This window comes from Ranitomeya variabilis, chromosome 2 (genome assembly GCF_051348905.1).
Source record: "Ranitomeya variabilis isolate aRanVar5 chromosome 2, aRanVar5.hap1, whole genome shotgun sequence".
Taxonomy (NCBI): Eukaryota; Metazoa; Chordata; class Amphibia; order Anura; family Dendrobatidae; genus Ranitomeya; species Ranitomeya variabilis.
In genome coordinates this window covers 677,698,784-677,987,141 of record NC_135233.1, presented here as the reverse complement: position 1 = coordinate 677,987,141, position 288,358 = coordinate 677,698,784, and the positions used below count along the sequence as shown (strand labels likewise).

The 288,358-nt window shown below is 44.1% G+C and overlaps 1 protein-coding gene and 1 long non-coding RNA gene across 3 annotated transcripts; one reads left to right on the top strand and one right to left on the bottom strand.

Annotated features, from left to right (window-relative positions):
• Window positions 1–85,165: 85,165 nt before the first annotated feature.
• Window positions 85,166–209,895, bottom strand: LOC143809824 (uncharacterized). Its single transcript, XR_013222475.1, has 3 exons — window positions 209,658–209,895; window positions 85,369–85,469; window positions 85,166–85,251 (listed from the first exon to the last, which is right to left on the bottom strand). It is a non-coding gene; the product is annotated as an uncharacterized LOC143809824 (long non-coding RNA).
• A 4,996-nt stretch (window positions 209,896–214,891) lies between these two features.
• MYB (MYB proto-oncogene, transcription factor) lies at window positions 214,892–230,954 on the top strand. 2 transcript variants are annotated; one of them, XM_077289322.1, is made up of 16 exons: window positions 214,892–215,042; window positions 218,073–218,187; window positions 219,115–219,186; window positions 219,596–219,688; window positions 219,899–220,119; window positions 220,681–220,912; window positions 222,440–222,508; window positions 223,199–223,303; window positions 223,826–224,068; window positions 224,767–225,120; window positions 225,510–225,652; window positions 225,945–226,059; window positions 226,316–226,441; window positions 227,846–227,959; window positions 228,907–229,014; window positions 229,971–230,954. In XM_077289322.1, exons 1-16 carry the CDS (start codon window positions 215,020–215,022, stop codon window positions 230,079–230,081), a joined length of 2,244 nt encoding a protein of 747 aa, XP_077145437.1. In that variant the 5' UTR covers window positions 214,892–215,019; the 3' UTR covers window positions 230,082–230,954. The 2 variants fall into 2 exon arrangements, with proteins under 2 accessions (XP_077145437.1, XP_077145438.1); XM_077289323.1 differs by lacking the exon at window positions 224,767–225,120.
• The last annotated feature ends 57,404 nt before the right edge of the window (window positions 230,955–288,358 follow it).

Below are 288,358 nucleotides of genomic sequence, written 5' to 3'. Positions count from 1 at the left end.
CAGAAGACGGGAAGCGCTAAGTGTGCCTGGCCACGGGATAACATAACAGCGCAGGCTCCGGGACAGAATCAAACATCGCTGAGGAGCCAGTGCGCGTCGCCGGGGGGGGTAGGAATGACGGCTGTGCTGCGTCACATTACGAAGGAAAGTCCCACCTCCAGGACGGTTTTACGGTTGCAGGGGACACATTTTATAAGTGTTTAGTTCTGTGTTTGCAAGGAGCATGATGAAAAGAGCCACCTTTTCCTTTTGCATCTTTTGTGCTGCACAAGCTGGCTCTTTCAGCTACAAACGCCTTGGGGGGGGGGTTAAAGGTTCCCTTTCGACTTTCTCAGGCTTCGGCCTACATTGTGTTCCTCTGCTTTTCCACCTGTCCCTGGGCTCCAACACCGCCAGTTGCCGTCCAGAAGTGCTGTACGCACAGTCAACAGTCCCTCCTCTGTTATTGGGGTTCAGTAACGTCAGCTGTTCCCCTGCTGTGTGTGTGGCAATCCCTCCAACCTCCTCCAACCTCCTCCTCCTCCACCTGTCCCTGGGCTCCAACACCGCCAGTTGCCGTCCAGAAGTGCTGTACGCACAGACAACAGTCCCTCCTCTGTTATTGGGGTTCAGTAACGTCAGCTGTTCCCCTGCTGTGTGTGTGGCAATCCCTCCTACCTCCTCCAACCTCCTCCTCCTCCACCTGTCCCTGGGCTCCAACACCGCCAGTTGCCGTCCAGAAGTGCTGTACGCACAGTCAACAGTCCCTCCTCTGTTATTGGGGTTCAGTAACGTCAGCTGTTCCCCTGCTGTGTGTGTGGCAATCCCTCCTACCTCCTCCAACCTCCTCCAACCTCCTCCTCCTCCACCTGTCCCTGGGCTCCAACACCGCCAGTTGCCGTCCAGAAGTGCTGTACGCACAGTCAACAGTCCCTCCTCTGTTATTGGGGTTCAGTAACGTCAGCTGTTCCCCTGCTGTGTGTGTGGCAATCCCTCCAACCTCCTCCAACCTCCTCCTCCTCCACCTGTCCCTGGGCTCCAACACCGCCAGTTGCCGTCCAGAAGTGCTGTACGCACAGTCAACAGTCCCTCCTCTGTTATTGGGGTTCAGTAACGTCAGCTGTTCCCCTGCTGTGTGTGTGGCAATCCCTCCTACCTCCTCCAACCTCCTCCAACCTCCTCCTCCTCCACCTGTCCCTGGGCTCCAACACCGCCAGTTGCCGTCCAGAAGTGCTGTACGCACAGTCAACAGTCCCTCCTCTGTTATTGGGGTTCAGTAACGTCAGCTGTTCCCCTGCTGTGTGTGTGGCAATCCCTCCAACCTCCTCCAACCTCCTCCTCCTCCACCTGTCCCTGGGCTCCAACACCGCCAGTTGCCGTCCAGAAGTGCTGTACGCACAGTCAACAGTCCCTCCTCTGTTATTGGGGTTCAGTAACGTCAGCTGTTCCCCTGCTGTGTGTGTGGCAATCCCTCCTACCTCCTCCAACCTCCTCCAACCTCCTCCTCCTCCACCTGTCCCTGGGCTCCAACACCGCCAGTTGCCGTCCAGAAGTGCTGTACGCACAGTCAACAGTCCCTCCTCTGTTATTGGGGTTCAGTAACGTCAGCTGTTCCCCTGCTGTGTGTGTGGCAATCCCTCCAACCTCCTCCTCCTCCACCTGTCCCTGGGCTCCAACACCGCCAGTTGCCGTCCAGAAGTGCTGTACGCACAGTCAACAGTCCCTCCTCTGTTATTGGGGTTCAGTAACGTCAGCTGTTCCCCTGCTGTGTGTGTGGCAATCCCTCCAACCTCCTCCAACCTCCTCCTCCTCCACCTGTCCCTGGGCTCCAACACCGCCAGTTGCCGTCCAGAAGTGCTGTACGCACAGTCAACAGTCCCTCCTCTGTTATTGGGGTTCAGTAACGTCAGCTGTTCCCCTGCTGTGTGTGTGGCAATCCCTCCAACCTCCTCCAACCTCCTCCTCCTCCACCTGTCCCTGGGCTCCAACACCGCCAGTTGCCGTCCAGAAGTGCTGTACGCACAGTCAACAGTCCCTCCTCTGTTATTGGGGTTCAGTAACGTCAGCTGTTCCCCTGCTGTGTGTGTGGCAATCCCTCCTACCTCCTCCTACCTCCTCCTCCTCCACCTGTCCCTGGGCTCCAACACCGCCAGTTGCCGTCCAGAAGTGCTGTACGCACAGAGCCAAACACCTCGCAAATGTGTTAGTGGGGTTCAGCACCGCCAGCTGTTCCCCTGCTGTGTATACGGCAACGTGTACTGCGACCGCCACGCAGGCACAACAAGTTAAATTTAAGGGAACCTGTCCCCCCCCCCCCCCCAGGCGTTTGTTACTGAAGGAGCCACCTTGTGCAGCAGTAATGATGCAAAGGGAAAAAGTGCCTCTTTTCGTGGTGCTCCTTGCAGATGCTGAACCTAACACTTATGAAATGTGTCCCCTCACAGCGTTCAACCGTCCGGTAGGTGGAACTTTCCTTTGTCATGTGACGCAGCACAGCCGTCATTTTTACCCCCTTGGCGCCGTGCGCCGTCTCCTCAGCATTGTTTGAATCTGTCCCGGAGCCTGCGCTGTTAGGTTACCCCTTGGCCATGCACACATTTTGCGCTGCCTGTCTTCTGACATCATTTGCTGTCAGGCTGGCTGCGCCTGTGTGTGTGCGCTGTCCAAGATTCAGCCTCGCAGTGTCGTGTAATGTAATCCCACCGCGGGCCTGGGATCCGTGGCCATGCGCAGTGCATATCCTCGCCTCTCACTCCCCTCCCTACGGCTTCTAAAGACTGTTCGGTGTCAGCTGATCCCTAATAGCATGCCACGGCCGTGACACCGCACAGTCTGAAGAAGCCGTAGGGAGGGGAGTGAGAGGTGAGGATATGCACTGCGCATGGCCACGGATCCCAGGCCCGCGGTGGGATTACATTACACGACACCGCGAGGCTGAATCTCGGACAGCGCACCCACACAGGCGCAGCCAGCCTGACAGCAAATGATGTCAGAAGACGGGCAGCGCGAAATGTGTGCATGGCCAAGGGGTAACCTAACAGCGCAGGCTCCGGGACAGATTCAAACAACGCTGAGGAGGCGGCGCACGGCGCCAAGGGGGTAAAAATGACGGCTGTGCTGCGTCACATGACAAAGGAAAGTTCCACCTACCGGACGGTTGAACGCTGTGAGGGGACACATTTCATAAGTGTTAGGTTCAGCATCTGCAAGGACCATAATTAAAAGAGCTAAGTTTACCTTTTCCAGCATTAGTGGTGTACACGATGGCTCTTCCAGCTACAAACGCCTGGGGGGGGGGGGTTAAAGGTTTCCTTTCAACTTGCTCCAGTGCAGGCTTCGGCCTACACTCCGCTCCCCCTGCTCCTCCTGCTGACCCTGGGCTCTAACACCGCCAGTTGGGGCCCAGATGTGCTAGCTGCACAGAGAAAAACACCAGCCAATGTGTCAGTGGGGTTCAGCACCGCCAGCTGTTCCCCTGCTGTGCAGCCGGCAACGTGTCCTGCAACTGCCACGCAGGCACAACAGACCCAAAAGCTGCCGCCAGTGCAGGCTTCGGCCTACACTCTGCTCCATCTCCTCCTCCTGCTGACCCCGGGCTCCAACACCGCCAGTTGGGGCCCGGTACTGCTAGCTGCACAGAGAAAAACACCAGCCAATGTGTCAGTGGGGTTCAGCACCGCCAGCTGTTCCCCTGCTGTGCAGCCGGCATCGTGTCCTGCAAAAGCCACGCAGACACAAGAACTGAAATTGAAGGGAACCTGTCCCCCCTCCCCCAGGCGTTTGTACGTTTTAAAGGCCACCTTGTACAGCGGTAATGCTGCATGTGTGCAAGGTGGCTCATAAACGTATTCTCCTCGCACATGTGGAACTGAAAACACGTCTAAAATGTGTCCTCTGTGTGACCATTTAACCGTCCCGGTGGTGTGACTTTCCTTTGTAATGACACGCTGCAACCCCCTTGGTAGCGCTGCCCGTCTTCTGGCATCATTGTTTGGCTGCCTGCGCCTCTGCGGCCGCCCTGACCCACACAACGCCCCTCGTTGTCTTATTTATTGGGACTGCGAGGGTGTGATTGACGGGCATGATCAGTGCATCAGTTCGCCTGTCCCTCATCTCCTTCCGCCTTCTGCGGACTGTGCGGCTTCATGGCCGTGGCATGCGATAAGGGATCAGATGACGCCGCACAGTCTGAAGCGGGTGTAAGGACCCGAGTGTCAGAGGCGAAGATATGTGCTGCGCCAGGCCCTGAATCCCAGCCCCGCAGTGTTTTAACAATGTTAAGACACTGCGGGGCTGGGATTCATGGTCATCGCGAACCGCACCGGCCGACATTAAATGATGCCAGAACATGGGCAGCGCTAACAGCGCTAGGCCAGGGGATCACACGACAGCGCAGACTCCTGTACAGCAAATAACAACGCTCAGGAGGCTGCACCCAGCACCAAGGTGGGATTCTTGACATCTGTGCTGCGTCTCATTACAAAGGGAACTCGCGCCTCCAACACAGTTTGACTGTTTAAAGGGCTAAATGTTATACGTGTTTCATTCAGCGTGTGCAAGGAGCGAAATTAAAAGAGCAACCTTTGACTTGTGCAGCACTACTGCTGCATAAGCTGTGGCTCTTCTACTTTGTAACCCCTGAGGGGGGGGTTAAAGGTTACCTTTGAAATTGGTTCAATTAGGCTTCGGCCTACACTCTGCTCCCCCTGCAGAGCCCTGGGCTCCAACACCGCCAGTTGGGGCCCGGTACTGCTAGCTGCACAGAGAAAAACACCAGCCAATGTGTCAGTGGGGTTCAGCACCGCCAGCTGTTCCCCTGCTGTGCAGCCGGCAACGTGTCCTGCAACTGCCACGCAGGCACAACAGACCCAAAAGCTGCCGCCAGTGCAGGCTTCGGCCTACACTCTGCTCCATCTCCTCCTCCTGCTGACCCCGGGCTCCAACACCGCCAGTTGGGGCCCGGTACTGCTAGCTGCACAGAGAAAAACACCAGCCAATGTGTCAGTGGGGTTCAGCACCGCCAGCTGTTCCCCTGCTGTGCAGCCGGCATCGTGTCCTGCAAAAGCCACGCAGACACAAGAACTGAAATTGAAGGGAACCTGTCCCCCCTCCCCCAGGCGTTTGTATGTTTTAAAGGCCACCTTGTACAGCGGTAATGCTGCATGTGTGCAAGGTGGCTCATAAACGTATTCTCCTCGCACATGTGGAACTGAAAACACGTCTAAAATGTGTCCTCTGTGTGACCATTTAACCGTCCCGGTGGTGTGACTTTCCTTTGTAATGACACGCTGCAACCCCCTTGGTAGCGCTGCCCGTCTTCTGGCATCATTGTTTGGCTGCCTGCGCCTCTGCGGCCGCCCTGACCCACACAACGCCCCTCGTTGTCTTATTTATTGGGACTGCGAGGGTGTGATTGACGGGCATGATCAGTGCATCAGTTCGCCTGTCCCTCATCTCCTTCCGCCTTCTGCGGACTGTGCGGCTTCATGGCCGTGGCATGCGATAAGGGATCAGATGACGCCGCACAGTCTGAAGCGGGTGTAAGGACCCGAGTGTCAGAGGCGAACATATGTGCTGCGCCAGGCCCTGAATCCCAGCCCCGCAGTGTTTTAACAATGTTAAGACACTGCGGGGCTGGGATTCATGGTCATCGTGAACCGCACCGGCCGACATTAAATGATGCCAGAACATGGGCAGCGCTAACAGCGCTAGGCCAGGGGATCACACGACAGCGCAGACTCCTGTACAGCAAATAACAACGCTCAGGAGGCTGCACCCAGCACCAAGGTGGTATTCTTGACATCTGTGCTGCGTCTCATTACAAAGGGAACTCGCGCCTCCAACACAGTTTGACTGTTTAAAGGGCTAAATGTTATACGTGTTTCATTCAGCGTGTGCAAGGAGCGAAATTAAAAGAGCAACCTTTGACTTGTGCAGCACTACTGCTGCATAAGCTGTGGCTCTTCTACTTTGTAACCCCTGAGGGGGGGTTAAAGGTTACCTTTGAAATTGGTTCAATTAGGCTTCGGCCTACACTCTGCTCCCCCTGCAGAGCCCTGGGCTCCAACACCGCCAGTTGGGGCCCGGTACTGCTAGCTGCACAGAGAAAAACACCAGCCAATGTATCAGTGGGGTTCAGCACCGCCAGCTGTTCCCCTGCTGTGCAGCCGGCAACGTGTCCTGCAACTGCCATGCAGGCACAACAGACCCAAAAGCTGCCGCCAGTGCAGGCTTCGGCCTACACTCTGCTCCATCTCCTCCTCCTGCTGACCCCGGGCTCCAACACCGCCAGTTGGGGCCCGGTACTGCTAGCTGCACAGAGAAAAACACCAGCCAATGTGTCAGTGGGGTTCAGCACCGCCAGCTGTTCCCCTGCTGTGCAGCCGGCATCGTGTCCTGCAAAAGCCACGCAGACACTTGCTCTTGTACCTTCTGCTCCCCATCCTGGTTCCAGTACCGTCAGCTGGTTCTGGGCAGAGCCTTTGGCTTAGGTGCCTCCCTCTGGGTATCCGAGTTCCACCAACGTCAGGTGGTCCTTGGTAGTGCTTTCAGGCACGGGTACCTCCTGCTTAGTAACCGGGTTACAGTAACGTCAGCTGGTCCTCGGTAGTTCCATTGGCTCTTGGACCTTCGGCTACCCATCCGGGTTCCAGCACCGTCAGCTGGTTCTCGGCAGTGTCTTTTGCTCTTGTACCTTCTGCTCCCCATCCTGGTTCCAGTACCGTCAGCTGGTTCCGGGCAGAGCCTTTGGCTTAGGTGCCTCCCTCTGGGTATCCGAGTTCCACCAACGTCAGGTGGTCCTTGGTAGTGCTTTCAGGCACGGGTACCTCCTGCTTAGTAACCGGGTTCCAGTAACGTCAGCTGGTCCTCGGTAGTTCCATTGGCTCTTGGACCTTCGGGTAGCCAACCGAGTTCCAGTTCCATCAGCTGGTTCTCGGCATTTTCTCAGCCTTCTTGTACCTTCTGCTACATTTCCAAGTTCAAGAGACTAAACACGATGACCCGGAAGACCACCCCTAAGATGACGACGACACCAGAGACGACAACCACTGTGATGACGACGACCCTGGAGACGATGACCCCGAAGACCACCCCGATGACGACGACCCCGGAGACGACGACCCTGAAGACCACCCCGATGACGACGACCCCGGAGACGACGACCCTGGAGACGACGACGACCTGGAAGACCGAGAAGCAGAAGAACAAGAGGCTGCAGAACAAAGAGCAGAAGAACATTAAGCATAACACTAAATATCAGAGCAAAAAATATTATCTAAATTATAAGCAGAAGAAGAGTAAGCAGTGTATGGGGGTGAGTCCGTTCCTCCTCGTGGTGCCCCTGGATAAAGCCTGATGCTGCAGGCCAAACTGAACGCGGACAAATGTAACTGTTTTGTGACAGGCAGAACGGAAGGTGTAATCTTCAAACTTTTATAGATAACAACTACGGGAATGCCTGTCACAAATAAGAATATGATGAAGAAGTAGAATATGATGAAGATAATAGTAAAATAAAAAGAATATGAACAATGTAACCAAAAAAATAATAGGTAGAAGATGAAGAAGATGAATAAGGTGAAGAAGTTGATGTCAAAGAAGCTGATGATGAGGATAATGAAGAAGAAAGTGTGGGAGAAGTAAAAAAGAAGGTGAAGGGCGTGGAAGTAGTGAAACATCAATATCTGACAAAATAAAAAAAAATTAACATAGTCTAAATCTTTCTACCGCCGAACGTCATAAAAAAAAAACAAAAACCTGCTATTCTATTACATTGGGCTAAACCTCTGTGCCTTTAATGTCTCCGCCACGTCCCCCAATACATCCTACATTATTCTTAGTTGTTTTCCTTCATGTAGAATGAACCTACAAGTTTATAAAGGGTTTATTTTAATTCCGATATTTTCGTCCCATTGACTTGCATTGGGATCGGGTATCGGTATCGGATTGGATCCGATATTTTGACGGTATCGGCCGATACTTTCCGATACCGATACTTTCCGATATCGGAAAGTATCGCTCAACACTAGTAATAACCCCTCTCTGCCTTCTCTATGAGGGGTTCTGCTGTCTCTAACAGCCAGCTCCCTACTTCTACAGTTGCAAGTAGGATACTCTGAGTTGACTTTCTAGATAGTCGGTGCAGGGTGAAGTGCGTGGACCGCCCAGATGTTGAAACCATGCATTAATTGTTTGCTTGTGGTTTGAATTGGTGCTATGCAATATTACATTTCACCAGTAAACACACCTTTACAGTAAAATAGCTGTTTGGGATCACTATAGCCCTAAGATGGTGTAGAAAAGGGCAATATTTTTAGATGCCAGAGGAGGCATAAAGCATCAGTGCCCAGCAGCTTGCAGGCAACCACAACCACAACTGTATATAGTAGAGATCGTACAGGTAGACAGTAATAATGAACATCCACTAATACACCTAACGTACAAGATTGTAGTTTTTATAATTAGTGATGCTTCATGTTTTTAAGTAGGCATTATGGCAAAATCATTTATATTTAGTAGTGGCTACAGTATATCTTAACCAGGTTGGTTTGAGAAGTTCATCTATTATAAAATAAAATCTACATTATAGTGATCTATAATGTTTTTGTAATATTTAAAGAAGAGCTTTTCTGCATTAGTCTGGTGTATGTATGTATATATATATATATATATATATATATATATATATATATATATATGTATATATATATATATATATATATATATATATACAGTATATATATTATACTTTTTATCAAACATTTTGTATTGTGCAATTCTTGTTATGATCCCATATCTCCCTCCTGCTTCTTTATTATTTTTGTGGCGTACCAGTTCATTGATAGTAGGCCACACCTTAATTATACTTGTTACACTTTATGTTCTTGTCGTCTTGCAGCCTCACCACTCGCTAATTCTACGCCCTGATATCCATGGGGTTTTGACTGCAAGAAAATGATAAAGATTTTGTTTTTGTTTATCACTTTTATGACTTGCATACATTTAAGAATTTAAAATATAATTTCATGTCCTTGCATTGGGGCACTGTTTTATGCAGGACAATGAGTGGCAGGAACATTGAAATGGGGATTTGAAATGTTGATGGCAGACTGAGATAGCTAAGACATGTATGTTTATTCACACTGCCTGAGAGAGCCAGGTCAAGTCTCCAGGAATGAGGTGCCCTATCAATCTTATCATGTTGAGTTTTCCCAAACCCCAGCCTATGCATGGTATTGCCATTGCTATAGCACAGGCGATAGGACAATCGCAGCTTCAAGTCCTCTAAGGGGACTATAAACCGATTTCACGACATACGCCATATATGTCCTGCATGGCGATCACTCTGGAAAGGAAAGATGATGTCCCATCCTGGCACAAAGTAAAAAAATTTTAAAAAGTTTTAAAAAATTCAAAAAATATATTAAAAAACACAAAATAAAGTGCAAAGAAATGAAAAAATATGAATTCTATAAATAAATACATTTAAAAAAAAGCACAAAAATTGAGCTCGACTAAAGTTGGTACACATGCAGCACATAAACGCATGTTCACATTGGCCACAAAACATATAAAACCTACAAGAGAAAAAATGAGCAAAAACCCAGCTGTAAATAAGTAAAAAGCAAACAGTGCATCTAAATAACACAGATTTTAGTAATACTGTTTTTGATTAAACATAGCATAAAAGCAGTAGCATAGCTACTGGGGGGGGGCAGAGGGGGCCATCGCCCCAGGCCGGGTGCTCGGAGGGGGCCCACACGGGGCTACGCTACTGCAACTGTATCGGCGCGCTGCATGCGCCAATACAGTTACCTTCTGCGGCAGAGCATGGAGAATTGATCTCCCTGCTCTGCCGCCCACTATGGGGCCCCTGAGGAAGCCGTCACCGCACTGATGAGGGAAGGAGCGCTGCGCTGCACTCCTTCTCCCATCATCCCCGTCAGCGTCTGGCGTCACCGACGCTGACAGTGGGTGCGATGACGTCACCACTCGGCGCCCGATGTCAGAAGATGAGCGAGAGGTCAAAGCACCGCTGGAACAAGGAGGAAGAGAGGTGAGTATTTATTTATTTTTTTATGGGGGCTGCCTTATACTTCAGGATCTGCCTATAAGGGTGCTGCCTTAAACTTCAGGATCTGCCTATGGGGGGCTGCCTTATACTTCAGTATCTGCCTATATAGGGGCTGCCTTATACTTCAGGATCTGCCTAAAGGGGGGCTTCCTTATACTTCAGGATCTGCCTATAGGGGGGCTGCCTTATACTTCAGAATCTGCCTATGGGGGGCTGCCTTATACTTCAGGATCTGCCTATAGAGGTGCTGCCTTATACTTCAGGATCTGCCTATAGGGGGCTCCTTATATTATTATTATTATTATTATTCAAGATCTGCCTATAGGGGGGCTGCCTTATACTTCAGGATCTGCCTATAGGGGGCTGCCTTATACTTCAGGATCTGCCTATAGGGAGGCTGCCTTATACTTCAGAATCTGCCTATAGGGGGCTGCCTTATACTTCAGGATCTGCCTATAGGGGGGCTGCCTTATACTTCAGGATCTGCCTATAGGGGGGCTGCCGTATACTTCAGGATCTGCCTATAGGGACGCTGTTATATACTTCATGATCTGTCTATGGGGGGCTGCCTTATACTTCAGGATCTGCCTATATGGGTGCTGCCTTATACTTCAGAATCTGCCTATGGGGGTACTGCCTTTTCCTACAGGGTCTGCCTATGGGGTACTGCCTTTTTACTAGAGTCTGCCTATGGGCTGCTGCCTTATACTACAGGGTCTGCCTATGGGGTGCTGCCTTATACTACAGGGTCTTCCTATGGGGGTGCTGTCTGTTGCTATAGAGTCTGCCTATGGGTGCTGCCTTATACTACAGGGACTGCCTATGGGGTGCTGTCTTATACTACAGGGTTTACCTATGGGATGCTGTCTTATACTACAGGGTCTGCCTATGGGGGTGCTGTCTTGTGCTATAGAGTCTGCCTATGGGTGCTGCCTTGTGCTATAGAGTAGGCCTATGGGGAGTGCGTTATACTATATGGAGTCCTATGGGGAGTGCATTATACTATATGGAGGCTTATGGGGAGCGCATTATACTATATGGAGACCTATGAGGAGTGCATTATACTATATTTAGGGTGATCTGGTACATTATACTATATGGAAGCCATCTAGTGGGCCATCATACAGTGTGGAGATTACAGTGAAGGGGCCATCTTACAGTGTTGGAGCCATCAAACAGTTTGGGGCTACTAAGGGGTCAGTATACTGTGTGGATGGTACTATAGAGTGAGGGGGCATTATACTGTATAGGGGAGCTGTACAGGGAGGCAGACTCGGGACATTATTAAATGTAAAGTGGGCACTTCTTATTATAGGGGATCTCAGGTTACTGTGACTATCAAATTTGTAAATTCCCCAAACTTGGAATTTATTTCCTCATTTTCCGGTACATGATTTGGTAAAATCAATGGTGCAATTCAAAAGTACAACTCATCCCACAAAAAACAAGCCCTCTTACTTCTATGTGGATGGAGAAATAAAAAAGGACCCTCAAACATATTTTTTCCCATCCTGAGGTATAAAATCTTATCAGGAATAGATAACACAAATTGTCGTTCTCAATTTTTTGCATCCAAATGTATTTTAATGGCCAAAACTGCATTGTGTTTCAGAAATCTAGAAATCTAAGTTTCCATGAAGTTCTACCAAAGTGCTTACTACATGTAATAAGTGAAAATCCTTAGTTAATTTTAAAATGGTGTATGATTTTGTTTCCAGCTACTTACTGTAAACATTAAGAAATTTCATGTACACCACTTGTAGTCATCTGCATAAGTAGGCCAATTGACAGAACATTTCCACATTTAGTAAAGAAAAAGGATTCATAATGAAACCAAATAGAATTCTCTTTCTCATGCAATTGCCCTAGTTTTGCAATTGGGAACCTAAGTCTTAGCCAGCCAGATCTGTGAAAATATATACTGTATATACAGTATATTCTGTATATACACTGTATCTATATATACAGTTAGGTCCATATATATTTGGACAGAGAACATTTTTCTAATTTTGATTATAGACATTACCACAATGAATTTTAAACAAAACAATTCAGATGCAGTTGAAATTCAGACTTTCAGCCTTCTTTTGAGGGTATCCACATTAAAATTGGATGAAGGGTTTAGAAGTTTCAGCTCCTTAACATGTGCCACCCTGTTTTTTAAGGGACCAAAAGTAATTGGACAGATTCAATAATTTTAAATAAAATATTCATTTTTAGTACTTGGTTGAAAACTCTTTGTTGGCAATGGCTGCCTGAAGTCTTGAACTCATGGACATCACCAGACGCTGTGTTTCCTCCTTTTTGATGCTCTGCCAGGCCTTCACTACGGTGGTTTTCAGTTGCTGTTTGTTTGTGGGCCTTTCTGTCTGAAGTTTAGTCTTTAACAAGTGAAATGCATGCTCAATTGGGTTGAGATCAGGTGACTGACTTGGCCATTCAAGAATATTCTACTTCTTTGCTTTAATAAACTCCTGGGTTTCTTTGGCTTTATGTTTTGGGTCATTGTCCATCAAAGGGTTTTCAACCAAGTACTAAAAATGAATATTTTATTTAAAATTATTGAATCTGTCCAATTACTTAAAATTAATTGTGGTAATGTCTATAACCAAAATTAGAAAAGTGTTGTCTCTGTCCAAATATATATGGACCTAACTGTATGTACATATCAATCTATATATATAATTGTCTAAGGGGTACTTCTGTCTTTCTGTCGACAACTTCCGTCACGGAAATCCCGCGTCGCTGATTGGTCGCGCCAGCTGCCTGTCATGGCTGCCGTGACCAATCAGCGACGGCCACAGTCCGATTAGTCCCTCCCTACTCCCCTGCAGTCAGTGCCCGGTGCCCGCTCCATACTCCCCGCAGTCACTGCTCACACAGGGTTAATGCCAGCGGTAATGGACCGCGTTATGACGTGGGTAACTCACTCCGTTACCGCCGCTATTAACCCTGTGTGACCAAGTTTTTACTATTGATGCTGCCTATGCGGCGTCAATAGTAAAAACATCTAATGTTAAAAATAATAAAAAAAAATAAAAAATCATTATATACTCACCTTCTGCCGCCTTTCCCGCTCCTAGCGACGCTCAGGTGCCAAGGATGGTATGCCAGATGGACCTTCCATGACGTCACGGTCATGTGACCGCGACGTCATCACAGGCCCTGCGCGCCTGTGCCAGAAGGACCTGCCGTGATGTCACGGTCATGTGACCGCGACGTAATCGCAGGCCCTGCATGCCTGCGCGAGAAGGACCTGCTGTGAAGTCACGGTCATGTGACCGCGACGTCATCACACCCTGGGACTTGAAGCTGCCACCTACACCGAACACAGGCGACAGAACTACGAGGGGCCCCTCGGAAGGTGAGTATATGTTTATTTTTTAACCTGTGACATACATGGCTGGGCAATATACTACATAGCTGGGCAATATACTACGTGGCTCTGTGCTGTATACTACATGGCTGGGCAATATACTATGCGGCTCTGTGCTGTATACTACGTAACTGGGCAATATACTACGTGGCTCTGTGCTGTATACTACGTGGCTGGGCAATATACTATGTGGCTCTGTGCTGTATACTACGTCGCTGTGCAATATACTACGTGGCTCTGTGCTGTATACTACCTCGCTGTGCAATATACTACGTGGCTCTGTGCTATATACTACGTAACTGGGCAATATACTACGTCACTGAGCAATATACTACGTAACTGGGCAATATACTACGTGTCCTGTGCAATATACTACGTGGCCTGTGCAATATACAACGTCACTGGGCAATATACTACGTAACTGGGCATTATACTACGTAACTGGGCAATATACTACGTGGCTGGGCAATATACTATGTGGGCTGTGCAATATACTACGTGGACATGCATATCCTAGAATACCCGATGCGTTAGAATTGGGCCACCATCTAGTATATTTATAATTGTCTAAGGGTCTGTTTGTCTGTAACAGAAATCCTGCATCGCTAATTGGCCGCGCCCGTCCGGCCTCGAGCAATCAGCATTCATAAATAAACTACATACATATACTAGAACGAGAATAACATGAAGGACAGTCTGTGAGGGAGAGAATAACATGGAGAGCAGTCTGTGAGAGAGAGAATAACATAGAGGACAGTCTGTGAGGGAGAGAATAACATGGAGGACAGTCTGTGAGGGAGAGAATAACATGGAGGACAGTGTGTGAGGGAGAGAATAACATGGAGGACAGTCTGTGAGGAGGAGAATAACATGGAGGACAGTGTGTGTTTGAGAGAATAACATAGAGGACAGTCTGTGAGGGAGAGAATAACATGGAGGACAGTCTGTGAGGGAGAGAATAACATGGAGGACAGTGTATGAGGGATAGAATAACATGGAGGACAGTCTGTGAGGGAGAGAATAACATGGAGGACAGTGTGTGAGGGAGAGAATAACATGGAGGATAGTCTGTGAGGGAGAGAATAACATGAAGGACAGTCTGTGAGGGAGAGAATAACATGGAGGACAGTCTGTGAGGGAGAGAATAACATGGAGGACAGTGTGTGAGGGAGAGAATAACATGGAGGACAGTCTGTGAGGGAGAGAATAACATGGAGGACAGTGTGTAAGGGAGAGAATAAAAAGTTTATCATATGGTAAAATAAATGGTGTCTTTGAAAACTATAAGGCATCTTGTAGAAAACAAGCTGTCATACAGTGATAGATGGCTAATAAAGATTTGACTCTTAAAATAAAGACAGGAGAAAAACAATGGCAGTGTGTCAAATAGGTTAAACATAAATGTAAGCACCAATGTTTTTATGAATACTAGATGGTGGCCCAATTCTAACGCATCGGGTATCTACTATATAATCGTCTAATTCTGTCTGTCTGTAACTAAAATCCCGCATCGCTGATTGGTCTCGCCAGCTGCCCGCGACCAATCAGCAACAGGCGCAGTCCGGCCGCAAATTGGCACGGGATTTGAACCACGCTTCGATGATTGGTCGCGCCTGACCGGCCATGACCAATCAGCGACAGGCGCAGTCTGGCCGCGAATTGGCCCGGGATTTGAACCACGCTTCGCTGATTGGTCATGCCCAGCCGGCCGCGACCAATCAGCGATATTGGCTCAGGTTATAAACCCCGCTGCACTGATCGGCCGGCCGCGACCAATCAGTGATATTTGTGCGTGATTTAAACACCACTTCACTGATAATGTATATATTTTACCCGGAAAATCCTGTGTATTCATTGCATTATTCTTAAATCTTCATAAATAAACTACATACATATTCTAGAATAACCTATGCGTTAGAATCGGGCCACCATCTAGTATATATATAAATACATTTATATATATAATAATAGATCAAGATACAATATGTGTAGCTCAAGATTCAAGATACAATAAGAACTTTTATACTGTATATATATATATATATATATATATATATATATATATATATGTACAGTTTACAAACTTTCATTGCTATATGAATATTTTGCTGCCATATTTTAGTTTTGAGAAACAAGTGTAATGCATTAGTCTTTTTCTTCCTTCATAGTAAAACCATAAAACATCTGATGTGTGAAATCACCATCTTTTCTCAACTTCCAAAATCATAATGTGAAATATTAGATTTACCTATATATATATACTGTATGTAAAACAGTTCTTTTTGTATCTTGATCTACCCCTCCTGATCACAAGTTACAAGAGTAAATGGTGAAATTCATAAGTCGCCCGAACATGTAAAAGGTTATCCACATACCATATGGTGAATATGTACAAAGAGCTTTACATAAATATACCCCCAGAGGCCCCCCTTCCAGACACATTCATTAGATGTGTTTTCTGTCTTTAAGCTGTTGGTTTTAAGCAGCTGTCAATAAAGTAAGCCGTCCAACACATGTAATAGCTATAGATAAGCCAATAATATGTTGGGATAGAACATGAAAGACAAATACTGTTGAGTAATAATAAATATTTTACAAAGGTAATACAAATGTGTTTTATATCTCTTTGTGATGTAGAAATGTCCATTGTTTACTGTTATTTATTGTTATTTTCCTATTCTTGACTTTAAGAGGCTGCTGTCTTAACTCTACCAAATTAATGATGCCTAGTTTATAGCAAATTATAACTGTCAATTATAACGGTTAGTAAGGGCAAGAGTTCATAAGGCGAAGCACTTGTAAGAGGCCAGGGATAAGTCAGCTTAAGATCTGTTATCAGTTATGGAGTCCTATGATTGTCAGATAAGCAATTGAGTCATTAGAGACAGCTTCCCCTGGTACTCCAGTTCAACACACATGTAATGAATATGAGGCACCGCAGACCCTTTTATCTAAAATACTATCTGATCCATTTGTGCTTGCTAATTTTTGTGTTAGACCAATGGAATAAATCTGTCATGCCGACTTCGGACTCTGTTCACACTGGGGAGTCTGTTGGTGTCGGCGGTGGTTTGTTCACTGATGTTCAGTTTGGCCGGAGTTAACTTTTTGATTAGTGGCTGAGTGGCTGAGGCTGTTAGGAACACCTTTTCCATTTTAGTATGGTTCAGAACATTCCTGGATGCCGACTATAACATTTGTGTGTCTCTTGCATACCGCTCCTGTGTTGGAGTAGCTGTTGATACTCAAGTCTTTATTTAGGAATTTGGTGAAGCATACTTTGTTGTTTGTTCATTTCCCTATTGGTATTGTTTTCCCCTCACACTCATTGTGTCATCCTGATAGTTTGCTTTGTGGTGCAGTTTACTTTATTCCCTGTTATTCTTTATCTGTGGTTTCCATTACTGTTCACCTCCTGGGGTGTGGGTTGGAGGTTTAGCTCAGGGCTGGACAGGAGATAGGGACAGGTTGGTGACTCGGGCCTCCCTACCATGAAGGGCACCCCTGAGTTAAGGAAAGAGAGGGCTCCCCCTAGTCTGAGGGGCAGTTCAGGGGTCCTGGTTCCTCATCTCCTGTTTTCCCATTGCTTCCCGTGACAAAATCAGTTTCATCAGAACAGGGCCGGACTGGGACTAAAATTCAGCCCTGGCATTTGAAGTTACACAGGCCCACTTGTCACATGGTGACTGTATAATATCTTTGTACACTTGTAGGCAGGGCCGGTTCTAGGCAAAGTGGGGCCTTAGGCAAAGTTTAAAATGGGGCTAAATGCTAACATATTGCACATCACACAAAAGCATTTCGGTTGTATTTACATGCGCTGATCTCAGGCCGCTAAATGAGTTTGATCGACAATACTGAAGTTGTTCAACGCTTGTTTCCCGGCCTCTTTCCAACAGTTGAGGAATAATGACGGGGCAGAACGATCACTAATTGATCACTAACAGATCACCAAACAGTATCATGTTATCAGCAGCACATCAACAGTTTACTTCGGCGATGTGCTGCTGAGAACAATGATTTTTGTTCCAGCAAAAACAATCTGAATATGCAGCATTTTTCTTGTTTAATAAAATGCACCCCATAGTCCTCCATATATTATAATGTGCACCACAGTCCTCCATATATTATAATACACTCCTCAGTCCTCCATATAGTATAATACACTCCTCATAGTCCTCTGTGATGGTGTGATATGCTATGTGGGTATCATTTTTGTGTATATTTATATTTTACTGATTATCATGGTGTTACTGTATCTTGTAGGATGAGTTGTTATTTGCCATCTGATATTCTCCCCACAGTTCTGTATTGTTATTTCTCCACAGGGTCAGTGAATAATGTTGTTTGCTAATATGCTAATGACATGTTTGTACATAGCTTGTTGAAACAATGAGCCCCAGAGACCTTCCCCCTCCTGGCCTGTGAATGAGGGGGGAGATTTGTAAATATCAGGGAGGTGAGACACAGAGATCAGTCTTGTGTGGAACCTGGATGTGAAGAGCATATCAGAGAGAAAGAAGGGAATATGGACTGTTATCCTCTGTGCTGGATTGTTGGATGTTTATTCTCTAACTGAACTGCATTCGTGTTCTGGAATATTTAATCCTTTGTGTGATGGATCGTATATATGGACCTTTCGTGTTTTGCCTAAATAAAGGTCTTGGAACTGTTCACTATTCTCTTGCTCTGTTGATTGTGTGATACCGGAGAAGGAACCCGTGACATCCTCCTATATTAAAATACACTGCTCAGTCCTCCATATAGTATAATACACTCCTCATAGTGCTCCATATAGTATAATGCACCGCCATAGTCATCCATGTAGTACAATTCACTTCCCATAGAATAATGCACCCCATAGTTCTTCATATCGTATAACGTATTCCCCATAGTCCTCAATACAGTATAATTCAGCCCACATATAGTATAATGCAGCCACCACCCTACAGAATATAATGCAGCCACCCCAGAGTATAATGCAGCCAACCCAGAGTATAATGCAGCCACCCCATAGAATATAATGTAGCCCCGAATAGAATATAATACAGCCCACCTCCCCACAGAATATAATGCAGCCCCATCAAAGAGTATGATGCAATCATCCCTCATACAATCTAATACAGCTCCCCATAGAATATAATACAGCCACCTCCCCATAATATATAATGCAGCCCCCATAGAATATAATGCAGCCCCCCATAGTATATAACACAGCCTCCCCCATAGAATATAATGCAGCCCCCCATAGCATATAACACAGCCTCCCCATAGAATATAATATACCCCCACAATAGTATATAACACAACCACATAGTATATAACACAACCTCCCCCATAGAATATAATATACCCCTCATAGTATATCACACAGCCTCCCCCATGGAATATAATATACCCCCACAATAGTATATAACACAACCACATAGTATATAACACAGCCTCCCCCATAGAATATAATATACCCCCATAGTATATAGCAAAGCCCGCATAGTATATAGCACAACCCACATAGTATATAGCAAAGCCCGCATAGTATATAGCACAACCTGCATATTATATAGCAAAGCCCGCATAGTGTATAGCACAACCCACATAGTATATAGCACAACCCACATAGTATATAGCACAACCCACATAGTATATAGCACAACCCGCATAGCATATAGCACAACCCGCATAGCATATAGCACAACCCGCATAGCAAATAACAAAGCAAATAACAAAGCCCACGTAGTAGTATACAGCACAGCCCACACAGTAGTATACAGCACAGCCCATGTAGCAGTATACAGCACAGCCCACGTAGCAGTATACAGCACAGCCCACACAGTAGTATACAGCACAGCCCATGTAGCAGTATACAGCACAGCCCACGTAGCAGTATACAGCACAGCCCACATAGTAGTATACAGCACAGCCCACACAGTAGTATATAGCACAGCCCACACAGTAGTATGCAGCACAGCCCACATAGTAGTATATAGAACAGCTCACATAGTAGTATATAGCACAGCCCACATAGTAGTATATAGCACTGCCCATACAGTAGTATACAGCACATCCCACACAGTAGTATACACAACTGCCCACACTGTAGTATAGAGCACAGCCTACACAGTAGTATACAACACAGCCCACATAGTAGTATACAGCACAGCCCACATAGTAGTATATAGCATAGCCCACATAGTAGTATATAGCACAGCCCACATAGTAGTATATAGCACAGCCCACAAAGTAGTATATAGCACAGCCCACATAGTATATAGCACAGCCCACATAGTAGTATATAGCACAGCCCACACAGTAGTATACAGCAAAGCCCACACAGTAGTATATAGCACAGCCCACATAGTAGTATACAGCACAGCCCACATAGTAGTATATAGCACAGCTCACATAGTTGTATATAGCACAGCCCGCATCTCTCCTCCCCCTGAGAATGGCCCCACAGTCCAGTATAAAAAAAAACACTCCTCACCTCTCCTCGTGCCCGCGTTGCTCCCTGCTCTTGTCTCGGCGGTTGCCGCTGCACTGCCTGGGACCCAGTGAGTGCGCGTGCACCCGCAGTGTCAGAGGCAGAGCGGGGAATGATGGGAGAGGGAGCGTCAGCAGACACTCTCTCCTCCATCATTGCATTCAACTGTACTGGCGTCATAGACGCCGGTATAGTTGAATGCGGCGGCGGCACTGGTGGGGGGGGCGCAGCGGCCCACTACTGCCACTGGCCCTTCTGGCATTTGCCAGAACTGCCCGATGGCCAGTCTGGCCCTGCATCAGAACACTAAAACACTCACATTTCAGAGCCTGCTACCTGCGCATTAGAAGCTGACATGAAGCTTCCTGCCAAGAAGGTTCAGAAACATAATAGTTATGAGCAAATGTGCTCGGAAAAGGTGTTATCCAGACCAGCTTTCCCCCTGTGCTCAGGCTATGTGCACACGTTCAGGATGTTTTGCGTTTTTTTCGCCCGTTTTCCGTGGAAAAAACGCTAAAAAAGCATACATAAGCATACCATCATTTTTAATGCATTCCACAATTTTTGTGCACATGCTGCATTTTTTCCTCAAAAAAAACGCATCGCAGTAAAAAACGCAGAATGTTCATTAATTTTGCGCATTTTTTGCGTTTTTGCTGTTATTTATTGCATTGCGAAGCTCAGGAAAAAAAACGCAAAAAATCTGCAAAAAAAAACGCATGCGGATTTCCTGCAGAAAAAGTCCAGTTTTTTCAGGAACACACACTGCACACTTTCCTGAACATGTGCACATAGCCCTAACGAGTGTTTTCAGCGTGCTTCAAAAATATGCTCGAGTCCCCGTGATTGCATGTCTCGTGGCTGTTAAACAGCAGCAACACATGCAGGGATTGCCTAACAAACAGGTAATCTATGCATGTGTTGCAGCTGTCGCACAGATGCGAGACATGCAGGCACGTGGACTCAAACATATTATTCGAGCAACTCCTTATCCGAGCACGTCCGCTCATCACTAATAAATAACAAAGTTCGAGCTCTAACGCTTTAATGGCTTCTCTTTATTTGAGGCAGAAAGTTGGGGTTGTTTTGTGGCATGTGTCTGGCTTTTTACAAATTCTTTAGTTTTTTTTCACTCTGGTCATTCCACGATCTATCAGTAGGTGGCTTACTTGGATATTCCATAGAAGAGCACGAAAACCTATTGCAGCTGAGCTTGGCTCCTGTTATTGAATACAACTCAGCTCCAACTATTGAATATCACTCCATTTTACAGAGACACAGGACCACATCCTTGTGATTGTGGGGGTCTCAAAAATCAACCCCTCAGTGATCATACATTTATCACATTATCAGTAGACTGCATAGAAAACCAAGCATTAAATGGATACTTGTCAGGCCATTCATGCTGCCCAAACTGTGGGCAGCAAGAATCGTAGCCGGGCTGCACCATTGCAGGCAGGCGAAGGAGAGCCTTGTCTATCATCTACAGCTGCTCTGGGAAGAGGTGGCAAGGGAAGAGCCAGACTCTTCTCTGACTACATCAAAGTATATGAAGTTTGTACAAAGAGAGAGTTTTTAAAACTGTACAATTACTATCACAAATGATTTAAAAGCTGGGCACTGCCAAATTGTGCAGTTCTGCCAGCCAATATGTTACCTTGTAACAACAGTCAGCTAATATGCCACTCACACAAATTGCAATTGCTATGCCAATGTAATGTGGTGCGGGTCGGTAGCCATGGGCAAGGTACTCATTTCTTACGCCCTGGCACGTTACATTAAAGTGAGGGTCCTGGTTGGGTTTATGGACTTGTGCTGTTAGAAGAGACATACCAAAAAGGAAATCATCTTAGATTAACAACTACCGTATTTATTGGTTATGTAAGCAGGTTGTGGGATGCAGAGCAAGAGCAAGGGTTAACAGATTAACAATTTAATATTTGGTATAATGAAGAGGCTCCTCGCAGGGAGATAATAGTTAAATTGAAAGAGAAAGTTATACTGTAACAACAGTCCAGTAATAAAACTTATCATGTCCTTTGGTTCTTCAGCCGCATATTGTCAGCTCTTTCGGAACTCCTAAGGTGAACCCACAGAACCACGACAACCTCCCAAGGGCGAGCTGGCCTGGTGGACCACCTCCAATACAGGGAGCGTTAGGGGCAGGCCCGAGGGAGACTATTGCCGCAGAAGCTGATACCCGGGGACAGGAAGTAGGAGCGGAAAAGACGCAGAACTGGCTAAAACGGAGACACAGGACTGACTGGCAATGACCGAGACAAAGAATAGGCAGGGTATGGTGGACGCACAGGACAGACTGGATATGGCGGGAACACAGGACAGGCAGCGTATGGCGGAAACACAAGACAGGCAGGTTATGGCGGGAACACTGGACAGGCAGGGCACGGCGGAAACACAGGACAGGCAAGGCACGACGAACGCACAGGACAGAGCAAGGAACAGCGAACGCACAGGACAAAGCAAGGCACGGCAAATGCACAACACAGAGCAAGGCACAGAGGGACCTGGGTCAAATGAGGACAAATGACAATCAGGCATGGAGCAGAGGAAGGAGTTACCTTAAATAGGAGAGACGCAGAAGGACTTCCGGGTCAGCGTCCTCCAGGGTCAGAGAGAGGAGAAAGGGAGCGTCAGTAGAGCAAAGGAAGGAAATGCCCGTGCGCACTCCTCTTTCCAACTCCTTCCGCGCACGCGCACCCGATGGGAGTCAGGGGCCGGCGGCGAGACTGGAGGAGAAGAGACTGGAGGAGAAGAGACCGGAAGGCGCGCGCACACCGCAGGAGCACGCCGGGTCGGATAAGTATGCCGGCGAACAGGGGGTGGAGCGGCAAGAGCTGCGGCACTGAGTGGCGCAGTGACACATATGACCCCTTGGGGGTTGTAGTACTGGCAACGGCCACGTAGTGTCCTCAGATGGGGTCCCAAAACTAACAGACCAACTTCTAGTGGCAATGGGTGGTCTCCAGTTTTACCTGTTGAGCCCTTAGTCCATAAGCCTGTGCAGCTAAAGTAAAGAGAGTTGCAGAGATCCCGGTATCTAATGTGGGCTGATGCGCGCTGTCCAGTAGGGGGGACCACAACTTAATGTACTGTAACCGGCTGTAACTGTTACCCTCATCTGAGTGCACGGCGCTTCCCACTCTCAATGCCACGCTGAAGTGTCCAGGAGGTCTTGGCCGCAATGCGTTGCGGCGCTGCTGCTCTGGGTGCGGAGCATGCTGCTCACCCTCCTGCACTCTCCCCGACGGCAGGAAACTGTCTGCACCTTCGTGCGCTTTCTGCTCTGTATTCTGTCTAGACACGCCCCCTCTTCCCAGGTCATGGGGCCTGTCTGGTCGCCTATTCCTTCCCCCAGGTAACATGGGACGCAGCCCCGACAGTTCCGGACCCGGCTTGATACAGGTACGGTCTTTCTCTTTAAAGTTATGGAAGCAAAAAAGACAGCTTACGGCAATAAAAATGATTAAAAACTCAGAACTGGAATCTTCATAAACATGATCCTTGACCTGCTCATAATAGAGTGTAATAATTATAGGAGACTCTTTGCGTGGAACAAGACAACTACAGGACACAGTTTATAAGTGGTAAAGTCTACATTATCACACGGTGATTCAAACAGGTGCAGAGAGAAACTCAAGTCCACAACACTTGGTGCAAATATCAAATGCAGCTCAGCAGTCTATAGGAAGCTTCAGAGGAAAATGCAATCATGCAGAAAGTCTATGAAACACAATTATTCTTGAGGATACTTGACACGAATAAGTCCTTGCTTAGTCCAAAACACAGATAGATATGCTTATAAGGCAGTTCAAATAATATCTTACCTCAACCAGGGAGGTCTGGGTAATAGTCTCAGGTTCTTGCAGAGCAGAAACAGCTTACATGTCCAGCAAATGCAGATGGAAGCAAACACGAGCAGCAGATGAAGGAGGATTACTGGAACTGGTGTATGCAACAGGAACTCAGAGCAGAGTAGCAGGATAACCCCACAGGTTCCCAGGAACAGGTATATAGCCAGGGAGTCACCAGAGGTCAGGAGCTGGATGCAAGGCAGAATACTCTAGCACAGACTGAAGGCTGGGGTGGAGTTTTATAGCAGGAAGACACAGTGCACATGAGACCAAAGACGCCATCTTGGAAAAGGGCAGTAATGCACAAAAAGGTAATAAAAAATGTTCAGAGTCCTGACATAGAGCTAATGTCAAAGCCTCCCTCCAATACCAACTATAATAATATACCAAAAATATCAACTAAGTGACTATATAGATATATAATGCATGGTAGAGGAATATAAATATGAACAATATCAAATGTTGTATCCCTTGAACATAAGCGATAAACCAATTGGCATAAATGTGCAACAACATTTGTGCAACAAAAAAGGAAAACAATAATGAAAACAATAATGTGTAAATACACAGATCAATGTCAGATCCCGACCTGCCTAATAATCCAAAGGTGTAAAATGTATGGTCTAAAAATCACATTAGATATACAGTATATTACCAACACAATATAGAAAAGTGATGATCACAGACAGTCCTCGATGTTGGCTAAAAATCAAGGTCGTCCATGCAAAGTCCGGACAGGTAATGGAGGTGGGAAGAAAAGCCCCACGTGTATCACCACCAGAGTTGTGGCTTCCCCAAGGGTAATTCAGTTGTGTGATCTGTCCCAAATATACCGTATTTTCCGGCGTATAAGACGACTTTTTAACCCCTGAAAATCTTCTTAAAAGTCGGGGGTCGTCTTATACACCGGGTATCGCCTTGTACTCCGGGTGTATATGGTGGGTGGGGGGGGAGTGGTCCTGATGACGACGAGGGGGCGTCTCACAGGAAAGTGAGTATCCCCCATTACCTCATCATAGCGCTGCAGCGTGGGGTCTCTGTGCTGGGAGCGGCGGCTGCTGTGCTGTGGGGCGGCGGCTCCTCTTCTGCAGTGTGGGGCCTCTGGTGCTGTGGGGCGGCGGCGGCGGCGTATCTTCATGCAGTCGGGGCTCCTCCGGCATCTCCATAAAGCTCGGAGGCCCCGCTGGCAGTTCCATCGGTACAATGCGGTGGCCTCCGGGAAAATGGCCGCTGCACAGATTCAGATCTCGTCTCCCGAGATCTCGGGACGAGATCTGAATCTGAGCAGCGGCCATTTTCCCGGAGGCCACCGCATTGTACCGATGGAGCTGCCAGCGGGGCTTCCGGGCTTTACGGAGATGCCGGAGGAGCCCCGACTGCATGAAGATACGCCGCCGCCGCCGCCCCACAGCACCAGAGGCCCCACACTGCAGAAGAGGAGCCGCCGCCCCACAGCACAGCAGCCGCCGCTCCCAGCACAGAGACCCCACGCTGCAGCGCTACGATGAGGTAATGGGGGATACTCACTTTCCTGTGAGACGCCCCCTCGTCGTCATCAGGACCACTCCCCCCCAAAAGGCACATATTCACCGGCCCTATAAGACGACATAGGGTGTATAAGAAGACCCCCGACTTTTAAGAAGATTTTATATTTTAACTGGTAAAGTTGGGGGGTCGTCTTATACGCCCAGTCGTCTTATATGCCGGAAAATACGGTATATATATATATATATATATATATATATATATATATATATATATATATATATATACACACTGTATTCCAAATAATTATGCAAATCGGATTTAAGTGTCATAAATATTTAATTGTTTTGTTTTTCAAATAAACTCATGGATGGTTTTGTGTCTCAGTGCTCAATGGATCACTGAAATCAATCTTAAACATATGTGATAATTAGTTTTCCTGGTGATTCTAATTAAAGGAAAACTACTTAAAAATGATGTTCCACATTATTATGAAGGCCACAGTTTTCAAGTAACATGGGAAAGAAAAAGGATCTCTCTGCTGCCAAAAAGTATCAAATAGTGCAATGCCTTGGTCAAGGGATGAAAACATTAGATATTTCCCAAAAACTTAAGCGTGATCATCGTCCTGTTAAGAGATTTGTGGCTGAATCTGAGCACATGTGTTCGTGCTGATAAAGGCATAATAAGGAAGGTTTCTGCCAGGCAAGTTCATCGGATTAAGAGAGCAGCTACTAAAAAGCCATTACAAACCAGCAAACAGATATTTGAAGCTGCTGGTGCCTTGAACCTCAAGGTGTAGGATCCTTCAAAGGCTTGCTTTGGCTCATAAACCTACTATTGGGCCACCCCTAAACAGTGTGCACAAGCAGAAACGGTTGCAGTGGGCCCAGAAATACATGAAGGCTAATTTTCAAACAGTCTTGTTTACTGATGAGTGTCGAGCAACCCTGGATGGTCCAGATGGATGAATAGTGGATGGTTGGTGGATGGCCAACATTACCCAACAAGGCTGCGACGTCAGCAAGGAGGTGGAGGAGTCATGTTTTTGGACTGAATCAAAACTCATGGAAACAGCTGGTAGGGCCCTTTAAGTTTCCTGAAGGTGTGAAAATGAGCTCTGCAAAGAATATAGAGTTTCTGGCTGACAACCTTCTTCCATGGTATAAAAAGCAGAAATGTGCCTTCAGGAGCAAAATCATCTTCATGCATGACAATGCACCATCTCATGCTGCAAAGAATACCTCTGAGTCATTGGATGCTATGGGCATAAAAGGGCATAAAAGGAAATAAACTCATGGTATGGCCACCATCTTCCCTTGACTTTAACCCTATAGAGAACCTTTGGAGTATCATCAAGCACAAGATCTATGAGGGTGGGAGGCAGTTCACATCAAAACAGCAGCTCTGGGAGGCTATTCTGACTTCATGCAAAGAAATACAAGCAGAAACTCTCCCAAAACTCACAAGGTCAATGGATGCAAGAATTGTGAAGGTGATATCAAAGAAGGGTTCCTATGTTAACATGTAACTTGGCCTGTTAGGATGTTTTGGAGTTAAACAGCTTTTTGTTCAGTGAATGTGACCTCTCAATGCTGCAAATTCCACAAATGAGCATTTTCAGTTCTTTAAAACATATCAAATGTTTAGAAATTCTACTGTGCCTAATAATTTGGAACAGTGCATTTTGAGTTTTTATTCATTTTGGAGATTATACTGTTATTTATTAGACTGACTGTCATTTGCACCGACTATTTAGGAAAATCCGAGAAAAATGTAATTTGCATAATAATTTGGAACATGGTGTATACAGCTCTGGCAAAAATTAAGAGACCACCACATCAAATCCCTGTCATGGGCAGCCCAATCTCCAGACCTGAACCCCATTGAAAACCTCTGGAATGTAATCAAGAGAATGATGGATAGTCACAAGCCATCAAACAAAGAAGAACTGCTTAAATTTTTGCGCCAGAAGCAGTGTGAAAGTTGTGATTAAAAATCATGGTTATTCCACAAAATAATAGATACACACTACTACTAGAATAAAGAGTAGAAAAGACGATATAGCAAATTATTAAAATGTTATAAATTTATTGAAATATGATTAAAAACATGTAAAAAATACCAAACAAGCCATAAGAACCACACAAAAGAAGAACACACAAACAGAGACCTATGGACAATGCCAAATAAATATTTATAAGCCAGGTACGCTTTAGAAGATTAGTGACATAAATGATACTGCTTTAATGCACAGACAGATGTAATAAGCCTGACATAATAATTATATGTGCAAAAAAATGCTACAAAAAGTGCCGACTAGCAAATGCTAATAAAGTGTCCAGTGCATACTATAAATACATGAAACTGAATGCACCCGCCTGAATGACCAATGCTAATGCAAGCTATCAGATGTGGTGAATAGCAAAAAAGTAAATGATCTATGTGTGCATGAAAATACTGAACCCAAATAAATATATGTGCACAACAAAACAACGGCTAGCGCAGGACCGGGGTAAGCGCCGCCATTACCGCTCTGAGCGCGCACCTCGTGAATAAAAAGAGACTTCCCCTCACCATTACACTAGCGCCCCCCGAGGAAGCAGCATATGCGAAACGCGCGTCGGGGCTCCTCTTTCCGCGTACGGCCGCAGGGTGGGATTCTGTGTGTGCTTATACCATCTCTACTCAGTAAGTATAACATGGCTTAATTCATGCATGTTTGTGGGATTTTTCCTGGTATATATGCACACTTGTGCTGAGAATAATACGATTACATAGGGCTTTATCGCCACATTATATCTTGCATGAGGCACTTTATCTATACTTTGATTCATATGTACACTCATTATCCCCCTGTACCTGCTTATTATTAATGAGCAATTATTCTATTGCTATTGGATATTCGGTTGGTTGTGTTACCACTAATAGTTAATACTATTACAACTTACCTTCTGTATTTTGTTGTATATATTGTTATGGGATAAGTATATACCTACCCTTTTGCTCTTCAGCTGGATACACACGTACGCGGCACTAGTGTTGCCTTTCTATTGCATCGTTTTCTATTCTTACATTTATTCGTGTATTTTTGTATTGTCTTTATGGTTCTTAATAAAATTGTTATTTTTTAGCTTTGGTGTCCATTCTTCTTTTGGTTTACATGATATTTTAAGATGGCGGAGCATTTACTTTGAGTGCCCTCTCTATAGGTTTATAAATGATAAATGAACAACACTGATCATTTCATAAAAGATAACATGTTAAACGCTCTCCACATGATGAATGGTGAACCGTGATCAAATGAATCACACAATACATGTAACCAGCTGACAATTGTAAAGTGCTAAGTGCTTACTGCAGACGCATAATGCACAAAGTGTGCCAATACAAAGAAGGGGGATGATTCCCTACATCACAACTGCAAAGCCGCAGATCTGGTTGCTACGTGGAGAATGAGCACAAAAAACAGGAGAAATATGACCATACCTGACTGTGAATGGATATAAGCGGTCCCAAATTGTGCGTGTGCTCTCACCCCGACAGCGCCGTTTCGCTAATGCTTCCTCTATCCCCATAGTTTTAAGCGTTCCCTAAAAACGCATCTGTTCAGCCTGGCCTACCATCTCAACACATTAACCTATCTATCCCTGTGTGGCCCTGGAGCGCCCCCAGACGCAGGGCAGTGGGGTACTCGGTACCGGGCCTCTCTGTCTCGGTTCTGGGGATGTCACGGTGGCCCGACCCGGTCCGTGGCCCTGCTAAGGGGCGTCCAATTAAAGGTGTAGGTAGAAGTCTGTCAAGTGTTCATGATGCCACCTGTGGTATTCGATCAGGATGACCGATGCTGCTTAGGGGTCCGCTGGGGTGATGTTATGGCAGCTAGATGTATACCTTTCCACAGGTGAAGTATGTCCCCAGGGCTTCCCAGTGTATAGATGGTGGATGGTGTAAGGCGCAGTGAAGAACGAGGACACAAGGTTGCAGTCTCTTTATCTTTACTGAAGGCTTCAGCATCCACAGTCCAGAGCACCGGATCACAGGGCAGGCAGAGTCCGGCCGGTTTGGAGGCAAATCCAGAGTCCCCTTATCCAGGTGGAAATCAGTAGCCTTCCTCTAGTGCCTGGGTGTTGTAGTACCTTACTGCTGAGCCTCTCATAAGGTCCTCACAACTGTTGTAAATGTTCTAGATGTTATGTCTCTTTCTCTCTGTCCCCCAGATTGATAGGACAAACCCGTATGACTGGTGGCCTGAGGCTTTTTACAGGGACTCTAGCACACCCAGGCCCCCACAAGTTGCCACCATGCCTCCTGGATATTGGGCGGATCAGTAACTTGAAATTAGCTGTCCTGACGGTCTCTGGAGCAAGGCATAAATGACTGTTGCTCCCTTGGTGTTCCGGCCACCGGATCCTGCGCCTCAGAAGGAGGCAGCCTGTGCAGGGCAGAACTCCTTCTGGTTTCATCTTCTTTTGCTATGACTTCTCACGCTCTCGCGCTTTACAATACAGTTCTCTGTTTGTGTCTCTTTCTTAGGGGCTGCCGCACGTGGGGCAGGCGCAGCTCCGTGACCTTCTGTCTAGGCCTCTGACAGGATCCCACCCCTGTCAGGGGCCAACTCCCTGAGCGAAGCTCAGGCAGCAGCTAACTGGGAGAAGCCCAGCCAGCATCTGACTAACTTCCTTTCCAGACCACCAGTTTTACCTAATTGTGAGAAGTGCCCTAATAAATAGGAGCATAGCTCCCCCTGGTGGACTGGAGTATGAAGTGTGTTGTGTGTTGGTGTTACCTGGCAGTGAGATCTCCTTTATTGCCTCCAAACGTAACATCACTCCACCCTAGAGGGAAATGACATTACGGCAACGACCAGGACCCTGGGGCGCTGCATCAGCTGTTTTTAACAGCTGACATGTGCCCGCAATAGGCGCGAGAGGAATCGCGATCCGCATGTGCCAATTAAGTAGTTAAATGCCCATGTCAAACTCTGACAGCGGCATTTAAGTCCACTTCTGGACGCTGGTCCGGAAATACGCACAGCGATGACCCTGTCACGTGATCGGGGGTCATAGCTGCGTTGTCATCATAACCAGAGGTCTCCTCGAGACCTGTATGGTTGTTGATGGCAGATTACCTTGAGCGCCACCCTGTGGTCGACGCTCATAGCAAGCCTGTAATTCTGTTGCATAGAGGTGATCTGAGCATCACCTCTATGTAGCAGAGGCGATCGCGCTATGGCAGCTTCTAACCTCCTATGGAGGCTATTGAAGCATGCCAAAAGTAAAAAAAAAATAGTATTTAAAAACATAAAAAAATAAAAAAACATAAAAGTTCAAATCACCCCCCTTTTGCCCCAATCAAAATAAAAAAAAAAAAATTAAACCTACACATATTTGGTATCAGAATCGCCTGATCTATCAATAAAAAAAAGAATTAGCATGATCGCTAAACGGCGTAGCGATATAAAAATCAAGACGCCAGAATTGCATTTTTTTGGTTGCCACGACATTGCATTAAAATGCAATAATGGGCAATCAAAAGAATGTATCTGCACAAAAGTGATAACATTAAAAACATCAGCTCGTCCCGCAAAAAATAAACACTCACACAGCCATATTGACAGAAAAATAAAAAAGTTATGGCTCTGGAAAGGGGAGCGAAAAACGAAAAATCGAAAAAAGCTTCGGTCATGAAGGGGTTAAAAACCTTACATGATACATACTTTTGGAGCACATATTCGTATCCAGCATATCAAAATCTATAAGGTACAATAAAATTTTCTCAGGGGACAAGAACTTCCCTGAAATTTGTTGCGCAGTGTTATTATTGATGGTAATTTAGAATTCCAGGTAGTGAGAATCGTTGATTCCCGTAAGGTTCAACACTCTGTATAGTACCTGGTGCACTGGAAGGGGTATGGTCCTGAGGAGAGGATGTGGGTGCCAGCATCTGAGGTTAATGCTGGTAGGTTGATACAGTCCTTTCATTTGGTCCATCCAGATAAACACAGTCCTGAGGATCGGTGGCTCCTCGTAGAAGGGGAGTACTGTCAAGAGTGTGTCACGTCCTCCTGGGAGAACTGGGGTTAGGCAATTTTTATGTACTGTGAATTGCAGGTCTTCCATTTAACCTGTGTGTTTTGTTCTTCATATTAAATACTTTGTTTCCTTTGCTGCAGAAGAGGTATGCTGGTTAGAGACATGCAGCTCTATCTCACATCTGCTCCTGACCTGCTTGTTTTCTCTTGCTATAAAACCTGACAAGACATTCTCATCCCTGCTTGAAAGTTTTGCTTCCTGGCTTGCTGGAGTTAGTGTGCTGAAGTTGGTGTTCGTAGTAGCTGCTGGAGATTGGTGTCTGCTATTTTTGGATGTATGCTTTCTCCATTATCCTATTCCCATTTGGTTTGTACCTTCCTATGCTTCCCTTTATTCCTCTCTACCCTTGGTGAGTGTTTTTGTATGTAAGTTGCTTTTTTGTTATTTTGTTATCTCTGTTTGTCTTACATGTATATACACTAACATGTCTGTGCCAGGCCTCCTGGGGGAGGGGACAGCTTAGGACATTAACAGGAGCATAGTAAAGTCGGAGACTCGGGCCTCTCTACCTTTAAGAGTACCTCCAGAACAGGGATAGTTAGGGTCCCAGTTCCAGGGACAGTTTGAGGCCCCCCCTTCCTTACCAAAGACCGTCACAGTGGGACTTTATTATTAGAAAGGAAACCAACTTTTTGCAGACTTTTTTTAGTGGACTAAATTAACGTCTCCACTCGCTGGAGAAATAATAACTGGGTCAAATTAGCTTCCTCCAGATGATGAAGCGTTGGATTATCATCTGACCCACATAGATAGTTATTTAGAAGAATAGGAAGGCACATTCTGCCATGGGCATTGGATGTTCTGCCCATCTTCCAGGGTTAAAGAGAAAGGGACACCTCTCTTTTAACCATCTAGATGCTACTATTGCAAGTGATATTTAAAGGTTTAATTTATCCTTCAGCTAGGGTGTCTGCCGGCATTACATAAACACTGTTTAAATACATTGATAGGGTCCATAGATTATACATTATGGATGTATGTATTCTAGACACAGGAAAGATATATATCTTGGTACCGTGTTAGCCAGTAGATAGAAAAATATTTAGAATTGAGAGTCCTCAGTGGTTGATACCTTTTAATGGCTAACTGAAAAGATGGTAACAAATTGCAAGCTTTCGAGACTACACAGGTCTCTTCATCAGGCATAGACTACAGTCTATGCCTGATGAAGAGACCTGTGTAGTCTCGAAAGCTTGCAATTTGTTACCATCTTTCCAGTTAGCCATTAAAAGGTATCAACCACTGAGGACTCTCAATTCTAAATATTTTTGTATTCTAGACAGGCAGCTGGACAAGTCCAGAAACGAATGTATGTATTATCAAGGTTCCAGGCCTCGATGTTATGAAATCTGGATAGGAGGCTCCAGCACTGATGGTGTGCTGAAAGGTTTGTTATATGGAGCAGCATAGATCTTGGTTTCAGGGCCTAAAGAGGGCCTGCAGTTTATTACCTATTGTAACCTTTTAACTCATAGGGGGACGAGACACCATTGAGAAAACAGGGAAGTGTTTGCACCTTCCCAAAACTGAGACAGAACTTGCAACCAAATCCACGGAGACCCAAAGATGCTCCTGGTCCTTGTGCAGAAGAGAAAAATAAAGGAGGGTGTAGTCTCCAGCGTGGAAGTAGTCCTTGTGCAGGAGCAACCTGAGCTATGGGACACAAGAAACACAGTATATGTGGACAGGCTTAAAAGAGATGCCTTGTGGACCTACTGTATATCTGTTGGCAACTTTTTCTAAATTTTGATCACAGCACATTATCTGTAATGTGTCCAGCCCTCAATTATGTTGCTTCTTTTTTGTTTAATAATAAAAGCTTAGCAAACAGAAACACACATGCAACAACATGCAAAATATAAAACATAACACAGGCAACTCGACATGCATTAATTTTTTCGGCTGACTAAACGAACCGTGCCGATGTTTAGAAAATTTTCAAAGTCAATCTAATATATAATTGCCTAGAATACTACTTCCTGCAATTTGTGCCAACTTCCGTGGCTTTGTCCGGAGCTAATGGCAGAGCACAGGGGCCCCAGGCAGAACATGGGGCCCCAGGCAGAGCACAGGGGCCCCAGGCAGAGCACAGGGGCCCCAGGCAGCATATGGGGCCCCAGGCAGAGCACAGGGGCCCCAGGCAGAGCACAGGGGCCCCAGGCAGCATATGGGGCCCCAGGCAGAGCACAGGGGCCCCAGGCAGCATATGGGGCCCCAGGCAGAGCACAGTGGCCCCAGGCAGAGCACAGGGGCCCCAGGCAGAACATGGGGCCCCAGGCAGAGCACAGGGGCCCCAGGCAGAGCACAGGGGCCCCAGGCAGCATATGGGGCCCCAGGCAGAGCACAGGGGCCCCAGGCAGCATATGGGGCCCCAGGCAGAGCACAGTGGCCCCAGGCAGCATATGGGGCCCCAGGCAGAGCACATTGGCCCCAGGCAGAGCACAGGGGCCCCAGGCAGCATATGGGGCCCCAGGCAGAGCACAGTGGTCCCAGGCAGAGCACAGGGGCCCCAGGCAGCTTATGGGGCCCCAGGCAGAGCACAGTGGCCCCAGGCAGAACATGGGGCCCCAGGCAGAGCACAGTGGCCCCAGGCAGAGCACAGGGGCCCCAGGCAGAACATGGGGCCCCAGGCAGAGCACAGGGGCCCCAGGCAGCATATGGGGCCCCAGGCAGAGCACATTGGCCCCAGGCAGAGCACAGGGGCCCCAGGCAGCTTATGGGGCCCCAGGCAGAGCACAGTGGCCCCAGGCAGAACATGGGGCCCCAGGCAGAGCACAGTGGCCCCAGGCAGAGCACAGGGGCCCCAGGCAGAACATGGGGCCCCAGGCAGAGCACAGGGGCCCCAGGCAGCATATGAGGCCCCAGGCAGAGCACAGGGGCCCCAGGCAGCATATGGGGCCCCAGGCAGAGCACAGTGGCCCCAGGCAGAGCACAGGGGCCCCAGGCAGCATATGGGGCCCCAGGCAGAGCACAGTGGTCCCAGGCAGAGCACAGGGGCCCCAGGCAGCCTATGGGGCCCCAGGCAGAGCACAGTGGCCCCAGGCAGAACATGGGGCCCCAGGCAGAGCACAGGGGCCCCAGGCAGAGCACAGGGGCCCCAGGCAGCATATGGGGCCCCAGGCAGAGCACAGTGGTCCCAGGTAGAGCACAGGGGCCCCAGGCAGCCTATGGGGCCCCAGGCAGAGCACAGGGGCCCCAGGCAGCATATGGGGCCCCAGGCAGAGCACAGGGGCCCCAGGCAGCATATGGGGCCCCAGGCAGAGCACAGTGGCCCCAGGCAGAGCACAGGGGCCCCAGGCAGAACATGGGGCCCCAGGCTGAGCACAGGGGCCCCAGGCAGCATATGGGGCCCCAGGCAGAGCACAGGGGCCCCAGGCAGCATATGGGGCCCCAGGCAGAGCACAGCGATATTTTGGACCACTGTGCGGTGTTTCAGACCCCCTGTGTGATGTCTGGGGCCCTGTTCTTAAGTATATTAAAGATTAAAGTAACGTATATTAAAGTATATTATAGATCAAATTTGACACGTTTATGAGCACCATTGAGTGATATACTCAAGAATGACATAATTTTTCAACATTTTATGGTTTCAAACTGTAAACACTCAGAGTTTTTTTTACTTCAACCAGAAAACCTTAACGGTTCATAAAAAACTTGACTGTTCAGGATATGATAAAAGTCATAGTATTCTGAATCTTTAACTTATAAAGATACCTTTACATGGGGTGATTATTGGTTCCAGAGAGGCTTTTGGCCGATAACACAGGTCAACAAAAAAAAAAAATTTTCTGGCAGAGCACAGGGGCCCCAGGCAGCATATGGGGCCCCAGGCAGAGCACAGGGGCCCCAGGCAGCATATGGGGCCCCAGGCAGAGCACAGTGGCCCCAGGCAGAGCACAGGGGCCCCAGGCAGCATATGGGGCCCCAGGCAGAGCACAGTGGTCCCAGGCAGAGCACAGGGGCCCCAGGCAGCCTATGGGGCCCCAGGCAGAGCACAGTGGCCCCAGGCAGAACATGGGGCCCCAGGCAGAGCACAGGGGCCCCAGGCAGAGCACAGGGGCCCCAGGCAGCATATGGGGCCCCAGGCAGAGCACAGTGGTCCCAGGTAGAGCACAGGGGCCCCAGGCAGCCTATGGGGCCCCAGGCAGAGCACAGGGGCCCCAGGCAGAGCACAGGGGCCCCAGGCAGCATATGGGGCCCCAGGCAGAGCACAGTGGCCCCAGGCAGAGCACAGGGGCCCCAGGCAGAACATGGGGCCCCAGGCAGAGCACAGCGATATTTTGGACCACTGTGCGGTGTTTCAGACCCCCTGTGTGATGTCTGGGGCCCTGTTCTTAAGTATATTAAAGATTAAAGTAACGTATATTAAAGTATATTATAGATCAAATTTGACACGTTTATGAGCACCATTGAGTGATATACTCAAGAATGACATAATTTTTCAACATTTTATGGTTTCAAACTGTAAACACTCAGAGTTTTTTTTACTTCAACCAGAAAACCTTAACGGTTCATAAAAAACTTGACTGTTCAGGATATGATAAAAGTCATAGTATTCTGAATCTTTAACTTATAAAGATACCTTTACATGGGGTGATTATTGGTTCCAGAGAGGCTTTCGGCCGATAATCGTACACATGGCTGGTGACAGGACAATACAATATAAACGTTCAAAGGTAAACACTGATAACATTAAAATCTAATATATAATTGCCTAGAATACTACTTCCGGCAATTTGTGCCAACTTCCGTGGCTTTGTCCGGAGATAATGTCCGGAGATAAGTGACGTCACCAGCGTCCTACACCCGCTCAGGGTGGACAAAGATATATGCCTTCGTGGTGCGCGGCACTTTTCTGATTGGTTGCCGCCTGCCGCGAGCGACCAATCAGAAATATGCCGTACTGTCAAGAATTGTCAAGAGCTGGTGAGTGCAGCCATTTTTTGTTCTTTCTTACTATTATTTATTAATTGTATTATTCTTACATTTGAATAAATAAAGTATATATGGATTCTAGACTCCTGATTCTTTAGAATCGGGCTGCCATCTAGTTTAATAATATATGTTTATAATTTTATTGTTAATAGAGCACTCACGTATGGGTGCACTAAATGTTACCGCTGATTCCAAAACATATTCTTCAATGCCTTTTCTGATATTATATGTAAGTGGCTTAATGCTACTACACTGTGTTGTATGTCCCAAACTAACATACGGCAAATTATTGCTCTTCAAGGCCAAAATGTGCGAACAAGGCCAAAATACTTATGTTTATTCCCTAAAGGCAACATGTCTTAAAAACATTCTTCAAACTTCAAATCAAAAGTGTTTTCCATTTTTTCTCAAAACAGTGACTTATGTGACACGATGCTGGCGCAGCTGCAGTAACCAGTACAGGAGGGAGCGGTAGCAGTGTGGACAAAGCGGAGATGGTGCTACCAAGAAAAGCCCATATATTTATATTGATCACCTGAATTTCCGAGTGCCCATAATGGATCTACACCATGTGCAGAATTATTAGGCAAGTTGTATTTTAGAGGATTATTTTTATTATTGATCAACAACTATGTTCTCAATCAACCCAAAAGACTCATAAATATCAATGCTTAACCCCTTTCTGTCATTGGACGTACTATTCCGTCCATGTGGGGTGGGCCCCACTTCCCAAGGACGGAATAGTACGTCCAGCACGATCGGCCGCGCTCACGGGGGGAGCGTGGCCGATCGCGGCCGGTGTCAGCTGACTATCGCAGCTGACATCCGGCGCTATGTGCCAGGAGCGGTCACGGACCGCCCCCGGCACATTAACCCCTGGCACACCGCGATCAAACATGATCGCGGTGTGCCGGCGGTATAGGGAAGTATCGCGCAGGGAGGGGGCTCCCTGCCTGCTTCCCTGAGACCCCCGGAGCAACACGATGTGATCGCGTTGCTCCGAGGGTCTCCTACCTCCTTCCTCGCTGCAGGTCCCGGATCCAAGATGGCCGCGGCATCCGGGTCCTGCAGGGAAGGAGGTGGCTTACCGAGTGCCTGCTCAGTGCAGACGCTGGTAAGCCTGCAGCCCTGTCAGTGAGATCGGTGATATGACAGAGTGCTGTGCACACTGTCAAATCACCGATCTGTGATGTCCCCCCCGGGACAAAGTAAAAAAGTAAAAAAAAAAATGTCCACATGTGTAAAAAAAAAATAAAAAAAAAATTCCTAAATAAATAAATACATTAAAAAAATTATTCCCATAAATACATTTCTTTATCTAAATTAAAAAAAAATCAAACAATAAAAGTACACATATTTAGTATCGCCGCGTCCGTAACGACCCCACCTATAAAACTACATAACTAGTTAACCCCTTCAGTGAACACCGTAAAAAAAAAAAAAAAAAAAAAACGAGGCAAAAAACACTTTATTCTCATACCGCCAATCAAAAAGTGGAATAACACGCGATCAAAAAGACGGATATAAATAACCATGATACCGCTGAAAACGACATCTTGTCCCGCAAAAAACGAGGTGCCATACACCATCATCAGCGAAAAAATAAAAAAGTTATAGTCCTCAGAATAAAGCGATGCCAAAATAATTATTTTTTCTATAAAATAGCTTTTATCGTATAAAAGCGCCAAAACATAAAAAAATGATGTAAATGAGATATCGCTGTAATCGTACTGACCCGAAGAATAAAACTGCTTTATCCATTTTACCAAACGCGGAACGGTATAAACGCCTCCCCCAAAAGAAATTAATGAACAGCTGGTTTTTGGTCATTCTGCCTCACAAAAATCAGAATAAAAAGCGATCAAAAAATCTCCCATGCCCGAACATGTTACCAATAAAAACGTCAACTCGTCCCGCAAAAAACAAGACCTCACATGACTCTGTGGACTCAAATATGGAAAAATTATAGCTCTCAAAATGTGGTAACGCAAAAAAATATTTTTTGCAATAAAAAGCGTCTTTCAGTGTGTGACGGCTGCCAATCATAAAAATCCGCTAAATAACCCGCTATAAAAGTAAATCAAACCCCTCTTCATCACCCGCTTAGGCTACGTTCACATTTGCATTGTGCGCCGCAGCGTCGGCGACGCAACGCACAACGCAGGAACACCGCATGCACAACGCTGCGTTTTGCGACGCATGCGTCCTTTTTTTGCTTGATTTTGGACGCACAAAAAATGCAACTTGCTGCGTCCTCTGCGCCATGACGCGTGCGCCGCAGTGACGCATGCGTCGCAAAACGCAAGTGCAACGCATCTCCATGCGCCCCCATGTTAAATATAGGGGCGCATGACGCATGCGGCGACGCTGCGGCGCCCGACGCTGCGGCGCAGAACGCTAATGTGAACGTAGCCTTAGTTAGGGAAAAATTAAAAAAAATTAAAAAATGTATTTATTTCCATTTTCCCATTAGGGTTAGGGCTAGGGTTAGGGCTAGGGCTAGGCTTAGGGTTAGGGTTAGGGTTAGGGTTAGGGCTAGGGTTAGGGCTACATTTAGGGTTGGGGCTAAAGTTAGGGTTGGAGCTAAAGTTAGGGTTAGGGTTTGGATTACATTTACGGTTGGGAATAGGGTTGGGATTAGGGTTAGGGGTGTGTCTGGGTTAGAGGTGTGGTTAGGGTTACCGTTGGGATTAGGGTTAGGGGTGTGTGTGGATTAGGGTTTCAGTTATAATTGGGGGGTTTCCACTGTTTAGGCACATCAGGGGCTCTCCAAACGTGACATGGCGTCCCATTTCAATTCCAGCCAATTCTGCGTTGAAAAAGTAAAACAGTGCTCCTTCCCTTCCAAGCTCTCCCGTGCGCCCAAACAGGGGTTTACCCCAACATATGGGGTATCAGCGTACTCGGAACACATTGGAGAACAACTTTTGGGGTCCAATTTCTCCTGTTACCCTTGGGAAAATACAAAACTAGGGGCTAAAAAATAATTTTTGTGGAAAAAAAAAATATTTTTTATTTGCATGGCTCTGCGTTATAAACTGTAGTGAAACACTAGGGGGTTCAAAGCTCTCACAACACATATAGATGAGTTCCTTAGTGGGTCTACTTTCCAAAATGGTGTCACTTGTGGGGGGTTTCTACTGTTTAGGTACATTAGGGGCTCTGCAAACGCAATGTGACGCCTGCAGACCAATCCATCTAAGTCTGCATTCCAAATGGTGCTCCTTCCCTTCCGAGCCCTCCCATGCGCCCAAACGGTGGTTCCCCCCCACATATGGGGTATCAGCGTACTCAAGACAAATTGGACAACAACTTTGGGGGTCCAATTTCTCCTGTTACCATTGGGAAAATACAAAACTGGGGGCTAAAAAATAATTTTGGGGGGAAATTTTTTATTTTTTTATTTTCACGGCTCTGCGTTATAAACTGTAGTGAAACACTTGGGGGTTCAAAGTTCTCACAACACAACTAGATAAGTTCCTTGGGGGGTCTAGTCTCCAATATTGGGTCACTTGTGGGGGGTTTCTACTGTTTAGGTACATTAGGGGCTCTGCAAACACAATGTGACGCCTGCAGACCAATCCATCTAAGTCTGCATTGCAAATGATGCTCCTTCCCTTCCGAGCTCTGCCATGCGCTCAAACGGTGGTTCCCCCCCAGATATCAGGTATCAGCGTACTCAGGACAAATTGGACAACAATATATAGGGTCTAATTTCTCCTGTTACCCTTGGAAAAATACAAAACTGGGGGCTAAAAAATAATTTTTGTGGAAAAAAAAAAATTTTTTATTTGCATGGCTCTGCGTTATAAACTGTAGTGAAACACTTAGGGGTTCGAATCTCTCACAACACATCTAGATGAGTTCCTTAGGGGGTCTACTTTCCAAAATGGTGTCACTTGTGTTTTTTTTTTACTGTTTAGGTACATTAGGGGCTCTGCAAACGCAATGTGACGCCTGCAGACCATTCCATCTAAGTCTGCATTCCAAATGGCGCTCCATCCCTTCCGAGCCCTCCCATGCGCCCAAACGGTGGTTCCCCCCCACATATGGGGTATCAGCGTACTCAGGACAAATTGGACAACAACTTTTGGGGTCCAATTTCTCCTGTTACCCTCGGGAAAATACAAAACTGGGGGCTAAAATATAATTTTTGTGGGAAAAAATTTGTTTTATTTTTACGGCTCTGCATTATAAACTTCTGTGAAGCACTTGGTGGGTCAAAGTGCTCACCACACATCTAGATAAGTTCCTTAGGGGGTCTACTTTCCAAAATGGTGTCACTTGTGGGGGGTTTCAATGTTTAGGCACATCAGTGGCTCTCCAAACGCAACATGGCGTCCCATCTCAATTCCTGTCAATTTTGCAGTGAAAAGTCAAACGGCGCTCCATCCCTTCCGAGCTCTCCCATGCGCCCAAACAGTGGTTTACCCCCACATATGGGGTATCAGCGTACTCAGGACAAATTGGACAACAACTTTTGGGGTCCAATTTCTCCTGTTACCCTCGGGAAAATACAAAACTGGGGGCTAAAATATAATTTTTGTGGGAAAAAATTTGTTTTATTTTTACGGCTCTGCATTATAAACTTCTGTGAAGCACTTGGTGGGTCAAAGTGCTCACCACACATCTAGATAAGTTCCTTAGGGGGTCTACTTTCCAAAATGGTGTCACTTGTGGGGGGTTTCAATGTTTAGGCACATCAGTGGCTCTCCAAACGCAACATGGCGTCCCATCTCAATTCCTGTCAATTTTGCAGTGAAAAGTCAAACGGCGCTCCATCCCTTCCGAGCTCTCCCATGCGCCCAAACAGTGGTTTACCCCCACATATGGGGTATCAGCGTACTCAGGACAAATTGCACAACAACTTTTGTGGTCCAATTTCTTCTCTTACCCTTGGGAAAATAAAAAAATTGGGGGCGAAAAGATCATTTTTGTGAAAAAATATGATTTTTTATTTTTACGGTCCTGCATTATAAACTTCTGTGAAGCACTTGGTGGGTCAAAGTGCTCACCACACATCTAGATAAGTTCCTTAGGGGGTCTACTTTCCAAAATGGTGTCACTTGTGGGGGGTTTCAATGTTTAGGCACATCAGTGGCTCTCCAAACGCAACATGGCGTCCCATCTCAATTCCTGTCAATTTTGCAGTGAAAAGTCAAACGGCGCTCCTTCCCTTCCGAGCTCTCCCATGCGCCCAAACAGTGGTTTACCCCCACATATGAGGTATCAGCGTACTCAGGACAAATTGCACAACAACTTTTGTGGTCCAATTTCTTCTCTTACCCTTGGGAAAATAAAAAATTGGGGGCGAAAAGATCATTTTTGTGAAAAAATATGATTTTTTATTTTTACGGTCCTGCATTATAAACTTCTGTGAAGCACTTGGTGGGTCAAAGTGCTCACCACACATCTAGATAAGTTCCTTAGGGGGTCTACTTTCCAAAATGGTGTCACTTGTGGGGGGTTTCAATGTTTAGGCACATCAGTGGCTCTCCAAACGCAACATGGCGTCCCATCTCAATTCCAGTCAATTTTGCATTGAAAAGTCAAATGGCGCTCCTTCGCTTCCGAGCTCTGTCATGCGCCCAAACAGTGGTTTACCCCCACATATGGGGTATCGGTGTACTCAGGACAAATTGTATAACATCTTTTGGGGTCCATTTTCTCCTGTTACCCTTGGTAAAATAAAACAAATTGGAGCTGAATTAAATTTTGTGTGAAAAAAAGTTAAATATTCATTTTTATTTAAACATTCCAAAAATTCCTGTGAAACACCTGAAGGGTTAATAAACTTTTTGAATGTGGTTTTGAGCACCTTGAGGGGTGCAGTTTTTAGAATGGTGTCACACTTGGGTATTTTCTATCATATAGACCCCTCAAAATGACTTCAAATGAGATGTGGTCCCTAAAAAAAATGCCCTTAACCCTTATAACTCCCTAACAAAAAAAAATTTTGGTTCCAAAATGATGCTGATGTAAAGTAGACATGTGGGAAATGTTACTTATTAAGTATTTTGTGTGACATATCACCGTGATTTAATTGCATAAAAATTCAAATTTGGAAAATTGCGAAATTTTCAAAATTTTCACCAAATTTCCATTTTTTTTCACAAATAAACGCAGGTAATATCAAAGAAATTTTACCACTGTCATGAAGTACAATATGTCACGAGAAAACAGTGTCAGAATCACCAGGATCCGTTGAAGCGTTCCAGAGTTATAACCTCATAAAGGGACAGTGGTCAGAATTGTAAAAATTGGCCCGGTCCATAACGTGCAAACCACCCTTGGGGGTGAAGGGGTTAATATTTTTGGAAGTTGGAGGATATCTGCTTGTGCAGGTAACTGTTACTGTGCAGAATTATTAGGCAACTTAATAAAAACCAACTATATTCCCATCTCACTTGTTTATTTTCACCAGGTAAACCAATATAACTGCACAAAATATAGAAATAAACATTTCTGACAAGCAAAAACAAAATCCAAAAAAAATTAGTGACCAATATAGCCACCTTTCTTTATAATGACACTCAACAGCCTTCCATCCACAGATTCTGTCAGTTGCTTGACTGTTTACGATCAACATCGCATGCAGCAGCCACCACCACCTTCCAGACACTGTTCAGAGAGGTGGACTGTTTTCCCTCCCTGTAGATCTCACATTTTATGAGGGACCACAGGTTCTCTATGGGGTTCAGATCAGGTGAACAAGGGGGTCATTTTTTCTCTTCTTTGAGACCTTTACTGGCCAGCCACGCTGCGGAGTAGTTGAAGGCATGTGATGGAGCATTGTCCTGCATGAAAAGCATGTTTTTCTTGAACGATACCGACTTCTTCCTGTACCACTGCTTGAAGAAGTTGTCTTCCAGAAACTGGCAGTAGGTCTGGGAGTTGATCTTCACTCCATCCTCAACCCGAAAAGGTCCCACAAGTTCATCTTTGTTGATCCCAGCCCATACCAGTACCCCACCTCCACCTTGCTGGCGTCTGAGTCAGAGTGGAGCTCTCTGCCCTTTACTGATCCAGTCTCTGGCCCATCCATCTGGCCATCAAGAGTCACTCTCATTTCATCAGTCCATAAAACCTTTGAAACGTCAGTCTTAAGATATTTCTTGGCCCAGTCTTGACGTTTTAGCTTAAGTTTCTTGTTCAAAGGTGGTCGTTTTTCAGCCTTCCTTACCTTGGCCATGTCCCTGAGTATCGCACACCTTGTGCTATTTGATACTCCAGTAACGTTGCAGCTCTGAAATATGGCAAAACTGGTGGCAAATGGCATGTTGGTAGCTTCACGCTTGATTTTCCTCAATTCATGGGCAGTTATTTTGCGCCTTTTCTGCCCAACACGCTTCTTGCGACCCTGTTGGCTGTTTGCCATGAAAAGCTTGATTGTTCGGTGATCACGCTTCAAAAGTTTGGCAATTTCAAGACTGCTGCATCCCTCTGCAAGACATGTCACAATTTTGGACTTTTCAGAGCCTGTCAAATCTCTCTTCTGACCCACTTTGCCAAAGGAAAGGAAGTTGCCTAATAATTAAGCACACCTTATATACGGTGTTGATGTCATTAAACAACACCCCTCCTCATTACAGAGATGCAAATCACCTGATTTACTTAATTGGTAGTTGGCTCTCAAGCCTGAACAGCTTGGAGTAGGACAACATGTATAAAAAGTATCATGTGATCAAAAATACAACTTGCCTAATAATTCTGCATGCAGTGTACACCCATAAGTCACAACCGTTGTGCAGGTGTTCTTTTTTTATTAAAATAACATGGTCTAAGAGAAAAGACAGCTGTGCATCAAGTCAAGCAATGCTCCTCCTCCTGGACTTGGCAATCACACCAAATGACCCTCAGGATGTCTTTGAGCTTCTGGAAAGGATGCAGATGAGAAGATGAAACCTGCCACAACCAACAAGTTCCGTCGCCTCTCTGGCAGCACCACCACCACCACCTCCAGCAACATCAAAACATGGGCATCCTGCGGCCCACACCGACCATTATTAATTCATGGTACCATCACAAATTTGGCAATAAGACATACAGTGCTGGTGCAGTATCCACAACATCACTAGCATCTCCATGACCAATCATGTGGGTTAAGTGGGCATGGTCCTCTTGGCCAATCACAGCCTCCTCATACCAGCCCCCTTACAATGCTCACACTACTCACCTGAATCCGTGCACGAGTTTCCCCTCCCACACCAGATCCCCACCCTCATTGTCTAATTTATAGTTTGGTAATTTTGTGTTGGAGGTAAAAACAAACCTAATGTGCTGAGGCACAAGATACAAAATCCAGGGTGTATAGATGGTTGGCCCATATGAGAAAATTAGAGTTGTGTGTTTGTGATAGTTCCCACAGTGGTAAGTAAGGTCCTTGCCAAGTGGCATGGACCCTATGAAGTAAAGGCAGAAGGTGCCCAGTTCCCAGCTTTGGGCATAAGGGGAAGATATTAAGACAGGCAGCTAGACAAGTCCAGAACTTAGTGTATAAATCACTAAGGTGCGGGTCCTTGGTGTTATGAAACCTGGAAAGAAGGCTCCATCACTGATAAGAGTGCTGAGAGGTTTGTTAAATGGAGTAGCATGGGTCTATATTTCAGGAATGGCTGGTAAAAGATGGGTGGGACCGGTTATTCCCATCCTCCAATCCATCAGGTGCAGCTGGGTTAAAAGGGCAGCTGATCTGCTTAGGACTGTCTGGGTTTAGAGGTTTTTCACCTCTGGTGTTTAGATCTATGAGTGAGAGGTGAAAGACCCCTTGGACCTTGTTTCCTGGACAGGAGAAAGTAGACTGAGGCACGTTTAAATGTGCTTGTTTTTTTATTTGCTTTGCTTTGGAAGTATTATGGATTTTTGAATAAAGCTTCCTGTTTGAGACAAGAACTTTGGGCCTGTGTGAACGCTACTCAGCTGCCAGAAAGCGAGTGAATCTCTACAATATGTATATAAAATACTCTCCCTTATAGTAATATAAAGTTTAACAAGCTTTTTGGAGGATCTACATAACAGGAATAAGGATAAAGTCAGGTGTTTGCTTTACAATAGGACCTTGCACACTGTTAAATACATTGACATAACTAGAGTCCTGTTGGCCCTAGGGTGAAATTTAGGCTCTTCCACCACCAGCATGTTGCTCAGATGCATTGATAGAGTCTATGTTCACATTAGGTAAAAAAAATAATAAATAAATACATAATACATTATATAAATCTCACAAAAAAAACAGAAATAAGATACTTTTCTAAAAAGTGCTTTTAAATAAGACATGCAAATTACCTCTTCACAGAAAAAGAGGACATAAACTCTACAGCGCCACCTGTTGGAAGTAGCAATCCTACAAGTTACAATCAACTCTTTAACGAGTCTTGCAATATGACTTAGGATAAAAGCCAAATCAGTATCTCAATTCGCAGACACGGTGTTTCGGGCTGTGGGCCCTCGTCATTGCGTAGCATGAGAACTAATTTGGCTAGGTGAGAGGCTCATAGATCTTTTGCTTGATGATACTCCAAAGGTTCTCTATAGGGTTGAGGTCAGGGGAAGATGGTGGCCACACCATGAGTATATCTCCTTTTATGCCCATAGCAACCAATGATTCAGAGGTATTATTTACAGCATGAGATGGTGCATTGTGATGCATGAAGATGATTTTGCTCCTGAAGGCATGTTTCTGCTTTTTAAACCATGGAAGATAGAAACTCTATATACTTTGCAGAGGTCATTTTCACACCTTTGGGAACCTTAAAGGGCCCCACCAGCTGTTTCCCCATGATTCCGGCCAAAAACATGACTCCTCCACCTCCTTGCTGACGTCGCAGCCTTGTTGGGACATGGTAGCCATCCACCAACCATCCACTACTCCATCCATCTGGACCATCCAGGGTTGCTTGACACTCATCAGTAAACAAGACTGTTTGCCAATTAGTCTTCATGTATGTCTGAGCCCACTGCAACCGTTTCTGCTTGTGAACACTGTTTAGGGGTGGACGAATAGTAGGTTTATGTACCACAACAAGCCTTTGAAGGATCCTACACCTTGAGGTTCGAGGGACTCCAGAGGCACCAGCAGCTTCAAATAACTTTGCTGCTTTGTAATGGTATTTTGGCAGCTGCTCTCTTAATCCAATGAATATGTCTGGCAGAAACCTTCCTCATTATGCCTTTATCTGCATGAACTCTGTCTGTGCTCTGTTTCAGTCACAAATCTCTTCACAGTATGATGATCACTCTTAAGTTTTCGTGAAATATCTGTTTTCATACCTTGTCCAAGGCAATGTACTATTTAACGCTTTTCAGCAGAAGAGAGATCCTTCTTATTTACCATATTGCTTGAAACCTGTGGCCTGCTTAATAATGTGGAACATCATTTTTAAGTAGTTTTCCTTTAATTAGAATCACCTGGAAATCTAATTATCACATGTGTTTAAGATTGATTTCAGTGATCCATTGAGCCATGAGACACAATACCATCCACGAGGTTATATGAAAAACAAAACAATTAAATCTTTATAACACAAATCCAATTTGCATAATAATTTGGAACACAGTGTATAGTGCTGAGAGAGTTATTAGGCCTGTAAGGGGACCAGGGTGGTAGCTGTGGCAACAGGGGTTAGCGTTCCCTCACCCTGGCGCCTCACAGGTGAAATATAAAGTTCCTTCAGCTGCACATGCAGCATAACACTTACGGTTTCTGCCATTCTGGCTTTAGGGTTCCAAGTTCCAAGAATCACTGCAGAGTCACAGCCCACTGCAAACATTTAAACTTTACTGGAAACACAGGCACATAACACTTTAGCAGCACATTTCAAACAAGGTTTCATCTCCTGTCCTTTCCCTGGCTTCCAGGCGAACTTCAACTCTCCTGTGACCTCTCCTTCCTTTCTCTCAGTAATCCCAGCTGCATCTGTGGACAATTCTTGTCCCATCTGTGCTTTCTGCGTCACCAGCTCCTTCTAATCCCCTTATTCGACTACCACAGGAAAAGGTGCTGGAATCACTATCATAGCTGCTCCCGTCCTGGTCATAGACCCTGGATCTTTCCTAGAGATAGTACCACTAAGCTATTGCCCATCCACTCTGTCCCAAGGCCTAAGGACACTTCTCCATAGCAGCTCTATCTTCGCAGCCTAAGGCTGTCCTATAAGAAGCATGCTTTCTGCCCTTGGGCAAGATCCCCAGGCTCTGCCTATAATCAGGAAGTGTTTCTCCTATATCCCTGCTGTGCTGCTCTGCTCTGTCGCCCCTCCCAACTGCTTAACCCCTGTGCTGTCTATTCTAACCTATTCTATGCTATACCTTGCTCTAATGTGCCCCCTTAAGCTAACCCCACTATTATCCTATACTAACCTCTATCCTATCTTATCCCTAATCCTAGACATATTGAATACACCACATTACAATGCATGACACACATTAATGAACAATGGGGAACAGCACATTATATAAGCATCACAGTATATACATTACATGTGCATAGCAACCAAAGGAGGAGAGGCACGTGACGTACCAAGTCACCCCCTTACCGGCCATTCCAGGGCCGTGTTTTATGAGCAGTCATAGGAGATGAGTGGGAATGACTGCTCACATATCCCAACTCCAGGGGCGTTGTTTGGCAGATAAAATTGAGACTGAGTGTCTCATTCAGGGTCTGGATCTGGAGATGTGAGGATATCCTGTGTTGGTCTGTGCTGAGGCCTAAGAACCAGACACTATCTCCTGATCGGGGGAACCCGCTATATGTTGTATGGACTTTATACTTTCTGTTTTTACTTTGTGCCAGAAAAGGCTCTATTTTTGTTTTGCCATCAGGAGCGGTTTATGAGCTTTGAATAAACTTGCCTGGACATTGCAGCAATACCGCTCTCTTCCTGTGCCTACCTCAACCGCAGCCGTGTGAGTACCAACCTCTACAACAGAGATACTGATATCTCTGGTACTAGTTTTTCCGGTACCAGTAATATCAGGACATGTGAAAGAGCTCTAATAGTTCAAAAGTAACACACTTGTGTTGATGAACCTTTGCTCCTAAGTAACTTTCTGCTCAATTTTCAGTCCTGCGTAGTATAAATCAAAATATGCTCAAATATGAAACATTTACATTTCAGTTCACTACGAAATACATATTACATTATAATGAGGATATTAACCTGTTTTGCTATGTATGAAAGGTCATTGACATACATAGTTCTTTTCTGATGTCTTGATATAGTTGTCAGCACAGGTGCATTAGGGGAAGGTGTAAGACAGACAAGCTATAGTTACCACAGTCTACCTTTTAAGTAGTGTCAACAAAGCCACACAGTATAAATAGATTTTATATTACCAACAGGAAGCTAGTGCAAATAAAACATGATCCAGGTGTTTAAGATAATTCAAAAAGCTATTGGAAAGGAACCATAATTAATGTATTACTCAACATGCTTCAGGTATAATCCGAGGATTAGATGATTGGCTAATGCCTAAAATCAGAACTTATAAGCCCCACCTTCATTAGCTGGTCCCCATATCTCCTTTTACTCATTTCCATTTACCCCTTCTCCTTCATAGGCACATCTCATGCATAGCTTATTTTACATTATTTTACATGATTATTGTTGGCATCAAGACTGATAGTCATCAGCTATATTAACTTCTTTCCACCACGATCAATTTTCGGTTTTGAGTTTTCTTCTTCTAAGTGCCATCATTTTTTTATTTGTACATCCGACCTCATTGTTTTTTGAGTGACAAGTTGTATGTTTGAATGGCATCATTCATTTTACCATATAATGTACTGAAAAAAATGGAGAAGAATTCCAAGAGTGGTAAAATTAAAAAAAAAAACACACACAATTCATAGTTTTCTGGATTTTGTTTTTACAATGTTCATTGTAAGGTAAAAAAAATACTTGCCATCATAATTATTAGAGTCAGTATGAGTCAGAGATACCAAAATTGTCCATTTTTTTCTCATTATTTTAGACGTGAAAAAAAAAAGGAAACTTGTGAAAAAAATCGGGAAGGAGAGTGCTTGTGTTGACATTTTCCGCGACCTGTGATGTTTTCATTCTATGGAGCTGATTGAGGAATCTTTTTTAATGGGGAAAGCATACGTTTTTATTTTGATGGATTATATTTTGATGGATTGGACTTTTATAGATGCAGTGACACAAAATATATTTATTTTTAATACTTTTATTTTTAACCCTTTAACGTCCAATGACAGACAAAGACCTTCATTGGATGCCTACCCCCATTTGGTGCAGGCTCTGGTGATGAGCCCGCACCTTTTCCGGCACATGACAGCTGATCTGATCAGCTGACATGTGCCCCTAACAGCTGCGGGTAGAATCGCGATCCACCCGCGGCTGTTAACATGTTAAATGCCGCTGTCAAACTCTGACCGCGGCATTTAACATGCACGTGCAGGAAGCGTGTCATTACCTCCTCCCATCAGCGCCCGTGTCACATGACCGCGGGTCGCCGATGGGTCGGCATGACAAACAGAGGTCTCCTGGAGACCTCTATGGTTGTCAGTGCCGGATTGCTGTGAGTGCTGCCTGGTGGTTGGCGCTCATAGCATGTGTGTATTTCTGCTACATACAGGTGATCTGATCATCACCTGTATGTAGCAGAGCCGATCGAGATATGGCAGCTTCTAGTCTCCCATGGAGACTATTGAAGCATGCCAAAAGTAAAAAAATGGTTTTAAAAATATAAAAATATATAAAAATTCAAATCACCCCCTTTCGCTCCATTCAAAATAAAACAATTAAAATAAAATCAAATATACACATATTTGGAATTACAAAGAAAAAAAGAAAAAATTGAATGGCACAAAGCCAACTGGTGGAGATGATGGTCTCTGAATCAACGACACCCTTCATGGTATATTCACGGGGTATGGAGGTGCTTGCTGAAAAACACATGTGAAGTAATCCAGAAATAAGAAGAAAACAGCCGCACAACTAGAATCTTCCGTGAAATAAAAAACCTTTGCCCTTTATTTCATTTGCACAAGTGGACAAGGTTATAGGGGAGAGACGTTAGCAGAACATGCAGAAAAAAACAAAAGAGGACTACGGCCGTTTCGCGTCTTACACGCTTCAACGGGTCCTATAGGAGCCCCAGACTATGGAAAATTGATAGTAATCTTGTGTTTCTTCCATTTTCTAATAACTGTTCCAACAGTTGTTGCCTTCTTACGAAGCTAAGCTGCTTGCCTAATGTCCTGTAGCCCATCACAGCCTTGTGCAGGTCTACAATTTCATCTCTGGTGTCCTTAGACAGCTTTTTGATCTTGGCCATGGTGGAGAGGTTGGAGTGTGATGACAAGTGTCTTTTATACAGATAATGAGTTCAAACAGGTGCAATTAATACAGGTAATAAGTGCACAGTAGGAGGGCTTCCTAAAAAAGTAACATGTCTGTGAGAGCCAGAATTCTTGCTGGATGGTAGGTGATCAAATACTTATTTGATTCAATAAAATGCAATTTAATTATTTAAAAATCATACAATGTGATTTTCAGTTTTTTATTTTTAGATTCTATCTCTCACAGTTGAAGTGTACGATGAAAATTACAGGCCCCTTCACACTTTGCAGTTGGGCAAACTTGCAAAAACAGCATTGTATCAGATACTTACCCATACTTTCCCCACTGTAACAGGGATCAAGATTGAATGTACAATGCAGACTTGAGGTCTAATTTGGTGAATTTCAGGAGTTCAAAAAAAAAAGAGAACCCATTCAAGAAATGACCAGTTTGTAAAACTACTCTTATCAACGTATTTATCAAGAGTTGACGTGAGCAATTTAACCCCAAAGGTCTTTTCCTGAAATTAGGACGTTTCCGTAGACATGCCATTTTACCGCCCAATATGTTGTGCCTGACTTGCACCACAGTGAAAGGACTGCTTTCTAATTACTATGTTGTGTTTCCTAGCTTTACATACCTTATATTCCTAATCTTCTGGCTGAGTCCAAGAGTGAAAAAGGCCTAAAAATAACAGAAACTCTCCAGACTATTCTGGGAGATCCCTTCAAGCCAGTTGTAAACTGTATTGACCACACAAATCCTCAGAAATGAATGCGTGGCAGGTAGCAAAAGGTGAAAAATTCAATATACTGAATATATATTCAGTAAGGCTTTATTTATTTTTACGCTTGTCAAAAGTGACCTATTAACTTTAATCCGTGGGTTAGTACAATTATGGTTATATTTATTTCCACAATACATTTTTTTTTAAATAAATGAATACATTTTTGTGTCACCATATTCTGGGAGCAATAACTTTTTAAGTTTTTCGTCTTAATTAGGGATACATAAAATGTTTTGATCACTTTTCATTATATTTTTGTGCAGTAAGATAAAAAGCTATTTTGTCACTGTTATTTTTTTATATTTTTTTCCTGCGTTTAAAAAGCAGGATAAATAACATAATAAACTTATAGATAAGGTTGCTATGCACACAGTGAATTCAATAATCAGTATGTATTTTCTATGCGTTATTACAACCCCAATTAAAATAAAGAATGAACACTGTATGTAACGTAAAGAAAACAAGAATGCAATGATTTGGAAATCTCTTTCAGCCATATTTCATTCACAACAGAATGTAGAACATAGATCAGAAGGTGAAACTAAGACCTTTTTCTAATTCTTTTGAAAAAAATAACACACTTAGAAATTGATGGGTGCAATATATCTCAAAATATTGGGACATGGTTAATAAATGGCTAGAAAAGTAAAGGGTACTAAAGAAAAACAACTGGGGGGTACATTTTCATCAAAATCACATAAATATAAACAAGGTGCATAAAAAGAGTGTGTTAGGCTGGTTTCACATTTGCGTCTGTGTGCGCAGCGTACAATCCCCATAGATCCGCATGCATCAAGCGTACCTATGTTTAACATGGTGTACGCATGGGTTTTTTTCACAGTGTGTGGCGAACGCAACATGTTGCATTTTTGGAAGCGTCAAAAATCAGTCAAATATGCGCAGGCATGCGCATACGGATGAGTGCATTAAAAAAGCGCATTACTGTCTATGGGAACGCAATGCGTACGCAAGAACATGCGTACGTATGCGTTCAATGCGCTTGCGTACTTCGGACTGCGCATGTCCAGGAACTGTTTTGAGACACGCCCATTGAGACACGCCCTCCTGGAAATATTGAACGCATGCGCATAAAAATCACAAACGCAAGCAAAAACGCATGCATACGCTGCGTTTTATTGCCATCACGCGTAAGCTGATGTGGATAAATAACGCTGCGTTAGCATGCGTTTGAATGCGTTTTTGCATGCGTTTGTGGTTGCGAATGATACGCTGCGCACATAGACGCAAATGTGAAACTAGCCTTAGAGAGACAGAGTCTGTAAGAAGCAAGGTTGGTCAGAGGTTCACTAATCTGTGAACAGCTATGTCTAAAAATTTCAGAAAACATTCCTCAATGAAAAACTGCAAAGTCTTTGACTATCCCACCATCTACGGTACATAATATCACCAAATGATTGAGAGATTCTGGAGAATTCCATGTGTACAAGGTACAAGGCTGAATGTTAATATTGGATGCTCGTGATCTATGGCCCTCAGGCAGCACTTATTTAAAATGAGGCATGATTTAGTCATGCATATCAGTACATGGGCTAAGGAATACTTGCAGCACCCACTACTGTCTGTGAACACAGTTCACCATGCAATCTACAAATTCATATTAAAGCTCTATAATGCAAAAAACAAGCCATACATCACGATTCCTCCATTCAGAGTGGTGAGTTGCAGCTCAGTCGTCCAATCTGGGGCTGGAGTGTGCTAAGCTGTCAGTATTTTGATAGACTGCTCAGCCATCCAATCTGGGGCTGGAGCGTGCTAAGCTGTCAGTATTTTGATAGACAGCTCAGCCTTCCAATCTGAGTGTGGGGCGTGCTGAGCTGCTAGTATTGTGATAGACAGTTCAGCCATTCAATCTGAGACTGGACTGTGCTGAGCTATCAGTATTGTGATAGACTGCTCAGCCGTCCAATCTGGGGCAGGGGCATGCTGAGCTGTCAGTGTTGTTAGTGACAGTCCAGTCACCCAATCAGGCTCGGGGCATGCTGGGTTTCCTACAGATGTCTCCTGTTCTGAGCTATTCCCTGGCTATTTAGCTGGCTGGCTGCCTTTGACTAGTGCCAGTTGTAGCCTTACCTCGGTGGTGCATGTTTTCCTTGTTCTTCAGTGTTTTATCTCAGTTATTGCTGCTTGATCTTGGACCTTGCCTCTGACCATCAGCTTGCCTACCCCTTTGTCTTGATCAGCTGCCTTCCTGGAATTATGACCTTGGACTGTGACCTGACTGCACATCTGCCTTACATCTTTTTTTATGACTAGCCATCTTGGAATCTGACCCCGGACCCCTTGTCTACCCAGCCTCACGGCTTGTCCATGAGTAGTGACTTGCGTCACACCATCTCAGCATTCCAGGCAGTATCATCTTGAGGAGTATAAAACTGTTCACCAAACAAATACCTCTCTTCAGCTCCAGCCCAAACTCCACTCTGTTGAGCTAACCCATCAGCTATAATTAGGCTGAGTAGTCAAGAGGTCCAGGGTCAGATACCAATATATCTTGTCATAAACATAGGGGTAAGACAAGGGCATATTCAGGCCACAGTCCAAATTCATAATTCCTGAAAGGTAGTGGCTCAAGATAAAGGGGCTAGGCAAATGGATGGTCAAAAGCAAGGTCAGAAGTAGGGTAACAATAGATATGAGAAGGAGCACAGGAATACAAGGCACAAAAACACCACTGAACTTAAAGCTACAACTGGAACTAATTGAAGGCAGATGGACATCTAAATAGCCAGGTATTAAGGCCAGGTAAATAGCTAGGTAATAACTCCGAACAGGAGACACATGGAGGAAACCCTGCATGGCCTGGACCTGATTGGACAGCTTGGCAGTAACTTAACCACACTGACAATCCAGCATGCCCCAGCCTCCGATTGGACAACTGACTTGTCCATCACCATATTGGCAGCTCAGCATGCCCCTGCCCTAGAGTGGACAGCTGAACTGCCATCGACTGCATCCAGACACACAGATAGGGGAAATCATGACACTAGTGTTACTGGTGCAGACTTTACATTACTAAAGTCAACCACCTCGGTGGCACTTATCTGTCTGGCATATATCTGTTATCCAAGACCATACCTCCTGCTTTCTTATAGTACCATAAATGTTTCTTTATTATAGTACATGTTAGAATTTATCTAAAACTGGCCCTGACAACAAAATTTTCAAATCATTGAAATCTTTTCTTCTGTACAGCATCTCAACTTTTTTTGAATTGGAATCGTACTTGTGTGCAATAAAATCACGTTAATATATATATATATATATATATATATATATATATATATATATATACAGTACAGACCAAAAGTTTGGACACACCTTCTCATTTAAAGATTTTTCTGTATTGTCATGACTATGAAAATTGTACATTCACACTAAAGGCATCAAAACTATGAATTAACACATGTGGAATTATATACTTAACAAAAAAGTGTGAAACAACTGAAATTATGCCTTATATTCTAGGTTCTTCAAAGTAGCCACGTTTTGCTTTGATGACTGCTTTGCACACTCTTGGCATTCTCTTGATGAGCTTCAAGAGGTAGTCACCGGGAATGGTCTGCCAACAATCTTGAAGGAGTTCCCAGAGATGCGTAGCACTTGTTGGCCCTTTTGCCTTCACTCTACAGTCCAGCTCACCCCAAACCCTCTTGACTGGGTTCGGGTCTGGTGACTGTGGAGGCCAGGTCATCTGGCGTAGCACCCCATCACTCTCCTTGGTCAAATAGTCCTTACACAGCTTGGAGGTGTGTTTGGAGTCATTGTCCTGTTGAAAAATAAATGATGGTCCAACTAAACGCAAACCGGATGGAATAGCATGCCGCTTCAAGATGCTGTGGTAGCCATGCTGGTTCAGTATGCCTTCAATTTTGAATAAATCCCCAACAGTGTCACCAGCAAAGCACCCCCACACCATCACACCTCCTCCTCCATGCTTCACAGTGGGAACCAGGCATGTAGAGTCCATCTGTTCACCTTTTCTGCATCGCACAAAGACACGTTGGTTGGAACCAAAGATCTCAAATTTGGACTCATCATACCAAAGCACAGATTTCCACTGGTCTAATGTCCATTCCTTGGGTTCTTTAGCCCAAACAAATCTCTTCTGCTTGTTGCCTGTCCTTAGCAGTGGTTTCCTAGCAGCTATTTTACCATGAAGGCCTGCTGCACGAAGTCTCCTCTTAACAGTTGTTGTAGAGATGTGTCTGCTGCTAGAACTCTGTGTGGCATTCACCTGGTCTCTAATCTGAGCTGCTGTTAACCTGCGATTTCTGAGGCTGGTCACTCAGATAAACTTATCCTAAGAAGCAGAGGTGACTCTTGGTCTTCCTTTCCTGGGGCGGTCCTCATGTGAGCCAGTTTCTTTGTAGCGCTTGATGGTTTTTGCCACTGCACTTGGGGACACTTTCAAAGTTTTCCCAATTTTTCAGACTGACTGACCTTCATTTCTTAAAGTAATGATGGCCACTCGTTTTCCTTTACTTAGCTGCTTTTTTCCTGCCATAATACAAATTCTAACAGTCTATTCAGTAGGACTATCAGCTGTGTATCCACCAGACTTCTGCACAACATAACTGATGTTCCCAACACCATTTATAAGGCAAGAAATCCCACTTATTAAACCTGACAGGGCACACCTGTGAAGTGAAAACCATTCCTGGTGACTACCTCTTGAAGCTCCTCAAGTGAATGCCAAGAGTGTGCAAAGTAGTCATCAAAGCAAAATGTGGCTACTATGAATAACCTAGAATATAAGACATAATTTCAGTTGTTTCACACTTTTTTGTTAAGTATATAATTCCACATGTGTTAATTCATAGTTTTGAAGCCTTCAGTGTGAATGTACAATTTTCATAGTCATGAAAAAACAGAAAAATCTTGAAATGAGAAGGTGTGTCCAAACTTTTGGTCCATACTGTATATATATACAGTATATATATATATATAAATATATATATATATATATATATATATATATATATATATATATATATATATATACACAGTATATATATTGTGGGGGCCTGACATGCTCAGCTGCTTCTTAAGGTAGACACAGGAACATTTTTGGTAGTAAATTACCTGCTGGTTTATTATAGTCAGCATAGACCAAAGCAGGGTTCAGGAAAAATAAGCAGAGCCTTCCTGGTTTAAAGGAAAACAAAACAAAGATAAGTGCAAAAAGAATACTTTTCCTGCGGGTTTCACCTGCAGACGCCCCACAATGTCCTCAGCTCCTTCTGCAACTCGCAGGACCTTTCAGATGGCAACGCGAGCAGGAGAACTTTCTCACGCTCGGGGTGCCCTCAGACAGGGAATAGCAGTTCACCGGCAGACACTGAGCACGTGTTTGCTTGATGACAGGCTGTATAGATGCATCATGTATTGATGCAGCCTGCCATCTAGATGTAGCAGAGCTAGACTTGTCTTGGGACAAATGGATTAAATGCATCTCTCCGGAAAGGTGAGGAATATTGTTGTTTGTTTTTTCACCTCTTTTGCAAATTTGAGGGCATCGGGGGAAGGGGCGAGGTCGTAAGTATGGTTTATTAAGAATATTAAAGCAGTCTGTGTCATTCTTTCAATTAAAGGACTATTTTCTGGGTGTCTGTGTTTTCTTACAATGTGACTATGGGGTTAGTAATGGGAGTATCTTATTGATGCCACTCCATTACTAAGCTTGGGGCTTGATGTCACCTAAAAATACAAAGGTAACATCAACCTCCCCCAACTATCACCACACTTGCCACCGCTATAGGGCAAGTAGGAAAAGTGAGGCTAAGTGCCAGAATTGGCGCATCTTAGAGATGCGCCTTTTCTGGGGTGGCTGAGAGCTGATGTTTTTAGCCTGGGGGGAAGCCAGTATCCCTGGCCCCTTCCTAGGCTATTAATATCAGCCCCCAGCTGTCTGCATAGTCTTTGCTGGTTATTAATTATAGGGGGACCCCACGTCATTTTTTTGGGGGGTCCCCCCATTTTAATAGCTAGTAAAGGCTAAGTATACAGTTGTGAGCTGATATTAATAGCTTGGAAAGCTCCATGGGTATTACTCATTTCCCAGGCTATAAACATCTGCCCCAAGACGTCCGCTTTCTCTCTGCTGGTTACAAAAATTGCGCGGAAGGCCATGTAATTTTTTTTCCGAAAAATAATCTTTTATTCATTAAATACATGTACATGAAGCTGCACACATACTGCACTAATTGTATTTGTCATAGACATCTATATATCTACCTCTTCTATTTGTATTTACTGTATGTAATCCATCTGTTCTATCCTACCGGCTCCTGCAGTGATTTTACAATACACGGCAGATGAATTGCTGGCTTTTACATATATATATATATATACACTCACCGGCCACTTTATTAGGTACACCATGCTAGTAACGGGTTGGACCCCCTTTTGCCTTCAGAACTGCCTCAATTCTTCGTGGCATAGATTCAACAAGGTGCTGGAAGCATTCCTCAGAGATTTTGGTCCATATTGACATGATGGCATCACACAGTTGCCGCAGATTTGTCAGCTGCACATCCCAAAGATGCTCCATACAAGGCAGGATGGATCCATGCTTTCATGTTGTTTACGCCAAATTCTGACCCTACCATCCGAATGTCGCAGCAGAAATCGAGACTCATCAGACCAAGCAACATTTTTCCAATCTTCTACTGTCCAATTTCGATGAGCTTGGACAAATTGTAGCCTCAGTTTCCTGTTCTTAGCTGAAAGGAGTGGTACCCGGTGTGGTCTTCTGCTGCTGTAGCCCATCTGCCTCAAAGTTCGACGCACTGTGCGTTCAGAGATGCTCTTAGGCCTACCTTGGTTGTAATGGGTGGCGATTTGAGTCACTGTTGCCTTTCTATCAGCTCGAACCAGTCTGCCCATTCTCCTCTGACCTCTGGCATCAACAAGGCATTTCCGCCCACAGAACTGCCGCTCACTGGATTTTTTTTCTTTTTCGGACCATTCTCTGTAAACCCTAGAGATGGTTGTGCGTGAAAATCCCAGTAGATCAGCAGTTTCTGAAATACTCAGACCAGCCCTTCTGGCACCAACAACCATGCCATGTTCAAAGGCACTCAAATCACCTTTCTTCCCCATACTGATGCTCGGTTTGAACTGCAGGAGATTGTCTTGACCATGTCTACATGCCTAAATGCACTGAGTTGCCGCCATGTGATTGGCTGATTAGAAATTAAGTGTTAACAAGAAGTTGGACAGGTGTACCTAATAAAGTGGCCGGTGAGTGTATATATATATATATATATATATATATATATATATATATATATATATATATATATGTCTATATATATATATATATATATATATATATATATATATATATATATATATATATATATAAACAAAAATTTGAAATGAAGGCAGCACTCCATATTTTCCAATGTGGAAAAAAGATGAACTTTATTCAGACCCACAAGTCTGGGCGACGTTTCGGCTCACACTGAGCATTTCTCAATATATATATATGTGTCACTGACATCTGTATATCTCTGTATTCTATTTGTTTATCTATTCTATCTATTCTATTCTAACCTGTCACTCTGCGATTTAACTGTCCACAGCAGATGAATTGCTGTCTTTTATTCTTTGTATCTATCTATCTATCTAATATATATATATATATATATATATATATATATATATATATATATATATATATATATATATATATATATATGTTTTGAAGAATATTTCCTTTGAAAACAATGTGTAAATGACATAGAGAATTGCTCTCTGTAATAGCTCATGTTAAAATTGCATTGCAGTTTTATAGCAATCACACTGCATTCGGATGTAAATTGGATGCTAAGTATGAATAAGTGGATTATACTCGCATAAAAAAACGCATGACACTTGCATTACACTTGTCCAACTCTCCTGCATCAAAATCGGACACATTTTAAAATCGCTAGTGTGACTCCAGCCTTATGCTGATTGAATTATAGGAGCAGGCTGGATCCTTAAAAGGGAGTTGGTACTTGAAATCATTGTCTTCTTCTGTTAAATTTGGTTACACGTTACATCCAAGGAAACACATGCAGTCATTTTTTATTTGCAGCCAAAGATATTTACAGGCAAGGACATTAATACTTGCAAGACGTCCCCTAAATCAACTATTTATCAGATCATCAAGAACTTCACAGCCAGTGGTTCAAGGGTCTGATGAAGGCTTTAGGGTGCCCAAGAAAATTCAGCTAGTGCCAGGATCTATATCAGGATTAGGAGGATTCAGCAACATGATCAGCTGAACACTAGTTCCTTAGAAATGGCAGCAGGCTGGTGTCAGTGCATCTTCTTCACACGCACTGAGTGATATCTTTTGAAGGGAGGCCTGGTGTCAAAAAGAGCAGCAAAGTTATTTCCAAAAAAAAAAGCATCATAAACAGACTAACATTCTGTAGGAAGTTCATGTTTTGGACTCCAGAGGACTGAAGTTAAGTTATTTTCTCTGATGAAGTTCCCTTTAAGGCCCCGTCTCACATAGCGAGATCGCTAGCGAGATCGCTGCTGAGTCACAAGTTTTGTGACGCAACAGCGACCTCCATAGCGATCTCGCTATGTGTGACACGTACCAGCGATCAGGCCCCTGCTGCGAGATCGCTGGTCGTGTCGGAATGGCCTGGACCTTTTTTTGGTCGTTGAGGCCCCGCTGACATCGCTGAATCGGTGTGTGTGACACCGATCCAGCGATGTCTTCACTGGTAACCAGGGTAAACATCGGGTTACTAAGCGCAGGGCCGCGCTTAGTAACCCGATGTTTACCCTGGTTACCAAAAAAAACAAACAGTACATACTCGCCTTTCGGTGTCCAGGTCCCTTGCCGTCTGCTTCCTGCTCTCACTGACTGCCGGCCGTACAGTGAGAAGTGAGAGCACAGCAGTGACGTCACCGCTGCGCTCTGCTCTCAGTGTACGGCGGCACTCAGTCAGAGCAGGAAGCAGACGGCAAGGGACCTGGACACCGAAAGGCGAGTATGTACTGTTTGTTTTTTTTGGTAACCAGGGTAAACATCGGGTTACTAAGCGCGGCCCTGCGCTTAGTAACCCGATGTTTACCCTGGTTACCCGGGTGCTGCAGGGGGACTTCGGCATCGTTGAAGACAGTTTCAACGATGCCGAAGTCGTTCCCCTGATCGTTGGTCGCTGGAGAGAGCTGTCTGTGTGACAGCTCCCCAGCGACCACACAGCGACTTACCAACGATCACGGCCAGGTCGTATCGCTGGTCGTGATCGTTGGTAAATCGCTTAGTGAGACGGGGCCTTTAGACTGTTTGGGAGATAAGGAAGAATGATTGTCCGGAGAAGAAAAGGTGAGAACTACCATGAGTCCTGTGTCATGACAACAGTGAAGCATCTTGAAACCATTAATGTGTGGAGTTGCTTTTCATCCAAGAGAGTGGGCCCACTTACACAAGAACACTGTCAGGAATAAAGAAAGGTATCTAAACATTCTCAAAGAGCAATATGTACCAACCATCCAGGAGCAATTTGCTGATGAACAATGCTTTTTCCAGCATGATGGAGCACCATGCCACATAGCGAAAAGTGGCTCAGTGAACAAAACATTGAAACTTTGGGTCCATTGTCAGGAAACTTCCCAGGTCTCAATCCCATTGAGAACCTGTGGTCAATCCTCAAAAAGTGAGTGAAAAAAGAAAAACACAGAAATTGGTATAAACTCCAAGTACTGATTTAGCCCAGAAGCTATTATCCGGCATGCCTGAGCAGATTTCAGAAGTCTTGAAAAATACGGGTAAACACTGTAAATATTAGAGTCTTTGCATAAACTTGATATACCGTATATACTCGAGTATAAGCCGATCCGAGTATAAGCCGACCCCCCTAATTTTGCCACAAAAAACTGGGAAAACTTATTGACTCGAGTATAAGCCTAGGGTGGAAAATACAGCAGCTACCGGTGAATTTCAAAAATAAAAATAGATGCTCCATACCGTTCATTATTGCCCCAAAGGAGGTTCCATATAAAGCTGTGCCATATATAATGCTCCATACCGTTGATTGTTGCCCTATAGATGCTCCATATATAGCTGTGCTATATAGAATGCTCTGCACCGTTCATTAGGGCCCCATAGATGCTCCTTATAATGCTGTGCCATATATAATGCTCTGCACCATTCATTATGGCCCCATAGATGCCCCATATACAATGCTCTGCACCGTTAATTATGGCCCCATAGATGCTCCATATAAAGCAGTGCCATATATGCTCTGCACTGTTCATTATGGCCCCATAGATGCTCGTTATTAAGCTGTGCCTTATATGCTCTGCACTGTTCATTGTTGCCTCATAGATGTGCCATATAAATCTGTGCCATATATAGTGCTCTGCACCATTGCCCCATAGATGTGCCATATAAATCTGTGCCATATATAGTGCTCTGCACCGTTGCCCCATAGATACTCCACATAAATCTGTGCCATATATAATGCTCTGCACCGTTGCCCCATAGATGTGCCATATAAATCTGTGCCATATACAATGCTCTGCACCGTTGCCCCATAGATACTCCACATAAATCTGTGCCATATATAGTGCTCTGCACCGTTGCCCCATAGATACTCCACATAAATCTGTGCCATATATAGTGCTCTGCACCATTGCCCCATAGATGTGCCATATAAATCTGTGCCATATATAATGCTCTGCACCGTTGCCCCATAGATGTGCCATATAAATCTGTGCCATATATAATGCTCTGCACCGTTGCCCCACAGATGTGCCATATAAATCTGTGCCATATACAATGCTCTGTGTTGTGAAATTGGATTTTGGGCTCCCCCGGTGGCCACTGGTGGAATTGAACTGGTGTGCATCATCCCCCCTGTTCACCTGTTTCCATCAGGATGTGGGAGTCGCTATTTAACCTTGCTCCTCTGTCACTTCCATGCCGGTCAACATTGTAATCAGAAGCCTTTCTGTGCATGTTCCTGCTGCTAGACAACTCCCAGCTAAGTTGGACTTTAGTCCTCGTTTGTTTTTGCATTTTGTTCCAGTTCACAGCTGTAGTTTCGTTTCTGTGTCTGGAAAGCTCTTGTGATCTGAAATTGCCACTCTGATGTTATGAGTTAATACTAGAGTCTTAAAGTAATTTCAGGATGGCGTTTTGATAGGGTTTTCAGCTGACCATGAAAGTGCCCTTTCTGTCTTCCTGCTATCTAGTAAGCGGACCTCAATTTTGCTAAACCTATTTTCATACTACGTTTGTCATTTCATCTAAAATCACCGCCAATATATGTGGGGGCCTCTGTCTGCCTATCGGGGTAATTTCTCTAGAGGTGAGCCAGGACTATATTTTCCTCTGCCAGGATTAGTTAGTCCTCCGGCCGGCGCTGGGCGTCTAGGGATAAAAAACGTAGGCAACGCTACCCGGCTACTGTTAGTTGTGCGGCAGGTTTAGTTCATGGTCAGTTTAGTTTCCATCCTTCCAAGAGCTAGTACTTATGTTTGCTGGGCTATGTTCTCTTGCCATTGAGAACCATAACAGTTTGACCGGCCCCAAAGGGTTAAATTAATTGACAGAGAAAGGAGAGAAAAGAGAAGTCTGCTGAAGATTTTTTTTTTTTTCCCTTCCCTTCAGTTCTGAGTGTGCTTGTAATTGAATCTCTTGCAAGTCTGCCTATATTGCAGCCTTTCTCTCTCTCTCTCTCCTTCTAATCCTGGAATGGCTCTGTGTTCACCTGTTTAAAATGGATATTCAGAGTTTAGCTGCAGGTTTGAATAATCTCACCACGAAAGTTCAAAATTTACAAGATTTTGTTGTTCATGTTCCTATATCTGAACCTAGAATTCCTTTGCCTGAATTTTTCTCGGGGAATAGATCTTGCTTTCAAAATTTCAAAAATAATTGCAAGTTGTTTTTGTCCCTGAAATCTCGCTCTGCTGGAGATCCTGCTCAGCAGGTCAGGATTGTGATTTCCTTGCTCCGGGGCGACCCTCAGGATTGGGCTTTTGCATTGGCTCCAGGGGATCCTGCGTTGCTCAATGTGGATGCGTTTTTTCTGGCCTTGGGGTTGCTTTATGAGGAACCTCAGTTAGAGCTTCAGGCGGAAAAGGCCTTGATGTCCCTATCTCAGGGGCAAGACGAAGCTGAAATATACTGCCAGAAATTCCGTAAATGGGCTGTGCTTACTCAGTGGAATGAGTGCGCCCTGGCGGCGAATTTCAGAGAGGGTCTCTCTGATGCCATTAAGGATGTTATGGTGGGGTTCCCTGTGCCTGCGGGTCTGAATGAGTCCATGACAATGGCTATCCAGATCGATAGGCGTCTGCGGGAGCGCAAACCTGTGCACCATTTGGCGGTGTCTACTGAGAAGACGCCAGAGAATATGCAATGTGATAGAATTCTGTCCAGAAGTGAACGGCAGAATTTAAGACGAAAAAATGGGTTGTGCTTCTATTGCGGTGATTCAACTCATGTTATATCAGCATGCTCTAAGCGTACTAAGAAGCTTGATAAGTCTGTTTCAATTGGCACTTTACAGTCTAAGTTTATTCTATCTGTGACCCTGATTTGTTCTTTATCATCTATTACCGCGGATGCCTATGTCGACTCTGGCGCCGCTTTGAGTCTTATGGATTGGTCCTTTGCCAAACGCTGTGGGTATGATTTGGAGCCTCTTGAAACTCCTATACCCCTGAAGGGGATTGACTCCACCCCATTGGCTAGTAATAAACCACAATACTGGACACAAGTAACTATGCGGATTAATCCGGATCATCAGGAGATTATTCGCTTTCTTGTGCTGTATAACCTACATGATGTGTTGGTGCTTGGATTGCCATGGCTGCAATCTCATAACCCAGTCCTTGACTGGAAAGCTATGTCTGTGTTAAGCTGGGGATGTAAGGGGACGCATGGGGACGTACCTGTGGTTTCCATTTCATCATCTATTCCCTCTGAGATTCCTGAATTCTTGACTGAATATCGTGACGTTTTTGAAGAACCTAAGCTTGGTTCATTACCTCCGCACCGGGAGTGCGATTGTGCCATAGATTTGATTCCGGGTAGTAAATACCCTAAGGGTCGTTTATTTAATCTGTCTGTGCCTGAACATGCTGCTATGCGAGAATATATAAAGGAGTCCTTGGAAAAGGGACATATTCGTCCTTCGTCATCTCCCTTAGGAGCCGGTTTTTTCTTTGTGGCTAAGAAAGATGGCTCTTTGAGGCCGTGTATTGATTATCGGCTTTTGAATAAAATCACGGTTAAATATCAATATCCGTTGCCACTGCTGACTGATTTGTTTGCTCGCATAAAGGGGGCCAAGTGGTTCTCTAAGATAGATCTCCGTGGGGCGTATAATTTGGTGCGAATTAAGCAGGGGGATGAGTGGAAGACCGCATTTAATACGCCCGAGGGCCACTTTGAGTATTTGGTGATGCCTTTTGGTCTTTCAAATGCCCCTTCAGTCTTTCAGTCCTTTATGCATGACATTTTCCGTGATTATTTGGATAAATTTATGATTGTGTATCTGGATGATATTTTGATTTTTTCGGATGACTGGGACTCTCATGTCCAGCAGGTCAGGAGGGTTTTTCAGGTTTTGCGGTCTAATTCCTTGTGTGTGAAGGGTTCTAAGTGCGTTTTTGGGGTTCAAAAGATTTCCTTTTTGGGATATATTTTTTCCCCCTCTTCCATCGAGATGGATCCTGTCAAGGTTCAGGCTATTTGTGATTGGACGCAACCTTCTTCTCTTAAGAGTCTTCAGAAATTTTTGGGCTTTGCTAACTTTTATCGTCGATTTATTGCTGGTTTTTCTGATGTTGTTAAACCATTGACTGATTTGACTAAGAAGGGTGCTGATGTTGCTGATTGGTCCCCTGCTGCTGTGGAGGCCTTTCGGGAGCTTAAGCGCCGCTTTTCTTCCGCCCCTGTGTTGCGTCAGCCTGATGTTGCTCTTCCTTTTCAGGTTGAGGTCGACGCTTCTGAAATCGGAGCTGGGGCGGTTTTGTCGCAGAGAAGTTCCGATTGTTCCGTGATGAGACCTTGTGCCTTTTTCTCGCGTAAATTTTCGCCCGCCGAGCGGAATTATGATGTTGGGAATCGGGAGCTTTTGGCCATGAAGTGGGCTTTTGAGGAGTGGCGTCATTGGCTTGAGGGGGCTAGACATCAGGTGGTGGTATTGACTGACCACAAAAATCTAATTTATCTTGAGTCCGCCAGACGCCTGAATCCTAGACAGGCGCGCTGGTCGTTGTTTTTCTCTCGGTTTAATTTTGTGGTGTCCTACCTGCCGGGTTCTAAGAATGTTAAGGCGGATGCCCTTTCTAGGAGTTTTGAGCCTGACTCCCCTGGTAACTCTGAACCTACAGGTATCCTTAAGGATGGAGTGATATTGTCTGCCGTTTCTCCAGACCTGCGGCGGGCCTTGCAGGAGTTTCAGGCGGATAGACCTGATCGTTGCCCACCTGGTAGACTGTTTGTTCCTGATGATTGGACCAGTAAAGTCATTTCTGAGGTTCATTCTTCTGCGTTGACAGGTCATCCTGGAATCTTTGGTACCAGGGATTTGGTGGCAAGGTCCTTCTGGTGGCCTTCCCTGTCTCGAGATGTGCGAGGCTTTGTGCAGTCTTGTGACGTTTGTGCTCGGGCCAAGCCTTGTTGTTCTCGGGCTAGTGGATTGTTGTTGCCCTTGCCTATCCCGAAGAGGCCCTGGACGCACATCTCGATGGATTTTATTTCGGATCTTCCTGTTTCTCAGAAGATGTCTGTCATCTGGGTGGTGTGTGACCGTTTCTCTAAGATGGTCCATTTGGTTCCCCTGCCTAAGTTGCCTTCTTCTTCCGAGTTGGTTCCTCTGTTTTTTCAAAATGTGGTCCGTTTGCATGGTATTCCGGAGAATATCGTTTCTGACAGAGGAACCCAATTCGTGTCTAGATTTTGGCGAGCATTCTGTGCTAGGATGGGCATAGATTTGTCTTTCTCGTCTGCTTTCCATCCTCAGACTAATGGCCAGACCGAGCGGACGAATCAGACCTTGGAGACATATTTGAGGTGTTTTGTGTCTGCAGATCAGGATGATTGGGTTGCTTTTTTGCCTTTAGCGGAGTTTGCCCTCAATAATCGGGCCAGCTCTGCCACCTTGGTGTCTCCTTTTTTCTGTAATTCGGGGTTTCATCCTCGATTTTCTTCTGGTCAGGTGGAATCTTCGGATTGTCCTGGAGTGGATGCTGTGGTGGAGAGGTTGCATAAGATTTGGGGGCAGGTAGTGGACAATTTGAAGTTGTCCCAGGAGAAGACTCAGCTTTTTGCCAACCGCCGGCGTCGGGTTGGTCCTCGGCTTTGTGTTGGGGACTTGGTGTGGTTGTCTTCTCGTTTTGTCCCTATGAGGGTTTCTTCTCCTAAGTTTAAGCCTCGGTTCATTGGCCCGTACAAGATATTGGAGATTCTTAACCCTGTGTCCTTCCGTTTGGACCTCCCTGCATCTTTTTCTATTCATAATGTTTTTCATCGGTCATTGTTGCGCAGGTATGAGGTACCGGTTGTGCCTTCCGTTGAGCCTCCTGCTCCGGTGTTGGTTGAGGGCGAGTTGGAGTACGTTGTGGAAAAAATCTTGGACTCCCGGGTTTCCAGACGGAAACTCCAGTATCTGGTCAAATGGAAGGGATACGGTCAGGAGGATAATTCTTGGGTGACTGCCTCTGATGTTCATGCCTCCGATCTGGTCCGTGCCTTTCATAGGGCTCATCCTGATCGCCCTGGTGGTTCTGGTGAGGGTTCGGTGCCCCCTCCTTGAGGGGGGGGTACTGTTGTGAAATTGGATTTTGGGCTCCCCCGGTGGCCACTGGTGGAATTGAACTGGTGTGCATCATCCCCTCTGTTCACCTGTTTCCATCAGGATGTGGGAGTCGCTATTTAACCTTGCTCCTCTGTCACTTCCATGCCGGTCAACATTGTAATCAGAAGCCTTTCTGTGCATGTTCCTGCTGCTAGACAACTCCCAGCTAAGTTGGACTTTAGTCCTCGTTTGTTTTTGCATTTTGTTCCAGTTCACAGCTGTAGTTTCGTTTCTGTGTCTGGAAAGCTCTTGTGATCTGAAATTGCCACTCTGATGTTATGAGTTAATACTAGAGTCTTAAAGTAATTTCAGGATGGCGTTTTGATAGGGTTTTCAGCTGACCATGAAAGTGCCCTTTCTGTCTTCCTGCTATCTAGTAAGCGGACCTCAATTTTGCTAAACCTATTTTCATACTACGTTTGTCATTTCATCTAAAATCACCTCCAATATATGTGGGGGCCTCTGTCTGCCTATCGGGGTAATTTCTCTAGAGGTGAGCCAGGACTATATTTTCCTCTGCCAGGATTAGTTAGTCCTCCGGCCGGCGCTGGGCGTCTAGGGATAAAAAACGTAGGCAACGCTACCCGGCTACTGTTAGTTGTGCGGCAGGTTTAGTTCATGGTCAGTTTAGTTTCCATCCTTCCAAGAGCTAGTACTTATGTTTGCTGGGCTATGTTCTCTTGCCATTGAGAACCATAACAGCTCTGCACCGTTGCCCCATAGATGCTCCACATAAATCTGTGCCATATATAACGCTGCTGCTGCTGCTGCAATAAAAAAAAAAACACATACTCACCTCTCTTGCTTGCAGCTCCTCAGCGTCCCGTCCCGGCGTCTCTCCGCACTGACTGATCAGGCAGAGGGCGGCGCGCACACTATATGCGTCATCGCGCCCTCTGACCTGAACAGTCAGAACAAGAGGACGCGAAGACAGAGCGGCGCCCGGCGGGTGGAATGTGGACAGGTGAATATAAAATACTCACCTAGTCCCGGCGCTCCTGGCGCTCCCCCTGCCTGTCACACTGTCTTCGGGTGCCGCAGCTCTTCCTCTGTCAGCGGTCACCGGCACCGCTGATTAGAGAAATGAATAGGTGGCTCCGCCCCTATGGGAGTGGAGTCCATAATCATTTCTCTAATGAGCGGTCCCACGTGACCGCTGAACAGGGGAAGAGCTGCGGCACCCGAAGACAGTGTGACAGGCAGGGGGAGCGTCAGGACTAGGTGAGTATGCGACAATCCTCTCTCCCCCTCACCCGCCGACCCCACCGCCGACCGTGACTCGAGTATAAGCCGAGAGGGGCACTTTCAGCCCAAAAATTTGGGCTGAAAATCTCGGCTTATACTCGAGTATATACGGTAATTGTTAATACAAGTATAAAAACTTATAAAATGCTTATAATTGTACTTCAGTAACCATTGAAACATATGACTAAAAGATCAAAAAACAATGAAGCAGCGAAGTTTGTGCAAACCAAAATTTATGTCAATCTGAAAACATTTAGGCACAATTATGTACCCCTTCAAGGCAACAGTATTACCAACATTATGACTAATCGGCTTGGAGCTAGTGCTGGCAAGTATATTAAGAATAGTCTATCTACTGCAGCAACAGTCTTTGTTTTCAGTCCCTGTTGTATTACCAAGTTGCAGTGGCCTATTTCAGCAAGATAATGTGCCCTGCTACACTTAAAAAATAGTTGCTAAATTTGACTTGGCCTTCAAATTCCCTGAATCTCAATCCAATTTGTAGGTACGTGGTGGAAAAAAAGTCTGACCCATGGACCATCCAGCTCACAATTTGCTGTACCCAAAGGCGGTGCTACAAACTTCTGGTGCCAGATACTACTGAATACCTTCAGTAGTACTTTATTTAATTCCTCAATTGGTCAGCTAGTTTGGAAGCAAAGTAAGAACTTACACAATATTAGGTTGGTTTAATGTCTTGATTGGTCACTGTACGTCACCAATAAGCTTTTCATCTCTTTCTATGAAACTCCCTCCATCTCAGTTTTTTCCCTCCATCCTACTTAAAAAGATTTTCACCTTGGGCTGTGTACATTAGTGTGTCTAATGCTATGTCTTCGTTCTAATTAAGGAGATTTGTAAAACATTTCCACATCAAAGCTAAGGTCATAGGTGAGATATCCTACCAGACCAGTTAAGATGCATTTACACTGCATGATTATCAACAAGAATTCCTAGGAACGCTTGCTTAACAATAATGGTTTAGTCTACACAAGCTTCTAATCATCTGACAAACGTACAGAACACTTGTTTATGTTAACTGTTGTTTCGTGCAAAAAATCACCGTTTTCCACAGGGCATCGTCCAACTGACAAACATGTAGTCATTTAACACTGCACATGACACAGTGTAAATGGACTTGGCACATCAATTAATTGAACGAGTGAACCCAAAAGAGTAATATCGTAATCAAAGAGTTAGGGTGATGATTTGATCATTTTGAATATTTGTAGCAATGACATTGTAATTTTATAAATTGTAAAAATGGTAAAAAATTTAGCATTGTGATTACTTAAAGATATTGGCATAACATCATACGGGGTGTAGTTCTCTGGACTCCTTCTATGAAACAAAATTATGAGCCACTCTGTGACAGCAACTCCCATTCTGTAGACTAAAACCATCCTTGCATTGCATGGACAACTGAATGGCTGCCATTAAGTTGTCCATGGAATGCAAGGATGGTATTAGTTTGGCCACACATTTTCTTTGCAGGAGCTTTTAAGAGGCTCAGGATTAAAAACATGCAAGCACAGAAACTTAACTTTACTGTAGATGGAGCACCAATTGTAGTGCTTACAGGCAATATGTTTGCAATTACTAGCTTGATATACATTTTGGCGGTTACAATCTATGGCACACAACTAGGCAGCATTTAGGGTCCCTGGGCAATTTCCTTGGGGGCCCACAGCCTCTACAGCAGGAGCTACACTAATTATGGTATTAAAACAATGTAAAAAATAAAAAATACACATATTTGGTATTGCTTGCATTCGTAAAAGTCCAGTCTATCAAAATATAAAATAAATTATTTTGATCGGTAAACGGCGAAAAATAATCAAAACGCTACAATTATGTTTTTTTGGCTGCCGCAACATTGCAATAAATTGCAAAAAGAGGAGATCAAAGCTTTGTATCTGCCCCAAAATGGTATCAGTAAAAACATAAGCTCATGGCACAAAAAAAAGCCCTCACGCAGCCCCATATTCCGAAAAATAAAGATATTGCAGGTCTCAGAACATGGCAATAAAAGCAAAAATTTATGTTTTAACAAATTTCAGATTTTTTTTCATCTCTTTTTCATCTCTTAAAAAAACATGAACTGTACATGAATGGTATCAATCTATACAAACTGACCTGGAGAATTATATTACCAGGTCAGTTTTACCATATAGTGAACATGGTAAATCAAAAACTCAAAAAACTATTGTGAAAATGCACTTTTATTTTAACAATTTTAACGCACTTAGAATTTTTTACTCGCTTCCCTGTATATTAACCCCTTTAAGACATGTCGGACTCCCTCCCTTTGATGTGGGCTGTGGCGCTGAGCCCACATCTTTTTCAGCACATGTCAGCAGTTTTGAACAGCTAACATGTGCCTCTAACAGCCACAGGTGGAATAGCCTAGTTAAATGCCGCTGTCAATCTGACAGTAGCATTTAACGCGATCTTCCGGCAAGTACACTGGAAATCCCGCCCATTGGTAAACCTGTCATGTGATCGCGGGTCACCAGACCTCTATGGTTGTCATAGCTGAATTGCTCATAGCGACAGAGCAATTTTGTTATATACAGTACAGGCGATCTGATCATTGCCTGTCGGATTATGGCAGCTTCTAGTCTCCCATTATTGAAGCATGCCAAAAGTTAAAAAAAAAGTTTTAAAAAATATAAAAAAAATAAAAAATATATAAAAGTTCAAATCATCCTCCTTTCACCCGATTTAAAATAAAACAATAAAACAAAAAAAAATCAAACATATCGCCGTGTTCAGAATCGCCCGATCTATCAATATGAAAAAAGAATAAACCAATAGCTAAATGGCGTAACAAGAAAAAAGTCAGAATTACGTTTTTTTGGTTGCCGCAACATGGCATTAAAATGCAATAATGGGTGATCAATAGATCATATCTACACCAAAATGGTATAATTAAAAACAGCAGCTAGGCACACAAAAAATAAACACTCACACAACACAAGATCATGGAAAATAAATACGCTACGAGTATCGGAAAATGGCGCCTTTTTTTTAACAAACTTTTGATTTTTTTTCACCACTTAACTAAAAAATGTTTTCCCGTTTTCCAGTACACAATATGTTAAAATCAATGGAGTCATTTAAAACTACAACTCATCCTGCAAAAAAAGCAATCCCTCACATGGCCATTTTGACAAAAAAAAATTGAAAAGTTATGGCTCTGGGAAGACAAGGAGCAAAAAATGAAAATACAAAACCAAAAATACCTCTGGTCGTTAAGTGGTTAAGTAGTAAAACGCATGGTGTACTTCCAACTTCCAACTTGTCCCGCAAAAAACAAGCCCTCATACGGCTATGTGGACAGAAGAATAAAAAAAGTTATGGATCTTGGAAGAAGGGGGGGGGGGGGGGGAAACAAAAACAAAAAAACCCTAAAATTGCCCAGGGGTGAAGGGGTTAAATTCCTTGTAACAGCCATATAATAGCAGTCCAAAAGCTCCCTGCAGGCTTCATTCTTCCGATGTTCATGATGGGTTTGCTAACAAACTAAAAAAATAATCATGTCTATAACATGTTATTAGGGTTAGGGTACCGCCTTAATTCCTAAATGTGTACACAGTTTCAGCCAAAATTTAAAAGGCATTAAGTTAAAGGGACTCTGTCACCTGAATTTGGAGGGAACAATTTTCAGCCATAGGGGCGGGGTTTTCGGGTGTTTGATTCACCCTTTCCTTACCCGCTGGCTGCATGCTGGCTGCAATATTGGATTGAAGTTCATTCTCTGTCCTCCATAGTACACGCCTGCGTAAGGCAAGATTGCCTTGTGCAGGCATGTACTACGGAGGACAGAGAATGAACTTCAATCCAATATTGCAGCCAGCATGCAGCCAGCGGGTAAGAAAAGGGTGAATCAAACACCCGAAAACCCCACCTCTATGGCTGAAAATTGTTCCCTCCAAATTCAGGTGACAGAGTCCCTTTAAACATTTCCACTAGTGACCACCCTAGTGACTCCATAACAACACAAGACAAGAAGCGTTTTCAAAGGGATTTTGGAACACTGGGATAGTGATTAATAATTCAAGATTAGCTATTTTTCATGCAAAATATGGGTCCAGTATGAAGTAAATAGGAGCTCTTTGCTAAAAATTACATTTAGGTAGATGACCCTATGAAACATTCTTCTTACTGACTGTCCAGTTTGTAAAACCTATTTCATTAAAGGAGTTGTCCGGTCCTAAAATGCTAAGTCTGCAGTCACTGTGAGACTGCACAGTGCATGGATTCGCTGGTTTCTGAGATGGGAACGGTGGTGATGTATGTGATATACATACTCTTGGGCAGAAGACATCTAGTGGGTTTGGCCTTACTCCATACAAGTGTATGGAGCGAGAACGCGGACATTTTGTGGGCGCGGCCGTCCAGTGGGTGCAGCCTTGCTCGATATACTTGGACGGCTACCTCTGGATGGTTTCCGCAATGGGACATTCATGTCGCATACATCACTACCATTCCCAGCTCAGAAACCAGCGAACCTTCGCAGCACACAGTGCATGCACAAGGGGAAATTAAAAAGTCTGCAATCACACAGAATGACAGCAGACTTTTCATTTTAGACCAGACAGCACCTTTAAACATTTATAAGTCTTTTGGAATTAATATAAGAAGCCCTTATATTATAAAATTCCAATCTCTTGGTCAGAGTACAAGTGGTTACAAAGAGCATCTCTCTCTAGGCTCCGTCATGTGTGAAACAGACTGTCCAATGATGTGAAGGGATGTGGTCTGTTTGTCTGTCTCTGTGTGTGTCTCTGTGTGTATGGTTGAGCATAGAATGTATGGACTCTTGGTGGTATACAGTGAAGGAATAATTATTTGTTCCCTTTTTGATTTTGTAAATTTGCCCACTGACAAAGACATGAACAGTCTATAATTTTAAGGGTAGGTTAATGGTAACATTGAGAGATAAAATATCAAAAATAAAATCCAGAAAATCACATTGTATAAATTATATAAACTTATTTGCATTTTCCAGTGAGAAAAACGTATTTGATTCCTCTGGCAAACAAGACTTAATACTTGGTGGCAAAACCCTTGTTATCAAGCACAGCAGTCAGACTTTTTTTTAGTTGATGATGAGGTTTGTGCAAATGGCAGGAGGAATTTTGGTCCACTCCTCTTTGCAAATCATCTCTAAATCATTAAGATTTTGAGGCTGTCGCTTGGCAACTCAGAGCTTCAACTCCCTCCATAAGTTTTCTATGGGATTAAGATCTGGCTAGGCGACTCCATGACATTAATGTGCTTCTTTTTGAGCCGCTCCTTTGTTGCCTTGGCTGTATGTTTTGGGTCATTGCCTCGCTGGAAGACCCAGCCACGACCCATTTTTATTGAATTAGCGGGGGAAAGGAGGTTCTCACTCAGGATTTGATGGTACATAGCTCCATCCATTCTCCCACTGATACGGTGAAGTAGTCCTGTGCCCTTAGCAGAGAAACACCCCCAAAACATAATGTTTCCACCTCCATGCTTGACAGTGGGGGTGGTGTTCTTTGGGTCATATGCAGCATTTCTCTTCCTCCAAACACAGCGAGTTGAGTTAATGCCAAAGAGCTCAATTTTTGTCTCATCTGACCACAGCACCTTCTCCAAATCACTCACAGAATAATCCAGGTGTTCATTGTCAAACTTCAGATGGGACTGCACATGTACCTTCTTGAGTAGGGGGACCTTGCGGGCACTACAGGATTTTAAACCTTTACGGTTTGTGTTAGCAATGGTTTTCTTGGTGACTGTGGTCCCAGCTGCCTTGAGATCATTAACAAGTTCCCCCATGTAGTTTTAGGCTAATCTCTCACCTTCCTCATGATCAAAGATACCCCACGAGGTGAGATTTTGCATGGTGCCTCAGATCGATGTCAACTGACAGTCATTTTGGATTTCTTCCATTTTCTTACTATTGCACCAACAGTTGTCTTCCTCTCACCTAGCATCTTACTTATGGTTTTGTAGCCCATTCCAGATTTGTGCAGGTCTATGATCTTGTCCCTGACATCCTTAGAAAGCTCTTTGGTATTGCACATGTAGTAGATGCTGGAGTCTGTCTGATTAATTGAGTCTGTGGACAGGAGTCTTTTATAAAGGTGACTATGTAAGACAGCTGTTTCTAATGCAGGTAATGAGTTGATTAGGAATGTCTAACTGGTCTGTAGGAGCCAGAACCCTTAATGGTTGGTAGAGGATCAAATACTTATTTCTCTCTGCAAAATGCAAATAAATGTATATAATTTATACAATGTGATGTCCTAGATTTCATTTTTGATATTCTATCTCTCAATGTTAAAAGTAACCTACCCTTAAAATTATAGACTGCTCATGTCTTTGTCAGTGGGCAAACTTACAAAATCAGCAAGGGATCAAATAATTATTTCCTTCACTGTACATATGAGAAGACATGTTTATGTATGTGTTCTGTATACATTTGCTCTGTGTGTAAATGTATGTGTGCTATGTGTGTGCTTTCTTATGTGTGTGTAAAATTCAATGTGTGTGTGTCATATATGGTGTGTATGCAGCATCTACATTTATAAATATCCGCAGTGCAGATAAGAGTTCATAGGTATAAACATGTCAGTAATTACCCAACAAATTAACAATATGTTGCTGATTCATTGGGTGATTGTATTGTTTATGGCAGAACAAAAATCATTGTACTCAGCAGCACATCGCCTGGTGTAAGCTGCAGAAGTGCTGCTGATAACATTATACTGTATGGAGACTGATTGATCTGTTAGGCTACTTTCACACTTGCATTGTGTGACGGACGTCGCAATGCGTCGTTTCGGAGAAAAAAACGCATCCTGCAAATTTTCCCGCAGGATGCGTTTTCTCTCCATAGACTTTCATTTTGGCGGACCGTCGGCACAAAAAAAGTTCCATGTAACGTTTTTTTGTGCGTCGGGTCTGCCATTTTCGACCGTGCATGCGTGGCCGAAACTCCGCCCCTCCTCACAATGGGCAGCGGATGCGTTGTAAAACTGCATCCGCTGCCCACGTTGTGCTACATTAACACACTGTCCGTCGGTACGTCGGGCCGACGGTTTGCGACGGCCTGTACCGACGGACTAGTGTGAAAGTAGCCTTAGGCTATGTGTGCACGTTGCGTATTTGCTTGCAGAAATTTCTGCAAGGATTCTGTGATACTAGTCACTTCTCACTTGCAAGCCGTAAGTCAGAGTGGTCAAGGAGTCCAAGGTCAGAAGCCAGGAGAGTACATCATAAACAGAAGGAAGAGACAAAAGCGTAGTTAGGTAACGTTCCGAGGTTAGAGTACTGGGAAGATAACCGATCAGAGCTGAAGGGGTTAAACAGGTAGGTACTCAGAACAAAGTTCAAGGTCAGGCAACAGATCAAACATATAGAACTCAAGGCACAGAGAGCACAGCACAAACCTCAGAAGATGAATGTATGTCTGGCAGTGTTCTGGGAAACTCAGCTCAGTTAAGAAGCATGGCCATTAAGTGGAATAATGAACCCATGAGACAGCCGATGCCTCAGAGTCTCAGATTGGATAGTCGAGCTGTCAATCAACACACTGACAGCTCAGCACACCCCTGTACCAGATTGGATGGCCAAGCTGTCAATCACAGTACTGACAGCTTTAGCACACCCCCATACCAGACTGGACAGCCAAGCTGTCAGTAACTGTATCCCAGACACCCTGAGGGGTGAAACTGTGACAGTACCGCCTCTTCTAGGGGGCCCATCGGACCCCCCAGGCTTCCCAGGAAATTTTAGATAGAAGGCCCTGACTAATCGATTGGCCTTCACATCTCGAGCAGGGACCCAGGATCTCTCTTCTGGTCCATATCCCCTCCAGGGGATGAGATACTGGAGGGAATTACGGACCCTCCGAGAATCCACAATCCTCTGAACCTCATATTCCAGGCCACCGTCTACAGAAATCGGAGGAGGCGGTGATGAGGCAGACAAGGCAGAAGGGATATACTCCTTTTATAGGGATTTATTGAATACATTAGGGATGCGAAGGGATGGAGAAGCTTTAACCTAAATGCCACAGGATTGACCACCTCTAGGATCTTATATGAACCAATAAATTTTGGACCCAACTTCGCCGATGGCACTTTAAGTTTAATGTTCCTAGACGACAACCAAACCTTATCTCCAATCTTAAAAGCAGGACCCACCGACCATCTTCTATTGGCCTTTCGTTTTTGGTGAATCTGAGCAGTCCCAATATTCTTTTCAACCTCCCTCCAGACATCCCTTAGTCTTTGGCGACCTCCACCCCAGAGCATTCAGAACTAATCCTAGAAAATTTGCCAAACTGGGGATGAAAACCATAATTACAGAGAATGGCGAGGTTCCAGTAGATTGGTTTACTCGACTGTTGAAAGCAAACTCAGCGAGAGGTAAAAACGATGACCAGTCCTCCTGTCGCGCTGCCACAAAGCGCCTTAAAATCTGTTTCAAAGATTGATTTGCCCTCTCAGTCTAACCATTGGTTTCAGGGTGATAAGCCAATGAAAATGACAAGTCAATCCCCAGTTTATTGCAAAAAGCTCTCCAAAATTTAGACACAAATTGTACTCCCCTATCAGACACAATGTTCAGAGGGATACCATGTAATCTTACAATATGAGAGATGAACAACCTGGAGAGTGTCTCTGCATTAGGTAATCCTGACAAAGGAACAAAATGAGCTTGTTTGCTGAATTGATCAAATACCACCCAAATAGCAGTCTTCCTATCAGATGCAAATCAGTAATGAAATCCATGGACAAATGAGTCCATGGTCTTTCTGGAATAGGCAATGGAGCCAATTCCGCAGTTGGCTGGCTATGACTGACTTTGGCGCATGCGCAGACTTCGCAAGCAGATACAAAATCCTTAATATCCTTATGCATGGATGGCCACCAAAAAAGTCTAGCAATGGAGTTCGTTGTGGCAGTAAACCCAGGATGACCACTTAAAATGGAATAATGAAATTCCTGTAACACCCGCAATCTTAGGTACACAGGCACAAATAATTTGGACCCTGGGGAAGCAGAAGGAGCCAACGACTGGGCTTTACGAATCTCCTCTTCCAGCTCTGAGGTTACCATAGGCACCACAATACCCCGATGAATAATGGAGGATAGTTTCTGGAGGAGAAATGGAATTTAGACTACGAGATAAGGCATCAGCTTTCACATTCATAGACCCTGGCCTGAATTTAATAGAAAAATTAAATCGAGAGAAAAACAAGGACCATCTGGCCTGTCTAGGAGTTCCAAGGTCAGAAGCCAAGAGAGTACATCATAAACAGAAGGAAGAGACAAAAGTGTAGTCAGGTAACGCTCCCAGGTTAGAGTACCGGGAGGATAACAGATCAGAGCTGAAGGGGTTAAACAGGTGGGTAGTCAGAACAAAGTCCAAGGTCAGGCAACAGATCAAACATATAGAACTCAAGGTACAGAGAGCACAGCACAAACCTCACAAGATGAATGTACATTTGGCAGTATTCTGGGAAACTCAGCTCAGTTAATAAGCATGCCCATTAAGTGGAATAATGAACACATTAGACAGCCGACGTCTCAGTCTCAGACTGAATAGTCAAGCTGTCAATCAACACACTGACAGCTCAGCACGCCCCTGTACCAGATTGGATGGCCAAGCTGTCAATCAGTATTGACAGCTTCAGCACACCCCTATACCAGATTGAATAGCCGAGCTGTCAGTAACTGCATCCCAGACACCCTAAGGGGTGGGACAGTGACTGTTTATGCATCTTTTGGCAGAAAAACGCAGCTGAAAATACGCATTTTTTATGCGTTTTTGCATGCATTTTTTTCATGCTTTTTGAACTCTCACAGCGGCACAGTGATACAGTGTGAGAGCGATCACCTCCTGTCAGTGTATCGCCGATGGCCGGGTGAGATCGACGTGGGACACTCAGTATTAAATGGACTACGGCGGAAAGGTGAGTATATGTTGGTTTATTATTTTTTATCATTCGCAGGAGACACGGGCATCGGGGATTAGGTGGAAAGGTGAGTATATGTTGGTTTAGTATTTTTTGTTTGCAGGAGACACGGGCATCGGGGATTAGGCGCTCTGTGAGTATGTATTTTGTATGTGAATATGTATGTAATCATGTAAATGTTTAGATTTTTTTTTACAATTGGACACAGGTGCCGGATGATGAGACTATTCTCCCATCATCGGCTCATGCTGTCTCTGTTATATGTGACAAAAGACATAGCGGGATGGGAGCAGTAGCCCCATCAGACGACGCCTGGGTACACGTCGCATGGGTGCACACACCCAGGCAGACACACAGACAGACGCACATATTCTCCACCCACACACTGACATACACACATATTTTCCGCCCACACACTCTTCCTCCTCCTGACATCATTTCCTTTGGCAATTCGCAACGTTTTTGGCAGCAAATACCCGGCAAATAAGCAAACCTTTTTACACCGGCGTGTTTGCTGCAGATTTGACAAACACAGTCGAAGTCAATGAGTCAAAAACACTGCAGAAACGCAAAAAGAATTCACACGCTGCAGAAAATAAAACGTTGCAAATACGGACGGAAATTTACTGATCATGTGCACAACACTTCAGGATTGTCATTGCATTACCTTGAATTAGAATGCCATTGTGTTTTTGGACCATTTACGTGCGTAAAAAAAGCATCAAAACGCATTGTGTGCACATAGCCTTAATGACTGTTCTGTGTCCACTATTCTTACTCATCCTGTGTAAAGAGGCCAGTAAACAAGCGCCAAACAACTTTAGGATTGTCGATCATTTAAAGACCTTAATTAAGCGCATGTAACCTGCATCCTAAATATTTCTTTGTGATGGTGCAATATGTTAGCATTCAGGTCCCCACTTTAACCCCTTTCTGACATTAGACGTACTATCCCGTCGGGGTGGTCTGGGCCGGTATGACCACTGACGGGATAGTACGTCATATGCGATCAGCAGCGCTCACGGGGGGAGCGTGGCTGAGTGTCAGCTGATTATCACAGCTGACATCCGGCACGTGCCAGGAAGTCATGGACTGCTTCCGGCACATTAACCCCAAGAATACTGCGATCAAACATGATTGCAGCGTTCCGGCGGCATAGGGAAGCATTGCGCAGGGAGGGGGCTCCCTGCATGCTTCCCTGAGACCCTCGAAACAGCGCGATGCGATCGCGTTGTTCTGAGCATCCCCTCCGCCCTCCTCCCTGCAGGCCCCGGATCCAAAATGGCAGCGGGAGGCCTTTCGGGTCCTGCAGTTGTCAGCAAGCCTCTTGCACTGCCTGTCAGATCGCTGATCTGACACAGTGCTTTGCAAAGTGTCAGATCAGCGATCTGACACTATACAGTGATGTCCCTTCCTGGGACAAAGTAAAAAAGTTAAAAAAAATAATATTAACATGTGTAAAAAAAAAATCCTAAATAAAGAAAAAAAAATATTGTTCCAATAAATACATTTTTTTATGTACAAATAAAAAAACAATAAAAGTACACAAATCTAGTATTGCCGCGTCCATAACTACCCCACCTATAAAACTGTCCCACTAGTTAACCCCTTCAGTTAACACCATAAAAAATAAAATAAAAAACGGGGCAAAAAACAATGCTTTATCATCATACCGCCGAACAAAAAGTGGAGTAATACGCGATCAAAAAGACGGATATAAAAAACATGGTACCCTGAAAACATAATCTCGTCCTGCAAAAAACAAGCTGCGATACAGCATTATCAGCAAAAAAATAAAAAAGTTATAGCCCTCAGAATAAAGCGATGCAAAAACAATAATTTTTTCAATAAAATGGTTTTTATTGTATAAAAGCGCCAAAACTTAAAAAGTGTTATAAATGAGGTATCGCTGTAATCGTACTGACCCGAAGAATAAAACTGCTTTATCAATCTTACCAAACGCGGAACGGTATAAACGCCCCCCCAAAAGAAATTCATGAATTGCTGGTTTTTGTTCAATCTGCCTAACAAAAATCGGAATAAAAAAGCGAGCAAAAAATGTCATGTGCCCAAAAATGGTACCAATAAAAACGTCAACTCGTCCCACAAAAAAACAAGACCTGACATGACTCTGTGCGCCAAAATATGGAAAAATTATAGCTCTCAAAATGTGGTGATGCAAAAAATATTTTTTGCATTAAAAAGCGTCTTTTAGTGTGTAACAGCTGCCAAACATAAAAACCAGCTATAAAAACCCGCTATAAATAGTAAATAAAACTCCCCTTCATCACCCCCTTAGTTAGGGAAAAATAATAAAATTAAAAAAATGTATTTAATTCCATTTTCCCATTAAGGTTAGGGCTAAAGTTAAGGTTAGGGTTGGGGCTAAAGTTAGGGTTGGGGCTAAAGTTAGGGTTAGTGTTGGGGCTAAAGTTAGAGTTGGGGCTATAGTTAGGGTTGGGGCTAAAGTTAGGGTGGGGCTAAAGTTAGGGTTGGGGCTAGAGTTGGGGTTTGGATTAGGTTTACGGTTGGGTTAGGGGTGTGTCAGGGTTAGGGGTGTGGTTAGGGTTATGGTTAGGGTCGAGATTAGGGTTAGGGGTGTGTTGGGAGTAGGGTAAGGGGTGTGATCGGGTTAGGGTTGTGGTTAGGGTTGGGATTAGGGGTGTGTTGGGGTTAGGGGTGTGGCTAGGGTTGGGGTTAGGGGAGAGTTGGGGTTAGGGTTGGAGTTAGAATTGGGGGGTTTCCACTGTTTAGGCACATCAGGGGCTCTGCAAAAGTAACATGACGTCCGATCTCAATTCCATCCAATTCTGCGTTGAAAAAGTAAAACGGTGCTCCTTCCCTTCCAAGCTCTGCTGTGTGCTGAAACAGTGGTTTACCCCAACATATAGGGTGTCAGCGTACTCAGGACAAATTGGACAACAACTTATGCAGTCCAATTTCTCCTGTTACCCTTGGGGAAAAAAATTTGGGTGCTAAAAAATCATTTTTGCGGGAAAAAAATTATTTTTTATTTTCATGGCTCTGCATTATAAACTTTAGTGAAACACTTGGGGGTTCAAAGTTCTCACAACACATCTAGATAAGTTCCTTGGGGGGTCTAGTTTCCAAAATGGGGTCACTTGTGGGGGGAGTTTCTACTGTTTAGGTACATCAGGGGCTCTGCAAGCGCAACGTGACGCCGGCAGACCATTCTATCAAAGTCTGCATTCTAAAACGCCACTTCTTACCTTCCGAGCTCTGCCATGCACCCAAACTGTAGTTTTCTCCCACATATGGGGTATCAGCGTACTCAGGACAAATTGCAGGACAACTTTCGGGGTCCAATTTCTCCAGATACCCTAGGGAAAATACAAAATTGGGGGCTAAAAGATCATTTTTATGGAAAAAAATGATTTTTTAATTTTCACGGCTCTACATTATAAACTTTAGTGAAACAATTGGGGGTTCAAAGTGCACACTACACATCTAGATAAGTTCTTTAGGTGGTCTACTTTCCAAAATGGGATCACTTGTGGGGAGTTTCCACTGTTTAGGCACATCAGGGGCTCTCCAAACACGACATGGCGTCTGATTTCAATTCCAGCCAATTCTGCGTTGAAAAAAGTCCATCGGTGCTCCTTCCCTTCCGAGCTCTGCCATGCACCCAAATAGTGGTTTATCCCCACATATTGGGTATCAGCGTGCTCAGGACAAATTGCACAACAAAGCTTGGGGTCCAATTTCTCCTGTTACTCTTGGGAAAATAAAAAATTGGGGGCAAAAATATCATTTTTGTGAAAAAAATATTTTTTATTTTTACGACTCTACATTATAAACTTCTGTGAAGCACTTGGGGGTTCAAAGTGCTCACCACACATCTAGATACAGTTAGGTCCATATATATTTGGACAGAGACGACATTTTTCTAATTTTGGTTATAGACATTACCACAATGAATTTTAAGCAAAACAATTCAGATGCAGTTGAAGTTCAGACTTTCACCTTTCATTTGAGGGTATCCACATTAAAATTGGATGAAGGGTTTAGGAGTTTCAGCTCTTTAACAAGTGCCACCCTGTTTTTAAAGGGACCAAAAGTAATTGGACAATTGACTCCAAGGCTATTTCATGGACAGGTGTGGGCAGTCCCTTCGTTATGCCATTCTAAATTAAGCAGATAAAAGGCCTGGAGTTGATCTGAGGTGTGGTGCTTGCATTTGGAAGGTTTTGCTGTGAAGTAAACATGCGGTCAAAGGAGCTCTCCATGCAGGTGAAACAAGCCATCCTTAAGCTGCGAAAACAGAAAAAAAAAACATCCGAGAAATTGCTATAATATTAGGAGTGGCAAAATCAACAGTTTGGTGCATCCTGAGAAAGAAAGAAAGCACTGGTGAACTCATCAATGCAAAAAGACCTGAGCGCACACGTAAGACAACAGTGGGGGATGATCGCAGAATCATCTCCATGGTGAAGAGAAACCCCTTCACAACAGCCAACCAAGTGAACAACACTCTCCAGGAGGTCGGCGTATCAATATCCAAATCTACTATTAAGAGAAAACTGCATGAAAGTAAATACAGAGGGTTCACTGCACGGTGCAAGCCACTCATAAGCATCAAGAATAAAAAGGCTAGACTAGACTTTGCTAAAAAAAACAACTAAAAAAGCCAGCACAGTTCTGGAAGAACATTCTTTGGACAGATGAAACCAAGATCAACCTCTACCAGAATGATGGAAAGAGAAAAGTATGGCGAAGGCGTGGTACAGCTCATGATCCAAAGCATACCACATCATCTGTAAAACACGGCAGAGGCAGTGTGATGGCTTGGGCATGCATGGCTGCCAGTGGCACTGGGTCACTAGTGTTTATTGATGATGTCACACAGGACAGAATCAGCCGAATGAATTCTGAGGTATTCAGACCCACACTGTGTGCTCAGATCCAGCCAAATGCAGCCAAACTGATTGGTCGTCATTTCATACTACAGATGGACAATGACTCAAAACATAAAGCCAAAGCAACCCAGGAGTTTATTAAAGCAAAGAAGTGGAATATTCTTGAATGGCCAAGTCAGTCACCTGATCTCAACCCAATTGAGCATGCATTTCACTTGTTAAAGACTAAACTTCAGACAGAAAGGCCCACAAACAAACAGCAACTGAAAACCACCGCAGTGAAGGCCTGGCAGAGCATCAAAAAGGAGGAAACACAGCTTCTGGTGATGTCCATGAGTTTAAGACTTCAGGCAGTCATTGCCAACAAAGGGGTTTCAACCAAGTACTAGAAATGAACATTTTCTTTAAAATTATTTAATCTGTCCAATTACTTTTGGTCCCTTTAAAAACAGGGAGGCACATGTTAAGGAGTTGAAACTCCTAAATCCTTCATCCAATTTTAATGTGGATACCCCCAAATGAAAGCTGAAAGTCTGAACTTCAACTGCATCGGAATTGTTTTGTTTAAAATTCATTGTGGTAATGTCTATAACCAAAATTAGAAAAATGTTGTCTGTGTCCAAATATATATGGACGTAACTGTAAGTTCCTAAGCGGGTCTCCTTTCCTAAATGGTGTCACTTGTGGGGGGGTTTCTACTGTTTAGGCACATCAGGGGCTCTCCAAATGCGACATGGCGTCCTATCTCAATTCCAGCCAATTTTGCATTGAAAAGTCAAATGGCACTCCTTCCCTTCTGAGCTCTGCCATTCACCCAAACAGTGGTTTACCCCCACATATGGGGTATCGGCGTGCTCAGGACAAATTGTTCAACAACTTTTCTCCTGTTACCCTTGGTAAAATAAAACAAATTGGATCTGAAGTAATTTTTTTGTGAAAAAAAGTTAAATGTTAATTTTTTTTAAAACATTCAAAAATTCCTGTGAAGCACCTTAAGGGTTAATAAACTTTTAAACGTGGTTTCTAACATATAGACCCCTCAAAGTGACTTAAAATGTGATGTGGTCCCTAAAAAAATGGTGTTGTAAAAATGAGAAATCGCTGGTCAACTTTTAACTTTTATAACTCCCTAACAAAAAAAAATTTGGGTTCCAAAATTGTGCTGATGTAAAGTAGACATGTGGGAAATGTAACTTATTAAGTATTTTGTGTAACAAATCTCTGTAATTTAAGGGCATAAAAATTTAAAGTTGGAAAATTGCAAAATTTTCACCAAATTTCAGTTTTTTTCACAAATAAACGCAAGTAATATCAAAGATATTTTACCACTATCATGAAGTACAATATATCATGAGAAAACAATGTCAGAATCATCAGGATGCGTTGAAGCGTTCCAGAGTTATAACCTCATAAAGGGGCAGTGGTCAGAATTGTAAAAATTGCCCCGGTCATTAACGTGCAAACCACCCTTGGGGTAAAGGGGTTAAATTTTTACCCAGTGCCCCACTTTGTCTAATACCGGCCCTACTAGGCAGTTAGAGTTCATGATACTCAGCTTAGCATTTACAGTAACTAATGAAAGCACAACTGATTGAACTTAAACACCAGAGCTCAGTTTGGCTCTTTCTCAGGCTGGAAGTGCATTAGGGTTGTGTACAAGCACTGGGACTGTTTCTTCCAAGAGCATTGACATACGTACACCAATGTATTTCTATCCTAACATACACCAACATATTCCTAACCTGATTTGCTTATGACTTATACACTACATTTTTCATAAATGGCACATAGGATATGTTCAAAAAGGCATTGTATCTATTTGGTGAGAAGCATCTCTACAGGCTTACCATTATTTCCATATGTAGAATGTTCTGACAGACTCTCTTTTTTGGCTCTTTTCTGAGGCCTCCCCCATATATTATGTATTTAATCCTTAAGGGGTACATGAAAAAAGATTTTCAAGATGAATCAAACTCTTGAATAAATAAAATATCCAATTGTAATATCTTTATCACAGTTATATATGATTGTTACAGAATTTTCACTTACTTTTGAGATAAAAAATTGATATAATGAAAAATGGCTTCCAACAGTACTGCATAAGCAATGAGGTTCCATCTACACAATCATTAGTACCCGATACATTGCATCTAAATGAAGCACACAAGAAGAAAATGGCAATAAATAAATAACTGTCAATACATGTGATTTATTTGCTATGACAATCATAATGACTTTTTCTATATCTAGAACTGTGCCATTATTATTGCCATTTCCTTATTTTTTCATGTTCATTATCTTCATTACTGTTACTGTCTCTTACAATGGGCATAGAATCAACTTAATCCTTATCAATTCTGGTCCTGCTCACAGTTCAATAAGTTTTATAGCCCCTAGACAAAAGTGGGAGAGGCCAGAAAGAGGTGTGCGAAAGGTGGCCTTTTATTGCAGGATATCACGGCTGTACGCAGGTATAACACCTGCTGCATGTGATCTATGGTATAATATATTAAACTTTTACCTTTTCAGTTATTTTGCAGTCTGAACTAATTTTTTTACTTACTAAATAAATCAAGGCGTAAGAAAGAAGCTATAACACTCTGACAACATAAGAAACAATCGGACCAGAAGGACAAAAACTTAACATGCACAATCCATTTTTTGGCAGTTCTTATGGGCATTCCCTATAGAAAAAGCACGTTGCTGCACGTTTGACGCTGCGTACTTTCGCAGCGTCAATCCGGCAGTGAACAGCTGTTACAGCATAGTGGATGGGATTTCAAGAAATCCCATGTTCAATGTGCGTCCAGAAGCTAGTCTCTGCAAGAGAAATTACATGAATCTGAATGTATTGAACTCTCTGAATCCGCTTAGTTGAGTGAACACTTGCGGATTTACCTGCCTTCAATAGACGGCAGCGCTTTGGACGCAGCAAAGATGCACTACATTCAAAGCTCCGCCAGTTCCGGATTGTGGGCACCCAGCCTAACATGTTTCCAGACTGGTATTAGCATGCTATAGCAATAGAATAGGTTTTGCTATCATCAGATGAGTCATGGTGTTATTCTTTAGACGACATGCTTGTCATAGAGCTGTGAACTAGTTCTTGTCATTGTATTGTGACCTGTTTACACACAACAATTGTCTGTATGATTTGTAACAGTCTGTAACAATAAATGGTCATTGTAAATTCATAAAACATCATTGTCAAATAACATTGGCCATTCATACAAAAAAAAATAATTGTTCTCTTGTGCTAAATGGTTAAAAGTAACAATTTGTTTTCAGGTTTTTCATACAAATTGCATTTTAGATTAAAAAATATTTTTTGAGTCTGAGAAACATCTCACTAACAGAGATATGACTAAGGCTAGTTCCATGCTGTGTCTGTTTCTCCTGTTGGGCACTTACGCCAGACAGTGACTATTGTCTGGATGGAGGCCTAGTCTTCCATCGACATAGGGAGCCAATGCAAATATGTATACTGCTCTGCATATAGTTAACTGGTATGCAGAGGGCAAAAAGAACACAGTTTTGGGCTCCATCTGATAAATGACAGCTTGAACTATACATTAGGCTGATGCTCTCAGTGTATATTTTGGTTCACATATATAGTTTACATTTAGTCTTAAAACTTCTAGCTGCTTAAAGCATTCAAAGTGCATTTGCAGTTTTTCCAATATCTTGAAAATATAAAGAAATAGTAAAGAGACTTTGTAGTTTCATTTTGTAAACCTGTTAGGGCACCTACTACTATTGTAATGCCAAGTCTGTATTAATAAATTTAAAGAGGCTGTTTGTCCCCTTTTAAAAAATATTCATCCCTGGGTGCAGTTTGAGATATATATATATATATATATATATATATATATATATATATATATATATATATATATATATATATATATATAACAATCAGCCCTTTATTCACCGTCCCTAGGTCCAACAATGAGTCTCTGTTGCTGCTTCCAGTGTCCAATATTCGCTGCAGTGCTGATGACCCTTCAACAGCACAAGAGCTAGTCAGTGAGCTTAGCAGTTCTGCCTGTGTAGATGGAACGCACCCCTCAGAGCAGCTGATCTCGATGAAAGGCTGCTGCGTTGTCAACATGACGTGAGCACCGCCAATACCAGACACTGGTAGAAAGTCCTGCTGGGGGCAGTAAATAAAGCATGGTTTGTTTTTCTTATTAAAAAAACACAGCTAGGGATGAAGATTTTCTTTAAAAACAAAAGCACAAATATGACCTTTAACCCCTTCACCACAAAGCCTGTTTTCACCTTCCTGACCAGGCCAATTTTTACAATTCTGACCAGTTTCACTTTATGAGGTCATAACTATGGAACATTTCAATGGCTCCCACTGATTTTGAGATTGTTTTTTCATGAAATATTGTACTTTATGATAGTGGTAAAATTACTTTGATATGACTTCTTTGTGAAAAAAACCTGAAATTTGGCGAAAATTTTTAAAATTTCACAATTTTCAAACTTTTAAATTTTAATTTGTATGCCCTTAAATCAGAGCGTCATATCTCACAAAATAGTGAATAAATAACATTTCCCATTATTTTAGGGACCACATCACATTTGAAGTCAATTTGAGGGGTGTTTATGACAGAAAATACCCAAAAGTGACACCATCCTAAAAACTGCAAACTTCAAGGTACTGAAAATCACATTCAAGAAGATAATTAACCCTTTACGTGATTCACAGGAACTGAAGCAATGTGGAAAGAAAAAATGAACATTTAACTTTTTTTCACAAACATTTTACTTCAGAACCAATTTTTATTATTTTTATTAATACAAGTGTAAAAAGAGAAAATGAACCACAAAATTTGTTGTGCAGTTTCTCCTGAGTATGCTGATACCCCATATGTGGGAGTAAACCACTGTTTGGGCGCACGGCAGAGCTCGGAAGGGAAGGATCACCGTTTGACTTTTTCAACGCAGAATTGGCTGGAATTGAGATCGGACGCCATGTCGTGTCTGGAGAGCCCCTGATGTGCCTAAACAGTGGAAACCCCCCACAAGTGTCTCCATTTCGGAAACTAGACCCCCCCAAGGAACTTATCTAGATGTGTGGTGAGCACTTTGAACCCCCAAGTGCTTCACAGAAGTTTATATCGTAGAGCCCTAAAAATGAAAAATGATATTTTTTTCCACAAAAATTATCTTTTCTCCCCCAAAATTTTTATTTTCCCAAGGGTAACAGGAGAAATTAGACCCTCAAAGTTGTTGTGCAATTTGTCCTAAGTATTCTGATTCCAAATATGTGGGTTTAAACCACTGTTTGGGCGCACGGCAGAGCTCGGAATTGAAGAAGCGCCGTTTGACTTTTTACTCTCAAAATTGTGAGAGCGGATGCCATGTTGGGTTTGGAGATATGCCAAACAGCAGAACCCCATTTTGGAAACTACACCCCTCAAAGATTTTATCCAGGGGTATATTGAGCAATTTGAACCCACAAGTACGACACACAATTTGATAACATTAGGTCATCATATTGAAAAAATTCATTTTTTTCACAAAAATCTTGTTTTAGACCTGAATGTCTCACTTTTGTCAGACATTTCACCAAAAAATGGACCCCACAATTTGTTACCCACTTTCTCATCAGTGCGGCGATATCCCATATGTAGTCAAAAAGTTCTGTTTGGACAAACGGCAGTGCTTGAACAGGAAGGGGCACAATGTGACAAATTTAGCTTTATTTGAAATAGATTGTCATATTTGAAAAGCCTGTGTGGTTCAAGAGCAACAGAAATTCCCCATAAATGTCTTTTTTTTAATAAAATGTACCCTCTAATCTATTTTTCTAGGGAGGTAGTGAGTAGTTTGATACCACCATTTTTTATGCAGTTGATGCAACACAAGTTTGATAATTTACAATTTTCATTTTTTTCACTGTCTCTCTTATGATTATTTTTTGTACGTTCTGAAGGACACACCTCAAATGTTATTGCATTAGTTTTTTATGTGTTCATAAATACACCTCTGGCAAAAATTAATAGACCACCACACCAAAGCTCTGTCATCTGCAGCCCAATCTCCAGACCTGAACCCCATTGAAAACCTCTGGAATGTAATCAAGAGGATGATGGATAGTCACAAGCCATCAAACAAAGAAGAACTGCTTGAATTTTTGCACCAGAAGCAATGTGAAAGACTGATAGAAAGCCTGCCAAGACACATGAAAGCTGTGATTAAAAATCATGGTTATTCCACAAAACATTAATTTCTGAACGCTTCCTAAATTTAACCCCTTAGTGACGCCTTGGGGCCAAATATTTGAAATCTGACCAGTGTCACTTTGTGGTAATAACTCTGGAACGCTTCGACAAATTCCAGTGATTTTGAGAATGTTTTTTCATGACACATTACACTTTATGATAATGATATATTTAGCTTGATATGTTTTGTGTTTATTTATAAAAAATATCAGAAATTTGACAAAAATGTAAAAAAAATTGCAATTTTCAAACTTTGAATGATTATCCCTTTAATTCACATAGTCATACCATAGCAAAACATTAATAAATAATATTTCCCTCGCGTCTGCTTTACATTAGCACCATTTGTAAAATTTTATTTTATTTTGTGGCGCTCATAGCAATCAGCCATCAACAACCATAGAAGTCTCAAGGAGACCTCAGGTTGTTATGGCAATGCACCGATGAACCCCGATCATGTGAAGGGAGTCAGCGGTGCGAGCGCTTCCGGCCGCGCAGCTGGCGGCGCTTGTTAAATGCTGCTGTCAGAGTTTGACAGCGGCATTTAACTAGTTAGGCTGCAGTCACACTAGCAGTATTTGGTCAGTATTTTTAAGCCAAAACCAGGAGTGGGTGATAAATGCAGAAGTGGTGCATATGTTTCTATTATACTTTTCCTCTAATTGTTCCACTCCTGGTTTTGGCTTACAAATACTGATGTAAAATACTGACCAAATACTGCTAGTGTGACGGCAGCCTTAATGGGTGCAGGAGGATCGCGATTCCGCTTGCACCCATTGCGGCCACGTTAGCTGTTTATAATAGCTGACATGTCACGGCTTTGAGGTGGGCTCACCGCCGAAGCCCACCTCAAAGTGGGGGATACTGCCAGCTGACGTACTATTCCGTCAGCTGACGTACTATCCCATCAGCTGGCAGAAAGGGGCTAAGGGGTTAAACATTAGTATTGTTGTTTCTAAATTATTATGAACTTGTTTTCTTTGCATTATTTGAGGAATGAAAGCACTGTTTTTTTTGTTTCATTTTGACCATTTTTCTTTTTCAGAAAAAAAATACAAAATGTATTGCTTTGGAAATTCAGAGACATGTTGTCAGAAGTGTATACAATAAAAGAACAATTGACATTTTACTCAAAATTATACTTTTAAAGAGAATAATCAGACAAACTGAACATTTTGCAGTGGTCTCTTTATTTTTGCCAGAGCTGTATATCCACGATGGCACCAATGTGAGCACTAGACACACAGCTTTGCCTATAATAATAGATGGCACACAATTTGGTCTTTAAGGTAAAATTGAAGTTCCAAGACCTATTCAAAGCTTCTAGAGACATTGAGCAAACAAGAAAATCCTTCCAGGAATTATTGCTCACAGAGGGAGGCATGCTCCTAAAAACAAATTGGCTGATTATAAAATTTGGTTTTGCTCACAAAACAGTTGTCCCGCATTTGTGTATATTGTAGCAGGAAAAAGAAACAGCACTGGAATGAAGGGCAAAATGTGGAGGAAAATGCAGCCAACTATGTGGCAAAGCTGAGTTTGTTCCAAAGATGAAAGAACACCAGCAGGGCTAGAATGGCAGACACTTTCAGAGAATGGTTGTACAACGTCCGTTTAGCTCTATCAATCCCTATATGAGAGAAGAATGTGCCAATAGATGTGGTACACCATAGCAAGCTCCCACCCACCAAGGTAGGAACCACTATATGCACAAAACAATCAATTCTCTACAGAAACAGTAAAGTATTGTCTGGTACCAGAGGTTCAGCAAGAACCATAAAGTAAAGCCCATAGTGTATAAGTACGGAACTTCCTCATTATTAGGCCGGCGTCACACTCAGCATAAGACAATACGGTCCGTTTCTTACGGCCGTAATACGGCCGTAATACGGAGAAATGTTCCCAAAATAGTGATCCGTATGTCCTCCGTAGGCAGGGTGTGTCAGCGTATTTTGCGCATGGCATCCTCCGTATGTAATCCGTATGGCATCCGTACTGCGATATTTTCTGACAGGCTTGCAAAACCGACATCTAATGGATTTATGTGCTCAAATGTCCGTTAAAACATATATACAGTATATATACACTCACTGGCCACTTTATTAGGTACACCTGTCCAACTTCTTGTTAACACTTAATTTCTAATCAGCCAATCACATGGCGGCAACTCAGTGCATTTAGGCATGTAGACATGGTCAAGACAATCTCCTGCAGTTCAAACCGAGCATGGGGAAGAAAGGTGATTTGAACTCATATGAACTCGAGCGTGGGAACTTTTCCAAGGCTGCAGTTCATGAGAACATCCACCAGGGGGCGCCTCACCGCAACTCAATGTAAGTACAGATCACCCAGCTTTCCTTTCAGCACCCAGGGTTTTTACAACCACGAGCAGTGCTTTAGCGCAGCTCCTGGCTGTAAAATGATTTAACCCCTTCAGATGGATTTACTTCGTGGGACCTGACAGTTCATCCGAAGGTATGTATATTGTTGGTTTATTATTTTGCCAAGCAAGGGTCTTCCGGATGGATTGAGAGAGCAATAAAATACTAAAACAACCTGTTTGTTTATTTCATTAAAATACTTTTTAATAACGTGTGTGTGTGTTTTTTAACCCTTTCAGACAATTGGATTAATAATGGATAGGTGTCAAAATTGACGCCTCTCCATTATTAATCTGGCTTAATGTCACCTTACAATAGCAAGGTGGCATTAACCCTTCATTACCCAATATCCCACCGCTACACGGGAGTGGGAAGAGAGTGGCCAAGTGCCAGAATAGGCGCATCTTCCAGATGTGCCTTTTCTGGGGTGGTTGGGGGCAGATGTTTGTAGCCAGGGGGGGCCAATAACCATGGACCCTCTCTAGGCTATTAATATCTGCCCTCAGTCACTGGCTTTACCACTCTGGCGGAGAAAATTGCGCGGGAGCCCACGCCAATTTTTTCCGCGATTTAACCCTTTATTTTAGCAGCTACAGCGCCCAAATTTTGCACATACACACTATTAACATTAGTAGTGTGGAATATGCAAAAAAAAAGGGGATATGAGGTGGTTTACTGTATGTAAACCATGTCTCATATCCTGTCGGGTTGGGGAAGGAGAAATGAAAAGCCGGCAATTGAATTACAGGCTTTTCACTAACACCGCTGCGTATTTCTCGCACGTCACACTGCTGATCCGTGTGGAATCCGTATTTTTCTCGCCCCCATAGACTTTCATTGGCGTATTATTTGCGCAATACGCTGACAAACGCAGCATGCTGCGATTTTGTACGGCCGTAGAAAGCCGTATAATACGGATCCGTAATATACGGCTGATAGGACCAGACCCATTGAGAATAATTGTGCTGTTTGTTTGGCGAGTTTTACGGATGTATTTTCTGCGCTCTTACGTCCGTAAAACTCGCTAGTGTGACGCCGGCCTTAGAAGCAAGACAGTTGTAAAAACAGTCAAAGTTAGATAAATGGTCAAAAATGTTTGTGAGTAATCAAGTCCTAGAATTAATTTTCAGATGACCTGTCTTTTCAAGAACATTTGTGGGGTCCACACTCTGGAGCGTACAGACGTGGGTACGTGGATCAGAATTTGTTGGAATAGTAGTTTGGTATGTGATTGATCAAGTCCTGGAATTAATTGTGAAATGGGGTAAAATGGGATCTACTAATGAAAATATTATCTATTACTTGTTCCAAATTACTCTACTGGGGTCACTAAGCAGAAAATAAAAATTATTAAAAAAACAACTAATAACTGTAGATGGTGTGGTAGGTCTCAAATCAGGGGGAGATACAAAGGCCTGGTTGGAATGGACACGTGGGGCAATAGTAATGTGAGTCATTCCGTCTGCCATGCTTCCTATAAACCCGGCATCTTTATTGAGGATACTTTTGGGTGGGAGTGACAAAAACAGGGCGAGGAAAATGGCGCTCTGCAAGTCCCTGGGAATCCATAGACTCGAAGGCCTCTCCCCATGCTATCGACTCAAACATGAGACCCTCAACAATTTTTTCCTGAAGCTGGAGGAATACAAGCGGTCCTTGGGACTTTTTGTACAAGACAAAACTGTTGTATGTGGCTGTTTGGATAAGGTAGATTGCCACCTTTTTGTGCCAGGCCCTGATCTTCCACTTCACCAAGTATGGTTGCAGAATCTGGTCTGACAGGTCAACGCCACCCTTTAATTTGTTATAATCTGTGACACAAATTGGTTTTTGTTTGTCCCTGGTAGCGCCCCTGTCTCTGGCTGTCACAGAGGTGCCCGCATGCAGTGTGGTCAGCACTAAAACTGAGGTCAAAATAAGCACAGAAAAGTACCAAGGCCGAGGAAGGCTAAAGCCTTGCTCCCTAAATAGATGCATAAATGCAAAAAAGATACATTAGCTAGTGTGATACTCCTTCAATATGACAACACAGAACACCAAAATATAATTTATTGAATCAGAAATACATACGAAAAGTGCTAGCCAAATAATTAAGGCATCAAAAAGGAGAGGGGAATAAGTACAAGAGACATGCTGGCACAGCAGGAGGAACAACCAGTACAAATAATAAAATCGTCAGAGGTGAGGGAAACAAACCCCAATCAAGTGGGTACATGTGAAACCATCACGACTATAATAGGTACAGATCAAGGGGCTGCCAGTAAGTACAGTGGACTATACCCCATAGAACAAGCCCCCCCAAAACCCCACGTATCTCAGAGATTGTTTAAAGCTCACCCATAGTAGCTGGCATGAAGTGTGGGTCCTCCCTGACCATCACAGAGGTGTCCGCATGCAGTGTGGTCAGCATGCAGACGTCCTTCCTGTCATTCCACTTCACTGCAAGAAGTTGGTCACTTGCGAGTGAGAATGACGCCCCCTTCTCCAAACGTCTGGACACCAACTGTGACGGAAACCCCACTTGGTTTTTCCTGACTGTCCCACAGGCCCCTGTATTTGCAGCGTGGAGGGATTCATATAGGGGGATGCTTGTGTAATAGTTGTCCATATATACGTGGTACAATTGATGGAGAAAGGGCATCATTAGCTCCCAGACAATTTTGCCTGGGATGTCAATTGTCTGGGGGCAGTTTGCGGGGTTGATTTGGAGATCCCTACCTTCATAAATTAGGAAGGTGGAAGTGTACCCTGATGAGCTCTCACAAGTTTTGTACAATTTGATGCCATATTTGGCTCGCTTGGAGGGGATAAATTGGCGGAATGATAGACGGCGCTTGTAGTTCATCAAGGACTTGTCAACTGACACATTTTTCTCTGTGTTATAGGAATTTTGAAATTAATTTTGTAGGAGGGAAATTAGGGGTCTCAATTTATTTAGCCGATCATAGTTGGGGTCAGTTCTTGGGGGGGGGGATTGGGAATTGTCACTGAAATGGAGGAATCTCATCAGGGCTTCATAACGGACTCAGGACATGATGGCTGAAAATACAGGGGTGCTGTGGACAGCTTTTGTTGCCCAGTAGGAGCGGAGTGTGGTTTTTTTTTTTACTAATCCCATATTTAGGGTAAGGCCCAAAAAATGTTTTATTTCGGGGACATTTGTGGGGATACAGGAACGGGAATGAAAGGCAGTGGGTTTTTGGGAGATGTATGGCATATAAGTTTGCTTGGTGGGCGATCAATTGTAGGACTTCTGGGCTAATGAAAATGAAAACTAGGGAAAAATCAATTGGGGGGTAAAGTTGGTGACATCTACTCTTATTACAGGGGCTGCAGAAAAAGGGGGCATTTGAGGGGAACATGAAGTGTTATTATACCACAGCGGTGGGGGGACTGCGGTACTTGGTCCTGCCTCTGAAGCTTCAGCAGTGACAACCGACTCCGCTATCATCGGGCTGTGGGATCCCGCGGAGGAAGAGTTGTTGTCACTGCCTGATAACTACTCTACTTCAGAGGCAGATTCTGTTTCACTGCCAGAGCTGCTGGAGCAAAGCAGCATGTACGCTTGCTCTGCGCTGAATGTTCTGCGGGCCATTTATTTATTTGCCTGCCTAACGAAAAACTAACCCTAATCTAACACTAGTATTTTTTTCCTGCTAACCCTAACCCTAATACGTGTAATCCTAACAATAACCCTAATACGTGTAACCCTAACCCTAACTGCAAAAAATTATAAAAAAAAAATTATAAAAAAAAATATATATATAACAACTGGGGTTCGGGGATTATGGAGAATGGGGGTGGGTAATTGTATGCTTTATGGAGCTTGCGGATGCAGAAATTAATCTTTATAATACTGACAGGGCAGCACTTGAACTGTAGTCTATCTCTCTTCTCTCCCAGAACAACAAGGAGAGAAAAGAGAGGCACAGCCCAAGTGCTGCCATATTTACTAAATATTGGGGGTTTTGATCACTGTGATAGGGTGCATTACAGTAATCAAAACCCAGCAGCCAATAATAAAATTCTCATCTGTTGCCGGGTGCAGACAGGCAGATCTTGGCAGGGGCACTGCGCATGCGCCCGCCATTTTCTTTCTGCCGGAGGGAGGGGGGCCGGGGGACAACTGACCAGTACATAAGGTACCGTGGGGGGTTTGGGGGACCCTATTTCTCTCTCCCCTGATGTGCGATCACATCAGAGGAGAGGAAAATTAAATGGAAAATCTGACTTTTTTTGCGGCCGCTGTTTTACCGTTAATAACGGCAATTACAACACCGGGTCGGTAAAAACCAACACGAATTATGTTCCCTGGTTTCTCGGCAACCCCTGGCAGCCGAGACCCCAGAGAAATGCTGACTCCGGAGGGTGCTATACACTTATTCCGCAGCGCCGTTAATTAACGGCGCTGTGGTTTAAGTACAATTAACTGCCGCCATTAAAAGGCGTATTGGTGGTCGTTAAGGGGTTAATTAAACTTATAGGACTTGGTTTGGAAAGGCACACACCTCTTATATAAGACCACACAGATCACAGTGCATGTCAGACCAAATGAGAATCATGAGGTCAAAGGAATTGGCCACGGAGTTCAGAATTGTGGCAAGGCACAGATCGGGCCATGGTTACAACAGAATTTCTGCAGTTCTCAAGGTTCCTAAGAGCACAGTGGCCTCCATAATCCTTAAATGGAAGAAGTTTGGGACCACCAGAAGTCTTCCTAGACCTGGCCATCCAGCCAAACTGAGCAACCGTGGGAGAAGAGCTTTGGTGAGAGAGGTAAAGAAGAACCACAAGATCACGGTGGCTGAGTTCCAGAGATCCAGTGGGGAGATGGGAGAAAGTACCACAAAGTCAACTATCACTGCAGCCCTCCACCAGTCGGGTCTTTATGGCAGAGTGGCCAGACAGAAGCCTCTCCTCAGTGAAGATATATGAAAGCCCGTATAGCATTTGCAAAAAAATACATGAAGGACTCCTAAACTATGAGAAATAAGATTCTCTGGTCTGATGAGATGAAGATAGACCTTTTTGATGATAATCCTAAGTGGTATGTGTGGAGAAAACCAGGGACTGTTCATCACCTCCCCAATACAATCCCAACAGTGAAATATGGTGGTGGCAGGCTCATGCTATGGGGGTGTTTTTCAGCTGCAGGGACAGGAGGACTGGTTGTCATTGAAGGAAACATGAATGCAGTCAAGTACAGACATATCCTGGATGAAAACCTCTTCCAGAGTGCCCTGGATCTCAGACTTGGCCCAAGGTTCACCTTCCAACAAGACAATGACCCTAAGCACACAGCTAAAATAACAAAGGAGTGGCTTCAGAACAACTCTGTGACCATTCTTGACTGGCCCAGCCAGAGCCCTGACCTAAACCCAATTGAGCATCTTTGAAAAGACCTGAAAATGGCTGTCCACCAATGTTCACCATTCAACCTGACGGAACTGGAGAGGATCTGCAAGGAAGAATGGCAGAGGATCCCCAAATCCAGGTGTGAAAAACTTGTTGCATCATTCCCAAGAAGACTCATGGCTGTACTAGCTCAAAAGGGTGCTTCAACTCAATACTGAGCAAAGGGTCAGAATACTTATGACCCTGTGATATTTGTTTTTTCTTTTTTAATAAATTTGCAAAAATTACTACATTTCTGTTTTTCAGTCAAGATGGGGTGCAGAGTATACATTACTGAGAAAAAAATTAACTTTTTTGAATTTACCAAATGGCTGCAATGAAACAAAGAGTGAAAAATTTAAAGGGGTATGGATACTTTACCCACTGTATGTGCAGGCAATTTTAGGTTGTTCATTAATGATTTGTTATATCTTTTTTTTTAAGAATCTGCAGCTGCTGTCCAATAAGTTTTATGGTAGAGATAATGTAGTTGTATTAGCAAGGTTTTTGTTTGCTTACTTTATCACATCCTGCCATCTCTGCTGATACACATGCTCATGTTTTAAAATTTAGGAGAGATGATGAAGATTTACAACCATGAAAAATTAATTTTGACAGACAACTGAAAGATGTTATTTATACACATATACTGTATTTTACATTGTGGGGAGTCGATGTGTACTTTGGGAAATATTGCAGTTTCAAAATTATATCAGTAGCATTTCTTCTCTTTTGATTCTGAAAATAATATAATGATTTAGTAGTTTGAAGACTCTCTAGTGTAATAAATATCAAATAATTAAAATAAGAACACCCTCATGTTCGGCTCTGCAATAAAGATCCATAGGCACTTCATGTTGTCCTCTCTATCCCTAGATGAAAGTTATTTTGGAGGCATTGGGTGTGCTAATATCCTACATGCCCAATCCCTTCTTTGTTCCTATGAGAGGAATGCCAATGCCAGAGTCCAATAATGACTTATTTCCTTCTCCCTATTGAAATAAGTAGGCATGCTTGGCCGAGCATGAATGCTTATGGTGGAGTGGGAAGAAATAACTGTCAGATGAAGATCATTGAGCCAACATCTATTTTATGTGTAAGGCCATCTACAGACTAGATGGGTGAATACAGTTACAATAAATATTATTCAACCTAAATTGCAAATTATGTTTATTAACTAAATTTACAAACTTTCTGATTACAAACCCAAACAACAACAACAATTTAAATGCAAAAACACAACTAACATAACACTAACTTAATACTAGAGGATAAGACCATCCCAATTTGAGTACACTTTGACTCTGGTGGGATAGCCTTTACGCTTTTTTTTTATTAAAAAAATGTTTACTAAGTATCCTATGTTATGTAAATGCACTATTGCTTTTATTAATTTACTTACAGTAGGGTATACGTTCATTTTGTTTCTGTCTTAGGTTTTGTTTGCTTTTTGGCCAGTTTGAACATGCTCCTGTATTTTGCATGCATACCAACTTATACTCCAGTTAATTTTTCCGGTTAAGTTTCAGGTTTCTGACCTCAGTGCAGGTAAGGATGTGCCCTCCTATCTCCTATTATGTGAGCTGGACATTACATTTATATAGCTTACCATTTGCTGGGTATCAATATTCGGGACCCGATATTGCTTGGCCCTTATACACATTGACATCACTTTGGCACATGGTAAGGTTTAAATACTAGAGGTTAGGACCATCCCAATTTGGGTACACCTTGATGCTGGAGGGATGGCTTTTCCTTTTTTTTATTAAAAACGTTTACTAAGTACCTTATGTTATTTACATGCACTCTTGCTTTTATTTATTTACTTATAGTAGGGTATATGTTCATTTTTTTTCTGTCTTAGGCTTCTTTCACACTTCAGTTGTTTGGCGTCAGTCACTTCCGACATAGTGACGGATCGACGGATCCGTCACAATTGTTGAGAAAACGGTTCCAACGGATCCGTTTTTTTGACGGATCCGTTACTTGGGGGTTGTCTGGGAAAAGTATCTACTTTTTGGAGCATGCGCAATTGAAAAAGCGGATTGGGGCGACGGATCCGCCGAAATGACGGTCGCGACGTATCCGTCGCCCATAGGCGGCCATTCTATGGAATGACGGATGCGACGGATCTGCCGCGAACCGTCATTTCGGCGTTGACAAAAAACGTTTCAATGTCCGTCTATGTCTAGGCAACGTCCACCAAATTTCGACAGATGGAACGGACGACCATCCGTCACAATCCGTCGCAAATGCAAGTCTATGGGAAAATAACGGATCCGCCCCCAAAAAATGACGGATCCGTTATTTGAGGAAACTGGCGGTTTTAGACTGACGCCAAACAACTGAAGTGTGAAAGAGGCCTTAAATGTGATTTATAGCCAGATATAAGTGTTTTTGAGGAATATTGCACATTCCTATTGGCAATGGCCACCAGCTCACTAATTTTCTTGAATTTGTTTGCCATAACAACTTTCTTCAAATCCCACCAAAGATTTACTAAGGGGTTCAAGTCAGGCGACTATAATAGCCATAATTGTTTCTGGGCGGCTGTGGACTGCTATTTTTAGGCTGGGAGGGCAATATCCATGGCAACTTAATAGCCTGAGAATACCAGTTGTCAAAAATGGGGGAACCCCATGCCGTTTTTTTAATCATTTATTTCAATAATTAAGAAATACGGTGTGGGGACCCCTCTATTCTTGATAACCAGCCTTGCTGAAGTTGACAGCTGAGGGTTGCAGCCACCAGCTGTGAGTTTCGCCTGGCTGGTTATCAAAAATAGGGGGGAACCCACGTTGTTTTTTTAAAATTATTTATTTACAGTGCAGGAGCCGGCTGATGAATCCTCCCATCAGCTGCTCAAGCTCTCACTGTTATTAGCGGCAGCAGGCATCGGCTGATGGGAACTGTAGTCCCATCAGTTGACACCAGTGACCGGAGGTGAACATTATACCTCCGATCACAGCTGCGTGCTCACGATGTCTTTTAACAGCGTGGGAACCACATCTCTCTGACTGGCAGGGATGATTTCACCACCGATCAGAAGCGGTGTTTGCTACACTGTCATGCACATGACAGCGTGGTAAACACTGGATGTTCGGTCCGGGTTCTGTTCTGGAACCTGAACCCCAACTTTTTGTAACTGTTCCACTGAACCCGAACATCCAGGTGTAATTCTGAGACTCCTGTAGTGATTAGAAGTGTCACTTTGTGTTGAATGTAAAGCAACCAATTATTATATTAGGTTTAAATATGTATGTTCACTACGGCTAATGCAGATAGACTAAATGTCAGAAAAGATAGAAAATAAAGTCTGATTCTGATGCTAATATAAAGATATAGTATGTATACAAGAGTACATATTCATGATTTGCTACCTCACCAACGCATAAAGTGGATGTTGTAGCTAGTGTAGATGCTATACTTGTAATAGTACAGGGCGAGGGGACCCCTAGCAGCAGCTGCTCTCACGGTATATTTTCACAGCAGCAGTCTCTCAGCAAGTATTGTACTGAGAATTTTGAACCTCCCTATTAATTTTTGTACTTAATATACCTGCCTATTTACTGTGATTCGCTAGTGTATGTGACATTTAGCAACTATCCCCTATAGCAGTTATAGCTCCAAATTGAGAGCATTTCATTGCCTTTAACTCTTTAGGCTCCTGTTCTATCTATGGATTTATAGGCAACTTTTACTTGCACTTGCATTTGCGTATTCAGCACTACAGTACAGAGCAAAAGATTGGACACACCTTCTCATTTAAAGATTTTTCTGTATTTTCATGACTATGAAACTTGTAAATTCAGACTGAAGGCATCAAAACTATGAATTAACACATGTGGAATTATATACTTAACAAAAAAGTGTGAAACAACTGAAATTATGTCTTATAGTCTAGGTTCTTCAAAGTAGCCACCTTTTGCTTTGATGACTGCTTTGCACAATCTTGGCATTCTCTTGATGAGCTTCAAGAGGTAGTCACCAGAAATGGTCTTCCAACAATCTTGAAAGAGTTCCCAGAGATGCTTAGCACTTGTTGGCCCTTTTGCCTTCACTCTACAGTCCAGCTCACCCCAAACCATCTTGATTGGGTTCAGGTCTGGTGACTGTGGAGGCCAGGTCATCTGGCGTAGCACCCCATCACACTCTTTCTTGGTCAAATAGCCCTTACACAGCCTGGAGGTGTGTTTGGGGTCATAGTCCTGTTGAAAAATAAATGATGGTCCAACTAAACGCAAACCGGATGGAATAGCATGCCGCTGCAAGATGCTGTGGTAGCCATGCTGGTTCAGTATGCCTTTAATTTTGAATAAATCCCCAACAGTGTCGCAAGCAAAGCACCCCCACACCATCACACCTCCTCTTCCATGCTTCACGGTGGAAACTGTTATGATCCCAATGGCAAAGGATCTCAGAGATTACAGCAAAGTCTGCAAACATAAATATCAGCTCATAGGGACGTGGTAACTAGGCTGACCATATACCTGATCCTAGCACAAACAGTAGCCGGGGAACGTGCCTACGTTGATCCTAGACGTCTCGCGCCAGCCGGAGAACTAACTAACCCTATAAGGGAAAATAAGACCTCTCTTGCCTCCAGAGAAAAGACCCCAAAGTAATACAAGCCCCCAACAAATAATAACGGTGAGGTAAGAAGAAAAGACAAACGTAAGAATGAACTAGATTTTAGCAAAGAGAGGCCAACTGACTAATAGCAGAATATAGTAAGATGACTTATATGGTCAGCAAAAACCCTGCAAATATCCACGCTGAATATCCAAGAACCCCCAAACCGACTAACGGTGTGGGGGGAGAATATCAGCCCCCTAGAGCTTCCAGCGATATCAGGAATCACATTTTGTACAAGCTGGACAAAAATATAAACAATGCAAATGATCAAAAATAAGAAAGCAGGACTTAGCTTATCTTGCAAAGAACCAGGACCTGAAGACAGGAGCAAACAGAAATGAACTGACTACAACGATGCCAGGCACTGGACTGAGAATCCAGGAAGTTTAAATAGCAACACCCCAGGCCTAACGAAGCAGGTGAGTACCAACCTGGTAAAAGACAATCCAAGTGCCAAATCACTAGTGACCACAAGAGGGAGCCAAGAAGTATAGTTCACAACAGGGAATCAGGCATGTAGAGACCATCCGTTCATCTTTTCTGCGTCACACAAAGACACGGTGGTTGGAACCAAAGATCTCAAATTTGGACTCATCAGACCAAAGCACAGATTTTCACTGGTCTAATGTCCATTCCTTGTGTTCTTTAGCCCAAACAAGTCTCTTCTGCTTGTTGCCTGTCCTTAGCAGTGGTTTCCTAGCAGCTATTTTACCATGAAGGCCTGCTGCACAAAGTCTCCTCTTAACAGTTGCAGAGATGTGTCTGCTGCTAGAACTCTGTGTGGCATTGACATGGTCTTTAATCTGAGCTGCTGTTAACCTTCGATTTCTGAGGCTGTTGACTCGGATAAACTTATCCTCAGAAGCAGAGGTGACTCTTGGTCTTCCTTTCCTGGGGCGGTCCTCATGTGAGCCAGTTTCTTTGTAGCGCTTGATGGTTTTTGCCACTGCACTTGGGGACACTTTCAAAGTTTTCCCAATTTTTCGCACTGACTGACCTTCATTTCTTAAAGTAATGATGGCCACTCGTTTTTCTTTACTTAGCTGCTTTTTTCTTGCCATAATACAAATTCTAATCGTCTATTCAGCAGGACTATCAGCTGTGTATCCACCAGACTTCTGCACAACACAACTGATGGTCTCAACCCCATTTATAATGCAAGAAATCCCACTTATTAAACCTGACAGGTCACACCTGTGAAGTGAAAACCATTTCCGTGACTACCTCTTAAAGCTCATAAAGAGAATGCCAAGAGTGTGCAAAGCAGTCATCAAAGCAAAAGGTGGCTACTTTGAAGAACCTAGAATATAAAACATATTTTCAGTTGTTTCACACTTTTTTGGTAAGTATATAATTCCACATGTGTTAATTCATAGTTTTGATGCCTTCAGTGTGAATTTACAATTTTCATATTCAAATTTCATGAAAATACAGAAAAATCTTTAAATGAGGTGTGTCCAAACTTTTGCTCTGTACTGTATATGGCAATTTTTGTCAGCTGCACCATTTCCACCATCCTCCCCTCCTCCCTCCCTTCCCCCCTTCCCTATCCTTCTTTCTACCATCTCGTGGATTTAAGGACTGTATGTCAGCCACAATCGTTCTTTTATAGGATATACCTGCCTATCTACTGTGATTCACTGGTGTATGTGACATTTAGCAACTAGCTCCTATAGCACATATAGCTCCAATTTATGAGCATTTCATTGCCTTTAACTCTTTAGGCTCCTGTTCTATCCATGGATTTATAAGCAGCTTTTACTTGCACTTGCATATTCAGCACTATAGGGCAATATTTGTTAGCTGAACCATTTCCACCATCCTCCCCTCCTCCTCTCCCTTCCCCAATTCCCCTTCCCCGTCCTTCTTTCTGCCATCTCCTGGATTTAAAGACTGTATGTTAGCCACAACTGTTCATTTATATAATATAGCTCCAAATTATGAGCATTCTATTGCCTTTAACTCTTTAACCCCTTCCTGACATCTGACGTACTATCCCGTCGAGGTGGGGTGGGCCCGTATGACCGACGGGATAGTACGTCATACGCGATCGGCCGCGCTCACGGGGGGAGCGCGGCCGATCGCGGCCGGGTGTCAGCTGCATATCGCAGCTGACATCCGGCACTATGTGCCAGGAGCGGTCACGGACCGCCCCCGGCACATTAACCCCCGGCACACCGCGATCAAACATGATCGCGATGTGCCGGCGGTGCAGGGAAGCATCGCGCAGGGAGGGGGCTCCCTGTGGGCTTCCCTGAGCCCCCCGCAGCAACGCGATGTGATCGCGTTGCTGCGAGGGTCTTACCTCCCTCCCTGCTTGCTCCAGACCCGGATCCAAGATGGCCGCGGATCCGGGTCCTGCAGGGAGGGAGGTGGCTTCACAGAAGCCTGCTCAGAGCAGGCACTATGAAGCAGCGTGCACTTCTCTCAGATCGGTGATCTGTCAGAGTGCTATGCAAACTGGCAGATCACCGATCTGTATTGTCCCCCCCTGGGGCAAAGTAAAAAAGTTTAAAAAAAAATTTCTAAATGTGTAAAAAAAAAAAATATTCCAAAATAATGAAAAAAATATATATATTATTCCCATAAATACATTTCTTTATCTAAATAATAATAAAAAAAAAACAATAAAAGTACACATATTTAGTATCGCCGCGTCCGTAACGACCCGACCTATAAAACTGGCCCACTAGTTAACCCCTTCAGTAAACACCGTAAGAAAAAAAAAAAAACGAGGCAAAAAACAACGCTTTATTATCATACTGCCGAACAAAAAGTGGAATAACACGCGATCAAAAAGACTGATATAAATAACCATGGTACCGCTGAAAACGTCATCTTGTCCCGCAAAAAACGAGCCGCCATACAGCATCATCAGCAAAAAAATAAAAAAGTTATAGTCCTGAGAATAAAGCGATACCAAAATAATTATTTTTTCTATAAAATAGTTTTTATCGTATAAAAGCGCCAAAACATAAAAAAATGATATAAATGAGATATTGCTGTAATCGTACTGACCCGATGAATAAAACTTTATCAATTATACCAAACGCGGAACGGTATAAACGCCTCCCCAAAAAGAAATTCATGAATAGCTGGTTTTTGATCACTCTGCCTCACAAAAATCGGAATAAAAAGCGATCAAAAAAGTCACGTGTCCGAAAATGTTACCAATAAAAACGTCAACGCGTCCCGCAAAAAACAAGATCTCACATGACTCTGTGGACTCAAATATGGAAAAATTACAGCTCTCAAAATGTGGTAACGCAAAAAATATTTTTTGCAATGAAAAGCGTCTTTCAGTGTGTGACGGCTGCCAATCATAAAAATCCGCTAAAAAACCCGCTATAAAAGTAAATCAAACCCCCCTTCATCACCCCCTTAGTTAGGGAAAAATAAAAAAATTAAAACATGTATTTATTTCCATTTTCCCATTAGGGTTAGGGTTAGGGCTAGAGTTAGGACTAGAGTTAGGGCTAGGGTTAGGGCTAGGGTTGGGGCTAGGGTTGGGGCTAGGGTTAGGGCTAGGGTTAGGGCTAGGGTTGGGGTTGGGGCTAGGGTTAGGGCTAGGGTTGGGGCTAGGGTTAGGGCTAGGGTTGGGGTTAGGGCTAGGGTTACGGCTAGGGTTAAGGCTAGGGTTAGGGCTAGGGTTAGAGCTAGGGTTGGGGTTAGGGCTAAGGTTGGGGCTAGGGTTAGGGCTAGGGTTAGGGCTAGGGTCAGGGCTAGTGTTACGGCTAGTGTTACGGCTAGTGTTAGGGCTAGTGTTAGGGCTAGGGTTATTGCTAGGGTTAGGGCTAGGGTTGGGGCTAGGGTTGGGGCTACAGTTAGGGTTGGGGCTAAAGATAGGGTTAGGGTTTGGATTACATTTACGGTTGGGAATAGGGTTGGGTGTGTCTGGGTTAGAGGAGTGGTTAGGGTTACTGTTGGGATTAGGGTAAGGGGTGTGTTTGGATTAGGGTTTCAGTTATAATTGGGGGGTTTCCACTGTTCAGGCACATCAGGGGCTTTCCAAACGGGATATGGCATCCGATCTGAATTCCAGCCAATTCTGCGTTGAAAAAGGAAAACAGTGCTCCTTCCCTTCCGAGCTCTCCCGTGTGCCCAAACAGGGGTTTACCCCAACATATGGGGTATCAGCGTACTCAGGACAAATTGGACATCATCTTTTGGGGTCCAATTTCTCCTGCTACCCTTGGGAAAATACAAAACTGGGGGCCAAAAAATAAGTTTTGTGGGAAAAAAAAGATTTTTTATTTTCACGGCTCTGCGTTGTAAACTGTAGTGAAACACTTGGGGGTTCAAAGTTCTCACAACACATCTAGATAAGTTCCTTGGGGGGTCTAGTTTCAGATATGGGGTCACTTGTGGGGGGGTTGTACTGTTTGGGTACATCAGGGGCTCTGCAAATGCAACGTGACGCCTGCAGACCAATCCATTTAAGTCTGCATTCCAAATGGCGCTCCTTCCCTTCCGAGCTCTGTCATGCGCCCAAACAGTGGTTCCCCCCCACATATGGGGTATCAGCATACTCAGGACAAATTGGACAACAACTCTTGAGGTCCAATTTATCCTGATACCCTTGTGAAAATACAAAACTGGGGGCTAAAAAATCATTTTTGTGAAAAAAAAAAAGAATTTTTATTTTCACGGCTCTGCGTTATAAACTGTAGTGAAACACTTGGGGGTTCAAAGCTCTCAAAACACATTTAGATAAGTTCCTTAGGGGGTCTACTTTCCAAAATGGTGTCACTTGTGGGGGTTTTTAATGTTTAGGCACATCAGGGGCTCTGCAAATGCAACATGGCATCCCATCTTAATCCCAGTCAATTTTGCATTGAAAAGTAAAATAGCGCTCTTTCCCTTCCGAGCTCTGCTATGCGCCCAAACAGTGGTTTACCCCCACATATGGGGTATCGTCGTACTCAGGACAAATTGCACAACAACTTTTGTGGTCTAATTTCTTCTCTTACCCTTGGGGAAATAAAAAAATGGGGGCGAAAAGATCATTTTTGTGAAAAAATATGATTTTTTATTTTTACGGCTCTGCATTATAAACTTCTGTGAAGCACTTGTTGGGTCAAAGTGCTCACCACACATCTAGATAAGTTCCGTAGGGGGTCTACTTTCCAAAATGGTGTCACTTGTGGGGGGTTTCAATGTTTAGGCACATCAGGGGCTCTCCAAACGCAACATGACGTCCCATCTCAATTCCAGTCAATTTTGCATTGAAAAGTCAAATGGCGCTCCTTCCCTTCCGAGCTCTGCCCTGCACCCAAACAATGGTTTACACCCACATATGAGGTATCAGCGTACTCAGGACAAATTGCACAACAATTTTTGTGGTCCAATTTCTTCTCTTACCCTTGGGAAAATAAAAAATTGGGGGCGAAAAGATCATTATTGTGAAAAAATATGATTTTTTATTTTTACGGCTCTGCATTATAAACTTCTGTGAAGCACTTGTTGGGTCAAAGTGCTCACCACACATCTAGATAAGTTCCTTAGGGGGTCTACTTTCCAAAATGGTGTCACTTGTGGGGGGTTTCAATGTTTAGGCACATCAGGGGCTCTCCAAATGCAACATGGCGTCCCATCTCAATTCCAGTCAATTTTGCATTGAAAAGTCAAATGGCGCTCCTTTCCTTCCGAGCTCTGCCATGCGCCCAAACAGTGGATTACCCCCACATATGGGGTATCAGCGTACTCAGGACAAATTGTACAACAAATTTTGGGGTCTATTTTCTCCTGTTACCCTTGGTAAAATAAAACAAATTGGATCTGAAATAAATTTTGTGTGAAAAAAAGTTAAATGTTCATTTTTATTTAAACATTCCAAAAATTCCTGTGAAACGCCTGAAGGGTTAATAAACTTCTTGAAAGTGGTTTTGAGTACCTTGAGGGGTGCAGTTTTTAGAATGGTGTCACACTTGGGTATTTTCTATCATATAGACCCCTCAAAATGACTTCAAATGAGATGTGGTCCCTAAAAAAAAATGGTGTTGTAAAAATGAGAAATTGCTGGTCAACTTTTAACCCTTATAACTCCGTCACAAAAAAAAATGTTGGTTCCAAAATTGTGCTGATGTAAAGTAGACATGTGGGAAATGTTACTTATTAAGTATTTTGCGTGACATATGTCTGTGATTTAAGGGCATAAAAATTAAAAGTTGGAAAATTGCGAAATTTTCAAAATTTTCGCCAAATATTCGTTTTTTTCACAAATAAACGCAAGTTATATCGAAGAAACTTTACCACTATCATGAAGTACAATATGTCACGAGAAAACAGTGTCAGAATCGCCAAGATCCGTTGAAGCGTTCCAGAGTTATAACCTCATAAAGGGACAGTGGTCAGAATTGTAAAAATTGGCCCGGTCATTAACGTGCAAACCACCCTTGGGGGTGAAGGGGTTAAGCTTCTGTTTAATTCATTGATTTATAGGCAGCTTTTACTTGCACTTGCATTTAGGTATTCAGCACTATATGGCAATATTTGTCAGCTGAACCATTTTCCACCACCCCCTTCCCCGTCCTTTCTTCTATCATCTCCTTGGATTTAAAGATTATATGTGAGCCTAATTGTTCTTTTATAGGTGTGCTTTAAATTACATTCTACCTTACTGTGCACTTTATTACTTGCTGCTGCTACTGCTCCCCATTTGGTTAGAGGGTTTACTCTGCCATGTCTTTTAACCCCTTCATGACATGCGCCGTACTATTACTGCGCATGTCGTGTCTTCCCCTTTGATGTGCATGTAGAAAAGCCGCAGAGACACCATCACGTGTTCTCAACGCAAGCAATGAATAGCCAGGTCTTTCACCAGGAAGGAACAACCACGGGAAGGGCAGCATCCAATAAAGGAAAACCACCTATGCCAAAACATGGTATCCATCCACAGACAGCTGTTTCGGGGTATTTGCCCCTCATCAGTGTGGAGTAGGAAACTGGCTATTAGTGGCAGTGCCTAGTGAAAGGACTATAAACATAAGGATGAATGACCTCGGGGAGATCAAAACATCCAACACCGCGGAGACACCATCACGTGTTTCTCAACTCAGTGATCCAGAACACTGCCCCCATCCCTTAAGGGAAATATGCAAATGCATGTAGAAAAGCCGCGGAGACACCATCATGTGTTTCTGGATCACTGCGTTGAGAAACACGTGATGGTGTCTTCGCGGTGTTGGATGTTTTGATCTCCCCGAGGTCATTCATCCTTATGCTTATATCCCCCTTTGATGTGGGTTCCGGCGTTGAGCCCACATCAAAGTCGCGACATGTCAGCTGTTTTGAACAGCTGACATGTGTGCGCAATAGCGGCGGGTGAAATCGCGATTCACCCGCCGCTATTAACCTGTTAAATGCCGCTGTCAAACGCTGACAGCGGCATCTAACTACCGCTTTCGGCCACGTGGCCGGAAATGAGCGCATCGCCGACCCCCGTCACATGATCGGGGGTCGGCGATGGGTCAGGATGGTAACCATAGAGGTCCTTGAGACCTCTATGGTTACTGATGCTGGCCTGCTGTGAGCGCCCCCCTGTGGTCGACGCACATAGCAAGCCTGCATTTCAGCTACATAGCAGCGATCATCAGATCGAGTGGTGCCAGCTTCTAGCCTCCCATGGAGGCTATTGAAGCATGGCAAAAGTAAAAAAAAATGTTTTTAAAAATATGAAAAAAATAAAAAAATTTAAAGTTTAAATCACCCCCCTTTCGCCCCATACAAAATTAAAACAATAAAAAAAAATCAAACCTACACATATTTGGTATCGCCGCGTTCAGAATCGCCCGATCTATCAATAAAAAAAAGCATTAACCTGATCGCTAAATAGCGTAGCGAGAAAAAATTAGAAACGCCAGAATTACGTTTTTTTGGTAGTCGCGACATTGAATTAAAATGCAATAACGGGCGATCAAAAGAACGTATCTGCACAAAAGTGGCATCAATAAAAACGCCAGCTTGGTATGCAAAAAATAAGCCCTCACCCGACCCCAGATCGCGAAAATGGAGACGCTACGGGTATCAGAAAATGGCGTTTTTTTTTTTTTCTTTAGCAAAGTTTTGCATTTTTTTTCACCACTTAGATAAAAAATAACCTAGACATGTTTGATGTCTATGGACTCGTAATGAACTGGAGAACCATAATATCAGGTCAGTTTTAGCATTTAGTGAACCTAGCAAAAAAGCCAAACAAAAAACAAGTGTGGGATTGCACTTTTTTTGCAATTTCACCACATTTGGAATTTTTTTCCCGTTTTCTAGTACAAGACATGGTAAAACCAATGATGTCCTTCAAAAGTACAACTCATCCCACAAAAAGTAAGCCCTCACATGACCATATTGAAGGAAAAATAAAAAGTTATGGCTGTGGGAAGGAGGTGAGTGAAAAACGAAACTGCAAAAACGAAAAAGGGCCGCGGCATGAAGTGGTTAAACTATTTTTTTTATCTTTGTTATTCAATATAGTATTTCTTCTAATTTTACTACTGTGTTTCTTCTCACTTCTTATCTACATGGCACCTACCATTGTAGATTATGCTGATATTGTAATAGTACAGGTACAGTACTGTTAGTCCCAGAATAGGGTAAAAATTAAAATCTCATGACATTTAGTCTATCTGCATTATCGCGGTAGTGAACATATATCTTTAATTTTATACAATTTCAATGCACCAATAAACAGTTCTGTTTTCTCTACCAGTAGCCATATATCACCTAAACGTCTATCTCCCAGAATGGCAGGTAACAAGCAAGTGTTTGTACACATATCTTGTTATATTAGTTGTTTTAGGCTATTTATTGTTTTATTGGAAATGCAGAAAAAATTGCACCTAAACATAATTTGAAGTAGGGAGTGAAGCATTTTATTGCAACTGTATAAAGTCAAAGGATCATTCGTAGGCCGGCGTCACACTAGGCGTAGGGAAATACGGTCGGTATTAAACAGGCGTAATATGCAGAAATGTTCCCAAAACAGTGATCCGTATGTAATCCGTAGGCAGGGTGTGGCAGCATATTTTGCGCATGTAAACCTCCGTATGGCATCCGTACGGCGAGATTTTCTCACCGGCTTGCAAAACGGACATAGAATGGATCCATGGGCTCAAATATTCATGAAAACATATATACAGTCTATATATATACACTCACCGGCCACTTTATTAGGTACACCATGCTAGTAACGGGTTGGACCCCCTTTTGCCTTCAGAACTGCCTCAATTCTTCGTGGCATAGATTCAACAAGGTGCTGGAAGCATTCCTCAGAGATTTTGGTCCATATTGACATGATGGCATCACACAGTTGCCGCAGATTTGTCGGCTGCACATCCCAAAGATGCTCCATACAAGGCAGGATGGATCCATGCTTTCATGTTGTTTACGCCAAATTCTGACCCTACCATCCGAATGTCGCAGCAGAAATCGAGACTCATCAGACCAAGCAACGTTTTTCCAATCTTCTACTGTCCAATTTCGATGAGCTTGTACAAATTGTAGCCTCAGTTTCCTGTTCTTAGCTGAAAGGAGTGGTACCCGGTGTGGTCTTCTGCTGCTGTAGCCCATCTGCCTCAAAGTTCGACGCACTGTGCGTTCAGAGATGCTCTTAGGCCTACCTTGGTTGTAACGGGTGGCGATTTGAGTCACTGTTGCCTTTCTATCAGCTCGAACCAGTCTGCCCATTCTCCTCTGACCTCTGGCATCAACAAGGCATTTCCGCCCACAGAACTGCCGCTCACTGGATTTTTTTTCTTTTTCGGACCATTCTCTGTAAACCCTAGAGATGGTTGTGCGTGAAAATCCCAGTAGATCAGCAGTTTCTGAAATACTCAGACCAGCCCTTCTGGCACCAACAACCATGCCACGTTCAAAGGCACTCAAATCACCTTTCTTCCCCATACTGATGCTCGGTTTGAACTGCAGGAGATTGTCTTGACCATGTCTACATGCCTAAATGCACTGAGTTGCCACCATGTGATTGGCTGATTAGAAATTAAGTGTTAACAAGAAGTTGGACAGGTGTACCTAATAAAGTGGCCGGTGAGTGTATATATATATATATATATATATATATATATATATATATATATATGTCAGTGAGACAAATATATATATATACAGTATATATATATATTTAATACAGCGCTGGATAGCTTAAAAGCCGGTAATTCAATTGCCGGCTTTTGCTATCTCCTTCTCAAACCCGACAGGATATGAGTCATGGATTACATACAGTAAACCATTTCATATCCCTTATTTTTTTTACATATTCCTCATTAATAATGTTACAAGTGTATGTGTGTAAAATTTGGGGGTTCTAGCTGTTAAAATAAAGGGTTAAATCACTGAAAAAATTGGCGTGGGCTCCCGCGCAATTTTCTCCGCCAGAATGGGAAAGCCAGTGACTGAGGGCAGATATTAATAGCTAGAGAGGGACCATGGTTATAGGACCTCCCCTGGCTCAAAACATCTGCCCCCAGCCACCCCAGAAAAGGCACATCTGTAAGATGCGCCTATTCTGGCACATAGCCTCTCTCTTCCCACTCCCGAGTAGCGGTGGGTTATGGGGTAATAAAGGGTTAATGCCACCTTGCTATTGTTAGGTGACATTAAGCCTGGTTAATAATGGAGAGGTGTCAATAAAACACCTATCAATTATTAATCCAATAGTAGTAAATGGTTAATAAAACACACACACATTATGAAAAAAGTATTTTATTGAAATAAAGACAGGGTGTTGTAATAGTTTATTATACTCTCAATCCAAATGACGACCCTCGTTCTGTAAAAAAGGAAAAATAAAGAAACAACAATATCCCATACCTTTCCGCCGTTACAGTCATGTCCCACGCTGTAAATCCATCTGAAGGGGTTAAATAGTTTTACAAGCAGGAGCCTGCTAATGCAGCCGCCCCTGCCTATAAAAACTGGGGAATGAATGGAAAGCAGGGGAACGTAGCTACCTAGACTTGTGGTGCTGCGCCCCCTGCTGGCATAACCTCAGATGAACTCGAGCGTGAGAAAATATTCAGAAAAATTCCCACGCTAGAGTTCATGAGTTTATACCAGCGGGGTGTTGGGGGTCGAGTTCCCGCCTCTGCACAGGGGAAATCTCGGGCCATCTCCGCTGCAGTCTCCCATTCTTCTCCTGCCGCAGTGGAGCCTGCTCAGCGGAGACGTCGGTCCCAGCGTCTTGCTCAGTCTGACTCTGTGCAAAGGGTTACTGCTGCTTTTCCAGCTTCTGCCATTGAAGCCAGTGCTGGGCAGCGGCGAGCAGATGCTTTTGGGACTAAGTCCTGCTTTTCTCCTTCTGAGCATGCCCAGGGTAAGATCTCTCATTGGAGATCGAGGGTCACATGCTTGGATACTGCAGCAAAGCCCATTGGTTCTCCAGGAAGGTCCTGAAGGTGCTCAGGCTCTGTGGCAGCCTCTCATTGGTCCTTCTAGGAAGGTCTTGTACTTGCTGCAGCTATATAAGGTTCGCATGGCCTCACGGCCATGCGCTAGTATCAATGCATGTTATGAGTTTTGCGCTAATTCGGTCACGCTTGTGTGGTTTCAGGGACCCGGCTGAAATAAGCCACTTAGAATACCGGCACCTCCGGTGAGGAGATTGTGTGTATGGTTTCAGCAACAGAGATCGCTTCTACCACCATATAGTGCCGCCATTTGCCAGCAGCAGGTTATTTTCCTGCACGGTGGACCCCGGGCTGTGAACGCACCAAATAACATCTCTATATTTACTCGGTGCGTTACGCCAGCCCTAACACAGGGGGAGCAGCACCGTAAGTCTAGGTAGCTACGTTCCCCTGCTTTCAATTCATTCCCCAGTTTTTACAGGCAGGGGCGGCTGCATTAGCAGGCTTCTGCTTGTAAAATTATTTAACCCCTTCAGATGGATTTACAGCGTGGGACATGAGACCCACAAAAAGAGACACAAATAGGCACTACCTTTGAATCCCTTCGAGGATGAAGAGTTTCCAGCAGAACTCTCCAAATGTGCTAAAACTCTTGTGCAGGCCTGCACATGTATTGCTATTTTCCCCCTTGCCTTAAACCTTGCTTTTAACATGATGTAATAAAGAGTTTTATCCCATTTGTACAGTGTGGCTGGAAATCCTTCATCCTTGACATACAGCATACGCATGTGTATATATAAATGTATACAAAATGTAAAATATGTCACACTTAAAGAATACGTATTGCCAATCTGGCACTGCCCTATTTATTCAATAAAAAGTGGGCAACCCTATACTTGTGATTTTATTAAAATTAGTGTCAAAACCGCTCATATGTGCTCCTTATGCTCCCTGGGTTGTGGGATCCCGGCATGCAGAGCGAGCTCTCACAACCCTCTGCGGCTGCTCTCTCTTACTTTACTGAGCTGTTACTGAATAGCAATATAATTACAGAGGATGAGTGGCAAAAGCAGCCAGGAAGGGTTGTGGGATCCCACTCAGCTGTCAGCGGTGGATACCGCGTTGCTGCAGGACACACGAGCACACTGTCTCTGATCACAGGCCCGGCCGGCAGTGTTTAACCTTATGACACTGATAGTCGTATTTACCACAGCGCTCATTTAAGATCCTTTTGCCACTGTCCGACTCACTAAATTGGACAAGACTACGCACATACAATGCAGTCTGTAACTGATGAAGGCCAAACCAGGCCAAAACATTTTTTATTTCTGACTGCATTAAAATACAAAAAAATCTTTCAAAGTTGAGTGCCAAGTATTCTTCTTATTTGACTTTGGTAGTGAGACAGGTCCCTTCATGGGCCATTAGGAGCAATTATAAGCGGTTTTGACGTATATCTTCAGCCTGGGGCTGCCCACTCTTTCATTTATTAAAAAAGGCAGCCCTATATTATATATATTGAGAATAGATATATTTTCAAGCAGATACTTTTTTTATTATACTCAATGTAATCTACAATTATTTACTTAGTTTCTTAGGATAACTTCTCTTCCTAGAATGAAAGCAATAAAACAACTGGATTCATGTTTTTTCAATTCTAAATTACCGATACTGTATTTTTCTTATAAAAGTAAATTTGCAAAGTCTTTAAGATAAAATATATGCACAGCTGTACTGCTGAATGTGTCATACATACTACAGAAAACATTTTTTTTTATAACTGATCCATAATTTAAAAAGACATCTGGTTATGCAAATGCAGAGGCTATGTTTTCATTCAAGTTATGCCTTCCAGACAGGTTTTGGTAGGTGCACAGACCATGCAGATTACTTAATTTGCATTGACTGTATTTGATCAGTGATGTTTTTGTTTCCATACTAACCCTTTTCCCATCACAATAAGCAGAGGTGTTTAATATATAGGAACACACTGCAAATTTTCCCTAATGTGCAAATGTCATTGTGTACATATAAAAGACTTTTACAATGGGGTAAAATTACAATGAAGCATTATGGCAATCTTGTGTTTGTGCATTAGGCGCAACTCCTAATTGTTATCATAACGAGGAATTAGAAGAACAAAAACTCTCAAGTGCAGTCAGTGTCAAACAAGTACAAAACACCATGAAGCTGAAATACTTCCCAATGAAAAAAGAAATAACAAATGTAAAAGTAATTCAGGATCAATAGTCATGAAGTTGAAAAAGTGAAAGTGTGTTGTGTATTATTTGCTCAATGTGATTATTACAACAACATTTCTTTATATACTTTATCTTGCTTCTTATTGACACATTATTGGAGAAGATTATGAATGATACTGGTTAAAATATATTTCAATGCTTGTAGTCAAACAATCCAATCAATGAGTAAAAATTAATGTAAAAGTATTATAAAATGCTATAATATTTTAAATAGATATTCACTGTAAGCACTGGAGTGAGTAGAATTAGAGAAAAGAACAAAAAGACTTACAACAGTAACTTTTTCTCATTTAACAAAAGCCAAAAGATCTGAAGATTTGAATAACATCACTGAACAAATGCAAAACGACATCTTAAAATTTTTTAGCAACTCCGGTAAACATCTGTATAGTAAGATAAGAAGTTGCATAATAAATAATCAGGTATTTACTGAAATCTGAAAAGGCAGCTTATGCTTATTCATGACAGTGAAACTCATTATTTGTATGCCATATATAAACTATGAGCCCGATTCATCAAGACCAGCATTGTTCATGCCATTCTGGATGAGGGCTACTGCAGTCAGATGCTCCTGATTCATGAAAAGGTACACACCTCTTCATAACTCATGAGCTTCTGACCAGTGCAGGGCTCCTCCATGGGCTAAGTCAGAAATCTCACTCCAGTTAGGTACTAGAGTGAGATTTCCAACATATGGAATGCCACAGCTCATTGTAAATTTGATGGGCTGTGGCATCACACCTGTGCAGCTCCCTGTCCGAGCTCCAATCATTGCAGCACAGTTGTGAGAAACCTACGTGAAGACACCAAAAGTTGCAAGTCTGAGTTGCGCCTAAATATTATAACTTTTCAAAGCTTTTACATAATTCTGGCTTGAAAGCTTTGATGAATATAGCCCATAGAATGTAAAGCCAACTTTGGAATATTTCCAACCACTGTCTTAAAATATTTTGGGCATAGGACATATGCACACTGCTTTTCAAAAGTTGCTATGGTTCTGTACTATGTTTCTGGGGAGAATATCTTTGTAATCAGGCATGTTATGTAGCATTGGATTGCACAAGAAAAAAAACCAGACTTAATAAAACCAAATGTAGTTACTTAACAATTGTTAGTATTTTATTATCATCTCTCTAAAGTAGGTTAGAAGTGGCTAAATTTTCAGAAATACAATGCTTTCTAGCCAAGAAAATGGATAACACCTGATAGTGCTAGATAAGACTTATTTTATAGACTTCAAATAAGGATGATATTTGCCTTTTATGGCTTCTCGGAAAGATGTCTTATTATCTCTCATATATTTTATGAATACATTCTCTTTGTTCACTGTTGTATTAAAACTAAAAGAGATCTGATATGGAATCACTCCACTTTTTCATGGCCACTTTTTAGTTCCTTTCCTTCAATCAATTTCCAATGTTCCGCCAATATTGATGATTTTAACCCCTTCACGACCAGAGGTATTTTAGTTTTTTGCTCCCCTTTTTCCCAGAGCCATAACTTTTTATTTTTCAGTCAATATGGCATATGAGGGCTTGCTTTTGGTGGGACTAGTTGTACTTTTGAACGACACCATTGGTGTTAACATATCGTGATATGGAAAATGGGAACAAAATTGCAAGAGCAGTGAAATTGCTAAAAAAAAGAGCAATTCCACAGTTTTTTTTCACCATGTTCATTAAATGTTAAAACTGAGCTGCCATTATGATTCTCCAGGTCATTACAAGTGCATAGACACCAAACATGTCTAGGTTCTACTTTATTTAAGTGGTGAAGGAAAATCTAAAGTTTGGTAAAAAAAAAAAAAGGCGCCATTTTCTGAGACCTGTAGCATCTCCATTTTTTGTGATCTGGGGCTGAGTGAGGGCTTATTTTTGTGTGACAAGCTGGTATTTTTATTGATACCATTTTGGCGTAGAAATCATCTTTTGATCGCCCATTATTGCATTTGTAATTTTGACATTTTTTTATTTTTCCTTGTTATGCCATTTAGCGATCGGTTAATTCCTTTTTTATATTGATAGATCGGGTGATTCTGAACGTGGTGATACCAAATATGTGTATATTTGATTTTTTTTTTTTTTTTATTCTGAATGGGGCGAATGGTGGGTGATTCAAACTTTCATATTCTTTTTATATTTTTTAAAACTTTTTTTTACTTTTTGCATGCTTCAATAATCTCCATGGGAGACTAGAAGCTGCAATTGTCTGATCGCTTCTGATATGCACAGGCGATGATCAGATCACCTGTTTGTAGCAGAAATGCTCACTTGCTATGAGTGCCGACCACCAGGCAGTGCTCATAGCAATCCGGCTATGACAACCATAGAGTTCTGATGGAGAACTCTGGTTGTCATGCTGACCCATCGATGACCCACAATCATGCGATGGGGTGACCGATGGGCGGGATTAGTGGCGCACTTCTGGTAGTCATGAGTTAAATGCCAATGTCAGAAATTGACAGTGGTATTTAACTAGTTAACAATCGCGGGTGGATTCCACCAGCAGTTGTTGCGGGCACATGTCAGCAGTATATATCAGCTGTCATGTGCCTGGAAAGGTGCGGACTCAGCGCCAGAGCCCGCACCAAACAGGGGAGTCCGACATCGGCGTACTATTACGCCCGATGCCGGAAAGGAATTAATGCCGCTATGAGCAATCCTAGCATTTTGCTTGTTCGTTGGGTGATTGCTGGCATATTTACACAAAACTTTAGTAGTTGAAAAAGCCTTTGATGAACATTCCTGATATTCCAGCTCATATGCTGCTGATGGGTCCAGTCACAGCCATCTTGGTACTCCTTGATGCTCAGCTTTTGTGCTGAGTTGCGAAGGAGACTGAGATTTACATAATATACTGCAATCCTGTGGTTCTGCAATGCAATATATAGTATAAGCAATTGGACTATCACAGTTTCAAGTCCCCTAAGGCCTCCTTCACACTTCCGTCTTTCTTTTTCCGTCACAATGTGTCGTTTCGTTTCTCATAGACTTGTATCAGCGACGGATTGTAAGGGATGGCCTTCCGTTTCATCCGTCGTGTGCTGGATCCATCGTAAAATTGCTGTCCGTCGGGCGGAGACAACCACAGAGGAACGTTTTATCTGTACGTCGGAAAATCGCTCAGCGACGGATCCTGCGCTGTCCGTCGTTGGCTAACAGTCAAAAGCAGGAATCCAGCGACGGATGCTGTCTTTTGAAACTGAGCATGAACTCAGGGAAATTCTCTCTCGCTCTCTCTCACTCTTTTTACTATTGATGCTGCCTAGGCAGCATCAATAGTAAAAAGATATAATGTTAAAAAAGATTAAAAAAAAAAAATCGTGATATTCTTACCATCATTACTGGGAACGGGAGCTGCCGGCAGCATCGCGAGCATCGGGAAGGCCGTGGAAAGGCTGCGGGGAACGCCAGATGGTAAGAATATCACTATTTTTTATTTTTTTTAACCTGAGTTGTGTTGTGTATGCGTTTTCGCAGGGGAAAAACGTGGGGAAGACGCATACACAACGTGTGCACACAGCCTCGACGGATCCGTCAAAAAAATGGACCCAGTGCATCCGTTTTTTACAATCTGCACAGGATCCGTCTTTTCAACATTTTGACGGATTGTGACTGATTGTAAAAAACGGAAGTGTGAAAGAGGCCTTAGAGGACTAAAAAAGTAAAGTAAAAAATAAAAATGTTTTAAAGATATAAATACAAATTAAAAAATACAAAAGTTCAAATCAACCCTCTTTTTTCCCATTGAAAATAAAGAAATAAAAAAAAACCAAAAGAAACATATTTGGTATCGCCAACTTCATAAAAGTAATCTATCAATATAAAAACAGTTAATCCTATTGCTAAACGCTGTGGTGAGAAAAAAAATTAAAATGCAGGAAATGTCTTTTATTGTGACTACTACTGTCTAAAAAATATAACTGATTAAAATGTTGTATGTAGCCAAAAATGATATCAATAAAACTATCAGTTTGTCAAGCAAAAAACAAGCTCTAACCCAGCTGAATCGATGGAAAAACAAAAAAACTAAGGGTCTTAGAAAATTTCAACACAAACCTCCCAAATAGGGTTGAGCGACTTTCATTTTTTTAAGATCGAGTAGGGTTTTGGGAAACCCGATTTTGTCCAGAGTCGAGTCGAGTGCAGTCGGCCGATTATCGCTAAAAGTCGGGGATCGACCGAAACACGAAACCCAATGCAAGTCAATGGGGAAGCATAGTCGGCAGTGAGTGGAGGCCAGGAAAACACCTACAGTGCCCATTTTAATGCCAAAAACATCCATTCTTGTTTCTGAAGCTTGCCAATCTTAATTAACTGTATAATAATAGTTGGGCATAGGGAATTGGGGGAAAGTTGTGGGGGGAGTAGGGCTGGCTCAAGTTTTTCGTGGGCCCAGGAAATGCGGACTACGTCACGGCGGTGTTGCAGGGAAAGGTAAGTATTTAAAAGTTGCAAGTGCTGTGATCCTGAGCAAGCAGGGGGGGGCCCACTCGTTCGCATTGCCACTGGCACAGGGCCCCTCAAAGTACGGCGGTGTGTTTGCATGGCGGGGGCGCCTCCCACCAGCAGCGACACTTTTGCGTACTCTGAGGGGCCCTGTGCCAGTGACGTCGCCAACGAGTATGCCCCCCCACCTGATGAAGGAACCTGCACTTTCATCTGCACCTTCCTCTTTGTCCCTGTGTAAGGTGGTATAACATGCGGGAAGGGGAACCTTACTTTCAGCAGGGACAGATTCTGGCTGTGTAGAGTACAAGGGGAATGTAGTGGTCTAGGTCAATGTACCAGCAGACTCATTTAGCAGTGGCTGGGCAATGGGCAGGATGAGGAGGAAACAGATATAGGGCCAAAGAATAAAGTAGGCTACATGCAGTTCAAAATTGGTAACAGGACTAAACAGGCAGCATTGCTTGTTCAGTGGAGTAGCAAACCCAAGAGCAGCAGACACTGTTTCAAGGGCCTAACCACACTAGTAGGCCAAATGCAGTTTAATATCTGATAGTATAGGGCGAAAGCCAGAATGTGGAAGCTCAGCTTTGTTCAGTTGAGGACAACACCAGGGAGGGGCAGACACCTTTAGTAGGCCGGAAAAGCCTATTGCATTTTTTAAAATGGTAATTTGGAGCAGAAGGTTGAAGCTCAGCTTTATTTAGTTGAGGGCAACACCAGGGAGGGGCAGAAGCCGTTAGTAGGCCCTAACCACCATTTTTTTTTTTAAAACCACTTAATGAGAGCCGGAAGGTTGAAGCTCAGCTTTATTTAGTTGAGGACAACACCAGGCAGGGGCACACAGACAGACACCTTTAGTAGGCCGGAAAAGCCTATTGCATTTTTCAAAATGGTAATTTAGAGCAGAAGGTTGAAGCTCAGCTTTATTTAGTTGAGGGCAACACCAGGCAGGGGCACACAGACAGACACCTTTAGTAGGCCGGAAAAGCCTATTGCATTTTTTAAAATGGTAATTTGGAGCAGAAGGTTGAAGCTCAGCTTTATTTAGTTGAGGACAACACCAGGCAGGGGCACACAGACAGACACCTTTAGTAGGCCGGAAAAGCCTATTGCATTTTTCAAAATGGTAATTTGGAGCAGAAGGTTGAAGCTCAGCTTTATTTAGTTGAGGGCAACACCAGGGAGGGGCAGAAGCCGTTAGTAGGCCCTAACCACCATTTTTTTTTTTTAAAACCACTTAATGAGAGCCGGAAGGTTGAAGCTCAGCTTTATTTAGTTGAGGACAACACCAGGGAGGGGCAGAAGCCGTTAGTAGGCCCTAACCACCATTTTTTTTTTTAAAACCACTTAATGAGAGCCGGAAGGTTGAAGCTCAGCTTTATTTAGTTGAGGACAACACCAGGGAGGGGCAGAAGCCGTTAGTAGGCCCTAACCACCATTTTTTTTTTTAAAACCACTTAATGAGAGCCGGAAGGTTGAAGCTCAGCTTTATTTAGTTGAGGACAACACCAGGCAGGGGCACACAGACAGACACCTTTAGTAGGCCGGAAAAGCCTATTGCATTTTTCAAAATGGTAATTTGGAGCAGAAGGTTGAAGCTCAGCTTTATTTAGTTGAGGGCAACACCAGGGAGGGGCAGAAGCCGTTAGTAGGCCCTAACCACCATTTTTTTTTTTTAAAACCACTTAATGAGAGCCGGAAGGTTGAAGCTCAGCTTTATTTAGTTGAGGACAACACCAGGGAGGGGCAGAAGCCGTTAGTAGGCCCTAACCACCATTTTTGTTTTTAAAACCACTTAATGAGAGCCGGAAGGTTGAAGCTCAGCTTTATTTAGTTGAGGACAACACCAGGGAGGGGCAGAAGCCGTTAGTAGGCCCTAACCACCATTTTTTTTTTAAAACCACTTAATGAGAGCCGGAAGGTTGAAGCTCAGCTTTATTTAGTTGAGGACAACACCAGGCAGGGGCACACAGACAGACACCTTTAGTAGGCCGGAAAAGCCTATTGCATTTTTCAAAATGGTAATTTGGAGCAGAAGGTTGAAGCTCAGCTTTATTTAGTTGAGGGCAACACCAGGGAGGGGCAGAAGCCGTTAGTAGGCCCTAACCACCATTTTTTTTTTTTAAAACCACTTAATGAGAGCCGGAAGGTTGAAGCTCAGCTTTATTTAGTTGAGGACAACACCAGGGAGGGGCAGAAGCCGTTAGCAGGCCCTAACCACCATTTTTTTTTTTAAAACCACTTAATGAGAGCCGGAAGGTTGAAGCTCAGCTTTATTTAGTTGAGGACAACACCAGGGAGGGGCAGAAGCCGTTAGTAGGCCCTAACCACCATTTTTTTTTTTAAAACCACTTAATGAGAGCCGGAAGGTTGAAGCTCAGCTTTATTTAGTTGAGGACAACACCAGGCAGGGGCACACAGACAGACACCTTTAGTAGGCCGGAAAAGCCTATTGCATTTTTCAAAATGGTAATTTGGAGCAGAAGGTTGAAGCTCAGCTTTATTTAGTTGAGGGCAACACCAGGGAGGGGCAGAAGCCGTTAGTAGGCCCTAACCACCATTTTTTTTTTTTTAAAACCACTTAATGAGAGCCGGAAGGTTGAAGCTCAGCTTTATTTAGTTGAGGACAACACCAGGGAGGGGCAGAAGCCGTTAGTAGGCCCTAACCACCATTTTTTTTTTAAAACCACTTAATGAGAGCCGGAAGGTTGAAGCTCAGCTTTATTTAGTTGAGGACAACACCAGGGAGGGGCAGAAGCCGTTAGTAGGCCCTAACCACCATTTTTTTTTTTAAAACCACTTAATGAGAGCCGGAAGGTTGAAGCTCAGCTTTATTTAGTTGAGGACAACACCAGGCAGGGGCACACAGACAGACACCTTTAGTAGGCCGGAAAAGCCTATTGCATTTTTCAAAATGGTAATTTGGAGCAGAAGGTTGAAGCTCAGCTTTATTTAGTTGAGGGCAACACCAGGGAGGGGCAGAAGCCGTTAGTAGGCCCTAACCACCATTTTTTTTTTTTTAAAACCACTTAATGAGAGCCGGAAGGTTGAAGCTCAGCTTTATTTAGTTGAGGACAACACCAGGCAGGGGCACACAGACAGACACCTTTAGTAGGCCGGAAAAGCCTATTGCATTTTTCAAAATGGTAATTTGGAGCAGAAGGTTGAAGCTCAGCTTTATTTAGTTGAGGGCAACACCAGGCAGGGGCACACAGACAGACACCTTTAGTAGGCCGGAAAAGCCTATTGCATTTTTTAAAATGGTAATTTGGAGCAGAAGGTTGAAGCTCAGCTTTATTTAGTTGAGGACAACACCAGGCAGGGGCACACAGACAGACACCTTTAGTAAGCCGGAAAAGCCTATTGCATTTTTCAAAATGGTAATTTGGAGCAGAAGGTTGAAGCTCAGCTTTATTTAGTTGAGGGCAACACCAGGGAGGGGCAGAAGCCGTTAGTAGGCCCTAACCACCATTTTTTTTTTTTAAAACCACTTAATGAGAGCCGGAAGGTTGAAGCTCAGCTTTATTTAGTTGAGGACAACACCAGGGAGGGGCAGAAGCCGTTAGTAGGCCCTAACCACCATTTTTTTTTTTAAAACCACTTAATGAGAGCCGGAAGGTTGAAGCTCAGCTTTATTTAGTTGAGGACAACACCAGGCAGGGGCACACAGACAGACACCTTTAGTAGGCCGGAAAAGCCTATTGCATTTTTCAAAATGGTAATTTGGAGCAGAAGGTTGAAGCTCAGCTTTATTTAGTTGAGGGCAACACCAGGCAGGGGCACACAGACAGACACCTTTAGTAGGCCGGAAAAGCCTATTGCATTTTTTAAAATGGTAATTTGGAGCAGAAGGTTGAAGCTCAGCTTTATTTAGTTGAGGACAACACCAGGCAGGGGCACACAGACAGACACCTTTAGTAGGCCGGAAAAGCCTATTGCATTTTTCAAAATGGTAATTTGGAGCAGAAGGTTGAAGCTCAGCTTTATTTAGTTGAGGGCAACACCAGGGAGGGGCAGAAGCCGTTAGTAGGCCCTAACCAAAGTTGAAGGCCAAATGCAGTTTAATTTCTGATACTATAGGCCGAAAGCCAGAAGGTGGAAGCTCCGATTTAGACAGTGGAGGACAATTTGAATTAGGGACTGCAGACAGACTTAGTAGGCTGTCCCCTGTGGACCATGCATCCACCACATTAACCCATTGCGCCGTAATGGACACGTAATCTTCCGTGGCCATGCCTACAGGTCCATGCGTCTGTTGTCAGGTGCACCTTTGTACTCACAGATTGCCAGAGTGCATGGACAATGCGGTCTTCTACATGCTGGTGGAGGGTTGGGATGGCTTTTCTCGCAAAAGAAGTGTCGACTGGTTAGCTTGTAGCGTGGTACAGCGTAGTCCATCATGGCCTTATTAATAGTAAATAAAATATATAACTAGGCTCTATGAACTTTTAAATAGGTTCCAGGGGTACACGGGCAGCATTGGTGTGGTCAGTGGAGGAGTATTGCAAGTAGGGGCTGCAGACAGGCTATCAAAGGCCTAAAATAACAAACAGTAGGCAGTCATGGCAGTTTTACATCGGTTACATGGATACACAGGCAGGCACTCCAGGCAGCATTGTGGTCAGTGGAGGAGTATTGCAAGTAGGGGCCGCAGACAGGCTATCAAAGGCCTAAAATAACAAACAATAGGCTCATTGCAGTTTTACAGCGGTTACATGGATAGACGGGCAGGCAGCTTGGTGGTGAGTGGAGGAGTATTTAAAGTAGGGACCGCAGACAGGCTATCAAAGGCCTAACATAACAAACAATAGGCTCATGGCAGTTTTACAGCGGTTACATGGATACACGGGCAGGCAGCTTGGTGGTCAGTGGAGGAGTATTTAAAGTAGGGACCGCAGACAGGCTTCAAAGGCCTAACATAAGAAAATGGGCTGGCTGTAGGCACTTTATAATTGGTTCCAGGGGTACACGGGCAGCAGTGGTCTGGTCAGTGGAGGACTAGTGGAAGGAGGGACCGCAGACAGGCTTCAAAGGCCTAAAATAACAAACAATAGGCTCATGGCAGTTTTACAGCGGTTACATGGATACACGGGCAGGCAACTTGGTGGTGGTGAGTGGAGGAGTATTTAAAGTAGGGACCGCAGACAGGCTATCAAAGGCCTAAAATAACAAACAATAGGCTCATGGCAGTTTTACAGCGGTTACATGGATACACGGGCAGGTAGCTTGGTGGTGGTGAGTGGAGGAGTATTTAAAGTAGGGACCGCAGACAGGCTATCAAAGGCCTAAAATAACAAACAATAGGCTTATGGCAGTTTTACAGCGGTTACATGGATACACGGGCAGGCAGCTTGGTGGTGAGTGGAGGAGTATTTTAAGTAGGGACCGCAGACAGGCTATCAAAGGCCTAAAATAACAAACAATAGGCTTATGGCAGTTTTACAGCGGTTACATGGATACACGGGCAGGCAGCTTGGTGGTCAGTGGAGGAGTATTTAAAGTAGGGACCGCAGACAGGCTATCAAAGGCCTAACATAACAAACAATAGGCTCATGGCAGTTTTACAGCGGTTACATGGATACACGGGCAGGCAGCTTGGTGGTGGTGAGTGGAGGAGTATTTAAAGTAGGGACCGCAGACAGGCTATCAAAGGCCTAAAATAACAAACAATAGGCTCATGGCAGTTTTACAGCGGTTACATGGATACACGGGCAGGCAGCTTGGTGGTGAGTGGAGGAGTATTTAAAGTAGGGACCGCAGACAGGCTATCAAAGGCCTAAAATAACAAACAATAGGCTCATGGCAGTTTTACAGCGGTTACATGGATACACGGGCAGGCAGCTTGGTGGTCAGTGGAGGAGTATTTAAAGTAGGGACCGCAGACAGGCTTCAAAGGCCTAACATAAGAAAATGGGCTGGCTGTAGGCACTTTATAATTGGTTCCAGGGGTACACGGGCAGCAGTGGTCTGGTCAGTGGAGGACTAGTGGAAGGAGGGACCGCAGACAGGCTTCAAAGGCCTAAAATAACAAACAATAGGCTCATGGCAGTTTTACAGCGGTTACATGGATACACGGGCAGGCAGCTTGGTGGTGGTGAGTGGAGGAGTATTTAAAGTAGGGACCGCAGACAGGCTATCAAAGGCCTAAAATAACAAACAATAGGCTTATGGCAGTTTTACAGCGGTTACATGGATACACGGGCAGGCAGCTTGGTGGTGAGTGGAGGAGTATTTAAAGTAGGGACCGCAGACAGGCTATCAAAGGCCTAAAATAACAAACAATAGGCTTATGGCAGTTTTACAGCGGTTACATGGATACACGGGCAGGCAGCTTGGTGGTCAGTGGAGGAGTATTTAAAGTAGGGACCGCAGACAGGCTATCAAAGGCCTAACATAACAAACAATAGGCTCATGGCAGTTTTACAGCGGTTACATGGATACACGGGCAGGCAGCTTGGTGGTGGTGAGTGGAGGAGTATTTAAAGTAGGGACCGCAGACAGGCTATCAAAGGCCTAAAATAACAAACAATAGGCTTATGGCAGTTTTACAGCGGTTACATGGATACACGGGCAGGCAGCTTGGTGGTGAGTGGAGGAGTATTTAAAGTAGGGACCGCAGACAGGCTATCAAAGGCCTAAAATAACAAACAATAGGCTTATGGCAGTTTTACAGCGGTTACATGGATACACGGGCAGGCAGCTTGGTGGTCAGTGGAGGAGTATTTAAAGTAGGGACCGCAGACAGGCTATCAAAGGCCTAACATAACAAACAATAGGCTCATAGCAGTTTTACAGCGGTTACATGGATACACGGGCAGGCAGCTTGGTGGTGGTGAGTGGAGGAGTATTTAAAGTAGGGACCGCAGACAGGCTATCAAAGGCCTAAAATAACAAACAATAGGCTCATGGCAGTTTTACAGCGGTTACATGGATACACGGGCAGGCAGCTTGGTGGTGAGTGGAGGAGTATTTAAAGTAGGGACCGCAGACAGGCTATCAAAGGCCTAAAATAACAAACAATAGGCTCATGGCAGTTTTACAGCGGTTACATGGATACACGGGCAGGCAGCTTGGTGGTCAGTGGAGGAGTATTTAAAGTAGGGACCGCAGACAGGCTTCAAAGGCCTAACATAAGAAAATGGGCTGGCTGTAGGCACTTTATAATTGGTTCCAGGGGTACACGGGCAGCAGTGGTCTGGTCAGTGGAGGACTAGTGGAAGGAGGGACCGCAGACAGGCTTCAAAGGCCTAAAATAACAAACAATAGGCTCATGGCAGTTTTACAGCGGTTACATGGATACACGGGCAGGCAGCTTGGTGGTGGTGAGTGGAGGAGTATTTAAAGTAGGGACCGCAGACAGGCTATCAAAGGCCTAAAATAACAAACAATAGGCTTATGGCAGTTTTACAGCGGTTACATGGATACACGGGCAGGCAGCTTGGTGGTGAGTGGAGGAGTATTTAAAGTAGGGACCGCAGACAGGCTATCAAAGGCCTAAAATAACAAACAATAGGCTTATGGCAGTTTTACAGCGGTTACATGGATACACGGGCAGGCAGCTTGGTGGTCAGTGGAGGAGTATTTAAAGTAGGGACCGCAGACAGGCTATCAAAGGCCTAACATAACAAACAATAGGCTCATGGCAGTTTTACAGCGGTTACATGGATACACGGGCAGGCAGCTTGGTGGTGGTGAGTGGAGGAGTATTTAAAGTAGGGACCGCAGACAGGCTATCAAAGGCCTAAAATAACAAACAATAGGCTTATGGCAGTTTTACAGCGGTTACATGGATACACGGGCAGGCAGCTTGGTGGTGAGTGGAGGAGTATTTAAAGTAGGGACCGCAGACAGGCTATCAAAGGCCTAAAATAACAAACAATAGGCTTATGGCAGTTTTACAGCGGTTACATGGATACACGGGCAGGCAGCTTGGTGGTCAGTGGAGGAGTATTTAAAGTAGGGACCGCAGACAGGCTATCAAAGGCCTAACATAACAAACAATAGGCTCATGGCAGTTTTACAGCGGTTACATGGATACACGGGCAGGCAGCTTGGTGGTGGTGAGTGGAGGAGTATTTAAAGTAGGGACCGCAGACAGGCTATCAAAGGCCTAAAATAACAAACAATAGGCTCATGGCAGTTTTACAGCGGTTACATGGATACACGGGCAGGCAGCTTGGTGGTGAGTGGAGGAGTATTTAAAGTAGGGACCGCAGACAGGCTATCAAAGGCCTAAAATAACAAACAATAGGCTTATGGCAGTTTTACAGCGGTTACATGGATACACGGGCAGGCAGCTTGGTGGTGAGTGGAGGAGTATTTAAAGTAGGGACCGCAGACAGGCTATCAAAGGCCTAACATAACAAACAATAGGCTCATGGCAGTTTTACAGCGGTTACATGGATACACGGGCAGGCAGCTTGGTGGTCAGTGGAGGAGTATTTAAAGTAGGGACCGCAGACAGGCTATCAAAGGCCTAACATAACAAACAATAGGCTCATGGCAGTTTTACAGCGGTTACATGGATACACGGGCAGGCAGCTTGGTGGTGGTGAGTGGAGGAGTATTTAAAGTAGGGACCGCAGACAGGCTATCAAAGGCCTAAAATAACAAACAATAGGCTTATGGCAGTTTTACAGCGGTTACATGGATACACGGGCAGGCAGCTTGGTGGTGAGTGGAGGAGTATTTAAAGTAGGGACCGCAGACAGGCTATCAAAGGCCTAAAATAACAAACAATAGGCTTATGGCAGTTTTACAGCGGTTACATGGATACACGGGCAGGCAGCTTGGTGGTCAGTGGAGGAGTATTTAAAGTAGGGACCGCAGACAGGCTATCAAAGGCCTAACATAACAAACAATAGGCTCATGGCAGTTTTACAGCGGTTACATGGATACACGGGCAGGCAGCTTGGTGGTGGTGAGTGGAGGAGTATTTAAAGTAGGGACCGCAGACAGGCTATCAAAGGCCTAAAATAACAAACAATAGGCTCATGGCAGTTTTACAGCGGTTACATGGATACACGGGCAGGCAGCTTGGTGGTGAGTGGAGGAGTATTTAAAGTAGGGACCGCAGACAGGCTATCAAAGGCCTAAAATAACAAACAATAGGCTTATGGCAGTTTTACAGCGGTTACATGGATACACGGGCAGGCAGCTTGGTGGTCAGTGGAGGAGTATTTAAAGTAGGGACCGCAGACAGGCTTCAAAGGCCTAACATAAGAAAATGGGCTGGCTGTAGGCACTTTATAATTGGTTCCAGGGGTACACGGGCAGCAGTGGTCTGGTCAGTGGAGGACTAGTGGAAGGAGGGACCGCAGACAGGCTTCAAAGGCCTAAAATAACAAACAATAGGCTCATGGCAGTTTTACAGCGGTTACATGGATACACGGGCAGGCAACTTGGTGGTGGTGAGTGGAGGAGTATTTAAAGTAGGGACCGCAGACAGGCTATCAAAGGCCTAAAATAACAAACAATAGGCTCATGGCAGCTTTACAGCGGTTACATGGATACACAGGCAGCTTGGTGGTGAGTGGAGGAGTAGTGCAAGGAGTGTCTGTCCCAGTACTCCCAAAATATAAATAGATGTTAATGTCTCGCAAAACAACCACAACAAAAAAAAAGGTGGCATACTTAGGTACAGGGGTGGGCTCATCTACTGAGTTTCTGACATAGTAATTTGGCAGTAACTATTTAATGGTGCCAATATAGGACACAGACACAGACTACTTTAAGTTGCATCATAGATGTCTACAAATTTGTATTGTCAGTGCCAGACATTGAATGATGTCAGCGAATAGACTAAAGATTGGTGGAGCTGTGCGACATAATTTTGGACGTGGTAGAGCACATTTTGAGCTGGGGTAGGGGGGAACTCTCTTGAGGCCGGCGGGACCGCCCCAGGGCCCCTCATGTTACAACGGTGTGTCTGACGTTGGGTGCGCACCACCACCGCCAGAGACACTACATTGTACTATGAGGGACCCAGTAGCAATGCCGTCAACCAAAAGCGAGCACACCCACCTCTTCAGACAAACAGCAGTCTCACGGGTGCTTGCGCCAAGTCGCGATACCACGGCCCCGTGTGGGGAGTTTTGCCATTTAGGGAGGTGTAAACATGTCGTATGCTGTACAATCAGCTGCAGCAAATTAGACATTAGAAAAGTAATTCACAGGCAAGAGCTTTTCATAGGAAAGCTAGGTGTCGGCCGGGCAAGGTGGGGCAAAAGATTTCGAAATCCAGTTGTGGTTCATTTTAATGAATGTTAGATCGTCAACATTTTGGGTAGCCAGACGAGTCCTTTTTTCGGTTAATATTGAACCTGCAGCACTGAATACTCTTTCTGATAGGACACTTGCTGCCGGGCAAGCAAGCTCCTGCAATGCATATTCTGCCAATTCTGGCCAGGTGTCTAATTTGGAGGCCCAGTAATCAAATGGGAATGACGGTTGAGGGAGAACATCGATAAGGGATGAAAAATAGTTAGTAACCATACTGGACAAATGTTGTCTCCTGTCACTTTCAATTGATGCAGCAGTACCTGTCCTGTCTGCGGTCATAGCAAAATCACTCCACAACCTGGTCAGAAAACCCCTCTGTCCAACGCCACTTCTGATGTGTGCACCCCTAACACTCCTAGTCTGCTGCCCCCTGGAGCTCGTGTGAGAACGATCACGTGCGCTGTGTGCTGGGAATGCCTGAAGCAAACGGTCAACAAGAGTTGATTGTTTGGTTGCTAATATTAGTTCCAAGTTCTCATGTGGCATAATATTTTGCAATTTGCCTTTATAGCGTGGATCAAGGAGGCAGGCCAACCAGTAATCGTCATCGTTCATCATTTTCGTAATGCGTGTGTCCCTTTTTAGGATACGTAAGGCATAATCCGCCATGTGGGCCAAAGTTCCAGTTGTCAAATCTCCGGTTGTGATTGGTTGAGGGGCAGTTGCAGGCAAATCTACGTCACTTGTGTCCCTCAAAAAACCAGAACCCGGCCGTGACACGCAACCAATTTCCTGTGCCCCCGGGAAAGGTTCGGCATTAAAAATATACTCATCCCCATCATCCTCCTCGTCCTCCACCTCCTCTTCGCCCGCTACCTCGTCCTGTACACTGCCCTGACCAGACAATGGCTGACTGTCATCAAGGCTTTCCTCTTCCTCTGGTGCAGACGCCTGCTCCTTTATGTGCGTCAAACTTTGCATCAGCAGACGCATTAGGGGGATGCTCATGCTTATTACGGCGTTGTCTGCACTAACCAGCCGTGTGCATTCCTCAAAACACTGAAGGACTTGACACATGTCTTGTATCTTAGACCACTGCACACCTGACAACTCCATGTCTGCCATCCTACTGCCTGCCCGTGTATCCTCCCACAAATAAATAACAGCACGCCTCTGTTCGCACAGTCTCTGAAGCATGTGCAGTGTTGAGTTCCACCTTGTTGCAACGTCTATGATTAGGCGATGCTGGGGAAGGTTCAAAGACCGCTGATAGGTCTGCATACGGCTGGCGTGTACAGGCGAACGTCGGATATGTGAGCAAAGTGCACGCACTTTGAGGAGCAGGTCGGAGAACCCAGGATAAGTTTTCAATAAGCACTGCACCACCAGGTTTAAGGTGTGAGCCAGGCAAGGAATGTGTTTCAGTTGGGAAAGGGAGATGGCAGCCATGAAATTCCTTCCGTTATCTCTCACTACCTTGCCTGCCTCAAGATCTACTGTGCCCAGCCACGACTGTGTTTCTTGTTGCAAGAACTCGGACAGAACTTCCGCGGTGTGTCTGTTGTCGCCCAAGCACTTCATAGCCAATACAGCCTGCTGACGCTTGGCAGTAGCTGGCCCATAATGGGACAACTGGTGTGCAACAGTGTCATCTGCCGATGGAGTGGTTGGCAGACTGCGTTCTGTGGAAGAGCTGTAGCTTCTGCAGGAGGACGAGGAGGAGGAGGAGGAGGGGGTGCGAACGCCTACAGCCAACTGTTTCCTAGACCGTGGGCTAGGCACAACTGTCCCTAAATTGATGTCGCCTGTGGACCCTGCATCCACCACATTCACCCAGTGTGCCGTGATGGACACATAACGTCCCTGGCCATGCCTACTGGTCCATGCATCTGTAGTCAGGTGCACCTTTGTACTCACAGATTGCCTGAGTGCATGGACGATGCGCTGTTTAACATGCTGGTGCAGGGCTGGGATGGCTTTTCTGGAAAAAAAGTGTCGACTGGGTAGCTCGTATCGTGGTTCAGCGTACTCCATCAGGGCTTTGAAAGCTTCGCTTTCAACTAACCGGTAGGGCATCATCTCTAACGAGATTAGTCTAGCTATGTGGGCGTTAAAACCCTGTGTACGCGGATGCGAGGATAAGTACTTCCTTTTTCTAACCAGAGTCTCATGTAGGGTGAGCTGGACTGGAGAGCTGGAGATCGTGGAACTTTCGGGTGTGCCGGTGTACATGGCAGACTGAGAGACGGTTGGAGACAGTATTGTTTCCGCCGGTGCCCTAGATGCAATATTTCCTCCTACAAAACTGGTGATTCCCTGACCCTGACTGCTTTTGGCTGGCAAAGAAACCTGCACAGATACTGCCGGTGGTGCGGAAAATGGTGGCCTTACAGTGACGGAAGGGATGTTGCGTTGCTGACTAGCTTCATTGGCCGAGGGTGCTACAACCTTGAGGGACGTTTGGTAGTTAGTCCAGGCTTGAAAATGCATGGTGGTTAAGTGTCTATGCATGCAACTAGTATTTAGACTTTTCAGATTCTGACCTCTGCTTAAGCTAGTTGAACATTTTTGACAGATGACTTTGCGCTGATCAGTTGGATGTTGTTTAAAAAAATGCCAGACTGCACTCTTCCTAGACTCGGATCCCTTTTCAGGGATTGCAGACTGAGCTTTAACCGGATGGCAACGCTGTGCTCCAACAGGTTTTGGCTTTGACACGCGTTTTGGGCCAGATACGGGCCCGGCAGATGGAACCTGTTGCGATGTTGATGCCTGCTGCGGCCCCTCCTCCACCTCCGCTTCTGAACTACTGCCGCCTGCACCCTGTTCCCCCAATGGCTGCCAATCGGGGTCAATAACTGGGTCATCTATTACCTCCTCTTCGAGCTCGTGTGCAACTTCGTCTGTGTCACTGTGTCGGTCGGTGGTATAGCGTTCGTGGCGGGGCAACATAGTCTCATCAGGGTCTGATTGTGGATCTGTACCCTGAGAGGGCAATGTGGTGGTCTGAGTCAAAGGAGCAGCATAGTACTCTGGCTGTGGCTGTGCATCAGTGCACTCCATGTCAGAATATACTTGTAATGGGCATGGCCTGTTAAATGTTTCACTTTCTAAGCCAGGGACGGTATGTGTAAAGAGCTCCATGGAGTGACCCGTTGTGTCGCCTGCTGCATCCTTCTCTCTTGTTGTAGTTTTTGCTGAGGAGGACAAGGAAGCGACTTGTCCCTGACCGTGAACATCCACAAGCGACGCGCTGCTTTTACATTTACCAGTTTCGGAAGAGGAGGCAAAAGAGCTAGAGGCTGAGTCTGCAATGTAAGCCAAAACTTGCTGTTGCTGCTCCGCCTTTAAAAGCGGTTTTCCTACTCCCAGAAAAGAGAGCGTTCGAGGCCTTGTGTAGCCTGACGACGAAACTGGCTCCACAGCTCCAGACTTAGGTGGAATATTTTTATCCCCACGATCACCTGATGCTCCACTACCACTACCATCATTACCAGCTGACAATGAACGCCCACGACGACCTCTTGCACCAGACTTCCTCATTGTTTTAAAATCTTAACCAAAGTAACTTTATTTGTTGCTGTCAAACAACTTACACGGTGAGCTATAACTTCAGTATGATTTCAATATCCCTTAACAGGTTGGTGAGACCACAAGGAAAATCAGGCACAATGTTACACACTCTGTTTTCTGTGGCACAAAATCACAGAGATGACACACATGCAGGACTGTCACTCAAGCACTAATGTCAATATTAATCTCCCACCTAATTTTTTTTTTTTTTTTTTTCAGGGAGACTTTAGAAACCAAATAATATTAAAAAAAACAAAAAAAAAAATGCTTTCTATGGCCCACTGAATGAGAGAGGTGGCACACCCAGGAGTCAAGACTGGCACACAAGCTGAAAGGGCAATATTACTCTCCCACTGTTTTTTTATGTATTTTTTGTTTTTTAAGGGAGACTTTAGAATCCCAATAATATTTAAAAAAATAAATAAATAGACTTTCTATGGCCCACTGAATGAGAGAGGTGGCACACCCAGGAGTCAAGACTGGCACACAAGCTGAAAGGGCAATATTACTCTCCCACTGTTTTTTTATGTATTTTTTGTTTTTTAAGGGAGACTTTAGAAACCCAATAATATTTTTTAAAAAAATAAATAGGCTTTCTATGGCCCACTGAATGAAAGGGAGAGAGGTGGCACACCCAGGAGTCAAGACTGGCACACAAGCTGAAAGGGCAATATTACTCTCCCACTGTTTTTTGTATGTTTTTTTTTTTTTTTCAGGGAGACTTTAGAAACCAAATAATATTAAAAAAACCAAAAAAAAAATAGCCTTTCTATGGCCCACTGAATGAGAGAGAGAGGTGGCACACCCAGGAGTCAAGACTGGCACACAAGCTGAAAGGGCAATATTACTCTCCCACTGTTTTTTTATGTATTTTTTGTTTTTTAAGGGAGACTTTAGAAACCCAATAATATTTAAAAAAAAATAAATAAATAGGCTTTCTATGGCCCACTGAATGAAAGGGAGAGAGGTGGCACACCCAGGAGTCAAGACTGGCACACAAGCTGAAAGGGCAATATTACTCTCCCACTGTTTTTTGTATGGTTTTTTTTTTTTTTTCAGGGAGACTTTAGAAACCAAATAATATTAAAAAAACAAAAAAAAAATAGCCTTTCTATGGCCCACTGAATGAGAGAGAGAGGTGGCACACCCAGGAGTCAAGACTGGCACACAAGCTGAAAGGGCAATATTACTCTCCCACTGTTTTTTTATGTATTTTTTGTTTTTTAAGGGAGACTTTAGAAACCCAATAATATTTTTTTAAAAAAATAAATAGGCTTTCTATGGCCCACTGAATGAAAGGGAGAGAGGTGGCACACCCAGGAGTCAAGACTGGCACACAAGCTGAAAGGGCAATATTACTCTCCCACTGTTTTTTGTATGTTTTTTTTTTTTTTTTCAGGGAGACTTTAGAAACCAAATAATATTAAAAAAAACAAAAAAAAATAGCCTTTCTATGGCCCACTGAATGAGAGAGAGAGGTGGCACACCCAGGAGTCAAGACTGGCACACAAGCTGAAAGGGCAATATTACTCTCCCACTGTTTTTTTATGTATTTTTTGTTTTTTAAGGGAGACTTTAGAAACCCAATAATATTTAAAAAAAAAAATAAATAGGCTTTCTATGGCCCACTGAATGAAAGGGAGAGAGGTGGCACACCCAGGAGTCAAGACTGGCACACAAGCTGAAAGGGCAATATTACTCTCCCACTGTTTTTTGTATGTTTTTTTTTTTTTTTCAGGGAGACTTTAGAAACCAAATAATATTAAAAAAACCAAAAAAAAAATAGCCTTTCTATGGCCCACTGAATGAGAGAGAGAGGTGGCACACCCAGGAGTCAAGACTGGCACACAAGCTGAAAGGGCAATATTACTCTCCCACTGTTTTTTTATGTATTTTTTGTTTTTTAAGGGAGACTTTAGAAACCCAATAATATTTAAAAAAAAATAAGTAAATAGGCTTTCTATGGCCCACTGAATGAAAGGGAGAGAGGTGGCACACCCAGGAGTCAAGACTGGCACACAAGCTGAAAGGGCAATATTACTCTCCCACTGTTTTTTGTATGTTTTTTTTTTTTTTTTCAGGGAGACTTTAGAAACCAAATAATATTAAAAAAACAAAAAAAAAATAGCCTTTCTATGGCCCACTGAATGAGAGAGAGAGGTGGCACACCCAGGAGTCAAGACTGGCACACAAGCTGAAAGGGCAATATTACTCTCCCACTGTTTTTTTATGTATTTTTTGTTTTTTAAGGGAGACTTTAGAAACCCAATAATATTTTTTTAAAAAAATAAATAGGCTTTCTATGGCCCACTGAATGAAAGGGAGAGAGGTGGCACACCCAGGAGTCAAGACTGGCACACAAGCTGAAAGGGCAATATTACTCTCCCACTGTTTTTTGTATGTTTTTTTTTTTTTTTTCAGGGAGACTTTAGAAACCAAATAATATTAAAAAAACCAAAAAAAAAAATAGCCTTTCTATGGCCCACTGAATGAGAGAGAGAGGTGGCACACCCAGGAGTCAAGACTGGCACACAAGCTGAAAGGGCAATATTACTCTCCCACTGTTTTTTTATGTATTTTTTGTTTTTTAAGGGAGACTTTAGAAACCCAATAATATTTTAAAAAAAAAATAAATAGGCTTTCTATGGCCCACTGAATGAGAGGGAGAGAGGTGGCACACCCAGGAGTCAAGCCTGGCACACAAGCTGAAAGGGCAATATTACTCTCCCACTGTTTTTTTATGTATTTTTTGTTTTTTAAGGGAGACTTTATAAACCCAATAATATTTTAAAAAATAAATAAATAGGCTTTCTATGGCCCACTGAATGAGAGGGAGAGAGGTGGCACACCCAGGAGTCAAGACTGGCACACAAGCTGAAAGGGCAATATTACTCTCCCACTGTTTTTTTATGTTTTTTTTTTTTTTTTTCAGGGAGACTTTAGAAACCAAATAATATTAAAAAAAAACAAAAAAAAAATAGCCTTTCTATGGCCCACTGAATGAGAGAGAGAGGTGGCACACCCAGGAGTCAAGACTGGCACACAAGCTGAAAGGGCAATATTACTCTCCCACTGTTTTTTTAGGTTTTTTTTTTTTTCAGGGAGACTTTAGAAACCAAATAATATTAAAAAAAAAAAAAAAAAAAAAAAAATAGGCTTTCTATAGCCCACTGAATGAGAGATAGCACACACAGCAGTGGCACACAAGCCCTGACTGAGGCCAATATTTTTCTCCCACTGATTGATGTAGTGTTTTTGTGTTGAGGTAGAATTTAGAACACAAATCACGGAAAAAATAAATAGGCTTTCTATGGCCCACTCAGTGAGAGATGGCACACACAGGGATGGCACTGTAGCAGAAATGCCAATCTTAATCTCCCACAAAAAAAACAAAAAAAAAACAGGGACTGTCCTACAATTACTATCTCCCTGCAGTAATCTAAGCCAGGTATGGCAGGCAGCAATAGGAGTGGACTGATGCACAAATTAAATAAAAAGTGTGGACAAACAAAAAAGATAGCTGTGCAGAAAGGAAGGAACAAGAGGATATGTGCTTTGAAAAAAGCAGTTGGTTTCCACAGTGGCGTACACACAGCAATACAGCTATCACAGAGCCTTCTAGGGCAGCCCAATGAGCTACAGCGCTGAGGGGAAAAAAAAAAAAAAGCTTCCACAGTCCCTGCACACCGAAGGTGGTGTTGGACAGTGGAAATCGCTGCAGCACAAGCGGTTTGGTGGTTAGTGGACCCTGCCTAACGCTCTCCCTGCTTCTGACGAAGCGGCAGCAACCTGTCCCTAAGCTCAGATCAGCAGCAGTAAGATGGCGGTCGGCGGGAACGCCCCTTTATAGCCCCTGTGACGCCGCAGACAGCAAGCCAATCACTGCAATTCCCTTCTCTAAGATGGTGGGGACCAGGATCTATGTCATCACGCTGCCCACACTCTGCGTTCACCTTCATTGGCTGAGAAATGGCGCTTTTCGCGTCATTGAAACGCGACTTTGGCGCGAAAGTCGCGTACCGCATGGCCGACAAGCACAGGGGTCGGATCGGGTTTCATGAGACGCCGACTTAGCCAAAAGTCGGCGACTTTTGAAAATGATCGACCCGTTTCGCTCAACCCTAGTCCCAAATTTTATTTTGGTGTGGTATTACCATAATCGTATTGGATAATCATATTTCAGGGTAACTTTTAGCAAAGAATGTACACCTTAAAAACAAAGCTCATAAAACAATGGCAGAATTGCATCTTTTCCCAGTTTCACCACACTTGGAATTTTTATCACATTTTTCAGTACATTGAAAAGTAAAATAGTTTAATTAAAAACTAAAATGTGGACGAAAAAAAGGTAACTCTCCCTAAAGAAGGGAAGGGTAAAAGCACAAAAAAAAATTGGCTTTCGGAGAGAAGGGGTTATTCTCTGACTAAAAAATTTCAAAACGTCGCTGCTTTTTTTTGTTCTAAATTACTGAAGTTAGATAATGTGTTTAAATGTGTGAATCTCTGTTATTTATTTTTCTAATTGAGTACTTGTCTTAAATAATACATTATTTTTCATACTCTAGAAGACAATTCAGCATATACTGTATAGTGCATTATCTGTGAGTAAGGGTATGTGCACATGTCAGGATTTCTTGCAGAAATTTCCTGAAGAAAACCGGAAATTTTCTGCAAGAAATCCGCATTTTTTTTTTGCGTTTTTTCCCCGTTTTTTTCGCAGTTTTTTTAGCATTTTGCAAGCGAAATTAGCTTGCAGAATGCTAAAGTTTTCCAAGCAATCTGTAGCATCGCTTGGAAAACTGACTGACAGGTTGGTCACACTTGTCAAACATAGTGTTTGACAAGTGTGGCCAACTTTTTACTATAGATGCTGCCTATGCAGCATCAATAGTAAAAGATAGGATGTTTAAAAATAATTAAAAAAATGGTTATACTCACCTGCAGACAGCCGATCTCAGCGGCGTCCGTTCCTATAGATGGTGTGTGTGTGCAGGACCTTCGATGACGTCGCGGTCACGTGAGCGGTCACATGAGCGGTCACGCGACCAATCACAAGACCGCGACGTCATCGCAGGTCCTTCACACACACCATCTATAGGAACGGAAGCGGCAGCATGCACCGCTGAGAGGCGGGAAGACTCCGGGGCCATCGAAGGTGAGTGTATATCACTATTTTTTATTTTAATTCTTTTTTTTTTACCAATTATATGGTGCCCAGTCCATGGAGGAGAGTCTCCTCTCCTCCACCCTGGGTACCAACCGCACATGATCTGCTTACTTCCCGCATGGTGTGCACAGCCACATGCGGAAAGTAAGTAGATCAATGCATTCCTAGGTGTGCGGAATCCCCACAATTCCGCAAATTTAATGAACATGTTGCTTTTTTTTCCGCGATGCGATTTTTTCGCGGAAAAATATGCAACATTTGCACAAGAAATGCAGAATACACTGTAAATAATAGGAGGCATATGTAAGCATTTTTTTTCGCGTTTTTATCATGTTTTTATAGCGAAAAAACGTGAAAAAAACGCGAAAAATACTGAACGTGTGCACATGGCCTAAAGCCCCCGTCTCACTAAGCGAGATCGCTAGCGAGATCGCTGCTGAGTCACAAGTTTTGTGACGCAACAGCGACCTCAGTAGCGATCTCGCTATGTGTGACACGTAGCAGCGACCAGGCCCCTGCTGTGAGATCGCTGGTCGTGTCGGAATGGCCTGGACCTTTTTTTGATCGTTGAGGTCCCGCTGGGTAGCACACATCGCTGTGTTTGACACCTTACCAACGACACTCGTTGACGACTCAGACATTGAATCGTCATAATAGCTCCCATGTGACATCGTTGTACAGGTCGCTACAGGTCGCTGGTGAGATGTCAAACAGTGAGATCGCAGCTGCGATCGTTGGAAGATCTCACTGTTTGACATCTCACCAGCAACCACATAGCGACGCAGCAATGATCCCTGACAGGTCGTATCGTTGTCGGGATCGCTTTAGCGTCGCTAAGTGAGATGGGGCCTTAAGTGTTGCCAACCCTTTGTAAATTCAGGATCCTTGTAATGTAAATTAGCAATTAACTGAATCCACAAACCATTATAAACAAATGTGTTTTGTAAATAAGACTTTAAACTGGCTATCTTGATCTAATAAATTTCATTTCTCTGTAAACCCTTACTAGCTACAGTATATTAACATCCACTTGATTTGAAGGTAGATTTTCACTAGGAAAAACAGATGTTGCATCTAATTTTGTTACTATTTTTAATTAATAATTAAATACATATACCACTGATACATATCAAAGAACTCTATCACAGGGAAACACCCTTTAACTGGACATAGATCACAGGGTACAACTCCATACAAATATAAATCCTACAGCGAAGCCTGGAGTAAAAATACACCCAAAAGTATAATTTACTAAAATTCAAATTTTATTATAATATAGCATACACAAAAGAACAAAAATACATAAACAAAGTGCTCATAGCATACACGTACAGGGACCCTGACTACTGCAAAGTAACACCATGTAAACACTAACAGGCAGAGCACCGCTCAGTATAAAGCTGAGTACGGCTCAAATGGCCATATCTGACGGTATATGTATCTCCCATGTAACCCTTTATGCCTACATAGGCCAAATTAAAGGACCGATAGAGCCATTTCTGTCTTACCCATTATTGTTGGTGCCAGTGTCAGTCCCGCTGCCCCGACGCGCGTTTCGCGTTGGGCTTCCTTCGGCTAAAGAGGTGGAGGACATTGCGTCCCTTAAGACATTACCTCGACACTTCAGGCGGCACCACGGATGTAACCCCAAAGAGTTGAAGATTTTTCCTTTGTACGTACCTATGTTTGTTGTCATCTGGTCTTCGGGCATCTGGGGGACATCTGGAACATCTGGCTGACGATATCTATAATGATGGAATCATCCGAAAAGGAACATCAGTGGGTTTTTCGTGGTGACATTCATGAGCTGTATAGCGAATTAAGAAAATAAGTAGAAAGAAATAAGAACATGTCTACACAGCTCTAGATTTTGCATGTCCGGACCGCTATATGGGACCAAATATTTTTAAATGTATCTCCTTTGTTTTTCTTTTTATATATGTATTTTATATATAGAATCTTGTCCTATCCAGCACGAATATTTTGCTGGTGCATTGTGAGTTTTTTATTTTGTGCAGTATAATGTATAGTTGGTCTCTCACGGGTGCATTTTGTATATTACTATGTGCACTGTTTTCCTAAACACTTGCGGTTTATATGCACTATGTCACTTTATTTAAATTTTATTGCTTCATGACAGTCATTTGTTTATATGGAGCGTTATTACATATATGCAATAGTTATCACTATATTTTGTTATTTCTCCCCCATTTTCACTGTCCGTATTTGTTTTCTTTTTCTAAATAGCGTTTACGGCATGTCACTCATTAAGTATAAGTCTTATTCTTATACCTTATATGTGCACCTTAGTTTTTATATACTGGCGGTTCATATGCACTATGTCACTTTAATTAAACAAATCCTCTTTGGTAGTCACTAGTCTACATAGGGTGTTACTACATACACGTATAAATTAGCACTATATTTCGTTATTTTCTTTACATACTTACTGCCCATACTTGGTCCCATTTTCAAAATGGCGATTACGGCATGCGCGCATGCGCACCGCGCTGGTGATTTGTGCGGTACCATTCCTCCCGGTATCCGGAAGTGATCTAACAGGATATGACGTCTGGTGGATCTTATCCCCGCCTGTTATGATCACTAGGACGGCCGGGGGGTATGGCTCGTAGCACCCCCAGTATAGCGGCACGCATGCGCCAATTTTTATGTCGCTTATTGTCTTCAGCTGACCATGCCCTTTAAATAATGCCAGGCACACACATTTAACCACGCCCCCCGAGGAAGCCCAACGCGAAACGCGCGTCGGGGCAGCGGGACTGACACTGGCACCAACAATAATGGGTAAGACAGAAATGGCTCTATCGGTCCTTTAATTTGGCCTATGTAGGCATAAAGGGTTACATGGGAGATACATATACCGTCAGATATGGCCATTTGAGCCGTACTCAGCTTTATACTGAGCGGTGCTCTGCCTGTTAGTGTTTACATGGTGTTACTTTGCAGTAGTCAGGGTCCCTGTACGTGTATGCTATGAGCACTTTGTTTATGTATTTTTGTTCTTTTGTGTATGCTATATTATAATAAAATTTGAATTTTAGTAAATTATACTTTTGGGTGTATTTTTACTCCAGGCTTCGCTGTAGGATTTATATTTGTATGGAGTTGTACCCTGTGATCTATGTCCAGTTAAAGGGTGTTTCCCTGTGATAGAGTTCTTTGATATGTATCAGTGGTATATGTATTTAAGATTTTTCTGTGTTTTCACAGCTGTTTCCACTGGTGAAATGGACTTTAAGGCACGTGAAAAGACGTGGCTTTTACAACTTGATAAAGTGTTCAGTAGCAGTACATGTACGGTTTTAAATTCCGGATCTAAGGATGTAGCAGACCTGACAAGCAGATTTAAGGATTTATTGCATAGAAAAACCCGCCTTTGGTGGAATAAATCCTTTTTGGAACGCTACATTTCTTGCGGACTGATCCCTAGGGGATTACGCATCCAAGTGTTTCCATCGTTTAATATTGAGGATGACGTATTTAAAAACGAGTGGGAAGAGGTCGCATCAACTTGCTCAAAAGGGTTTATGACTCTTTTGATTAAGAACAATGAGATAACCATCAGTGAGCTAGATAAGGATCTAGAAAATATCCAGGAGGAAATTAACAGAATTCTTACTCCCGAAACAAAAACTTCTTTTCAAAATAATCTGGACTTGGACATCCAGAAATGGGAGAAAGAAATTGTAGTCCAGAAAACGAGAAAATACCAACGTGATGTTACAGACACTCAAAATAACAGAGTATACAGGTGGAGGAACAATCAGTTGAATAGAAAATCTGCTATGAGGGGGAGATCTATATCGTTCTCATCAATGTCATCTGCTGATGAGAAAACTAGTACTATTGAAAAGGGAAGTGTGGGATTGGACAGAACCGATACACAGAGAGATCGGTGGCATAAGATAACAAGATCTGGGAATAAGAGAAAAACTCCCTTATCACCTCAGAAAGACAAGAGACCTAAGAACGCCACACTGGAGGTAATTAATTTATCAAAACATACCTTAACGGAAGCTCAGTGTGAGGTTCTTAGTCTCGGTCTTTCATTCTCCCCGTGCAATAACTTTAATTACTTTACAGCACTAAAAGATTTGAACCTATTTTCACGAAAACTTATTTTGAAAAAACTCCACTCACGTCCTCCAACGGAAGAAGCGACTATCACTGAACAGGAAGTTCTTTCCATCCTGGAAGAATTGGAAGTTGAATCCTCTAACCCTCCTACAGGTATGCCTCCTCCGTCTATATATGCCAGATTAACCACGTTCCCCTCTTTGTCATTATGCCCTCAGATAGAAATTTTTACCAACCTGGTAGCTGCCGATTTGAAATCTATCAGCAATAGAAAAAAACAGGACAACCTCACATGGTGCCAAAGAAAAGCACTGAGGGAAATTCTTGCATTACAAGATGTGGTTATTAAACCGTCAGATAAGGGGGGGAACGTGGTTGTTTGGCCCACGGAGAAATATGAGAAGGAGGCTTTTAAACAACTGCGCAACAAAGAAACTTATACTCTTCTCCCTAATAACCCTATACCAAAATTTATGGTGGAACTAGTGGAGATTTTGGAGGAATCTCTATACCAGGGTATTATAAGCAAAAAAATCTTTGATGGCCTGATTGTAGAATTTCCAGTAGTCCCCACGTTCTATCTTCTCCCCAAGGTCCACAAAGACTCTAGGAATCCCCCGGGGCGTCCGATTGTCTCTGGCATAGGGGGGCTCTGTGACCCTGTGTGTAAATATATTGATTATTACCTGAGATCACAGGTGGAGACCTTGCCCTCCTATGTCAGGGACACTACTGACGTCCTGAGGAGACTTGATGGCCTGAATCTGGAGCCTGATATGGTACTAGTCACGGCAGACGTCGAGACACTTTATACCTCCATTAATCATGATGATGGGATGGAGGCAGCATCGTTCTTTTTGGGGTCAAGTAGTATTGACACTGATATTGTGGGTCTGGTGTTGAGGCTCTTGCGGTTCATCCTGACACACAATTGTTTTACGTTTCGAGACCGATACTACCTCCAGTGTCGCGGGACTGCGATGGGGGCGGCTTGTGCGCCTTCATATGCGAATCTGTTTTTGGGTTACTGGGAGAGGACTCTCTTCCAGGAGGGCGCACAATCCGCCCCCCAAGTTCTGGGGTGGTATCGGTACATAGATGATATTTTATTTATTTGGCAAGGACCTATTGAACAACTTCATCTTTTTATGCAGGATTTGAACCATAACAGCCTCAACATTAGGCTCACATACAAGTATAGCCGTGACAGTATCGATTTCCTCGATATCAGGATTAATATCCAGGAGGATGGATCCATCAATACTGATGTATTTAGAAAAGAGACCTCTGTGAATGCACTTCTCCACGCCTCCTCAGCTCACAATAGCAGTACAATTGGAGCTATACCTATAGGGCAGTTCCTAAGGATGAGGAGAATCTGCTCTACCGAGGAGGCGTTTGAAAGACAGTCTGTGGACCTTGGGGAGAGATTTCGGTCACGGGGCTATAGTAATAGAAGTATAAAGCGTGGATATATTCGGGCTAAAAAACAAAGGAGATCTGATCTCCTGTCCCAACCACCTAAAGCTAAAAAGAAGGAGGGTGACACAGTCAGGTACATCTCCACATTTAATCACCAGTGGGGTACAATGAGGAACATCTTGAGGAGACATTGGCCAATTTTGAAAACGGACCCTACTTTGGCTCAATGTCTCTCAGATGAACCCTTGATGACGGCAAGGAGATCGCGTAATCTAAGAGATATATTAGTGAGGAGTCATTATGTAACCAAGACCCCAACCCTGTTTGGTGCTGGGAAAAGGAGATGGGGTTTCTATCCATGTGGTGAGTGTCTGGCCTGTCGTAATCATGTGAGGGCGCTGTCCTTCACCTCTGCCGATGGTTCAAAAGAATTCAAAATCACTGACTACATATCGTGTAGTACTACAAATGTAATCTATATGGCTAGCTGCACATGTGGTTTGTCCTATGTGGGTCTGACCTCAAGGGAATTGAGGATCAGAACCCGAGAACATATTAGGGACATCATGGCGGCTAAAGAGGTGGAGGACATTGCGTCCCTTAAGACATTACCTCGACACTTCAGGCGGCACCACGGATGTAACCCCAAAGAGTTGAAGGTATGTGGCATTGATCATGTTAGGAGTGGTATAAGAGGTGGGGACACTAAGAAAAAACTTGCACAAGTAGAATGCCGTTGGATAACGGTATTAGGGACTATGTCCCCCCATGGCCTCAACGAACAACTAAGTTTTGCGTCCTTTTTATAGAAATCACTTGTGTTTGACCTGTGTATTCTTGTGTATCCGGATTTTAATTTGTGTGTTTTATCTGTATTATTTTAGATTTTTCCTTTGTATGTACCTATGTTTGTTGTCATCTGGTCTTCGGGCATCTGGGGGACATCTGGAACATCTGGCTGACGATATCTATAATGATGGAATCATCCGAAAAGGAACATCAGTGGGTTTTTCGTGGTGACATTCATGAGCTGTATAGCGAATTAAGAAAATAAGTAGAAAGAAATAAGAACATGTCTACACAGCTCTAGATTTTGCATGTCCGGACCGCTATATGGGACCAAATATTTTTAAATGTATCTCCTTTGTTTTTCTTTTTATATATGTATTTTATATATAGAATCTTGTCCTATCCAGCACGAATATTTTGCTGGTGCATTGTGAGTTTTTTATTTTGTGCAGTATAATGTATAGTTGGTCTCTCACGGGTGCATTTTGTATATTACTATGTGCACTGTTTTCCTAAACACTTGCGGTTTATATGCACTATGTCACTTTATTTAAATTTTATTGCTTCATGACAGTCATTTGTTTATATGGAGCGTTATTACATATATGCAATAGTTATCACTATATTTTGTTATTTCTCCCCCATTTTCACTGTCCGTATTTGTTTTCTTTTTCTAAATAGCGTTTACGGCATGTCACTCATTAAGTATAAGTCTTATTCTTATACCTTATATGTGCACCTTAGTTTTTATATACTGGCGGTTCATATGCACTATGTCACTTTAATTAAACAAATCCTCTTTGGTAGTCACTAGTCTACATAGGGTGTTACTACATACACGTATAAATTAGCACTATATTTCGTTATTTTCTTTACATACTTACTGCCCATACTTGGTCCCATTTTCAAAATGGCGATTACGGCATGCGCGCATGCGCACCGCGCTGGTGATTTGTGCGGTACCATTCCTCCCGGTATCCGGAAGTGATCTAACAGGATATGACGTCTGGTGGATCTTATCCCCGCCTGTTATGATCACTAGGACGGCCGGGGGGTATGGCTCGTAGCACCCCCAGTATAGCGGCACGCATGCGCCAATTTTTATGTCGCTTATTGTCTTCAGCTGACCATGCCCTTTAAATAATGCCCGGCACACACATTTAACCACGCCCCCCGAGGAAGCCCAACGCGAAACGCGCGTCGGGGCAGCGGGACTGACACTGGCACCAACAATAATGGGTAAGACAGAAATGGCTCTATCGGTCCTTTAATTTGGCCTATGTAGGCATAAAGGGTTACATGGGAGATACATATACCGTCAGATATGGCCATTTGAGCCGTACTCAGCTTTATACTGAGCGGTGCTCTGCCTGTTAGTGTTTACATGGTGTTACTTTGCAGTAGTCAGGGTCCCTGTACGTGTATGCTATGAGCACTTTGTTTATGTATTTTTGTTCTTTTGTGTATGCTATATTATAATAAAATTTGAATTTTAGTAAATTATACTTTTGGGTGTATTTTTACTCCAGGCTTCGCTGTAGGATTTATATTTTTAATTAATATAGGTTCTAAGAAATATAATAAATATAATTAAGAAAAGTTAAGTTTTAATATACGTATGATCTCCCAGTAATTAGTCATGTGGAAAAAATGAGAATATATGTGAGGTATAGCATGCACACTTTCACTTCATTCATTGCCTATAGGACTGTGAGGAAGTCAAGTACAATAATGGGAACTTTTAGTGGCAAATTCTCTTTCTATTATCCTTAGACCACGCTCACATGTTGAGTATTTGTTGAGCATTTTACATCAGTATTTGTAAACCAAAACCAAGAGTGGAACAATCAGAGGAAAATTTCAACAGAAACACGTCACCACTTCTGTATTTATCACCCACTCCTGCTTTTGGCTTACAGATACTGATGTAAAAATACTCACCAAATACTCAACGTGTGCACGTTCAACATTCATCCAAATTTAATGAACAACCTAGTTTTAATAATTGCTCTAATGACCCTAAAGTATCTCATAGTTTTATTGGTTAAAATAATTGTTTGCAGAAAGAATTGATCAACTCGAGTAGCTTAATTGTAAAGTAGCTGTGATACAAATGAAAAAATAAGTAAAACAAAGAATGGTTCTCTAGGCAAAATTCACCATGTTTCTCCCTTCACTGCATTTCAAGGCCCATTTCAGCATAATCATTTGCTGTGTAAAGAGTGGATGACAACAATGTCTCTAACCATAGGACTCAAGATGCTGACACATCACAGCCTACTCAGCTGTGTCCCTGTTGTGTCTAGTCTACCTCAGCATGTGTGCAAATATAGTGGATTCTGTTTCCTGTATAGGATAAATGTTTAATCACTGGGGTCTCTTCTTGCTGGAAACTTCTTCAATTAAATTGATGGATAGGTAGTTCACAAGCTTTACAAATTCCGCCTTTTCAAACTCTGCCGTTATAGCAAAACAGGGGCTCGGAACCCCAAATTAGTAACTGTGGTATTCCACAAAGTGTCTCTCTCCATGTGACACCGGATGTATAGTGTGTTCTATGTATACTGTGATTTCTATGTAAACTGTATGTTATAACATATTGTGGGAACTGTTGAGGGACAGCACTAAAAAGTTTAATCTTCCCCATAAAGGCTTGCTCATGTGACCCAGCTCTGCTTGGTATGCAGTAGCTTCTGGAACGCTTATGTCACAAACTCTCCTGGGCAGTCAGCCAATGGCTGCAGCTGTAAGAGTCACATGAGGGTGGGAGGAACTAACTCCTTTAAGATAGTAATAACTGAGTTATGTCTAAGGGGTCAGCCATTATGTGAGAGGAAAGAGAAAAGGAAGGCAGATTGCAGGAGGCGTTTTCTCCCCCTGACTGCTGGGTCTAGAAGGGTCAATTAAAAGGAGAGCTAACAGCTTTTATATTAAGAGCAAGATTCCTATTGCACCTCTAGGAGGAAAAGCTGCCTCAGAGCAAAAGCATAGCTCAGCTATAAGGAAGAAATACTCTGATTTGATGAAACAAGTATTTTGTCTGTATGTATCAGTCAATCTTCAACTATGAGTTTAACCCCTTAATGACCGCTGATATGCCTTTTAACGGCGGCAGTTAAGGGTACTTATTCTCAGCCGCTTTTTGACGGCGCTGAGAAATAAGATTATAGCGCCCCCAGTGTCGGAAAATGTCCAGGGTCTCAGCTACCAGGGGTAGCTGAGACCAAGGAGAACATGATTCGGGTCAGATTTTATCATCCACAGTCTCATGATCACCATTATTCACGAAATAATGACAATTGCAAAAAAAAAGACCAATTTCCCATTCATTTCTCTCTTCTCTGATATGATTTAGCATACCAGAGGACAGAGAAATGGGGTTCCTCAAGCACCCCCTGGTATCCCTGGACCCTCCAGCTCTGTCCCCCGGCCCTCGGCATCTTCTTCCTGTAAGAAAATGGCTGGCGCATGCACAGTGCGCCTGCCGAGATCTGCCGGCCAGCACTTGGCAGCAATAGATTTTTCCTATTGGTTCATTTTGATCACTGTGATAGACCCTATCACAGTGATCAAAATAAAAAAAATAGTAAATCAAACCCACCTTAGTTAGGTAAAATTAATAAAATAATGTATTTTTTCCATTCTTTGCAGTTAGAATTAGGGTTGGGGCTACAACTAGGGTTAGGGTTGGGGCTAGGGTTGGGGTTAGAGCTAGGGTTAGGGTTGGAGCTAGGGTTGGGGCTAGAGTTAATGGTAGGGTTGGGGTTAAAGTTAGGGTTGGGGCTAGGGTTGTGTTGGGGTTAGGGTTGTGTTGGGGTTACGGTTGTGGTGTTGGGGTTACGGTTGTGTTGGGGTTAGGGTCGTGTTGGGGATACGGTTGTGTTGGGGTTATGGTTGTATTGTGGTTACGGTTGGGGTGTTGGGGTTAGGGTGGTGTTGGAGTTGGGATTTGGGTTAGGGTTGGGATTAGGGTCAGGGGTAGGATTGTGTAAGGGCTGGAGTTAGAAATGGGGGGTTTCCACTGTTTAGGTACATCAGGGGCTCTCCAAACACGACATGGCACCCGCCATTGATACCAGCCAATTTTGTGTTCAAAAAGTCAAACAGTGCACCCTCTCTTCTGATGCCTGCCATGCGTCCAAATAGTGGCTTTCTCCCATATACGGGGTATGGGTGTACTCTGGAGAAATTGCACAACAAATTTTGTGGTCCATTTTCTTCTGGTACCTGTAATACTATTGTAGGAACTCTTAAGATTCTGGTAGCATGGGGCAATGAACAGACAGAGACGGGTTTCTTTAGTGTAAAATAGTGTATTTGTAACACAGCAAAAACACACAAACAATATATAGATAACTTGCAATGACACAAGTCCCTTAGCCATATACAGCGAAACAGAAGAGTTCTTAGGCCAAAGTCCTTGGCAAGGTGAGTGAGACGGGTGACGTGCAGATCCAAACACAGCTGGTGCAGAAAGAGTCAAATCCGGGTATGAAGTAAACACAGGGAGTCCAGAAACAAGTCCTCAGGTTAATCCCAGGTGTGGGACGAACACGGGTAAGTCCAGAAGCAAGTTCACAAGTTAATCCCAGGTGTGGGATAAACACGGGTAAGTCCAGGAACAAGTTCATAAGTTTATCTCAGTTGTGGCATAAACACGGGTAAGTCCAGAAACAAGTTCACATAAAGAATTATACTGGTGTAATTTCCAGTAGCTCCCACCGGGGGGAGTAAATAAGGATTAAGTAGCAAACACAGTCTAAGTCCAGCAGCAAAAGCCCCAAACACAGTTCCAAACAGAGTTCTTACCCGGAGGAGAGAACCAAGGGTTAAGTTCCCAAGCCAACAGACTGAGAGCGTAACTTACATAAGCAGAGAATGTCCAGAGCCACGGGTAGAAGTACAGCAGACAAGCAGCTGAGCTGATGGAGAAACCAAGCAGAATACTCCAGCAGTGAGGCTGACACCTGACCCGGGTTTTAAACAAATGAACAGGAAGTAGGGCAGACAGCAAACTCCATTTTAACAAAGGGCAAAAACATTCACAAGGTAATTTAGAAAACCCGGAAAACTGACATTACTCCCCCCCTAGAAACGGCCTCAGGACGATCCTGGACCAGGTTTGCCTGGGTATCTACGATGAAATTGAGCAACCTTCAGGGGAGCATTGATGTTACTTACTGGTTCCCAAGAATCGTTTTCAGGAGAATAACCCTGCCATCTAACCAGATACTGAAGTCGATTCCTATGAAGTCTTGAATCGATAATGTCCTGTACAACAAATTGTTCTTCGCCATCAACCAACACTGGTGGAGGAGGAGGTACGATACGTCCCTGAAATGTGTTGAGAGAGACTGGTTTTAATAAAGAAACATGGAATACTGGGTGTACCTTTAGAGTTCGTGGCAGCTTCAGCCGACAAGCAACAGAGCTCACAATCCCAGTGATCTTGAATGGACCGATGAACTTCTGCCCCAGCTTCTGCGAAGGAACACCCAACTTTAGATTCTTGGTAGACAACCAAACCGAGTCTCCTACCTTATACATGGGTGCCGGTTTCCGGAATCTATCAGCCGACTTCTTGTAACGCTCCTGTGCTGCGGTCAGGGAGTCTTTCAAAACTTCAAGATTACGTTGCAACACTGCCACTCTGTCTTGAACTGCTGGTACCGAAGTAGCAACCGGAGACCTAGGCAAAATATTTGGATGATATCCCAAATTGGCGAAAAAAGGCGTTACCTTCGTGGAACTGCTCTGTGAGTTGTTATATGAGAATTCCGCTAACGGAAGAAGCTTCAGCCAATCATCCTGCAAATGACTGACGTAACAGCGTAGATATTGCTCCAAGGTTTGATTGGTTCGTTCGGTTTGCCCATTGGTCTGAGGATGGTATGCAGAAGACAAGCAAACATTAATGTGGAGTGCAGAACAAAATCCTTTCCAAAACCTAGAGGTAAATTGTATTCCCCGGTCAGAGATGATCTCATCTGGTACCCCATGCAGCCGGAAAACATTCTGGATAACCAGATCCACTGTCTCTGTGGCTGAGGGAAGACCACTGCAAGGAATAAAATGAGCAGCCTTTGTTAGACGGTCCACTACCACCAGAATAGTATTCTTACCGCCGGAGGTGGGTAACTCCACAATAAAGTCCATCGAAATAGACCCCCAAGGACGAGATGGTACGGGTAGTGGCTTAAGGAGGCCAGTAGGTGAAACACGAGGAACTTTGTACCGGGCACAAACCTCACAAGAGCGGACATAGTCATTCACATCCTTCAAACAGGTAGGCCACCAGAAAAAACGGGTTAAAAATTCCTGCGTCTTCTGTACCCCCCGATGACCAGCCAATACGGAGTCATGGACCAATTTGAGAATTCGAAGTCTCACAGCCTCAGGGACATAAATACAGCGATCTCTAAGCCATACACCATTCTGTAAGACAAGATTCACATTGTCAGGTGGGGTAGCAAGAAATACGTCACCATCATAGGCCAGCTTGATCTCCTCCCACAGGTCCCGGTCCTGGAGCACTCCTATGAAGTTGGCATCCGACAAGATGGTCTTAGACGGGGTCCCAGGCACGGAGTCCATCGTGTGGATTCGGGATAGCGCATCGGCTTTCCCATTACGTGAACCTGGGCGGTACGAGATGACAAAATCAAACTGGTTTAGGAACAAACTCCACCTAGCTTGTCGAGGAGAGAGACATCTGGCGGACTTGAGGAATTCCAGATTACGGTGGTCTGTGAGCACCACTACCTGTTGAGTTGCTCCCTGCAAATGGTGTCTCCATTCCTTAAAAGCGGAAATGATTGCCAACAGTTCTTTATCTGCAATATCATAGTTCAGTTCAGCAGATGATAACCTGCGAGAAAAGAAGGCACACGGGTGCAGCAAACCTTTATCTCCGGTTCGTTGTGAGAGGATTGCTCCCAGTGCACAGTCAGAAGCGTCCACCTCCACGACAAAAGGCAGTGCAGGGTCCGGGTGTGTCAATATCGGAGCCGTGGTAAAACAAACCTTTAGACGATCAAAGGCTTCCTGGGCTTGCGAAGACCATACAAACTTCCTCCCCTTCTTAGTGAGGAGAGTGATGGGACGGACAATTTCCGAAAAATTCCGGATGAAACGTCTATAAAAGTTAGCAAAGCCAATGAATCTTTGTACCTCTTTGACGTTTCCTGGTACCGGCCAATCTATGATCGCCTGGATCTTGCTGGACTCCATATTCAATCCCTGGGGAGAAATAACATAGCCTAAAAATTGAATTTTGGAGCAATGAAATTCACACTTTTCAAGTTTGATATACAGATGGTTGTCTCTCAAACGTCTGAGCACGGTCTTGACATGTTCCTGGTGTTCCTGTAGGGAATCAGAGAAAATCAAGATGTCATCCAGGTAAATGACTACATAATGATCCAGTAAATCCCTGAAAATATCGTTGGCCAAGTGTTGGAAAGCAGCAGGAGCATTACAGAGTCCGAATGGCATCACTAGATATTCAAAATGTCCATACCGACATCTGAAAGCTGTTTTCCATTCATCTCCGGGACGTATACGGAGTAAATTATATGCTCCGCGAAGATCTAGTTTGGTGAATATTTTAGCTTGGCGAACTCTCTCCAACAATTCAGGAATTAACGGCAACGGGTACCTGTTACGGATGGTTACCTTGTTTAGCTCCCGATAGTCAATACACGGTCTTAGAGTGCCATCTTTTTTCTTTACAAAGAATATGGGAGCGCCCGCTGGTGAAGAAGATGGTCGGATAAACCCCTTGGCTAAATTCTCGTCTATATACTCCCGTAAAGTCTTTAATTCTGGAGCTGCCAACGGGTAAACATGGCCGAAAGGAATCGCTGCCCCGGGAAGCAGCTCTATGGGGCAGTCATATGGTCTGTGTGGAGGGCTTCCTCTTGTCACAAATGTCTGAAAATTCCTGGTAAACCAGAGGGAGAGTAGATACCTGTTTCGTTTCCTCCAAATTCTGGGTAACTGGAGCCATTACCTGTGGACTGATGGTAGAGCTACACTTCGGAAGGAAGGATATCTCCTTAGTTTCCCAATTGATATTTGGATTCTGTGACCGTAACCAGGGAATTCCTAAAATTACAGGAAAATGAGGAGAAGATATTAGCATAAATGATAGGGTTTCCAGATGGTCTGGTTCCATCTTACACTTCAGAAGCACCGTCTCCCGGTCTACTGGCCCAGAAACTAACGGAGAACCATCCACCGTTTCCATGGTGACTGGTGAGGCTCTTAGCTGTGTCTTAATACCATGTTCCCTGGCAAAAGAAGAATCCATGAAATTTCCACCTGCTCCAGAATCTATCATAGCAGAACTTGTTATCCACTGTCCCTCCCACAGAATCTGAATAGGAAGAGAACAATGTGAGTATTTCTCCCCTTGATCCTTAGGGGAAGTTGACATCACTGTTAGGGGAACCACAGCATCTAGATGTAAACTGGTCTCCGAAACTTCTGACTCAGTGTCCGTATTGTCATAATCCCCTACTGCCGCCAATACCTTGTTAGGTCGCCTGGGACATTTAGGACAATTAATAAGGAAATGATCTGATTGGCCACAGTAAAAGCATAAGCGTTCTCGAAAGCGATATTCACGGCGTTCATTACTTTCACGTTTTTGTAGTGAGTCCACTTGCATCGGCACCTCCTCAGCTTCCCGCGGGTTCTTACTGGTAGTTTCCCTAGACGGAAGAGTAAAATTAGTAATGCGATTTACAGCTGCCCATTTCTCCTGTCTGCGTTCAGTTAGGCGGATATCAATACGCACACAGTGTTGCAAGAATAACTCATACTCCTGTGGAGATTCTGAGCGAGCTAGCTCATCCTTGATTGTACTGGACAACCCTTTCCTGAAAATTGGTAACAAAGCATTTTCATCCCAGTTGGTATCCACTACTAACCTCTTAAATTCCGTAATATACTCTATGACTGAACGTTTCCCCTGGCGTAAGGAAAGCAAGGATTTTTCAGCGGAGGCACGGCGGTTGGGATCATCAAACATTTGCGCCATAGCTGCCAGAAAATCATCCAAATTATTTAGACGGACATCGCGACTTTCTACCATAGGATTTGCCCAAGCCAGTGCCCGTGATGTCAACAACATAATAATACATAGTACTTTAGATCTATCAGACTGATAGTAGGAGGCATGTACATCAAAAAATAATATACATTGATTTACAAACCCACGGAATTGACTTCGGTCACCATTAAACCGAAAAGGAGGCAATTTAGGCATACTGGTAGGTGGTGTATGCTGAACAGGTGGTGTATGCTGAGCAGGTGGTGTAACCTGGGCGTCTATCAAGGTACGTAAATCTTGGAGAGCCTGACCAAACACTTGCGCATTGTGGTTAGCCCGGGAGTCCATGTCTCTAATTTTACTTTGTACAGCCGCCACCTCCTGCTGCAAGGAGTTAATCATGGCAAACATCTTGTCTACCCGTGTCTCTGTCATTGCCCCAGCAGAATCTTTTTTTAGGCTGGAGTATCCTGTAATACTATTGTAGGAACTCTTAAGATTCTGGTAGCATGGGGCAATGAACAGACAGAGACGGGTTTCTTTAGTGTAAAATAGTGTATTTGTAACACAGCAAAAACACACAAACAATATATAGATAACTTGCAATGACACAAGTCCCTTAGCCATATACAGCGAAACAGAAGAGTTCTTAGGCCAAAGTCCTTGGCAAGGTGAGTGAGACGGGTGACGTGCAGATCCAAACACAGCTGGTGCAGAAAGAGTCAAATCCGGGTATGAAGTAAACACAGGGAGTCCAGAAACAAGTCCTCAGGTTAATTCCAGGTGTGGGACGAACACGGGTAAGTCCAGAAGCAAGTTCACAAGTTAATCCCAGGTGTGGGATAAACACGGGTAAGTCCAGGAACAAGTTCATAAGTTTATCTCAGTTGTGGCATAAACACGGGTAAGTCCAGAAACAAGTTCACATAAAGAATTATACTGGTGTAATTTCCAGTAGCTCCCACCGGGGGGAGTAAATAAGGATTAAGTAGCAAACACAGTCTAAGTCCAGCAGCAAAAGCCCCAAACACAGTTCCAAACAGAGTTCTTACCCGGAGGAGAGAACCAAGGGTTAAGTTCCCAAGCCAACAGACTGAGAGCGTAACTTACATAAGCAGAGAATGTCCAGAGCCACGGGTAGAAGTACAGCAGACAAGCAGCTGAGCTGATGGAGAAACCAAGCAGAATACTCCAGCAGTGAGGCTGACACCTGACCCGGGTTTTAAACAAATGAACAGGAAGTAGGGCAGACAGCAAACTCCATTTTAACAAAGGGCAAAAACATTCACAAGGTAATTTAGAAAACCCGGAAAACTGACAGTACCCTTATAAAAATAAAAAAGTTTGGGTCTAACGTAAATTTTTTGTGAAAAAAGTAAAATGTTCATTTTTTCCCTATACATTGGTTTAGTTCTCGTGAAGCACGAGAAGGGTTAATAAACTTTTTGAATGTGGTTTTGAGCACCTTGAGGGTGCCAAAATCATTTCAAATGTGAGGTGGTCCCTAAAAAAATATTTTTGTAAATTTTGTTTGAAAAATGAGAAATTGCTGGTCAAATTTCAACCCTTATAACTTCCTAACAACAAAAATATGTTTCCAAAATTGTGCTGATATAAAGTAGACATGTGGGAAATGGTATTTATTAACTATTTTGTGCGCTATGACTCTCTGATTTAAGGGCACAAAATTAAAAGTTTGAAAATGGCAACATTTTCACATTTTTTGCCAAATTTCCGTTTTTCATAAGTAAACGCAAGTCATATCAAAGAAATTTTATCACTAACATAAAGTACAATATGTAATGAAAAAACAATCTCAGAATCAGTGGGATCCCTTGAAGTGTTCCAAAGCTAGAACTTCCTAAAGTGACAGCGGTCAGAATTGTAAAAATTGGCTTGGTCATTAAGGACAAAATTGGCTCTGTCACTAAGGGGCTAAATCTGCACACCAATTACCTACTGTTTGCATATAATTACTTGCCCCATTATCATTAGTAAAGAGACTGTTCTTCTCAATCTCAAGTTAACACTGTTTCTTCATGATAGAGGATTAGTTGCACAAACCACCATCATCATCATCTTCCTCTACTTAAAGGGGCAGCTACTGTGTAAATCATCATTCTCCACATTATTCGTTCTGTGCGCAGATTTCGGATTCACCATCATCCTTATGTCCAGGACCCCGTCTCAAATGGTCTGATACGCATCTGGTGCAGCAACAAACTATCTCCCTCTGTTATCCCTTTTCCTTTTATATACCGTGAAACCTTGTGAGCATGTAATTGGGGAGGGAAGGAGGCTCATTGGGACAGAAAGCTTAGCCACCTTGAGGCACATTATAGACTGCCAAGCGCACAACCCTCTTCCGTATACCACATAAGGTTACCACAGTAACTGCTGGGGACAGCAATCAAACAAGCAATCAAAGAACAAGTGGTAAACACTTACTATGGGAAAATCCACATTATTAATTTATTATAGAAAAGATGTCTGCTATAACAACAATGAGAGACTGTTTCTTAATAATGTAGAAGAATGTTTGTGACTCTAATAAAGTCTAATAAGGGAAGAGGTGCTACACGAATTGGCAATATTTGTTAACATCTGCAGCAAAATAAGCAGACTAGGGCAATTATCTCAAAGGGATTTTCCCAAAACAAAACTAAATGGTATATCGATATGAAACGCCACAGTAAATGACTGCCACTCCTCTGCCATGCTCCCTTAAAATTAAACCGTGCCTCTTTTGTCAATTTTTGTTTTGCAACATAATGAAACCTGATTTTAACCATTACAAAATTAATAAGTTTTCGTTGACATTCATTCAATCTAAACTATGGTCAGTGTAAGATAAAACTTTAATGAAATTACCCAACCATAAACAATGATCACTGATTGGTGAAATTAACCCCTTCCCGACCTTTGACGCCATGTAGGCGTCATGAAAGTCGGTGCCAATCCGACCCATGACGCCTATGTGGCGTCATGGAATGATCGCGTCCCTGCAGATCGGGTGAAAGGGTTAACTCCTATTTCACCCGATCTGCAGGGAGAGGGGGAGTTGTACTTCAGCCCAGGGGGGGTGGCTTTGCCCCCACGTGGCTACGATCGCTCTGATTGGCTGTTGAAAGTGCAACAGCCAATCAGAGCAATTTGCAATATTTCACCTATGAAAATGGTGAAATATTGCAATCCAGCCATGGCCAATGCTGCAATAGTATCTGCCATGGCTGGAAATCATGTTCTGCCCCCCCCCCCCCCCCCACCGCCCCCGATCTCCTCCCCAGTCCTCCGTTCAGTCCGGTACCCCCCTCCGTCCCCCTGTCCGCTCCCCCGTGCTTCTGTCCGCTCCCCCCGTCCTCCGATCCCTCCCCCTGTGCTCCGATCCACCCTCCCACCACCCCCTCATACTTACCGAGCCTCCCTAAGTTGGTCAGTCTTCTCCCTGGGCGCCGCCATCTTCCAAAATGGCGGGCGCATGCGCAGTGCGCCCGCCGAATCTGCCGGCCGGCAGATTCATTACAAAGTACATTTTGATCGCTGTGGTAGGTTCTATCACAGCGATCAAAATAAAAAAATAATAAATACCCCCCCCTTTATCACCCCCATAGGTAGGGACAATAATAAAGAAAATATTTTTTTTTTCTTTTTCCACTAGGGTTAGGGTTAGAACTAGGGTTAGAACTAGGGTTAGGGTTAGGGGTAGGGTTAGGGGTAGGGTTAGGGTTATGGCATGTGCACACAGTGCGGATTTGGCCGCGGATCCGCAGCGGATTGGCCGCGGATCCGCAGCGGATTGGCCGCGGATCCGCAGCGGATTGGCCACGGATCCGCAGCGGATTGGCCGCTGCGAATTCGTAGCAGTTTTCCATCAGGTTTACAGTACCATGTACACCTATGGAAAACCAAATCCGCTGTGCCCATGGTGCGGAAAATTCCGTGCAGAAACGCTGCGTTGTATTTTCCGCAGCATGTCAATTCTTTGTGAGGATTCCGCAGCGTTTTACACCTGTTCCTCAATACGAATCCGCAGATGAAATCCGCACAAAAAAACACTGGAAATCTGCTGTAAATCCGCAGGTAAAACACAGTGCATTTTACCTGCAGATTTTTCAAAAATCGTGCGGAAAAATCTCACACGAATCCACAACGTGGGCACATAGCCTTAGGGTTAGGGTTGGAATTAGAGTTAGGGTTGGAATTACGGCTACGGTTGGAAATAGGGTTAAGATTAGGCTTGTGGTTAGGGTTACGGATAGGGTTAGGGGTGTGTTGGGGTTACAGTTGTGGTTAGGGTTGGGATTAGGGTTAGGGTTGGGATTAGGGTTAGGATTAGGGTTGGAATTAGGGTTACGGGTGTGTTGGGGTTAGGGTTGTGGTTAGGGGTGTGTTGGAGTTAGGGTTGTGATTAGGGTTATGGCTACAGTTGGGATTAGGATTAGGGGTGTGTTGGGGTTAGTGTTGAAGTTAGAATTGAGGGGTTTCCACTGTTTAGGCACATCAGGGGTCTCCAAATGCAACATGGCGCCACCATTGATTCCAGCCAATCTTGCGTTCAAAAAGTCAAATGGTGCTCCCTCCATTCCAAGCCCCGACGTGCGCCCAAACAGTGGTGTACCCCCCCACATTTGGGGTACCAGCGTACTCAGGACAAACTGGGCAACAACTGTTGGGGTCCAATTTCTCCTGTTACCCTTGCAAAAATAAAAAATTACTTGCTAAAACATAATTTTTGAGGAAAGAACAATTATTTTTTATTTTCCCGGCTCTGCGTTATTAACTTCTGTGAAGCACTTGGGGGTTGAAAGTGCTCACCACTAGTGTTGAGCATTCCGATACCGCAAGTATCGGGTATCGGCCGATACTTGCGGTATCGGAATTCCGATACCGGGATTCCGATACTTGCCGCGTATCGGATACCGGAATCGGAAGTTCACAGATTCAAACCGCACAAATTCATCCAATGAGAATGATTCCAAGTGTGGGCACATCCTGTTCAGCATGGAGGGCATGAAACTACTGGCATGGCTGTGATTGGCTGCTGAAATGATGTCATGATGCAGTTTAAAAGTCGCTGGCGCCATTTTGCGCTCACTCTGCTGTGAATTCAGTTAGTGACAGGACGCTGTTTGCTGACTGAGGGCCAGTTTAGAGATAGCGATTTGCTTCTTTGTGCTTTCCAAAGGCTAATTTAGCAACCGCTGTGTTCACCTACTATTCACCTTGCTTTTGCCTTGTAGCGCTGTTTTCACAGCGATCTGCAAGGTCTGTGTGTGTGTGTGTGTGTGTGAGTGCAGCCCACTCTCTAGTCTGAGTGCAGCCACATAGGCTATCCATAGCTGGTTGTATTCAGTTCAGGGAGGGTGGTTCATTGCCTCATACTGTCCTTTTTTTTTTTTTTTCCAAGTAGTGTAGTCTGCTACTAATTTATTCAAAAAAATCCTATTAGTGTCTTTCCACCCGTCTCCAGCTAATTTGTGGAAAAACACTACATAGGATAACGTAGAGGAGGGTTTTTGGGCCTTGCAGCGCCGTTTACGGCTGTCTGCACAGTCTCCGTGTGACTGCAGCTCGCCCTGTAGTCTGTGAGCAGCCATAGCCTGGTTGTCTCCAGCTCAGGGTTCTTCACTGCGTCATACCGCAAAATCAATTTTCATTTTGTTTTAAGTAGTGCAGGCTGCTGCACATTTTTTCAAAAAATTCCTATTAGTGTCTTTCCACCCGTCTCCAGCTAATTTGTGGAAAAACACTACATAGGATAACGTAGAGGAGGGTTTTTGGGCCTTGCAGCGCCATTTACGGCTGTCTGCACGGTCTCCGTGTGACTGCAGCTCGCCCTGTAGTCTGTGAGCAGCCATAGCCTGGTTGTCTCCAGCTCAGGGTTCTTCACTGCGTCATACCGCAAAATCAATTTTCATTTTGTTTTAAGTAGTGCAGGCTGCTGCACATTTTTTCAAGAAATTCCTATTAGTGTCTTTCCACCCGTCTCCAGCTAACTTGTGGAAAAACACTACATAGGATAACGTAGAGGAGGGTTTTTGGGCCTTGCAGCGCCGTGTACGGCTGTCTGCACGGTCTCCGTGTGACTACAGCTCTATCTGTTGTCAGTTCAGCCCCCAAAAAATAAATAAATAATAAAGTTCACCAAACACACCAGTGACACCACTTTACATTTGTGTAGGCCACATTAGCTCATATTAAAGTCTAGTCCACACTTTAGAAAATTAGTGTTTCTTATACCTGTTAGGAGGAGTTGTTCAGGAATAAGCACACAAAGCCGTTAGTACTTTTCTGCTTATCTTTATCAGTCAACCAAGATGAAGAAGGCAGTGAGTAAGGCACGTGGGCGTGGGCGCGGAGCAGGGAGGGGACGTGGGGATTCTGTGCCTGCTGTGGGCACCGGTGACTCATCAGCACCCACTTTCACAAGGGAACAGTCATTCATGCGCAGCTTTGTCGCAGAGCGCCGTACACCGCTGCTGCGTGAAGAACAAATTGAAGCCGTTGTCGGATGGATGGCAGCTAATGCATCAACTTCGATTAGTGCCACATCCTCTCAGACACAGAGCACTGGAGAGCAGCCATCTGTCTCTTCACCACCTGCCAAATTGCCCAGGCAGACAGAGAGCCCAGGACAGGAGCCGTCTCTACTTCTGTTCTCTGAATCTCTTGGCTTGGAAACAGGGGGCCAGCCAAGCAGCATTGGAGAAATGGAAGAAGAGGCAGGGTGCAGTGATGCCCAACAGCTTTTTCTCTCTTCCTCTGAAGAGGCGGGTGGGCCAGTGGCTCCGGTCACCACATCGCAGGCCGCATCAGCTGATGATGACACTCAGGTGCCACTTACTGGTGCGTGCTCTGCTGCTGAGAATACCCAGGAGGAGCAGTTGGGGGCAGAGGGTAGTGTAGATGATGAGGTCCTTGACCCATCTTGGCGTGAGGGACAGGAAGGTGGTGGGAGCAGCTCTGAGGAAGAGATTCCCCGTACGGCCCAAAGAGGGAGAGGGAGGGGGAAGACTGCGGATCCTGCAGCCTCCGCTTTGGCAGCCGTTAGGAGCATGTCTCTACCAAAAGCCAAAAAGGGCGCTCCAAAGACTTGCAGTGCCTGGTCCTTTTTTGACACAGTTGCAGATGACATTTGCTATGTCAAATGCAAGGTGTGTCATCACAAAGTCAAAAGAGGGAAAAATGTCAGCAACCTCAATACCTCCAACATGTGGAAACATGTGCGCACCAGGCACCCGGCGGAGTTAGAAAAACACACTGAAGAGCTAGGCCAACCAACAGCGGCAGCTACCACCTCTTCAGCTCGTGTTGCCTCTTCCTCCAGCTCACACGCAGCTGGTTCGGCTTCCTCCCAGGATCGCCGTGGAAGAACCTCTGGCCCTGTTGTCCAGAGACCCGCTGTAATTCCACCCGCAGCACCACTTTCCCAGTCATCCACACACTCCCAGCCCAGTCTACAGCCATCGGTAGTACAGGCATGGGAGAAAAGGCGGCCTTTCTCGTCAAACCACCCACGAGCACAGGCTCTGACTGCAGGCATTGCCAAACTTCTGTCACTGGAAATGCTGTCATTCAGGCTGGTGGAGACTGACAGCTTCCGTGACTTGATGTCATTGGCAGTCCCACAGTACAATGTGCCCAGCCGCTTTTACTTCAGCAGGCAAGCCGTCCCTGCCCTGCACAAGCATGTGGAGGGACACATAAAACACGCGCTACTGAACGCCGTCAGTAGCAAGGTCCACCTCACCACCGATGCGTGGACCAGTCAACATGGACAGGGGCGATACCTTTCCCTCACTGCCCATTGGGTTAATGTCGTTGAGCCGGGTACAGACCGTGCGAGTGGCGCAGGACGTGTCCTGCCCACTCCAAGGATTGCAGGAATCCATTCTGTACGCATTGACTCCTCCTCTTACACCAGTTCCTCAGAATCATCGCTGCAGGAGCCGTCACAGTCCACCTCCACATGGACCCGTGATGAACGTGTACCTGTTACGACCGACATGAGCACAGCCGTGGCCAAACGTCAACAGGCCGTCTTGAAATTAATTTATTTGGGGAATCGAAGCCACACAGCGCAGGAGCTCTGGAATGCCATCAAGCAGGAGAGCGATGTGTGGTTTGTGCCAGCGAATCTCCAGCCAGGCATGGTAGTGTGTGATAATGGCCGAAATCTGGTGGCAGCTCTGGGCCTCGGCAACCTCACTCACATCCCATGTCTGGCACATGTGCTCAATTTGGTCGTGCAGAGTTTCTTGAGGGACTATCCGGATCTTGATGCACTGCTGCACAAGGTCCGCCTAGAGTGTGCTCACTTGCGGCGTTCCAGCACGGCAAAAGCGCGCATTGCGGCTCTGCAGCGCCGACACCGCCTGCCGGAACATCGCATCATATGTGACCTACCTACCAGGTGGAATTCCACGTTACATATGTTGGAGCGGTTGTGTGAGCAGCAGCAAGCTGTAATGGAGTACCAGCTGCTTCAGGCGCAAAGAAGTCGCACTCAGCGCCGTACAGACTTCACAACCACAGAGTGGGCCACTATGAATGACGTCTGCCAGGTTTTGCGTCCCTTTGATTATTCCACGCGGATGGCGAGTGCAGATGATGCACTAGTCAGCATGACTGTCCCCCTTATCTGCCTGCTTGAAAAATCACTGCAAGCGCTAAGGGATGATGTTGTGGAAGAGGTGGAGGATGAGGATTCACCATTTCCATCATCTTCTGGACAGTCAGCGCCACGTGGTTCCTCACAAACGCGTAGGCAGGGGACAGTTTGTGAGGAGGATGAGGCGGAGTCAATGGAGGAGGAAGACATCCGTCCAGAGGAGGGAGTTACACAATTGTCCAGTACTTAGTGTGTACAGCGAGGGTGGGGTGATGACGAGCGGGCAGAGATCACGCCTCCAGCAGGGGACAGCGTTTCTTGGGCAGTTGGCAGTCTGCAGCACATGGTGGATTACATGCTGCAGTGCCTGAGAAACGACCGCCGCATCGCCCACATTCTCAACATGTCTGATTATTGGGTGTTCACCCTCCTCGATCCTCGCTACCGGGACAACGTAGAAAGCCTCATCACACCGTTGAACCGGGAGCGAAAAATGCGGGAGTACCAAGACACACTGGTGAATTCCATCATCTTCTCCATTCCAACTGAGAGAAGTGCTGCTAGTGCATTCCAAAGCAGCTCAGTGCGTCCAGGCAGTGGTGGAGGCTCTGCACAAAGAGGGAGCAGAAGCAGTGCCTCTGCCCAAGGCAAGACCAGTATGGCCCAACTGTGGCACAGTTTTCTGTGCCCGCCACAAAAGTCTACACCATCACAGACGGCTCCAGTCAGCAGGAGGCAACGGTTCCGTCAGATGGTGACAGACTACATGTCTTGCCCTCTTGCTGTACTCCCAGACGGCTCTTCCCCTTTCAAGTTTTGGGTCTCAAAGCTGGATACATGGCCAGAGCTAAGCCAGTATGCATTGGAGGTGCTGTCTTGCCCTGCGGCCAGTGTATTATCGGAACGTGTCTTTAGTGCTGCAGGTGGTGTACTAACTGACCGTCGCATGCGACTATCCTCCGATAACGTTGACCGGCTTACTTTCCTGAAAATGAACAAGGCCTGGATCTCGCAGGAATTTGCCACTCCTCTTCCTGATTAAATAATTAGGTCACTGTCTACGTTATCCAGGTCTCCTGTTGTGTTCATCTTTCTACCACCTGAACTTAAATTCCTGGGCTCCAACACCGTCAGTTGAGGCTCAGAAGTGCCGTCTGCACAGTCAAAACATACGACCCAGTGTTATTGGGTTTCAGTAACGTCAGCTGATCCCCAGCTGTGTAGCCGGCAATGTGTCCTGCGACCGCCACGCTGACACAACAACTGAAATGTAAGGGAATCTGTCCCCCCCCCCCAAGGCGTTTGTTACTGAAAGAGCCACCTTGTGCAGCAGTAATGCTGCACAAGGAAAAGGTAGCTATTTTTGTTTAGCTCCTTGCACACGCAGAACTTAACACTTATAAAATGTGTCCACTGATACCGTAAAACCGTCCCGGAGGTGGGACTTTCCTTCGTAATATGACGCAGCACAGCCATCATTCCTACCCCCTTGGCGCCGTTCCCCGGCTCCTCAGCGTTGTTTGATTCCGTCCCGGAGCCTGCGCTGTTATGTTATCCCATGGCCAGGCACACTTAGCGCTGCCCGTCTTCTGACATCATTTGGTGTCAGGATGGCTGCGCCTGTGCGGCCGCGCTGGCCGAGAGCCCGCCTCGCAGTGTCTTCTGATTTAATCCCACTGGGGGCCTGAGATCCATGGACATGCGCAGTGCATATCTGAACCTCCACCTCTCACTCATCTCCCTACGGCTTCTTCAGACTGTGCGGTGTCAGCTGGTCCCTAATAGCATGCCACGGCCGTGACACCGCACAGTCTGAAGAAGCCGTAGGGAGGGGAGTGAGAGGCGAGGATATGCACTGCGCATGGCCATGGATCCCAGGCCCGCGGTGGGATTACATTAGACGACACTGCGAGGCGGGCTCTCGGCCAGCGCAGGCTCCGAGACGGAATCAAACAACGCTGAGGAGCCGGGGCACGGCGCCAAGGGGGTAGGAATGACGGCTGTGCTGCGTCATATTACGAAGGAAAGTCCCACCTCCGGGACGGTCTCACGGTTTCAGGGGACACATTTTATAAGTGTTTAGTTCTGTGTTTGCAAGGAGCATAATGAAAAGAGCCACCTTTTCCTTTTGCATCTTTTGTGCTGCACAAGCTGGCTCTTTCAGCTACAAACGCCTTGGGGGGGGGGGGTTAAAGGTTCCCTTTCGACTTTCTCAGGCTTCGGCCTACATTGTGTTCCTCTGCTTTTCCACCTGTCCCTGGGCTCCAACACCGCTAGTTGCCGTCCAGAAGTGCTGTCCGCACAGTCCCAACAGTCGCTCCTCTGTTATTGGGGTTCAGTAACGTCAGCTGTTCCCCTGCTGTGTGTGTGGCAATTCCTCCTACCTCCTCCTACCTCCTCCACCTCCTCCTCCTCCACCTGTCCCTGGGCTCCAACACCGCTAGTTGCCGTCCAGAAGTGCTCTCCGCACAGTCCCAACAGTCCCTCCTCTGTTATTGGGGTTCAGTAACGTCAGCTGTTCCCCTGCTGTGTGTGTGGCAATCCCTCCTACCCCCTCCTACCTCCTCCTCCTCCACCTGTCCCTGGGCTCCAACACCGCTAGTTGCCGTCCAGAAGTGCTCTCCGCACAGTCCCAACAGTCCCTCCTCTGTTATTGGGGTTCAGTAACGTCAGCTGTTCCCCTGCTGTGTGTGTGGCAATCCCTCCTACCTCCTCCTACCTCCTCCACCTCCTCCTCCTCCACCTGTCCCTGGGCTCCAACACCGCTAGTTGCCGTCCAGAAGTGCTCTCCGCACAGTCCCAACAGTCCCTCCTCTGTTATTGGGGTTCAGTAACGTCAGCTGTTCCCCTGCTGTGTGTGTGGCAATCCCTCCTACCTCCTCCTACCTCCTCCACCTGTCCCTGGGTTCCAACACCGCTAGTTGCCGTCCAGAAGTGCTCTCCGCACAGTACCAACAGTCCCTCCTCTGTTATTGGGGTTCAGTAACGTCAGCTGTTCCCCTGCTGTGTGTGTGGCAATCCCTCCTACCTCCTCCTACCTCCTCCACCTCCTCCTCCTCCACCTGTCCCTGGGCTCCAACACCGCTAGTTGCCGTCCAGAAGTGCTCTCCGCACAGTCCCAACAGTCCCTCCTCTGTTATTGGGGTTCAGTAACGTCAGCTGTTCCCCTGCTGTGTGTGTGGCAATCCCTCCTACCTCCTCCTACCTCCTCCACCTCCTCCTCCTCCACCTGTCCCTGGGCTCCAACACTGCTAGTTGCCGTCCAGAAGTGCTCTCCGCACAGTCCCAACAGTCCCTCCTCTGTTATTGGGGTTCAGTAACGTCAGCTGTTCCCTTGCTGTGTGTGTGGCAATCCCTCCTACCTCCTCCTCCTCCACCTGTCCCTGGGCTCCAACACCGCTAGTTGCCGTCCAGAAGTGCTCTCCGCACAGTCCCAACAGTCCCTCCTCTGTTATTGGGGTTCAGTAACGTCAGCTGTTCCCCTGCTGTGTGTGTGGCAATCCCTCCTACCTCCTCCTACCTCCTCCTCCACCTGACCCTGGGCTCCAACACCGCTAGTTGCCGTCCAGAAGTGCTCTCCGCACAGTCCCAACAGTCCCTCCTCTGTTATTGGGGTTCAGTAACGTCAGCTGTTCCCCTGCTGTGTGTGTGGCAATCCCTCCTACCTCCTCCTACCTCCTCCTCCTCCACCTGTCCCTGGGCTCCAACACCGCTAGTTGCCGTCCAGAAGTGCTCTCCGCACAGTCCCAACAGTCCCTCCTCTGTTATTGGGGTTCAGTAACGTCAGCTGTTCCCCTGCTGTGTGTGTGGCAATCCCTCCTACCTCCTCCACCTCCTCCTCCTCCACCTGTCCCTGGGCTCCAACACCGCTAGTTGCCGTCCAGAAGTGCTCTCCGCACAGTCCCAACAGTCCCTCCTCTGTTATTGGGGTTCAGTAACGTCAGCTGTTCCCCTGCTGTGTGTGTGGCAATCCCTCCTACCTCCTCCACCTCCTCCTCCTCCACCTGTCCCTGGGCTCCAACACCGCTAGTTGCCGTCCAGAAGTGCTCTCCGCACAGTCCCAACAGTCCCTCCTCTGTTATTGGGGTTCAGTAACGTCAGCTGTTCCCCTGCTGTGTGTGTGGCAATCCCTCCTACCTCCTCCTACCTCCTCCACCTCCTCCTCCTCCACCTGTCCCTGGGCTCCAACACCGCTAGTTGCCGTCCAGAAGTGCTGTCCGCACAGAGCCAAACACCTCGCCAATGTGTTAGTGGGGTTCAGCACCGCCAGCTGTTCCCCTGCTGTGTATACGGCAATGTGTACTGCGACCGCCACGCAGGCACAACAAGTTAAATTTAAGGGAACCTGTCCCCCCCCCGGGCGTTTGTTACTGAAGGAGCCACCTTGTGCAGCAGTAATGATGCAAAGGGAAAAAGTGCCTCTTTTCGTGGTGGTCCTTGCACATGCTGAACCTAACACTTATGAAAAGTGTCCCCTCCTACCGTGATACCGTCCGGTTGGTGGAACTTTCCTTTGTGATGTGACGCAGCACAGCCGTCATTCTTACCCCCTTGGCGCCGTGCGCCGCCTCCTCAGCGTTGTTTGAATCAGTCCCGGAGCCTGCGCTGTTAGGTTAGCCCTTGGCCATGCACACATTTTGCGCTGCCCGTCTTCTGACATCATTTGGTGTCAGGCTGGCTGCGCCTGTGCGGCCGCGCTGGCCGAGAGCCCGCCTCGTACTGTCTTCTGATTTAATCCCACTGGGGGCCTGAGATCCATGGACATGCGCAGTGCATATCTGAACCTCCACCTCTCACTCATCTCCCTACGGCTTCTTCAGACTGTGCGGTGTCAGCTGGTCCCTAATAGCATGCCACGGCCGTGACACCGCACAGTCTGAAGAAGCCGTAGGGAGATGAGTGAGAGGTGAGGATATGCACTGCGCATGGCCACGGATCGCAGGCCCGCGGTGGGATTACATTAGACGACACTGCGAGGCGGGCTCTCGGCCAGCGCAGCCGCACAGGCGCAGCCAGCCTGACACCAAATGATGTCAGAAGACGGGCAGCGCAAAATGTGTGCATGGCCAAGGGCTAACCTAACAGCGCAGGCTCCGGGACTGATTCAAACAACGCTGAGGAGGCGGCGCACGGCGCCAAGGGGGTAAGAATGACGGCTGTGCTGCGTCACATCACAAAGGAAAGTTCCACCAACCGGACGGTATCACGGTAGGAGGGGACACTTTTCATAAGTGTTAGGTTCAGCATGTGCAAGGACCATAATTAAAAGAGCTAAGTTTACCTTTTCCAGCATTAGTGCTGTACACGATGGCTCTTTCAGCTACAAACGCTTGGGGGGGGGGGTTAAAGTTTCCCTTTCAACTTGCTCCAGTGCAGGCTTCCGCCTACACTCTAATCCCTCTCCTCCTCCTGCTGACCCTGGGCTCTAACACCGCCAGTTGGGGCCCAGATGTGCTGGCTGCACAGAGCCAAACACCAGCCAATGTGTCAGTGGGGTTCAGCACCGCCAGCTGTTCCCCTGCTGTGTAGCCGGCAACGTGTCCTGCAACAGCCACGCAGGCACAAGAACTGAAATTGAAGGAAACCTGTCCCCCCTACCCAGGCGTTTCTACGTTTTACAGCCACCTTGTACGACAGTAATGCTGCATGTGTGCAAGGTGGCTCAGAAACTTATTCTCCTTGCCCAGGTTGAACTGAACACGTCTAAAATGAGTCCTCTGCGACCATTAAAACGTCCCTCAGGTGTGATTTTCCTTTGTATTGACACGCAACAAGCTCCTTGGTAGCGCTGCCCGTCTTCTGGCATCATTGTTTGGCTGCCTGCGCCTCTGCAGCCGCCTTGCCCCACACAACGCCCCTCGGTGTCTTATTTATTTGGACTGCGAGGGTGTGATTGATGGGCATGAACGGTGCATTTCTTCGCCTGTCCCTCATCTCCTTCCGCCTTCTTTGGACTGTGCGTCTTCATGGCCGTGGCATGCGATAAGGGATCAGCTGACGCCGCATAGTCTGAAGCGGGTGTAAGAACCCATGCGAGAGGCGAACATATGTACTGCGCCAGGCCATGAATCCCAGCCCCGCAGTGTTTTAACAATGTTAAGACACTGCAGGGCTGGGATTCATGGTCATCGCAAACCGCAACGGCCGACATTACATGATGTCAGAGGATGGGCAGCGCTAACAGCGCAAGGCCAAGGGATAACACAAAAGCGCAGACTCCTGTGCAACAAATAACGATGCTCAGGAGGCCGCGCAAAGCACCAAGGTGGCATTTTTGCCAGCTGTACTGCGTCTCTTTACGAAGGGAACTCACGCCTCAAAACCAGTTTGACTGTCTAAGGGCCTAAATGTTATACGTGTTCCTTTCAGCGTGTGCAAGGAGAAAAATTAAAAGAGCAACCTTTGACTTGTGCAGCACTACTGCTGCATAAGCTGTGGCTCTTCTACTTCGTAACACATGAGGGGGGGTTAAAGGTTACCTTTGAAATTGGTTCAATTAGGCTTCGTCCTACACTCTGCTCCCCCTGCAGAGCCCGGACTCCAACACCGCCAGTTGGGGCCCGGTACTGCTAGCTGCACAGAGAAAAACACCAGCCAATGTGTCAGTGGGGTTCAGCACCGCCAGCTGTTCCCCTGCTGTGTAGCCGGCAACGTGTCCTGCAACAGCCACGCAGGCACAACAGACCCAAAGCTGCCGCCAGTGCAGGCTTCGGCCTACACTCTGCTCCCTCTCTTCCTCCTGCTGACCCCGGGCTCTAACACCGCCAGTTGGGGCCCGGTACTGCTAGCTGCACAGAGAAAAACACCAGCCAATGTGTCAGTGGGGTTCAGCACCGCCAGCTGTTCCCCTGCTGTGCAGCCGGCATCGTGTCCTGCAAAAGCCACGCAGACACAAGAACTGAAATTGAAGGGAACCTGTCCCCCCTCCCCCAGGCGTTTGTACGTTTTACAGCCACCTTGTACAGCGGTAATGCTGCATGTGTGCAAGGTGGCTCATAAACGTACTCTCCTCGCACATATGGAACTGAAAACACGTCTAAAATGTGTCCTCTGTGTGACCATTTAACCGTCCCGGAGGTGTGACTTTCCTTTGTAATGACACTCAGCAACCCCCTTGGTAGCACTGCCCGTCTTCTGACATCATTGTTTGGCTGCCTGCGCCTCTGCGGCAGCCCTGCCCGACACAACGCCCCTCGGTGTCTTATTTATTTTGACTGCGAGGGTGTGATTGACGGGCATGAGCAGTGCATATCTTCGCCTGTTGTCACTCATCTCCTTCCGTCTTCTTCAGACTGTTTGGCTTCATGGCCGTGGCATGCGATAAGGGATCAGCTGACGCCGCACAGTCTGTAGCAGGTGTAAGGACCCGAGCGAGAGGCGAACATATGTACTGCGCCAGGCCATGAATCCCAGCCCCGCAGTGTGAAACACTGTAAAGACACTGCGTGGCTGGGATTCATGGGCATCGCGAACCGCACCAGCCGACATGAAATGATGTCAGAAGACGGGCAGCGCATGGCCAAGGGATAACGCAACAACACAGACTCCTGTACAGCAAAATGCGATGCTCAGGAGGCCGCGCCAAGCACCAAGGTGTGATTTTTGACATCTGTGCTGCGTCTCATTACGAAGGGAACTCTTGCCTCCAACACAGTTTGACTGTATAAAGGGCTAAATGTTATACGTGTTTCATTCAGCGTGTGCAAGGAGCAAAATCAAAAGAGCAACCTTTGACTTGTGCAGCACTACTGCTGCATAAGCTGTGGCTCTTCTACTTTGTAACACCTGAGGGGGGGTTAAAGGTTACCTTTGAAATTGGTTCAATTAGGCTTCGGCCTACACTCTGCTCCCCCTGCAGAGCCCGGGCTCCAACACCGCCAGTTGGGGCCTGGTACTGCTAGCTGCACAGAGAAAAACACCAGCCAATGTGTCAGTGGGGTTCAGCACCACCAGCTGTTCCCCTGCTGTGCAGCCGGCAACGTGTCCTGCAACTGCCACGCAGACACAACAGACCCAAAGCTGCCGCCAGTGCAGGCTTCGGCCTACACTCTGCTCCCTCTCCTCCTCCTGCTGACCCCGGGCTCTAACACCGCCAGTTGGGGCCCGGTACTGCTAGCTGCACAGAGAAAAACACCAGCCAATGTGTCAGTGGGGTTCAGCACCGCCAGCTGTTCCCCTGCTGTGCAGCCGGCATCGTGTCCTGCAAAAGCCACGCAGACACAAGAACTGAAATTGAAGGGAACCTGACCCCCCTCCCCCAGGCGTTTGTACGTTTTACAGCCACCTTGTACAGCGGTAATGCTGCATGTGTGCAAGGTGGCTCATAAACGTACTCTCCTCGCACATGTGGAACTGAAAACACGTCTAAAATGTGTCCTCTGTGTGACCATTTAACCGTCCCGGAGGTGTGACTTTCCTTTGTAATGACACGCTGCAACCCCCTTGGTAGCGCTGCCCGTCTTCTGGCATCATTGTTTGGCTGCCTGCGCCTCTGCGGCCGCCCTGACCCACACAACGCCCCTCGGTGTCTTATTTATTGGGACTGCGAGGGTGTGATTGATGGGCATGAGCAGTGCATCAGTTCGCCTGTCCCTCATCTCCTTCCGCCTTCTTCAGACTGTGCGGCTTCATGGCCGTGGCATGCGATAAGGGATCAGCTGACGCCGCACAGTCTGAAGCGGGTGTAAGGACCCGAGTGTGAGAGGCGAACATATGTGCTGCGCCAGGCCATGAATCCCAGCCCCGCAGTGTTTTAACAATGTTAAGACACTGCGGGGCTGGGATTCATGGTCATCGCGAACCGCACCGGCCGACATTAAATGATGTCAGAAGATGGGCAGCGCTAACAGCGCTAGGCCAGGGGATAACACGACAGCGCAGACTCCTGTACAGCAAATAACAACGCTCAGGAGGCTGCACCCAGCACTAAGGTGGGATTCTTGACATCTGTGCTGCGTCTCATTACAAAGGGAACTCTTGCCTCCAACACAGTTTGACTGTATAAAGGGCTAAATGTTATACGTGTTTCATTCAGCGTGTGCAAGGAGCAAAATTAAAAGAGCAACCTTTGACTTGTGCAGCACTACTGCTGCATAAGCTGTGGCTCTTCTACTTTGTAACACCTGAGGGGGGGTTAAAGGTTACCTTTGAAATTGGTTCAATTAGGCTTCGGCCTACACTCTGCTCCCCCTGCAGAGCCCGGGCTCCAACACCGCCAGTTGGGGCCCGGTACTGCTAGCTGCACAGAGAAAAACACCAGCCAATGTGTCAGTGGGGTTCAGCACCGCCAGCTGTTCCCCTGCTGTGCAGCCGGCAACGTGTCCTGCAACTGCCACGCAGACACAACAGACCCAAAGCTGCCGCCAGTGCAGGCTTCGGCCTACACTCTGCTCCCTCTCCTCCTCCTGCTGACCCCGGGCTCTAACACCGCCAGTTGGGGCCCAGTACTGCCAGCTGCACAGAGAAAAACACCAGCCAATGTGTCAGTGGGGTTCAGCACCGCCAGCTGTTCCCCTGCTGTGCAGCCGGCATCGTGTCCTGCAAAAGCCACGCAGACACAAGAACTGAAATTGAAGGGAACCTGTCCCCCCTCCCCCAGGCGTTTGTACGTTTTACAGCCACCTTGTACAGCGGTAATGCTGCATGTGTGCAAGGTGGCTCATAAACGTACTCTCCTCGCACATGTGGAACTGAAAACACGTCTAAAATGTGTCCTCTGTGTGACCATTTAACCGTCCCGGAGGTGTGACTTTCCTTTGTAATGACACGCTGCAACCCCCTTGGTAGCGCTGCCCGTCTTCTGGCATCATTGTTTGGCTACCTGCGCCTCTGCGGCCGCCCTGACCCACACAACGCCCCTCGGTGTCTTATTTATTGGGACTGCGAGGGTGTGATTGATGGGCATGAGCAGTGCATCAGTTCGCCTGTCCCTCATCTCCTTCCGCCTTCTTCAGACTGTGCGGCTTCATGGCCGTGGCATGCGATAAGGGATCAGCTGACGCCGCACAGTCTGAAGCGGGTGTAAGGACCCGAGTGTGAGAGGCGAACATATGTGCTGCGCCAGGCCATGAATCCCAGCCCCGCAGTGTTTTAACAATGTTAAGACACTGCGGGGCTGGGATTCATGGTCATCGCGAACCGCACCGGCCGACATTAAATGATGTCAGAAGATGGGCAGCGCTAACAGCGCTAGGCCAGGGGATAACACGACAGCGCAGACTCCTGTACAGCAAATAACAACGCTCAGGAGGCTGCACCCAGCACCAAGGTGGGATTCTTGACATCTGTGCTGCGTCTCATTACAAAGGGAACTCGCGCCTCCAACACAGTTTGACTGTATAAAGGGCTAAATGTTATACGTGTTTCATTCAGCGTGTGCAAGGAGCAAAATTAAAAGAGCAACCTTTGACTTGTGCAGCACTACTGCTGCATAAGCTGTGGCTCTTCTACTTTGTAACACCTGAGGGGGGGGTTAAAGGTTACCTTTGAAATTGGTTCAATTAGGCTTCGGCCTACACTCTGCTCCCCCTGCAGAGCCCGGGCTCTAACACCGCCAGTTGGGGCCCGGTACTGCTAGCTGCACAGAGAAAAACACCAGCCAATGTGTCAGTGGGGTTCAGCACCGCCAGCTGTTCCCCTGCTGTGCAGCCGACAACGTGTCCTGCAACTGCCACGCAGACACAACAGACCCTAAGCTGCCGCCAGTGCAGGCTTCGGCCTACACTCTGCTCCCTCTCCTCCTCCTGCTGACCCCGGGCTCTAACACCGCCAGTTGGGGCCCGGTACTGCTATCTGCACAGAGAAAAACACCAGCCAATGTGTCAGTGGGGTTCAGCACCGCCAGCTGTTCCCCTGCTGTGCAGCCGGCATCGTGTCCTGCAAAAGCCACGCAGACACTTGCTCTTGTACCTTCTGCTCCCCATCCTGGTTCCAGTACCGGCAGCTGGTTCCGGGCAGAGCCTTTGGCTTAGGTGCCTCCCTCTGGGTATCCGAGTTCCACCAACGTCAGGTGGTCCTTGGTAGTGCTTTCAGGCACGGGTACCTCCTGCTTAGTAACCGGGTTCCAGTAACGTCAGCTGGTCCTCGGTAGTTCCATTGGCTCTTGGACCTTCGGCTACCCATCCGGGTTCCAGCACCGTCAGCTGGTTTTTGGCAGTGTCTTTTGCTCTTGTACCTTCTGCTCCCCATCCTGGTTCCAGTACCGTCAGCTGGTTCCGGGCAGAGCCTTTGGCTTAGGTGCCTCCCTCTGGGTATCCGAGTTCCACCAACGTCAGGTGGTCCTTGGTAGTGCTTTCAGGCACGGGTACCTCCTGCTTAGTAACCGGGTTCCAGTAACGTCAGCTGGTCCTCGGTAGTTCCATTGGCTCTTGGACCTTCGGGTAGCCATCCGAGTTCCAGTTCCATCAGCTGGTTCTCTGCATTTTCTCAGCCTTCTTGTACCTTCTGCTACATTTCCAAGTTCAAGAGACTAAACACGATGACCCGGAAGACCACCCCTAAGATGACGACGACACCAGAGACGACAACCACCGTGATGACGACGACCCTGGAGACGATGACCCTGAAGACCACCCCGATGACGACGACCCCGGAGACGACGACCCTGAAGACCACCCCGATGACGACGACCCCGGAGACGACGACCCTGGAGACGACGACGACCTGGAAGACCGAGAAGCAGAAGAACAAGAGGCTGCAGAACAAAGAGCAGAAGAACATTAAGCATAAGACTAAATATCAGAGCAAAAGATATTATCTAAATTATAAGCAGAAGAAGACTAAGCAGTGTATGGGGGTGAGTCCGTTCCTCCTCGTGGTGCCCCTGGATAAAGCCTGATGCTGCAGGCCAAACTGAACGCGGACAAATGTAACTGTTTTGTGACAGGCAGAACGGAAGGTGTAATCTTCAAACTTTTATAGATAACAACTACGGGAATGCCTGTCACAAATAAGAATATGATGAAGAAGTAGAATATGATGAAGATAATAGTAAAATAAAAAGAATATGAACAATGTAACCAAAAAAATAATAGGTAGAAGATGAAGAAGAAGATGAATAAGGTGAAGAAGTTGATGTCAAAGAAGCTGATGATGAAGATAATGAAGAAGAAAGTGTGGGAGAAGTAAAAAAGAAGGTGAAGGGCGTGGAAGTAGTGAAACATCAATATCTGACAAAATAAAAAAAAAAATAACATAGTCAAAATCTTTCTAACGCCGAACGTCATAAAAAACAAAACAAAATCCTGCTATTCTATTAGATTGGGCTAAACCTCTGTGCCTTTAATGTCTCCGCCACGTCCCCCAATACATCCTACATTATTCTTAGTTGTTTTCCTTCATGTAGAATGAACCTACAAGTTTATAAAGGGTTTATTTTAATTCCGATATTTTCGTCCCATTGACTTGCATTGGGATCGGGTATCGGTATCGGATTAGATCCGATACTTTGACGGTATCGGCCGATACTTTCCGATACCGATACTTTCCGATATCGGAAGGTATCGCTCAACACTACTCACCACACATCTAGATAAGATCCTTCGGGGGTCTAGTTTCCAAAATGGGGTCACTTGGGGGTTTCTACTGTTTAGGCACATCAGGGGCTCTGCAAATGCAACGTGACGGCCGCAGACCATTCCATCAAAGTCTGCATTTCAAATGTCACTACTTCCCTTCCAAGCCCTGACGTGCGCCCAAACAGTGGTTTACCCCCACATATGGGGTACCAGCGTACTCACAACAAACTGGGCAACAAATATTGGGGTCCAATTTCTCCTGCTACTCTTGTGAAAATAAAAAATTGCTTGCTAAAACATCTTTTTTGAGGACAGAAAAATGACTTTCAATTTTCACGGCTCTGCGTTGTAAACTTCTGTGAAGCACTTGGGGGTTGAACGTGCTCACCACACATCTAGATAAGTTCCTTGGGGGGTCAGGTTTCCAAAATGGGGTCACTTGTGGGGGTTTCTACTGTTTAGGCATATCAGGGGCTCTGCAAACGTAACATGATGCCCGCAAACCATTCCATCAAAGTCTGCATTCCAAAACGTCACTACTTCCCTTCCGAGCCCCGGCATGTGCCCAAACAGTGGTTTACCCCCACATATGGGGTATCAGCGTACTCAGGAGAAACTGGACAACAACTTTTGGGGTCAAATTTCTCCTGTTACCCTTGCAAAAATAAAAAATTCTGGGCTAAAAAAATATTTTTGAGGAAAGGAAACACATTTATTATTTTCACGGCTCTGCGTTATAAACTTCTGTGAAGCACTTGGGGGTTAAAAGTGCTCACCACACATCTAGATAAGTTCCCTTGGGGGTCTAGTTTCCAAAATGGAGTCACTTGTGGGGAGTTCCTACTGTTTAGGCACATCAGGGGCTCTGCAAACGCAACCTGACGCCCGCAGAGCATTCCATCAAAGTCTGCATTTCAGAACGTCACTACTTCCCTTCCAAACCCCGACGTGTGCCAAAACAGTGGTTTACCCCCACATATGGGGTATCAGCGTACTCAGGAGAAACTGGACAACAACTTTTGGGGTCCAATTTCTCCTGTTACCCTTGGGAAAATAAAAAATTGTGGGCTAAAAAATCATTTTTGAGAAAAGAAAAATTATTTTTTATTTTCATGGCTCTGCGTTATAAACTTCTGTGAAGCACTTGGGGGTTCAAAGTGCTCACTATGCTTCTATATAAGTTCCTTGGGGGGTCTAGTTTCCAAAATGGGGTCACTTGTAGGGGAGCTCCAATGTTTAGGCACACAGGGGCTCTCCAAACGCGACATGGTGTCCGCTAACGATTGGAGCTAATTTTCCATTCAAAAAGTCAAACGGCGCGCCTCCCCTTCCGAGCCTTGCCGTGCACCCAAACAGTGGTTTACCCCCACATGAGGTATCGGCGTACTCAGGAGAAATTGCCCAACAAATTTTAGGATCCATTTTATCCTGTTGCCCATGTGAAAATGAAAAAATTGAGGCTAAAAGAAATTTTGTGTGAAAAAAAAGTACTTTTTCATTTTTACGAATCAATTTGTGAAGCACCTGGGGGTTTAAAGTGCTCACTATGCTTCTAGATAAGTTCCTTGGGGGGTCTAGTTTCCAAAATGGGGTCACTTGTGGGGGAGCTCCAATGTTTAGGCACACAGGGGCTCTCCAAACGTGACATGGTGTCTGCTAGCGATGGAGATAATTTTTCATTCAAAAAGTCAAATGGCGCTCCTTCCCTTCCGAGCCTTACCATGTGCCCAAACAGTGGTTTACCCCCACATGTGAGGTATCGGTGTACTCAGGAGAAATTGTCCAACAAATTTTAGGATCCATTTTATCCTGTTGCCCATGTGAAAATGAAAAAACTGAGGCTAAAATAATTTTTTTGTGAAAAAAAAGTACTGTTTCATTTTTATGGATCAATTTGTGAAGCACCTGGGGGTTTAAAGTGCTCACTATGCTTCTAGATAAGTTCCTTGGGGGGTCTAGTTTCCAAAATGGGGTCACTTATGGGGGAGCTCCAATGTTTAGGCACACGGGGGCTCTCCAAACGCGACGGTGTCCGCTAAAGATTGGAGCCAATTTTTCATTGAAAAAGTCAAATGGCGCTCCTTCCCTTCCGAGCCCTGCCGTGCGCCCAAACAGTGGTTTACCCCCACATATGAGATATCAGCGTACTCAGGACAAATTGGACAACAACATTCGTGGTCCAGTTTCTCCTTTTACCCTTGGGAAAATAAAAAAATTTTCGCTAAAAGATCATTTTTGTGACTAAAAAGTTAAATGTTCATTTTTTACTTCCATGTTGCTTCTGCTGCTGTGAAACACCTGAAGGGTTAATAAACTTCTTGAATGTGGTTTTGAGCACCTTGAGGGGTGCAGTTTTTAGAATGGTGTCACTTTTGGGTATTTTCAGCCATATAGAACCCTCAAACTGACTTCAAATGTGATGTGGTCCCTAAAAAAAATGGTTTTGTAAATTTTGTTGTAAAAATGAGAAATCACTGGTCAAATTTTAACCCTTATAACTTCCTAGCAAAAAAAAAATTTGTTTCCAAAATTGTGCTGATGTAAAGTAGACATGTGGGAAATGTTATTTATTAACTATTTTGTGTCACATAACTCTCTGGTTTAACAGAATAAAAATTAAAAATGTGAAAATTGCGAAATTTTCAAAATTTTTGCCAAATTTCCGTTTTTTTAACAAATAAACTCTAACTAACATGAAGCCCAATATGTCACGAAAAAACAATCTCAGAATCGCTAGGATCCGTTGAAGCGTTCCTGAGTTATTACCTCATAAAGGGACACTGGTCAGAATTGCAAAAAACGGCAAGGTCATTAAGGCCAAAATAGGCTGGGTCATGAAGGGGTTAACAATTGTTACTAGAGATGGGCGAATCCAAACAGTAAAGTTCGGGGATCAAACCAAACACCTACTGTTCAGGCACGGACGGTGACAAGATGCGACGTTCAGGCACTGGATGATGACAAGATGCGACCATCCAGGCTGAGAACCACTGAGGAAAGAGAGCGGTGAGCTCAGCCTCAGTGACTTGCAGTGATGTCATAGGTTACTGCAGGTCACTGAGGCTGCATTCAAAGCAATCAACTACGGTGACCTCGTTGAAATCACCGCTAGCACAGTGAGAAAAAGTCTCACGGTGCAGCGCTGAGCTCACAGAGTTCACTGAGAGTTCTCACTGTGCTAGCGGTGATCTCACTGAGTAATTACTGTGTTATTCCTTACTGCACAGGAGCGAGAGTTGATAAGCTTGTGTGGTAGACACAGGAGACATCATCCTACTCAATAAAGGTAGATGTGACAATTGCAAATAAAGTCTAACATACAGTGTGGGACAATTAAGCATTTTTCTAGTTATGTGGGCGGCCAAGCTTCTATGCAGGGCTTACAGGAATACTACCTAACCCCTTAATGACCACTAATAAGTTGTTTCCTTTCCTAAGATATAAGAGAATAGCATCCTCTGACAGGTAACAATTCAGGAGTTGTCAGCTGTACACCTTAGCGGACACCCTACTGCATCAGCCATGATCAGTGTTGGCACCAACGATAACCATTTAACCCCTTAGATGCTGCTGTTAATAATGACTACAGCATCTAATTGGTTAACAGAATACGGGGGGCTCCCTCTTTTACCCCATCAGCATCTTGAAATTATGATTGTGTGTTCCTGATGTTTGCCATGGTAATTCGTTGCTAAATAATGTCCAGAGTCTGCCAGATATAGTGACCTGTTTAGATGTTAGCAACATTTAGCTGGTAAAAATAAATGTTTTCATTCCTGTCATGCCACTTTGCATTAATTACCGAAAAGCACCTGAAGGGTTAAATGGGTATTCCATCTACAAGATCCTATCCTAATATGTAATAGGTGTAGTAATAATATTAGCAAATACCTCCAATTAGAAAAGCAGTATAGTTTTTCTGATTTGCTATGTCTCTTTAGGGCAGGGCATTAAAGGACCTTAGGTTTCCAAGGTTACGACCACTGATATAGCAACAGGTAGCTAGTTGCAAGTGATCGTAACCATGGATACCTAAGGTTCCTGTAATGCCTGCATATGAGGAAAGAGACATAGCGAATCTGAAAAGCTATACTACATTTCTAATTGGAGGTATTTGCTAATATTATTACTACACCTACTCCATATTGGGATAGAATCTTGGAGATGGGAATACCACTTTAATGAACTACCTGACAGCAGTTTTGAATATGTTGACTGCTGCTGTTTTTAAAATGCTATCACTTTTGGGGGGTTTCCAGTATATAGGACCCCAAAGTCACCTCGAAGCTGAATAGGTCCCTAAAAAAATAAATTTCGTACATTTCCTTGAAAAAAAATGAAAAATTACTACTACATCTTAAACCTTCTAAAATGCTAACAAAATAAAAGAACATTTTACAAATGGTGCTGATGAGGTTTTCCGCAGGAATTCTGCACGCGTTTTTGTCACGTTTTTATCGCGTATTTTGCGCGTTTTTTGTGCAGATTTTTCGCTTTTTTTTTCTGGAGGTTCCCAATGCAATAATATAGTGGGAAATCCGCTTAAAATTTTTTCGCAGAAAAATACGCAACATGTGCACAAAAATTGCGGAAACCATTAACCCCTTCATGACCCAGCCTATTTTACCTTAATGACCTGGCCGTTTCTTGCAATTCTGACCAGTGTACCTTTACCTTTTATAAGGTAATAACTCAGGAACGCTTCAATGGTTCCTAGCGGTTCTGAGACTGTTTTTTCGTGACATATTAGGCTTCATGTTAGTGGTAAATTTAGGTTGATAATTTTTGCGTTTCTTTGTGAAAAAAATGGAAATTTGGCGAAAATGTTGAAAATTTCGCAATTTTCAAGTTTTGAATTTTTATTCTGTTAAACGAGAGAGTTATGTGACACAAAATAGTTAATAAATAACATTACCCACATGTCTACTTTACATCAGCACAATTTTCGAAACAAAATTTTTTTTGCTAGGAAGTTATAAGGGTTAAAATTTGACCAGCGATTTCTCATTTTTACAACGAAATTTACAAAACCATTTTTTTTAGGGTCCACCTCACATTTGAAGTCAGTTTGAGGGGTCTATATAGCAGAAAATACCCAAAAGTGACACCATTCTAAAAACTGCACCCCCTAAGGTGCTCAAAACCACATTCAAAAAGTTTATTAACCCTTCAGGTGCTTCACAGCAGCAGAAGCAACATGGAAAGGAAAAAATGAACATTTAACTTTTTAGTCACGAAAAAGATCTTTTAGCAACCATTTTTATATTTTCCCAAGGGTAAAAAGAGAAACTGGACCCCAAAACTTATTGTACAATTTGTCCTGTGTACGCCGTTACCCCATATGGGGGGGAAACTACTGTTTGGGCACATGACAGGGCTTGGAAGGGAAGGAGCACTATTTGACTTTTTCAATGAAAAATTGGCTCCAATCTTTAGCGGACACCATGTCGCGTTTGGAGAGCCCCTGTGTGCCTAAACATTGGAGCTCCCCCACAAGTGACCCCATTTTGGAAACTAGACCCCCCAAGGAACTTATCTAGATGCATAGTGCGCACTTTGAACCCCCAGGTACTTCACAAATTGATCTGTAAAAATGAAAAAGTACTTTTTTTTCACATAAAATTTCTTTTAGCCTCAATTTTTTTCATTTTCACATAGGCAACAGGATAAAATGGATCCTAAAATTTATTGGGCAATTTCTCCTGAGTACACTGATACCTCACATGTGGGGGTAAACCACTGTTTGGGCACATGGCAGGGCTCGGAAGGGAAGGAGCGCCATTTGACTTTTTGAATTAAAAATTAGCTCCAATCTTTAGCAGACACCATGTCGCGTTTGGAGAGCCCCTGTGTACCTAAAGATTGGAGCTCCCCCACAAGTGACCCCATTTTGGAAACTAGACCCCCCAAGGAACTTATCCAGATGCATAACACTTTGAACCCCCAGGTGCTTCACAAATTGATCTGTGAAAATGAAAAAGTACTTTTTTTCACAAAAAATGTCTTTTAGCCTCAATTTGTTCATTTCCACATGGGCATAAGGATAAAGTGGATCCTAAAATTTATTGGACAATTTCTCCTGAGTACACTGATACCTCGCATGTGGGGGTAAACCACTGTTTGGGCACATGGCAGGGCTCGGAAGGGAAAGAGCGCCATTTGACTTTTTGAATGAAAAATTAGCTCCAATCGTTAGCGGACACCATGTCACATTTGGAGAGCCCTTGTGTACCTAAAGATTGGAGTTCCCCACAAGTGACCCCATTTTAAAAACTAGACCCCCAAGGAACTTATCCAGATGCATAGCACTTTGAACCCCCAGGTGCTTCACAAATTGATCCGTGAAAATTAAAAAGTACTTTTTTTCACAAAAAATTTCTTTTAGCCTCAATTTGTTCATTTCCACATGGGCATCAGGATAAAATGGATCCTAAAATTTATTGGGCAATTTCTCCTGAGTAGACTGATACCTCACATCTGGGGGTAAACCACTGTTTGGGCACATGGCAGGGCTCGGAAGGGAAGGAGCGCCATATGACTTTTTGAATGAAAAATTAGCTCCAATCGTTAGCGGACACCATGTCGCGTTTGGAGAGCCCCTGTGTGCCTAAACATTGGAGCTCCCCCACATGTGACCCCATTTTGGAAACTAGATCTCCCATGGAACTAATCTAGATGTGCGGTGACCACTTTAAACCCCCACGTGCTTCACAGAAGTTTATAACGCAGAGCCTTGAAAATAAAAAAACATTTTTGTTTCCTCAAAAATTATTTTTTAGCCCTCAATTTTTTATTTTCACAGGAGTAACAGGAGAAATTGGACCACAAAAGTTGTTGTCCAGTTTATCCTGAGTATGCTGATACCCCATATGTGGGGGGGAACCACTGTTTGGGCACACGTCAGGGCTCGGAAGGGAAGTAGTGACGTTTTGAAATGCAGACTTTGATGGAATGGTCTGCGGGCGTCATGTTGCGTTTGCAGAGCCCCTGATGTGCCTAAACAGTAGAAACCCCCGACAAGTGACCCCATTTTGGAAACTAGACCCCCCAAGGAACTTATCTAGATGTATGGTGAGCACTTTGAACCCCCAAGTGCTTCACAGAAATTTATAACGCAGAGCTGTGAAAATAAAAAATCATTTTTCTTTCCTCAAAAATTATGTTTTAGCAAGCAATTTTTTATTTTCGCAAGGGTAACAGGAGAAATTGGACCCCAACAGTTGTTGCCCAGTTTGTACTGAGCATGCTGGTACCCCATATGTGGGGGTAAACCACTGTTTGGGCGCACGTCAGGGCTCGGAAGGGAGGGAGCACCATTTGACTTTTTGAACGCAAGATTGGCTGGAATCAATGGAGGCGCCATGTTGAGTTTGGAGACCCCTGATGTGCCTAAACAGTGGAAACTCCTCAACTCTAGCCATAACCCTAATCACAACTCTAACCTTTACACACCCCTAACCACAACCCTAACCCCGACACACCCCTAACCCTAATCCCAACCCTAACCCTAACCCTAATCCCAACCCTAACCACAACCCTAACCCCAACACACCCCTAACCCTAACCATAACCCTAACCACATGCCTAATTTTAACACTATTTCCAACCCTAGCCCTAATTCCAAACCTAACTCTAATTCCAACCCTAACCATAAGTCTATGTGCCCACGTTGCGGATTCGTGTGAGATTTTTCCGCACCAATTTCGAAAAATCCGCAGGTAAAATGCACTGCGTTTTACCTGCGGATTTACCATGGATTTTCATTGTTTTTTGTGCAGATTTCATCTGCGTATTTCTATTGAGGCACAGGTGTAAAACGCTGCGGAATCCGCGCAAAGAATTGACATGCTGCAGAAAATACAATGCAGCTTTTCCGCACTGTATTTTCCGCACCATGGGCACAGCGGATTTGGTTTTCCATAGGTTTACATGGTACTGTAAACCTGATGGAAAACTGCTATGAATCCGCAGCGGCCAATCCGCCGCCGATCCACAGCCAAATCCTCAGTGTGCACATAGCCTAATTCTAACCCTAATTCTAACCTTAACTCTAACCCTAGCCCTAACCCTAGTTCTAACCCTAACCCTAGTTCTAACCCTAACCCTAGTGGAAAAATAAAAGTAAATATATTTTATTTTATTATTGTCCCTACCTATGGGGGTGATAAAGGGGGGGGTTTATTTACTATTTTTTTTTACTTTGATCACTGTGATAGGTTTTATCAGTGATCAAAATGTACCTGGAACGAATCTGCCGGCCGGCAGATTCGGCAGGCGCACTGCGCATGCGCCCGCCATTTTGGAAGATGGCGGCACCCATGGAGCATACGGACAGACACCGGGAGGCTCGGTAAGAATGAGGGGGAGGATCGGAGTACGGGGGGGTGGGATCGGAGCATGGGGGAGCAGACAGGAGGACGGGAGAGCGGACATGTGGAAGGAGGGGAGCACAGGATGGAGCACTGGGGAAGCGATCGGTGGTAGTGCGGGGGGCAGATCAGGGTTTCCAGCCAAGGCCGATGATATTGCAGCATCAGCCATGGCTGGATTGTAATATTTCACCAGTTTTCATAGGTGAAATATTACAAATCGCTCTGATTGGCTGTTTCACTTTTAACAGCCAATCAGAGCGATCGTAGCCACCCCCCCTGGGCTGAAGTACCACTCCCCCTGTCCCTGCAGATCGGGTGAAATTGGAGTAAACCCTTTCACCCGATCTGCAGGGACGCGATCCCTCCATGACGCCACATAGGCGTCACAGGTCAGATTGGCACCGACTTTCATGAGGTCTAAGTGGCATCACAGGTCGGGAAGGGGTTAAAAATGATGGGATGCTTAATGTCTGTTTTTTAAAGCGTTTTTGCTATGGAAAGCCACCGAAAAAACGCAAAAAATCCACGAATAATCCGGAACGTGTGCACATACCCTTAATGATTTTGTGTGGTACGACTCCAGTGGAATGTAAATGTTTGGGCACCCCTGGACAAAATTACTGTTATTGTGAACAACTAGTTAAAGGGAACCTGTCACCCTAAAATCGATGATGAGGTAAGCTCACCGTTATTAGAGCAAAGTACTGCAGTGTGCAGGCGCCGGGCCTCTCTGACCTTTCCGCCGCCTGCACACTGCATTACTTTGCTCTGCCCTCAACAGAGCAGACAAAGTACGCCTGCGCCGGAGCCGCAGCGTGAAGACCAGAAGAGGACATCATGGAATGAAGATGGGAGGCGCTGTACCGGACCTGAGACGCCCATCGGAGCGGGACCGCCCCTGGTGAGTATAATCTAACGTCTTTTTCTCCTCTTTCAGGTAACATCGGTGGCTTATCTACAGCATTACAGAATCACATCAAACTTATTGAAAATTTCACAAGAAAAACAATGGTGTGCTTGGTTTTAACATAACTTTATTCTTTCATGAGTTATTTATAAGTTTCTCTTTGTTTACAGCCATTGACATATCGCAGAGGTTAACACGTGAGGAGCGGATAGAAATTATGCTGATGTCTGGTGAATGCAGTACCCGGGTCATTGCAGCAGATTTCAATGCAAGACACCCTACGCAAGAAAACTGTCACCATTCCCATTCGATTCAGGTGTATCCATATAAATGGCCCACCCAAAAAAGTTTGCCTCATCACTGAACATAATGTTCTGTGCAAACTGAGGGCCCTGTTCCAATTTTTGTTTTGCTCATTCTGCAAGTTCAGCGCCGATCTGGGTCATCCTTGTTGAGATGCTGCAGCAGCTGGATTTTGTATACAGGGTGGGCCATGTATATGGATACACCATGGTGGCAATTTTGAAGTCAGCCATTTTGGATCCAACTTTATTTTTTCAATGGGAAGGTCATGTGACACATTAAACTTAATGAGAATTTCACAAGAAAAACAATGGTGTGCTTGGTTTTAACGTAACTTTATTCTTTCATTAGTTATTTACAAGTTTATGACCACTTATAAAATGTGTTCAAAGTGCTGCCCATTGTGTTGGATTGTCAATGCAACCCTCTTCTCCCATTTTTGACTCACTCATAGCAACACCACAGAAGAAATGCTAGCACAGGCTTCCAGTATCCGTTGTTTCAGATGCTGCACATCTCGTATCTTCACAGCATAGACAATTGCCTTCAGATGACCCCAAAGATAAAAGTCTAAGGGGGTCAGATCGGGATACCTTGGTGGCAATTCAACTGGCCCACGATGACCAATCCACTTTCCAGGAAACTGTTCATGGAGGAATGCTCGGACCTGACACCCATAATGTGGTGGTGCACCATCTTGGTGTCAGGTCCGATCATTCCTACATGTACAGTTTCCTGGAAAGTGGAAAGGATACGTGTTGCAAATTTCCCAGCTTTATAAAAACCCAGCCTCCTGTAACCTTGTGCCCAAAAACATCAGCCATGGGTTCTTCTAAGCAGCTGCCTAGCACTCTGAAATTGAAAATGATAGAGGCCCAAAAAGCAGGAGAAGGCAATAAGAAGACAGCAAAGCATTTTCAAGTTGCCCTTTCCTCAGTCCGAAATGTAATTAAGTGGCGATTAACAGGAACAGTGGAGGTTAAGATAAGGTCTGGAAAACCAAGCAACATTTCAGTGAGAGCTGCTCATACGAATGCTAGCGAGGCTAATGAGAACCCCCACTTTACTGCAAAAGACCTTCAGAAAGATTTAACAGACTCTGGAGTTGTGGTACATTGTCACAGACACCTGCACAAATATGACCTTCATGAAAGAGTTTTCAAAAGACAACCTCTCCTGCATCCTCACCATAAAATTCAGCATCAGAAGTATGCAAAAGAACATCTAAACAAGCTTGGAGCATTTTGGAAACATGTCGTGTGGACCGATGAAATTAAAATAGAACTCTTTGGCCAAAACGATCAAAGATACCATGTGGAGAAAAAAGGGCACAGAATTTCAGGAAAAGAACATCTCACCAACCATTAAGCACAGGGTGGATCAATTGTGCTTTGGGGTTGTATTGCAGCCAATGGCGCGATGAACATTTCATGGCTAAAGGGAAGAATGAATTCAATGAAATTTCAACAATTCCTTGATGCAAACTTAACAACATCTGTAAAAAAGCTGAAATTGAAATGACGGCTTCTACAAATGGATAATGATCCTAAACACACGTCAAAATATACAATAGACTACCTCAAAAGGCACAAGCTAAAGGTTTTAAAATGGCCCTCACAGTCCCCGGATCTGGACATAATTGAAAATCTATGGCTGGACCTCATAATAGCAGTGAATGCAAGATGACCCAGGAATCTCACAGAACTGGAAGAATTTTCCAGAAAGAATAGATGAAAATCCCTCAAACAAGAATTGAAAGACTCTTGTCTGGCTACAAAGAGCGTTTACAAGCTGTGATACTTGCAAAAGGGGATGCTACTAAGTACTAACCATGCAGAGTGCCAAAACTTTTGCATCGGCCCATTTTCTTTTTTGCAATTTTTAAAATGTGACACATGAAAATATATATATACAGCTCTGGCAAACTGTAAGAGACCACTGCAAAATGTTCAGTTTGTCTGATTTTTTTCTTTATAGGTATATTTTTGAGTAAAATGTAAATTGTTCTTTTAGTCTATAAACTTCGGACAACATGTCTCCGAATTTCCAAGCAATCATTTTTGTTTGTTTTTTTCTGACAAAGAAAAATGGTCAAAATTAAAAAAAAACAGCGCTTTCAGACTTCAAATAATGCAAAGAAAATAAGTTCATAATCATTTAGAAACAACAATACTAATGTTTTAACTCAGGAAGAGTTCAGAAATCAATATTTTGTGGAATAACCATGATTTTTAATCATAGTTTTCATGCGTTTTGGCATGCTTTCCACCAGTCTTTCACACTGCTTCTGGAGCAAAAATTTAAGTAGTTCTTCTTTGTTTGATGGCTTGTGACTACCCAGTATCCTCTCGATTACATTCCAGAGGTTTTCAATGGGGTTCAGGTCTGGAGATTGGGCTGCACATGACAGGGTTTTGATGTGGTGGTCTCTTAATTTTTGCCAGAGCTGTATATCTTTTTCTGCCTAAAATACAAAGGAAATGTATCAGCTTAAACTTTAGGCCTTTTAGAGATCATTTAACTTGCTTAACTGTTCACAATAACAGTAATTTTGACAAGGGGTGCCAAAACTTTTACATGCCATGCTTGCATTGTCCCATTTTCCTTTTTGTAATTTTTAAAATGTAAAAGATGAAAATATATATATTTTTTTTGCCTAAAATACAAAGGAAATGAATCATCTTTAACTTCAGGCCTTTTAGAGATCATTTCATTTTCAACATGCTTAACTGTTCACAATAACAGTAATTTTGACCAATGGTGCCCAAACTTTTACATGCCACAGTATCTGGATTAAAGGGATATAATCATTCAAAATTTGAAAATTGCAAATATTTTGAAATTCCTCTCACATTTCTTATATTTTTTATAATTAAACACAAAACATATCAACCTAAATTTACCATTGTCATAAAATAAAATGTGTCACGAAAAGACAATCTCAGAATCACTGGGACATGTTGAAACATTCCAGAGTTATTACCAGATAAAGTGACATTGGTGAGATTTCAAAAATGTGGCCTTGTCACTAAGGGGTTAAGATGGCTAAAAAATAGTGGATAAAAAATAGTTCTCTTATTTTTTGAGCAGTGTGTATAAAGCCACTGTAATTTAAAAAACAATAGATTTCATTTAGGCATATAAGTACAAACTAAATATAAGCAAGGACACAGGACACTAAGTCCACTAGTCCTAATTCAGTACAGACATGCCAGTTTCCCATTTGGTACCAAGAGGATTTTCATTACCATTAGGTGATTCAACACAAATACAGTTATATGAAAAAGTTTGGGCACCCCTATTAATCTTAAGCTTAATGTTTTTTAAAAAATTTTTTTTTGCAACAGCTATTTCAGTTTCATATATCTAATAACTGTTGGACACAGTAATATTTCTGCCTTGAAATGAGGTTTATTGTACTAACAGAAAATGTGCAATCTGCATTCAAACAAAATTTGACAGGTGCATAAGTATGGGCACCCTTATCATTTTCTTGTTTTAAATACTCCTACCTACTTTTACTGACTTACTAAAGCACTTTTTTTTGTTTTGTAACCTCATTGAGCTTTGAACTTCATAGCCAGGTGTATGCAATCATGAGAAAAGCTACTTAAAGTGACCACTTGCAAGTTGTTCTCCTGTTTGAATCTCCTCTGAAGAGTGGCATCATGGGCTCCTCAAAACAACTGTCAAATGATCTGAAAACAAAGATTATTCAACATAGTTGTTCAGGGGAAGGATACAAAAAGCTGTCTAAGAGATTTAACCTGTCAATTTCCACTGTGAGGAACATAGTAAGGAAATGGAAGAACACAAGTACAGTTCTTGTTAAGGCCAGAAGTGGCAGGCCAAGAAAAAAATCAGAAAGGCAGAGAAGAAGAATGGTGAGATCAGTTAAGGACAATCCTCAGACCACCTCCAGAGAGCTGCAGCATCAACTTGCTGCAGATGGTGTCACTGTGCATCGGTCAACTATACAACGCACTTTGCACAAGGAGAAGCTGTATGGGAGAGTGATGTGAAAGAAGCCGTTTCTGCAAGCACGCCACAAACAGAGTCGGCTGAGGTATGCAAAAGCACATTTGGAGAAGCCAATTTATTTTTGGAAGAAGATCCTGTGGACTGATGAAACCAAGATTGAGTTGTTTGGTCATACAAAAAGGCGTTATGCATGGTGGCACAGTAAAATTTGGTGGAGGTTCCATCATGCTTTGAGGCTGTGTGGCCAATGCCGGCACCGGGAATCTTGTTAAAGTTGAGGGACGCATGGATTCCTCTCAGTATCAGCAGATTCTTGACAATAATGTTCATGAATCAGTGACAAAGTTGAAGTTACGCAGGGGATGGATCTTTCAGCAAGACAATGATCCAAAACACCGCTCCAAATCTACTCAGGCATTCATGCAGAGGAACAATTACACTGTTCTGGAACGGCCATCCCAGTCCCCAGACCTGAATATCATTGAACATCTGTGGGATCATTTGAAGAGGGCTGTCCATGCTCAGCGACCATCAAACTTAACTGAACTGGAATTGTTTTGTAAAGAGGAATGGTCAAAAATACCTTCATCCAGGATCCAGGAACTCATTAAAAGCTACTGGAAGCGACTAGAGGCTGTTATTTTTGCAAAAGGAGGATCTACTAAATATTAATGTCACTTTTCTGGTGAGGTGCCCGTACTTATGCACCTGTCAAATTTTGTTTGAATGCAGATTGCACATTTTCTGTTAGTGCAATAAACCTCATTTCAAGGCAGAAACGTTACTGTGTCCAACAGTTATTAGATATATGAAACTGAAATAGCTGTTGCAAAAAAACCAATTTTTATAAAACATTAAGCTTAAGATTAATAGGGGTGCCCAAACTTTTTCATATAACTGTAATTCCACACCATTATAAATTGTAAAAATAAACATAGACAAAAAAATTAAGATACCAACATTTGATCATCAGAGAAAAAGAAATAAAACCTATATGTCTCCTGGGAACTAAAGAAATAGTAAAGATATGTCAGACACAAGCTATTCCCAGGCACAGATAGGCCTGGCCGGCCATGGGCTGCACCAATTGCGACACTATTAACAGTATCTGCATTCTCAGGATGCTGATAATGTTAATAACTGTGATGGAGCACAGAGCCATCGGCTCCATCACGGACTTTGGCAGGCCGCAGGATACCGCTGCCCCTTCGCCTGCTGGAGGCTGGCGCTACACAAGGCACATTGGTAGGAGAGATTACATCACTGCATTGCGCTGCTTACATCCACTGTAAGAAAGACAGGATATAAGAGGAGACAGAGTTTGTGGCTAGATTAAGGTATTTTTTGTGTGGGCAGTGGGGGACCATCATACTATATATGGGGGCTGTGAGGGAACATCATACCATACAGGGGGATTAGGAACCTATATACTGTATATATATATATATATATATATATATATATATATATATATATATATATACAGTACAGACCAAAAGTTTGGACACACCTCATTTAAAGATTTCTCTGTATCTTCATGACTATGAAAATTGTACATTCACACTGAAGGCATCAAAACTATGAATTAACACATTTGGAATTATGTACTTAACAAAAAAGTGTCAAACAACTGAAATTATGACTTACATTCTAGGTTCTTCAAAGTAGCCACCTTTTGCTTTGATGACTGCTTTGCACACTCTTGACATTCTTTTGATGAGCTTCAAGAGGTAGTCACCGGGAATGGTCTTCCAACAATCTTGAAGGAGTTCCCAGAGATGCTTAGCACTTGTTGGCCCTTTTGCCTTCACTCTGCGGTCCAGCTCACCCCAAACCATCTCGATTGGGTTCAGGTCTGGTGACTGTGGAGGGCCAGGTCATCTGGTGTAGCACCCCATCACTCTCCTTCTTGGTGAAATAGCCCTTACACAGCCTGGAGGTGTGTTTGGGGTCATTGTCCTGTTGAAAAATAAATGATGGTCCAACTAAACGCAAACCGGATGGAATAGTGTTGTGAATTCTGCTCTTGGGCTCCCTCCGGTGCTTGTTGGTGGTAGTGCAGTTGTCTTGGGGTTGTAATCCGGGCAGGTGTTTCTGCTGATTGCAGCTCTATTAGGTATTTAGGTGTGCAGGATCCATGAGTCTGTGCCAGTTGCCCATTGTACTTGGAGGGATTGCATCTCTCTCTGGCTCCTCATGCCCTGCTGCAAATTCAGCTATGATAAGTGTCTGTTTTTTTGTCTCTGTGCACACATGCAGTGTGCTTTGCAATTCAGTGCAATTTATTGTGTTTTTGTCCAGCTTAAACTTTGTTTGGATTTTTCAGTCATGCTGGATTCTCAGGAGATGCAGATATACTTTCTATGTCTTTAGTTAGATGTGGAATATTTGTATTATCTGCTGTGGATGTTTTTAGGATTTTAACCCCTTCCTGACATCAGACGTACTATCCCGTCGAGGTGGGGTGGGCCCGTATGACCACCGACGGGATAGTACGTCATACGCGATCGACCGCGCTCACGGGGGGAGCGCGGCCGATCGCGGCCGGGTGTCAGCTGCCTATCGCAGCTGACATCCGGCACTATGTGCCAGGAGCGGTCATGGACCGCCCCCGGCACATTAACCCCCGGCACACAGCGATCAAACATGATCGCAGTGTACCGGCGGTATAGGGAAGCATCGCGCAGGGAGGGGGCTCCCTGCGGGCTTCCCTGAGACCCCCGGAGCAACGCGATGTGATCGCGTTGCTGCGAGGGTCTCCTACCTCCTTCCTGGCTGCAGGTCCCGGATCCAAGATGGCCGCGGCATCCGGGTCCTGCAGGGAGGGAGGTGGCTTACCGAGTGCCTGCTCAGAGCAGACACTGGTAAGCCTGCAGCCCTGCACAGCAGATCGCAGATCTGGCAGAGTGCTGTGCACACTGCCAGATCAATGATCTGTGATGTCCCCCCCTGGGACAAAGTAAAAAAGTTTAAAAAAATTTTTTCCACATGTGTAAAAAAAAAAAGAAAAAAATTCCTAAATAAATAATAAAAAAAATATATATATTATTCCCATAAATACATTTCTTTATCTAAATAAAAAAAACAAAACAATAAAAGTACACATATTTAGTATCGCCGCGTCCGTAACGACCCAACCTATAAAACTGCCCCACTAGTTAACCCCTTCAGTAAACACCGTAAGAAAAAAAAAAAAAAACGAGGCAAAAAACAACGCTTTATTACCATACCGCCGAACAAAAAGTGGAATAACACGCGATCAAAAAGACTGATATAAATATCCATGGTACCGCTGAAAACGTCATCTTGTCCCGCAAAAAACAAGCCGCCATACAGCATCATCAGCAAAAAAATAAAAAAGTTATAGTCCTGAGAATAAAGCGATACCAAAATAATTATTTTTTCTATAAAATAGTTTTTATCGTATAAAAGCGCCAAAACATAAAAAAATGATATAAATGAGATATCGCTGTAATCGTACTGACCCGAAGAATAAAACTGCTTTATCAATTTTACCAAACGCGGAACGGTATAAACGCCTCTCCCAAAAGAAATTTATGAATAGCTGGTTTTTGGTCATTCTGCCTCACAAAAATCGGAATAAAAAGCGATCAAAAACGGTCACGTGTCCGAAAATGTTACCAATAAAAACGTCAACTCGTCCCGCAAAAAACAAGACCTCACATGACTCTGTGGAGCAAAATGTGGAAAAATTATAGGTCTCAAAATGTGGAGACGCAAAAACTTTTTTGCTATAAAAAGCGTCACTGGTTTCACACTTGCGTTTTTGTCTGCAGCGTTTTTTGCACAAAAAAACGCATGCGTTTTTTCCCTATATTTAACATTGAAAACGCATGCGGTTTTTTTGTACGCGTTTGGTCGCGTTTTCAAACGCATGCGTTTTTTTTCTGCATGCGTTCATTTTCAGAAATACAACCTGCAGTATTTTCTTGTGTTTTTAAGCACATGCGTTTGCGTTAAAAACGCATGCATTTTTATCGAAAAAAAACAGAAAACACACTGAAAAGCCACCCACCACCATCAAGGTGATAAAGTGATCCAAACCCTAACCCTAACTCTACCCCTAACCTCACCCCTAACCGTTTAATGAACATTTTCTGACAGTCATAGTGCCACGTATTTCAGTGCCACGTATTTCAGTGCCACGTATTTCAGTGCCACGTATCACGTATTTCAGTGCCACGTGTTTCAGTGCCACGTGTTTCAGTGCCACGTATTTCAGTGCCACGTATCACGTATTTCAGTGCCACGTATCACGTATTTCAGTGCCACATATTTTAGTACCACGTATTTCAGTTGCACGTATTTCAGTGCCACGTATTTCAGTGCCACGTATTTCAGTGCCACGTATCACGTATTTCAGTGCCACGTGTTTCAGTGCCATGTATTTAAGTGCCACGTATCACATGTTTCAGTGCCACGTATTTAAGTGCCACGTATTTAAGTGCCACGTATTTAAGTGCCACATATTTCAGTGCCACGTATTTCAGTGCCACGTATTTAAGTGCCATGTATCACATATTTCAGTGCCACGTATTTAAGTGCCACGTATTTAAGTGCCACGTATTTAAGTGCCACGTATTTCAGTGCCACGTATTTAAGTGCCACGTATTTCAGTGCCACGTATTTCAGTGCCACGTATTTCAGTGCCACATATCACGTATTTCAGTGCCACGTGTTTCAGTGCCACGTATTTAAGTGCCACGTATCACGTATTTCAGTGCCACGTATTTCAGTGCCACGTATTTCAGTGCCACGTATTTCAGTGCCACGTATTTCAGTGCCACGTATTTCAGTCACATTTAGGGTTAGGGGTAGGGTTAGGGTTAGGGTTAGGGCTAGGGTTGGAGGTAAAGTTAGGGTTGGGGCTAAAGTTAGGGTTGGGGCTAAAGTTAGGGTTAGGGTTTGGATTACATTTACGTTTGGATTAGGGTTGGGATTAGAATTATGGGTGTGTCAGGGCTAGGGGTGTGGTTAGGGTTACCGTTGGGATTAGGGTTAGGGGTGTGTTTGGGTTAGGGTTTCAGGTAGAATTGGGGAGTTTCCACTGTCCAGGCACATCAGGGGCTCTCCAAGCGCGACATGGCGTCCAATCTCAATTCCAGCCAATTCTGCGTTGAAAAAGTAAAACAGTGCTCCTTCCCTTCCGAGCTCTCCCGTGCGCCCAAAAAGGGGTTTACCCCAACATATGTGTTATCAGCGTACTCGGGACAAATTGAACAACAACTTCTGGGGTCCAAGTTCTCTTGTTATCCTTAGGAAAATAAAAATTTGGGGGGCTAAAAATCATTTTTGTGGGAAAAAAAAGATGTTTTATTTTCACGGCTCTGCGTTATAAACTGTAGTGAAACACTTGGGGGTTCAAAGTTCTCACAACACATCTAGATAAGTTCCTTGGGAGGTCTAGTTTCCAATATGGGGTCACTTGTGGGGGGTTTGTACTGTTTGGGTACATCAGGGGCTCTGCAAATGCAACGTGACGCCTGCAGACCAATCCATTTAAGGCTGCATTCCAAATGGCGCTCCTTCCCTTCCGAGCTCTGTCATGCACCCAAACAGTGGTTCCCCCCCACATATGGGGTATCAGCGTACTCAGGACAAATTGGACAACAACTTTTGGGGTCTAATTTATCCTGTTACCCTTGTGAAAATACAAAACTGGGGGCTAAAAAATCATTTTTGTGAAAAAAAAAAAGAATTTTTATTTTCACGGCTTTGCGCTATAAACTTTAGTGAAACACTTGGGGGTTCAAAGTTCTCAAAACACATCTAGATAAGTTCCTTGGGAGGTCTAGTTTCCAATATGGGGTCACTTGTGGGGGTTTGTACTGTTTGGGTACATCAGGGGCTCTGCAAATGCAACGTGACGGCTGCTGACCAATCCATTTAAGTCTGCATTCCAAATGGCGCTCCTTCCCTTCCGAGCTCTGTCATGCACCCAAACAGTGGTTCCCCCCCACATATGGGGTATCAGCGTACTCAGGACAAATTGGAAAACAAATTTTGGGGTCCAATTTATTCTGTTACCCTTGTAAAAATACAAAGCTGGGGGCTAAAAAATCATTTTTGAGAAAAAAAATATATATATTTTCACGGCTCTGCGTTATAATCTGTAGTGAAACACTTGGGGGTTCAAAGCTCTCAAAACACATCTAGATAAGTTCCTTAGGGGGTCTACTTTCCAAAATGGTGTCACTTGTAGGGAGTTTCAATGTTTAGGCACATCAGGGGCTCTCCAAACGCAACATGGCGTCCCATCTCAATTCCAGTCAATTTTGCATTGAAAAGTCAAATGGCGCTCCTTCCCTTCCAAGCTCTGCCATGTGCCCAAACAATGGTTTACACCCACATATGGGGTATCATCGTACTCAGGACAAATTGCACAACATTTTTTGGGGTCCAATTTCTTCTCTTACCCTTGGGAAAATAAAAACTTGGGGGCAAAAAGATCATTTTTGTGAAAAAATATGATTTTTTATTTTTACGGCTCTGCATTATAAACTTCTGTGAAGCACTTGGTGGGTCAAAGTGCTCACCACACATCTAGATAAGTTCCTTAGGGGGTCTACTTTCCAAAATGGTGTCACTTGTAGGGAGTTTCAATGTTTAGGCACATCAGGGGCTCTCCAAACGCAACATGGCGTCCCAACTCAATTCCAGTCAATTTTGCATTGAAAAGTCAAATGGCGCTCCTTCCCTTCCAAGCTCTGCCATGCGCCCAAACAATGGTTTACACCCACATATGGGTTATCAGCGTACTCAGGACAAATTGCACAACATTTTTTGGGGTCCAATTTCTTCTCTTACCCTTGGGAAAATAAAAAATTGGGGGCGAAAAGATCATTTTTGTGAAAAAATATGATTTTTTATTTTTACGGCTCTGCATTATAAACTTCTGTGAAGCACTTGGTGGGTCAAAGTGCTCACCACACATCTAGATAAGTTCCTTAGGGGGTCTACTTTCCAAAATGGTGTCACTTGTAGGGAGTTTCAACGTTTAGGCACATCAGGGGCTCTCCAAACGCAACATGGCGTCCCATCTCAATTCCAGTCAATTTTGCATTGAAAAGTCAAATGGCGCTCCTTCCCTTCCAAGCTCTGCCATGCGCCCAAACAATGGTTTACACCCACATATGGGGTATCATCGTACTCAGGACAAATTGCACAACATTTTTTGGGGTCCAATTTCTTCTCTCACCCTTGGGAAAATAAAAAATTGGGGGCAAAAAGATCATTTTTGTGAAAAAATATGATTTTTTATTTTTACGGCTCTGCATTATAAACTTCTGTGAAGCACTTGGTGGGTCAAAGTGCTCACCACACATCTAGATAAGTTCCTTAGGGGGTCTACTTTCCAAAATGGTGTCACTTGTAGGGAGTTTCAATGTTTAGGCACATCAGGGGCTCTCCAAACGCAACATGGCGTCCCAACTCAATTCCAGTCAATTTTGCATTGAAAAGTCAAATGGCGCTCCTTCCCTTCCAAGCTCTGCCATGCGCCCAAACAATGGTTTACACCCACATATGGGGTATCAGCGTACTCAGGACAAATTGCACAACATTTTTTGGGGTCCAATTTTTTCTCTTACCCTTGGGAAAATAAAAAATTGGGGGCGAAAAGATCATTTTTGTGAAAAAATATGATTTTTTATTTTTACGGCTCTGCATTATAAACTTCTGTGAAGCACTTGGTGGGTCAAAGTGCTCACCACACATCTAGATAAGTTCCTTAGGGGGTCTACTTTCCAAAATGGTGTCACTTGTAGGGAGTTTCAATGTTTAGGCACATCAGGGGCTCTCCAAACGCAACATGGCGTCCCATCTCAATTCCAGTCAATTTTGCATTGAAAAGTCAAATGGCGCTCCTTCCCTTCCAAGCTCTGCCATGTGCCCAAACAATTGTTTACACCCACATATGGGGTATCAGCGTACTCAGGAAAAATTGCACAACATTTTTTGGGGTCCAATTTCTTCTCTTACCCTTGGGAAAATAAAAAATTGGGGGCAAAAAGATCATTTTTGTGAAAAAATATGATTTTTTATTTTTACGGCTCTGCATTATAAACTTCTGTGAAGCACTTGGTGGGTCAAAGTGCTCACCACACATCAAGATAAGTTCCTTAGGGGGTCTACTTTCCAAAATGGTGTCACTTGTAGGGGGTTTCAGTGTTTAGGCACATCAGGGGCTCTCCAAACTCAATATGGCGTCCCATCTCAATTCCAGTCAATTTTGCATTGAAAAGTCAAATGGCGCTCCTTCCCTTCCAAGCTCTGCCATGCGCCCAAACAATGGTTTACCCCCACATATGGGGTATCAGCGTACTCAGGACAAATTGTACAACAACTTTTGGGGTCCATTTTCTCCTGTTACCCTTGGTAAAATAAAACAAATTGGAGCTGAAATAAATTTTGTGTGAAAAAAAGTTAAATGTTCATTTTTATTTAAACATTCCAAAAATTCCTGTGAAACACCTGAAGGGTTAATAAACTTCTTGAATGTGGTTTTGAGCACCTTGAGGGGTGCAGTTTTTAGTATGGTGTCACACTTGAGTATTTTCTATCATATAGACCCCTCAAAATGACTTCAAATGAGATGTGGTCCCTAAAAAAAAATGGTGTTGTAAAAATGAGAAATTGCTGGTCAACTTTTAACCCTTATAACTCCGTCACAAAAAAAAATTTTGGTTCCAAAATTGTACTGATGTAAAGTAGACATGTGGGAAATGTTACTTATTAAGTATTTTGCGTGACATATGTCTGTGATTTAAGGGCATAAAAATTCAAAGTTGGAAAATTGCAAAATTTTCAAAATTTTCGCCAAATTTCCATTTTTTTCACAAATAAACTCAAGTTATATTGAATAAATTTTACCACTAACATGAAGTACAATATGTCACGAGAAAACAATGTCAGAATCGCCAAGATCCGTCAAAGCGTTCCAGAGTTATAGCCTCATAAAGGGACGGTGGTCAGAATTGTAAAAATTGGCCCGGTCATTAACGTGCAAACCACCCTTGGGGGTGAAGGGGTTAATACTGACCGCTTAGAATTCTGTCCTATTCTTTTCTATTTACCTAGAAGTGCCTCTTTTGCTAAATCCTGTTTTTCTCCCTGCATGTGTCTTTCCTCTTATACTCACAGTCAATATTTGTGGGGGGCTGCCTATCCTTTGGGGTTCTGCTCTGAGGCAAGATAGAATTCCCATTTCCATCTATAGGGGTATTTAGTCCTCCGGCTGTGTCGAGATGTCTAGGACGTGTTAGGTACATCCCACGGCTACTTCTAGTTGCGGTGTTAGATTAGGGTTTGCGGTCAGTACAGGTACCACCTACTCCTGAGAAAGTCTCTCATGCGGCTCCAAGGTCACCAGATCATAACAGAATAGCATGCCGCTGCAAGATGCTGTGGTAGCCATGCTGGTTCAGTATGCCTTCAATTTTGAATAAATCCCCCACAGTGTCACCAGCAAAGCACCCCCAGACCATCACACCTCCTCCTCCATGCTTCACGGTGTGAACCAGGCATGTAGAGTCCATCTGTTCACCTTTTCTGTGTCGCACAAAGACACGTGGTTGGAACCAAAGATCTCAAATTTGGACTCATCAGACTAAAGCACAGATTTCCACTGGTCTAATGTCCATTCCTTGTGTTCTTTAGTCCAAACAAGTCTCTTCTGCTTGTTGCCTGTCCTTAGCAGTGGTTTCCTAGCAGCTATTTTACCATGAAGGCCTGCTGCACAAAGTCTCCTCTTAACAGTTGTTGTAGAGATGTGTCTGCTGCTAGAACTCTGTGTGGCATTAACCTGGTGTCTAATCTAAGCTGCTGTTAACCTGCGATTTCTGAGGCTGGTGATGTGGATAAACATCCTCAGAAGCAGAGGTGACTCTTGATCTTCCCTTCCTGGAGCGGTCCTCATGTGAGCCAGTTTCTTTTTAGCGCTTGATGGTTTTTGCCACTGCACTTGGGGACACTTTCAAAGTTTTCCCAATTTTTCAGACGGACTGTCCTTCATTTCTTAAAGTAATGATGGCCACTCGTTTTTCTTTACTTAGCTGCTTTTTTCTTGCCATAATACAAATTCTTAGTCTATTCAGTAGGACTATCAGCTGTGTATCCACCAGACTTCTGCACAGCACAACTGATGGTCCCAACCCCATTTATAAGGCAAGAAATCCCACTTATTAAACCTGACGGTGCACACCTGTGAAGTGAAAACCATTCCCGGTGACTACCTCTTGAAGCTCATCAAGAGAATGCCAAGAGTGTGCAAAGCAGTCATCAAAGCAAAAGGTGGCTACTTTGAAGAACCTAGAATATAAGACATAATTTCAGTTGTTTCACACTTGTTTGTTAAGTATATAATTCCACATGTGTTAATTCATAGTTTTGATACCTTCAGTGTGAATGTACAATTTTCATAGCCATGAAAATACAGAAAAATCTTTAAATGAGAAGGTGTGTCCAAACCTTTGGTCTGTACTGTATATATATATACAGTACAGACCAAAAGTTTGGACACACCTTCTCAATTAAATATTTTTATGTACTTTCATGAGTATGAAAATTGTACACTGACGCATCATAACTATGAATTAACACATGTGGAATTATATACTTAACAAAAAAGTGTGAAGCAACTGAAAATATGTCTTATATTCTAGGTTCTTCAAAGTAGCCACCTTTTGCTTTGATGACTGCTTTGCACACTCTTGGCATTCTCTTGATGAGCTTCAAGAGGTAGTCACCGGGAATGGTTTTCACTTCACAGGTGTGCCCTGTCAGGTTTAATAAGTGGGATTTCTTGCCTTATAAATGGTGTTGGGAACATCAGTTATGTTGTGCAGAAGTCTGGTGGATACACAGCTGATAGTCCTACTGAATAGACTGTTAGAATTTGTATTATGGCAAGAAAAAAGCAGCCAAGTAAAGAAAAATGAGTGGCCATTATTACTTTAAGAAATGAAGGTGTCAGTCCGAAAAATTGGGAAAACTTTGAAAGTGTCCCCAAGTGCAGTGGCAAAAACCATCAAGCGCTACAAAGAAACTGGCTCACATGAGGACCGCCCCAGGAAAGGAAGACCAAGAGTCACCTCTGCTTCTGAGGATGAGTTTATCCGAGTCACCAGCCTCAGAAATCGCAGGTTAACAGCAGCTCAGATTAGAGACCAGGTCAATGTCACACAGAGTTCTAGCAGCAGACACATCTCTACAACAACTGTTAAGAGGAGACTTCATGGTAAAATAGCTGCTAGGAAACCACTGCTAAGGACAGGCACCAAGCAGAAGAGACTTGTTTGGGCTAAAGAACACAAGGAACGGACATGAGACCAGTGGAAATCTGTGTTTTGGTCTGATGAGTCCAAATTTGAGATCTTTGGTTCCAACCACCGTGTCTTTGTGCGACGCAGAAAAGGTGAACTGATGGACTCTACATGCCTGGTTCCCACGGTGAAGCATGGAGGAGGTGTGATGGTGTGGTGGTGCTTTGCTGGTGACATTGTTGGGGAATTATTCAAAATTGAAGGCATATTGAACCAGCATGGCTACCATAGCATCTTGCAGCGGCATGCTATTCCATCCGGTTTGCGTTCAGTTGGACCATCATTTATTTTTCAACAGGACAATGACCCCAAACACACCTCCAGGCTGTATAAGGGCTATTTTACCAAGAAGGAGAGTGATGGGGTGCTACGCCAGATGCCCTGGCCTCCACAGTCATCAGACCTGAACCCAATTGAGATGGTTTGGGGTGAGCTGGACCACTGAGTGAAGGCAAAAGGGCCAACAAGTGCTAAGCATCTCTGGGAACGCCTTAAAGAATGTTGGAAGACCATTCCCAGTGACTACCTCTTGAAGCTCATCAAGAGAATGCCAAGAGTGTGCAAAGCAGTCATCAAAGCAAAAGGTGGCTACTTTGAAGAACCTAGAATATAAGTATATATATATATATATATATATATATATATATATATATATATATATATATATATATATATATATATATATATAATTCCACATGTGTTAATTCATTGTTTTGATGCCTTCAGTGTGAATGTACAATTTTCATAGTCATGAAAATACAGTAAAATCTTTAAATGAGGTGTGTCCAAACTTTTGGTCTGTACTGTATTTATATAGATCTAGATATAGGGACAGGGAATAGCAGAGTAAGCTCACCATATATCAATTCTTCAGATGAAGATGGAGTCCACGCAGGGAGTCGCCCAAGCTCTGGGCATGCAGAAGCAAACAATGCAAAAAAAGTTATCCAGCGTGGTCAGGAAATAAAACTTCACGTTTATTATAGAAACATTAAAAGGACATGTAGTGGATAGATTTGGAAGCCCAGGATGGCTAGCGACTGACGCATTTCGACAGTGAGGTCTTAATCATGGTCTGATTAAGACCTCATGGTCGAAACGCATCAGTGGCCCTACCAGCGACCTCAATCCCTTCGGTGGCCTGGTACAAAGTCTGGTCAGCGCTGAGGAAGGTGGGTCCTGAGGATGACATGGAGGCCTTCCTCATCGTCTTCGAGCGCACTGCAGAGCGCGAGAGCTTGGTGTTTTCTCAGTTGTATAAAGTAGTGGCCCTCTTCCTGACGGGAGATGCCCAGAAAGCCTACTTGGACCTCAGTCAGGATGATGCCCTAGACTATGGGAAACTGAAAGGTGAGATCCTTGCCCGAATGGGGGTTAACACATATGTACGTGCACAACGGGTATTCCAATGGTCTTTTGTGGAAACTCGACCCGCCAAGTGTCAGGTATATGACTTGTTGCAGCCGACAAAAAAATGGCTTAAGCCTGAGATTAACCCCTTTCTGACCTCGGATAGGATAGTACGTCTGAGGTCAGAACGCCTGCTTTGATGCGGGCTCCGGCAGTGAGCCTGCATCAAAGCCGGGACATGTCAGCTCACATGTGCCCGCAATAGCGGTGGGTGGAATCGCAATCCACCCGCCACTATTATCTAGTTAAATGACGCTTTCAAAAGCTGACAGCGGCATTTAACTACCGCTTCCGGCCATCGGGCGGGAAATGCGCGCATCGCTGACCCCCATCAAGTGATCTGAGGTCAGCGATGCATCGGCATGACAACCAGAGGTCTATTGAAGTCCTCTATGGTTGTTGATGCCGGATTGCTGTGAGCGCCACCTTGTGGTCAGCGCTCATAGCCATGAGGTAAATCTACTACATAGGAGCGATCTAAGCATCGCTCTTATGTAGCAGAGCCGATCAGGCTATGCCAAGTTCTAGCCTCCCATGGAGGCTATTGAAGCATGGCAAAAGTAAAAAAAAATTTTTTAAAAAATATGAAAAAAATAAAAAATATATAAAAGTATAAATCACCCCCCTTTCGCCCCATTCAAAATAAAACAATAAAAAAAATCAAACCTACACATATTTGGTATCGCCGCATTCAGAATCGCTCGATCTATCAATAAAAAAAGGATTAACTTGATCGCTAAATGGCGTAGCCAGAAAAAAAATTCGAAACGCCAGAATAACATTTTTGGGGGCGCCGTGACTTTGAATTAAAATGCAATAACGGGCAATCAAAAAAATGTATCTGCACCAAAATGGTATGAATAAAAACGTCAACTCGGCACACAAAAAATAAGCCCTCACCCAACCCCAGATCACGAAAAATGGAGACGTAACGGGTATTAGAAAACTGCAATTTTTATTTTTTTTTAACCACTTAGATAAAAAATAACCTAGACATGTTTGGTGTCTATGAACTCGCAATGACCTGGAGAATCAAAATGGCAGGTCACTTTTAGCATTTAGTGAACCTAGCAAAAAAGACAAACAAAAAACAAATGTGGGATTGCACTTTTTTTGCAATTTCACCGCACTTGAAATTTTTTCCCGTTTTCTAGTACACGACATGCTAAAACCCGCAAAAAAATAAGCCCTCACATGGCCATAATGACAGAAAAATAAAAAAGTTATGGCTCTGGGAAGGAGGGGAGCGAAAAGTGAAAACGCAAAACCAATAAAAGCTTGGGTCATGAAGGGGTTAAACCAGATCCAGATGGTAGCGAGGGTAGTGATCGACCAGCTGGTGAGGGCGCTGCCAGCAGCCATACAGCGTTGGGTGGGGCAAGGGGACCCGGGCACTCTGGACCAGGTGGTTGGACTGGTTGAGCAGTATGCGACCACTCAGGACTTTGTACAGGACACTGATCCACTTCGGCTGTCCCATTGGCCACCGCCAGGCCAGGAGCTTGGGAAAAATCCATGATCCTCTGTTGGGGCTAATCAGAACCGAGCCCGTACTGAGGGGGTACCCTGAAGTGAGGGCGACAAAAGTCCCGTTTCCCATAAATCTGCCCCAACATCTGGTCGTGCCGCAACTATTAAGTGCTGGCGGTGCCAAGGGCCCGGCCATGTGGCTGCCAACTGCCCCGATAGCTGAACCCATGGACTGTATGTATACTCGCCGCATGTCTATGTATGCCCAGCCAGTCTGCACTGCAACTACAGGCACTGCCAGCAGGGAACCTCAACTGTGCCAAGTACTCGTCAATGGGTACCAAATGGAGGTTCTCTTGGACTCAGGGAGCTTAGAGACTCTGGTCCATGGGTCCCTGGTTACCATGGACAACCACAGTAGACGTAAAGTGGGGGTGGTGTGTATACATGGGGACCTCCGAGAGTACCCGATCGCAGAGGTTACTTTTTCCACACAGTGTGGAGAAATAAAACATGCGATGGGAGTGGTGAAGTCCCTTCTACATGGGACTGTGTTGGGAAGAGACTTGCCCCAATTCTGGTTCCTATGGGAGACTAGGATTAACCCTCTCAAGGAAAATGTTATTTTGGGTGCGGAACCCGAAGATCCTGAATCGGGGTTCGCCAACTTAGGGTCAGAGTGTAACCCCGATAGTGTTCCACTAGAGGTATTGGCAGGAGAGATCGAGGAGATCTCACTGATTCCCGAGCTGGAAGTGTACCCTGGTAAGTACGGGACAGGTCAGCTCCAGGATCACACTCTGGCCCGGGCATGAGAAAGGGTGATAGAGATAAATGGGGTGGCTCAGCAACCAGGTGCCAAAGCAGTTTTCCCCCGCATGGCTATCCCCCATGTTATACAGGGTGGATAAAATCTGGGATGAGATGGTGGAACAACTGGTAGTGCCCCAATCCTACCATCGGGCAGTGCTCAAAATGGCTCACACCCACATGCTGGTATGGCACTTTAGGGCCATACTGCAGCTTTTTTTTTTGGCCTGGGGTCTACACGGAGGTCCAAAGGTACTGTGACACATGTCCGGAGTGCCAACTAACCTCACCCATCGCAAACTACCAGAGTCCATTGGTACCTCTGCCCATCATAGAGGTACCTTTTGAGTGGATTGCGATGGATCTGTTGGGCTGATAGTAAAATCCGCCTGGGGTCACCAACACATATTAGTGGTAGTAGACTACACCACCCGGTATCTGGAGGCCATTCTGCTTCGGCACACCTCAGCTAAGCTTATCACCCGGGAGTTGTTTGCCATGTTTTGTTGCCTTGGGCTACTGAAGGAGATCCTCACTGATCAGGGGACTCCTTTCATGTACAAGATGACGAAGGAACTGTGCAAGCTTCTAAAAATAAAACAGTTGCGCATGTCGGTGTATCACCCTCAGACCGCCGGATTAGTCAAGTGTTTCAACAAAACCCACAACTCCATGTTGAAAAAGGTAGTTTCCAAGGATGGAAGGTATTGGGACATGTTGTGGCCCTACTTGATGTTCGCCATTCACGAGGTACCGCAGACTTCCACGGGAGTTTCACCCTTTGAGCTACTGTATGGCAGGCATCCTAGAGGTCTGCTGGACATAGCCAAAGAGATGTGGGATAAGGAACCTACGCCACATAAGAGTGTCATTGAGCATGGGGCCAATATGCAGGACTGAATTGCAGCGGTTATGCCTATAGTAAAAGAGCCGCGTATGTAACAAAAAGGCCACGTTCCGCTCCTTTAAAGCAGATCTGGTGTTGGTTTTGGTGTCCACCACCGAAAGCAAGCTTATGGCCAAGTGGCATGGGCCATATGAAGTTTGGAAAAAAGTGGGGGAAGTAAACTACCTAGTTTACCAGCCCAGGAAAAGAAAACCTGAACCGTTGTATTACGTCAATCTGCTGAAGGTGTGGAACGACCGGGAGTGTATGCTTATGGATGTGACTCGAGACATGTCATCTGAGGACCCTTCGATATCGGCCCGGATGGAGGCCGAGAGAGGTAAAGAGACAGACACCATATCGAAACAGCAGCGGTGAGAGGTGAGGAAATTAGTATAAGAGTATACGGACGTATTCTTGAGGCTACCCAGTCGTGCCTCTGTCATCCAGCATGACATTGTCACCGAGCCTCACGTAAGGGTACGAATTAAACCGTACCGTGTACTCAGGCCCAGAGACAAGCCATCGTGAGGTATGCCATATGCTACAGGTGGGAGTAGTTAAAGAATCTTGGAGTGACTGGGCTAGCCTGCTTGTGCTAATCCCGAAGCCGTATGGATCATTATGATTCTGTAATGATTTCCATAAATTAAATGAGGTGTCGAAGTTCGACCTTTACCCAGTGACCGGGGTGGACGAACTGATAGAGTAACTGGGTCAGGTCCAGTACTTTACCATGCTAGATCTGACTAAGGGTTATTGGCAGGTGCCTCTTAAAGAGTCAGCAAAGGAAAAGACCGCCTTCATAAACCTGGAGGGTCTGTACCACTATGTCGCCCTGCCCTTTGGACTACATGGGGCCCCAGCCACGTTCCAGAGGTTGATGTACCTAGTGCTGGAACTTCATTGGAAGTCTGCATCAGCGTACTTGGATGACATCATCTTTAGTACTGACTGGCATACCCACTTGTCCCGGGTGTAAGCGGTAATAGATCAAGCCGTGGGCTTGAGGGTGAATTCCAAGAAACTTGAGGTAGGGCTCGATGAAGCCCGTTACTTGGGATACGAGATCAGCCGTGGGGTTATCACACCCCAAAGAAATAAAATCGAGGTTATTCAGAACTGGCCCCGACCTGTTACCACCATCGGGTATTACCGGAAGTTTATACCTAATTTTTTGGGGAGAACAACACCCCTAACTGATCTCCTCAAGGGAAAGAAGTCGGTCATGGTTTGGTCGAACCCCCAGGCAGAGGAAGTGTACGAATCCATGAAGGTTTTGCTGTGTGGACAGCCCGTCCTCATTAGCCCCAACTTCCAGAATTGCTCTATTGTACAGACGAATGCCTCTAATGTAGGCCTAGGAGCGGTCCCTTTGCAGGAGGTGAACGGGGAGGAACATCCGGTCACATACCTAAGTAGGAAACTCACCTTGGCTGAGAAAAATTATAGTGTAGTGGAGGAGTGTCTCGACAATAAGTAGGCCTTGGAATCCCTACGCTATTATTTACTCAGTCGACCGTTTCACTTGGTGACAGATCATTCACCCTTGGTATTGATGAGGAATGCCAAGGAGAGGAATGCTCGGGTCATCAGATGGTTTCTATCCCTGCAGAATTTTAATTTAATATCGGGTGGGAAAAACGCAGGGAAATGCGGATGCCCTGTCACAGGCCCCCTGCATGGTGACAAGTGTTCAACTCCACAAGCTTTAAAGGGGGGGATATGTGAGGCAGTGAGGGGGATCATATGCGAGGGTCGATATGTATTCCCTAGGATGCAGACGGAGTTCTATTAGACTCGCTGAAGTGCCTTGTGTTCACAGCAGGATGCTTGTGAGTCACAAGGAAAAATAAAAGTTTGCACCTGGAAAAGCTATTTGGCCTAGGCAGTGTTCAGGAAACCCCGTTAAGGGAGTTTATTTTTGGAGTGAACTACAGGATGGTAGTGGGGAAGTTCGCTCCCTCTGGACCGGGTCTTACATGTGGCCCATGGCTACATATTCCATTTTAAAAACCCTGCAGCAAAGGGTTGGGTGTGTCTGTCTTGCTTTGCAAACTTGCAGAGCATATGGCTCTGCAAAAGCTCAACAGGTGTGAACATGGAGCCAAGCAAAGCCAAGAGGCCTGGCAGCCTTCAGTGTAGCACGGTGGTGCAGTCGCCCACGGCAACCGGTCTCGGATACGGACTGTCTTGTTTCCCGGCTGCAATCCATAGGATACCGTGTGTTTACGTTGTGAGTTTTGGACAATTAACCCCTTCGTGACATGCACCGTACTAGTACTGCGCTGCGGCAACTGCAATTGTGCCAGCCGCAGTACTAGTACGGCGCACCGATCACCGCGGTCTCACGCTGAGCGCCGCGGTGATCGGGTGCGGGTGTCAGCTGTATATGACAGCTGACAATAAAGCTGCTTTATCAATTTTACCACACGTGGAACGGTATAAACGCCCCCCTAAAAGAATTTCAGGAATTGCTGGTATTTGTTCATTCCGCCTCCCAAAAATCGGAATAAAAAGCAATCAAAAAATGTCATGTGCCCGAAAATGGTACCAATAAAAACGTCAACTCAAATCTCATATGATTCTGTTGGCCAAAATATGGATAAATTATAGCTCTAAAAATGTGGTGATTTTAGTGTGTGACGGCTGCCAATCATAAAAATCCGTCAAAAAAACGCTATAAAAGTAAATCAAACCCCCCTTCATCACCCCCTTAGTTAGGCAAAAATAATAAAATTTTAAAAAACGTATTTATTTCCATTTTCCCATTAGGGTTAGGGTTAGGGCTAGGGTTAGGGCTGGGGTTAGGGTTTCAGTTAGAATTGGGGGGTTTCCACTGTTTAGGCACATCAGGGGCTCTCCAAACGCGACATGGCGTCCGATCTCAATTCCAGCCAATTCTGCGCTGAAAAACTAAAACAGTGCTCCTTCCCTTCCGAGTTCTCCCGTGCGCCCAAACAGTGGTTCCCCCCCACATATGGGGTATCAGCGTTCTCATGACAAATTGGACAACAACTTTTGTGGTCCAATTTCTCCTGTTACCCTTGGGAAAAAAAAATTGCGGGCTAAAACATCATTTTGTGGAAAGAAAAAATTATTTTTTAATTTTCACGGCGCTACATTCTAAACTTTAGTGAAACAATTGGGGGTTAAAAGTGCTCATCACACATCTAGATAAGTTTCTTAGGGGGTCTTCTTTCCAAAATGGGGTCACTTGTGGTGGGTTTCCACTGTTTAAGCACGTCAGGGGCTCTCCAAACGTGACATGGGTTCCGATCTCAATTCCAGCCAATTTTGCATTGAAAAGTCAAACGGCACTCCTTCCCTTCCGAGCTCTGCCATGCGCTGAAACAGTGGTTTATCCCCATATATGAAGTATCAGCGTACTCAGGACAAATTGCACAACGACTTTTGGGGTCCAATTTATCCTGTTACCCTTGGGAAAATAAAAAATTTGGGGCAAAAAGATAATTTTTTGTGAAAAATTTTTTTTTTTACGGCTCTACATTATAAACTTCTGTGAAGCACTTGGAGGTTCAAAGTGCTCACCACACATCTAGATTAGTTCCTTAGAGGGTCTACTTTCCAAAATGGTGTCACTTGTGGGGGGTTTCCACTGTTTAGGCACATCAGGGGCTCTCCAAAGGCAACATGGTGTCCGATCTCAATTCCAGCAAATTTTGCATTCAAAAGTCAAATGGCGCTCCTTCCCTTCCGAGCTCTGCCATGCGCCCAAACAATGGTTTACCCCAACATATGGGGTATCGGCGTACTCAGGACAAATTGTACAACAACTTTTGTGGTCCAATTTCTCCTGTTACCCTTGGTAACATAAAACAAATTGGATCTGAAGTAAAAATGTTGTGAAAAAAAAGTTAAATGTTCAATTTTTTTTAAACATTCCAAAAATTCCTGTGAAGCACCTGAAGGGTTAATAAACTTTTTGAATGTGGTTTTGAGTACCTTGAGGGGTGCAGTTTTTAGAATGGTGTCACTTTGGGGCATTTTCTGTCATATAGACCCCTCAAAGTCACTTCAAGTGTGAGGTGGTCCCTAAAAAAAATGGTTTTGTAAATTTTGTTGCAAAAATGAGAAATCGCTGGTCAACTTTTAACCCTTATAACTCCCTAACAAAAAAAAATCATGTTTCCAAAATTGTGCTGATGTAAATCAGACATGTGGGAAATGTTGTTTATTAACTATATTATGTGATATAACTCTCTAATTTAAGGGCATAAAAACTAAAAGTTTGAAAATTGCTAAATTTTCACAATTTTCGTCAAGTTTTTGTTTTTTTCACAAATAAATGCAAGTCATATCGAAGAAGTTTTACCGCTATCATAAAGTACAATATGTCACGAGAAAACAGAATCACCAGGATCCATTGAAGCGTTTCAGAGTTATGACCTTATAAAGTGACAGTGGTCAGAATTGTAAAAATTGGCCGTCACTCAGGTGAAAACAGGCTTCGGGGTGAAGGCATTAAAACATGTTTGTTTTGAACTTTCCTGGATCATTGTCTGTCTGTCACACTGCACCTACACCGCTGCACCACAGTGGCCTTAAAACACTTTTGCTATGGGACCCTATGATTTCTATGTACACTCCTGCTTAGGAGCATAATTACAATACAGAGGCCCTGGGGATCATTATTATAAGGTTACACAATGTGGATGTTATAGACTGACCTGAGTTGGAGTAGTGGTTTTGCAACCACTAGGGGCAGCACCGGCAGATAGTGTAGTCAGGAATAGCCAGAGATCGGTACCTGGTAACAGAAGTATAACCTTGAGGATAAGCAGGTGGAAAGAATTTTGACTAAAGACTTGGCGCTTAATAATCTTGCAAGGAAGGAAGTGCACTGCCAGGTTTAAGTAGGGTGTTCAATCAGGAGATCACAGGGTTGAGTCACTCAGGGTGGAGACATTCAGGGACAACACAGCTACTAGTATCTGGGTTAGCAAGGAACTTTCCAGGGAGCTGAATTGCTCAAAGGGAAGAGCTGTTGGCTGGTGCACAAGGGCTGCTGGGTTCGAGTCCTGACGCTACTCCCCTCCTTCCAGGATGGCTTCTGGACATCTCACTCGCTGGCTTCTCTACATGTCACTGATGAAAGGCTCTTGTAAGCCTGGATGTATGGACATTGCATCCCGGCTACCATGAATTAACTATTGTTCCGTAACCCTTCCTTTGCACCAAATATTGTAATCTTTCTCTAAATATTCTAGAGTCCAGAATTTTATTCACAATGTACTTTTCTTCACCATGGACTTTTTCTGTTGGAGGAGGTGGCTGAGTTCTTCCTGGAAACAGGTTGTCATTGAATGATTTGAGCAAGGGTTAATTCATAAGGGTGAATTTTCAGGCTGTTAGGAAGTTGAAATGGAACTCAACTGGGTTAATTTGTTCAGAAATTTGAAAATTCTTATTCTTATGAATATTTGACCCAGCTTAGGAGACAGTACGTTCGTTTGCAGATGTTTTATAGATAGGCAAACCTTGTCACCAACTTGAAGGGTAGAAAGGGCCTTGCGATGTTTATTCACTGTTTCTTTGCAATCTTCTTGGGCCTTTTGTAACATCTCAATTAGTTCTTCCTGAGCTTTCTGCATCTTTGTATGTCTGTCAGTAACATCAGGAATCAAAGTATTGATGAGATATTAGGAATACATACTGGATGCAGGCCATTGTTAGCAAAAAATGGCCTTAGGGATGGAGAACTGTGTTTGGAGTTATTAAAGGCAAATTCTGCTGTTGGTAAATAGTCCACCCAATCATCCTGTATGTAGGAAAAAAACATTGTAAGTATTGTTCGAGGGTTTGGTTAGTTCTTTCAGTCTGGCCATTGGATTGTGGGTGGAAGGCAGTAGACAAATTGACAGTAACTCCTAAAGTTGTGCAAAAGCTTTTCCAAAATCTTGATGTAAACTGAACACCTCTATCATAAATGACATTGTCAGGAATTTTAAAGCAGCCTAATAACTCTTTGCCATTAATTTGGCTGTTTGTTCAGCAGTAGGAATCCCTTTAGTTGGAAAAAAATGGGTCATCTTTGTGAGCCGATCCACCACCACAAGGATAACATCATTAATGAAGTGATGAAAAGGTGGGGTGTAACGCCGGTGTGTTTGTGCCTTGTTTCTGCCACCCAGTGGGGCTTTGTACCCTGGCCTTCACCTGTGTCTCTTGACCACCCAGTGGGGCTTTGTACCGTTGCCTGAGTCCTTGTTTCTGTGCCTGGTCCCGTTCCTGACCCTGTCTGAACCTTGTCCTATACCTGTGACTGTTTGGTTCCCCGGCGTTACTCTGCATGTTTGTGTTTTTACCCTTTGCTCTTTTCCCCCTAATCAGCTGGGATACTGTTGACTGTTATCTGTATGGATGCTGCTCAGTTCCCTGCTGTGCTGCGCAGCCGTACATGTGTTGTAAGGTCTTTGCTCCGGGGCACGACCATCCGCGTGTGCGGTCCCTGGCTGCTGCTGTGGAAGCTATCCGCGGTTTGTGAGGTCCTCTGCAGCTGGTGCATGACTTTCCAAGGTGCCCAGGCTTGCAGCCACTGCCAGGTGCCTTAAGCCGCAGTTCCTGTGCTTGCTATGTTGTACTGGTTTCTGTCTGTGCTTAGGATGTGCGCGGCCGCACCTTCCCCGCTTTTATTAGGGGCAGTGTGTGTGCTTGAATTGCTGTCCCCAGCATATTGCTGAGGGGCAGCTCCTATTTAAAGTTCCTCTTCCCTATTGGGCGTTGCCAGGGCTTCTCATTAGGCTTCTTAACCTAGCCATGTGTGTGTTTGGTCCTCCTGGTTGCTCTTGGTCTGCCTGTTTTCCAGCTCCTGTTCTGCCTACTATCAGTTCTAGGAAAGCTGATGTCTTTGTCCCTGGACCTGTCCTGTCTATGTGTTGGTACCAAAGTCCTTGCCCTTGAATCTGGTTTCCTGCTGTGTGATATTCCTGAAGTCCTTCTGTGCCTTGAACCATGTACCCAGAGACTGTGAACTTTCTGTAACCTGTGTCTTGAGAATAAACCTGTGTTCGTCTTCTGAAGATGGAGTCCGGAGTTCCTGCTGAGCGTCTACTACGCTGTGGTCAGCTAATTATGCGGTGCTAGCTCCGTCCAGCTCCAGTCCGTTGCTGCGGTGCTTGCACCATACAGCCTGAGTTCCTTTCTAGGTCGTGTCTGATGTCCGGAGTCTGATGACACCTGTCTGATGCCTGGAGCCTGATGTCCGCGCTGAGCATGTACTATGCTGTGTGAGAAATATATCTGGGTACCGTGTTAGCCAGTAGATAGAAAAATATTTAGAATTGAGAGTCCTCAGTGGTTGATACCTTTTAATGGCTAACTGAAAAGATGGTAACAAATTGCAAGCTCTCAAGACTACACAGGTCTCTTCATCAGGCAAAGGCTAAAACAAATTCTGAAGAATCACATATTTATGCACAACAGCATAGAAAAAAAAAAAAGGGAAAAACCATGGATAAGACAGGTGACATGAAGCAGAATTACCATGGGTGATAAACAGTTATGTCCATAAATATTGGGCCAGTTCTTAGATAAGGATTGTTTTATTGGGGTCTCGTTCTGTTGTGATGACCCCACATGGTCTGAGGGGCAAGTTCCTTAGTTGATGTAAAAAGACATAAATCCGTGTGACACATTCATTCCTGCAGTGAAAGTGTCAAAGGTCGTCATCAGTTTATATTCCCAGACTCTTCTGTCTCTCTGGGATTTGAAGCTACCCTTTAACACAAGTAATTTCATGTCCATAATGTTATGATTTGGGAGACAAAAATGTATTGCCACAGGTAGATCCATTCTTCTTTCTCTTATTGTGTGGCGGTCTAAGCTTTTGCCCTGTCTCCCCCACATACAGACCCCCAGTTGGACATTTAGTACAAATAATTAAGTACACCACATTAGAAGTGACGCAGCTGAAAGTACCTGGGATCTTGTAGTCCTGATGTGAATTGGGGATCTTTATCTTGTCCGTGGTCATTATAAATGGACAGGTTTTACATTTTTTCTGGTTGCAAGGAAAGGTTCCTGCAGCTGTTGGAGAGGACAGAGAGCTCTTGACAATGATGCTTCTTTGGTTTGGGGGCTGCCTAAAACACAGTAGTGGGGGGTCTGGAAAAATGGATTGTAAGCGGGCATCTTTTTGCAGTAAAGGTTGTAATTTCCGTGCAGCTCCCCTTAGCACCTCTAGATTTGGATTGTAGGTAACTACTAGAGGCACCCGGTTATTTTCTTCTTTAGCTTTGTAATGTAGCAGGTGATTCCTTGATATTCTGGTGGCTCTTGTAATCTGGTTTTCAATTGTTCTTGGATGGTAGCCCTGATTCAAAAAGGTCTTTCTGAGGCGACCAAGGTGTTCATCCCTATCCATTGGGTTGGAACATATACGATTGTACCTGATGGCTTGGCTGTAGACAATAGAGTTTTTTATGTGTTTTGGATGGAAACTGTCCCATTTAAGGTATGTTGGACGGTCGATTGGCTTCTGATACAGGGATGTCTCTATTTTATTGTTCTGCAGCTTAATGATGGTGTCCAAAAAGTTAATTTCAGTGCAGGAGTAGTTGAGTGTCAAGTTGATGGTAGGATGAAATTGATTAAACTGTTCATGGAACGTCTTTAGCTGTGGCTCAGACTCCGTCCAGATGATTAAAATGTCATCAATGTAGCGGTAGTACGCCAGAGGCCTGGTGGGACATGACAAAAAGTCACTTTCAAGCTTGGCCATGAAAAGATTTGCATACTGTGGGGCCATTTTACTTCCCATTGCTGTGCCAGTCTCCTGTAGATAGATCTTCTTGTCAAATTCAAAGTAATTGTGGGTGAGGATGAATTTTATAAGTTTCACCACAGAATTTGCATCAGTCCCTGTGTTTTCCGGGAAGAATTTGCAGGCATTTAATCCATCCTGGTGTGGGATATTGGAGTACAAAGATTCCACATCCATGGTGGCCAGGATGGTTCCTTCTGGTAGAGGACCTATTGCTGATAGTTTATTCAATAGGTCAGTTGTGTCCTGAATGAAGCTGGGTGTATCCTTTACCCGGGGTTTAAGAATACCCTCTAGCCTCTAGACTGGGGCTACACGACCTTAGTTATGACACCTGTCGTGCGGCCAACGTTCGCTAGGTGTTGTAACACCATAGCACAATACAAGTGAGTGGGGTCACATTGCGACCTTGACGGTCCCGCGATATTGACAAGCAAGTCTCAAAATGTCCAAAGGTGTCACATTTTTTTCAACTTGCTTGTGATGTCACGTGACCCCATTCACTTGTACTGCACGGAGATGAATCAGCAACACCTAGAGAACTCTGTCCAAAGTCGCCATGTAGCCCTTGCCTATTTTTTCACAAAACCCCTTGAAAATGTAGTGAGGATTTCAGTCATTTCTACCTGACTTTTTTAACCCCATGACTTTTTTTTAACTTTCCTAACACATTAGTGGGCAACTTGGTGCGAAGGCAGCAGCATGGTGTGTGGTGGCACCTGCTGTCGAATATTGGCACTAAACCCTTGGCAAGAGCAGAGTACATTTCCTGAGGTAAACCCGTCTTGCAGGGACAATATGAGTATGTGCGCACCGTATTCTCGGAAGTGTCACACGAGCCTCCAACACTAATGAATAGGGGCCACTTGTCACTTGTGACAGGACACGAGTGATAACGTGACAATGTACTTCGTGTTATTTACACTCTCCAGCTCCCACCTCTCAGAGCGGGGTTTGTGCCTAAAAAGGCGCCTATACTTTGGCGCTGCCCTCACCTCCCCTCCCCGCTATTGCACTGCTACCCTGAGGCGAAGGCGCCTGCGCACGGCGGCAGATTTGGCGGGAGGGGGGAGTGCCGAGTGCGCTTTTGTCTGGGGGAATCTTTTTTTTCTGCGCCGTCTTTCATGTGGAGCTGCGCCCTCCTCCCGGCTGCTGCCCGCCCTCTCCCCTCCTCGTATACACCTCCTGAGAAAGTTTCATAGAGCTCCAGCCACTTGCGAGAAGTACATTCACCTTCTTGCTCAGCCTCCCCTGACCTTGCTGTAAGGATGGCGAGGAGACCGAGGAACAGGTAATAGATACATGAGAGGACCGCAGCTGTGGACATGGCCGGACCTGACCTGCAATGCACTGCTCTGTCAAAGTTCCTGAGAGAATGGAAAGCTATGAGGCTGCTGTGTCCGTGGGTGACATTGGCACTGCAGGTGGCATGGAGCGCTACAGTGGCATTCCTGGTGTACATGGCAGGTACCTGCTGTGTGGGCTATGTGGTGACACTTGTGTGCAGCACCCTTGCAGGGCAATGTGATCGTGCGGCAGGTGCACGGGAGATGCCCGGCTCCACATGTCCCACGCGTGGGCGCTGATCAGCTCTGTCCAGCACACGTGGATTCTACAACATGGATGCTTTTGGTTTCATTTCGGGCACTTTTCCTGGACCTTATTCCTGATGTGCCACCTGTTCCCGTGATCGCCCCTGGCAGGCAGGTGGAAGGGGCGGCAGTGATGCTCAGGGTGATGCCCCCCAGCTGGAGTTCTGCTTTCGTGCCCATGTGTAGCAGCAGGCAGATGTCAGTGAGGCTGATGTGTGCACAGGCTCCGGGCTTGTGTGCAGGGGACACATCCAGGAGGCATATTTAATACTGATCTATGCAGCACAGAGCTGGGAAAGTAAACACTCAGCGATCTGCCAGAAGCATCTGTCACATTAATATATGGGATCGTTGTAGGGAATGCTACCACAGCATGGGGCATGCATCTAGATCCTAATACTCTCTATACTGGACTGCTGATCACTATATGGAGCTTCCATCATGCTTCACCGGCTGGCCCTGCGCATTAGCAGCTGTGGTTAAAGGCAATGGTTGTTATCTGCCAGCTACATGTGCGTGCTGGGCATTGATAGAGCGTTGGCATCATTTATGCTCTATAACAATGAATGTGCACTGTGATAGTGTAGTCCATTTCTTGTGCCACCAATGGTGGACTGTTCTATGCCGTTCTAAATGTTAAAACGTTATTGCCTGGTGTAAGCTATGTTGCTTTATTGCATGTACACTGCTAATTTTATGTATGACAGATTGTGTCCTGCATAGAAGGGGATAAGCACCCCATAGGACCATCCAAAGAGTACATTTGTCTTGTCCTATTTGTAAAAGCGGCAAAATAACAGCCCCCACCCATCTGCCCATATATCATCACCTCTTCGACCATTGCATAACGGAGTTCCTTCCAAAGCTAAAAGTTGCTGCTTACCTTACTCTAACCACACAGTGTGATGAAACCGTCCCTTTTCATTAACCCACTCCCCTCGCCCATGCTTGGATGTCATGAAGAAACAATGATAAAACAAGTCCAACTGCCTCCAACTATCTGCAAACTCTATCTCTACAAATGTGAGCTCTTTATAAATGCCATCTATCACGGCAGATGATCATCTCTCACTCTCATCAGGCAGTTTCATTTAACATCATCTCTTTCCATAGTGATACATCTGGTATAAAACACCGTCAATCTACATGCGACAAGAGGGCAACTTTTGAAAGAAAGCGTTTCCTCTTTGAGACTTGCCCGCTGTCCTTAATGAAACCTGTACCCACATCTTATTCTAGTGCACTTGTAGCCTGGCAGTTTTAGGATATTGTTTTATAAGCAAAAGCATAGGGAGTTATTGTGAGAACTTTGTGAGAACTTCATCATTTTCCTTTCACTTAAATATAGCTGACGGGGAAATCCCTTGGTGACAAATTAGGCTGCATAGTAATAATAGTAAAACATTAGAAGGTATTTGATTGGAGAGGGTCTCGAATAGATCACATCGCATGCTAAATAAGAGTCTAAATGAACCTTGGTGTGTCAGATAAGGAATGCATTATTGACTTTTAACTTGGTCGCTCAGCAGTACTCTTGTAAAACTGTCTTTGTCTTCTATGACCATGAACTGCAGGCCTGTTGGTTTTTGTGTTTGTGTACAAAACAGCAAGATAGCTAAGGCTCCTAACAAGATTCACAAAGGCATCTTGTGCCGTGTAGATGACTTTTCTTGATTACATTTTAGCAAAATGTCAATAAAGAATAAATATTGAATTGCTTAAATATGCATTTACGTGTTTATAATTGGGTTTTTTACATATTTGTTTAGGGCAATTGTAGGAAGGCCTTCAAATTGTTTTCTCGGACATGATAATAAAATGCTAGAAAGCTGTACCATAAGGGGTTTCTCTTTCTTAACTTATTTTACTCCGGAGGCTTCCTATACATAAAAATAAAATGGTCAGCAGTACTTGCTACCTGACACTCCAGCACTAGGTCTCTATTGCTGTCTTAGTTGATACCCCTGCAGAGTTGACGTCACATTGATAGCACATGATCACTGGAGTTAATCAATGGACTCATCCTTCTAGTGCTGTCTACTTCAGCATTCCTGCTTAGTACAGTGATTGGCTGTAGTGGTCACGTGATTTTGACTTGGTGTCAATGCTCTAGCCATATGAACAAAGACCATTGGCAGCAGCACAGGGCCGGCTATGAGTAACTCTCACTTTGTTCAATGTATGTATAGAAAGCTTTCGAAGTAAAAAAAATAAAATATTACCGACAACCCCTCTTTACATATATACCATAGCAGAAGGTCAAAGTAAACTTACTTTCTTTTATTCTAGGTTGTTTTTTTTTAGTGAAAGTGAAGACAAAAGTTTGGACTGCTTCCAGACAAGCATAAATGTTTGAGTATTTTATAAAGCAGATAAAGAGTCTTAGGACCTGCTTGTGTAAATGACACGTAATATCATATTCTTTTACTGTCCACAGACATTCAGGTTTATTTTTACTTTATTAATAGAAAGGTTGCCAAATGTGCAATTTGCCACTCATCTGACAGCAGAAGCAGGTCTGAACTTGTAGAGCAATGAGCAGTCTGCCAGGACCGTACTCTTGTATCTGTGGATACCAAAAACAGTAGAACCTGTTCAGAGTATCAGTGCAGTAGAATAGCGTGCAAAATCTACTTGACGGACATCCTTGTCCCTTTCTGTGTTATTGTGATTTTTTTAATGTGAGAACTAAGTCTTGCCATTTTTGTCATGAAATTTTCTTTCTACAGTATATACAGCTCAGAGGAAGAAGAAGATGACATTGAAATGTATGAGCATGATTATGATGGCCTGTTGTCCAAAGGAAAACGGCATTTGGGCAAAACGCGGTGGACCCGTGAAGAGGTAGGTATAAACATGAATGGCTGGTGCTAATACAGTATGTCTTTATAACAGTTCTAAATATCACATTGTTTCCTCAGTGATATATTTTGTACACAATTACGGTATGTCTCATTGAGTCTCACTCTGGCATTCCAGGTCCTAGTTTTGTTGTAAAGTGGTTGCTTGGAGAGTGACAGGGAGTGACCTGTTTCTTTGTGTTAACTGGCAACAAATCAATTATACTGTTAGCTGATTTGATAAAATCATATCTTTAGACATGGAAAATATATAGGATTTTCAATTTTTGGAAACTACATTTAACCCATGTAGCCATTGTGCACATTGTTTCATACAGTTCTGCATAAATTTATCAATATATTCCTTACTTTTAAATATATAGTAAAGTAGAAAATATTGACTTAAATTAAAGGGGTTGTCCACTACTTGCACAACCCTTCTCATTCCCCATGCTTGGCCCAATTAAAATAAAAAAGCTAGTACTTGCCACCTGGCACTGTTCCAGCGCCCTGAGCACTCGATCTCTCACGGCTCACGTGAGGTTGTTACGTCATGTGAGCCCTGTGCCCGATTAGCTCCGGCTTCACTGTGCCTGCATTCGAATGTATAAGTAATAACCGGAAGTGAGAGCTGCGGCTGGCCACTCACACCCTATTAAATACTTATACGTCTGAAGGTGAGGACATTATAGCAGTCGCTGATTGGGCACAGGGCTTGCGTAACGTAACAATCTCACATGAGCCGCAGGAGAGCGAGTGCCGCCACGGGAGGTGAGTATAACCTTTTTTATTTTAACAAGACCAAACATGGGGAAAGAGAATGAGTTGTTCAAATGGTGGACAACTCCTTTAAGGAATATCGACTTTGTGGGATGTAAATAAAATGTGCCGATAGCATGGCTCCTCTTATTTACAATTTCTTTTATTTCAGGATGAAAAACTTAAGAAGCTAGTGGAACAGAATGGAACAGAAGACTGGAAAGTTATAGCTAGTTTTCTTCCTGTAAGTCACATTACTTTTCACTTTGACCATCAGAATTATGGTGTAAAAACTTTGAATAGCAGCAAAGTTCTGGCGCAACATGAGGCTGCGCTAAAATTGTGTGACTTTTGGCATTTTTACTCTTTTTTCACCCAACTCTGACAATGTTGGCAGAGCTGGAACGGGCATGGCAACTCCAGCTCATCAAATTCATGAATAGCAATGGCGTTCGCTGTGCCACAAATCTTGCTCCAGTCCCTGGCTGTAGTAAGATTTGTGCCGAGGTGCAAACGGGTTTATGCCACTTTTCAGATGCTCCTAAATCATTAAGAGGCGTGCACAACTAAATGAATCATTAGATATCAGTCTGTAAAAATATTAGTACTCCTGAATAAGGGAACATATTTATTTCTTGTTTTTTTTTCCTAAGAACCGGACAGATGTTCAGTGCCAACATAGATGGCAGAAAGTGTTAAACCCTGAACTTATAAAAGGTCCATGGACTAAAGAAGAAGATCAAAGAGTAAGCTTTAGCCCATTTTAATCTTCTGTATTGCAATTTCCAGTTCTTTCCTTTTCATTTTGTTTTCATTTGATTTCTAGTTAAAATCTCTATTAAAATAAAATTTGTGTTATATGGAAGTTTAGAGCTTTTCATAAAAAAAAGTAACTAGCTGATGTCTGCGTAAACATACATGCAAGCAATTACACATTTATCTATTTTTTTTTTAAGGTTATTGAACTAGTTCAAAAATATGGTCCGAAACGCTGGTCTGTCATTGCAAAGCACTTGAAAGGAAGAATTGGCAAACAGTGCAGAGAGCGATGGCACAATCATCTCAATCCAGAAGTGAAGAAGACCTCTTGGACAGAAGAAGAGGACAAGATAATATATGATGCTCACAAACGTTTAGGAAATAGATGGGCTGAAATTGCAAAGCTTCTGCCTGGGAGGTATTATAACATGGAATTTGTAGAGATTTTCAAGCTTATTATAGACTATTGACAGATCAATAAACTTTGAAAATGCATTCTTTTATCAAATTACGAAATTTCATAAAGTAGTAGATGTTTTCATGGCTCATCAAAAAGAGTTCAGACTGACAATATACGGTAATTTTTTCTAAGAGGTGTCAGTGTTGCCTATAACAAAAAAATATGTTACAGCTATATAACTGCTGCTGATGGAGGTACATGAGACTAGACCAGTGCATCAGCCTTGTTGAATACAAAAGCAGCTTTCCCATGTGAGGTGTTTTACAATTGTAGGAAGGTGATGGACTGGACTGGTCACATGACGCTCCACAAGCAAACATTTTATGAGAAATGCTGGTCAGTTTATGAGGAAAGCTGCACTAACAAAATAAATTATCCAATCCTGTAAAACACAGTTACCAGATTTCAACAGAGTTTTTGATTATTTTTTTTAGAATGTAGAATGCTCTATAACTAAGTTGACATTCCTAATATTGTCTTAAATCATTTTTGCAATTCTAATTTTTTTTTTTTTTTTAGAACGGATAATGCTATCAAGAACCACTGGAATTCTACTATGCGACGTAAGGTCGAACAGGAAGGTTATCTGCAGGAATCATCGAAAACCAATCAGCCTTCAGGAGCCACAAATTTCCCAAAAAGCAACCACTTGTTGGGCTTCACCACTCACACCCCACCTTCTTCGCACATCTCTCAAAGTAGCCATACTCCAGTGAACAACTTCTACTACCATATGACTGATCCTCAAAATGTAAGGATTTTTAAGTAGGAATATCTGTATAAAGTTCACTTTTGTTTTCATCTTCATTGGTGAAATACAACTGTGCCTTTTTATAGGCTAATATATCATGTGGGTATAACGATCTAAATTTTAACTTCCGGTGTTTTTTTTTTTTCTTTTTTGCGTGTTAAGCTGTTCCTCGCCTTCTTCTATTGTATAGCCATGTGAGGGCTTATTTTTTGCAAACAAGTAGTTTTTAATGTTACCAATCATTTTACCTCCCAGTACACTTCAAAATAGAGAAAAAGTGCGCATTGAAACGGCGGAAAAAGAACCCCACAGAACAATTCTGCCATTGTTTTTATTTATTTTTTTTAATTATATTTAAATTTGTGTTTGCTTTTGGCATGCATTGTACATTAAAAATGACCTGGGAACTTGATTGGTCAGGTAAGTAATGATTCTAACAATACCAAACTTGTAAAGCATTTTTTTATGTGAAGTGGTGAAAAAAATAGAAATGTGCAATAGAGTTCAGAGTGCTTTTTTGTCGAGATTAAGTTTTTATTGGTACTAATTTGGGTATTTTGGTCACTTTCTATTGTATTTTTGAGGGAAGGCATGGCAACCAAAAAAACCCAGCAACTATGGCATTTCTTTCTTTATGGCATTTACCAAATAGAGTAAGTGGATCTTGATAGATCAGACCTTTACGGAAGCGTGAATGCATATGGGATTATTATTTATTTTTTTTTCTCCTTTGTGAGGGACATGAGCCTGTCATAATTTAAAAATGTGTTCTATGTAAATTCAATACTCCACCATTGCAGTATGTAGGTAAAATGGTGATCTCCTATGAAGCCTAACCTCCAGCAGGCCCCTAGCTGCCATGGTTGCTGGGAAGGGGGGAGGCAATGCTGATCACGCGCCCTAAATCTCTGACAGCAACATTTTAAGGTTTTAGCAGCAGCAATCTGAGCTCTCTCCAGTCGCTACTGATAGTGGTGGATGCTAGCTGTCTTGTACTGCCGGAATTTGCTGGATATGGTGTGCTCAGCTCCATATCCGGTGTGAGACATAGAAGTACTTCACATTTCAGAAAGGGGTTGAAGCAAAAATTATATGTTTTTCCAATTTTCATTATAGTATTTTTAAATTAGAAAGTCTGCACTTCATATACTTTCTCAATTTTACATTTGAATATATACATGATGTATATTTTAGTTTAGGAGTTTAGTAAGGCAAGGAAATGCAAATCTAGCTTAGATTATCAGAATAATAAAGGCCTTTTAAAGAGTCCTGGGCAGAATCCTACCTGATTTGAATACTTGAAATGATAGTACAAACATTCATGCAAACTTTTCTTTTAACATATGGTCAAGCCTTTATCTTTTGATTCCTTAGGGGTATTATGTAAATTGAATCTTTTCGTTCCTCAGTTTGCTTATTAAAAACAGTACGAGTCTAGAAATGATAAAAACCCATAGCAATCTGGAAGATGTAATAAAATATTAGTACAAACCAATGTGAACTTATTTTATTTTTCTATATTTGCAGACACCTTATCCTGTTGCATTGCATGTTAATATAGTCAATGTCCCTCAGCCAGCCACAGCAGTTGTTCCGGTATGTATGTGTTCTTTTTTTATGCAGTTGGTGCAATTTAATTATTTCCTATTTTATAATGTACACATGTATAATTAAAATATTTCATTTACTCTATGTACATTTTCAATTGTTGTCAAGAAAGAAAGCCTTGGAATAGTTATATTACATTTCTGTTTAGGACCACATTACAAGAGTTAATTTACAGTGTAAAGAAAGTATGGAAAAGAGGAAGCAATGACTTGGCATGAAAGGGGAATCAGTATTACACTTTTCAGATCTGGATAAAATGTTTTGTTAGAGTAGACGTTATGTTTTAACACCTACTATAGTTTAGTAGTAGACAGCTGAATCCGTATAAGATGTTTCTGACTTGAATCCTTGATTAAAAATTATGCAAATTGATTTGCAGATTCTAGTCTAGAGGCCATGTCTGTAATCTATTGCTTTTGGACGAAATCCATGTAACCTGACAACATATGCTGCGCTTATATTGATTAGCCTGCCTAGCACGTTGTTACGTGTCACTCCGCAACAATGATATTGAGGCGAGCTGGCTAATCAAAAGAGGTGTCATGGACGCCATCAGGCAAGGGCAGTTCACAGGAAAATATGGCCACAGGTTACTGACATAGTCACTGGATCTGATCTTGTGAATTGATTCGCAGGGCCATCTCTTCTCTTGATAGTAAATTAGTTGCCTTCTTGTAGAGACACTATAATGATGAAGATCCAGAAAAAGAAAAGAGGATAAAAGAATTAGAATTATTACTCATGTCAACAGAGAATGAACTAAAGGGACATCATGCATTACCGGTAAGACGCATGTAATTTAGTACTATAATAGTAAACTTTTATTTGTTAACAATACTTTTAGTAAAATACCAACTTATTTTTCTCCTTCCTTGGAAGTTCAAAGTGTACTTTTACCACTAACGGTTTTAACAAATTTATTAGTGAAATTTACATGTCCGTGGTTTACACATTGATCCAGGAGTAAAGATGCAGGAGTTCAATTTTGTATAGCATTATTCTAGTTTAGATGCTGTTAGTCTTCAAACGGTTTAAATACCTACAGTATTTGACTTTGCCACTTCAATATAGTTGTAATATAAAGTAGTAATTGCAAGATGACACAACATATAGCAACATTTTAGGCACAACACTGCATTGATGAAAGGAAACATCTTGACAACTGTTTCAGAAGTGTAAGGTCTTTAGATGATGCAAGAGCTTTTATCGGGACTCTAGCTGTGTGTGAGACACCTTGAGCAATTTCATTGTAAGTTCCTTCTTTTTTCTATATTTTTCAATTTTCACCCTGTCTTTGCAAAACAGAATCATGCAGAAGAATATCCTGTATGGCACAGTACAACAATTGCTGATAACTCTCGGCCTCATGGCGATAGTGCTCCTGTGTCCTGTCTTGGTGAGCCACATAACTGTACTCCTTCTCCCCCCATGGACCATGGATGTCTCCCAGAAGAAAGTGCCTCACCTGCTCGATGCTTTGGTGTTAATTTATTAATACAGATGAAAAACTTGCCTGAATACTCAGAAACTCTTCAGCTTATAGATTCTGTAAGTGGTACATGGGACTTTGACTGTTAGGTGTGATATAAAAGTGTCTACACTGATTAAATATTAAGAGTAAAGCATTGCCTCATTAGCTAAGCCTAGTGATCTTTACTGTTGCTGTCCCAAAATGTTGGTTTATTTATTGCCTTCTTACATTTATAAATGCATTTTAGACACAGATAATCAAATGTAGTTTTCTATAAATTTACTTATAGAATGTACTTAATGCATGCTGTCAGTGATAAGATGAGGGTGCGTAGCACTGTTGAAATAACTAGAGAACGTGTTGTGCGTTATCTATAATGGGTATGGTTGTAAATTGGTATGTCTTGTCTTGTTTCTTACATGGCAGAAATTACTTGTTTATAACATTATGTTGATTAACTGCATAAAAAGCTTGTCTGTCCTTTTCAAGCTTAACAAGACTGCATGTGCTTCTTTGGTTTAGAAGAGTTTAGCATTACATTCTGTGGTGCTGCCCACAGTTCTTTTTTTTACTGTATTGCAAACGTAAAGATTCTGAGAACATGAATATTGTAGTCCTTGCACTATAACAGAAGTCATCCGTATTGTGAACCTACCTCCTTATAAATTAGGAAGTTGTAATAAATAGATCTGTGCTTTGAAATGTTTTGGGACTACTGTTTGAGGTGGCACAATACATAATGTTAAACGTTTCGTGCCTCCTACATTGTTTTCAGGATTCTTCATCATGGGGTGAAGTCAACAGTTTTCAAACCAATGAGCAAAGAGGTTCCTCACCCAGCAAATCTCCCTCAACTCGAGACTCAGAGCCTACAGAGGGCATGGGCCTGTGCAGCCCAAGATATGCACCTGATACAAACAAAAGTATGTTGTATCGGTATTCGTTCGTATCGCCCAACTCCCTAAATTCATTAAAAAGTACCTCATCGCCGCTGATCATCTTGTGCAAAAAGAAAGGGCGTCTGACTTACTTAGCCAGTGGAGACAGCAGTCCCTTAAACCTGTCTGACATCGTCAGTTCTACATCAAAGCAGTCCCCTATCAAAAGCCTGTCTTTCTCTCCCTCTCAGGTAGAATAAAACTTCTGCAAAGTTCTCACTAATTCTAAAGAGTCACCAAAGAATTAACAATATAGAAACTAATTGTTTGGAAACAATGACTAATTCTTATCACACTCATTGATTTCACATCATGGTCTAAATTTTACCAGTATCTCTTGTGCTGGTATTTAGTTTTGCACTGGGAAGGGGTGTAATGGTGTTGGTGTTTTTTAAGTCTTTGCTTCTACCTGTCATTTGTTTGGTGATGGTATTTAATAACATGTCTGTTAACAACTGCTTGTTTTCTTCATTTAACACTGTAACCCTCTTAATTGTTTGTGTGAAAATATATAGAATTTTTCAGTATTTTTTTAATTTAACTAATATCACTGATTAACCAGGTTGCCTCTTATTTCCAGTTTTTAAACACCACAGCACATGACAGTTTGGATATGGAGCACCCGAACCTAACATCTACTCCACTTTGTGCCTCTCATAAAACTACTATAGTAACACCTCTTCACCGCGACCACACACCACGACTTCAAAAAGAAAATACCATGTATGTTGTTTTGTTTGTTTCACTGATTTTTCTATAATATACCCGTTAAATATATTAGTTATCGCCTGTAGGCTTTAATTTGTAAGCATGATAAAATTATGAAATAAAAATATAATTTCTAGAGAGAGAAACTAAAAAAGTATTTATAGTATGTGCCCGCTGTCTATATAAATAGTTTTTTGCTGAGTGTTTTTCCCACATATATATTTAGCATTGTGGTATGTGTGTCTTCTTTGTTTAGACCTATTATTTTGGTTAATTTGTGTTATATTTTGTTTGTTTTTTAATTTAGTCTTCGAACGCCAGCTATAAAAAGGTCACTTTTGGACAGTTCTCCAAGAACTCCTACACCGTTTAAAAATGCCTTAGCAGCACAAGAATTCAAATATGGACCACTTAAACTTTCGGTAAGTTGATATGTAAATTGTGGCTAATTTTATGAAGTAGTCAGAAGGTGCATAACTTTCTTTGACATTAACAATTGTTTGGCATAATTGTGATGATTTATCAAATCCAATACCAATTGTCCAGACTCCTCTGGCATTTCAAATGTTGGACACACTGTGTAGCTTATATACAAAAGCTTTGTTACACGTCTCTATAGTATTAGTAAATATGTACCAATGTGTTTTACCATTCAATATTTTTACCTTGTATTTTTAGCATCACACCCCTTCACACCTTGCCGAAGACCTACAGGAAGTAATTAAGCAGGAGGCTGAGGAGTCTGGCATTGTACCTGATCTCCAAGAAATAGAGGAGCCAATGTTAAAGAAAATCAAGCAAGAGGTAAAAAAAAAAAGAAGAATTCTGTAAAGAATTGTGATCTTTTGTGCTACAAACAAAACACACAGGCCCTGATTCATCAAAGTGTTTATGGCAGAACTTTGACATATAACACTTTGAAAAGATTTCAATGACGTCTGCCAAAATTTGCTGAGCTAGGATTGAGCGTGCCGACACATGCTCGTCTAATTCTTGAGGAATTGTGGCATGCCTAACACCGCAAATCTTACTCCAGTTCCTGACCAGAGTAAATGAGTGACGAGGCGCACAGCACTTTTATGATGCGCCTGATTCTTTAAGGTTGTGCACCTCTTTATGAATCAAGCGCCTCTGACTTCACCGCGCTGCCTCATCAAGACTGGTGTGATCAACCCAGGTCATGATGAATTAGGGTAATATTGCCAGCACAAATTGCCATGGTATGTAAAGTGGCATTTAGTTAAATAACATTTTTAAATAGGATTCATTACGCTATGTTTTGTTTTTGTTTTTTTTGTTTTTTTTAAAAAGAAAATCACTTTTTTTTTCTGTGAGCAACACCAGTACCTGCATGTTTAATTATGTTGCACATTTCAGAGGTTTTGGTCAACAGCTTCATATCAAATGTGCAAGGCCTTCAGGTTAAGTCAAGTAGTCAGAAGGGGCATAACTTTCTTTGACATTAACAATTGTTTGGCATAATTGTGATGATTTTTGAACTCCACTGCTATATATAATAAAGTACCTCACCATGTGCCAGTAGTGCTACCATGCACTACCAATACATACAGCTCTTGTCACAATTATGGTTACTGCATGAAAATGTTGATAGAACTGCTTCTGCGATCAACTGTATCCTAATTTTCACCAATCCAGTTTTTCCCCATTAGGCCGGAGACACACTGGTGCGAGATACGGCCGAGTCTCGCTGGTTAAAAGCAAGCTGTGGCACCGGCACTCTGGAGCGGAGCGTGCGGCTCCATAGCAATACATGGAGCTGCACGCTCAGCTCCGGAATGCAGGTGCCACAGCTTGCTTTTAACCAGCGAGACTCGGCCGTATCTCGCACCAGTGTGTCTCCGGCCTTAAAGTCTATCTCAGACCATAATTTCTTTTCCCTATTGCTAGCAAAGTGAAGGCAGGTACCTAATTTGTAAACCTAAATTTAGAAAGGCACTACAATGGGTATTAAGAGACTTATCAAGCTCCAATAAAATGTACAATATACAAAAAATTGTATAAGATATCACTGTTACTGGTAAAATATATTTTTAATATAATAATTTTTAACCTTGTCATTTAAGACATCTATAATTCCAAAATAAACATTTTACAAATTGCATCTAGAAGGGTATGAATAATTATTTATTTTAATAGCATTTTCAATGTTTGTAATTTTAATTACAATTTTATTTTTTTTCTCTTGAGGTGGAGTCACCTTCTCCGAATCATAAATTTAGCCATTTTTTCTCCAGTCTGTGGGAACAAGAGAACTTGACTGCTCAGTTGTTCACACAACAACATTTTCTGGAAGATACTCCTGTAAGTGCAATACTCAAAAATAAATAGAAAATCAATTTATGCCATCCTCGTAGACACTGACTACATTATGTACTAATAAATAAATATAGGTTTTTTTTAATCATATGCCCTTTTGTAAAATTCCTATATCTGTAGTTAATAGTAGTTAATAAGTTAATAAAATTTGTAGCTGCTTGTTTCCATGTATTTATCTCATTGTAGAGATACTTCTCCAGGAACTATATTCAATTGCCAAAATGTATGATACTAAAATCCCCTTTAAGGCAGCAGTCAATATCTACTGTAGAAATTCTTAGGCCTTGCCTTTGTTTTTCTGGCCATAGGATGGTACAAAAAGGCCAGAGAGAAACTGATGTGGGAACTAATCCCACAGAAAAGAATCGTTCACTTAGGCTACTTTCACACTTGCGTTGTGTGACGGACATCGCAATGCGTCGTTATGTAGAAAAAACGCATCCTGCAAAGTTGCCCGCAGGATGCGTTTTTTTCTCCATACACTTGCATTAGCGACGGATTGCCACACGTCGCATCCATCCTGCGACGGATGCGTCGTGTTTTAGCGGACCTCCGGCACAAAAAAAGTTCCATGTAATGTTTTTTTGTGCGTCGTGTCCGCCATTTTCGGCCCCCTCCTCCCCGGAACTCACAATGGGCAGCGAATGCGTTGTAAAACTGCATCCGCTGCCCACATTGTGCTACATTAACACACTGTCCGTCGGGCCGAAGGTTTGCGACGGCCCGTACCGACGGACTAGTGTGAAAGTAGCCTTATTCAGCGCATTAGCTGTTGCACCAGTCCCTTCAAGGAGTTAGAGCAAAACATGTTGCGTCTTTTTTTTTTCTTTTTCCCTATTCGCCTCCATGATTTTGCAGTAGAAACTTCAGTTGTTGAATAACAACCCCTTTATTGAACAGTCAGGATGAGTTAGTGTCTTTTGTATTTTCAGAATCTTCTTACCAGTTCATTGTTAATGAAACCTATGTCTGATAAAGAGGACCACAGAGTGAAATGTATTACAGCACCCAGGAACAGATCGCTGGCAAGCCCATTACATGTAAGTGATTACTCTCATCTTCAGCTAGTCATTCAGTTACCCAGCACTGACTGCCATGATATGCTTTCCATGGCTTTCTTAAATGCAAATCTATGTGTTTATCATTTTGTACCAAGCTCAGTGCTGTTCACCCAAAAGTGTCTTTCCTTTAATAAAGAAACCGTTATTCTGGAGAAAGAACAGCAAATTAACAGATTTTACATGTTACATATTGTTTGGTATAGTAATAGAAAACTGTCAGATTTAGTTTTTCTGTAAACACGTTTGTTAAAAATATGAGGATATATACACTTTACTAGCTGTTCCTGACAAAATGTGTGAAGCATTGTTAATCTGATTCAATTAATGCCCATATGAAGTTTCTATAATAGCCAGGCATTACATTTACACAAGAATCTCATACTATTAAGAGAATTGTAGTTTAATTTATTTTTCAAAGAAATCAAGGGTATTGTAAAACAATTTACTAACAATTTGACTAAGGGCATGTTCACACTTTGCAGATTTTGCTGCGGATTTTTCCGCAGCGGATTTGGAAAAACCGCATTGAAAATCCGCTGCGGTTTTCGCTGCGGATTTTTCTGCGGATTCCTCTGCGGGTTTCCAACAGCACTTTCCTATTGGTGCATGTTGAAAACCGCTGCGGAATCCGCAGAAAGAAGTGACATGCTCCTTCTTTTTTTCCGCAGCAATTCCGCGCGGTTTTTAAAGGGATTTTCTGCAAAGTGGGAACAGCGGATTTTGTTTTCCATAGGGTAACATTGTACTGTACCCTGCATGGAAAACTGCTGCAGATCCGCAGCGTCAAATCCGCAGCGGATCCGCAGCAAAAACCGCAAAGTGTGAACATAGCCTTAGACTGTGACCATTAGGAACAGCAACACTAGACACAATTATGAAAAAGAATAAATGTCATTCCATTCTTGTGCTAAAATAAATGTGTTTTCTCTCAACAGCAGTTCAGCAGTGCATGGGATGCAATATCTTGTGGAAAAATTGAGGAACAGAAGATGTATTCAGAAATGTATCACAAATGTATGAAAAATGTATCAACACTTGTCATGTGATGACAGTGGGGTCAAAAGAAGCATTATCATAGAAACACTTCATAAAATTTGGGATTTTTTTGTAAAATTCCTCTACGTGAAGCTCTGGGAATGTTCTTAATTGGGAGATTTTTGTTGTGGTACAACAGTTGGGAGAAGCACCAAGTGCATTTTGTTCTTGTCACTGATCTTATAGTTGGAGGTTCATCTGGTCAGCAAATAATGCTGGCAGATGCATATTTCCATATACATAAAGTGACATTTCTACCTATATCGTTTAGGTGAGGCGCTGATATTTAGTGTATTTTACACAACATTTGAATATGTTTAGAAGATCAAACTTATAATACCAGTATTGTTTATAGAAGAAATATGGCATATATCCTAAACAGGAACTCTACCAGTTTCTGCCTAATTGCCTACTGATTCAAAGAGAAGCAAGCATTACTACAATTGTCAATATTTATCACACATGCAAAAACATATAAAAGGGAGTCATTGTTTTTACTATTCTTAACTGTACATTACTTTTTTCTACAGTTTTGTAAAAATGATTGTGTGTCTGCTCTGGTTTGTTTTATATATATATGCACACATCTTTTTAGCTTGCTTTAAATGGCTACTGACTGGAATTTTTTTCTAATAAAGCAAATTATATTTTTATTCACTAATTTAATTTTTTTTTATAAATTGCCAATATTCTTTTGGTGTTTTTATATATTATTGTTACCCCTTGCCCTGCTGCTATGACTGTAGCATGTAGACATGCCAGCAATGTGATGACATAATTGGGATATGTACAAAATAATAAAGACGGCTGTGCTGATGTCTGCTTTATTATGCACTAGCATTTCATTAAAAATGTATGTCTTAAAAACAATTATTTACATTTACAAAAAAAAAAAAAAGAAAGACAAAATACTGGGAGATTGTTATAAAATTGCACCTTCATTTATTTGGGAGAAGACTGCATTTTATGTGTTGTGTTTTTTTAATTATTATTATAATTTGTCTGTTTTTATAAGAATTATATCATATAGACTTGGTTTTCTACCCAAGGAGGCATTTTTATTATTTTGTACAGTTACTGCCTTTTATTTGGACTTGATGAGGAGAACACTGTATTATTGGATTTTATTGTTTGTGACCTTTGAATTTGCTGCCTTAAATGATATTGTGCAGCATAACTGCACTTATTTTGTACTGCCTTTGTAAAAAATAAAAGAGTGTTTTGTAACTTGTTGCATTCCCATGCTTTGCTGTGTTTAAGGGTTTTATTCTACAAATGTTTTTCATTTTAACATATGGGTTAGGTTTTTTTTTTTAGTTCTGTGATCTGAATACAAATCAGGGCTTACATGTAACATTTGAACTAAATGATGAAATCTCAACATTAAGAGAAAAGTGACATATTGGATTCTAGAACTCAAACCCAGAACTATGTCAATTTCAGAATGCCAAAGGAAGAAAGTACAGATTGGCAGATCTTTTAAAATTCGAATATGCCAGTTTTGCCAAAGTGCATAACACTTTAGGGTCTCTTATGACTGTATTGAACCTATTTTGAGTTATTTAATGCAAATATAGACTTATTAATGTCCAAATGACCTATGTGTCTAGGGGAAAATGGACAGTAACCAACACCCAGCTGAGCTCCTATGTCACTGCCTTGATATATGATGAGCTCAGAGGACTGTAGACCTCACCGAAAGAACTCTCTGTCAGGCCAGTCTCACACGTCCAGATAATTCCGGTACCGGAAAAATCGGTACCGGAGTTATCCGTGTCCGTGAGCTCACGTGGCATATCAGTGTGGCACACGTGCCGCAGCCGTGTGCTGCCCGTGTGCCGACTGAGTACCACATGGACCGTGCACGAGACAGCGCTACAGTAAGCGCTGTCCCCAGTGTGGTGCTGAAGCCGCCATTCATCCCTTCTCTCCAGCAACGTTCGCTGGAGAGAAGGAATGAAAAATCAATTTTTTTTATTTTTTTTTGTCTTTAAAATAAAGATCCTTGTCACCTCCCCCCTCCCACGCCCTGTGCGCCCGCCCACTGGAAATAAAATACTCACCCAGCTCCCTCGATGCTTCCTCTCAGCGCCGCAGCTTGTCCTGTATGAGCGGTCACGTGGTACCACTCATTACAGTGATGAATATGCGGCTCCACCCCTATCTTACAATACAAAGGTGACATCAACCCCACAACTTTTACCCCACTTGCCACCGCTACAGGGCAAGTGGGAAGAGCGAGGCTAAGTGCCGGAATTGGCGCATTTTTGAGATACGCCATTTCTGGGGCGGCTGAGTGCTGATGTTTTTAGCCGAGGGGCAATATCCATGGTCCTTTCCTAGGCTATTAATATCAGCCCGCAGCTATCTGCATAGCCTTTGCTGGCTATTAATTATAAAGGGACCCCAGATTTTTTTGGGGGGTCCCACATTTTTTAGTAGCTAGTAAAGGCTAAGTATACAGTTGTGAGCTGATATTAATAGCCTGGGAAGCTCCATGGGTATTACCCCTTTCCCAGGCTATAAACATCTGCTCCCAGTCGTTTGCTTTCCCTCTGCTAGCCCACGCCATTTTTTTCCTAAAAATAATATTTTATTAATTACATACATGTCCCCTAATTTGCACACACTCTACTAATTGGATTGGTCACTGACATGTATATATCTACCTATTCTGTATCTATTTACTGTATGTAAACCATTTTCTTCTATCCTGTCGGCTCCTGCAGTGATTTTACAGAAGCCAACAAATGAAATACCGTCTTTTCTCTATCTATCTATCTATCTAGACATCTAGATATCTATCTAGATATCATATATATAGAGAGAGAGTATATATATGTGTATGTGTGTGTTTTGAAGAATATTTCTTTTGGAAACGATGTGTATCTGGCATAGAGAATTGCTGTATGTAAAAGCTCATGTTAAAATCGCATGGCAATCAGAGAGCAATCGCACTGCATTCTGATGAAAATCGGATGCTAGGTGTGAGAAATCGGTTTGTACTCATGTATAAAATGCATTACACTTGCTGGACACTTGCATTACACTCGTCCGACTCTCCTGCATCAAAATCGGACCGATTTTAAAATCGCTAGTGTGACTCCAGCGAAACACATGCGTTGGTTTCAGTATTTTTCTTCAGAAGCAAAGGATAGAGTTGTGTTCAACTGCCATCCTTGTTTTTAATATGTGAAGAAGAGACAAATCTGTTATTAGTGATGAGCGAATATACTCGTTACTCGAGATTTCTCGAGCACTCTCGGGGGTCCTCCAAGTATTTTTTAGTGCTCAGAGATTTAGTTTCTTTTGCCGCAGCTGAATGATTTACATCTGTTAGCCAGCTTCATTACATGTGGGGATTCCCTAGCTACCAGGCAACCCCCACATGTACTTATGCTGGCTAATAGCTGTAAATCATTCTGCTGAGTCGGTGAAAACTAAATCTCCGAGCACTAAAAATACTCGGAGCACTAAAAAATACTCGGAGATCACCCGAGCGTGCTCTGGAAATCTCGAGTAACGAGTATACTCGCTCATCACTATCTGTTATTAAACTGCTGTTACTGCAGCATATCATAAGCATTTCACAGTCACAATCATAATGCATGTACAGAACTTGCCTATCATTTGAATCTTTGGATTATACACTGGAAGAAGAATTTTGAACATAATTTTTGGTGAGTTCGATTTTTCTGCTGATTAGTCATGCTGATTTCAAAACTGCGGTTAGTTTTCTTCTATCACGTTAGTTGTTTTTTCCTACAGCTTATCTTAATACAATTATTCTAGGCTGGATCGAGGGTAGCACTACACTGTGTGCCAAATTATTATGCACAAAGAGTTTAGGAGTGATAAGGTTAGAATTTTTTTGTTTGTCATTTAAATTTTGATGGTGATGTGTGTCAGGGCTCTTTATATCACTGAAAGCAATTGCAGATACCTGTGCAAATTAGTTTGGCAGGTGTGTTCAAATAAAGGCAAGACTACTTAAGAAGGCTGTTCCACATTATTAAGCAGCCTACGTTTTTGGCCAAAATGGGAAAGAAAAAGGATGTGTCGGCTGCTGAGAAGCAACAAATTGTGGAGTATTTAGGTCAAGGCATGACTACAATCAACATTGCCAAGACACTTCATCGTGATCATCGCACAATCAAGAAGTATGTAGCTGATTCCCAGCACACACGTGTGCGTGCTGATAAGGAAAAATTGAGGACCCTTTCCAACAGGCAATTGCATAAGGTTAAAAGAGCAGCTGCAGAAATGCCTTGTCATAGCAGCAGACAAGTTTTTGAAGCTGCTGGTGCCTCCAAAGTCCCCAGAACAACAAGATGCAGGGTCCTTCAGAGGTGCGTAAGCCATCCTGTCGACCACCTCTATCCACTGAACACAAGCAGAAACAGCTCCAGTGGGCCAAACGATACATGAAGACTGACTTCCAAACTGTTTTGTTTACCGATGAGTGCCGTGCAACGCTTGATGGTCCAGATGGATTGAGTGGAGGATGGCTGGTTGATGGACACCCCATGAAAACACAGCTAATGCGCCAACAAGGAGGAGGTGGAGTAATGTTTTGGGCTGGAATCATGGGGAGAGAGATTGTCGGCCCCTTTATGATCCCTGAAGGGGTAAAGATGAACTCCATAATCTATGTGGAGTTTCTAAAAACACTTCCTGCCATGGTTCAAGAGGAAGAACCGTGCTTTCCGCAGCAAGATCATTTTCATGCATAATAATGCACCATCTCATGCTGCAAAAAACACATCTGCATCTCTGGCTGCTATGGGCATAAAAGAGGACAAACTTATGGTGTGGCCACCATCTTCCCCTGGCCTCAACCCCATTGAGAACCTCTGGAGCATCATCAAAGTGAGTGTCTATGATGGCGGGAGGCAGTTCACATCTAAGCAACAGCTCTGGGAGGGTATTCTGTCCACATGCAAAACAATTGAAGCAGAAACCATCCAAAAACTGACAAATTCAATGGACGAGAGAGTTCAGAAGCTTCTTTCGAACAAGGGGTCCTATGTGCAAATGTAACATCACCTAGAATAAAGTTTTCACTTGAAAACTGTTTGATTTCATTTTGTAATAAGCTGATAATGCTTATAACTTCACAATTGACCATTTTTTTGTTCAAAATAAAATAAAAAAGGTTGAAAACTCTGCTGTGCATAATAATTTGGAACATGCATTTTGAGTGTTTATTTTTTTTTTAAAAGATACTGTTTTCATAGGCTGTTCGTTCCAAAACATTGCAATTATACTAGAATATAGCCATGTCAAGTACACCACGTGACCATGCCTGTATAAATGCCAGATCACAGACGCCACCACCATTCTTCTCTGATTAGCGTAGGGACAGGATGCAGCTGGAGTGAGGGACAGTGTTAGGTTCTGTGTACATGCACTCTGCAATAAAGTCTATGTGTGTACTCTGCACCTGCATCTGTGTGAGTACTGTGTGTAAAAATACATTTTTCTACTTTGCACCCATGTCTGTGGGAGTAATATGCCTTTAAGCCCCCTTTTTTTTTACTCTGCACCCATGTCTGTGGGAGTTCTGTGCGTAAAAACAAATTTTTATACTTTGCACCCATGTCTGTGGGAGTAGTGTGCCTAAAAACATTTTTTCTACTCTGCACCTGTATGTGTGTGAGTACTGTGCATAAAAACAAATTTTTCTACTTTGCATCTTTGTCTGTGGGAGTAGTGTGCATAAAAACAAATTTGTCTACCTTGCACCTGTGCCTGTAGCAGTAGTGTGCCTATAAACTAATTTTTCTACTCTTCACCCATGTCTGTGGGAGTAGTATGCGTAAAACACATTTTTCTACTCTGTACTCGTGTCTGTGGAAGTAATGTGACTTTAAGCCACTTTTTTATTTTGCACTTATGTCTTTTGGAGTACTATGCGTAAAACCAATTTTTTATACTCTGCATCCACGTCTGTGGGAATAGTGTGCATTTAAGACACTTTTGTTTCTGCTGCACTCATGTCTGTGTAAAAAAAATGTTCTACTGTGCACTAGTGTGTGTGAGTATTTTGTGTAAAAATACATTTTTTATACTTTGCATCCGTGACTGTGGGAGTAGTGTACCTTTAAGCCAAATTTGTTATACTCTGCACTCATGTCTGTTGGAGTATTGTGCCTAAAAACATTTTTTTCTACTCTGCACATACTTCTGTGGGAGTAGGGTGCATAAAAACAAATTTGTATACTCTGCACCCATGTCTGAGAGTATTGTGCATAAAAACAAAATTTTCTACTCTGCACCCGTGTTTGTGCGAGTAGTGTGCCTTTAAGCCCATTTTTTTACTCTGCACCCTTGTCTGTGGTGGTAGTGTACCTTTAAGCCAATTTTTTTTCACTCTGCACTCATGTCTGTGGGAGTATTGTGCCTAAAAACTATTTTTTCTACCCTGCACATACTTCTGTGAGAGTAAGGTGCCTAACAACAAATTGTACTACTCTGCACCTGTGTCTGTGGGAGTAGTGTGCCTAAAAATGAATTTCTCTACTCTGCACCTGTCTTTGTATGAGTAGTGTGCCTTTAAGCCCATTTTTCTACTCTGCAACCATGCCTGTGGGAGTACTGTGCATGAAAACAAATTTTTCTACTCTGCACCCATGTCTGTGGGAGTAGTGTGCCTTTAAGCCACTTTTTTCTACTCTGCACTCATATCTGTGGGAGTGCTGTACCTAAAAACAAAATTTTCTGCTCTGCACATGCTTCTGTGGGAGTAATGTGCTTAACAACAAATTGCAATACTCTATGGGAGTGTTGTGCCTTTAAGCCACTTTTTTACTCTTCACCCATGTCTTTGGGAGTACTGTGCATAAAACAAATTTTTATACTCTGCACCAGTGTCCGTGGGACTACTGTGCATAGAAACATTTTCTACTCTGCACCTGTGACTGAGTACTGTACATAAAAACACATTTTTCTACTCTGTACCCATGTCTGTGGGAATATTGTGCGTATACCCATACCTAATGCAGTAGTGTGCCTATAAACTAAATTTTTTACTCTTCACCCATGTCTGTGGGAGTAGTGTGCGTAAAAGCACATTTTTTACTCTGCACCCATGTCTGTGGAGGTAACGTGACTTTACGCCACCTTTTTACTTTGCACTCATGTCTTTGAGAGTACTATGCGTAAAACCAAATTTTTCTACACTGCACCAGTGTTTGTGGGAGTAATGTACCTGAAAACTATTTTTTTTTGCTCTGCACCCAAGTTTGTGGGAGTAGTGTGCCTGTAAGCCACTTTTTTACTCTGCATGGGTGTCTGTTGGAGTACTGTGAGTAAAAACAAATTTCTCTAACACTATTGTATGCTAAAAAAATTGTACTACTCAGCACCCGTGTCTGTGGGAGTAGTGTGCGTAAAAACACATTTTTATACTTTGCACCTGTGTCTGTGGGAGTGGTGTGCCTTTAAGCCCATTTTTTTACTCTGCACCCGTGTCTGTGGGAGTACTGTGCATATTAACAAATGGTTATACTTTGCACCCATGTCTGTGGAAGTAGTGTGCCTAAAAACACATTTTTCTACTCTGCACCCAAGTCTTTGGGGATAGTGTGCCTTTAAACCACTTTTTTTTACTCTGCACCCATGTCTGTTGGAGTACTGTGCATAAAACAAATTTTTCTACTATGCAACAGTGTGTGTGAGAGTATGGTACGTTACGTTAAAAAAATTGTACTACTCTGCACTTATTTCTGTGGGAGTACTGTGCCTTTAAGCCACATTTTTTCTCTGCACCCAAGTCTGCAGGAATATTGTGCATTAAAACAAATTTTTATACTTTGCACCCATATCTGCAGGAGTAGTAAGCCTAAAAATAAATTTTTCTATTCTGCACCTGTGTTTGTGGGAGTAGCGTGCCTTCAGCCCCATGTTTTTACTCTACACCTTTGTCTGTGGGAGTACTGTACATAAAAACAAAATTTTCTACTCTGCACTCATGTCTGTGGGAGTACTGTACCTAAAAACAAATTTTTCTACTCTGCACTCATGTCTGTGGGAGTAATGTGCCTTTACCATGATTAAGACCAGAGTATCGAAACACGTCGGTTGGTAGCTCTCTGGGATCTATATGTTGTCCGCATTGTTCCTGTTTTTATGAATTTTTTCCATTAAAGACAAAGTTTTATATTTTTCTACGCTGGAGTACCTTTTTTTCTTCATACTTTGGAACTTGCACACCCAAGCCCAGGCGGCTCTGTGCGTGGAACTCATTCATAGAAAGAGACTGAAAATGGTGAGCTGACTTCTCCCGTTCCTTATTCCTTTTTTCTACATAGTGTGCCTTTAAGCCCCTTTTTTTACTCTGCACTCGTTTCTGTGGGAGTACTGTGCGTAAAAACTAATTTTTCTACACTGCACATGCATCTGTGGGAGTAGTGTGCCTAAAACAAATTGTACTACACTACACCTGTGTCTGTGGGAGTAGTGTGCCTTTAGGCCACTTTTTATTTATTCTTCATCCATGTCCATGGGAGTACTGTGCATAAAACAATTTTTTCTACTCTGCATCGGGTCCGTGGGACTATTTTGCATAAAAACAAAATGTTCTTCTCTGCACCCATGTCTGTGTGAGTACTGTGTGTAAAAACACTTTTTTATACTCCACCTGTGTCTGTGGGAGTAGTGCGATTTAAAATGAATTTTTCTACTCTGCACTCGTATCTTTGGGAGTACTGTGCGTAAAAATAAATTGCTCTACTCTGCACCAATGTCTGTGGGAGTAGTGTGCCTTTAAGCCAGATTTTTACTTTGCACTCGTGTCTGTGGGTGTAATATGAGTAAAAACAAATTTTTATAGGCTGCGCCAGTGTCTGTGGATGCATTTTGCATAAAAATAAATTTTCCTACTCTGCACTTGTACTTTTATTATTATTATTGTACATTTTTAAAGCGCCATTTATTCCATGGCGCCTTACATGTGAAAAGGGGGCAAATATAGACAAATACAACTAAACATGAGCAAAAAACAAGGCACACATGTACATAAGGAGGGAGGACTCTGCCCGCGAGGGCTCACAGTCTGCAGGGTATGGGTGAGGATACACTAGGAGAGGGTAGAGCTGGTTGTGATCTGTGGGATACAACTCTGCACCAGTGTCTGTGTGAGTACTGTGCATAAAGACAAATTTTTCTCATCTGCACCCGTGTCTATGGGAGTACTGTGCGTAAAAACACATTTTTCTACTCTGCACTCATGACTATGGTAGTACTGTGCATTAACCCCTTCATGACCCAGCCTATTTTGGCCTTAATGACATTGCCATTTTTTGCAATTCTGACCAGTGTCCCTTTATGAGGTAATAACTCAGGAACGCTTCAACGGATCCTAGCGGTTCTGAGATTGTTTTTTCGTGACATATTGGGCTTCATGTTAGTGGTAAATTTAGGTCGATAATTTCTGAGTTTATTTGTGAAAAAAATGGAAAATTGGCGAAAATTTTGAAAATTTCGCAATTTTCACATTTTTAATTTTTATTCTGTTAAACCAGAGAGTTATGTGACACAAAATAGTTAATAAATAACATTTCCCACATGTCTACTTTACATCAGCACAATTTTGGAAACAAATTTTTTTTTTGCTAGGAAGTTATAAGGGTTAAAATTTGACCAGTGATTTCTCATTTTTACAACAAAATTTACAAAACCATTTTTTTTAGGGACCACCTCACATTTGAAGTCATTTTGAGGGTTCTATATGGCTGAAAATACCCAAAAGTGACACCATTCTAAAAACTGCACCCCTCAAGGTGCTCAAAACCACATTCAAGAAGTTTATTAACCCTTCAGGTGTTTCACAGCAGCAGAAGCAACATGGAAGTAAAAAATGAACATTTAACTTTTTAGTCACAAAAATGATCTTTTAGCAACAATTTTTTTATTTTCCCAAGGGTAAAAGGAGAAACTAGACCACGGACGTTGTTGTCCAATTTGTCCTGAGTACGCTGATACCTCATATGTGGGGGTAAACCACTGTTTGGGCGCACGGCAGGGCTAGGAAGGGAAGGAGCGCCATTTGACTTTTTCAATGAAAAATTGGCTCCAATCTTTAGCGGACACCATGTCGCGTTTGGAGAGCCCCCGTGTGCCTAAACATTGGAGCTCCCCCACAAGTGACCCCATTTTGGAAACTAGACCCCCCAAGGAACTTATCTAGAAGCATAGTGAGCACTTTAAACCCCCAGGTGCTTCACAAATTGTTCCGTAAAGATGAAAAAGTACTTTTTTTTCCCAAAAAAATTATTTTAGCCTCAATTTTTTCATTTTCACATGGGCAACAGGATAAAATGGATCCTAAATTTTGTTGGGCAATTTCTCCTGAGTACACCAATACCTCACATGTGGGGGTAAACCACTGTTTGGGCACATGGTAAGGCTCGGAAGGGAAGGAGCGCCATTTGACTTTTTGAATGGAAAATTAGCTCCAATCTTTAGCGGACACCATGTCGCGTTTGGAGAGCCCCTGTGTGCCTAAACATTGGAGCTCCCCTACAAGTGACCCCATTTTGGAAACTAGACCCCCCAAGGAACTTATCTAGATGCATAGTGAGCACTTATAACCCCCAGGTGCTTCACAGAAGTTTATAACGCAGAGCCGTGAAAATAAAAAATAATTTTTCTTTCCTCAAAAATGATTTTTAGCCCAGAATTTTTTATTTTCCAAGGGTAATAGGAGAAATTGGACCCCAAATGTTGTTGTCCAGTTTGTCCTGAGTACGATGATACCCCATATGTGGGGGTAAACCACTGTTTGGGCGCACGGCAGGGCTCGGAAGGGAAGGCACGCCATTTGGCTTTTTGAATGGAAAATTAGCTCCAATCATTAGCGGACACCATGTCGCGTTTGGAGAGCCCCTGTGTGCCTAAACATTGGAGCTCCCGCACAAGTGACCCCATTTTGGAAACTAGACCTCCTAAGGAACTAATCTAGATGTGTGGTGAGCACTTTGAACCCCCAAGTGCTTCACAGAAGTTTATAACGCAGAGCCATGAAAATAAAAAATAATTTTTCTTTTCTCAAAAATGATTTTTTAGCCCACAATTTTTTATTTTCCCAAGGGTAACAGGAGAAATTGGACCCCAAAAGTTGTTGTCCAGTTTCTCCTGAGTATGCTGATACCCCATATGTGGGGGTAAACCACTGTTTTGGCACACGTTGAGGTTCGGAAGGGAAGTAGTGACATTTTGAAATGCAGACTTTGATGGAATGTGTTGTGAATTAGACTTTTTTGGCTCCCTCTTGTGGTCACTAGTGGTATGACTCTGAGATTGTCTTTCCCTAGTTTGGCACCCACCTGGGTCGTTAGTCCAGGGGTGTTGATATATGAACTTCCTGAATGTTTAGTCTGGTGCCTGGAAACGTTGTAATCAGTTCTTTCTGTTTGCTCCTGTCTGCTTGTCCTGGTTCATGCAAAATTAAGCTAAGTCCTGCTTCCTTGTTTTTTGGTTATTTGTATTGCTCTATTTTTGTCCAGCTTGTACTAAATGTGATTCCTGATTTTGCTGGAAGCTCTAGGGGGCTGGTATTCTCCCCCTGGGCCGTTAGACGGTTCGGGGGTTCTTGACTATCCAGCGTGGATATTTTTGATAGGGTTTTTGCTGACCGTATAAGTCATCTTACTATATTCTGCTATTAGTCAGTGGGCCTCTCTTTGCTAAATACCTAGTTCATTCTTACGTTTGTCTTTTCTTCTTACCTCACCGTTATTATTTGTTGGGGGCTTGTATCCAACTTTTGGGGTCTTTTCTCTGGAGGCAAGAAAGGTCTATCTTTTCCCTTCTAGGGTTAGTTAGTTCTCCGGCTGGCGCGAGACGTCTAGAACCAACGTAGGCACGTTCCCCGGCTGCTGCTATTTGTGGTGCTAGGATTAGCTATACGGTCAGCCCAGTTACCACTGCCCTATGAGCTGGTTTTTTGTGTTTGCAGACTTGGTATTTATTGCAGAGACCCTCTGCCATTGGGGTCATAACAGTATGCCAGGCCAAAGTTGAATGTTTAATGCATTGCAGAAGTGGGATAATAAAGAAAGGAAATTCTGAGTTTTTTTTTTTTTTCTCTCTTTCTTCCTCCCCTTTACCTCTGAGTGGCTTATGCTTGCTGCAGACATGAATGTCCAGACTCTGATTACAAGTGTGGATCAGCTTGCTGCTCGTGTGCAGGGCATACAAGATTTTGTTACCAGTAGTCCTATGTCTGAACCTAAAATACCTATTCCTGAACTGTTCTCTGGAGATCGATTTAAGTTTAGGAATTTCAGGAATAATTGTAAATTGTTTCTTTCTCTGAGACCCCGTTCGTCTGGAGACTCAGCTCAGCAAGTTAAAATTGTTATCTCTTTCTTGCGGGGCGACCCTCAGGATTGGGCTTTCTCGCTAGCGCCAGGAGATCCGGCATTGGCGAATATTGATGCGTTTTTTCTGGCGCTCGGATTGCTTTACGAGGAACCCAATCTTGAAATTCAGGCAGAAAAAGCCTTGCTGGCTATTTCTCAGGGCCAGGATGAAGCTGAAGTGTATTGCCAAAAATTTCGGAAATGGTCCGTGCTTACTCAGTGGTATGAGTGTGCTCTGGCCGCAAATTTCAGAAATGGCCTTTCTGAAGCCATTAAGAATGTGATGGTGGGTTTCTCCATTCCTACAAGTCTGAATGATTCCATGGCGCTGGCTATTCAAATTGACCGGCGTTTGCGGGAGCGCAAAACTGCTAATCCTCTGGTGGTGTTGTCTGAACAAACACCTGATTTAATGCAATGTGATAGAATTCAGACTAGAAATGAACGGAAAAATCATAGACGGCAGAATGGGTTGTGTTTTTACTGTGATGATTCTACACATGTTATATCAGCATGCTCTAAACGCCTTACAAGGGTTGTTAGCCCTGTCGCCATTGGTAATTTGCAACCTAAATTTATTTTGTCTGTGACTTTAATTTGCTCATTGTCTTCCTACCCTGTTATGGCGTTTGTGGATTCAGGTGCTGCCCTGAGTCTTATGGATCTGTCGTTTGCCAAGCGCTGTGGTTTTGTTCTTGAGCCATTGGTAAATCCTATTCCTCTTAGAGGTATTGATGCTACGCCATTGGCGGAAAATAAACCGCAGTTTTGGACACAGGTAACCATGTGCATGACTCCTGAACATCGGGAGGTGATTCGTTTTCTTGTTCTGCATAAAATGCATGATTTGGTCATTTTGGGTCTGCCATGGTTACAGACCCATAATCCAGTCTTGGATTGGAAGGCAATGTCTGTGTCAAGTTGGGGCTGTCAGGGAATTCATGGTGATTCCCCACCGGTGTCTATTGCTTCCTCTACTCCTTCGGAAGTTCCTGAGTATTTGTCTGATTATCAGGATGTATTCAGCGAGTCCAGGTCCAGTGCTCTTCCTCCTCATAGGGACTGTGACTGCGCTATAGATTTGATTCCGGGTAGTAAATTTCCTAAGGGAAGATTATTTAATCTGTCTGTACCTGAGCATACCGCAATGCGTTCGTATATCAAGGAATCTCTGGAGAAGGGGCATATCCGTCCTTCCTCTTCCCCTCTTGGTGCGGGATTTTTTTTTGTGGCCAAGAAGGACGGATCTTTGAGACCTTGTATTGACTATCGGCTTCTGAATAAAATCACTGTTAAATTTCAGTATCCTTTGCCTCTGTTGTCGGACTTGTTTGCCCGGATTAAAGGTGCCAAGTGGTTCACCAAGATAGATCTTCGTGGTGCGTACAACCTTGTGCGCATTAAGCAAGGAGATGAATGGAAAACTGCATTTAATACGCCCGAAGGTCATTTTGAGTACTTGGTGATGCCTTTTGGGCTCTCTAGTGCTCCTTCAGTGTTTCAGTCCTTTATGCATGATATTTTCCGGAAGTATCTGGATAAATTTATGATTGTTTATCTGGATGATATTCTGTTTTTTTCTGATGATTGGGACTCGCATGTAGAGCAGGTCAGGATGGTGTTTCAGGTTTTGCGTGAGAATGCTTTGTTTGTTAAGGGCTCAAAGTGTCTCTTTGGAGTACAGAAGGTTCCCTTTTTGGGTTTTATTTTCTCCCCTTCTGCGGTGGAGATGGACCCAGTCAAGGTCCGAGCTATTCATGATTGGACTCAACCCACGTCCGTTAAGAGTCTTCAGAAGTTCTTGGGCTTTGCTAACTTCTACAGTCGTTTTATCGCTAATTTTTCTAGCGTTGTTAAACCTTTGACGGATATGACTAAGAAAGGTTCTGATGTTGCTAACTGGGCTCCTGCAGCCGTGGAAGCTTTCCAAGAGTTGAAGCGCCGGTTTACTTCCGCGCCTGTTTTGTGCCAGCCTGATGTCTCACTTCCCTTTCAGGTTGAAGTGGATGCTTCTGAGATTGGGGCAGGGGCCGTTTTGTCGCAGAGAGGCCCTGGTTGCTCTGTAATGAGACCATGTGCTTTTTTCTCTAGGAAGTTTTCGCCTGCTGAGCGGAATTATGATGTTGGCAATCGGGAGTTGCTGGCCATGAAGTGGGCATTTGAGGAGTGGCGTCATTGGCTCGAGGGTGCTAAGCATCGTGTGGTGGTCTTGACTGATCACAAAAATCTGATGTATCTCGAGTCTGCTAAACGCCTGAATCCTAGACAGGCCCGTTGGTCATTGTTTTTCTCCCGTTTTGACTTTGTGGTCTCGTATTTACCAGGTTCAAAGAATGTGAAGGCTGATGCTCTTTCAAGGAGCTTTGTGCCTGACTCTCCTGGAGTCGCAGAACCAGTTGGTATTCTTAAAGAGGGAGTAATCTTGTCAGCCATTTCTCCGGATTTGCGACGTGTGTTGCAGAGATTTCAGGCTGGTAGACCTGACTCTTGTCCACCTGACAGACTGTTTGTTCCTGTTAAATGGACCAGCAGAGTCATTTCCGAGGTTCATTCCTCGGTGTTGGCAGGGCATCCGGGAATTTTTGGCACCAGAGATTTGGTGGCTAGGTCCTTTTGGTAGCCTTCCTTGTCGCGGGATGTGCGGTCATTTGTGCAGTCCTGTGGGACTTGTGCTCGAGCTAAGCCTTGCTGTTCTCGTGCCAGCGGGTTGCTCTTGCCCTTGCCTGTCCCGAAGAGGCCTTGGACACACATTTCCATGGATTTCATTTCAGATCTTCCGGTGTCTCAGGGCATGTCTGTCATCTGGGTGGTATGTGATCGCTTTTCCAAGATGGTCCATTTGGTATCTTTGCCTAAGCTGCCTTCCTCTTCCGATCTGGTTCCTTTGTTCTTTCAGAATGTGGTTCGTTTACACGGCATTCCTGAGAATATCGTGTCTGACAGAGGATCCCAGTTTGTTTCCAGGTTCTGGCGATCCTTTTGTGCTAAGATGGGCATTGATTTGTCGTTTTCGTCTGCCTTTCATCCTCAGACTAATGGACAAACGGAGCGAACTAATCAAACTTTGGAGGCTTATTTGAGGTGTTTTGTTTCTGCGGATCAGGATGATTGGGTGACCTTCTTGCCGTTGGCTGAGTTTGCCCTTAATAATCGGGCTAGTTCCGCTACTTTGGTCTCGCCATTTTTCTGCAACTCTGGTTTCCATCCTCGTTTTTCCTCGGGACATGTGGAGCCTTCTGACTGTCCTGGGGTAGATTCCGTGGTGGATAGGTTGCAGCAGATTTGGAATCATGTGGTGGACAACTTGAAGTTGTCACAGGAGAAGGCTCAGCGTTTTGCCAACCGCCGCCGCGGTGTGGGTCCCCGACTTCGTGTTGGGGATTTGGTATGGCTGTCTTCTCGATTTGTTCCTATGAAGGTCTCCTCTCCTAAATTCAAGCCTCGCTTCATCGGTCCTTACAAGATATTGGAAATCCTTAATCCTGTGTCCTTTCGCTTGGATCTTCCGGTGTCGTTTGCCATTCACAACGTGTTCCATAGGTCTTTGTTGCAGCGGTTCGTTGTACCTGTGGTTCCTTCTGTTGAGCCTCCTGCTCCGGTGTTGGTTGAGGGCGAGTTGGAGTACGTGGTGGAGAAAATCTTGGATTCTCGTCTCTCCAGACGGAGGCTTCAGTTTCTGGTCAAGTGGAAGGGCTATGGTCAGGAGGATAATTCCTGGGTGGTTGCCTCTGATGTGCATGCGGCCGATTTAGTTCGTGCCTTTCACGCTGCTCATCCTGATCGCCCTGGTGGTCTTGGTGAGGGTTCGGTGACCCCTCCTTAAAGGGGGGGTACTGTTGTGAATTAGACTTTTTTGGCTCCCTCTTGTGGTCACTAGTGGTATGACTCTGAGATTGTCTTTCCCTAGTTTGGCACCCACCTGGGTCGTTAGTCCAGGGGTGTTGCTATATGAACTTCCTGAATGCTTAGTCTGGTGCCTGTCAACGTTGTAATCAGTTCTTTCTGTTTGCTCCGGTCTGCTGGTCCTGGTTCATGCAAAATTAAGCTAAGTCCTGCTTCCTTGTTTTTTGGTTATTTGTATTGCTCTATTTTTGTCCAGCTTGTACTAAATGTGATTCCTGATTTTGCTGGAAGCTCTAGGGGGCTGGTATTCTCCCCCCGGGCCGTTAGACGGTTCGGGGGTTCTTGAATATCCAGCGTGGATATTTTTGATAGGGTTTTTGCTGACCGTATAAGTCATCTTACTATATTCTGCTATTAGTCAGTGGGCCTCTCTTTGCTAAATACCTAGTTCATTCTTACGTTTGTCTTTTCTTCTTACCTCACCGTTATTATTTGTTGGGGGCTTGTATCCAACTTTTGGGGTCTTTTCTCTGGAGGCAAGAAAGGTCTATCTTTTCCCTTCTAGGATTAGTTAGTTCTCCGGCTGGCGCGAGACGTCTAGAACCAACGTAGGCACGTTCCCCGGCTGCTGCTATCTGTGGTGCTAGGATTAGCTATACGGTCAGCCCAGTTACCACTGCCCTATGAGCTGGTTTTTTGTGTTTGCAGACTTGGTATTTATTGCAGAGACCCTCTGCCATTGGGGTCATAACAGGAATGCTCTGCGGGCGTCAGGTTGCGTTTGCAGAGCCCCTGATGTGCCTAAACAGTAGGAACTCCCCACAAGTGACTCCACTTTGGAAAGTAGACCCCCAAGGGAACTTATCTAGATGTGTGGTGAGCACTTTGAACCCCCAAGTGCTTCATAGAAGTTTATAACGCAGAGCCGTGAAAATAATGTGTTTCCTTTCCTCAAAAATATTTTTTTAGCCCAGAATTTTTTATTTTTGCAAGAGTAACAGGAGAAATTGGACCCCAAAAGTTGTTGTCCAGTTTCTCCTGAGTACGCTGATTCCCCATATGTGGGGGTAAACCACTGTTTGGGCATATGCCGGGGCTCGGAAGGGAAGTAGTGACGTTTTGGAATGCAGACTTTGATGGAATGGTCTGCGGGCATTATGTTACGTTTGCAGAGCCCCTGATTTGCCTAAACAGTAGAAACCCCCCACAATTGACCCCATTTTGGAAACTAGACCCCCCAAGGAACTTATCTAGATGTGTGGTGAGCACGTTCAACCCCCAAGTGCTTCACAGAAGTTTACAACGCAGAGCCGTGAAAATAAAAAATCATTTTTCTTTCCTCAAAAAAGATGTTTTAGCAAGCAATTTTTTATTTTCACAAGGGTAACAGGAGAAATTGGACCCCAATATTTGTTGCCCAGTTTGTTGTGAGTACGCTGATACCCCATATGTGGGGGTAAACCACTGTTTGGGCACATGTCAGGGCTCGGAAGGGAGGTAGTGACATTTGAAATGCAGACTTTGATGGAATGGTCTGCGGGCATCATGTTGCATTTGCAGAGCCCCTGATGTGCCTAAACAGTAGAAACACCCCACAAGTGACCCCATTTTGGAAACTAGACCCCCGATGGAACTTATCTAGATGTATGATGAGCACTTTCAACCCCCAAGTGCTTCACAGAAGTTTACAACGCAGAGCCGTGAAAATAAAAAATCATTTTTCTTTCCTCAAAAAAGATGTTTTAGCAAGCAATTTTTTATTTTCACAAGGGTAACAGGAGAAATTGGACCCCAATATTTGTTGCCCAGTTTGTTGTGAGTACGCTGATACCCCATATGTGGGGGTAAACCACTGTTTGGGCACATGTCAGGGCTCGGAAGGGAAGTAGTGGCATTTGAAATGCAGACTTTGATGGAGTAGTCTGCGTGCGTCACATTGCATTTGCAGAGCCCCTGATGTGCCTAAACAGTAGAAACACCCCACAAGTGACCCCATTTTGGAAACTAGACCCCCGATGGAACTTATCTAGATGTATGATGAGCACTTTCAACCCCCAAGCGCTTCACAGAAGTTTACAACGCAGAGCCGTGAAAATAAAAAATCATTTTTCTTTCCTCAAAAAAGATGTTTTAGCAAGCAATTTTTTATTTTCACAAGGGTAACAGGAGAAATTGGACCCCAATATTTGTTGCCCAGTTTGTTGTGAGTACGCTGATACTCCATATGTGGGGGTAAACCACTGTTTGGGCACATGTCAGGGCTCGGAAGGGAAGTAGTGGCATTTGAAATGCAGACTTTGATGGAGTGGTCTGCGTGCGTCACATTGCATTTGCAGAGCCCCTGATGTGCCTAAACAGTAGAAACACCCCACAAGTGACCCCATTTTGGAAACTAGACCCCCCAAGGAACTTATCTAGATGTGTGATGAGCATGTTCAACCCCCAAGTGCTTCACAGAAGTTTACAAAGCAGAGCCGTGAAAAGAAAAATCATTTTTCTTTCCTCAAAAAAGATGTTTTAGCAAGCAATTTTTTATTTTCCCAAGGGTAACAGGAGAAATTGGACCCCAACAGTTGTTGCCCAGTTTGTCCTGAGTACGCTGGTACCCCAAATGTGGGGGTAAACCACTGTTTGGGCGCGCGTCGGGGCTTGGAAGGGAGGGAGCACCATTTGACTTTTTGAACGCAAGATTGGCTGGAATCAATGGTGGCGCCATGTTGCGTTTGGAGACCCCTGATGTGCCTAAACAGTGGAAACCCCTCAATTCTAACTTCAACACTAACCCCAACACACCCCTAATCCTAATCCCAACTGTAGCCATAACCCTAATCACAACCCTAACCCCAACACACCCCTAACCACAACCCTAACCGCAACACACCCGTAACCCTAATTCCAACCCTAACCCTAATCCTAACCCTAATCCCAAACCTAACCCTAATCCCAACCCTAACCACAACTGTAACCCCAACACACCCCTAACCCTATCCATAACCCTCACCACAAGCCTAATCTTAACCCTATTTCCAACCCTAGCCCTAATTCCAACCCTAACTCTAATTCCAACCCTAACCATAAGGCTATGTGCCCACGTTGCGGATTCGTGTGAGATTTTTCCGCACGATTTTTGAAAAATCTGCAGGTAAAAGGCACTGCGTTTTACCTGCGGATTTACAACAGATTTCCAGTGTTTTTTTGTGCGGATTTCACCTGCGGATTCCTATTGAGGAAAAGGTGTAAAACGCTGCGGAATCCGCACAAAGAATTGACATGCTGCGGAAAATACAACGCAGCGTTTCTGCACGGAATTTTCCGCACCATGGGCACAGCGGATTTGGTTTTCCATAGGTGTACATGGTACTGTAAACCTGATGGAAAACTGCTACGAATTCGCAGCGGCCAATCCGCTGCGGATCCGCGGCCAATCCGCACTGTGTGCACATGCCATAACCCTAACCCTAACCCTACCCGTAACCCTAACCCTACCCCTAACCCTAACCCTACCCCTAGTTCTAACCCTAGTTCTAACCCTAACCCTAGTGGAAAAAGAAAAAAATATATTTTCTTTATTTTATTATTGTCCCTACCTATGGGGGTGATAAAGGGGGGGGTTTATTTATTATTTTTTTTATTTTGATCGCTGTGATAGAACCTATCACAGCGATCAAAATGTACTTGTAATGAATCTGCCGGCCGGCAGATTCGGCGGGCGCACTGCGCATGCGCCCGCCATTTTGGAAGATGGCGGCGCCCATGGAGAAGACGCATGGACACCGGGAGCCTCGGTAAGTATAAGGGGGGGGAGATCGGGGCGCGGGGGGGCGTCGGAGCACGGGGGGGTGACATAGGAGCACGGGGGGAGCGGACAGGAGGACGGGGGAGCGGAGCACAGGACGGAGGGGACTACGGGACAGATCGGTGGCTTGGGGGGGCGATCGGTGGGGTGGGGGGGGTCACTTCAGTATTTCCAGCCATGGCCGATGATATTGCAGCATCGGCCATGGCTGGATTGTAATATTTCACCAGTTTTTTAGGTGAAATATTACAAATCGCTCTGATTGGCAGTTTCACTTTCAACAGCCAATCAGAGCGATCGTAGCCACGGGGGGGGTGAAGCCACCCCCCCTGGGCTGAAGCACCACTCCCCCTGTCCCTGCAGATCGGGTGAAATTGGAGTTAACCCTTTCACCCGATCTGCAGGGACGCGATCATTCCATGACGCATACGCTGCGTCATAGGTCGGATTGGCACAGACTTTCATGACGCATCGTATGCGTCAAAGGTCGGGAAGGGGTTAAAGCAAATTTATAAAACCTGCAATTGTCTCTGTGGGAGTACTGTGTGTAAAAACTAATTTTTTACTCTGCACCCGTGTATGTGGGAGTACTGTGCCTTAAAACCACTTAAAAAATTAGAGCATCAAATAGGGAATGTGTCCGTGGCCATGGTACTGCTGACGGTGGTGATGATTAGAGATGAGGGAACTTGTCCGGAAAACGTTCGACAATCTCAAATTTGGCATGAATGTAGCTCATTCATTTTTGTGATCAGATTCCCAAGCATTTTTCCTCAAAGTTGGCTAAATTCAGGCGCAGTTTGGTAAATGATCGTGTTTCCACTAATGCTTTGATTAGGACTTTGGCTAGTATAGTGGTGCTGTATGATTAGCGGGGGAGACATGTTATATTTGGGGAGGGGATGGGTATAGGTCAGAGGAGCGGCAGACTGTATTTTTTTAAATAACTTAATATGTGAACATTCCATCAGCCAATCAGGGTGCAGAACCCATCCACAACATCCAGACACAAGGGCTTCTGTCATTGGCTGCTGAAGTAACATGTCCCGCTCCATATAAAAAGCGGACATGATGTTTTGCTGGCACAATTTGGCAGTGTAACAGCACCTGCTGCAAGTTTTCACATAGTTTAATAGGATCCTGTTTGAAATCGACCTTCCAGCATCTAACTAGTTTGTGCTCTTAGTGTTGTGCAGGCATTAGTCCGGATTTCCTAATGAAAATCATTTTGAGTAATACTGTGTTGTAGTCAGGAAGTCACATTTTCTAATCAAAATCATTTGGACTAATATTGGGGTGCAGGCATCAGGCCCCATTTTCTAATCAAAATCATTTGGGCTATTATTGGGGTGCAGGAACCATTTCCTATTCAATATCATTTGGGCTAATATTGTTGTGCAGGTACCAGACCTAATTTCCTATTGAAAATTGTTTGGTCTAATATTGGGGTACAGGCATCAGGCCCCATTTTCTAATCAAAATCGTTTGGGCTAATATTTGGGTGCAGGCAGGAGTTGACATTTCCTAATCAAAATAATTTAGGCTAATACTGTGTTGCAGTCAGGAACTCACATTTCCTAATCAAAATTGTTTGGGCTAATTTTGGGGTGCAGGTACCAGGCACCACTTCCTAATCAAAATAGTTTGGGCTAATATTGTTGTACAGGCACACTATCTCAGCAAATAAATACTGATTATTAATTGAGTTACAGGTGACTGACAGGTCTGGGTCTAGGGATGTGAAACAGCTGGTTAAAAGAGAGTAAGGGTACATCCAACATGAGTGGGGAAAAGCAAGGTCGTGGAGGAAGGGGGAAAAGACTTTGCATTCGACGTGTACGTCGGTTAGGTGGTAATGTTGCTAAAAGCTCTTTTTAACAAACACCGTCTTGTTCTATCCAATGACAACTGACAACATTTGTTACTAGACGGGCTACTCGGTTCCCTTTCTTTGGCAGCAGCACAGCTGTATGCCTTGTAGATGAGGATCAGAAAGAGCTTGCGCTCCAGTAGATGGCAAACAATGCATCAAGTGGCCTCTCCTCTTTCCTCCACCTTGACATCACACACAGCACAATATTCAGAATTAATTACTAATTACCCTTGTTTCCCGCCGCATCACAGCTCTCCAATCAGCCAACTGACTGTGGCAAATCTGCCGAGCTGTTTACACATTTTATTCCATGGGCATCACAGGTCTGCTCCAAAGATTCACAGAATCCAGAGGAAGAAAACATCTGCACCAATGCTCAAAATTTTCCCTGTTGGATCTGGGGCCAAACAAAGTAGGTTCCGAGCAGAATCCAGACCCTTGACACAATGTTAACCCCCAGGAAGAGGAGGAGGGTGACTCTCCTGGCAAGGAGTGGGAGAACAGAGAGGGTGGTGACGATGATATTGTAGATCCAACTTCGTGTAAACCTGGAGGCATGCAGCTGAGAAGCTCAGCAGAGGAGGTAGAGGGGAGGAAGACAAAGAGGTTATGTTGTATCTTCATGCACAGACACAGAGTGATGCAACCACAACAATCACTACATCCTCAGCCACAACTCTGGCTGTGGCCAGCAGCGGTCGCTAGTCTGCAGTTCGCAGGGGCGGCAAGGGTTGCCTAGTTTGGCCTTTTCTTGAGACCACAAAGGATGACCTAACTCACGTTATCTGCCAACTTTGCAAAAAATGACTCAGTAGAGGCAAACCTTGCAATAATTTGACTACTACATGTGTGAACCAACACATGAGCAATCAACATGCTTTAGTCTGGGAATCTCACTGCTCAAAAATGCGGACTAGTGAGCCTCGCCAACCAATGGGCGTCCCATCAACCACATCTGCTGCTTCTTCCTCCTCTGTGACCATGACAAGTGTTCTCACATGTCTCTGGAGTCAGAACCTTAACTTGTTTACCCCAAACAGTCGAGATGAGTGATAGCCCTTCAGCTGTTAAGCAAGTGGAGATGCCTATTGTTTTTGTTTCATCCAGCACACCACATCATTTTTAATCTACCATAACATCTCCGCCTGCACAGCACTAACAGTCCAGCAGTTTGTCTGCAGTTTGTTTCTGTTCACCCTATTCCAAACTCTCTCAGCACTGCAGCCAGCCCTTGGTCCCACAGTTGTGGTCACATAAAAGAATGTTTCCTCCTACACATGCCAAAGCTAAGAGCTTGAACTCCACTATCTCCAATCTGTTGGCCATAAAAATGCTGCCTTTCTGCCTGGTGGATACAGACAGTTTCTGAAACCTGATGGCTATTGCAGTCCCCAGTACCAGTTGCCTAGTCGCCATTACTTCTCTAAAAAAGCTGTGACTGCACTATACTTGTATGTTGCAGACAACATTACCCATTCCTTGAAAAAATCTACATCTGTCAGGGTGCATTTCACCACTGACACCTGGATGAACAAACATGGGCGTTTCACCTCGCTGACTGCACTTGTTGACTCTGGTGGCTGTGGGGGCTGGTGGCAAGAGGCTGCTCCACAAGTCTTGGAATCCCCAAGGCTTGCAGGACAAATCTCTGTATTTAACACTTCCTCCACTGCTTCTGCCTCATCCGCCTCCTCCACCTCCTCTAGGGCCGCCACCTGCACCCTCAATCCCTCCCTTAATGAGACACGCGTTCCAACAGTGCAGAGAGAATCCCTCCAACTCTATACTGTGCAGCCAGGGCTCACCGAAATCAGGCAGTGTTTAAATTAATATCCCTTCGAAATTGCAGTCACAAATCTCAAAAGTTGTGAACAGCTATCCAGGCCATGTTTGGGCAATGGTTGTCTCCACAGAACCTGGAACCAGCCATTATACAGTGCACAGTAGGGGTACTGTTGTGAAATTGGATTTTGGGCTCCCCCGGTGGCCACTGGTGGAATTGAACTGGTGTGCATCATCCCCTCTGTTCACCTGTTTCCATCAGGATGTGGGAGTCGCTATTTAACCTTGCTCCTCTGTCACTTCCATGCCGGTCAACATTGTAATCAGAAGCCTTTCTGTGCATGTTCCTGCTGCTAGACAACTCCCAGCTAAGTTGGACTTTAGTCCTCGTTTGTTTTTGCATTTTGTTCCAGTTCACAGCTGTAGTTTCGTTTCTGTGTCTGGAAAGCTCTTGTGATCTGAAATTGCCACTCTGATGTTATGAGTTAATACTAGAGTCTTAAAGTAATTTCAGGATGGTATTTTGATAGGGTTTTCAGCTGACCATGAAAGTGCCCTTTCTGTCTTCCTGCTATCTAGTAAGCGGACCTCAATTTTGCTAAACCTATTTTCATACTACGTTTGTCATTTCATCTAAAATCACCGCCAATATATGTGGGGGCCTCTGTCTGCCTATCGGGGAAATTTCTCTAGAGGTGAGCCAGGACTATATTTTCCTCTGCCAGGATTAGTTAGTCCTCCGGCCGGCGCTGGGCGTCTAGGGATAAAAAACGTAGGCAACGCTACCCGGCTACTGTTAGTTGTGCGGCAGGTTTAGTTCATGGTCAGTTTAGTTTCCATCCTTCCAAGAGCTAGTACTTATGTTTGCTGGGCTATGTTCTCTTGCCATTGAGAACCATAACAGGGTACATTAATAAGATTACCTCAGCACAGGAACATTTTTTTTAAATACATGCCATTGTGGAAGTTATTATTATTCCAAGATGTAATGATTAAAATCAACTTATTTATTTGCTAGTGGGAAAACCCCTTTAAGTAATTTGCTTGCTCACATTCTTTGCACCCCAAAAAAGTGCAGAGTATTCCACAGCCTGTATGCAGAGAAAGAGGGGTTAGCAGACTATTGCACTGCTTGTTTGCAGAGTGCCATCACAGAGCCTGTTTTCAGAGTATCCCCCCCCCCCAAAAGAAAAGCAAAACAAAATGCAAAAACAGTGTTGGCTACCTCCTCCACCTCTTACACCTACACCTCCACGTCCACCTCCTCCTCAACCTCTTCCTCCAATTGGATCTCTGCCTCCTGGATCAAAATTATTATTATTATCATTTTATTCTATGTTATTTTAAATCATTTCCCTATCAACATTTTTTTTCCAGGAAATTGTCCTGCTCTTACCCCCATTTTGCTTCTTTTTGCAACCCCCTAGCCCTTACTATGACCATTTTACAGTTATTTTAAAGCACCAAAGATCGGGTCCTCAAAGTAAAACTTGTTGATCAAAATAAGTCTTGGGCTCCTCACAAGGTGTGCAACAGTGTGAGTTTACAGATGTGGACAAAGGGAACACGTGACAAGATGCCATTTGGTATACCTATGGTTTGGCGAAAGCCGAGATGATCATTCCAGTGACTGTTACTTTTGTAAAGTGAAAATTTCAGGATATGCAAGGCAAAATAAATATAAACTTGAGTATCCTAGTCTACCATCTAGTGCTTCATTTACCTGAAATTTTCGTGCCAGTTTTTCTTGAACTATCCTCTTTTCTAGAATAGCATTATGGTGAGAAGCAAAGTGACAGCTCTGATGAAGATTTTGAAATTTAAGATGTCTCAGTTCATAAGGGATTTGACCAGCATGTATTGAAAGATTTGGCACATGATTTGGGATTATCAAAAAAGGCTTCAGAACTCCTAGCAAAAAGACTGCATGAGAAAAACTTGCATGACACTAGTCAATACTTATGGACCAGCTGCGAGGCAGAGTGGTCTAGAGGTCCAAGATCAAAAGCCAGGAAGGTATATGAAAACCAAAAGGGATAAGACAAATGGATAGTCGGGGGCAAAGTCTGGGGTCTGGTGACTAATGTCAGAATGCCTCAAAGGCAAAGGGGGTTATGCAAACGGGTAGCCAAAAGGCAAATCCAAGATCTGGCAAAAAAAGAACAGAGCACAGAGTAAACACACCACTGAGCTTAACCCCTTAACGACCGCCGATACGCCTTTTAACAGCGGCCGCTAAGGGTACTTAAACCACAGCGCCGTTAATTAACGGCGCTGTGGAAAAAGTGAATAGCGCCCCCCAGAGTTGGATTTTCTCTGGGGTCTCGGTTGCCGAGGGTAGCCGAGACCCCAGAGAACATGATTCGGGGGGGTTTTACCGACCCCCGAGTTGCGATCGCCGGTAATTAACCATTTACCGGCGGTCGCAACAAAAAAAAAAAAAACGCGATTTGCCATTTAATTTCTCTGTCCTCCGATGTGATTGCACATCGGAGGACAGAGAAATAGTGTCCCCGATGGCCCCCAATAGCCCCCCAATACTCACCTATCTCCCCCGGTGCTCCTCGTGGCTCCCGATGGGCGGCGCCATCTTTTTAACCGGGAAAAAATGGCAGGCGCATGCGCAGTGCGCCCGCCGCCCGGCACCCGGAAGATCTTTGGGGTCTCGGCTGCCGGGGGTAGCCGAGACCCCAAAGAACATGATCGGGGTCGGTTTTTACCGACCCCTGTTTTGCGATCGCCGGTAATTAACTGTTTACCGGCGACCGCAAAAAAAAAAAAAAAAGCGATCTGTAATTCTCTGTCCTCTGATGTGATCGCACATCAGAGGACAGAGAAATAGGGGGATTCGGGGACCCTATCATACTCACCCGGTGTCCCCGGGTCCTCCTGCGTCTCCTCTTGCTGGCCGGCTTCTTCCTCTGCAAAGAAAATGGCGGGCGCATGCGCAGTGCGCCCGCCATCTCCTGCCATCTGCCGGCCGGCAGGAGAGACGAGTTGGGGCTAAAATTAGGGTTAGGGCTAGGGTTAGGATTAGGGCTAGAGTTAGGGCTAGGGTTAGGGCTAGGGTTAGGGTTAGGGCTAGGGCTAGGGTTAGGGCTAGGGTTAGGGCTAGGGTTGGGGCTAAATTTAGGGTTAGGGTTAGGCTACTTTCACACTAGCGTTTTTTGGCTTCCGTCGCAATGCGTCTTTGGAGAAAAAACGCATCCTGCAAAAGTGCTTGCAGGATGCGTTTTTTTCTCCATTGACTTGCATTAGCGACAAATTGCGACGGATTGCCACACGTCGCATCCGTCGTGCGACGGATGCGTCGTGCTTTGGCGGACCGTCGGCACAAAAAAACCCGCTACATGTAACTTTTTTTGTGCGACGTGTCCGCCATTTCCGACCGCGCATGCGCGGCCGGAACTCCACCCCCGCCTCCCAACACCTCACAATGGGGCAGCGGATGCGTTGAAAAAACAGCATCCTCTGCACCCATTGTGCGGCGCTTACAACGCTAGCGTCGGTACGTCGGCCCGACACACTGCGATGGGCCGAGTACGACGCTAGTGTGAAAGTAGCCTTAGGCTTCTTTCACACTTGCGTCGGTACAGGGTGGTCGCAATGCGTCAGCCCGACGTACCGACGCACGTTGTGAAAATTGTGCACAACGTGGGCAGTGGATGCAGTTTTTCAACGCATCCGCTGCCCAGTCTATGTCTTGGGGAGGAGGGGGCAGAGTTACGGCCACGCATGCGCGGAAATGGCGGACGCGACGTACAAAAAAAAGGTTGCATTGAACTTTTTTTGTGACGACGGTCCGCCAAAACACAACGGATCCAGTGCACGATGGATGCGACGTGTGGCCATCCGTCGGTAATACAAGTCTATGGGCAAAAAAGGCATCCTGTGGGCACATTTGCAGGATCCGTTTTTTGTCCAAAACGACGGATTGTGACGGATGCCACATGACGCAAGTGTGAAAGTAGCCTTAGGGTTAGGGTTGGGGCTAAAGTTAAGGCTAGGGTTAGGGTTAAATTTAGGGTTAGGATTGGGGCTAAAGTTAGGGTTAGGGCTAGGGTTGGGGCTAAAATTAGGGTTAGGGTTAGGGTTGGGGCTAAAGTTAGGGATAGAGTTGGGATTAGGGTTAGGGTTTGGATTAGGGTTGGTATTAGGGTTACGGTTGGGATTAGGGTTACGTTTGGGATTAGGGTTAGGGTTGGGATTAGGGTTAAGGTTAGGGTTGGGATTAGGGTTAGGGGTGTATTGGGATTAGGGTTAGGTTTGAGGTTAGGGTTGAGATTAGGGTTAGGGGTGTGTTGGATTTAGGGTTTTGATTAGGGTTATGGTTAGAGTTGAGATTAGGGCTGTTTTGGGGTTAGGGTTGTGATTATCATTAGGGTTGTGATTAGGATTATGGATCGGGTTGAGATTAGGGTTAGGGGTGTGTTGGAGTTAGGGTTGCAGTTAGAATTGGGGGATTTCCACTATTTAGGTACATCAGGGGGTCTCCAAACACGACAGACAATTTTGCGCTAAAAAAGTCAAATGGTGCTCCCTCCCTTCTGAGCTCTGCCGTGCGCCCAAACAGTGGTTTACCCCTACATATGGGGCATCAGCGTACTCGGGATAAATTGGACAACAACTTTTGGGGTCCAATTTCTCCTGTTACCCTTGTGAAAATAAAAACTTGGGGGCTAAAAAATCTTTTTTGTGGAAAAAAAAAATATTTTCTATTTTCACTACTCTGCATTATAAACTTCTGTAAAGCACTTGGGCACTCAAAGTTCTCACCACATATCTAGATAAGTTCCTTGGGGGGTCTAGTTTCCAAAATGGGGTCACTTGTGGGGGGTTTCTACTGTTTAGGTACATCAGTGGCTCTGCAAACGCAACATAACGCCCGCAGACCATTCTATCAAAGCCTGCATTCCAAAATGGCGCTCCTTCCCTTCCGAGCTCTGCCGTGCGCCCAAACAGTGGTTTACCCCCACATATTGGGTACCAGCATACTCAGGACAAATTGGACAACAACTTTTGGGGTCCAATTTCTCTTGTTACCCTTGTGAAAATAAAAACTTGGGGGCTAAAAAATCTTTTTTGTTAAAAAAAAATATATTTTTTATTTTCACGACTCTGCATTATAAACTTCTGTGATGCACTTGGGCATTCAAAGTTCTCACTACACATCTAGATAAGTTCCATGGGGGGTCTAGTTTCCAAAATGGGGTCACTTTTGGGGGGTTTCTACTGTTTAGGCACATCAGGGGCTCTCCAAACGCGACATGGCGTCCGATCTCAATTCCAGGCAATTTTGCATTGAAAAGTCAAATGGCGCTCCTTTGCTTCCGAGCTCAGCCATGCGCCCAAACAGTGGTTTACCCCCACATATGGGGTGTCGGCGTACTCAGGACACATTGTACAACAACTTCTGGGGTCCATTTTCACCTATTACCCTTGGTAAAATAAAAATTTGGAGGCAAAAAGATCATTTTTGTAGAAAAAATGCGATTTTTTTATTTTCACGGCTCTACGTTATAAACTTCTGTGAAGCACCTGGGGGTTTAAAGTGCTCACCACACATCTAGATAAGTTCCTTAAGGGGTCTAGTTTCCAAAATGGTGTCATTTGTGGGGGGTTTCCACTGTTTAGGCACATCAGGGGCTCTCCAAACGTGACATGGCGTCCGATCTCAATTCCAGCCAATTCTACATTGAAAAAGTAAAACGACACTCCTTCTCTTCCAAGCTCTGCGGTGCGCCCAAACAGTGGTTTACCCCCACATATGGGGTATCGACATACTCAGGAGAAATTGCACAACAACTTTTGTGGTCTAATTTCTCCTGTTACCCTTGTGAAAATAAAAATTTGGGGGCAAAAAGATCATTTTTGTAGAAAAAATGCGATTTTTTATTTTCACGGCTCTACGTTATAAACTTCTGTGAAGCACTTGGGGGTTCAAAGTGCTCACCACACATCTAGATAAGTTCCTTAAGGGGTCTAGTTTCCAAAATGGCATCACTTGTGGGGGGTTTCCACTGTTTAGGCACATCAGGGGCTCTCCAAACGTGACATGGCATCCGATCTCAATTCCAGCCAATTCTGCATTGAAAAAGTCAAACGGTGCTCCTTCACTTCCAAGCTCTGCGGTGCGCCCAAACAGTGGTTTACCCCCACATATGGGGTATCGACGTACTCAGGAGAAATTGCACAACAACTTTTGTGGTCTAATTTCTCCTGTTACCCTTGTGAAAATAAGAATTTGTGGGCGAAAAAATCATTTTTGTGAAAACAAATGCGATTTTTTATTTTCACGGCTCTACGTTATAAACTTCTGTGAAGCACTTGGGGGTTCAAAGTGCTCACCACACATCTAGATAAGTTCCTTAAGGGGTCTAGTTTCCAAAATGGTGTCACTTGTGGGGGGTTTCCACTGTTTAGGCACATTAGGGGCTCTCCAAACGCGACATGGCGTCCGATCTCAATTCCAGCCAATTCTGCATTGAAACAGTCAAACGGCGCTCCTTCACTTCCAAGCTCTGCGGTGCGCCCAAACAGTGGTTTACCTCCACATATCGGGTATCGGCGTACTCAGGAGAAATTGCACAACAAAATTTGTGGTTAAATTTCTGTTTTTACACTTGTGAAAATTAAAAAAAATGGTTCTGAAGTAAAATGTTTGCAAAAAAAAGTTAAATGTTCATTTTTTTCTTCAACATTGTTTCAGTTCCTGTGAAGTACGTAAGGGGTTAATAAACTTCTTGAATGTGGTTTTGAGCAGCTTGAGGGGTGCAGTTTTTAGAATGGTGTCACACTTGGTTATTTTCTATCATATAGACCCCTCAAAATGACTTCAAAAGTGATGTGGTCCCTAAAAAAAACATGGTGTTGTAAAAATGAGAAATTGCTGGTCAACTTTTAACCCTTATAACTCCCTAACAAAACAAAATTTTGTTTCCAAAATTGTGCTAATGTAAAGTGGACATGTGGGAAATGTTATTTATTAACTTTTTCATGACATATCTCTCTGATTTAAGGGTATAAAAATACAAAGTTTGAAAATTGCAAAATTTTAAAAATTTTCGCCATATTTCTGTTTTTTTCATAAATAATCGCAAGTAATATCGAAGAAATGTTACCACTAACTTGAAGTACAATATGTCACGAAAAAACAGTCTCAGAATCAGCGGGATCCGATAAAGCGTTCCAGAGTTATAACCTCACAAAGTGACAGTGGTCAGAATTGTAAAAATTGGCTCGGTCATTAAGTACCAAATTGGCTTTGTCACTAAGGGGTTAAACTACAATTGGCACTGACCTAACATTAGTGAGAAAAGAAGAAAAAAAACTTGTTCCAGCTCCATAATCGCAAAATTCAGGATGGAAACTTTATTGGTCTAATTTTAAAAACAATGGATGCATAGCTCTCCAACAGCACAATGGGAATAGAGCGATGCGTTTCGATCACTAAAGATCTGTGTCAAAGCTATATACAAAAAATCAAATGCACAATAAATGGACACCTTTGACCAATGAGAATCAAAAGACAGATCACATGACAATTCAAAGGTCCTGGATATACAAAACAAAATAATAATAATTAACAAATTAACTAAAGACAAATAAACAAACATGATTCCAGTGAAAAAAGAACCCACTTAATTAAAAACATAATATACAAATACTTTTGACACTAATAGTGATGCATCAGTTCATTACGTTTGTTGAGACCAGCTGGAAACCGGGTGTTGAGATAATAAATCCAAAATGCCTCGCGTGTGAGAAGACGCCGTCTGGGGTCACCCCCACGTAAAGGTCTGTTCACATGTTCTATGCCATATATGCGGAAATACTTGGTGCTACGGGCATGCTGTGTGATAAAATGTTTAGACACTGCAGAGACGGTACGATTTGAGTCTCCAGTATTGCCTATATCATAAAGATGTTCAGTGATACGTACCTTGAGTTTACGTGATGTGCATCCTACATAAGATAAATGGCATGCAGTGCAGTCAATTTTGTACACTACATGAGTGGTATTGTAATTGATATATCGTTTGATATTAAAATTTGCTGAATTATCAGAATTATTGAAAGTTCTGGTGATAAATGCATGTGTGCAGGTTTTACAATAATTTGAACCACATCTATAAAAACCAGTACAATCTAACCACGTCTTATTTTTGTTTCTGTCTGTACAAAACATGCTTGGCGAAATTTTGTTACCGATGGTTGGAGCTCTCCTGGCAACTACATTAATTCCTGTTTTCAGGATTTTAGCCAAATTTTCATCCTCATATAAAACTGGGAAAAATTTATTGATAATACCCTTAATCTCATAAAACTGGGGACTGAATTGAAAACACGCATAAGGTTTGTTACTTATGTCAGTTCTGGAAAGAGAGGATGCTGTTTCTGTTTTGGATGCAATAAGATCTTCGCGTTTTTTGTGGGTTAAAATTTTACGTGCTCTATTCAGAGTCCACTGAGGATAATTGCGATGTTTTAACTTGCCGGATACCATGTCGATTTCCTTATTTAAATCCATATTACTGCTGCAATTGCGTTTAACTCTAGTAAATTCATCTACAGGGACTGACCGAATTGTATGTCTAGGATGGCCACTATTAGCATGTAAAATGGTATTACCACTTAATGATTTATGATATGTCTTGGTTGAAATCAATTGGTTCACAGTATCACTCAAATCTAGATCCCAAAAATTAATTTGACTGGAATCATGTCTATGAGTAAAACGAATATTATACCCATTGGAATTCAGATAATCCATGAACTCCGGTATGGCATGTACATCGGCCCCCCAAATTATGAGCAAATCGTCGATGTATCTGCCATACCACACCACACAAGAAAGAAAAGGATTAGAGACAGAAAATATAAATTCATGTTCCCAAAAAACCATAACCAGGTTAGCCAGAGAAGGTGAAAATTTGGCACCCATGGCCACACCTGACTTTTGCAAGAAAAAAAATTATGTGTCATCAAAAAAAATGTAGCCTGTAAAATAAAATTACTTAGGTCCACTGAATAATTACTAAATTTATCAAGATGGAACTGAAGAGCTTGCATAGCCAAATTATGCGGAATACACGTATATAATGAAGTCACATCACAGCAAAGCCAAGAATAATTAGATAACCACAATTTGTCCGAAAAAACTTTTAACACCTCCTTTGAATCTTTGATGTATCCCGGGATTCTACAAACAAGAGGCTGTAATAATGAGTCCACCCATTCACACAAATGTTAATTGGCCCGAGCCAATTCCGGACACTATTGGCCTCATGGGAGGAATGGCCTCATTTTTATGGACTTTTGGAAACTCATGTAAAATAGGGCAAACCGGGTTTTTTACAACTAAATATTCAGCTTGTTTTTTGTTAGAACACCAAGGTTATAACCCTCTTCAATGATTTTATCAACTTGATCCTTAAATTTAATCGAAGGATTTGTTTTCAGCTTCTCGTATGTGGATAGGTCAGATAGTAATTCCATGATTTTGGTATGGTAATATGTAGAATTCAAGACCACCACTATTCCTCCTTTATCAGACATTTTTATTACTATGTCATTCATGTCTCTTAGTTCCTGTAGTGTCTTCCATTGTTTGTGTGAAAAATTATTAGCAACCTTTTTGTCATTAGATGATATTTCATTGTTCAGAGTCCGCAATTCTCTTTCGACCAATTCCTGGAACTTGTCCATACACTCAGATCTAGTTTGGATTGGATAGAAATATGGATTCTTAGTTGAAAAATTATAAGATTGATCAATAGTTATGCTGTTAGAATTAGATTCTTCATCAAGAGACTGTAAGGCAACTAATGAAACCTGTTCCATAAAATCCATACCCAAATATTCATTGTTATAAACTGCTCTTGCACATTCATGATTATTATTATTATTATTATTATTATTATTTATTTGTATAGCACCATTGATTCCATGGTGCTGTACATGAGAAGGGATTACAGATGATGGTTATCATCTGGTTATCTTCATTGGTCTCCGTATTATCCAAAAAATGTTTTTTAATAGTTAAATTGCGGATTAATTTATTTATATCCAGAATGGTGGAAAGCAAATCAAATTTCTGATTGGGCACAAAATTAAGACCCAAAGACAAAACTCCAAGTTGTTCCTGTGTCAACACTCTTGAGGAAAGATTCAATACATTGTCATTGATATCTATTTGAATAGGCGTTTCCTGCGGCGTGTTATAATCCCTTGATCTGTGGCGTTTCCTGCCACCACGCCTTTTGCGTTTTTTGAATGGCGAAAAAACTTTTTCTTTCCAACAGTGACAGTTTTATTAAGAGAAATATCGGACATACTACGATTAATATCCGATGAGTCTGGATCAGATGATGTGAAGTTCACATGCGGTCTAGTTGCTGTTTGCCTGCGATTGGCTTGGCTCTGTTTCAAGATAGATCTAGGAGTTCTATTGCCGTTTTTCCACTGACCCCACTCGTACACCTTTTTGGTGGAATAGTCATTCAAGTCTCTAGTGAATTTCCTCTTTTTTCTCTCCATAATGTCTTCTTCTAATGCAGAGACATTTTCATGCATTTTAGTAACGAGAGAGTCAAATTGTGCCAACGTTTTGAATTGAACTACAGAAGAATTCACAATTTCCATCTGTTTTTCTATTTCACTCAATTTCACATCCTCATATTTCACAATCAGTCTCATTAAATTTGAGGAACAGTTGCTCAGAATGCTATTCCATTCATCCACAAATTCAGTTGAATAAACAGTAGTGGGTATCTTCTTAATACGCAATCCTCTAGGGATCATTTCTTTGGCTATATAGTTAGTAACAGTGGTTTGATCCCACCAAACTTTCGTCTCTTTTAAAATTGGACCAATAAAGTATCAAGCCTGAATTTTATGATTATGGAGCTGGAACAAGTTTTTTTCTTCTTTTCTCACATATGACTACGTGGATCAGCGTGGAGTTCTGTGCACCTGCAGTGGTTGCTTGGTGAGCTGGCTTTATTCGTTTATCTACTGGCATAACATTGCCAGTTAGTTAAATAGCCTGGAAATTATCCGACAAGGAGATAAACCAAAACACTTCACTGACGCCCCAACACGCCCATGCTATCTATAGGGTGGCTGAGCTGTCACTCACAGCCTGACACACTCCTACTATCCATAGGGAGGCTGAGCAGTCACTCACAGCTTCCCTAGAACACAGCAAGTGGCAAGATCATGAAAGTACCCCCTTTTCTGGGGGCCACCGGACCCCCAGATTTTCCAGGAAAACGAAGATGGAAGGTCCTGACCAGACGATCAGCCTTTATGGAATGAGCTGGAACATAGGATCTCTCCTCAGGTCAGTATCCCCTCCAATGAACAAGATATTGCAAGAAATTTCAAACCGTACTATATTCCACAATCCTCTGCACTTCGTGCTCTAACCCTCCATCAAAGGAAACTGGAGGAGGAATAGAAGAGGGGGACAATACAGAAGAGCTAAACTCTTTCAACAGGGATTTATGAAAAACATTTTTACTACAAAGTGAAAGAGGAAGTTTTAATCTAAAAGAAACTGGGTTGATTACCTCCAGAATTCCAAACCTTATCACCCACCCGACTAACTTTTCTTATCGGTCTTCTATTTTTGGCAAAGCTGAGCCACCCCAATATTCTTTCGGACCTCACTCCAAACATCCCCAATTCAATTTTCTGTATGGCAACCTCTACTACACCAAGAACTCATTCTTGAAAATGTACTAAAATGAGGATGAAAACCATATTTACAAAATTATTTGGCTTCAGTAGACTGATTGATCTGACTATTAAAGGCAAACTCAGCAAGAGGTAAATCTGATTGATAAACAACCTAGAAAGTGTTTCAGCATTTGGCAGCCCTGATAAAGAAACTAAATAGGCCAGTCAACCACCACCCAAATGACTTGATGAACTGCTCCCTCCAAAAAATGTCTCAATTCTTCAAAAGCTAATTTGGCGGCAAGAATCTCGCAATTCCCAACATCATAATTTCTCTCAGCAGACAGAAATTTCCTAGCAAAAAATGCACAAGGCCACCAGTTCATCAGAGTTTTGGAACCTTGAGATAATACAGCCCCTAACCCAACCTCTGAAGCATCCACTTCCACAATGAACGGTCTCTGGTGATCAGGATGGATTAAAACAGGAGCAGACATGAAACACACTTTCAATGTATCAAAATCCCAATTGCATCTGGTGATGAAACATTAATATACCCCTATATGTATGAGATCAGTAAGAGGTTTAACGATCTAGGAAAAACCCCTAATCAATTTCTTATAGTAATTGGCAAATCCTAAAAAAACATTGGAATGCTTTAAGGTCACAACATTGAATCTAATCAATTATGGTCTGTACCTTCCCAGGATCCATTCTAAACAGCTCAGCCAATAGAATGAACCCCAACAATAATATTTCTTGAACAGAAAAAGAACATTTCTCCAAATTAGCAAGCAAATAACTATTTCTAAGTTTTTGTAAAACGAAACAGATATGTTCATAATGTGAATCTAGATCGGGTTAGAAAATGAGAATATCCTCAAGATATACTACAATAAACCTTCCAATACAATCAGAAAAGGTATAATTTATAAAGTTTTGAAAAATTGCTTGCGCATTACTTAACCCAAACGGCATGATAAGTTTTTCAAATAGACCCTCCGGCGTTAAAAACGTCATTTTCCACTTATCACACTTCCGGATACATATCAAATTATAAGCCCCTGTAAGGGCAAGTCTAGAAAACCATTTACTCCCCATAAGCTGACTATATAAGTCGGTGATGAGGGGAAACGGGAAAGTATTCATAACTGTAGTTTTGTTTACTTCACGGAAATCGAGGCAAAGACGGAGAGCATCATCTTTCTTTTTAACAAAGAAAAACTCAGCAGTCACAGGTGAGATAGATGGACAAATCTGACCCTTTTGTTAACATAGTCTTTCATGACAGTATGTTCAGGTCCCAACAATTTTTACAGCTGAGCTTTCAGTAATTTAACATTAGGGATAAGAATTATAGCAAAATCATAAGGACAATGGGGAGGTAATATCTCTGCCTTTCTCTCTGAGAACACATCTCCGAAGTCTTTCAGGTACCCTGGCAGACTTGCTAGACTAGCAGAGAAAATTTGCACAGATCTAAGTTTTCAGGTACCCTGGCAGACTTGCTAGACTAGCAGAGAAAATTTGCACAGATCTAAGACATTTGTATGACAATTGGGGCTCCACTTAGCAATATCCTTCCGACAACAATTGATAGCAGTATTATGTATACACGGCCATGGAAACCCGAATGCCAACCCAGCAACCAAATTATCCAACACTAAGCAGGAGATGGACTCAGATTGAAGTATTTCCATTTCATGTGTGAACTCCACCATTACCAGCTAGGCAAGGTTCTGGAGTAACTGTGTCCTATCAGTGGCAAAACTTTGAATGGGTCTGTCCAACGTTACTGTCTCTAATCTTAGTTTTTGAACCAGTCCTGAATCCTTGAAGTTGGAGGCAAACCCAGTAAATGAAAGCTAATATAGTTAACAACTGGTTCTCAGAAAGTAGTTCCATGTTAAGCAGTATCTTATCTGAAGAGTAAAAGGGTACCTGGAAGTCTGGGTAACCTCCTCGACAAATAGCCAGACTCAGGCATTTCTCAATGGCTTGTCCACTTGAGGGTGTATTGAGAAGTCCTTAAAGGGAATCTGTCAGCAGGATTGTGCACAGTAACCTACACATAGTGTCAGGTCAGCGCTGTTATACTGATTAAAATGATACATTGGTTGATGAAATCCATCTTATGGTTGTCCTTTAATCTTTATTTTCAGTTTTTAGCTATTGGCTGGGGAGGAAATAGCAAGTGCATGCGCTGGACCTTTAGGAGGGCGGGAGCGTGCGTGCCCTAAGGACATGGCTGGGAGCCCAGTTGGAAGCTCTGCTAGATGCATGCAGAGCATGGGGATGGAAGGAACTGATCGCAGCGCGGGTGAGTGAAGTGACACGCCAGAGACCCTGCCTGTTAGAGCAGGGATCCAGAGTGGTGCTAACACTCCAGAGTCTGCTAAATCTTTCTGAATGTCTTTTGCAGTCAAGCGGGGGTTATGAGTTGCCTGTCTAGCAATCGTACGAGCTGCTCTCACTAAAATTTTGCTTGGTCTTCCAGACCTTATCTTGACCTCCACTGTTCCTGTTAACTGTTCCTGTTAACTGCCATTTCTTAATTATATTTTAAACTGAGGAAAAGGCAACTTGAAAAAGCTTTGCTATCTTCTTATAACCATCTCCTGATTTATGGGCCTCCACCATTTTCAATTTCAGAGTGCTAGGTAGCTGCTTAGAAGAACCCATGGCTGCTGTTTTTTGACACAAGGTTAGAGGAGACTGGGTTTTTATAAAGTTGGGAAATTTGCATAACCTGGCCTTTCCTAACAATGATTATGAACAAGCCATAATCCTAACTGGCTAATTAAAGGGTGTATCTGGGACTTTGCAAAAATCAAAAAATATATCTAAGCACGAAGAGGCAGGCAGTTGCAACTTACCTGCCTACTGTGCACAGCGCTGTTCTTCCCTGGCACAGAGCGGTCACAGACCGCTCTTGCCTGGAATTCAGTTGCCTCTGCTGACATGATGCGGCGGGGTTTACGAGGCAATTCTGATTGACAGCGGGCTCCCCTAGTTCCTTTTTGTATTTTTTAATATTATAAAATTACAATATATTTTTTCCCCCTAACATGCAAAGGAAATGTGTCATCTTTAAATGTAGGCTTTTTAGAGATCATTTAATCTTCAACTTGCTTAACTGTTCACAATAACAGTAATTTTGACCAGGGGTGCCCAAACTTTTATATGCCACTGTATAGACATCATCAGTGCAATATCGTCTAAAACCACTATAAACTAATTCCATACACTGGAGAATCCATTTAATATATGTGGCTCACAAGAGACCAGGGCCGGTTTTAGAAAAAATGGGGCCCTGGACAAAAGTTTAAAGTGGGGCCCCAAATGCTAACATATTGCACCATTACACAGTAACATTTTGGTTGTATTTACATTCACTGAGTTCAGGCCGTTAAACGAGCATGATCAACAATATTGAAGTTGTTCGACGCTTGTTTCCCAGCCTCTTTACACTGCCTGAGGAAGAGTGATGGGCACAGAACGATGAATAGGCAGCATTTTGGTTGTTTAGTTTAATGCGCACCATAGTCCTTCATATAGTATAATACACACCCCATAGTGCTCCATACAGTATAATACACACGCCATAGTGTTCTATATTGTACAATGCACACAATAGTCCTACAGATAGTATAAATAGTACAGTGCACGCCATAGTTCTCCTTATAGTACAAATAGTGCAATGCAGTCTCCTCATAGAGTATAATGGAGACCCCTCATAGAGTATAACGTAGCCCCCACAGGAGTATAATTCAGCTCCCACAAGAGTATAATGCAGCCCCCACAGGAGTGTAATAGAGCCCCTATAAAGTATAATGCAGCCCTACAGGGTATAATGCAGCTCACCCATAGGAATATAATGCATCCCCACAGGAGTATAATGCAGCCCCCACAGGAGTATATTGCAGCCCCCATAGAGTATAATGCAGCCCTCACAGAGTATAATGCAGCCCCCCATAGGAATATAATGCAGCCCCACAGGAATATAATGCAGCCCCATAGGAATATAATGCTGTGGGGATCCACAGGAGTATAATGCAGCCCCCACAGGAGTATAATGGAACCCCCATAGAGTATAATGTAGCCCCACAGAGTATAATGCGGACCCCAAAGGAATGTAATACAACCCCAGAGGAATATAATTCAGCCCCCACAGAGTATAATGCAGCCCCCCATAGGAATAAAATGCAGCCGCCCCATGGAGTATAGTGCAGCCCTCCTCCCCCCACTATAGGAGTGTAATGCCTCTATACCCATCCAGATTTGAACAGCTGGCATGTGCCTCTAACAGCTGCTGGTGGAATCACGATCCTCCCGCGGCTGTTAACCTGTTAAATGCCGCTGTCAATCTCTGACAGCGGCATTTAACTCACGCTTATCGGAGGCACACTAGAAAGGAAATCCCACCCATCGGTGACCCATCAAGTGATCACGGGCCACCGATGGGATGGCATGACAACCAGAGGTGTCCAGCAGATCTCTATGGTTGTCATAGCCGGATTGTTATGAGCACCGCCCGGGGGTCGTGTCATGGGGAGACTAGGTGGGTGAGAGCTAATAACCCGGGCCCCTGCAATTTCCCTCAGACTAGGGAAATGCTGACTGACCCTCTACCTGAAGTTTACACTGATGGTGTGCATGTCCAGGCCTCGAACCTCACCCTGCCTCCTGTTACAACCCTAAGCTGAAAAGCTCCGCCCTCCACCCAGTAAATGTAATACACCAATACCCACAGTTAGCACAGACAAGGATAAAGGATAATATACACCACGCTGCAGTCACTCAGGAATACACTATAAATGTGCAGGGCAAAATAAACACAAATATAGGAAGGAGTAAATAAGACAAAGGAAAATACACCACCAGCAACGATTCTCCAACAACCAGCTCTCCACTCCAGACCGAGATAACAACGCAAGACAGAAGCTATAATCGGCGACGCCCAATGATCCGGAGAACTATTTAAAGGCCATGGGCAACGCCCAGCTTCCAATCCGAGGATCAGGTAAATTAACCCTGGAACAGCTGGACAAAACCTAGCCGACGCCAATGAACAAATAGTGGTCAAAAGCGGAATTACCGCTGTCTGTCGAACGACCTGGTCTGAACAGCGTCCGACATGACAGTACCCCGCCTTCTACGAGGGACCCCAGGGCTAGGGCCGGCTCCAGGTTTTTGAGGGCCCTGGGCGAAAGAGTCTCAGTGCCCCCCCCCCCATTTAACGCATACCCCGATTTATGATGCACAGACACGGCAGAGAAATGTATAGTACAATGCCATATTTCACTTCTTACATGACTGACAGCTATTGTAAATTCTGCAGTGTATATATACAGGACAGGATGAGTGGTACTGTGCAGTGTATATATACAGGAGGAGTGGTACTATGCAGTGTATATATACAGGACAGGTACCCAGGACCTCTCCTCAGGCCCATAACCACGCCAGTGTACCAAGTACTGTAAAGTACCACGCACTACACGAGAGTCAACCACCTTGGAGACTTCAAACTCCAAATTACCATCCACCAAGACTGGAGGTGGCATAGGCGCCGCGTCCACAGAACCCACCACCTTCTTTAGAAGAGACCTGTGGAACACGTTGTGTATCTTATACACCGTAGGGAGCTCCAATCGGTACGCTACTGGGTTAATGACGGCGGTGACCCTAAATGGACCAATAAACCGTTGACCCAATTTAAGGGATGGTATTTTGAGTCTTATGTTTTTTGTGGATAACCACACCCAGTCATGCACACTCAGGTCCGGACCTGGCACACGCCTACTGTCAGCCACACGTTTGTACCTAGCACCCACACTCAACAGGTGCTGTTTATCTCTCCTCCAGACTGATGATAATTGTGCTCCTAACTGATCCTCCTCCGGAACACCGGAAGAGCCCCTCTGACTCAAGGTACAAAATTGAGGATGTAGCCCATAAACACAAAAAAAGGAGACTCCCCAGACGACTCCTGGCGGTGATTATTGATGGCAAACTCAGCCAAAGGAAGAAAGGTAGACCACTCCTACTGGTTATCAGAGACAAAGCAGCGTAAGTACTGTTCCAAATTTTGGTTCATACGCTCAGTCTGACCATTTGACTGAGGATGGAATGCCGAAGAATTAGACAACTTGATCCCCAGCCGTGAGCAAAATGCTCTCCAAAATTTTGCCACAAACTGAGACCCCCTATCAGACACGATGTCAGACGGAACCCCATGAAGTCTGACCACCTCCTGCACAAATACCTGAGCCAGAGTCTTAGCGTTAGGCAACGAAGGCAAAGGCACAAAGTGCGACATTTTTGAAAACTGATCAACAATCACCAAGATGACCGTGTTCCCAGCTGATGAGGGCAAATCAGTGATGAAATCCATGGAGATTTCCGTCCATGGCTTACTAGGTACTTCAAGAGGAAGTAGTGTGCCAACAGGACGGGAGCGGGGCGTCTTAGCCCTAGCGCACGTGGTACAAGCTGACACGTATGAGACCACATCCTGTCGGATCTTGGGCCACCAAAACCGACGTGACACCAACTCCAAGGTACCTCTAACCCCTGGGTGGCCAGCCAGGACAGCATCATGATGCTCCGCCAAAACCTTTAGGCGGAGATGAAGCGGTACAAAAGATTTGTTGATGGGAAGCTCAGATGGTACCTCCTCCTGAGCCTCGGCAATCTCAGCCTCAACCTCGGTAGTGAGAGCCGAAACCACAACACCCTTTTGGAGGATGGGTACTGGATCCTCCCGAGGTTCACCCCCCGGAAAACACCTGGACAGAGCATCCGCCTTAGTGTTTTTAGACCCCGGTCTGTAAGTGACAACAAAATTGAACCGCGTGAAAAACAATGCCCAGCGAGCCTGCCTGGGGGACAGACGCTTGGCTGACTCCAAATACAGCAGATTCTTATGATCGGTAATAACAGTAACCTGATGTACCGACCCCTCCAAGAAGTGTCGCCATTCCTCAAAGGCCAACTTGATTGCCAACAACTCCCTGTTGCCGATATCGTAGTTACGTTCGGCGGACGACAGTTTCTTGGAGAAATAGGCGCACGGACTCAAACCACTCAAAGATGAGCCTTGAGATAGTACCGCCCCCACACCAACCTCAGACGCATCGACTTCCACAACAAAAGGTTTTGATACGTCTGGCTGCACAAGAATGGGGGCTGAAACAAAACTGTTCTTAAGAAATTCAAATTCGCGCACAGCAGCCTCAAGCCAAACGGAGAAATTGGTACCCTTTTTAGTCATGTCAGTTAGCGGTTTAGCAATGATGGAAAAATCCTTGATAAATTTCCTATAGTAGTTAGAAAACCCAAGGAACCGCTGAAGTGCTTTCAGGTTATCAGGACGTTCCCAATGCAGCACCTCTTGCACCTTAGCGGTGTCCATTTTAAAACCAGAAGCAGACACAATATAACCCAAGAATGGCAACTCTTGAACAGAAAATACACATTTCTCAAGTTTAGCATACAGCTTATTCTCTCTGAGAAGCTGTAACACCTGCCTGACATGATCTAAATGAGCATCACGGTCGCAAGAATATATGAGGATGTCATCTAGGTACACGATAACGAATTTCCCCAAAACATGTGAGAACACATCATTGATGAAATATTGGAACACTGCAGGTGCGTTAGTCAACCCAAAAGGCATCACCAAATTTTCAAAATGCCCCTCAGGGGTATTAAAAGCCGTCTTCCATTCATCACCTTGACAAACTCTTATGAGGTTGTACGCCCCCCCTGAGGTCAAGCTTGGTAAACCACTTAGCACCCGCCACCTGGTTGAACAAATCTGGTATCAGTGGCATCGGGTATGGATCACGAACCGTAATCTGGTTCAACTCCCTGAAATCCAAACACGGGCGTAATCCGCCATCTTTCTTCTTCACGAAGAAGAACCCTGCTGCCACCAGCGAGGATGACGGCCTGATGTTCCCTTTGCTCAAGCTTTCAGCAATATAATCTTTTAACGCTTGTCTCTCCGGACCGGAGATGTTAAACATCCTTGCTTTAGGCAACTTGGCCCCTGGTTTAAACCTGATAGAACAGTCATAGGGACGATGTGGCGGCAACTCTGAGCAACCCTTTTCAGAGAACACATCCACAAAATCCAGAAGTGACTCCGGAACGCTTGAAGTCACCGCAGCCACACATGTAGCCAGGCAATTCTCCTGGCAGAACTCGCTCCACTGAATTATGTCCTGAGTTTTCCAGTCAATTACCGGGTTGTGCATGGACAACCAAGGAAAACCCCAAACCACCTGAGCAGGAAGATTCCTGAGCACCTTACATGTAACCCACTTGGAATGTAGAACCCCAATGTGGAGTTTCACCTCAGCCACAAATTCAGTAATCTCCCCCTGAGAGAGAGGAGCAGCATTGATGGTGACCACACGGATAGGATGAGACAGTTTTTCAATCCTAAAACCTGCTGTACGGGCAAACTCCTCATCAATGAGATTTGTGGCTGAACCACTATCCACAAAAACAGTAATTGGCAGCTCACTGCCAGCGATAAAAACCTTAGCAGGGAGCATGCATTGAGAAACCACCATGGAGGATATACATAAGCTCAGATTGGTCTCCTCCACACCATCTGAGCTTAGAAGTTTTCCGCCGTTGCGTTTTTCTTAGACAGCAGAGGACAGATGTTAATAAAATGACCAATTTTACCACAGTAAAAACAGGCTCCCTGCTTCCTGATCTCTGGGGCTCGACGCTTTACATGTGACACCCCTGCGATTTGCATAGGCTCCGTGGGCTCACCTGCAGCAACCTCACGTGAACCTAAACCTTCACCCACAGGCGGTGTCTCATGCTCCCCCTGACACAGACGGCGATCAATGCGGACAACCAGACTCATAGCGGAATCTAGAGAAGCAGGAGTCTCGTACATCAGAAGGGCTTTTTTAACCCTTCCAGAAACCCCATGAATAAACTGACTCCGCAATGCTGGATCATTCCATTGGGTATCGATCGCCCAGCGGCGGAATTGAGAACAGTAATCCTCTGCTACTCGCTCCCCCTGGCGAATGGAGCGTATCTTAGATTCTGCCAGAGCCATTCTGTCAGGTTCATCATAGATTTTCCCAAGAGAAGAAAAAAAAATCTACACAGAGTCAAATGCAGCAGAATCAGATGGCAAAGAAAACGCCCATGCTTGGGGATCCCCGCTTAACAATGACAACACCAGGCCCACACGCTGAGCCTCATTACCCGAGGAGATCGGGCGCATACGGAAATATAGTTTGCAAGCTTCACGAAAAGAAACAAATTTACTGCGTTCCCCAGCAAATTTTTCAGGCAAAGGAAATTTAGGCTCAGCAACTCTTTCTGTCGCTCTAGCTTGCACATTAGATACTGCTAGTCCCTGTTGCTGTACTGCCCCCCTCAACTCCGTGACCTGTAGGGACAGCGCCTCCAACTGGCGGGTTATGGAAGTCATGGGATCCATGACAAAACACAAAAAAAAAAGAAACCCCCCTTTTTTTTTTTTTTTTGTTGTTGGGCCGATTATAATGTCACGGGGAGACTAGGTGGGTGAGAGCTAATAACCCGGGCCCCTGCAATTTCCCTCAGACTAGGGAAATGCTGACTGACCCTCTACCTGAAGTTTACACTGATGGTGTGCATGTCCAGGCCTCGAACCTCACCCTGCCTCCTGTTACAACCCTAAGCTGAAAAGCTCCGCCCTCCACCCAGTGAATGTAATACACCAATACCCACAGTTAGCACAGACAAGGATAAAGGAAAATATACACCACGCCGCAGTCACTCAGGAATACACTATAAATGTGCAGGGCAAAATAAACACAAATATAGGAAGGAGTAAATAAGACAATGGAAAATACACCACCAGCAACGATTCTCCAACAACCAGCTCTCCACTCCAGACCGAGATAACAACGCAAGACAGAAGCTATAATCGGCGACGCCCAATGATCCGGAGAACTATTTAAAGGCCATGGGCATGGCCCAGCTTCCAATCCGAGGATCAGGTAAATTAACCCTGGAACAGCTGGACAAAACCTAGCCGACGCCAATGAGCAAATAGTGGTCAAAAGCGGAATTACCGCTGTCTGTCGAACGACCTGGTCTGAACAGCGTCCGACATGACAGTACCCCGCCTTCTACGAGGGACCCCAGGGCTAGGGCCGGCTCCAGGTTTTTGAGGGCCCCGGGCGAAAGAGTCTCAGTGCCCCCCCCCCCATTTAACACATACCCCGATTTATGATGCACAGATACGGCAGAGAAATGTATAGTACAATGCCATATTTCACTTCTTACATGACTGACAGCTATTGTAAATTCTGCAGTGTATATATACAGGACAGGATGAGTGGTACTGTGCAGTGTATATATACAGGAGGAGTGGTACTGTGCAGTATATATATACAGGAGGAGTGGTACTGTGCAGTGTATATATACAGGACAGGAGGAGTGGTACTATGCAGTGTATGTATACAGGACAGGTACCCAGGACCTCTCCTCAGGCCCATAACCATGCCAGTGTACCAAGTACTGTAAAGTACGACGCACTACACGAGAGTCAACCACCTTGGAGACTTCAAACTCCAAATTACCATCCACCAAGACTGGAGGTAGCATAGGCGCCGCGTCCACAGAACCCACCACCTTCTTTAGAAGAGACCTGTGGAACACGTTGTGTATCTTATACACCGTAGGGAGCTCCAATCGGTACGCTACTGGGTTAATGACGGCGGTGACCCTAAATGAACCAATAAACCGTTGACCCAATTTAAGGGATGGTATTTTGAGTCTTATGTTTTTTGTGGATAACCACACCCAGTCATCCACACTCAGGTCCGGACCTGGCACACGCCTACTGTCAGCCACACGTTTGTACTTAGCACCCACACTCAACAGGTGCTGTTTAACTCTCCTCTAGACTGATGATAATTGTGCTCCTAACTGATCCTCCTCCGGAACCCCGGAAGAGCCCCTCTGACTCAAGGTTCAAAATTGAGGATGTAGCCCATAAACACAAAAAAAAGGAGACTCCCCAGACGACTCCTGGCGGTGATTATTGATGGCAAACTCAGCCAAAGGAAGAAAGGTAGACCACTCCTACTGGTTATCAGAGACAAAGCAGCGTAAGTACTGTTCCAAATTTTGGTTCATACGCTCAGTCTGACCATTTGACTGAGGATGGAACGCCAAAGAATGAGAAAACTTGATCCCCAGCTGTGAGCAAAATGCTCTCCAAAATTTTGCCACAAACTGAGACCCCCTATCAGACACGATGTCAGACGGAACCCCATGAAGTCTGACCACCTCCTGCACAAACACCTGAGCCAGAGTCTTAGCGTTAGGCAACGAAGGCAAAGGCACAAAGTGCGACATTTTTGAAAACTGATCAACAATCACCAAGATGACCGTGTTCCCAGCTGATGAGGGCAAATCAGTGATGAAATCCATGGAGATTTCCGTCCATGGCTTACTAGGTACTTCAAGAGGAAGTAGTGTGCCAACAGGACGGGAGAGGGGCGTATTAGCCCTAGCGCACGTGGTACAAGCTGACACGTATGAGACCACATCGTGTCGGATCTTGGGCCACCAAAACCGACGTGACACCAACTCCAAGGTACCTCTAACCCCTGGGTGGCCAGCCAGGACAGCATCATGATGCTCTGCCAAAACCTTTAGGCGGAGATGAAGCGGTACAAAAGATTTGTTGATGGGAAGCTCAGATGGTACCTCCTCCTGAGCCTCGGCAATCTCAGCCTCAACCTCGGTAGTGAGAGCCGAAACCACAACACCCTTTTGGAGGATGGGTACTGGATCCTCCCGAGGTTCACTCCCCGGAAAACACCTGGACAGAGCATCCGCCTTAGTGTTTTTAGACCCCGGTCTGTAAGTGACAACAAAATTGAACCGCGTGAAAAACAATGCCCAGCGAGCTTGCCTGGGGGACAGACGCTTGGCTGACTCCAAATACAGCAGATTCTTATGATCGGTAATAACAGTAACCTGATGTACCGACCCCTCCAAGAAGTGTCGCCATTCCTCAAAGGCCAACTTGATTGCCAACAACTCCCTGTTGCCGATATCAGCGGACGACAGTTTCTTGGAGAAAATAGGTGCACGGACTCAAACCACTCAAAGATGAGCCTTGAGATAGTACCGCCCCCACACCAACCTCAGACGCATCGACTTCCACAACAAAGGGTTTTGACACGTCTGGCTGCACAAGAATGGGGGCTGAAACAAAACTGTTCTTAAGAAATTCAAATGCGCGCACAGCAGCCTCAGGCCAAACGGAGAAATTGGTACCCTTTTTAGTCATGTCAGTTAGCGGTTTAGCAATGGTGGAAAAATCCTTGATAAATTTCCTATAGTAGTTAGAAAACCCAAGGAACCGCTGAAGTGCTTTCAGGTTATCAGGACGTTCCCAATGCAGCACCGCTTGCACCTTAGCGGCGTCCATTTTAAAACCAGAAGCAGACACAATATGACCCAAGAAAGGCAACTCTTGAACAGAAAATACACATTTCTCAAGTTTAGCATACAGCTTATTCTCTCTGAGAAGCTGTAACACCTGCCTGACATGATCTAAATGAGCATCACGGTCGCAAGAATATATGAGGATGTCATCTAGGTACACGATAACGAATTTCCCCAAAACATGCGAGAACACATCATTGATGAAATGTTGGAACACTGCAGGTGCGTTAGTCAACCCAAAAGGCATCACCAAATTTTCAAAATGCCCCTCAGGGGTATTAAAAGCCGTCTTCCACTCATCACCTTGACGGACTCTTATGAGGTTGTACGCCCCCCCTGAGGTCAAGCTTGGTAAACCACTTAGCACCCGCCACCTGGTTGAACAAATCTGGTATCAGTGGCATCGGGTATGGATCACGAACCGTAATCTGGTTCAACTCCCTGAAATCCAAACACGGGCGTAATCCGCCATCTTTCTTCTTCACGAAGAAGAACCCTGCTGCCACCAGCGAGGATGACGGCCTGATGTGCCCTTTGCTCAAGTTTTCAGCAATATAATCTTTTAACGCTTGTCTCTCCGGACCGGAGATGTTAAACATCCTTGCTTTAGGCAACTTGGCCCCTGGTTTAAACCTGTTAGAACAGTCATAGGGACGATGTGGCGGCAACTCTGAGCAACCCTTTTCAGAGAACACATCCACAAAATCCAGAAGTGACTCCGGAACGCTTGAAGTCACCGCAGCCACACATGTAGCCAGGCAATTCTCCTGGCAGAACTCGCTCCACTGAATTATGTCCTGAGTTTTCCAGTCAATTACCGGGTTTTGAATGGACAACCAAGGAAAACCCAAAACCACCTGAGCAGGAAGATTCCTGAGCACCTTACATGTAACCCACTTGGAATGTAGAACCCCAATGTGGAGTTTCACCTCAGCCACAAATTCAGTAATCTCCCCCTGAGAGAGAGGAGCAGCATTGATGGTGACCACACGGATAGGATGAGACAGTTTTTCAATCCTAAAACCTGCTGTACGGGCAAACTCCTCATCAATGAGATTTGTGGCTGAACCACTATCCACAAAAACAGTAATTGGCAGCTCACTGCCAGCGATAAAAACCTTAGCAGGGAGCATGCATTGAGAAACCACCATGGAGGATATACATAAGCTCAGATTGGTCTCCTCCACACCATCTGAGCTTAGAAGTTTTCCGCCGTTGCGTTTTTCTTAGACAGCAGAGGACAGATGTTAATAAAATGACCAATTTTACCACAGTAAAAACAGGCTCCCTGCTTCCTGATCTCTGGGGCTCGACGCTTTACATGTGACACCCCTGCAATTTGCATAGGCTCCGTGGGCTCACCTGCAGCAACCTCACGTGAACCTAAACCTTCACCCACAGGCGGTGTCTCATGCTCCCCCTGACACAGACGGCGATCAATGCGGACAACCAGACTCATAGCGGAATCTAGAGAAGCAGGAGTCTCGTACATCAGAAGGGCTTTTTTAACCCTTCCAGAAACCCCATGAATAAACTGACTCCGCAATGCTGGATCATTCCATTGGGTATCGATCGCCCAGCGGCGGAATTCAGAACAGTAATCCTCTGCTACTCGCTTCCCCTGGCGAATGGAGCGTATCTTAGATTCTGCCAGAGCCATTCTGTCAGGTTCATCATAGATTTTCCCAAGAGAAGAAAAAAAAATCTACACAGAGTCAAATGCAGCAGAATCAGATGGCAAAGAAAACGCCCATGCTTGGGGATCCCCGCTTAACAATGACAACACCAGGCCCACACGCTGAGCCTCATTACCCAAGGAGATCGGGCGCATACGGAAATATAGTTTGCAAGCTTCACGAAAAGAAACAAATTTACTGCGTTCCCCAGCAAATTTTTCAGGCAAAGCAAATTTACGCTCAGCAACTCTTTCTGTCGCTCTAGCTTGCACATTAGATACTGCTAGTCCCTGTTGCTGTACTGCCCCCCTCAACTCCGTGACCTGTAGGGACAGCGCCTCCAACTGGCGGGTTATGGAAGTCATGGGATCCATGACAAAACACAAAAAAAAAAGAAACTCCCTTTTTTTTTGTTTTGTTGTTGTTGGGCCGATTATAATGTCACGGGGAGACTAGGTGGGTGAGAGCTAATAACCCGGGCCCCTGCAATTTCCCTCAGACAAGGGAAATGCTGACTGACCCTCTACCTGAAGTTTACACTGATGGTGTGCATGTCCAGGCCTCGAACCTCACCCTGCCTCTTGTTACAACCCTAAGCTGAAAACCTCCGCCCTCCACCCAGTGAATGTAATACACCAATACCCACAGTTAGCACAGACAAGGATAAAGGAAAATATACACCACGCCGCAGTCACTCAGGAATACACTATAAATGTGCAGGGCAAAATAAACACAAATATAGGAAGGAGTAAATAAGACAAAGGAAAATACACCACCAGCAACGATTCTCCAACAACCAGCTCTCCACTCCAGACCGAGATAACAACGCAAGACAGAAGCTATAATCGGCGACGCCCAATGATCCGGAGAACTATTTAAAGGCCATGGGCATGGCCCAGCTTCCAATCCGAGGATCAGGTAAATTAACCCTGGAACAGCTGGACAAAACCTAGCCGACGCCAATGAGCAAATAGTGGTCAAAAGCGGAATTACCGCTGTCTGTCGAACGACCTGGTCTGAACAGCGTCCGACATGACAGTACCCCGCCTTCTACGAGGGACCCCAGGGCTAGGGCCGGCTCCAGGTTTTTGAGGGCCCCGGGCGAAAGAGTCTCAGTGCCCCCCCCCCATTTAACACATACCCCGATTTATGATGCACAGATACGGCAGAGAAATGTATAGTACAATGCCATATTTCACTTCTTACATGACTGACAGCTATTGTAAATTCTGCAGTGTATATATACAGGACAGGATGAGTGGTACTGTGCAGTGTATATATACAGGAGGAGTGGTACTGTGCAGTATATATATACAGGAGGAGTGGTACTGTGCAGTGTATATATACAGGACAGGAGGAGTGGTACTATGCAGTGTATGTATACAGGACAGGTACCCAGGACCTCTCCTCAGGCCCATAACCATGCCAGTGTACCAAGTACTGTAAAGTACGACGCACTACACGAGAGTCAACCACCTTGGAGACTTCAAACTCCAAATTACCATCCACCAAGACTGGAGGTAGCATAGGCGCCGCGTCCACAGAACCCACCACCTTCTTTAGAAGAGACCTGTGGAACACGTTGTGTATCTTATACACCGTAGGGAGCTCCAATCGGTACGCTACTGGGTTAATGACGGCGGTGACCCTAAATGAACCAATAAACCGTTGACCCAATTTAAGGGATGGTATTTTGAGTCTTATGTTTTTTGTGGATAACCACACCCAGTCATCCACACTCAGGTCCGGACCTGGCACACGCCTACTGTCAGCCACACGTTTGTACTTAGCACCCACACTCAACAGGTGCTGTTTAACTCTCCTCTAGACTGATGATAATTGTGCTCCTAACTGATCCTCCTCCGGAACCCCGGAAGAGCCCCTCTGACTCTAGGTTCAAAATTGAGGATGTAGCCCATAAACACAAAAAAAAGGAGACTCCCCAGACGACTCCTGGCGGTGATTATTGATGGCAAACTCAGCCAAAGGAAGAAAGGTAGACCACTCCTACTGGTTATCAGAGACAAAGCAGCGTAAGTACTGTTCCAAATTTTGGTTCATACGCTCAGTCTGACCATTTGACTGAGGATGGAACGCCAAAGAATGAGAAAACTTGATCCCCAGCTGTGAGCAAAATGCTCTCCAAAATTTTGCCACAAACTGAGACCCCCTATCAGACACGATGTCAGACGGAACCCCATGAAGTCTGACCACCTCCTGCACAAACACCTGAGCCAGAGTCTTAGCGTTAGGCAACGAAGGCAAAGGCACAAAGTGCGACATTTTTGAAAACTGATCAACAATCACCAAGATGACCGTGTTCCCAGCTGATGAGGGCAAATCAGTGATGAAATCCATGGAGATTTCCGTCCATGGCTTACTAGGTACTTCAAGAGGAAGTAGTGTGCCAACAGGACGGGAGAGGGGCGTATTAGCCCTAGCGCACGTGGTACAAGCTGACACGTATGAGACCACATCGTGTCGGATCTTGGGCCACCAAAACCGACGTGACACCAACTCCAAGGTACCTCTAACCCCTGGGTGGCCAGCCAGGACAGCATCATGATGCTCTGCCAAAACCTTTAGGCGGAGATGAAGCGGTACAAAAGATTTGTTGATGGGAAGCTCAGATGGTACCTCCTCCTGAGCCTCGGCAATCTCAGCCTCAACCTCGGTAGTGAGAGCCGAAACCACAACACCCTTTTGGAGGATGGGTACTGGATCCTCCCGAGGTTCACTCCCCGGAAAACACCTGGACAGAGCATCCGCCTTAGTGTTTTTAGACCCCGGTCTGTAAGTGACAACAAAATTGAACCGCGTGAAAAACAATGCCCAGCGAGCTTGCCTGGGGGACAGACGCTTGGCTGACTCCAAATACAGCAGATTCTTATGATCGGTAATAACAGTAACCTGATGTACCGACCCCTCCAAGAAGTGTCGCCATTCCTCAAAGGCCAACTTGATTGCCAACAACTCCCTGTTGCCGATATCAGCGGACGACAGTTTCTTGGAGAAAATAGGTGCACGGACTCAAACCACTCAAAGATGAGCCTTGAGATAGTACCGCCCCCACACCAACCTCAGACGCATCGACTTCCACAACAAAGGGTTTTGACACGTCTGGCTGCACAAGAATGGGGGCTGAAACAAAACTGTTCTTAAGAAATTCAAATGCGCGCACAGCAGCCTCAGGCCAAACGGAGAAATTGGTACCCTTTTTAGTCATGTCAGTTAGCGGTTTAGCAATGGTGGAAAAATCCTTGATAAATTTCCTATAGTAGTTAGAAAACCCAAGGAACCGCTGAAGTGCTTTCAGGTTATCAGGACGTTCCCAATGCAGCACCGCTTGCACCTTAGCGGCGTCCATTTTAAAACCAGAAGCAGACACAATATGACCCAAGAAAGGCAACTCTTGAACAGAAAATACACATTTCTCAAGTTTAGCATACAGCTTATTCTCTCTGAGAAGCTGTAACACCTGCCTGACATGATCTAAATGAGCATCACGGTCGCAAGAATATATGAGGATGTCATCTAGGTACACGATAACGAATTTCCCCAAAACATGCGAGAACACATCATTGATGAAATGTTGGAACACTGCAGGTGCGTTAGTCAACCCAAAAGGCATCACCAAATTTTCAAAATGCCCCTCAGGGGTATTAAAAGCCGTCTTCCACTCATCACCTTGACGGACTCTTATGAGGTTGTACGCCCCCCCTGAGGTCAAGCTTGGTAAACCACTTAGCACCCGCCACCTGGTTGAACAAATCTGGTATCAGTGGCATCGGGTATGGATCACGAACCGTAATCTGGTTCAACTCCCTGAAATCCAAACACGGGCGTAATCCGCCATCTTTCTTCTTCACGAAGAAGAACCCTGCTGCCACCAGCGAGGATGACGGCCTGATGTGCCCTTTGCTCAAGTTTTCAGCAATATAATCTTTTAACGCTTGTCTCTCCGGACCGGAGATGTTAAACATCCTTGCTTTAGGCAACTTGGCCCCTGGTTTAAACCTGATAGAACAGTCATAGGGACGATGTGGCGGCAACTCTGAGCAACCCTTTTCAGAGAACACATCCACAAAATCCAGAAGTGACTCCGGAACGCTTGAAGTCACCGCAGCCACACATGTAGCCAGGCAATTCTCCTGGCAGAACTCGCTCCACTGAATTATGTCCTGAGTTTTCCAGTCAATTACCGGGTTTTGAATGGACAACCAAGGAAAACCCAAAACCACCTGAGCAGGAAGATTCCTGAGCACCTTACATGTAACCCACTTGGAATGTAGAACCCCAATGTGGAGTTTCACCTCAGCCACAAATTCAGTAATCTCCCCCTGAGAGAGAGGAGCAGCATTGATGGTGACCACACGGATAGGATGAGACAGTTTTTCAATCCTAAAACCTGCTGTACGGGCAAACTCCTCATCAATGAGATTTGTGGCTGAACCACTATCCACAAAAACAGTAATTGGCAGCTCACTGCCAGCGATAAAAACCTTAGCAGGGAGCATGCATTGAGAAACCACCATGGAGGATATACATAAGCTCAGATTGGTCTCCTCCACACCATCTGAGCTTAGAAGTTTTCCGCCGTTGCGTTTTTCTTAGACAGCAGAGGACAGATGTTAATAAAATGACCAATTTTACCACAGTAAAAACAGGCTCCCTGCTTCCTGATCTCTGGGGCTCGACGCTTTACATGTGACACCCCTGCAATTTGCATAGGCTCCGTGGGCTCACCTGCAGCAACCTCACGTGAACCTAAACCTTCACCCACAGGCGGTGTCTCATGCTCCCCCTGACACAGACGGCGATCAATGCGGACAACCAGACTCATAGCGGAATCTAGAGAAGCAGGAGTCTCGTACATCAGAAGGGCTTTTTTAACCCTTCCAGAAACCCCATGAATAAACTGACTCCGCAATGCTGGATCATTCCATTGGGTATCGATCGCCCAGCGGCGGAATTCAGAACAGTAATCCTCTGCTACTCGCTTCCCCTGGCGAATGGAGCGTATCTTAGATTCTGCCAGAGCCATTCTGTCAGGTTCATCATAGATTTTCCCAAGAGAAGAAAAAAAAATCTACACAGAGTCAAATGCAGCAGAATCAGATGGCAAAGAAAACGCCCATGCTTGGGGATCCCCGCTTAACAATGACAACACCAGGCCCACACGCTGAGCCTCATTACCCAAGGAGATCGGGCGCATACGGAAATATAGTTTGCAAGCTTCACGAAAAGAAACAAATTTACTGCGTTCCCCAGCAAATTTTTCAGGCAAAGCAAATTTACGCTCAGCAACTCTTTCTGTCGCTCTAGCTTGCACATTAGATACTGCTAGTCCCTGTTGCTGTACTGCCCCCCTCAACTCCGTGACCTGTAGGGACAGCGCCTCCAACTGGCGGGTTATGGAAGTCATGGGATCCATGACAAAACACAAAAAAAAAAGAAACTCCCTTTTTTTTTGTTTTGTTGTTGTTGGGCCGATTATAATGTCACGGGGAGACTAGGTGGGTGAGAGCTAATAACCCGGGCCCCTGCAATTTCCCTCAGACAAGGGAAATGCTGACTGACCCTCTACCTGAAGTTTACACTGATGGTGTGCATGTCCAGGCCTCGAACCTCACCCTGCCTCTTGTTACAACCCTAAGCTGAAAACCTCCGCCCTCCACCCAGTGAATGTAATACACCAATACCCACAGTTAGCACAGACAAGGATAAAGGAAAATATACACCACGCCGCAGTCACTCAGGAATACACTATAAATGTGCAGGGCAAAATAAACACAAATATAGGAAGGAGTAAATAAGACAAAGGAAAATACACCACCAGCAACGATTCTCCAACAACCAGCTCTCCACTCCAGACCGAGATAACAACGCAAGACAGAAGCTATAATCGGCGACGCCCAATGATCCGGAGAACTATTTAAAGGCCATGGGCATGGCCCAGCTTCCAATCCGAGGATCAGGTAAATTAACCCTGGAACAGCTGGACAAAACCTAGCCGACGCCAATGAGCAAATAGTGGTCAAAAGCGGAATTACCGCTGTCTGTCGAACGACCTGGTCTGAACAGCGTCCGACATGACAGTACCCCGCCTTCTACGAGGGACCCCAGGGCTAGGGCCGGCTCCAGGTTTTTGAGGGCCCCGGGCGAAAGAGTCTCAGTGCCCCCCCCCCCATTTAACACATACCCCGATTTATGATGCACAGATACGGCAGAGAAATGTATAGTACAATGCCATATTTCACTTCTTACATGACTGACAGCTATTGTAAATTCTGCAGTGTATATATACAGGACAGGATGAGTGGTACTGTGCAGTGTATATATACAGGAGGAGTGGTACTGTGCAGTATATATATACAGGAGGAGTGGTACTGTGCAGTGTATATATACAGGACAGGAGGAGTGGTACTATGCAGTGTATGTATACAGGACAGGTACCCAGGACCTCTCCTCAGGCCCATAACCATGCCAGTGTACCAAGTACTGTAAAGTACGACGCACTACACGAGAGTCAACCACCTTGGAGACTTCAAACTCCAAATTACCATCCACCAAGACTGGAGGTAGCATAGGCGCCGCGTCCACAGAACCCACCACCTTCTTTAGAAGAGACCTGTGGAACACGTTGTGTATCTTATACACCGTAGGGAGCTCCAATCGGTACGCTACTGGGTTAATGACGGCGGTGACCCTAAATGAACCAATAAACCGTTGACCCAATTTAAGGGATGGTATTTTGAGTCTTATGTTTTTTGTGGATAACCACACCCAGTCATCCACACTCAGGTCCGGACCTGGCACACGCCTACTGTCAGCCACACGTTTGTACTTAGCACCCACACTCAACAGGTGCTGTTTAACTCTCCTCTAGACTGATGATAATTGTGCTCCTAACTGATCCTCCTCCGGAACCCCGGAAGAGCCCCTCTGACTCAAGGTTCAAAATTGAGGATGTAGCCCATAAACACAAAAAAAAGGAGACTCCCCAGACGACTCCTGGCGGTGATTATTGATGGCAAACTCAGCCAAAGGAAGAAAGGTAGACCACTCCTACTGGTTATCAGAGACAAAGCAGCGTAAGTACTGTTCCAAATTTTGGTTCATACGCTCAGTCTGACCATTTGACTGAGGATGGAACGCCAAAGAATGAGAAAACTTGATCCCCAGCTGTGAGCAAAATGCTCTCCAAAATTTTGCCACAAACTGAGACCCCCTATCAGACACGATGTCAGACGGAACCCCATGAAGTCTGACCACCTCCTGCACAAACACCTGAGCCAGAGTCTTAGCGTTAGGCAACGAAGGCAAAGGCACAAAGTGCGACATTTTTGAAAACTGATCAACAATCACCAAGATGACCGTGTTCCCAGCTGATGAGGGCAAATCAGTGATGAAATCCATGGAGATTTCCGTCCATGGCTTACTAGGTACTTCAAGAGGAAGTAGTGTGCCAACAGGACGGGAGAGGGGCGTATTAGCCCTAGCGCACGTGGTACAAGCTGACACGTATGAGACCACATCGTGTCGGATCTTGGGCCACCAAAACCGACGTGACACCAACTCCAAGGTACCTCTAACCCCTGGGTGGCCAGCCAGGACAGCATCATGATGCTCTGCCAAAACCTTTAGGCGGAGATGAAGCGGTACAAAAGATTTGTTGATGGGAAGCTCAGATGGTACCTCCTCCTGAGCCTCGGCAATCTCAGCCTCAACCTCGGTAGTGAGAGCCGAAACCACAACACCCTTTTGGAGGATGGGTACTGGATCCTCCCGAGGTTCACTCCCCGGAAAACACCTGGACAGAGCATCCGCCTTAGTGTTTTTAGACCCCGGTCTGTAAGTGACAACAAAATTGAACCGCGTGAAAAACAATGCCCAGCGAGCTTGCCTGGGGGACAGACGCTTGGCTGACTCCAAATACAGCAGATTCTTATGATCGGTAATAACAGTAACCTGATGTACCGACCCCTCCAAGAAGTGTCGCCATTCCTCAAAGGCCAACTTGATTGCCAACAACTCCCTGTTGCCGATATCAGCGGACGACAGTTTCTTGGAGAAAATAGGTGCACGGACTCAAACCACTCAAAGATGAGCCTTGAGATAGTACCGCCCCCACACCAACCTCAGACGCATCGACTTCCACAACAAAGGGTTTTGACACGTCTGGCTGCACAAGAATTGGGGCTGAAACAAAACTGTTCTTAAGAAATTCAAATGCGCGCACAGCAGCCTCAGGCCAAACGGAGAAATTGGTACCCTTTTTAGTCATGTCAGTTAGCGGTTTAGCAATGGTGGAAAAATCCTTGATAAATTTCCTATAGTAGTTAGAAAACCCAAGGAACCGCTGAAGTGCTTTCAGGTTATCAGGACGTTCCCAATGCAGCACCGCTTGCACCTTAGCGGCGTCCATTTTAAAACCAGAAGCAGACACAATATGACCCAAGAAAGGCAACTCTTGAACAGAAAATACACATTTCTCAAGTTTAGCATACAGCTTATTCTCTCTGAGAAGCTGTAACACCTGCCTGACATGATCTAAATGAGCATCACGGTCGCAAGAATATATGAGGATGTCATCTAGGTACACGATAACGAATTTCCCCAAAACATGCGAGAACACATCATTGATGAAATGTTGGAACACTGCAGGTGCGTTAGTCAACCCAAAAGGCATCACCAAATTTTCAAAATGCCCCTCAGGGGTATTAAAAGCCGTCTTCCACTCATCACCTTGACGGACTCTTATGAGGTTGTACGCCCC

Coding starts and splice junctions, on each gene's coding strand:
- MYB (XM_077289322.1), top strand. CDS start 215,020: ATGGCGAGGAGACCGAGGAACAG. Junction 219,689..219,898: donor CTAAAGAAGAAGATCAAAGA/GTAAGCTTTAGC, acceptor TTTTTTTTTAAG/GTTATTGAACTAGTTCAAAA. Junction 220,120..220,680: donor GCAAAGCTTCTGCCTGGGAG/GTATTATAACAT, acceptor TTTTTTTTTTAG/AACGGATAATGCTATCAAGA.